General features: G+C 44.4%; 1 protein-coding gene and 1 pseudogene across 3 annotated transcripts; one reads left to right on the top strand and one right to left on the bottom strand.

Annotated features, from left to right (window-relative positions):
• The first annotated feature begins 15522 nt into the window (after positions 1-15522).
• Positions 15523-91344, top strand: LOC147449036 (agamous-like MADS-box protein AGL11; annotated as a pseudogene).
• A 443-nt stretch (positions 91345-91787) lies between these two features.
• On the bottom strand, positions 91788-162810 carry LOC147449035 (uncharacterized). 3 transcript variants are annotated; one of them, XM_086521481.1, is made up of 2 exons: positions 153948-155509; positions 91788-92608 (listed from the first exon to the last, which is right to left on the bottom strand). In XM_086521481.1, the coding sequence occupies exons 1-2, from the start codon at positions 154213-154215 to the stop codon at positions 92322-92324; spliced, it is 555 nt and encodes a 184-aa protein (XP_086377607.1). In that variant the 5' UTR covers positions 154216-155509; the 3' UTR covers positions 91788-92321. The 3 variants fall into 3 exon arrangements, with proteins under 3 accessions (XP_086377607.1, XP_086377606.1, XP_086377608.1); XM_086521480.1 differs by lacking the exon at positions 153948-155509 and adding an exon at positions 162190-162810 and having other exon boundaries at positions 91803-92608; XM_086521482.1 differs by lacking the exons at positions 91788-92608; positions 153948-155509 and adding exons at positions 161412-161881; positions 162190-162810.
• Positions 162811-250234: the final 87424 nt, after the last annotated feature.

The raw sequence follows: 250234 nt of genomic DNA, 5'->3' as shown, positions 1-250234 counted from the left end.
AGAGAGAGAGAGAGAGATTCCTTCCATGGTCTGTGGGGCCACTCTCCCAAGAGAGAGAGAGGGGATGGATAGGTCTAGGTGAAGATAGGGGGGGGGGTATAAAGCTGGTGGTCTGCCAGGGTTGGGGAAGAAAACAGAGGGGGGGGGGGGGGGGGGGATATGGAGGAAGGGGTGTGGACGAGAGGAGAGGTAGGGGTAGCGGGCCAAGGGAGGGAGAATGAAGCCGAGGGTGAGGCGAGCGGGTGGGGAGGAGAGAGGGAATATTTTCGGGTTACCGGCTTGCATAGAGAGCGAGGGAGGGAGTTGTTCTATGGGCTTGACACAGCGGGAGCACGAGAGAGAAAGCGAGAGAAGGGGGGTGGGTGCTCGAGAGCTGCGCCTGGACGAGGGTGGCTTGCTAAGGGGGGGGGTGGGGGGGCGGGGTTATTGGGGTTAACAAGGTGTCGGTAAGGGAAAGAGAGGATATTAGAGAGAGGTATGTAGGGAAAATGAGAGAGAGAGAGAGAGAGATTCCTCAGTCGATGCTCGCCGGGGGAATAAAACTAGAGGGAGAGAGAGAGAGAAGGGGTATCTGAAACCGAGGGCGGCTGGCTAGGCTTGGGCATAGACAAGCGGGGGGGGATGAGGGTGATAAGTCCAGCCAATCGAGGGGGGTGGGGGGTGTGCCATGCTCATAAAAGCATCGGGAGGTTGACCGGGCATTGCCGAGCCTTTCAACAGTGTCGCCAAGGCTTCGGCAAGGGAAAAATAAGTTTTTTTTCTTTTTTTTCTTCTTTGATTTCCAAAAATTGGCCATCAACACCATCTACAACAACCAATAGCGCTCACACCGCCACCATTCGGAAGTGCCATAGATCCTAACCTCCAAGAGCCTTACTCGTTGATTAGTGAGGTGGTCACAGCCCACCCCTTATACCCTTCGCATGGCTTTTCCCAGTGCATATATGGGACCATGTCGGCTTACACGTGGCCTCGGGGAGTCCACTATGTAAAAATTGCATATAGCACGGGCGAACAAGAGGTATTTGTATAATCTCTTACCTGTATATTTTCAAGTAATATATGTACCCTTTATGTATGCATTTTTGTAAAAAAACTAGCCCTTATGTTTGAAAATTTTTACTTTCTCAAATAAAAAACCCTTCATGTAAGTACATTTTTTTGTAGACGTATCCAATTATAAATCCCTTATTTTGTTCGCATGTGATATCTTACATATTTCCTATTGGATGCCCCTAGCACGTGGCCTTTTTTTTTGCCCTTCTTCTAGCTCTGCCATATCTTGCTTGGTAATCTAGTTGCCAAGCTATAAAGCTCCACCTATAGATCTAGTCCCGAGCTTTTGACTTCTCTACCTCTATTGCAAGTTAGCCTTGTCAGGTCACTCAAAATGGGGAAAAATCCCCTAGTACCATCCTTCTGGCCATTGCCGCCATCTTCATCCATTATATCTTACTGACCCGACTTTGTTTGATGAGCAGTCACTTCCCATGGCCTTCGTACGCCGCAAACTCCACATACGAAACCTGATGAGGCTTCAAAATCCTCAAATGGCATGTCGACCTAGGCGACCAAACTGGCACAGAAATGACCCCTGTCAACTAAAAATATCTTGGCATTTAGGACTCTAATTGACGATCTAAAAGATCCACACGCTCAACATGATGATCTCTCCACATCCATATGTTGAAACGAGCTCTAACAACTTATCTCCATCTGCCCTGTCTGTCTAGGACCTGAAATATACTTCAACTTTGCTCAGCCATATCTTCCACATCGTAGCTTCGTTTTATGAGCCATCTTAAGCAGCAGACTTAGCACCTCAAGCTCTACATATCCACGCGAGAATCTGGCACTTTGAACACCTTTTACCTACCATCTTGTGAGGCCCTCTGTAGAGTCTATGTGGTCTAGAAAACCACATAAAGCATACATCTCCGCTTCCACTTGCCTGCTCATGATTTTTCGATCTGCTCTAGTACTTTGCCATGCATCTCTCTACATACACACCACTCCTTCTACCCTCTATGAGGATCAATACAATTTGGTTGCACCAACACCACAGACAGCTCCACAATTTGTATCAGAAACTGTAGCACTCAAATGACAAGTTTGACATGGCAAACACTTGTAAAATGAGGAAGTAAATTTCTTATTACAAGATTCACCTTCCACAGTACAATGGCTATATATCCAGCTAAATATTTTAAATATTCAGCTCTGACACAATTAGAAGCTTGTTGCTAGAGCAAAATACATTGCTAAATCAACTCAAGGATAACCCCACAGTGAGCAAATGAGGCATATAAAGCTGTGGAACAAAAAATTCGAGACCTCGAAATGGAGCTAAAGCTAGAGAAAATGCAAAGAAGGGAACTCTCCTCATTTTTATGCAACGGGAGGAGAGATACCAAAAAGAAGTTTAGCAACTCAAAGATGAGTTGATAAAAACAAAAGAGACTTCCAAGGCACATGAAACAACATCAGGAGAAGAACAAGCTGAGTCAACAATGGGAGAGAAAGATGCCCTATAATTCATGTACTTTGAAGCAGATTCCACTCAAGAGGGCAATCTCCCAGAGCTAGAGATTCCTCATAAAGAAGCTAGACCTCAATTAAGTCAAAAAGCATAATTGCTGAGGAGGAATCAGCATTGAAGAAGCAAGTGAAAGAAGAAACATAGACCATCTGGAAAGAAGCAATGTAGTGGGGAGAGTGGATCATGCACTCGATCAATGTCAACCTTCTCACACCGACCAACATCAATGAAGCTTGGCATTAGCAGGCTCTCCCCTTCCCACTCATAAAGTTTGAAGTGCTCCAAATAAAGGAAAACTTTCTCAAGGATTTCCAATCCAACCCAGCAATACCACATCCAAAATGGTGGGATATCTAGCTAAATCGGCACCCTAGGTATCTCATCTTGCATACAAATGTGCCATCAAATATCAAACATGATCATGTGTAGTCATCAATACCGAGAGTCAAAAGCTAGCAGCAACATTCAATCATCTAGCAAAAGAGACCCACATGGCTCAACTACCCTAGATTCCCACCACCACAAAATAACCCATCCACATAGACATATATGGTGGATACACTATCCTTGATCATTCAGATATTCAAAGAGATTATAGACTTGGCATCCATCATGCTAGTTAAGATTTCCAAAATGCTCATGTTCTTTGATGTAACGTAAGTTTCTTGCGACAAAAGTGTGTTTTTAGTCATGCTCGTCTAAGAGCTATTTTTTCTCACTATGCACAATACACACACCAAAACTGGTTTTTTACCTTAGGAATAGATAGAGCACGTCTAGAGGAAGCTAAAGAGTGCTTCGGATGCCAAAACTGGCTTACCTAACATAGGCTTTCTATCTTATGCGTGATTTTTTTTAAGTGTCAAAAATGACATTTGAGTACATGAAAGTGTTAAAGACACTTCGCTCATGCTAGGCATTAAGTTTCATTTCATTCAGATTTCGTAGTAGCTATACAAATTTGGATAGAGAAAATTGCGATGAGGAAAGTAGCTTTTGCTATCTGACACACATTTGAGACCGAGGTAGGTAGAAACCACTTAGACTTGGGTTTTTCAAGAGATTAGCTATCTCTTGTAGCCTCCACGCACTAGTTGGGTAAACTATGTCCCATGGATTGACATTTTATATTTGTGGTTCTTGCTTTGCTAGCATCGATATGGTGAGGCTTGGCATCTGACCGACATAATACTTTAGAATGGTCTTAGAAATTTATTTTATATGTATTGATACTTGGTTTTAATTACTTGTAACATGTTTTGTAAGATGATAAATCCGTTCTGCATCATCCCTATAGACGAGGCAAGGGGGACTAAGGAAAGGATTCCTTTCTTAAATAGTATTTGAAGAATATATGTTATCCAAACATTCTTTTCTTCCATTCCACCTCTCCATTGGTGACATTGACCATTTTTTAATGACATTGAAGAACCTTTGAAGATATCTAGGGGCGCTATTGTCAGATGGAATGAAGACAAGATTTTGCTTCTAGAGAAGCAAGTAGCATTAGTAATGTTTAGCCAAGGCATGGCCATGTATGGCTTGTTGAGTTGTTATTTTTTGACACACATAGCATATGGTCTAGCTTGGGGAATCACAGATCCCATTCAATTATTAGATTACAACAAATAAGCACTCTTCTATAAGAAGCGGTGGAACATTCTTGGTATGAAGAAATGTCCCAAGCCAGATCAAAAATTGATACAACAGTGCCCAACCTCAATGGGCCAATTGCAAAAGAAGATGGCAGTGAATGCTCTATCAAAAGACCAAGACATTTCTACAATATCTTATGTATATTCCTAATTCAATAACTAGATTTTTATTTCTCTCAATTTTTATTTGTCATTTATTTTGTTTAATGCAAAATCGGTCATATCATTGAAAAATGAGATTATATCAAACTTGGATGATAGAAATGCTTTTTTAATGGAAACTTACTATCTTTAAGCACTCTTAGAAAACATGCAATGTTGTTGTTCAAATCCTTCCCACACATTGCTCAAGGAAAGAAGTAGATGAGGATGGAGAGAAGTATTGCTTAAGAAAAATAAGTAGTAACTTGCATACGCTTACTCCATGGGCAAGGTCTTAGCATAGTTTAGTATAACAAAGTTAAAGAAGAAGAAAATAATAAGCTAAATTGCTTAGTCTCAATGGAGCACTTGAGATGAATATGAGAGAGAGAGAGAGAGAGAGAGAGAGAGAGCCAAAACCCCCCATGAGACCTCTCATTTTGTTATATTCCAAACCTGCCAAAACTCAAAGAAGAATGCTCACTACTTCCACCAATGAAAAGTAAACATTCAAAAATGTAACTAAGTGCATATGTTAACACTTGTACTCTCCAACTTCTAGCTATTCTTGCCCAACTTGTCCTCTCTTTGTTGTGACTTGTCTTTGGCAAAGGTGCATACACACACACTCTTACAAAGTAAGTATGAGATACTTTAGACATGTGGCCCAACCAAACTTAAGATAAAAACTAGAGTCAAATTTCTAATTATGGTGGAGCTGATCTAACCTTAATCTTTCCCAACAATCACTAATTAAAAACCATAGATTTACCTTTAGTTTTACTTGATCAAGAGCAAGACCTTTGCACAATCCTTTGGAGGATTTATGAATCTAATCTAGAGTAAAGCTCACGTGCTAATTTAGGAGCTATTGAATTAGGATGGACTTTGATAGACGTTAAACTCACCCTTGGGCTTTTATAACTTTTCCCACTATGCAAAACCTTTGCACAATGCTTTGGAGGTACCACAAAGTTGGCTCCAAAACATGCTATATTTAGATCTACTAAATTTAAAGTAACTCTGGTGAATTTTAACTTTACCCTAAAGCTTCTTAGACTTCATACTTAGAGTCCCATGAGTAATTTTAATTGTTTAAAATTAACACATCTAGTTTCTAATTTTAGACTCCTATAGTTGCTTACGATAATCTCTCTTTTGTCATGTACCTTTGATCAAGGCTACATGGGATAGAAGCATCCCTCCTTGACCTATAACTTTGATCGAGATAAATAAATTTATCCTTGTTCTCTAATAGCTCCTTTGGTGCCAAGCCTTTGACCGAGCTAGTCTATAAGTACCCTAATCAACTTCACTTGTTCTCTTTTATTTTCACTGAACTTAAATGGACAAACTAAGACAGAAAATACTTTTTGAAGGGTAGAAGTTAATTTTTTGGGACATTACCTCTCCCTTGAAATCATAGTCATCCTCGACTATGGAGTAGGGAAACTAAAGTCATACGTAGTAAATAAAGACACAAGGACCGGTGGGCATCATTGTGTCCCTTGCCCATAGTATGGTTAGAAGTGCCTTGGGAAACTTTTGTAACACATACATTGAAGGTCAAGGCTCTTCTACGCTTATCATCACTAGCCTTTTGCTTTTGTTTCATGATGGATATAGTTTCCTTAATCTTATTAAGAGATTCTTTAAGGTCTCTACTATATTCATCAACAACAAATATAAGTATATTGACTATTAATGGAATCTCGGGTCTTACTTCAATTACCTCAAAGGATACCTTTCCTATAGAAGTACGAAAAACACTATTGTATGTATACCCTACTAAGGGTGCGTACTTTTTCCATTGATATCTTTGATATACTTACTATATCATTAATACTGGTCGAATTTTCTATCTCACTTTGGCCATTTGTTTGTAGATGGTAGGTTGTGGAGAAATTCAGCTTAGTACCTAGATTCTCAAAGAGATTTTTTCATAAATTTATAGTCATTCTGAGATCTTTTTCAGATACTATTGATGCTGGTAATCCATGATAAACACCTAGGATATGAAGAGAGTTTTGATCGGTATTAATTTTACGTGTATTGAATTGGTCTACTATTGTCCATATTCCTGTATCCCCTTGAGTGGACCTTTGCAATCCAAAAATGAAATCCATGGAGTTATTCTCTCATGGGGAATCAATTATAGGCAATGACTGAAGAAAACAAGGTAGATTCCCACTATCATACTTTGCCTTTTGACATACAATGCATTTGGAAACATATTTTTGTATGTATACTTTGCCTTTTGACATACAATGCATTTGGAAACATATTTTTGTATGTATACTTTGCCTTTTGACATACAATGCATTTGGAAACATATTTTTGTATGTATACCTTCATTGTGGACCAATAAAAGTACATTTCTACTCCCTTCAGAGTAGCTCAAGTTCCTTGAGTGTAGCATGAGAGGTAGTGCTTGATGAGTTCCTCTTCTCCTTGCGAGGATTGGGTGACTGTCATGCTCACTACCTTATTGGGGCTGTACGTTGAGAGTAGAATTCGAGGGAGTGCTTGATGAGTTCCTCTTCTTCTTGGATGGATTGGGTGATCATCATGCTCACCGCCCACTTGGGATCGCATCAAAATCAGAGGTAATGGGAGTGTCTTTGTCATACCTCTCCCTTGAAAGTTCTAGATGCACTTCTCCTTCTCAATAGTTTTCCATTGAGGTCCTTTAAGCACCTGCTCTTCATTACCCAAAGAGATTCCTCTTTTTGAGGTCTCCCTGGGAGGCCTCACAGGAACTATCTCTTCTTGAGCACTTGGGGAAAGTTGAGGAGCTTGAATTTTACCATAATCCTCTTCTTGAAAAGTAGAGTTTCCCATAGATTCTTGTAGCATGTTAGCAAGGTAGTTGACAACTCTTTGACCATCATCAAACATTATACCATGCGCTATATCTAAGTTTTCAATATAAGTTACATTCTCTTGATTATCTTGTGCCATGATTAGAATTGCTTGTATGTATATGCTAGCTCTTTGCTCTGGCACTTCCCAAAACTGTGGCTACTAGTCCTCTTAACCCTAAAAAAATAAACACTCAAGTAACTATACCCGTGGTTTAGAATATTCTTAATTGAAAAGAGTCAAGGAGTGGGTTTAATAGTGGTAAGCTAGCACCGATTGCTATTGAGCGGCTAATAGCTCAACAATAGTTCAGCCACATGAAAGTCTACAAGATTCCATTATTAAGACCATAGTTCCCAATGGTTTCCCTTATATCCTGCAAGCAAATATGCCAACTCGGAGATAATAAATCCTAGTCCCACTTAACTTATTACAATAAACAACTCCAACCACTCATAGATAACTCAAGAACCTCTCTTCTTAAGTAAAATAGGAGAAAGCTCAACTCTGATAGTGTTGTCAAAACATCTAATAGTCTCTTATAATGTCAACAAAATTAAATTATAAAAGAAGAGAGTTTTTTTCTAACAGGGTTTTTAGAGAAGATTGGATATTATGGCGAGCTGGTTTCATTGCACACCTAAACATTTCAACATTAAATCATGCACATAACTCAAAGAGAATAACACAATTAATATTGACAACTTGATGAGGACTAGATTTTCTTAGAGCTAGTCTCCCCTCCAAAGGACTTTGTATTATAATTCTCTTAAAGAGATGTTTAGTTACAATACAAGCTTGTGATCTTGTGGAGCTTTCCTTGAACCAATAAGATGATCAACTTCATGATTCCATGGTGTAACTCTTCTTTCCAAGCCCTAAACACCTCAATCACGAGAAATAATTGCAAGGAAAGAGATAGACGAGGGTGACAAGCAGTATTTATTAAGCAAAATAAGTAGTGACTTGTATATTCTTACTCCATGGGAAGGCTCTTAGCAATGCTTAATATAATAGAATAGGTGAAGAAGAAAATGATAAGCTCTTTTGCTTGGATTTGCATCCATAGCCAATTACTTGAGCATAGAAACCACCTCTTGAGCTCCCATGGACCGGAAGTGAGAGTGAGTACTTGCTTAGGCTCAATGGAGCACTTGACAAAATTGAAAGAATGAGAGGGAATGCTAGCCACAAACCCCACGAACCCTCTCATTTTTTTATCTTGAAAACTTACCAAACCTCAAAGTACAATGCTCATTACTTGCACCAATAAAAATTAAATATTAAAAAATGTAACTAAGTGCATATGTTAACACTTGTATCCTCCCTCTACTTGTTATTCTTTCCCAACTCATCCTCTCTTATTTTTGGCTTGTCTTTGGCAAGGGTACATACACACACACACCAACTCCCACAAAGAAAGTGTGAGCTTTGTTGGACATGTGGCCTTGCCAAACTTACAAGAGAAGAACTAGAGTCATCTTAGGGCTAGTCTAACCTTAAATGATTTTAATTATCTCAAGCATTAGTTAAAAACAATGGACTTGCGTCTAGTGTTGTCAGCTCTAGTGCAATACCTTTGCACAATCCATTGGAGGCCTTTTCAAGCTAACTCAAGGTAGAGCCTATGTCCTAACTTAGTATTTTCTAAATTAGGATAGACTCTAGTAAACATTAAACTCACCTTGGACTTTTAAAACTTTGCCTCCTCCTGTGAAAAACCTTAGCACAGTGCTTTGGAGGTACTACGAAACTAGTCCTAAATTTTTTTAAAATATAGAATAACTCTGTTGAATTTTAGAATTACCTTAATGCTTCCTAGCCTTCATACTTGGAATCTTTTTACTTGTTTAAAATTAGCATAGCTAGTTTCTATTTGTAGATTTACATAATTGCTCTAGGTAATCTCCTTTGTCTTTCACCTTTGTTCAAGGATGCTCAAGATAAATTCATCCTCCTTTGACCTATACCTTTGATTGCGATAACTAAACAACAATTATCCTTGCTCTTTTATAGACTTATCTCCTTTGGTCTCAAGCCTTTGAATGACCTGGTTTATGAGCACATTAATCAACCTCACTTGTTCTCTTTTATTTTTCCCAGAGTTAAGTGACCAAATTAAGATGGAAAATATTTTTAGAAGGTTAGAAATTCCCTTTAATGTGTATGCATGAAAATGGAAAGTGAATTGAGAGTCATAGGTGGAGGGATCATGTGTGCTTCTTCTTCACATAAGAACGAAAAGATAGATGGAGACTATTGGATGGAAAATATAGTGCATGGACGTACACAAGGGAGAATACATGAGAACTTTTAAGGCCCCAATTATAATGAAAGAGACATGAGCCATGAATTATGCCACCAGAAATCCGTCATCATACTGTTACACTAAAAACAATATCACGAGAGAACCAGATCTTGTGTACAATTAACCATTCAACCCATCTGGCTACAATATGGACAGAGGGGATCTCACTTTGCAAGGAGTAAGGCAAAACACCCTCCATCTTGTGCCTCACTGCAAACAAGGATGCTGTACCTCTATCCAAGAGCATTAGTGGGTAATTAACCATGGCCATAACCACAATCATAAGGGAGATCCTTGGCCCCAAAAACATAAACCAAATCTATTTTGACATATGACTCGTACAGTTGGAGTTAAGAAATCCTCAGACACAAAAACATAAATCAAATATCCCTTGAGATATGACTCCCACTATTTGAGTTAATATGCACCTACTATTAGCAATCTCATTGTGCACACATGATTTCTAAAACATAATCTTTGATAGATAAAACTTTTTTAACCAGCAAACAAACATCCTTTGAAATGCCAATTCAATCATCATAAACTAATGCAACAATGTGTTATGATCATCCTTTATCCCCCAATTCATGTGGTACTAGTTTTTTTAATCTAGAAGCCTTACATTTCTCATTTGAGGCTCTTATACATGAAAACTCATTACGACATTAACATAAACACGATAAAAATTAATCTCAACACTTGGTATAAACATATGCCACACCAACTTCATATACAATTTTTATTTTTTTTTGGATATGCAAGACATGGTAGAGAGAAATTATAAATTCATAATTAATGCATCACACTCATTCGTATGTAGTATTCTATCACCCTATCATATCACTTTTCTCATACAAGACAAACATCACATTCTATGATGCCAAAAGCAAGCCATTTCATGCAAAGATGGTCATACATTTGAGTAGGTGATCATGTATCAACACATCATCTTTTGAAGATAAAAAAAGTGCAATAAAGTCACCAAAAATTTTCATAATGCATACTCATAACTCATAGCAACCAAAGAGATCCATATGGTACCTCCCCTTGTAGCGCATGTATACAGTAGGAAGTCACGTACCTTGAATTAAATATGGCAAACAATGAAGACATGATAATGTTGATCAAAACCGTGATTTTAGAATGTCTTAGCAAGTTTAGAAATTGGTTATGTGGCCTCCTTCATCGGATGAGTCTACATGGTAGCCCTCCTATGAGCCAATAACGTAAAATATAGGTTTGTTTTAATTTGTTTAAAGCAATCTATGTATTGACCATAAGTTACCACACCAATGGAATGGGGACATGAAAAATTTAAGAGTTAAATGTACTTAACAATGAGATCAATATACCTAGTTTGAAGTGATTCAGCTAATTCTAGGAGATATGATACAAAAAAATGCACAGTCTAGCTTGACCACCATAGGAATGACCTGTATTGACTAGATGTACCTACACTAGCTGATAACTACCTTAGATCTATCGACACTAGCTGCCACCTACCTCTATAATTTATTCATCGCTGATGTTATACTAGATACTCTTTTCATGCCTATATATTGATCTCTCTATACTCTTATGAGAATCAAGAGATAAGCCATTGAATTTACATCTTTTAGCATTGGTGTTTTGATTACCTAGTCTAATTAAAAATCTCTTAATCATGTCATTAACACGAATGCAAGTCTTGATTGTCCTCCAGAGGTTCCTTGAGCCAATATTGAGCCTATTAGGTCCTACATTATGCATATCTAATCCCCTCCTTGATGGATGACATGATCTCTCCTCTTGGATCCTTTTGACTGATTCCAATTCTCTTGCGTTAGGCATATAAGATGCATTTAGACTCTACTAATCCACCCTAGAAGTGTCATTAATGTTTGGAAAATTACAAATTGATGCCACTTTCCTTTATGGATGGCAATTCTTGAGTAGATTAGTTAGTTTTTTGTTTTATTCTTGCTAATATTCTCAACAATAGAATTTAGGACATGGAAATCACGTAGCGCATCCACTTTTTGTAGCCTGCTATCTTATCACTTATAATCTTGGGTCAACAAGAATAGCCACCATCTTGATAGCCCTTATTTGGCAAGGCAAGAAGATTTCTAGAACACTGAGAAATTTAGGCATTAAAGGTGTAGTATTCAATAGCAAACAACCTATGGGCAGGTGCATCCACTATTGGTAGCCATTCCCAGCTTCACAACTCACAACAAACCTTTGGAATTCTCATTGCCCCTAGTGAGGGGAAGACGCTTCATGAAATATTTTTTGTAGTTAAACGTCTCTTTTGTATCATCTATCATGCTATGCAGTAGTCAATATAACCCAAGTCAGCTCTACGAGAGCATGCACATTTAGTGCTAATTGTCATTTTTCATGTTTTGCAATAGTCAACATCACTTGCAATCAAATCTACTAGAGTGTGCACTTTTAGTGGTGAATTGTTTTTGTTGATTGATTTTAGCACATATGATCCCAAATTTTGGAATTAAGTCATTGCCTTAAAGAGGCTATTCTCAAATAGAGGATACATTGTACATAATTATTCACATTCACACTTAAGAGGCATCTCACATACCAAACTACTTAGCTCAAAGGGGAAAGAGGCATTATGCAAGTTATCTTGCAAGGTCTTCTACACATGGCAAGTCAAAATCAAAGGATATCTAATGCATAAGAATTTGTGGACTATTGTCACTCCATTGGGATAAGGCAAAAGAGTGGAAATGAGGTCATCTCACGCTCAATTTCATGTCAAAGAGGAGCAAGCTTTTGGAATACTTCTTAGCTCCTTAGATGATAATTTTATTCACTATATTGACACAATATTGAAGATAATATGTACTTAAATTATTTGCAATGTCTTGTTGAAGAAGAGGATCAAGTTACAACTTTTTTAAAAATAGTTCCATGTGTAGACTATGGGTAGATATCCAATATCTTGATATAGAAGATGTATTAAAATCTTTTCAGGATTGTGAGAAGAATAATAATGAAGTCGAAGAAACAACAGGAGATTATGAAACAGCAAGTTTGAAGAAAAAAGGATCTCAGCATTGTGAAAGGAGCAATCATTTTTCTAAAGATTGTTATAAAGTCAGTCCATGCACAATTTGTGGCAAGAATACACATGCGAAAAAAATTTGCTTCTATAGAGACACATACAAGGAATCCGGTACAAGAAATAGAGGAAACTCCAACAGAGGTCAAGGTAGAAACAATGATGAAAACAACAACAACAATAACAACAACACTCACAAACAAAAAAGTAAAATCATTGCCACAATAAGTGACGATGAAGGCGATCACTCACCTTTGCTTTTTATAGTGAGGGAGATATCCTTTGAAGACAAAGCAACTATCTGTACCCTAGAACCTTGAGGAAATACACTTATAAGGGGAGGCATTTGTTATTTTTCCTACTACCCCTAGGAAAGTTCGTTTTCATCCTACATCCTAGTGTTAATTCTCTAGGGGAGGATATTTGACTTGTATGATTTTGTAAGGTGGTACATGTGACACAAAAGGGGAGATTTGTTGGCATATGTGTCATATTCTACACTCTCGCTTGTCCACCATGGGAGTGAACTCTACCTACTAGGTATACCGACAACTAGAAATAACTACCTTACATATACATGCACTAAGTGACACCTAGCTCTATGCTATAGTCAAAGATGATACCATACCAAATGATATTTAAATGCCTATATATTCCACTATTTGTCCTCTTTTGAGAATGAGAAAATAAGCCATTTAGTCTACATTTTTTTTGCATTGGAATCTTGATTACTAGTTTGATTAGAAAGTTGTGTCATTAGCATGAATGTAAGTCTCAATAATCCTCCTCGGATTTCTCATATTAAACCTATTTACATCATGTAAACGAGTCATAAGTTAGGGTTCATTTCTATGTGTAAGGCTCAAGTAAATGAGTCATCTGAAAGCAATAAATTATCTCAATGATCAATTTAGTGTTCATACATTAGTTTCCTTATCAAAAACAAAAAACTAATTAGCCTAGTACGATACTGAGCAAGGACTTGTGTTTTTCCGACAATGCCAATTTTACCACCTCTTTTAAGAGAAAGGTGTATACTTTTAACCCCATAAAGGAGGGGGTTCACACTCTTGATCTAATCAATTAACAGAACTATTCAATTAGCAGATCTAAAAATTTATGGAATTGCTAAGAATTGAACTATTTTCCTTTAAAAAAAGAGATAACCTCTTGGTTTGATAAAAGTGAAATGGAGTTGGGTCCTCACTAAAACAAATAATGTTACATTGTAAAACAAATATAGTTTTTAAATTTAAGGGCTACTAAACAAATACATAATTGGTAGACCAGCACATGATAACATGCTAAGGGACAATTCCTATAATCTCAAACCCCCACGCTATCCTCCACCAGCCCGATTCCTAGAAAGGAATTCTCCATTAGTTTATGAGACATTATATAACATAAAATGGGTATGAAAAGAAAACATTGAGCTATTTTGAGTTTGCGTGAAGATTCAAATATTGAACATACTATAAGCATCTAATTACATGGATGAACTTGCCTTTTGAAGTACAATAAAAGTAAAATAATTCATAAATACTCAATGAGTTTACCAAACTCAAAACTACATAGAATATATTTAAAGTTGATCCGCTCCGGCACACCCATTTTCAAAAAACCAATTCATTTCGAATCTTTTGGGATTCTCTCCCCTCCACCATCCCCCTCCCTACATGGTGGGACAATCTCTCTTTGGCTCTACTTTGCCATGACAATCTACATTCAAACTACTAGCTTACCCCCTAATCTATGTCTCCCTCTCTAGGTGGCATGTGTACCTACTCTCCCTCACCAAATAGGATCAAATGTGTATGTGTTACAAATGGTTTGTAGAGGGGAATTACGTCAATGACATGGGAAGTTTATGCTAAGAGAAGATGGAGCTCTAACTAGGGTGTGTCCATCCCAACTACTCTTGCCATCACCATAGTTGAGACCTCTCTGGCTAGGTTTTGTGCAAAACATATGACACACTCCGCAAGCCCATCTTGTTGGTGTTGTGCTATCAACATGAGGGACATCTGCCTTCATGAGAAGATGGAGCTCTAACTAGGGTTTGTCTCCCTCTCTAAGTGGCATGTGGACCTGCTCTCCCTCACCAAATAGGATCAAATTTTTAGTTGTAACAAATGTCTTGTAAGGGGCATCAGGTTAAAGAGATGGGAAGTGTATGCTAAGAGAAGATGGAGCTCTAACTAGGATGTGTCCATCCCATCTACTCTTTCCATCACCATACTTGAGACCTATCTAGCTAGGTTTTGTGCAATCCATTTGTCACACTCCACAAGCCAATGTTGTTGGTGTTGTGATGTCAACGTGATTGACATCAGCCTCAGAGACCTTTTGGAATCTCTAAAGAAATTAAAAAAATTTAGATCATCCTCTAGAATTTAGGATTTAAGTATCAAGATAAGTTTTTCAAATATTTATGTACGACACTTTAGATCACTTGGTGTAGACTCAAATTTGGTGCAATAATAAATACTTTTAGGATTCTATTGTACCATATCTCTCTTTTTTTACTTGAAAAAATCAAATTATTTTAAACATTTTAAGTATACACTCATTTTTAGATAAGGTTCATGGTAGCTTCTAAGTTGACAAATCTTCACACATTGATGGTTCGTTTTGTTTAAAAACATTAATGAAAGAAGGGTGACATCAGAAACGAGCAAAGTTTTTTTCCAATGGTTACTAAAGCTAAATAAAAATTATAAAATTGATAATTCCCTTCTATTTGTGAAACAAGCATTGCATATTGAGATTGAATTTGCAACATTCTTTTAAGTTGCAAAGTTAGAGAAGAGTGTAAAAATAGAAACGTGTTGTCAATATATTAGCTTAATCCTTTTTCATCTATCTACAAAATTACGAAAACAATCTAAAAAGATTATTTGTTCTTAGTTTAATGTCAGTGCCCATGAATTGTGCATGTGTTTCCTTATGAATGCAGTATTGGACACATGAGGTGATACAATATAAGGAAAAGCTAGCATACATGGAGGAGAGACTAAGGTATAAAGCTTTATAAGATAAGTTATGGTTTATGTTGTGATTCTTTGTCTAATTACTTTGATTTTTTGGTGTTGTTAACATATTAGATTTCATATAAATAAAATTTTTGAAAAAGAGCATAAAAAATTGTTAATTGATCCATGTGACATAGGAGTCAATATGTTTCTGTCAATGCTATGTAGCCTACATCCGTAGAAACAAGTGTGGAGAATACAATCCAAAACAGGCAAGAAACTGGCCATGGTTGACTGCCTTATGGTGAAGTGAAGAGCATTCACCTATGATTGCAATGTGAGTCACAGATTTGCAAGAGCACTTCTTAGGAGGAACGTGTCACAGATGCAACCTCTTAGAAGAGTTCTAAAAGAATCTAGGAATCTTGAAGAAATATCTAGAAGGTCCTAGAAACTTCTAGAATCTTGAAGAAGAACCTAAGGTTCTTAACCTCCTTAAGCTTGAGGAAGAAGTTCTTAACCTTCTTAATCTTGATGAAGAACCTTGAAGATTCTTAACCTCCTTAAGCTTGAGGAAGAACCTAGAAGGTTCTTAGCCTCCTTAAACTTGAGGAAGAACCAAGAAGGGTCCAAACCTCCTTAAGCTCTATTATAAATAGAGGTCTTGGGCTACAAGCCCCTTGATCTTTCCAACACTAGTTGTGAGTCTCCCTCGAGATAAGGCCTCTTCTATTTTTTTGTCTTGTTATCAAGTCTTGTTCTTGTAATCAATTCTTGCCGTGTAGGTCGTCAAGCTTTGTAATTTGAGTTTTGTAGTCAAGTTCTCTTAATCAAGTATTTAGTCTTGTAATCAACATTAAGTGTTATGATCAAGTTTCAAGATCTTGCATATTGTGAGCACCTCCTCTTACTCTCTTCTAGCTCAAGACATGCTCGTAATAGTTTGGCAAAGACTCCACTTCTTGATTTTGCCTATCCATGGAGTCTGCTCTGTAAGGTGTTATGTCTAGCTTGCAAAACTTGCAGCAAAAAATTCAAGATCTACATGAGAGCAACACACAATTACAGGTGGAGCAATCATCCTCCTTAAGTCCGGTCGTACAAGAGCTTCAACTCTAGGTTCAAGAGCTATGAAAAACTAGCCATGCCCATAATCAAACCATGCTGTCAACAAATCTGCTCCAAACTAGAAAGGAGCCCAAGATCAGTATACCTAAAAAGTTTGACGGGATGAGATGAAAGTTTAGAGGCTTCCTCTAACAAGTGAAGCTATTCATATGCATGCAACCTGAGCGCTACCCTGGTGGTGCTTCTCAAGATGGTCTCATTGGAACGTTCCTCTTAGGTATGACCCTCCCTTGGTTTTCACCCCTGCTTGAAAAGGGACTCTCCTCACTCTATGACTTTAAGGCCTTTGCAAAAGAATTTTTAGCAACCTTGGGGGAAGTAGATAGCGCAATAGTTTCCAAAACTAAGCTTTGCAAGTTACGACATGGCCATCACCCTACATCGAATATGCATTTGAATTAAAGAAAATCACATAATGGGATTTAACCTTGGATGAAGATTATTTCATCAACCAATTCTAGGGGGTCTAAGAGATGATGTAGAAGATCTCTTGCTTACCATGCCAAAGGTTCAAATCCTAAGTGAGTTCACATCCCAAGCCATAGAGTGTGACAATAGGATCTTTGAAAGATGACAAGAGAAGAGATAGGAGGAAACCCCACCCACCTCCTTTACAATAATATCCTCTACTGAAGGGGGTTTAAGAAACCAAGAAATGAACATCAAAACCATGCAGATTGATGCAACAAGTTTTAAACCACTTTCATGACAGGAGGACAAGCAATAAAGAAGAATAAATAGTCTATGCATGTATTGTGGGGCACCTAGACAAAAGAAAGCCTAAGATAGAGAGAATTATAACTCCATCAAATTTGCGACACCTGGACATACAACCTCAGTAGAGATCATGCGGTTGGACTATGTGCACACCAAGCAACAAGGTCTCTTCATACCTGTTGTTGCAACATCTAGTTGCATCATACCAATAAGGATTTGCATACCAAAAGACCAAGTTGAGTTGAAAGCTCTATTGGATAGTGTCACCACTATTTGTTTCATCAATGAAGAATTTGCTAAACAACAAGGCTTGATGTTTGTGGAAGAACCAGCTCCAACATCTATGGAGGTGATTGATGGCCGTCCACTTGCTTCAGGAGACATCAAGTATAAGATCCAACCACTGGAGGTGAAAATAAATGAGAAACTCTCTAAGATACCTTTCAATGTCATATGCTACCTATCAAATCCACTAAGTATTGGCCTTTAGTGGCTAGAGTTACACAATCCAGATGTTGATTGGAATCAGAGTCTTCATGCGTGTAGCCAAAAGAAACCCGTCATTCTTGATTTATGCAATATCATTTGACTCCTCCACAGAAAGGAACATGGAAGTGTTACCATCTTAGTATCATGATCACAAAGATTTATTTGAAACTAAAAATGCTAAGATGCTCTTGAGCATCGAACTTACGATTGTGGAACTGAACCAGAAAGAGACTCAACCACCCTTTAGCCCAATATACAAGCTATCCTAAGATGAGCTTGTAGAGCTTCAAAAGTACATTGATGAAGACCTAGCCAAGGGGTTTATATGGCATGCAAAGTCACCACAACAAAAGGGGACCAATACTTTTTGTGAAGAAAAAGGATGGTTTTCTATGCATGTGTGTGGACTACGGAGGCTTGATGGAAGATTCAATGTCGAGAATCGCTACCCTCTACTATTAATGCATGAACTCCTTGAGCGACTTGGAAAAGCTAAGGTATTCACCAACATTGATCTTCGTGGTGCTTATAACCTTGTACAAATTAAGGAAGGAGAGGAGTGGAAGACAATCTTCCAAACCCGGTATGCTCACTTTGACTATGTTGTCATGCCATTTGGACGTCCAAATGCTCCTCTAGTCTTTTAGCACTTGACAAATGATATTTTTTGTGAGTATTCGGATGATTTGTGGTAACTTACCACAAATCAAGATAATATTTTGATATTTTCAAGATCAAGAAGAGCACAAGCATCATGTTTTCTTTGTTCTTCAAAAATTTGGAGAGGCGGGCTTGTTTACAAAAAAAATCCATTTTTATCTCCTTCTAATTATTTAAATAGGATATGATTCCCATCAATGAGCTTTAACGATCTGTGGTTTTGGTTTTGAATGTAGAATTGCCTCATCTTGGCCAAGAGTGCAACAACTACACCTAGAATACATGGTATATCTTTTGCAAGCTTGGAAATTACGTTTTTTTTAAAAACATGATATCTTTTAACTTAATCATTTCTAAGAGTCCCGGAACAACACCTAGATTCCCACAAGAAATGTTATTATTTGAGTGATGCCTCACTTACTCCTCTTAGCCTTTGAGATTTTATTTTTCTCATGAGATGGTAGCCCTTGATTGGAGAACCACCTACTTTGCAACTTCAACTATATGTTTATCACAAATGAATACTGCTACTGGCCAAGGATTTACTCTACACTTTGCATCTCATAACCTTTCTAATGGAAAATTCGCTTTATGCTTGCTATATTGTTGGCCAACATTGTTTTGATTGATTTCCATCTTAAACATTCAAAGGACCAACCAAGAGAGCTCAATCGTTGAATCTTACACATAGAGGCATCTTAAATATACTCTAGGACACCCACATAGTCATATCCATTGTGCTCAAATATAGAATTACTCACTTCTAGAATGCATCCGTTGATAATAATATGTTGTCCATCAATGTGTAGTAAACCTTCTTATTATTATTGTACCATGTAGAGGAAATAGGTATAAGAAGATAGTGGTGACAGTTTCCAATACTAGGATCCTAGATGATCAAAGGAAAAAAAATGATTAAAAAGAAAGTGCCTTTTGTCTACGCCCTTATTTAAGTTGAGCATTGAGTATTTAAGTACATGTTCATACAAGGTGAGTGCCTAGGAGAAACAAAAAAAGAGAGCCTAACGAAACTAGATTTTGCGGACGGATCACCAAAGCCCTAAGTACTTCATGACGCAGACCAAGCTCTCCGACAAACAAATGAGGTGGGCAAATTTCCTTTGGCAATTTCATTTTCATATTGTTCACATTGCTGGCAAGCATAATCAAGTAGCCGATGCACTCTCAAGACGGCTGAGAGTGAATACGGTTTCCATAGCAACTCATAATGATCTATCTTCTATGATAGATGAGTATGCTATTGATCCCGATTTTAGAGATGTGATTTCAACCCTTACACTAGATAATAAAGAGGAACCGTTTACTTTACAAGATGGTTATCTTCTCTATGGAAATAGACTATGCGTTCATAACTCACTACGTGAGAAAGTAATGTATGAATCTCATGCTCCTCCTTATGCGGGGCATAGAGGGATTCACTCTATCCTAAAAGGGATTGAAACATATTCTATTGGCCTACCATGAAAGCAAACATACAAGAGTATGTTTCTAAATGTGTGGTATGCCAAAAAATGAAGTTTGATAGAGGGAAGCAACCTGTATTGCTTCAACCATTGTCAATCCCTAATTCACCATGGGAGAGCATATCCATGGATTTGATCTTTGGATTTCCCAAGTCTATCCATGGGAATACGGTCATATGGACAATAGTAGACAGGTTCAACAAACAAACTCATTTTATACCTGTCAAAAAGACTATCAAAGCCCATCAAATGGCAATCCTCTTCATTTCACAAATCATCAAGTACCATGGCTTGCCGATGTCCATAATTTCAGATAGAGATCCTAGAATGACCAATAATTTTTGAAAGGGTCTCTTTGAGAATTTAGGGATAAGGCTAAACTTCTCTTCGGCCTATCACTAGCAAACGGATGGCCAAAGTGAAATAGCTAACCTAAAAATTCTTGATCTACTAAAAGCCTATGTAACCAAAGTAGATCAAAGGTCCCAATGGGAGAAGTACTTACCCTTAGTGGAGTATGCCTACAATCACAATGTATATACTTCCACGGAAAAAGCACCTTTCGAGGTAATTGAGGGAAGTTCCAAAAGTCCCCTGCTACTTAAGGTACACAGGAAGATCTTCGCTGTAGATGAGTATAGCCGAGACCTACAAGAATATTTCCAAAAGATTAAGGATGCTATCTCTATCTCACAACAAAGGCAAAAGGTTGTTGTGATAAGCATAGAAGAGCCAAGCCTTTAAAGAAAACGATTGGATCTTGCTAAAATTACCCAAGGCTCGATTAAGGCACACGACGGGCAAGAATCCTACAGGACACCAAAAGTACTATGCTAAATTAGCAAAAAGATACTATGGTCCCTTCCAGATTCTTAGACCAATCAATGCGATGTCCTATCAACTCAAGTTTCCTAGTCATTGGCTCATACAGAATGCTTTCCATGTGAGCCTACTAAAGCCTTACAAAGGGGATCCACCTCAAGGACCAACTATTCAAGACCCACCGGAGATGGAGGACCAAGAAGAGGTGTTGCAGTCCGAGTCCATTCTCCGACATGAAGACAAGGTATTAAGAGGTGGTAAGACTATCCGACGATGTCTTATTATGTTTAAGAATTATCCTTTTGAAAATGTTAGATGGATGCAAGGCATACAATTAAAGGATAACCTAAATCTTGTCAATGCTTACAATGCTTCCCTAGAGTAAGCAAATGAATAAAGTTTTTGTCTTATAAGACTCTCTTTTTCTTTATTGTGCACAAATGCTAAGTAGTATGCATGCTCAAGATCAAGTTTGCGGAGACGACGTCTCCCAAACACCAAGTAGAGCTTGTCACTCTAATATGGAAGATTGATAAGACTAATGCGCAGACATGCTTGCGGTAGTCTTAGTCTCTCAAGCACCAAATGGATTAGTCATCCATTCTAAAATGATGTTGTAGGGTAATATAGGGATCCTCTACCCGCTAGAAAAAGGATTAATGAATAGGCTTTATCTTCTCTACCCCATAGTCGAGGACAACTATGATTTCAAGAGAGAGGTAATGTCATAATAACTAATATCTAATTCTCCTGAATGATTTTCTCATGTTAAACTAATCATTTAATATGGGGAACTGCCAAGGGAGAAAAAGTTAGAATATTGGTTAAGCTCGTAGACCGGCCACAATAGGGATCCAAAGGAGGGAAAATAGGGATCCAAAGGGGGGGCCATCTGCCAAAGAGAAATGTGCAACAATGGGCTTTAAAGACCCTAAGGTTTAGCCCATTAAGACTTCCAAATTGCTAAGGTTCCAAAACTCAAAGGTTGTGTCCAATGGTCAAGCTTAGTAAAATTGGATGCTTAGTGAGTGTGCCAAAAAGTATTCAAGGCTCCTACATAGGAGGGAGCGAGCCCTGTAAGTAGGGGATGAGAGAGAAACACACACTCACACGCTCCCTTTACACAAAGTGAATGAGGGACACATGTCAGCTCCCTAGCCCAGATGCCCACAAGGTGCACTCAAATCCTATTGGATGGCCATGGAGGTGGACCAATGAGAATGAGGCTAGAGTAAATCTAGTTTAATTCATTTAAAAACACTTAATAAAAGAATCAATAAGAATTAATCCCTCTAGAAGACTATTGGATAGTCTCCCAAGGGTTCCAATGAGCATTCAACAGCCAATGGCTTGCCTGATTCCTATTGGCCAGGAGACAAAGGGATCCAATGAGAGTTTAGTTGCATTAATTAATTAACTAAGCTCTCACAAAAGGGGAAAGGGGGACACATGTCAGAAGGCTATCACTTATGATTCTTAAATCCTATTGGCTAAGCCTGGAGAGGTCCAATGAGGTGCTAGCATGAAGATTTAGCAAGAGGGGTCGACCAAGAGAGAGAGGGGGGCTGATTTTTCAAAGGCATTATTCCACACACACTCACACTAATTCATGTGTGAAGCAAGAAGACTCTCTCTCTCCTTCTCAAGCTTTAAGGGAAAGTTTATCAACTACTCCAAGCTTGTGAGAAGGGAGGCCTACACCAACAACTCTTGGCTTTGTGATGCAAATCCAACCAAGAGTCAAGCTTCAATGCATGCTCATCTCCTCTACCATGCTAATTACTAAGCTATGCTATGTTAATATGAGTGATTATGTGAGGAGGTGTACTTTTTTCTCGTAATATTACTCCTTCTTCCTCTCAATCTACTCTCATACCCCGCTAGCTCTCACCATCTTGGAAGGTGTGTGAGGTCTTTGGTCTGAGACCACGAGGGAATTAATGTTGTGTTTTAAAATGTTTGCTAGTGCTTGAAGCTTCCATCTTCATGGTACTAGCTAGTTATTGAAGTAACACAAATAATTATATTGTAAAATATCTCCCTTGATGGGGGAAACCTATAATACAAATCCTTTTGGAGGGGGGAGCGGCTCCATATAAATCCGGTCCTCAAAAGTTGTCAATAGTTTAATTTCTCTCTCTTTTGAAGTATTGTTCATGCCTATCTAACTAGGTGTTATGCTTTTTGTTGCTCTCTCCATCCAAGCACTCTTAGTCTTCTGGCCTTTACAAGCTCAAATGAGCTCCAAATTCAATGAAATTTTGGCTAGGGACTTATTTTATGCTCTAGGACACTGAGGTTGCCCAAATGTTTGTTTTGACCCAGATCTGGCCACTAAGACATTATACACGTATGATGTCTTTGGGCTCAGAATGACATGAAAATTTTCAAACAGGCTTAAAACATCATTTCCAACCCTCCTATGTGGTCAAAAGTGAAATTCGACTTTCAAATCTTGGCATGAAACATTATACGCGTATAATGTTTATGTGCTCAGATTTTAACAAAATTTGGTATGTGAGCTTGTCTTGTCGTGCTTAACACCCTAGGATGCTCGGATCTCAATTTTGGTCTCTAAAAGTGTCCTTTAGACATCATACACGTATCATGTCTAACTCGCTAGAATGAATTGAATTTCACTCCAAAGGTTCCTCTCTACACTCATAACTCACAACAAGTTTCAAAACTAAATTTTGACGCAAGTTATGGCCAATACAAGTATTCACTTGCCTAGATGCGTCTTATGGTCTTTGCAAGCCCAAAAATGCTTCAAATGTGATGAAATTTGGCCTATATTCTTCCTAAATGTTGTAGATCACAAGGATGCACTCATATGTAACTCTTGACTCCATATGTGGCCTCTAAGACATCATACGCGTATGATGTCCAAGTGCTCAGAATGGACTTAAATTTCTACCACAGGTGCTCCTTGATGCATACAACAAAAATATGTGATCACAACAAATTTTGGATGTCAAAATTGCTCAAAATCACCTTATTTTCCTGAAAGAGGAAAATCCCCCTAACTTTCAATATATATACCCAAATGACATGAAATTTGGTGTATGTGCTGCTCAACACAACATGCAGAAGATGAATAATATGTCAAAACTTTATTTTGGCTGCCAGAATCATGCTTTAGACATCATACGCATATGATATCTACTGATGAATTTTTTGTCAAAATTCATTAACTTGCATCCCGAAGTCTTCAACATTACCTTTCAAGCACTTCTATCAATTTTCATGCAAACATGTTCTCAGAATCACAAGTTTCTCTATTTTTTGTTCAGACACTCCGTTTTTTGTCTTTTGAGTGTCAAGAGGTGGTCAAAACTTTAGTATGAATGTGTACTTAGGGTAAAACTTCCCATCTGAACACACTGGTGCACTCAAATTTTTCAAATTTTATCTCCTGATGCCCTTTGAGACATTATACGCGTATAATGTTCAAGTTTATAGAATTTCAGTTTTTTAGTACACAAAACTCTTGCACATGCTCTCTTATATGCACATCAACAATTAGTCATGCAAAAATGTCAACAGAAAGCTGTTTATTGCATTTTTTCTTCAAAAGCAGACTTTTTAGAGATTCTAAATGCAAACAAGCACTTTAGCACAAATAAATCAATTATAACATTTAATGCACTAGTAACTCGTGTGTAGCAGAAATTGATAAGATAGTGTGAATTTCATTAAGAACAAGTTCCTAATGAGCATAGAGAGAGTACTTAATTGAGAAACCAACATAGCAATTTACACCTAGCTAATTTGGCATTGACAATACTTGAAAAGAGAGAGGAATAGAAAAATTGATAGCAGTTGTGGACCAGATTTACATGGAGCCGAGGTCCCTCCTCCACAAAGGCTTTGTATTACAGCTTCTCCCATCAAAGGAGACTTTTGTACTATACAATCTTTGTGTTCCGTGATAAAACTAGTTGGTGTAATGAAGACAGAAGCCTCATACACAAAATTATGCTTGAAACACACACCTAGTGTCCCTAGCCTCAGTCCCAAGACCTCACACACCTTCAAAAATGGTGAGAGCTAGCAAGAAATGAGGATAGATTGAGAGGAAGAAGAGGTATCTTATGAGAAAGAAGTATTATCCTCGCATAGTCACTCTAATAGCATAGTTTATCTTAGTAATTAGCATGGTAGATGAGATGAGCAGGCCATTGAAGCTTGGCTCTTGGTTGGATTTGCATTCCATAGCCAAGAGTTGTTGGTGTAGGCCTCTACTTCTCAATGCTTGGATAAGGATATGGAGTTCTTCTTGCAAACATGATTTGTGTGTGTGTGTGTGTGTGTGTGTGTGTGTGTGTGTGTGTGTGTGTGTGTGTGTGTGTGTAGCATTGTGTTTTGAGTAAAATGCTGCCCCTTCTCTCATCTTGGTCGAGCCCTCTTGCTAAATGCTCGTGATGGCCTCCCATTGGCTCCTGTAAAGCTTAGCTAATCACAAATTAGAAGCATAGTTGATAGCCTTTTGACAAGTGTCCCCATTTTCCCTTTTGTAAGAGCTTTAGGCATTTAATTGATTCATCTAAACTCTCATTGGAACTTTTTGTCTTCTAGCCAATAGGAATCAGGCAAGCCATTGGGCTGTTGGATGCTCATTGGACCCCTTGGTAGACTGTCGAATAGTCTTCTAGGGAGCTTAATTTCTATTTGTTCTTTTATCAATCATTTTTAAATTGATTAGACTAAATTTACTCTAGCCTAGTTCTCATTGGTCCACCTCTATGGCCATCCAATAGGATTTGAGGGAAGGTTGGGGGAACTAGCCTAGGAGCTTTCCATGTGTCCAATATTCCCTTTATGTAAACAGAAGCCTTGGAGTGTGTGTGTGTGTGTGTGTGTGTGTCTGTGTTTCTCTCTCATCCCCTACAAAATGGGCTCGCTCCCTCCTTCCTAGGGATGTGGGGAAAGACTTTTTAGTCTTCCCATGACCATCCAATTCCCCTGTGCTTTGGCCATTGGATAAAAGGTTTAATTTTTGAAACCTTAGCCTATGGAAGTCTTAATGGAGCTGAACCGTAGGTCTTTTAAGCCCCATTGAAGCACATTGCTCTTTTGCAGGCTATCCCCCTTTGGATACCTATTTTCCCTCCTTTGGATCCCTGACAGAGAGCGATCTGCATCCATATTCTAGATTTTACTCTCCTGGTACTTTCCCATATTAAATGATTAGTTTAGCATGCAAAAATCATTTGGGAGTATTAAATATTACTTTTTATGACATTACCTCAACCATATTACAACTTTCACTCTCCTGGTACTTCCCCATATTAAATAATCAGTTTAACATGAGAGAATCATTTGGGACTATTAGATATTAGTTTTTATGACATTACCTCTCTCTTGAAATCATAGTCGTCCTCGACTATAAGGTAGAGAAGATAAAGCCTAGTCATTAGTCCGTTTGCTAGAGGGTAGAGGATCCCTATTTTTCCCTACGACATCGTCCCAGAATAGATGACTAGTCCATTTGGTGCTTGAGAGCGTTAGCTGTAGCAAGCATGTCTGCACATTAGTCTGTATCAATCTTCCATAGTACAGTGACAAGCTCTACTTGGTGTTCGGGAGACATCGTCTCCACAAACATGATCCTAAGCATGCATAAATATTAAAATGTGTGCACAATAAAGAAAAAGAGAGTCTTATAAGACAAAAACTTTGTTCATTTATACATATCTACATTTGCTTACTCTAGGGAATCATTGTAAGCATTGACAAGGTTAACGTTATCCTTTAATTGTATGCCTTGCATCCATCTAGCATCTCCAAAAGGGTAATTTTTAAACTTGATAAGATATCATCGGATCGTCTTACTGCCTTGTAATACCTTGTCTTCGTGTCAGAGAATGGACGCGGGCTGCAACACACCTCTTCTTGGTCCTCGATCTCTGTTGGGTCTTCAGGTGGCTCTCCTTTGTAAGGCTTTAGTACGCTCACATGGAAAGCATTGTGTATGAGCCAATGGTTAGGCAACTTGAGTTGATAGGCCATCTCATTGATTGGTGTAAGAATATTTGGAAGGGACCGTAGTACCTTTCTGCTAACTTAGCATAGTACTTTTGGTGTCCCATAGTGTTCTTGCTCGTTGTGTGCCTTAATTGAGCCTTGGGAAACTTAAGCAAGACCCAATCATTTTGTTTAAAGGCTAGGGATCTTCTATGCTTATCAGCAGTAGCCTTTTGCCTTTCTTGAAAGATGGATATAGCATCCTTAATATTTTGAAAAGATTCTTGCAGATCTCGGCTATATTCATCTGCAGCGAAGATCTTCTCATGTACCTTGAGTAGCAAGGGACTTTTTAATCTTCCCTCCATGACCTCAAAAGGTGCTTTTTTTCCATTGAAGTATGTATGTCCAGTGTTATTGTAAGCATACTCCATTAAGGATAACTTCTTCTCCCATTGGGAATTTTGATCTACTTCTCTGACATAAGATTTTAGTAGATCAAGAATGGTTAGGTTAGCTATTTCACTTTGGTCATCCGTTTGGGGATGATATGCTAAATTCTCAAAAGACCCTTCCAGAAATATTGGTCATTCTAGGATCTCTATCCAACACTATGGACATTGGAAAGCTTGAAGATTTGTGATATAATGAGCGTTGCCATTTGATGGGCTATGATAGTCTTTCTGACAAGTATAAAATGTACTTGTTTGCTAAACCTGTCTACAATCATCCATATTCTTGTATTCCCATGAATGGACTTGGACAATCCAAATATAAAATCCATGGATATGCTCTCCCATGGTGAATTAGGGATTGGCAAAGGTTGAAACAATCTAGATTGCTTCCCTCTATCAAACTTTGTCTTTTGGCATACCACACATTTTGAAACATACTCTTGTATGTTTGCTTTCATGGCAAGCCAATAGAAGTATTTTTCTATCCCTTTTAGGGTAGACTGAATCTCTCTATGCCCCGTATAAGGAGGAGCATGAGATTCATACATTACTTTCTCACATAGTGAGTTAGTAACGCATAGTCTATTGCCATAGAGAAGATAACCATCTTGTAGGGTAAATGTTTCTTTCTTTTTCTCTAGTGCAAGGGCTGAAATCACATCTTTAAAATCGGGATCGATAGCGTACTCATCTATCATAGAAGATAGATCCTTGTGAGCTACTATAGATACCGCATTCACTCTCACCCGTCTTGAGAGTGCATCCGCTACTGGATTATGCTTGCCAACAATGTAAGCAAAATGAAAATGAAATTGAGAAAGAAAATTTTCCACCTCATTTTTTTGTCGGAGAGCTTGGTCTGTGTCATGAAGTTGTCACGTGACATGTCCCAACCCTATGTGTCCGTGGACAAGCTACACCACAGCAGGGTTCAGTCAGTTCAGTCAGTTCAGATTAGCAGTGATCTGACACTTTTGTGAGTCTATTCGTAGACCGTGCATTCCCAGTCACTTAGCATAGATGCATATCCTCCGGTTGCACACAGCATGATCATCAGTATTCCCTTCAGGATCCATCAGATCAGTTAGGGGAATTTTCCATTGCATTTAGCCTATTGTTCTATTTTTTGTTATTTTCACTTATTATTTTTAAGTGACTTTCCAACAAAAGTAGGTAGGGAAATTTTGCTAACTTAATATATAAGCAAACCCAAGTTAGCACTTTCTGGCAGAAGAGGTAGCAGGAGCTTCCCGCTCAACGGGCAACTTCTCAGCAGACCCCCCCCCCCCAACACTCCCAGCGTTTTTGGACTTCCATCTTCGCGTGCATCTTCAAGCATGCATCTTCGCATGCATCTTCAAGCGTTAGCATCGTCATCCTCCCACTTCCTTTGGTGTTTCCCCCCTACAGCGAGCCATCGCCATGAGGCCTTTTTGCCTGGCGTTTGTACACCCTTCAGGAAGCCCCTCAAGCCAGCGTTTTGGGATTGCAACCATCAACATCCCATAGCGTTTTTGCCTCAGCTTTTCAGCCTTGAAACCACAGCACCATCAATGTTTTTGTAGCGTTTTTGGCTAGCATCACATCTGCAAATACCCAGTGTTTTGGCAAGGGAAGGGCAACCCCAACGTAAATGATTTCCAGCCCAAACCGCATCATATCCTCAGCGTTTCGAGCCCTAGGGTACAGTAGCAGATTCATCTCCATTGGTTGCAGCAGTTCCCCCATTTTCAGCCCAAGAAAACGCAGCCAAAACAATCATTTTCAGCCATCGAAACAGTCCTGAAAATGAGCAACAGTTAGAAGACCACAAATTTCAGCCACCAAGTCGTCGTCGTCGTCACTGTCGTCGTCGTTGGTATAGTCCCATTGCATCAGTCCATTGCATACGCATTGTACACCTTTGTGCAATCAAAGTAGACCACTCTCGTCAGCCTTCGGAGGAGGGTTTTACAACCTCTCGGGTGTCGTATCTCTTCTCTCTCCTTCTCTCAGTCTCCTTCACTTGCACGCACAATATCCACTCACTTTGCTCATGATCATAGCACTCTCCATAAGACGGAAGGCTCTCTCCTTCCCTAAGAACTAAAAGGAACCTTGAGAAATAAAGATCACTAATCTTGAGAAAATACAACATTCATTCCGTTGCACCTTACATTGGTATGAGAGCTTTGGCAGTGTTCTGCACTACTCAAGGAAAGAACCACAAGAAATTTTTTTTGCTTGTTATGGTCGCACTTGGGCGTGGCGATTCCTAATCATGTTTTGTTGAAGAGTGACAGGAACACCAAGGAAGAAGGGCTTGTCCAGCCTCCCCTTGTGTCTCTTTTCACTCATTGAGAGCGGACCGTGCACTTAGCAGGCGGCCAATCTATGTGAGGTGGGAAAAAGCAACCTTGGTGTGAGTGCAAGGCCGCCAAGGGGTGCGCCCGCAGAAAGGAGTAGAACTCGGGTGAAAAGAAGATCCTTCTCCAACGCGATTTGCAAGCGAAAGAAAACTTCAAGAACCCCAAGAACCCAAGACCCTCAAGACTCAAGAACCTCAAGAACCTCAAGAACCCAAGATTCTCACGAATCAAGGACCTCAAGAACCTCAAGAACCAAGTTCCTCGCGAGCTTAAGACCCCAAGATTATAGTGCATGGTCGTCACCCAAAGCGGAATGGATACTTCGCATACATGTGATGAGTATGAGAGAGGCGACGAAGACTCATCCCCACCCGGAGATTATTTCTTTAACCCTCCCCCTTCGCCATCTACACCACCAAGTGCACCCAACCCTATGGAGGAAATGGTCAAGCAGATGATAGCCATGATGGATAGACAAGAAGCAAATCGCCTTGCTCAGGAACGTGAGCGCGATGAGAGAAACGCAAAACAAGAAGACAATCGACTTGCATTAGAACACGAGCACAACGAACGCAAAGAACGGAAACAACTAAGAAAGGCGGAAGAGGCCGCAAGAAACGCGGCATTGGAGGCCGATCGTGCCGCTTGTAGATTGGCTTTGGAGACTGAGCGTGAAGCTCAACGAGAGCTACACACTCAAGAGTTGCTTGCCCAAGTACTTGCCTCGAAAACCGAACCACCCAAATATCGTGGGAGTTCGCCAAGTGGCGCAAGCCACGATGCGGATTCCAACCATCCAGCCACAGAAAAGTTGACTTTCGGTAAGTATGACGGTAAGATGGATGCTACGGTTATTCATTCTTGGTTGCATCAATTTAATGCTTATTTTGTGACAACTAAGAAAACAAGAAATAGCAAAGTTTTGACGGCAGCTATGTACCTTGCCGATGATGCCATCAATTGGTACCATGCATGGCAAGAGGCACAGCTAGCCGTGCACCTAGAGGCAGCCGACGATTTCACACCCCTCTCTTTTAGTTGGGCTGATTTCCAAGACAAGCTCAAGGCGCGGTTTATGCCACCTCAGTACCTCGCATGATTGAAAGACGATTGGCGCTCTCTCAAGCAAAATGGTATGCCAGTCATGTCTTGTTCTAATCGTGTTTTGCAGCTAGGCACTCAATTACGGAAATCGGATGATGAGCGCAAAGAGGCTTTTCTCTTTGGATTGGACGAGTATATCAAGTACGATGTTGAGGTACTCGATCCAATCGATCTCAACAAGGCGGTAGCGATTGCTCTCGCACAGGAGATGAAGCACAACAAGGGAAAGCCTAAGGAGAACAAGACTTTCACAAGTACCTCGCAGACTTCTCAGAACCCTCAGAACGGTAAGAAAAGTAAGAATGGTAAGAATGATAACTCTTCTAACCAATCTTCCAATAGTCTCTCATCAAAGAATTCTTCCAATGAATCTAAGGGTAATGCTAACACAATTGCTAAACCTAAGCTTACTCCAAATGAAAAGGTAGCACAAGGAATTGTAGGAGGATATATCACGTCGGAAGAACAAAGCACTTATTCTAAAGAAGGTCGTTGTTTTCATTGTCACATTAAGGGTCACATAAAAAGAACATGTCCTAAGCTTGAATCGACTGAATCTAAAGAACCCACAACACCCACTACATCTATCAATGCAATGAATGATAATACGATTCTGCCCACAGTTTCTCAGGACCCTCCCATTGATGATTCTCTCATTAAATGTTATGGTCGTACGTCGGGGCACCGTTTTGTCATATTGTTTGACCTAGTTAGTATGCATGATGTGATCAGTCCCCTCTTGTTGAGAGAGCCGGCGTCGAAGTTAGTAACAGAGTGCCAGCCTAGTACGCTTCTAGTGAGTTCACACTTAATGACCGCATGTACATATGTGCTACTTTTCAGTTTTAGCACTTAGTCATTTTGTACTCTCTTTTCTGTGAAAAGAAGAAGAAGCTTTCCATCTCTGTGTAGTGTGTGCTTGTCTTGTGTAGCACTCTTGCATCCTCATTCTTTACATGCTATGAGAGCCTGGTGCAGGCAAGAGAGGCTAAGAGAGCAAGAGCATCACAATCCCTTCGTTCGCAATCCACGACCAGGTTTCTGAACAAGTCTCCAAAGTGCAGTACACATAGATTTACTGTACAAGTACAATGGTTGTATGTACGCTTGATTGTGGACACTCGTTGAGTGTAGAAAGCGTTACAGGTACCACGATAGCAGGTTCAACAGATTTACAGGTTTTTGCAGATTGCAGCTATTTTGTCTTAGTGCTTCAAGATGTCTGACGGTTTCAGTCAGATTGTCACTGAGAAGCTTGAGAAAAATAACTACCCTGCATGGAAGTTCAGAATAACAAATTTCCTAAACGGAAAAGTTTATTGGGACTATGTAGAAGGAGACAATGAAAAGGAACCAGAGATTCCCGAGGCAAATGCTACAGCAGAACAAAGGAAAGCTTTGAGGGACTGGCAACAAGGCCAGAGCAAAGTGATGTATTGGCTTTCAATGAGCATCACAGATGGCATGATGGGCTATCTACATGATGCTGAAACTCCCGCCATTGCATGAAAAAACTTAGGCAGAGTGTTCGAGGTGAACACCAAGGCCAGGAAGCTTCAACTAAAGTCGGAGCTAAATCAAGTTAAGAGGAACAACCTCTCCATCAATGATTATGCTTTGAAGGTCAAGAGTATCATCGAGGCTCTTGGATCTATTAAAGTCTCAGCGGAAGACGATGACATTGTCCGTGCATGCTTGGATGGTCTAGGAGATGAGTATGTACATTTCAGGTCTTCCATGAATACAAGAGACGACATCCCCGTGTTCCAAGATTTGATTTCTATGCTTATTCTTGAGGAAAAGAACCTTGGTCTTGACACATCTTCTCGTGGCAGAAATAATTTTCAACAAGCCTTCTATTCTAACTCCAACAGAGGTAGAGGTAGAGGTCGTGGTCGAGGCCCAAGGGGTTGCAAGGCCAATTTCCAGAAGGTAAATCAAATCAAAACAATACCGGTGGAAGGGGAAACCAGTCTCAAGGCAGGGGGAGTCAAAGAGGTCGTGGTGCAGGATCAAGCAGGCAGCAACATACTGCAGATAGGAGAGAATTTTGGACTTGTGGTGAAAGAGGTCACATGTCACGTGAGTGTCCAAAGGGAAAAGCAAGTGGAAAGAGAGAACAGGGAAACTATGCATCTACTAGCAGAGATGCAGATGACAGCAAAAACGAGCGCATGTTTGTTATGCAGCATGTAATGAATACAATGACTGCAGAGAATTCCACCCACGATGATGTTTGATATGTGGATTCAGATGCCTCTAATCACATGACGTCTCGTGGAGAGTGGTTTAGAGATATGCGCAAACCAGATGTGTCAGGCTATGTGCAGACAGGAGATGACACAGCTCACTCCATTGCTCATGTAGGGGACATACCTCTAAATACAAAGAGTGGGAAATCAAAGTACTTAGCAGATGTACTTCATGTCCCAAACATTACAAAGAATCTTGTTTCTGTTGGACAAATGGTTGAGCAGGGTTTGCAGGTTCGCTTCAATCCAAATGGCTGTAAGCTGATCACAGAGGGCAAATGTGTGGGCAGAATGTTTACGCTGAATGTAGACATGCTTGAGGTAAAAGCTGCATTATTTGCACAGGGCACAGGTGTTGTGGTTGATGGTAACATTTGGCACAAACGCATTGGCCATGTCAATGAGCAGAGATTGCGCAACATGCAATCAAAACAGATTGTAAAAGGTTTGCCCAAATTCAAGATCGATGGTATGCATAAAGTGTGTCCAGCATGCCAGTTTGGAAAACAGTCAAAGGGCTCATTTCCACATGAGCGCAATGTATGTAAAAAGCCACTTGAGGTGGTGCACACAGATGTTTGGGGTCCAACCGATACCGCAAGTATACATGAATGCAGGTATTATGTCTCTTTCATTGATGACCATACAAGGAAAGTATGGGTCTACTTCATGCGTAACAAAAGTGAAGTGTTTGGTCACTTTCAGGACTTCAAAGTCATGATTGAGAAGGATACAGATATGTAAATCAAGACATTGAGGTCAGATGGAGGGGGAGAGTACTTCTCCAACGATTTTTCAGATTTTCTACGAATGCATGGTATACGCAGGCAGTTTACATGCAAATATACTCCACAGCAGAATGGGGTCGCAGAAAGGAAAAACAGGCACATTGCAGAGGTTCCACGTGCATTGATGAATGAGAAGAACATGCCTTATCATTTCTGGGCTGAAGCTGTAAATACAGCTGTATACATTATGAACAGGACACTTACAGCTACGGTGCATGATGTAACACCTGAGGAGAAGTTTACAGGTACAAAGCCTGATTTGGCACACTTGAAAGTGTTTGGCTGCATAGCTTACGTGCATGTACCAGATGAGCTGCTTAGGGAATTGGATCCTAAAGCAGAGAAATGTATTCTTGTGGGATATTCCCTTCAACAAAAGGGGTACAGGTGCTACAATCCTACTACACGAGAATTACGAGTGAGCAGAGATGTAGTCTTTGATGAGATGAGCAGCTGGTACAGTAATGCACATGGCACTATTGGGGCTGATGTAAAAGATGATGTGGTTGTACAAAATGTGAGGCCACAGTCAGAGGTTTTGAGTGGACCACAACAGTCGTCTTCTCGTGGCTCTGTTGAGAAGCCATGGAATGGTAGACTACGTACGCAGGTTACTCCACCAGTAGGTACAGGAAATGTATCACGAAAAGGAAAGGAAAAGGTAGATGAACCTCCCTTTATGGCTGATGCATCATCAAGGTTTTCACATGTAGACATGGATTCAGATGGTTCTGAACAAAGTCTTCATGAGGAATTTGGAATTCCGGCTGTTAGGACACCTGGTGTAAGGAAAGTACAAGAAGATGCTAGAGGGCAAAGGAGTGACCCAGGACCACGCAGATCTAACAGAGTTAGAAATCCAGTTCAAAAATTGACTTATGATGGGTATCTAGCACATCACCAAGCCTACATGGCTAAGGTGATACAGGATGTGGAGCCCACATGTTTTGAGGATGCGGTTGGAAATGTGCATTGGGATGATGCAATGAATAAAAAGATGGGTGCATTGGAAGTAAACGACACATGGGAGTTGGTGCCATTACCAAGTGGCAAGAAAGCTATTGGTTGTAAATGGGTGTATAAAACTAAGCATAAAACTGATGGTAACCTTGAGCATCGCAAAGGGTTATGCATAGACGTATGGCATAGACTATGAGGAGACCTTTGCTCCAGTGGAAAAGATGACGACTATGAGAGCTTTCATAGCAGTGGCTGCATCTAGAGTATGGATTATGCATCAAATGGATGTAAAGAATGCCTTCTTGGATGGTGAGTTGCAAGAGAAAGTGTATATGGATCAGCCACCTGGTTATGTCGATCCAGGTTACCCAGATTATGTATGCAGACTTCTCAAAGCTTTGTATGGTTTGAAGCAGGGCTCTAGAGCATGGTATGACAGGATTTCCAAGTATCTTGTCAGTATTGGGTTTAGGAGAGCTCATGCTGATCATTCACTCTATATACGTGAGAGTGATGTGGGGATTGTGGTCATTACCATATATGTAGATAACCTTATTATTGTGGGTGACAATGCTATGGAGATTGACCATGTGAAGGGTCTTCTCAAACAAGAGTTTGAAATGAAAGATTTGGGCGAGTTGTGCTACTTTCTTGGCATTGAGGTGATCAGGACTCCAGAGGGTGTATGGTTGTCACAGAGACAGTATGCTTTGGATATGTTGTCAAAGTATGGTATGGCGGATTGTAAGCCAATTTCTATTCCCTTGGATGTGAATGCAAAGCTGAGTGCAGAGAAGGGTGATATTGTTGAGGATGTCAAGATGTACAGGAAGATTGTGGGTAGTCTAATCTACGTGACTATTACGAGGCCAGACTTGAGCTACATAGTAGGCTTGGAGAGTCAGTTCATGCAGCTTCCGAGGAAGCCACATTTGGATGGAGTACGACGCACACTTCGGTATGTGCAAGGGACTCTTGACTACGCATTGTTTTATGCAGCAGATGTGCCATTAGCATTGTATGGGTATACAGATGCAGATTGGGCAAGTAGCATTGTTGATAGGAGATCTACGAGTGGCTTCATGTTCTCTTTTGGGAGTGCTGCTGTTACTCGGAGCAGCAAAAAGCAGCCCACGGTTGCTTTATCGAGCACAAAGGCCGAGTACAGAGGTGTAGCAGTTGCAGCGTGCGAGGTAGCTTGGCTACGCACATTACTTGAGGACTTGGGAGTGCAGGTGGACCAACAGTTTGTCATCCATTGTGACAACCTCAGCAGCATGCAGATGTCTAGGAACCCAGTGTTCCATGCCAGGACCAAGCACATAGAGATCCATTACCACTATGTTCGAGAGCGACTGTTGGCGGGCGACATCAACTTGGTCTACGTCAGCATAGAGTAGCAGATAGCGGATATCTTTACCAAGGCCCTCGGAGCTGAGAAGCTTCGACGTTTACGGACTATGCGTGGACTCTGTGACATGCAGAGCTCGAGGGGGAGTGTTGAGATGTCGAGCTCTACATCTTGAGCTGGCATCCACTACGGGTCTTGGCCGCTTACGACATTTACTCACTGGCGCTGAGAGGTGGAAGTGAAAAAATAGACCGGGTGGCCTCTACACCAAGACTATGCACAATGGCCTCATCATAGGGAATACGCAATAGGGGCACCACCTAGCAACATATGCGGCTAGGACGCATACATATACACAATGAAACATGCCATGAAAAAAAATTTCAAGATCCACACCTAAATGTGGAATGGGGTGGTCAGAGAATAAGGTGAGAGGAGTGGTGAGTGAGTGAGAATGGGCTCGCTACTCGTGCATGTAGTAAGGAAGATAACGAGGTTAGGGATACATGCAAGTATGCTCACTTCTCATACAAAAGGTGGCGAATCCGCACACTTCAAGATAGAAGTAGCAAGATGATAGGAATATGGGAGGGAGAGAGAGCGTGTGTGTATGGTGGCGAATCCGCACACCTTAACATAAGCACAAAAAAAATGGCAAGGAACAAGCATATACCATACTCACAATGAGATGTATCCAAAGCGACACAAAGTATGGCACCAAGATGGAGTGTGTTGATTGCTTGCAAAAGATGAATACAATAGGTAGCGTATGGCAGGAAAATGAGAAGGGAACAAGATCGTAGGAGGCATAATGGAGAGATGGGAGTTGATGGCGAGGAATATCATGAGTGTGTCCACCCTTCTTCTTCTTGAAATTGTGCCTTCAACCCTTAATTACAAATGGTGTGGAGGTGTGGTGCTCATCTTTTGTGCATGGTGATGGTGATGATGATGGTGTTGTGATTATGTGATTAGGGTTCATGCTACAAGCATGTAGCACAAGAGTGTGTATGGATTTGTGTGTGTGTGTGTGTTTCTTTTTTTTTTTTAAGTGAGATCTCATGGCCTCCTTATATGGGGAAGGAGGGAAGGTTTTAGCAATATTTCTAATTGAGGTGAGTGTCTCACTCTGGTGACTAGAAAAATGGGGTGCAGGTGACTGTGGCTCCCATCTTATCTCCTCATTATTTAAAATACCAGAGTCAATAGAGAGAGAAGCAGAGAGAATGTGGGTAGGATGTAGAGGATAAAAGATATTTACAATAGTCCAGCTTTGGCTAGACATAAGTTTATTAGGGAGAGAAGAGAGAGATAAGAAAATTATAGATAGGTTGTCGAAGGTGGATAATTGTTGATGAGCATAGATCATTCAAAAATGGTGATAGAATTACTCTAGACTTGCCAAGACCTCATTAAAAGAGCCTTGTCTCTTGTAATCATGCTTGAAGACTTTTAGAACCATAGCCATTTTAGAGGGAAGAAAACTAGGGATGGCCTGTGTCACCATTACATGAGAAAACTGGGGTCCACTACCAAAATCATAGCTCCGCGTTCATAACTCCAAAAATTCTGAAACAAATTGAGCTAAAAGTTGAGATCACGAGCTACATCTTTCATGTTGAACGCTCCTTCAGATTCGGGGTTCTTCTTTACTTAAAAAATTCAACCAAATAATGTATTATTTGTGGCTGCAAAAGTCTTTTGGTGGTCCCCTTTGAGTGGACTTCTCTCTTGCCTTCAAGTGTAAGCTCCTTCATGTGTATGAAAACATGACCTAGAAATTTGAAAGGATTGGCAATCATCTAGATGGGGGTATTATTGAAATTTGAAAGTGGGGTTAAGGTTTGAAAATAAAAACTAGTGAATAAAATATTTGGTAGGGTGGAATAATATACATACATGAAAAACATATTAAAAATAATAAAATATATAATGTAATTTAGAATATATATATTTAATATTTAAGGTCAAAAGAGAGATCAACAAAGAAAGCTTACTTATTTATGCTACATCGTGATTGATTAGCATAAGTCTTATTTATTTAATAAAAGCTAAAACGTTTGTGAAAAAGGAAGAAAAAATCAAAAGTAACTTATATAATAGGAAATATTTTGATAAAAGGGCAAAAATATATGGGGGCTTTCCATGCATGGAAAAGCTTGCCTCATTAGCCCTCCCCCTAAGGCTAGAGGTATTCATGCCTCTAGCGCTGTACTTGATCCTTCTTCAATTGAGTTGGAGGAGTCTCCCTCCTCAGGGATTTCCATCATAGGTGCGTAATCAAACCTCAAAAAGTACTACTTCAACCTCCATCCATTCACACGTGTTTTGTGGAGCCTACCATCTGCATCCATCAATCGGTAACTGCCATTGGTGTAGCGCTTTCTAATGACAAATGGCCCCTCCCATCTGGGTGAAAACTTTTTATTCTTCCTAGTGTCAAACCTGTTATCATACCGTAGGACCAACATACCTTTCTTGAGACCTTTTGCCCTAAGTCCCTTGTGGAAGGTAAGTCGACGTTGCTCTGCCTGTGCTGCATAATAGTTGATAGCATCTTCTCTGTCTAGTGGAAGCCTCTCTAGATCAAGAATGTGGTTGTGGAGATGAGCATTAGGACGTTCCACCTGCCCAACTAGCACCCTGAGATTAGACAATTGTACTTCAATAGGTAAATGGCTTCCTTACCAAACACCAAGTGATATGGTGTGAGCCCAAGGGATGTGCGAAATGAAGTGCGATAAGCCCAAAGTGCAGCCATAAGATGCTTGTCCCAATCACTTTTGTGATTGTTTACATATTTAGTGATGATCTTGCAGATCATACCATTTACCTTTTCCACCAAACCATTGCATTGTGGGTAGTAGGGAGTTGAGTGTTGTCGTGAGATACCTAACTTCTCCATTAGCTCTCCTACAAGGTCTCCTCTTCAACCTGGTCCCCTGTCAGAAATTATTTCAAGAGGAGTGTCAAAACGGCAACAAATGTTTTCAAATACGAACTTAGCCACTTCCTTAGCTGTAATCCAGGTGGTGGCAACTTCTTCAGCCCTCCTGGTCATGTAGTCCACACCCATGATGATATAAAATTTATCTGATTGGCTCCTTGGCAAAGGCCCAATAGCATCAATTCCCCATTTCTCAAATGGTCCATATGAGATTATAGGAGTCTGTGGCTCATATGTGAGCCTCCTATCCCCTGCCTTTTGACATTCCTTGCATGTTTTACACCAATGATGCACATCCCTATGTAGACTAGGCCATACAAACCCAGCTTGTAGAATCTTTCTACTAGTGATGTCAAGTGCAAAGTGTCCTCCGCAAACACCATCATGGCAACTTGAAATGATTTCAGTGATCTCTCTAGAGAGAGGTACACGCCTAAGAATTTGATCCTTACCCTTGCAGTAGAGGCCCTCATTAATAAGGCGGTATTTTGTTGCCTTGCGCAAAAGCCACTGCTTTTGGCCCTTAGTAAGATCCTTAGGACACTCTCTTGTGTCCAAGAAACTCATGATGTCAAGCATAGCATCGCTACCTTGGAAGAGAGGCAGCTTCAACTTGATAGCACCCACCACTGAAACATCTTGCAACTTCTCTCTAGCTAGAGCATCTGCTTCTTGATTTTCTGCTCGAGGGACATGATGTAATTGTACAACTTGAAATTTCCCTAAAAGTTCCTTGACTTTGCGCAAATGGCCTAGCAAGCTATGATTTTTACAAGACCAAGTTCCTTGTATTTGTTTTATTAAAAGCATGGCATCACCAAATACATTTAACCGTTGAATGCCCTATGTCACACACCACTCTAACCCAAGAGTTAAGGCTGCATATTCTGCCTCATTGTTAGAGTGAGAATCCAAGAGATTCTCAATGGAGAAAATCTTATCCCCTTGCTCGTTGAAGATGACAATGCCTGCTGCAACTTTGTCCACTTTCCTCTTGTAGGCTCCATCAAAGAAAAGAGAGTGAGCCTCCTCTACCTTAGGGACTTCCAGTACGGGTGTAATATCTTGATCATTTGGCTTTATCTTTAGCTTCTTTTCATAGTGGCGATGAGTGAGAATACCTCCTAGACTGGCCCTTGTGGACTTCTCCACTTGCATTGTGTAGTCAAACTCTTGCAGCCTTGTGAGCCATTTGGAAATCCTAGAAGAAACATCCATGTGTTGCATTACATAAAGAAATACTTCTTCCATTGTTAAGATTATGAATGGTCTAGACAATAAATAAGAGCGTAATTTGGTGGTAGCAATCATTAATGCAAGCACCATGTGCTCCACTGCCGTGTATCCCTTTTCTGATGGAGTCATCATTCGACTAGAGAAGTAGATAGGACGCATGAAAGAAGTTTGAGGATCCTTTTGCATCAATACAGTCCCAAGTGTGTCATTGCCCACACTAGGGTTTACATAAAATGGGTCGTCCCACTTTGGAGGTGCTATGGTGGGAAGTGAAGCTAGAATTTGTTTTACCTCATTGAATTGTTGTTCATTTTCTTCACTCCAAGTGAAAATCTCTTGATGGGTAACTTGTTGTAAAGGAAGAACCACTTGGGAGAGCAAGTGAATGAACCTACTCAAATACCTCACCTTTTGAAGAAAAGAGACCAGCTGCTTTGTTGTGGTGGGAGAGGTCAAAGCCAGCAAGGCTTGAACCTTGCTTCAGCTTCAATGCCATTGGCCGAGATCACATGGCCAAGAAGAGTAACCTTGCTTTCACCAATGTGGCATTTCTCCACATTGCGTTGGCCCCCCAAAGCTTGTAGCCTAGCTAGACCTTCATAAACTATCTCCAAATGAAGAGAGCGAGAGCTACAGATACAAAAGTCATCAATAAAAACACGGATTGATTTTTCAAAGAATAGTTGAAAACAAATGTCACATATCGTTGAAAAGTGGCTGGAGCATTAGTGAGACCAAAAGGCATAACTCTGTAAGCAAAACATCCCCATGGTGTGATGAAGGTTGTCTTCTTTTGATCTTCTTCAGTGATGCTAATTTGGAAGTAGCCTGAGTAGCCATCACATACCGTCTAGGGCTCATGTCCTGCTACCTCATTGAGTATTTCGTCTTGAAAAGGAAGAGGAAAATGGTCCCTCTTTGTGGCTGCATTAAGAGGCTTGTAATTAACACAAACCCTCCACTTACCATTCTTCCTTGGTGTGACTACCACTGGAGAAACCCACTCTGAGTCTTCAACAGGATAGATAAAACAGGCTTCTAGCAATTTCCTCACCTCTTTGAGTAGGGCGTCTTGTTGAATTACTCCTAGCCGCCTGAGCTTCTGCACTACAGGTTTACTTCCCTCCTTGAGCTTAATGTGATGTTGAACTACTGTGATGCCAGTGATTTTATCATATTCATCAATGAACAATGTGGTAAAATTACTTAGCATCAAAATATAATCTTCACGCTCCTTCCCACACAACTCACTAGAGAGCATTTGATGTAGCTTACTTGCTTCTACCAGAGGTTGTATACCTGGTGTCTCCCCTTGGTTTGATGACGAGGCATCAGGTTGCTCCATCTTCTTGGGGTCCTTGAGAATGATCCCCATCACCTCAATGCTACTGTCACTTTCTTCACTCATTGTTGACTCCTCCTCTGAAGTGGTTGAAGAGTCACCACTAGAAAACTCATCCATAGAGGTTTCTAGATCCATGTCGCATTGCCGACCTGTCTTCATGTCGTAAAGTATTGGCCTCCCTTTTGCATCCTTCATCTGGATTATGCCGATGTCCCAGTCCTGCTTAGCTCTCATAGCCATAAGCCAAGGCCTCCCTAGAAGGATAGGGTAGCCCTCCCCTTTGTGTGGCATGACAAAGACGTCCACATCTACCTCGGTGTTGAATGCCTTTATCCTAATTGCATTTATGACACCAACACATTGAACTTTTAAATTATTTGCCATTTTGGCTCAGCATGGTGCCGGCCGACTCACCTCTAAATCCAAACGGTGCATCATTTTTTCACTCATGACGCATATTTGTGCGCCACCATCGATGTAGATATTGGAGATGTGTTGCCCTTTGATGTAAGCATCCATCACTGGTAGTATGTCATCTAGATTCCTCCCAGAGATAGCCCCAGCTATCTTTGGCTTTGGTCGTCTAGTGCTAACCATCTTTGTCCATTGTCTCCTCACCCTAGGTGCTAGGTGGAGTAACTGGGGCCAAGTGATTTTTGGGCCCTTCACAGAAATATCTTGAACCAAATCATATGGTTTAGAACATTCACCCAAAGAGAAATCTACAATGTCAATTTCACGTCGTGACTTGGACGGCTTTTTGCTTGATTCCCCTTTAGTCTACATCTTTTCTTCCTTTTGGGAAGATTCAGCATGCCTAGCGCGTTTTACCCCTATGGCATCTACTCCTTTAACTATGGTCTTATCCTCCTCCACTTTCTCCTTTCCTTTACCTTCAAGACTCATGACGCTTACTGTTTGATTGCCAACTGGTGGTGGGGGTAAGGGTAGAATGAGAGGTTGTGGTGGTGGTGCAGGTTGTGGTTGAATGGATGGTTGTAGGATTTGCACGGGTGGTGCTTGTTGTGGTGGCCTCGGTGGTGGTGGTCTTGCTCTCGGTTGTGAAACCTGGTTTTGTCTAGCTCCTCTGTTGAAATTTTGCCTCCTTGGGTGTGGACAATAGTACATGCCATGACCATCCTCCCCACCATTGTAGCAGTGGTATTCTTGGTTTTGCCTTCGTTGTCCCCTCCCTTGCTCTTGGTTGCGATTGTGTGTATGCACTTGTTGTATCAAATGGACTGAGAGATTCTCAAGTTTATTGGTGATTCGGTTGAGCAGGTCTTGCTGATCTTCAATTGGTTCTTGTGGTTGAATCCTCTGGGCGGCTGTTGTAGGTGGTGCTAGAGGTGGTCGGGTCCTAACGGCTTCCTCTTCATCGATATTCCTGGCTTGTAGACGCAACTTCTTGTCTTTAAGGCGGACCACTTGAACTGCTAGCTCATACGTAGCAGGAAACCTTTCCTTCACCTTCTCTTAAAGAGTTGTCCATAACCCAGCCACAAACCGATCCTTCTTTAGGAAATCAGGTGCCCCCTCATCCTCTCTTAGCGATGCAACCCATCGCCCCCATAAATCTACAAACTTTGACTCGTATGATGCATATTCTAGCATACTACCCTGCTTCAACTCTGTCAACAATTTCCATAGCTTCTCTGATGTTGTGCCCTCTCCAAAACGCTTGACAAAGGCTGCTCTTAATAAGTCCCACCGTTCCTTGGTTGCTTGTGCCAAGGAATTGTACCATGATCTTGCTTCCACCTTCATTAGAAGTGGGAAGATGCGCAAGCGCGAAGCATCATCATCTCTAGCAGAGATGACACATGCTATTTCCAAGTTGTCTAGAAAGTCTGCAGCATCCTCATCCACCTTACCAATAAATGTTGGAAATGCTACACTTGCCATTGTGAGAGTGAGAAAATTAACTCGACTTAGATTTTTTTTATTTTTATTTTTATAGAGATTCAATACATGGGTGCTCGGTGGATGGAAAACATACTATACAAGGATGAAAATAACTACATCAAAAGACACTTCATGATTAATCATAGGGAGGATAAAGGGTAGAGAAGAGGTGTTTATCTCTTGCAGTCGTTCTCTACCAAACATGGTTGTAATGATCTGCTGATAAAACATCTTGCGGTCCAAGATTACTTTGATTGATTGAATTCGTTGTGGTGCATAAGTTTGGTTCCTTGCAAAAGGTTGATGTGTTGGGTCCATCACATGATAATTCGGAAAGGCTCTCTCCTTTGTGGTGGAAGGTTATAGTCAGAGGTGTATAGCTCTTGGTAGTCGAGGTTAAATTTATAGTACCACAGGACAAGGTTGTCTTCATCTTCTAGCTCTAGGACTGCCCCTCTAGCAAGCTCTTGGAAAAGTTTGAACTCTCTCTCTTTGAGCAACTTCACTTTCCTGCAAGATAGAGTGTCATCTAGTGTATACACAAGTGTGAGGTGGTAGGTGGTGAGTCTTACCACTTGTATTAATCCAAGTTGGATGGATACATAGCAAGCTGTAAAGTCGTCATCATAGCCTTGATCCACAAGCAACACCCCTTGGAGGTGGAGAGTCTTGTCTTTCCGCCAAGAAAAACCAGTGTCAAAGCCCTTGTCGATGACAAGCTCCGCCACTTCACTCAATAGACGACGTAGAATCCATGCTGCTGTTTCTAGTTCCTGGCTCATGAGATGAGAGTGAGGTATAGAAAGACTTCGGAGGATTTACCCTTTTGTTTTGGAGACGGGGTGATTGTAGGCGCTGGAAAACCCTTGAATCTTTTGGTGCAAGGGAGAGGGAGGGATCACGCGTTCGTAGTAGCTTCCTCAAGTTGTGAAGGCTTGTTGTGGATGTAGGTGGAATAGGTGGCAAAGATGGGGACGTAGATGTAGAGAAGCCTGGTGCTACTTGAAAGCCTACCATTGTGAGAACGCCTGTGCGGATATCGAGGGAGAAAATGATGGCCTTTTTTTTCACTTTGGGTTGCACTCATGTCGAAGGTGCGGTTTTTGGCTACAATGTGAGCATGATGCAGCTTGTGCCTTGCTTCTACGCTTGCGGGGATGACGAGAAATGTAAACAATTTGAGTAGGGAAAGAGGGTCTTACCACTTCTTCTATGCTAACAATACAACACCCTGGCAAGAGTGTCTTGATGACTTGAGTCAAACCTTCTTGAAGCTCCTCCTCTTCAGTGGTCCAATTAGAGAATTTAAGAAGCCACTCGTCCATGAAGAGAAGTAAACATGTCAGCCTTGTGAACTGAAGGTTTCAAGAGCCCTCCTCCGTGGGGGCACCAAATGAGAGGCAGAAGTGAAAAAATAGACCCGGTGGCCTCTACACCAACACTATGCATAATGGCCTCATCATGGGGAATACGCAATAGGGGCACCACCTAGCAATATATGCGGCTAGGACGCATACATATACACAATGAAACATGCCATGGAAAACAATTTCAAGATCCACACCTAAATGTGGAATGGGGTGGTCAGAGAATAAGGTGAGAGGAGTGGTGAGTGAGTGAAAATGGACTCGCTACTCGTGAATGTAGTAAGCAAGATAACGAGGTCAGGGATACATGCAAGTATGCTCACTTCTCATACAAAAGGTGGCGAATCCGCACACCTCAAGATAGAAGTAGCAAGATGATAGGAATATGGGAGGGAGAGAGAGTGTGTGTGTATGGTGGCGAATCCGCACACCTTAACATAAGCACAAAAAAAATGGCAAGGAACAAGCATATACCATACTCACAATGAGATGTATCCAAAGAGACACAAAGTATGGCACTAAGATGGAGTGTGTTGATTGCTTGCAAAAGATGAATACAATAGGTAGCGTATGGCAGGAAAATGAGAAGGGAACAAGATAGTAGGAGGCATAGTGGAGAGATGGGAGTTGATGGCGAGGAATATCATGAGTGTGTCCACCCTTCTTCTTCTTGAAATTGTGCCTTCAACCCTTAATTACAAATGGTGTGGAGGTGTGGTGCTCATCTTTTGTGCATGGTGATGGTGATGATGATGGTGTTGTGATTATGTGATTAGGGTTCATGCTACAAGCATGTAGCACAAGAGAGTGTATGGATAGGTGTGTGTGTGTGTATGTGTGTTTCTTTTTTTTTTTTTAAGTGAGCTCTCATGGCCTCCTTATATGGGGAAGGAGGGAAGCTTTTAGCAATATTTCTAATTGAGGTGAGTGTCCCACTCTGGTGACTAAGAAAATGGGGTGCATGTGACTGTGGCTCCTATCTTATCTCCTCATTATTTAAAATACCAGAGTCAATAGAGAGAGAAGAAAAGAGAATGTGGGTAGGATGTAGAGGATAGGAGATACTTACAATAGTCTAGCTTTGGCTAGACATAAGTTTATTAGGAAGAGAAGAGAGACGTAAGAAAATTATAGAGAGGTTGTCGAAGGTGGATAATTATTGATGAGCATGGATCCTCCAAAAATGGTGATAGAATTACTCTAGACTTGCCAAGACCTCATTAAAATAGCCTTGTCTCTTGTAATCATGCTTGAAGACTCGTAGAACCATAGCTATTCTAGAGGGAAGAAAACTAGGGATGGCATGTGTCACCATTACATGAGAAAACTGAGGTCCACTACCAAAATCATAGCTCCGCGTTCATAACTCCAAAAATTCTGAAGCAAATTGAGCTAAAAGTTGAGATCACGAGCTACATCTTTCATGTTGAACGCTCCTTCAGATTCGGGGTTCTTCTTTACTTAAAAAATTCAACCAAATAATGTATTATTTGTGGTTGCAAAAGTCTTTTGGTGGTCCCCTTTGAGTGGACTTCTCTCTTGCCTTCAAGTGTAAGCTCCTTCATGTGTATGAAAACATGACCTAGAGTTTTAAAAGGATTGGCAATCATCTAGATGGAGGTATTATTGAAATTTGAAAGTGGGGTTGAGGTTTGAAAATGAAAACTAATGAATAAAATATTTGGTAAGGTGGAATAATAATCATACATGAAAAATATATTAAAAAATAATAAAATATATAATATAATTTAGAATATATATATTTAATATTTAAGGTCAAAAGAGAGATCAACAAAGAAAGCTTACTTATTTATGTTACATCGTGATTGATTAGCATAAGTCTTATTTATTTAATAAAAGCTAAAACGTTTGTGAAAAAGGAAGAAAAAATCAAAAGTAACTTATATAATAGAAAATATTTTAGTAAAAGGGCAAAAATATATGGGGGGGTTTCCATCCATGGAAAAGCTTGCCTCAGTGCGTTAGGTGACCGACACGGAGAATCTCTGTCAGTGAATCTACAGCTGTACTACACTTATAGTGTCAGCCTAGTACGCTTCTAGCGAGTTCACACTTAGTGACCGCATGTACATATGTGCTACTTTTTAGTTTTAGCACTTAGTCATTTTGTACTCTCTTTTCTGTGAAAAGAAGAAGAAGCTTTCCATCTCTGTGTGGTGTGTGCTTGTCTTGTGTAGCTCTCGTGCATCCTCATTCTTTACACCCAATAGTAGATGTGTGGCACAAAAGAAAAAATATGGGACATGTTGATGGTGGAGCCCAAATAACACACTCATGCATTGAGAAGATAGGTCTTACAGTGACCGGGATGTCAGGCTTCCAGATCAGATTGGCAAACCATCAGAAAGTAAAATGTTTGGGTGTTGTAAAGAGCTTAGAAGTGGAGGCGTATGATGCAAAGGCGGTGGTTGATTTTCATGTGATGCCAGCGGAGTTGGAAACATATGCTATTATACTAGGCAGACCATGGTTACGTACACTGGGAGCTGTTCAAGATTAGAGACGTGGTACAATTAGTCTCTATGGAAAGATAGGAACCAAAAAGCTATATAATATGGACACAAGGAAAGTAGTGGAGGAGCTTTATGAAGGCGAGGATGAATCTAGTGATGAAGACTATTCCACATTGTCTGACGAGGACAATGATAGTACTACCAGTAGTGAGGAGGATGTTGATGTTGCATTTCTTCTGATGGACAAAGAAATCCATAAGTCTGGTTTAGTTGCATTGGCAAATGAGATTGAAGATGAAAGTGAAGGGCCTTATGAAGTGATTGAGGGCAAATGCAAACCAAGGTTGAATTGTCAAAGAAGCACGAATTGATAGTACAAATGATTAGTGGAGACTTCTCAACTATGGAGAAGGATATATATTTTGCACATACTGGCAAGTTTTCCTGATTTGTTCATTACTTCATATAAAGAGATTAGGGGGTTCAAAGGAGAAGAGATGCATATAGAGCTGAAAGAAGGTGTTAAGCCAGTGCGGCAAAGGCTAAGAAGGATGGATCAAGAGCATATAGAAGCCTTGCGGGAAGAGGTGGACAAGCTACTGAAGGTAGGATTCATAGTCCCAATGGAGACCACAGAATGGGTGAATCCAGTAGTAGTCAGCCCAAAGAAGGATGGAAAGTGGAAGATTTGTGTAGATTTTAAGCCCTTAAATGCAGTCACTAAGAAGAACCCATATCCTCTTCCATTCATCAATCAGATCTTGGATTCAATGGCAGGTTATGAGAGGTACAATGTGTGTGATGCTTTTTAGGCTATTTTCAATTGAAAATTGCTCTTAATTAAAGACCGAAAAAAAACAACTTTCATTACACCATGGGGTTTTTATTGCTACATTGTATTGCCATTTGGATTTCCAAATGGACCATCTTTCTATCAAGAGAGAGCAAATTGGGTATTGGAATCATTCATTGGTAGTTGTGTTAAAGCTTTTATGGATGACTTTTGAGTCTATAGCAGTAGGGCTGAACACCATGGGAAGCTGCAGATGGTATTGGCTCAATATGATGAATGTGGAGGACAACTAAATTCAAAAAATGTCATCTAGCACAGCCAAGGGTGAAGTTATTGGGCCATATGGAGTCAGAAAATGGCATTGAGGCTGATCCAGAAAAGGTTAAGTCTATTATTCTTCTTCCATCACCTAAGAGTACAAAGCAATGGGCAACCTTTATACACAAAGTGAAGTACACGGCGCGGTTTATTCCATTGTCTTCACAACTCCTTTATCCATTACAACAAGTGGCAAAGCATGATCCATTACAATGGAATGACAAGTGTGAAGCAGTGTTTCAAGAGGTAAAAGAGGTGTGAGGGGGGTTGTCAGCCATGCAGGCTCCTGATTGGGAGCAAGTGTTTTATGTAAATCCATCAGTAGGGAATGATGACATTGGAGCCATGCTATTGCAAAAGGGGAAGGGCAGTCATTATATGAGGCCAGTGTATTGTGCAAGTCGAGTGAAGTTGGTAGCAGAGAGAAAATTCTCGGAAGTAGAGCTAGTGATGGCCAGTGTAATATTTGCTTGTCGACGATTTCGTCATTACTTGGTACCACGACCTTTTGTTTTCTTAACGAGTTACGTCTTTTTGCCACAGTTAATTAATGGAACTAACATATCAAATGTGGTCAAGAAATGGGTAATTGAGTTGCAGAGTTTGAATTCTCTTTTTTAGTGGAAGACGGTACAAGAACTACCCTAGCTGATTTGTTGACTTACAAGGAGAATCCCCTTCTTGTTAAGGAAGAGGTGGTGAAAAGGGTACTTGAAGAAGTGTCACAGATCAGCAATGCACATGTGTTGTTCTTTGATGGCTCATACAGAAAGAGCCATGATGCAGCTTCAGGGGGTATAGCACTTTATGATCCAGAAGGAAAGCTAGTATGCAAGCGAGGGTTCAAATTGGATGCTCATAGTAACAATGAGGCTGAATATGCTACTTTGGAGGCCGAATTACACATTTGTTTGAAGCATACGATTAGAAGGTTGAGCATAAAAGGAGATGCCTTGTTAGTTGTAAAGCAAGTGTTGGGTGTGTGGAAGAGCAAGAACACCTCATTGAAGGAAATGTGTTTCAGAATTAAAGGCCTTTTAAAAAATTTGAAGTATGGAGCATCAAACACATTGAGCTGCTCTAAATGGAGAGGCACATGAAGCAGCTCAAAGCATGATTGGGGAGCTATTTGTGTTAAGGACCAATTTACCTCTTTATCATGGCCGGGAAAGTTTGGCTCAAGAAGAGGAGTTTTTGCTAACAAGAATCATTCCGAAGGACATTCAGAAGTCTAAGAAGTATGGTTTTGTGCGTAAGAGCATCCAAGTACAAATTTATTGGTGATGTCTTATACATGAAAGGGGCTGATCTCGTGTTGAGATGTGTACCTTGGCGGAAGGAGCTTTATAGAGTGTTGAAAGAGAATCATGAAGGCGCATGTGGTGGACATTTTGCTCTAAAGATCACCTTGCATAAGATTTCGCAAGAAGGGTATGTATGCCTAGTTTGCACAAGGATGTTCACCATTGGTGTAGGTCTTGCAATAGGTGTCAAGCATTTGGGAAGAGAGTATTGAAGCCAGAGCTACGAAAACCCATTATGGCGTTTGATGTGTTTGAAAAGTGGGGGATTGATGCGACAGGCTCGTTACCTATCACAAGCAGGGGCAAAAGCTATATTTTGACGGCAGTGGACTCTCTCTCTCTAGATGGGCAGAGGCTATAGCAGTAAATCAAATCACTACAAAGGATGTGGCAAAATTTTGTGTACGATGAAATATGTTGCAACTTTGGGGTGCCACTAGAGCTACTTTCGAACAAGGGGCCAAGATTTAGAGCTAAACTATTAAACTTTTTATGCGCGAAGATGAAGATTAGGCACCAACATACCACTCCTTATTACCCACAATGTAATGGCTTAAATGAAAGATTCAATGGTGATTTGGTAAAAATTCTTTTGAAAGTGACAGAGCACCAAGGAAAGAATTGGGATTTGAATTTGCCTAATGCATTATAAGCTTACCATACTTCGGTAAAGACAGGTACAGGGTTTACTCCATTTCATTTGGTATATGGAAAGGAAGCACTATTGCCTGTGGAAGTAGAGTTGCCTGCGGTCAAGATGTTAGAGAAGTTGCTTGGGCAATCCAGTGATGCATTCAAAGAGAGGCTCTTACAATTACAAGAGGTTCAGCTGAATAGAATGAGCGCACTAGAACATTATGGACAAATACAAGATAGGGCTTTACAAAAGATAAATGAAAAGGTCAAAAGTAAGGGTATCAAGAAACATGACTTGGTTTTGCGCTACAACAGTAAGCTAAACGAGACATTCCAAAAGAAGTTTCAAATTAAGTAGGAAGGCTCTTTCAAGGGAGTGGAGTGTTTTCCGAATGGAACATATAAATTGGCTAACTTGGATGGGCTTCTATAAAAGTCAAGGGTAAATGGATTGCCTCTTAAATTATATCATGCTAGATTAATGATGGTGGAGCAAGATGAGCTGGCTGCAAAACAAGTAATGTCTGTGAGAGATGAGACCTCTGACGCGGCAAGTCTCATATCTCTTTTTGTTGTTGCTGATCATGAATGATCTAGCAGGCTAGGGGATGGGCAAATTATGTTAGAAGTTTTTTGGAAGAATTGATTGCGTATATGTACATACACATGCATGGTGCATCAAATAATGAATTGCCCATTTTCCAGAGCCAGGTGGTTACATGGGGCCTACATGTGTACATAGTACGTTGATTTTCATTATCACCAGTACCAGTGTGTTTGTTCTATAATAATGAGGAGTTGGTGGAGCGTAAAACTTCTCGAGGAAGCTATCAATGGAGCGATGACATGAGATAAGCAAGTGCATCAGATGACCTCTAGTGGCGTTAGGAGGTCAAATGGGGTCAATACTTGCATGTGGTAAGCGAGGACACAACGGGAATGATTTCTTGTGATAATTATGCAAAAAGATCATCATGAGAACTCTACTTGGGAGCCACTTCACGTGATTGCGGGATGAATTATTGAAAAAAGTTGAGTGACAGCTGTACGAATGGATGTAGAAGGGTGACAAAAATCCACTACGTGGCCATTTTTTGGCCTCTTCGGGGCCCGTTTGAGGTCAATCAAAAGGCCAAAGGTGCCCAAGGGATAAAATGAAGTGTAGACACTGAAAAACCTGAGAAAAAGACCAGCAAAACGTGGATAGAAGAGGAGGAACAGCCGCAACTCAATTTTTGCTATTTTTAGAGACTGTTTTGGCCATAAACTGCTCATCTGAGGTCGGATTTGAGCGCTTTGATATTGTAAAGTGGGGTTTTTGGCTGCTCCGGACACAATGGCGTTGTCCATTTTATCAAATTCCTCACTTTTATTTGTTGTTTTGACTGTGTAAGTTTCTCCTGTGAGCGAAGCCCCTTTTCAAATTCGCGATTGTATCTGGCATATTTCATCCGTATTGTGTGAGCTATTTGCCCCAATGGTGTTGACCCAAGCTCAATTGTATCTAAATATCAGAAATCTTCCTCTTTTGAGCTGAGTTTTTTGGGTGTGTGTGTGTCTCTCTCTCTTTGTGTTGAGTGGACAAATGGAGAGTCTCTCTCCTCCCACTCCATCGGTGTGTTCCCTGTCTCGGCCAAGTGGTTTGTGTAAGCTGAGTGGTGCCCCATAGTGTGTGTGTGTGTATTATCCCAAGAGTATATGTCAGGTGATTATAGAGGCGTTGTGTGTGTTTTCATCCCGCTCACAACGCTGACTCTCCAAAGGATGGTCACAAGATGCATATGCTTCCAAGAGGCCACTATGTACAAGCTAGCTCCCCACTGCTATAGCTCTATATGCAACCAGCCACTGAAATAACGTGACTCGCTGCCGTTGTCTGGCGTCCCACAACCTCGTCCAAAAAGCTGAGAAGACCTCACCTGCGAGACCCTCCTTCTACCAATGAGGTGCTGCAGCAGGACATGCCTCTCTGCCCGTGCTGCCAGTATGTGACGTCTCAATCGAATAGTGTACTGAAAGAAAAGGACCCCTGGATGCTCAACTGAGGAAAAAAGGGTCCCTCCAAAACCACTCTTCAAGATCCCATTGCACTCGTGCTAGTGGACAGCTCTCCCAAGCCCACAACCTCTAATGGCCTGTCCCAAGAGCTGCTAGGTCAAGATCTATGACACAAGTCCTTCCACAGATGCCCGCAACTCGGATTCTATGAAAACCACACTCTACAACCTGTGGGGCCTCTACTGAGACTCTGTGTAATTGACCCTCACCCTGTATCTCGAAAAACATGGAGGGTACAATCTCTGAGCAAGCCCGATATGCGATGAGGACCTCCTGTCGCGTGAAGGCCCCCATCCATCTGGGCCCTGCTGACTCAAGAGGTGTGAGCCACTCAGCTGGTACTGCCTCTGTGATGTCCTGACGCATGCTCTACAGCCCTCTCATGCCCTGTAACTTGATGCTCTGAAGCTCCTCTGACAAACCAGAGAGCTATAGCCAGTCACCTAGAGTGCGTGTTGGATCCTCAGCCATGGGACCCGAAGAAACATGAGGCCTACTACCAACCAACTGGCCTCTCTGAGTGCTGACCATGGGGTTCGAAACAAGTGGCTATCTCAGGCGCTCCTCCGTGCAAGTGGGTTGGTGCTGCTCCAGGCCTCTCCGCAGCTGCTCCCAAGAGTGAAGCAGGCTCACAGCAAAACGATGCTTCAGTTTCCTACTCAAGCCAACTCTGCACATCTTTGTGAAAATCCATCTGATGGAAGGTCTCCAAGGGCCTCCTGTCTGAGGCACTCTAGCTCTGAGCCATTGAAGCAAAAACTTCTTCCAGGGCTCCTCCCCTGGAAGTTGTCCTCTGACAACAATTTCCCAAGAAGGGCTCTGCTCTGTTGTGCTAGGTCTATGATCTCGACCCCCCCCCTTGAGAACAAGGTAGAGTCATGACCTGCCAGGCCGCCCTGACAATAGGAAGTTTCTGATCAGTCTCTCTACCTGGCTGATGTAAGAGCTCGAAAAGATCCAACCAACAAGAAGTGATGTCCCACATATTAGCCAACAACACATGGTTGCCCACTACAACTCTGCCTACCAAAGAAAGTCCTACCGAGCTCCAATGTAACGGCTTCCTCCTGATAGACAGGATAAGGGGAGCAATCTCCTACTCAGGATACAAGTCCAAGACAACCTTACAGTCCAAGTATCAAATTGCAGTCCCTTGGAGGATCCATCTAAAACCCTCACCTGACAGCCAATCAGGCGTGGCAGCACTGCCAACCAAGAAATCCACTCTCTTCCTCCAGTTGATCAGTGCACCTGATGCACAACAAAACGTCTCAAGAGCCTACTCACACCTGTGTAGATTGGCCTCCTGGCCCTCCGAGTATAAAGCTCAGTCATCTGCAAACTCAGCTCATCGCCTCGAATAGGGAGCGGAGCGCTAAGCCACGTAAACCAACCTGCTATGAAAGCAAAAGTCTGCTCATCGCCTCAACATAGAACAGAAAGAGGAAGGGGGAAAGAGGGCAGCCCTGTCTGACCGAACATGTGAGCATGAAACGATCTCCTCTACATCCTACCAAAAGCACTTGATTGTGTGCACGTCTGTAAAGAGTTGGCTGCTGACATGCCTTTGATCCAGGCATCTGAGAAGCCCATCCTACGTAGAGTGCCCTCCAAAAAGTCTCAGTCAACTATATCGTAGGCCTTCTCAAAATCGAGAAGAAGTATCACTAGATCCTCACCATGGAGGCGTGCGAGGGCAAATACCTCCCAACAAGTGAAGATGTTGTCAAGGATACTACGCTTCTTAACAAAACTTGTCTTGGTCCCATGTATAATGCTCTCTAGCAGTGGATGAATCCTCAAACTCAGAGCCTTGGCAAGAATCTTGTAGACTGAGTCGAGGATGGTGATGGGCCGCCACTGTCAAATCTCATCCAAGGAGCCACCCTCCATGGGAATGAGGTAGATCAATCCCTCACTCATGCTATCAGGCATCTCTCTTGTGAGTAAGATGTACTGAAAAGCGCTGCAGAGGTCTAAGCCAAGAAAGTCCCAGTACTCTAAGAAAAAATTGGGAGTCAAACCATCCTCATCGGGACAGCTACCACAAGGAAGTTCTTTGAGGGTTGCGTGAAGCTCCTCTAGCTGAAGAGGTAGTTCGAGCCTCTGGCGCATCTCCTCAGTCACAAGACAAGGCATCTGTGCCCAAACCTGCTCTCTGCATGGATCCTGCCGCTCTAATTGAGACTTTGTTGACAACAGGTCACGGTAAAAGTCAATGCACCTACACGCATGTCCTCTGGCTCTGAAGAAACTCACCGGTCAGGCCTCCTCAATTGGCTGACACTGTCGTGTGCATGTCGGGGTCCCACTGTCTCATAGAATGTCCTCATCACTCTCTCACCCACCTTGGTCCACTGAATGCCTGTCGATGGAAAGAAAACTCACGACGCCTCTCCTTTGTGTTGGCAAGCTCCTAGAGAGCTTGCTGCAGCTGCTCCTCCAACCAGGAACAGTCTGGGTGTTGCTCCTGCATCCTCTACAAGGAAGCAACACCCCGTCGGAGACACTACTCCTCCTCTCTCACTATAGCCAAGCGGACAGTAGACTCCTGAAGAAAGAACCGACTAAGCTGAGCAAGTCCAGAGGCCACCCTGTCAACAAGAGTCCTGTGTGGCCAAGCCCTCTATCCAAAGAGCCACCACTCGCTCTCTGAGCTTAGTGTCCAATAAGATCCTCTGAGCGATGCATAGCAACGTGCTCCCCCTCCTCTATCTATTTGTCATTGTGAGGATCACAGGTGCATGGTCCAAAAAAGATGTCCCAACCAAAATGCAAACTGTCCCACCCCAAGTCATAGATGTGGCCACTAGCGTAGAAGCGATCTATCCCAAATAGATTCACTCCTCTCACTATGCGGTCCGAACGAGAGAAGGCGAGGCTGTTGGGGGGGCCTCACAAAGCCAGAGTGTTGCCAAACATCTGAAACCCTCAAAGTCATACAAAGCCTCTCCCAAGCTGTCAGATCAGCTCCATGCATAGTAGCATGGCTACCTCCAATCCTGTCAGAGCGGTCCTCCAGCATATTAATGTCACCCCCAATGCACCATTGCTCTACCTGCAGCAGAGACTCTACAACGTGAGACCAAAACTCTGTGCGTGCACTCGCCACATTGGGCGCATAGATCTCCACGCGGCCTAAGAGACAACCTTGAACCTGCATAGTAATCCATTGAGCCCTGCTAGGGACAATAATACCTCTGTGCACAATGGCTTGCTGCCAAGAGTACAAAATAGTCATACATACCCCTCCCTGGATGCCACCAGGTCCAAATGCAGCTGACCAGAATGTCTTATATCCCACACGCAAAAGCTGACCACATCGTCTAATGTGGCTCTCACATAGATAATGCTCCTGTCGCATAAGAAGATCAATCTCTCCTCCCACAAGGCATCGTTGAAGCTCCTGACGTAATCAACCCCTCTGGCGCTGAAACTGGGGCCACCTAATCCCTACACGTTCCATGAGACGATCCTCATGGAGAGCCAAAGAACTAATGCTGCACAGCAGTAGCTAACCGTGCTACCCTCGAGACTGGCTTGGATGGGGAATAATCCGCATCCGAGCGTCCCCGAGATAAGCATGACTACAAAGAGAATCTAGCCCAAACCCAAGAAGAACGAGTCGTGCACAGGGCAACCTCTTTTGTCCAAGAGTCCTCATGTATGTGTACATAGCATGGCGGGCTCTGCGTGTCAGCAAAGAAGTGCGCCACAATGTGTCTACATCCTACCGAGTCTGGAGGTGTCATTGAGAACTTGTCCAGCGGCCAGTGTCTGAACCAAGTCTGTAACCCCTAGGTCTCCCATGTGGCGAGAGAACTAGAGGGCCTGTGCTTGCAGCCACTCCAACACTAAGTCCAAAGTCCACTCACGCTGGTCCCTGCCACATAGGGGAAAAGAGAAGCCAACCGTTGAGTCCAGGGCCTCTATCAATCTAGCTGCAAGGAACAATACATGAACTCTGAAGCAAGCTATCTCAAAGTCTTCTGAAGGGTCGCCGAGAAAACATGTGAAGTAGTGGGCAAACAAGTACCATCGAAGGTGGAGAGCCTTTTTAGCTCAACTTTGAACTCAGACTTTCTTTTAAGTTTGCCACAAAACGGTACTTTAACATGGATGGAGGGATCTCCTTTCCCAAAGCCCGGGCCCATTTATCCCATAAACGGGTGAACTGCATAACAAAATAATCAACACTTACAAATCGAACTTGAAAACCTGGCTCGCTGCTGCTGCTCGCACCCGCCCTCTCTCCCCCCCTTCGCCATCACCCTCCCTCACACTCGTGCTTCTCTCCCGCCCTGTCCACCGAGCGTTGCCCCTTGCGCTGCCCACACTGCTACCCGCTGCCCAATATAGCCCGCTCCCTCCGCCGCTCCCCCCCCCCCCCCCCCCCTTTCCGCGCTGCCCCCAGCTCTTGTCCGCAACCGTTCCCACTGTCAATCACGCCCGCTCGCCCCCTCCCACAATCCACCCCCATCGCCTGCTTTCTACCGTTAGCCTTCGCCCTCTCCATTCTTGCTTGACGAGCGTCGCCAACACCATCGACGTGCTCGGTCCAGCAGGTCTTCCCCCCTTTTTTGGTCAACAATCCTCCGCCTCCGCTTCACCAGTAGCAGACACAGATGGCGGCTCATGCTCTACTGCAAAGGGACTCCACAAAGTCCCCTCGCCCAACCCCGCTGAGCCCACCATTCGACTTGCTACATCACCGACAGAGCAAGCGAGCCTAGTCAGAGAGGTAGAGCGCTTGCAGGCGACTTCTATCATCTGCAAAATTCTCGGCACTAGACCTAGCAGAGGAGAGCTACGTGACCTTCTCCAGGCCCGCCTTCTTACAGAGGTGGGCAAGATCTTGGACGTCCAGATCCTCGGACGAGGCTACTATCAGATCGCGTTTGAGACCTCCGAGATGGCGTCCAAGATCATCTCCATGAGTCCCTTGACCATCCGATCAGTTCGAGCCCACTTTCGACAGTGGAGACATGGTTTTGACTCTACATCAGATGTGTTGGTAGAGGAGGCAGCCATCCACATCTCCGTCTACTTTCCTAGTTTGCGGAGGGAGTACCTACCACTTTTGTCCAGGATGGGCTCAGCGATTGGGACCATCCTAGAGAAACCTCGCACGGCAGCCTCGGTAGCTGCCAAGGCGGCCGGCATTCCCTCAGTTTGCGTTTTTGTTAGGGATACTCACACTCTCCCGAAGGTCATCCTCCTTCCTCGCGTGAGTGGGGGTTGGTTTAGACAGAGCGTGGAATATTCGGGCCTCCCGAACCAGTGCTTCATTTGTCGACAGATGGGCCATCTTGCGAAGGCCTGTCCAAGAAGATGGCTTCGACCTACACCACAAACTCAGCCCCAGCCTGCAAAGGCTGGCCAGCAGCCACAGACAGAGACACAAAGGACACACGCGGAGCCACCCTCCAAGCGTGGGGTTCCAGCGGAGGAGGGACGGCAGCAAGTTCGTGGTCGGCGCCGAAAGGGACCACAACGACAGCCTTGCACTCAAAGTGGTCCTCAGGCGCCTGGCCAGTAGTAGTGGGTTCCCACAGGGAACCGTTTCAGTCCTCTTGAGCACGATGAGGTCCCTGCTCCAGCCCCCACCTCAGCTTCACCCTGGACAGCCCCTCCTCCCCTACAGTTCCCCCCCTCCTCATCATTCCCCCCCCCCCCCCCCCCCCCCCCCCCCCACGTCTTGCTCCCGCCGCCTCTTCCCCTCGCCCCTCTACCTCTGCCGCTTCCCCCCACCCCTCTTGTCCCCCTCTGCCCTCTGCTCCTACACACCCCCCCCCCCCCCCCCCCCCCCCCCCCCCCTCCCCCTCGCGTTCCAGTTCCACAGTCGACCTAGGGGGCAGGGCCTTCTCCGGCTGCTAGGAGATCTCTTGGTAGCGCCTTTGCCACGAGTCGCTTGGTGAGAGAGGGAAAGCCTTCCCTGCGACCCCCTCTACAGGTACACACGTCTCCCTTTGCAGCAGTCCCTCGTGGTCTGACGAGCTTCGACATTCGGCGCCGATGGGAATTCTTTGGCTACGACTTTACACCTTTTCTCGACGAGCCCTCAGTAAACCATGAGGCAACTTGCTTCAGGGTTCATGTTCTGTTCCTTGCAGCTAGGGGGATAGAGGCCTTGGACTCAGCGGTTCGCTTCTCTTTTCCCCTTTGCGGCAAGCACCAGACTGCGTAGACTCTCGACTCAGTATTGGAGTGGTTGCATACACAGGTCCTAGAGTTCTCTCACCACATGGGAGACCTAGTAGTTACAGACATGTTTCAGACTTTGTGGCCATTGGCCAAGTTTGTGGTGACCCCCCCTAGATACAGCAGGATGTAGACAGATTGTGGTTCACTTCTTTGCTGATACGTAGTGCTTGCCATGCTATGTACACATTCATGAGGACTCCTAGATAGAGGAGGTTTCTTTACGTACGGCTCGCTCTACTTGGGCTTGGGCCAGGCATTCGTTGCAGTCATGCCTATCTAGAGGACGCTCGGATGCGGATTACTCCCCATCCAAGCCAGCCTCCAAGATAGCACGTTTAGCTGCTGCGGTAGCATCTGTTCTCGCTCCCCATGAGGATCATCTCATGGACCGTGCAGGGACTTGGTGGGCCCCAGTTTCAACGTCAAGAGCCTCAGCGTTGCCTTGTGGGAGGAGAGATTGATCTCCTTATGCTACAGGAGCACCATCTCTGTGAGAGCCGCATTAGACGTTGTGGTCAGCTCTTGCATGGATCCTATAATACTTTTTGGTTAGCTGCTTTGGGACCTGCAGGCATCCAGGGGTGGGGTATGTATGACTATTGCGGATTCTTTGCAGCGGGCCATTGTGGGCAGAGGGATTATTGTGCCAAGCACGGCTCGGTGGATCACTACATGCAAGCTCAGGGTTGCCTTGTGGGCTTCTTGAACATATATGCGCCCAATGTGGCGAGTGCACGAGCAGAGTTTTGGTCACAGATTGTTGAGTCTCTGCTGCAGGCAGAACATTGGTGCATAGGGGGTGACTCCAACATGTTGGAGGACCCTTCTGACAGGATTGGTGGCAGCCATGCTACTGTGGAGAGAGTTGAGCTGGCAGCTTGGGAGAGGTTATGTATGACTCTGAGGGTCTCGGATGTGTGGTAGCACTCTAGTTTTGTGAGGCCCCCAGACAGCTTGGCCTTCTCTCGTTCGGACCGCAGACTGGGAGAAGTGAATCTATCGCGGATAGATCGCTTCTATACTAGTAACCATTTCAGTTATTTGGGTGGACAATTGGCATTCTGGCAGGGACTTCCTTTCGGACCATGCACCAATGATCCTCACAATGGCAGACAGACAGAGGAGGGCGAGCACGATGCTTCGCATCCCTGAGAGGGTCTTGTTGGACTCCGCACTCAAAGAGCGAGTAGAGGCTCTCTAGACAAAGAGCTTGGACATGCAAAATTCTCTTGCTGACAGAGTGGCCGCAGGACTAGCTCAGATTAGTCGTTTCATTCTCCAAGAGTCCTTGGCTTGCCTGGCTGCAGCAAGAGAGGAGGAGCAACGTCTCATACGGGGCGTTGCTTCTTTGCAAAGGATGCACGAGAAGCATCCAAACAGTCCTTGGTTGGAGGAGCAGTTACAAGAGGCTCGTCATGAGCCTGTTAGCACAGAGGAGCGACGCCATGAGTTTACTTTCCACCAACACGCATCTCAGTGGACGCAGCTGGGTAACACAGTGACTGGTGCTTTCTTCGAGGCAGTGGAACCTTGGTATACGCATGCAAACGTCAGTCAGTTGAGGAGGCCCAACGGATCAGTTGCTTCTGAGCCAGAGGACATGTGTGCAGTTGCTACTGACTTTTACCGTGAGTTACTATCTGCAGAGCCTCAGTCAGAGCGTCAGGATACATGCAGGGAGCAAGTGTGGGCACAGATGCCTTGCCTTGTGACTGAGGAGATGCGTCAAAGACTTGAGCTGCCACTTCGGTTTGAGGAGTTGCACACGACTCTTAGTGCACTTCCCCGTGGTAGCTGTCCAAATGAGGATGGCTTGACTCCTAGTTTTTTCTTGGAGTACTGGGACTTGCTTGGCCCAACTCTCTGTAGTGCTTTCCAGTACATCTTGCACACAGGAGAGATGCCTGTCAGCATCAGTGAGGGTCTGATCTACCTCATTACCAAGGAGGATGGCTCCTTGGAGGAGATTCGACAATGGCGCCCCATCACCATCCTCAACTCAGCCTACAAAATTCTCACCAAGGCTCTGAGTTTAAGGATCCAACCACTTCAAGACAGCCTTATACGTGGGACTCAGACTGGTTTTGTCAAGGAACGTAGTATCCTTGACAACATCTTTACTTTTTGGAATGCTTCTGCCCTAGCGAGGCTCCGTGGTGAGGATCTGGTGATTCTTCTTCTTGTTTTGAGAAGGCCTACGACAGAGTTGACTGGGACTTTCTGTAGGGCACTCTATGCAGGATGAGCTTTTCAGATGCTTGGATCAGAGGGGTGTCAGGTTTGTATAGACGAGCACACAGTCAGGTACTTTTTTCAGGAGGTAGAGGCGATCGTTTCATGCTCACACGCTCGGTCAGACAACGCTGCCCTCTTTCCCCCTTCCTCTTTCTGTTCTATGCTGAGGCGATGAGCAGGTTTTTGGTGTCACAGCAGGTTGGTTTGTGGGGCTTAGCACTTCGTATTCGGGGAGATGAGCTACTGGATGTTGAGTTTGCTGACGACTCAGCCTTGTACTTGGATGGCCAGGAGGCCAACCTTCACAGGTGTGAGCATGCTCTTGAGACCTTTTGTTGTGCATCTAGCGCGCTGATCAACTAGAGAAAGACACTGGGTTTCTCGGTTGGTAGTGCTCCTTTGCCCGATTGGATGCCAGGTGAGGGTTTCAGGTGCATTCCCCCAGGGACTGCAGTTCGGTACTTGGGCTGTCAGGTTGGTCTGGAGTTGTCTCCCGAGCAGCAGATTGCTCCCCTCCTCCTGTTTATCAGGAGGAAGTTGTTACACTAGAGCTCAGCACAACTTTCTTTGGTTGGGAGAGTAGTAGTGGCCAACTAGGTGTTGTTGGCGACTATGTGGTACATCACTTCTTGCTGGATCTTCTCAAGCTCTTGTATCAGCCAGGTAGAGAGGCTCATCAGAAACTTCCTTTGGTCAAGACGTGACACTCAGATAGCCCCAACCAAAGTGGCTTGGCAGGTCATCACTCTTCCTTGTTCTCAGGGAGGGCTTGGGATCATTGACCCAGCACAGCAGAGCAAAGCCCTTCTTGGGAAGTTCATAGTAAGAGGACTTCTTCCAGGTGAGGAGCCCTGGAAGGAATTCTTGCTACAGCGGCTTCGTGCTAGGGTGCCTCAGGCAGGAGGCCCATGGCGACCTTCGACCAGATGGATCTTCACAAAGATGCGCATAGTTGGTTTCAGCAGGAGACTAGAGGACCGCTTCGCTACGAGTTTGCTTCGATCTTGGGAGCATTTGCGGCAAGGCCTGGAGCAGCGTCAGCCTACTTGCACGGAGGAGCACCTACGACAGCCCCTTGTTTGGAACCCCATAGTTAGCACTCAAAGAGGCCACTTGGTTGGTAGTCAGCCTCATGTTTCCTGGGGTCCCATGGCAGCGGGTCCAACACGCTCTTTAGGTGACTGGTTAGAGTTTTCAGGCTTGTCAGAGGAGTTGCAGGGTTTCCATCTACAGGGCATGAGAGGGCTATAGAGCATGTGTCACGACATCTCAAAGGCAGTTCCAGCTGAGTGGCTCACACCTCTCGATCCAGTAGCACCCAAGTAGCTGGGAGCCTTCACACAACTGGAGATTCTCATCTCAGTGCGGGCTTGCTCAGAGACTATTCCCTCCCTTTTTTTCGAGTTACAGGGTGAGGGACGCTTACAACAAGTTGCAGTAGAGGCCCCTTAGGTGGCAGAGTGCTATTTTCAGAAGATCCGGGTGGTGGGTATCTGTGGGAGGACTTGTGTCATTGATCCTGACCCAGCAGCTCTTGAGACTATACACTGGAGACTGTGTGCTTGGGAGTGTTGTCCACTGGCACGAGTACAATGGGATCCTGGAGAGTGGCTTTGGAGGGACCCTTTCTCTTCTGCAGACCGCCCAAGTGTCCCTTTCTTTCAGTATATTGTTCGACTGGGACCTCACATACTGGCAGCTCAGAAAGAGGCTCGCCCCGCTGCAGCACCTCATTGGCAGGGGGAGGGTCCCACAACTGAGTTCTTGGCAGCCTTTTGGGAGAGGTTGAGGACTCCAAACAGCCGAGGTGAGTCACCTTGTTTTAGTGGTTGGTCGCACACAGAGCTACAACAATTGGGAGCTGGTTAGTGCATAGTGGTCTCTCGACCGCATGTGCAGCTTGTGACCACATTGTGGAGAGTCAGCGTCACTATCTTTGGGACTTTCCTTTGGCACAGCAGGTGTGGCTTCGTGTTCTTCGGCTTATGCCTGCTCTTTCCACGGCTCAATAGTACACTTGGGGAGCATCTGCTTCGTCCACCCTCATGGGCCCAACACTTCAGTTTGAGCTATCTACCACCAGCAGGATGATAGTGATGCAGGGGGGGGCGACCTACACTCCAGCCTGCCACAGAGCTTACTCCACAGGAGTGGTGCAGTGAGAGAGAGGAGTGTTGGGAGCTCATCAGTGGCCTGACACTCTGGTTCATCTAGTGGGCCCGGTTCTTCCGCATCTTTGAGGCTCGCCTTGTGCCACCAGCAGAGACTGTTCGCGATTTTTGGCTAGAGCTGATCCACACTCTCAGAGGACAGCTCGAGAGACTCCAGGGCAGCTCTGACCGCATGCGGGAGCGCAGAGAGTCTTTCCTTCGACTCTGGCGTCCTGGGCCTTTTTACACCATGGTCCAGGGTATACTCAAATGGCACTACCGTTCACCTGTGTGGCTTTTCCCTCCTCCCATCTCTTGATTTAGCCTCTTTGTACATTCGATGTTTTTCATTGGGAGAGTCTCCCCATTATGGTTGTTTTAGCCCTCTCTCGCAAAGGTGGTTGTAGCCCTATGGGAAGTTTCATTAACTAATAGAAGGATCTTTTTCTCGGAAAAAAAAAAATCATCAACACTGTGATTAGCTCTCTGAGTGTACCCCAAAATTTGATGCCAAACTTCATCACGTACTTCAATGGATCTGTACTGTGCCAGAAAAGCTTGCTTCGCACGATTGTAGTCCAAAACCACCCCTGGAGTTTGTGGTTGCACAAACTCTTCATGATTGTGTAGCCAAACTTTTGCCTCATCATGTAAACTGTATTGCAGCAGCCGCAACAATATAGCTTGGTCTAGTATATTTCGTAGTAAGCAATTGACTTTGTCATTAGGCAATACATGAAACTGTGGGAACTCGTCCTCCATGTTTGATTGCCACAAAAACACTTACATGTGACGTCCAAAGCTCAAGGAATGTCGATGGATCGCTCTAGTACCTAATCCACCTTACACTGGGTAACCCCAACCCCAGTGCTTGGCTTCACAAAACCTCACGCCCCTTCTCACGCCTCAAGTGCTATCCACAATTTGCACATACATAGGCACTTGTCCATAAGGACCCACATCTCTTTTACATTCTCTGCCTGCAAAATATACATATTTCACAGAGGCATTGGAGCATGGGAGAACTTGCTCCTCCTTGGGGGCAACAAAACAACGTAAGCGTGCAAATGAGAAGGAAAATGAATGCCTCTATAGCCTTGCACGAGCCACACTGTCGGAAGGAAGAACTATTGCACGGTTGAAAACACCTGTAGAGATTTATGAAAAACCCTCTAAGCATGGAACACACTCGAAATCAGGAGAAACAAAGGACATCATGACGAAGCTCATCTCGTGGAGATATCCGTAGAGTATCCATAGACAAAAAACAGAGAAGAAATCAAGAAGTTATGAGCTCGAACATGGAGGTGTCCTTTATCTTGCTCAAAAGTGAGCTCTCTAGAAGTTCTACACGTGTTGCAGCTATTAAAATGGGGGCTTTCTTATCTTTTATCCCCAATATTTTTCTCTCTCTTCTTAGCCGACAAGGGGCTGGTTCAATTTTGGCCTTTTTTGGGTGAAAAATGAGCTGTCGGTGACCCTTTGACCAAGGAATGGAGTGGAGGCAAATGGCCAAATGACCAAAATGAAGCGACGCGCCTGGGCAGTTGAGTGTGGACTGAAAAATGCGCCATCTCCTTCCCCATGAGCCCACGAGCCCACATAGCCAAACCTTGAGAGAGCTCCTCTCACCTTTGAAACACCTATAGTGGGCTCCCAAAGTGCCCTATGTACCCTCCACTTTCACCTTTTCTCTTCTCATGTGAGATAATCCCCATGCCACATGGCAACTTCCTCCCAACTCCCTCAAGCCCAATCAATTTCCAGCTTCTCCCCGAAGCAGGAGGACCTCTCAGGACAACTTTCCCCAAGGCATAACTTCCTGCTCCAATCATCGAATGACGCACCGTAACACACGGCTCGAAGCCCATCACCTCGGCTATCTCCAGAAATATAAAACTTCAGCATTTCTAATCTTAGACTCTCAAGTTGGCCCAGTTTCCCTCATTACATGCACTCACAATCACCTTCTAAGTTGAGACCGTCCGCTTTGGATACTCATAACTCATGATATACAAGTCCGATTCACAAGAAATAAAGCACGACTGAAAATACTTATTAAAAACCATGTTTTGGAGTCTCGAACAACCAAAAACATCAGCATTCAAGATTAACAAAATCACACCTTTGTACATGAATTTTTACATGGTCACTTCCAAAACTTGCAGGGCTATGTACATGTATATACATGAGGCTAGTGGACAAGCTTCCTGGCATGACTTAGTCACTTTATGCTCATCCAAAAAATGCCTGACAACGTGACTGGAGTTTCTCAACACAGTTCGGGCTTGCTCAGAGACTGTACCTTCCCAATTGTTGGAGCTACATGGTGAGGGTCGTTTACACCGAGTTTTAGTATAGGCCCCACAGGTGTCAGAGTGCTGTTTTCAGAGGATCCGAGTTATGGGAATCTGTGGGAGAGGACTTGTGTCATAGATCCTAACCCTACAGCTCTTGAGACTGGCCATTGGAGGCTGTGGGCTTGGGAGTGTTGTCCACTAGAACGAGTGCAGTGGGATCCTGGAGAGTGGTTTTGAAGGGACCCTTTCTCCTCAGTCGACCATCCAGGTGTTTCTTTCTTTCAGTACAATGTTCGACTGGGACGTCACATACTGGCAGCACAGAGAGAGGCTTGTCCTGCTGCAACACCTCATTGGCAGGAGGAGGGTCTCACAGCTGAGTTCTTATAAGCTTTATGGGTGAGGTTGTGGGACTCCAACAGCCGCGGCGAGTCTCTTTGTTCTAGTGGCTGGTTGCACAACGAGCTACAGCAATTGGGAGCAAGAGCTAGCTTGTACATAGTGGTCTCTCGGCAGCATAGACAGCTTGCGACCATCCTGTGAAGAGTCAACGCCATTGTCTTTGGGATTGTCCTTTGGCACAACAGGTGTGGCCTCGTGTCCTTTGGCTGATGCCAGCTCTTTCCATGTCATGACAGTACACTTTGGGAGGCTGCAGCTTGGTCCACTCTGTCACCAGCCAGTGGCATTTCCATTTTTGTTTATTTTCTCTTTCTTTGGGGAATTTCGTTTGTTTTACCTTTTGGAAACACCCCTCTGGAAATCTAACTGCCCTGCATTGCATAGCCAGTGTGGAACTGTTCAGAGAGAGTCCAGGCCTCAGGGCTAAAGAGCACTAAGGTTGGACAAGGACTATGGTTAGCCAAACTGGGGTCATTGGCCAGCCAAAGCGGAATCCTTTGCTACATAGGCTACATTTCAGTTCTGGGTGTGGCTGCAGTGTACAAAGAGGGTCAGATGACCTAGAAGAATGTAATGGCATAAACTCCTAAATTTTAGGGACTGCTATTTTTAGACGGCAAAATGTCTCCGCGTCATTACGTGCAGTTTGACATGGGGATCATTTTGTTACTCTGTGGCCAAGTCAACAGAGGCTGCAGGTGAGATATTTTTAGACCCGAGGGTCTAAAGCGGGAAAATGCACAAATGAGTGACACTTGGCACTCTAAGGCCAGTTTACTACTTAAAGAGAAGGCAAAAACGTGATTTTCAGCTGTGAGCTCGTTTTTGAGTGTTGCCACAGGTGGGAGAGCTTCAATGGAGTGCTGGCTTACCCTCTATGTACAGTCAGGTGCAGGATGTCATGACCTGCACACCTCTCACTGCTCTCTCTCTCCCCTATTCTTTATGGTTATGCCCCTCTAGTGGGCTTTCCATTTGATCGATGTACAGTTATGTGGATTCATGCGCGATTGCCGAGGCAAGAGCCTCTTGCACAGGTACTAGATTAGCTAGCGGATAATCCCCCATAGGTACAGGTGATTTGGAGAGGTTTCACGTACGAAATCTCGTCCGATTCAAAGGGCAACTAGCCCTACAGGTGTGGAAGCTCGAGGACTTGCTACGGATCCAACCGGCACGCAAAATGGAGCCCGAAACAGTGAATTACAGCCTGCTGTGTATTTTTGCAGGTTTAGGGTTTTGGCCCTAAACGGACCTTAATACCCCCAGGAGGTTTGGGGACGCGAGGGGACCGCTGTACAGGTGATCTGGTGCATTTTCGGGGCAGAAAACAGAGAATTCAGCGTGCTGCAGATTCTCGCCAGGTTTTGCAAAGTGTTCGTATGCGTCGGGAAAGTCATCCAATGCGTGGGAATACTGACTGTGAAGGATCCTAGTACAGTTATGCTGCCAAAATCAGGCCAGAACAATTGAAATTCAATCAAGATTGTGCGGGGCAGCTTGTAGGGAGCCACAACTTTTATTCCCTCTGTTAAAGAATAAAGAAATACCGAAAGGAGCGCCTAATCTAGGGGCCAGTCTAGTGTCGATCTTCTCATACATGTGCAATCTAGCAGCCTGTATCCCTTTCCCCTCTCTTGTGTCATTATAGCACAGGTAGAATAGACGACTAATAATGGGTGAAAGCTAAATCAAGGTTTGAAGTAAAGTCTACCGCCCTTTTTGAAATTAACAGACCGGTTACATGGTTCCATCGACGGGATTATTCCTCAAAAAGTGAGCCTTGGTCAATTTGGGTTAAAGACACAAAGAGAGTCTGGGATGACCTTGAAAACACAGAGAGTTTGAAAGTAGATCGAGTGGATTTACAGGTGAGAAAGGCTACGAGAGTCTTTCTTTGGATACAGGTGAGAAAGGCTACAAGTCTTTCTTTGGATTTACAGGTGAGAAAGGCTACGAGTCTTTCTTTGGATACATGTGAGAAAGGCTACGAGAGTCTTTCTTTGGATTTACAGGTGAGAAAGGCTACGAGTGTTTCTTTGGATACAGGTTCGATGGCAACAAGGAAGAGGGTTCCTCTTCAGAGTATAGATAGCCTATTCCAACTGTACAGAAATTGGCGAGAGTTCGGGCCAAGCAGAGAAAGCTTTGCAGGTTGTTACTGAGGTGACCATGTTCAAGCAATTGATGGAGAATCCAAGATTTATGGAGTTCATACGATCTTCATCAATAGCACATCAAGTTCAAGGCAGTTTTGGCATGCCAGGAACAGTGTTTAGGGGTGCAAGGCATGGTGCCCAACCCCATGTATGCAAACATTGGTTTGCACCCAAGATTTCAGGGCACACAAGGTCAGTTTGGGGTGTCACAAGGCAATTTGGGTATGGCTGGTTTTTCAATCCCATCAGTGAATATGACACCTGGACATCAACATGTTACTGGCCAGGGAGTACAGATGGCTCCCACAGGTGTACCCATTATGCAAACTGTCTCTTTTGACAATTTGGAGTCAATGGATAAGCTAAAGCCATACAAAGAAGATGATCAATGAGTCCATATACACATTCAATGGCTTTGATGAGAGGACAAAGGTTTTCTCTTTCCTCGAACATTCTGACAAAGCATTTGTTGGAAGGAGCATTTAAAGTCAACAAAGCTGCCACTTTTCTGAAAAAAAATGCAAGTCAGTGGTGGAATACAGTGTTGTTACAAGGACAGAGTCCTTCCACTTGGAATGATTTCATACACGTACCGAATTAGCTAAAGGCTAACTCAAAACAGACACAAGATGATTTAACAAGATTTCTTGCGGAAATCAAAGGGCAAGTAGTCCTACTGATGCAGAAGATCAAAGGCTACGAATTGATGTGATTGGCACGTAAAACAGAGCCCGAAAGAAGAAAATACAGCTTGCTGTATTTTTTTGCAGATTTAGGGTTTCGACCCTATTTGATGCCTTTTTGTCCCAAGACCTTCGGGGAAGCTAGAGGACAGTAATACAAGTGATCTGGAGCATTTTACGAGCTAAAAACAGAGAATTCAGCGTGCTGAATTTCCAGGACAGGTTTACAAAAGTGCTCTATTATGCGTGGATAATCACTTGGATATGTGGATTTTTGGTTGTGAAGGTTTCTACTACAGTTATGCTGCCAAAATTGGGTCAAAAAGAGAATTCTCAGCCCAATAAAAGTGACAGCATAAGGGTAGATCACAGGTTAATTTCCAAAGATCAAGATGAAGAGCAGAGAAAGATTGTTTTCGATGCTCAGTATACAAATCAGTGATATTGCATAAAGATTGAAATTGCCTGAGAGTTGGAAGATTCACAATGCGTTTCACGTGAGTCTTCTCAGACCCTATGTGGGTGATGTACCAAAAGATATGCCAGCTGAAGATCAGCCGGAAGTCGAGGAACTTGACGAGATCTTAGTCCCGGAACAGATTTTGGCACATAAAGAAAGAAAAGAAAAGGCAAGGTTGCAAGGTGCTGTTTGGTAAATTTCAAAAGCTATTCACCTCTGGATGTCAAGTGGATGGAAAAAAGTGAACTTGCAGAGTCACTAAAAGTATGGGAACTTAAAACCTTGGTTTGCAACCTACCTTGACCCCTTGAAATTCACAGCTACATGGATTGTCAGTGTGACAATCGCTTCTGAAAGAAATGATGTACATGTTACTTACAGTGAGCTCAAATGAAGTGCATGTTACATGAATGTTAGAGCTATACAGATTGTCAGTTTGGCAATTGCTCTTATGGACTGTCCAAAAGTTTGTTTAGTGCTATAGAATTGAGTATTTCTTGTCACTTTGTCAAGGATACAACAATTATTTCTATTGAAGAGTACATGTGTAACTGCATTCTCGAATGGTTACTGGATCCAACGAGTACTAAAAGACAGTGACAAAATGCGACGCTTCCATTTTGTCATTGAAAAGTTATGGACTCAAAGCAATGGCAGAGTGTGACACTTCTACTATGTCATTGGGACAGGGTTCACACGCAGGCAATACATGTGTCAACGAGGTGTTGACTGTGAGCATGTATGTGTCGTACATATGTCGACACGGTGTCCGGACACTCGAGTGCTGACTATAAGCATGTACGACATAGGTGCAAACGAGGACGTTTGAGATTTCAAGAGGGGGGTATGTCACCAGCCAGTGGCAATTCCATTTTTGTTTATTTTCTCTTTCTTTGGGGAATTTCGTTTGTTTTACCTTTTGGAAACACCCCTCTGGAAATCTAACTGCCCTGCATTGCATAGCCAGTGTGGAACTGTTCAGAGAGAGTCCAAGCCTTAGGGCTAAAGAGCACTAAGGTTGGACAAGGACTATGGTTAGCCAAAGTGGGGTCATTGGCCAGCAAAAGCGGAATCCTTTGCTACATAGGCTACATTTCAGTTCTGGGTGTGGCTGCAGTGTACAAAGAGGGTCAGATGACCTAGAAGAATGTAATGGCATAAACTCCTAAATTTTAGGGACTGCTATTTTTGGACGGCAAAATGTCTTCGCATCATTACGTGCAATTTGACATGGGGATCATTTTGTTACTCTGTGGCCAAGTCAACAGAGGCTGCAGGTGAGATATTTTTAGACTCGAGGGTCTAAAGCGGGAAAATGCACAAATGAGTGACACTTGGCACTCTAAGGCCAGTTTACTACTTAAAGAGAAGGCAAAAACGTGATTTTCAGCTGTGAGCTCGTTTTTGAGTGCTGTCACAGGTGGGAGAGCTTCAATGGAGTGCTGGCTTACCCTCTATGTACAGTGAGGTGCAGGATGTCCTGACCTGCACACCTCTCATTGCTCTCTCTCTCTCCCCTATTCTTTATGGTTATGCCCCTCTAGTGGGCTTTCCATTTGATCGATGTACAGTTATGTGAATTCATGCGCGATTGCCGAGGCAAGAGCCTCTTGCACAGGTACTAGATTAGCTAGCGGCTAATCCCCCGTAGGTACAGGTGATTTGGACATAGTTACATGGGACGGCAGGTCCGGGTCGGGAACGAGGTCGGGACGGCAAAAGTCAGGAAACGGGGACGGGGGTCGGAACGGCAAAAAAAAAAAGAGAGTTTTTTTGGCATTTTTTGACCTACACACATGCCACACACATGGAGCATCGCTTTGACCATAAATTTACACTAAATAGACCAAAGAACACGAGTCATATAGGCTGAAATGTGCTAATAAAACATCGATGATCGATGGCTCAAGAGTCAAAAAGCCTAAAGGACTTAGGACAAGCCTGAGGCCTCAAGGATAACAAAAAGTACAAAGGGCTATGTAGTAGTAGGTAGAGTCGTAGACTCAAGAGTCTAGACTCGAGAGTCGAGTGATCAATGATCATCAAACTCAAGAAGTGCTCGCCTGCTGAATCTCCACATCGTCGTCGTAGTCGAGGTCGTCAGCAACGTATGAGGGCTCCGGCTCAGGAGGCTCGCATTGAGGCTCGAAATCCTCCTCTAGCTCCTCCAAAAGAGTATCGGCCATAGATGGATTCTCTTGTGCCATCTCCCACTCAGTGAAAGGATCTGCCTTGTGTGTGATGCTCTTGACAAGCATGCGCAAGTTAGCGCTCACAAACACCAAATCATTGGCCCTCTGAACGCCAAGGCGATTCCTCTTCTTAGAGACAATGTGGCTGTACACACTCCATAGTTGCTCCAAGCAACTAGTGGTACATGCTTGGCTAAGGACACGAACAGCCAAGCGCTGCAAATGTGGGCCATCTCCTCCATAGTCCTCCCACCACAAAACCGAGCCAATCTTGTTGCGATCAAGCTGTGCATCTACACATCCATAGGAGCCCTTCTTTTGCCTCTAGTTGAGTAGCTCGTCTCTAATCTTGCGCCTAATGTCACTGCTAGGCTCAAGGCGCTCCAATGCAAGCCGCCATCCTTTGCTCACCTCCTTGTCGGTCTCTTGACGCCTTCCTTGAAACTCAGGGTCAAGCACATAAGCTGCCGCATGAAGTGGAGAGTAGTATCCATTCCACCTCGACTCACACAAGCCATGAATCTCCGCATACTGAACAGGGTCAGGCACAAGCTTCTCAAGTGTCTCTATCATCCGATCCATGGCTTCGTAGACTTTGCCAATGCATGGTTGCAAACCATCCACCACTCGAAGTAGGTGTAGAATAGGCTTGACCATGGCGTCAAGAGTCTTCACCTCCTCCCACCAAGCGGCGTCGTCGGCCCATTCTCGGCATTTCAATCCTACTGCTGATGTAGACTCCGGCATGGCCTGGAACTCATCACTGAGAAAGAGGCCCCTTAAGGCTCCGCCACATGTAGACAAGCGGCCTAGCATAAGCCAATTAAATGCAAATCCCTCTGAATATTTGAGCAAAGACAACCGGCTCCTCTTTGAGAATTCATGGCGCACTTTTTGATGGTTGAGCACAAAGGAGACAATTCGAGAGGCGTCACCAATGGTGGGTGAAATCCATGACAAGTTCCCTATGTCCTTGAGGAGGTTATTGAGGCAATGCGCCATGCAAAATGTGACATGGATGCTGGGATACATGCCCTCAATGATAGCTCCGGCTGTCCTATTTGACGCCTCTCCATGTGCAACCATACAAAGGACATTCTCCGGGCCGGTGATCTCTATGGTGCTTGTCCACTCCGCAGCAAGCATCTCGGTGGCCTTGCCACTATCGGATGCATCATGTGACTCCACAAAGTACATCTCCCCCCGAGAGTAGGCCACCACCCCGTGGATGGACCGCTTGCGGGTGTCGCTCCATCCATCTACAAGAAGAGAGATGCCATTGGTCTCCCACAAATCCTTTGTTGCTGGGGCCGCTTGCTCCACGGCAAGCTTCTCTTTGTCAAGAAGGGTGGTGCGAAGCCTCTCCGATGAAGGTGGCACATAAGAGGAGCCATATTCCCCTATTTTCGTAACCATGGTTCGAAAGTATGGAGACCTATCCACACAAAATAGAGAATGTTACGTTAGTATGGAGAGTCGAGAAATTATAACCCATTATGAATACAAAATGGAAGATTGCAATGTGCATATTCCAAGGGAAACTCACCGCGAAGCATGGAAGGCAATGTGGTCGTGGAAGAAGAATCGGGCAACCGACCTATCTACCTCTTCCTTCAATTTAGGATTCCAATTTTCGTTGAGAGTGGTTTGGCGATGCGGAAGGGAAGAGGACGGTGTAGATCCATGGCTCTTGAAGGTTCGAGAGATGTCGTCAAGATTGGCTTCCCTTTGCTCTCGCGGTGTCGCCGTGGCGGAGGGATCAACGGCAACAAAACGGCCCCTTTTAGCCGCTTCCGCAACCTCATACACCGTGAGTTTCTCAAGAAGATCCAACCTCTTCTCGGGAGCTACATGAGGGCAAAACTTCACCTCGTGACCGGGTTCATGAAGAAGATGGGCTCGCACTTTGTTTGAACCACACGATCTCTTGTATGGACATAGCTTGCACGTCCATGGTCTTGCACCACCACCTTTGCCACGCGAGCTAAAGTCGACTTCATCCCACCACGACCAAGTTTGCACGGCGGGCCTCCTTCGAGAAGAAACGGCTTGAGAAGTGGAGTTGGCTTGAGATGACATGATGGTGGAGAGACTCGAGAGAGTAGAGCTTAGAAGTTAGAAGGGTTAGAGGAGAGCTTGTGTGGAGAGAGAGTAAAGAAGAGCTTCAAAGTGGGTAGAAGAGGGAGAGGAGAGCTTCAAAGTTCAAACTTGAGCCTTGAGCTTGAGGGAAATGGAATGAGCTTGAGCCTTGAGCTAGAGGGAAATGGAATGAGCATTGAGCATTGAGACTATGAGTATTAAGAGGCCCAAGGGAGCCTTTTATAGCCTCCCAAGGGCCAAGGCTTAAAAAATATGGCAGTTGGGGCTGCACAGAGCCGTTGCAAACGGTCAAAAACGGTCACTTTTTTGAATCCGACCCCGGCCGATCCCTGCCGTCCCCGTCCGGTCCGTCCAACCCCGGTCCGGCCCCGGCCGTCCCCGGTCTGTCCCCCCTGCGACCCGCCCGTCCGGCCCGTTTTCCGTCCGTCCCTCGGCCTTCCCAGCCGTTCCCGGCCCGGTTACGGCCGTTCCCCGGCCCTAAGGCCCGTCCCCCCCCCGTCCCCTATAACTATGGATTTGGAGAGGTTTCACGTGCGAAATCTCGTCCGATTCAAAGGGCAACTAGCCCTACAGGTGTGGAAGCTCGAGGACTTGCTACGGATCCAACCGGCACGCAAAATGGAGCACGAAACAGTGAATTACAGCCTGCTGTGTATTTTTGCAGGTTTAGGGTTTTGGCCCTAAACGGACCCTAATACCCCCAGGAGGTTCGGAGACGCGAGGGGACCGTTGTACAGGTGATCTGGCGCATTTTCAGGGTAGAAAACAGAGAATTCAACGTGCTGCAGATTCTCGCCAGGTTTGGCAAAGTGTTCGTATGCGTCGGGAAAGTCATTCAATGCGTGGGAATACTGACTGTGAAGGATCCTAGTACAGTTATGCTGCCAAAATCAGGCCAGAACAATTGAAATTCAGCCAAGATTGTGCGGGGCAGCTTGTAGGGAACCACAACTTTTATTCCCTCTGTTAAAGAATAAAGAAATACCGAAAGGGGCGCCTAATCTAGGGGCCAGTCTGGTGTCGATCTTCTCATACAGGTGCAATCTAGCAGCCTGTATCCCTTTCCCCTCTCTTGTGTCATTATAGCACAGGTAGAATAGACGACTAATAATGGGTGAAAGCTAAATCAAGGTTTGAAGTAAAGTCTACCGCCCTTTTTGAAGTTAGCAAGCCGGTTACACACTCTCACGCGCCCGGCACTTTAGATTGAGCTATCCTCCCCCAAGAGGATGATAGTGATGCAGGGGGGTCGACCTACACTTCAACCTGCTATAGAGATTACTCCATAGGAGTGGTGCAGGGAGAGAGAGGAGTGTTGGGAGCTCATCTGCGGCCTGACACTCTGGTTCATCTGACAAGCCCGCTGCTTCCACATCTATGAGGTTCGCCCTGTACCAACAGCAGAGACTCTTCGAGATTTTTGGGTAGAGCTGATCCATACTCTCAAAGAACAGTTCGAGAGACTCCAGGGCAGCTTCGACCGCATGTGGGAGCGTAGAGAGGCTTTCTTCGACTCTGGTGCATTGGGCCTTTCTTCACCATGGTCCAGGGTGTGCTGAGATGGCACTACCGTCCACCTGTGTGGCTTTCCCCTCTTCCCATCTCTTGATTTTGCCTCATTGTACATATGTTGTTTTTCATTGGGAGAGTCTCCCCCTTATAATTGTTGTAGCCCTCTCTAGTAGAGGTGGTTGTAGCCCTATGGGCAGTTTCATTAACTAATAGAAGGATCTTTTTCTCGAAAAAGAAAAATTTAATGAACAAGGGCTACATACAATCAAGCTGCTCTCCTTAATGTTCCCTAGTTTTCCTTGTACAAAAGAGAAATGGTTCATGGCGCATGTGTAATGACTAATGTGTCTTGAACAAAATTACCATGAAGAATCGCTTCCCTATTCCATGCATTAATGAGATTTTGGATCGACTTCAAGGATCTTCTTACTTTGGCCACATTGACAGAGGGCATACCATCGCATCAAGCCATCAAATGTACCAAAGACCGCTTTTTGAACCAGCTTTGGTTTATATGAATTTATGGTCATGCCCCTTGGGATCGGCAAATGCCCCGGCCACCTTCAACCGTATGATGGAGCGTATTTTTGCAAGCTTCGAGACTTTTTTTGACTATTTGATCATCTTTTCCAAGAATGAAGACGAACATCTACGACATCTAGGTTTGGTATTTGAAGAAACTCAAACTACGTGGAGTATTTAAAGAAGCATCCGCTTGATGAGTTTCACTCTCTCAATGATGGAACCGACGATTCACCTCCCAAGGCATCAAGTTCTAGGTGGGTAGCAATAGTGATTGAAGTGCATACGTTCGTTCGACATGAAGGTGCATCGGCAACCTTCTTGTTTTTGCCTTTGACTCAACTGATTTGAAATGAAAGAGAGATAAGAAATTGACCCATTGCATTTGTTTGCTTCTCAGAAATCTTGGTTTGATCCATAAAGTAACTAAGGCTTTGATGGTCAGTTTCAACAACAAACTCGGTCCAATGAGTTGACGTTTCCAAGGTATCCCTGTATACAAAACAACAAGTAATTCTTTATCATAGATGTCTCTATACCTCTTCCCACCTTGTAGATAACAACTCCTAGGCGGCAACATGCCTATCCTCCTCAAGTATAGGTCCAAGACTAGTGTCACATGCATCACACTTAGCTACAAAATATTTCTTTAAACCCGGAATAAACAAGACGGGATCAATAGAAAGTTTATGCTTCAAGGTGTTGAAACCATTAATTTATGTAGAAATCCATTGGAAGGCAGCCCATTTCTGCGTCAAATCACGGCAATGGAAGTTAAATGTGTAATAAATCGTCGATAATAAGAGGCAAGACCAAGAAAGCTACGAACTTAATAAATCAATGTCAAATGAAGACACTCTTCAATGGCTTATTTTCTTGGGATCCATGTGATCACCATCCGCAAATATAAAATGTCGGAAAAAGTGGATGTGTTGCATAAAGAATTCACTTGTCTTGCCGTTCTTGCACACATATCCACCTGAAGTTGATCCTTGTACTCCTTATTGTCAAGATCCCCTGCTGAAAACTTGTCGTTGTCTTCTCTGGATTCCTCAGACAAAGGCTTTCCCTCGTTAGAATTTCTGTTGGTTCTTTCCATTCCTTCACCGGAGGTGGAGGATGAAGTCCCGGCAGTTGGTGGAAGGGTGTCTTTTCTGTTGGACTCATTGCTAGAACCCGTGTTCTGCAGAGAAAGGATCAAATGCTTCGTAGGAGAAGAATCATCTAAGCTTTGAGACCAATGTAGCCGGCTTGGACACCCAAGCGAGAAATCAATAGCCACACACGAACAAAAACTATAACAACTAAACTCGAAAAGAGAGAGAGAGAGAGAGAGAGAGAGAGAGAGAGAGAGATGAAATGACATGACATATTAACGCCTTCAAAAGGCAAAAATGGCCTATGAGACCAATCCGTTACAAACTGGTAAATCTGATACCATGTCTGGGTACAGAAAAGAGATGCTAAAATGAATCTAGAAGTGCTACTAGCTGTAACTGTGTAATATAATGGGTCATGAATCTATCCTCATCTATACTCTGGATGTTGAGATAGTGGTGGCTGCTCTTCTATCTGACCAATGTCTGGTGTGAAGAAATCAATAATCGGTCTCTGGGATTGCCTCTATTCATATCTCCTCAGTAAAATGTCTCTGTATCAGTGTAGATCAAATAGATACAATCCAAGACATCTTGGTCCTAATAGCTCATGACTCTAGAAAAGGGTCGGGAGTCTTCATTGAATAGGCAGAGGAAGCGACCCCGCATCTCGTAAAACACTCTGTACTAATATATATAGTGCATCTTTGTCTCTGGCTCTGTATGGCATAGGCAGCATTTTCTGCTGGCTTCTGGTATCCTTCAAAATCTACTAGTCTCAATCTCAACCTGGTGTGAAGACATCTGTATCTGACTAGTGGCATTCTGTAACCCATGAGATAGATTTGTTCCATATAGCTGGGTCGAATCACAAATCCATCCCCTATGAGTTGAAAAAAGGCTCTTTATAGAAAGCAATCTTTGTGCCCAACTTTTGTGCCAGACCTATTCATGTCATCCTGGTGTCCAACTAGGTCAAGTCCTAGCGAATGAGTCTAGTAATCTCCACCCGTGTAAGGGACAGCGATGGTGCATAAAGCGAGTACTCGAAGGGAGGTAAGCTGTCCATGCTGAAGCCATGCATTCGGAACCATGATGACATCTTTGCATACCAGCATGATGTGTCTCCGTGTAAAGTTAACTATCTGGAAGACTCAAGGGCCAATCTGGCATATCTGTATCTGGTAGTATCCCATAAGTTGTAAATGAAGGAGAATCTTCTGGTAAGCACCTCTATCTCCAAGGGCGGGCTACTAACTCCGCTCTGCTGATCTCGTGGCACGGAGGCCTTGGCTGTAATTAGCAGAGAGATCATAGGTACCAAGGGCCTCTCCATTCCTTTCCACCCATTCTCACCCACATAGGGTCCCCAAACCTGAACCCCATAGATCATTAATGAACCTACCAAGGTATCAAAGAGCCAAATCTTTGTTCGGTGTTGCTCGAACTGAATTTGCAAACACATCCTCTCTAATCCTGCCAAGGCTTACGCTCTGGTCAATCTAGTCTCTCCCGAGAGAGAGAGAGAGAGAGAGAGTCAACACAAAGTAGTATTGCACACAAACACAAGGGACACTTTACTTCACTTGAAAGAACTGAACTGAACTGAAAGAAAGAGAGACAAGAGAGAGAAAAGAGACGACAAAGGGATGTCGAGTCCCAACCCTCAAGATCCCCTTGCTCTGTTTGCCAGAGCAAGTAGTTTCTTTATTCTTGCACAAATGCTCATACAATGACTGGATGTTGAGATGCTAGTGCTAATCGGTACTGATGCTACTGACGCTGATGCTGCTGGGTCTATGTCGACGACAACGACAGTGTCAAGGCTGAAATCTGAAAACGCTAGGTACTTCTGCGGTGGATCTCCAACTACAGCGGTACAACGGCAAGGATCTGCAACCGCCAATGCATGCAAGGCTGAAATGCAAAAACTCTAACAGATCTAGGCTGAATGTGCAAAGCGCTAGCTGCTTTGGGCTGAAACCAAAAACGCTAGGCTGATATGGGTGTCGATGGTCGATGCGGCGAGAATCTACAACCGGGAAGGGTGAGTTACGGCGAGGTTCAAGGCTGATCTGAAAATGTTGGTTTTATGGGCTGAAAACGCTGATCTTGTCCTGAGAAAACACTGGGGCCCCTAAGGTGCTACCTGACTTCTGGGTGCCGAACTCCTCGTGTCCTTGCTTCTTCTGCTTTTAGTGAGCACCTAGGCCTGCTTTTAGAGTTTCTTTAGCCATTTTCCCTACCTACATTCCAACAAGGGTAAATGAAAAGTCACTTATTGATGAATAACCTATAAGAGGTGGTTCACGCGGTAAAATGCCTGCATGATAAAATATTGTCCTATGCAAGAGAAGCTATGCAACTATGACCGGCCTCGACATGCACGTCCCGCTAGAGGCTCACAAAGGTGCCAGGCTCAGTCCTAAGCTACTGGATCATGCTAGACTCAGGAAAACATGCCCACGTAGCGCAAGTGAAGTGTGCACGTGACAGGTGGAGTTCCACACCTAGAAGCACTGACCCCAAAGATTGGAACCCCTTTCAGTATTTCTTTTTTTATTGCTCGTTCACGAAGTACAACTGTCGAGGCTATCGTAGGCGCTCCTCCTTGCATGTCGGCTGTCTCTGCTCTACGCCACGCCGTAAGAGCTCCCAAGAGCGAAGCAAACTCACAGCGAATCGGTCCTCCAGTCTCTTGCTCAAACCAACTCGGTGCAACTCTATAAAGATCCATTTGGTCGAAGGTTGCCAAGGGCCTCCTGACTGAGGCACCCTGGCACGAAGCCTCTGTAGCAAGAACTCTTTCCAAGGCTCCTCGCCTGGAAGAAGTCCTCTGACGACGAACTTCCCAAGAAGGGCTTTGCTCTGCTGTGCTGGATCAATGATCCCAAGCCCTCCCTGAGAACAAGGGAGTGTGATGACTGACCAAGCCACCTTGGCTCGGGCAACCTGAGTGTCGCGACCTGACCAAAGGAAGTTCCTCATCAGCCTCTCTACCTGGCTGATACAAGAACTCGAGAAGATCCAGCAAGAAGTGATGTACCACATAGTTGCCAACAACACCTGGTTGGCAACTACTACTCTACCAGCCAACGAAAGTCGTGCTGAGCTCCAGTGTAACAGCTTTCTCCTGATGGACAGGAGAAGAGGAGCAATCTGCTCCTCGGGGGACAAATCCAAACCAACCTGACAACCCAAGTATCGAACTGCAGTCCCTCGAGGAATCCACCTGAAACCCTCTCCTAGCATCCACTCTGGCACAGGAGCACTGCCAACCGAGAAAGCCACTTTCTTTCTCCAGTTGATCAGTGCGCCCGATGCACAGCAGAAGGTCTCTAGAGCCTGCCCATACCTGTGTAAATTGGCCTCCTGGCCCTCTAAGTACAAGGCTAAGTCGTCGGCAAACTCAGCGTCCAGAAGCTCATCTCCCCATATAGGGAGTGCTAAGCCCCTCAAACCAACCTGCTGTGACACCAAAAATTTGCTCATCGCCTCCTCATAGAACAGAAAGAGAAAGGGGGCAAGAGGACAACCCTGTCTCACCGATCGTGTGAGCATGAAGCGCTCACCTCTATCTCCTGCCAAAAGCACCTGACTGTGAGCCTGTCTCTACAAAGCTGACACCCCTCTGATCCAAGCATCTAAAAAGCCCATCCTGCGAAGCGTGCCCTCTAGAAAGTCCCAGTCAACTCTGTCGTATGCCTTCTCAAAATCGAGAAGAAGAATCACAAGGTCCTCCCCACGGAGACGTGCCAAGGCAGAAGCCTCCCAGAAAGTGAAGATGTTGTCAAGGATACTACGCTCCTTGACAAAACCTGTCTGAGTCCCATGTATAACGCTCTCCAAAAGTGGCTGAATCCTCAAACTCAGAGCCTTGGCAAGAATTTTGTAGGCTGAGTTGAGGATGGTGATGGGGCGCCACTGTCGAATCTCATCCAAGGAGCCACCCTCCTTTGGAATGAAGTAAATCAGGCCCTCACTCATGCTATCCGGCATCACTCCCGTGTGCAGAATGTACTGAAAGGCACTACAGAGATCTGGGCCAAGCAAGTCTCAGTACTCCAAGAAGAAGCTGGGAGTCAGTCCATCCTCACCTGGACAGCTACCACGAGGAAGGGCCCTAAGAGCTATGTGAAGCTCCTCAAGCTGAAGAGGTGTCTCCAGCCTCTGGCGCATCTCCCCAGTCACAAGACAAGGCATCTGCGCCCAAACCTACTCCCTGCATGCATCCTGTCTCTCTGACTGGGGCTCAGCCGACAGTAGCTCACGGTAAAAGTCAGTAGCAACTGCACACATATCCTCAGGCTCACAAGCAACTGACCCATCGGGTCTCCTCAGCTAATTGACCTTGGCATGCGAGTGCCGAGGTCCTACTGTCTCAAAAAAAGCACCTGTCACTCTGAGATGTCTGTCGGTGAAAGGCAAACTCATGGCGCCTCTCCTCTGTGCAAGCAAGCTCCTGTCGAGCCTGCTGTAACTGCTCCTCCAACCATGGACTATCTCGATGCTGCTCCTGCATCCTCTGTAGTGAAGCAATGCCTCATCTGAGACGCTGCTCCACCTCTCTCGCTGCAGCCCGTCGAGCCAAAGACTCCTGGAGAAAAAAGTGGCTAAGCTGAGCTAGGCATAAGGCCACTCTGTCTGCCGGTAGAGCCTGGCTGTCCATGTCCTCTGTCCAAAGAGCCTCTACCCTCTCTCTGAGTGCTGTGTCCAACAAGACCCGCTCTGGGATGCGAAGCATCGTGCTGCCACTCCTCTGCCTGTCTGCCACTGTGAGGATCATTGGTGCATGGTCCGAGAAGGATGTCCCTGCCAGGATGCCCATTGATCCCCCCAAGTCACTGAAGTGGTCACTAGTGTAGAAGCAGTCTATCCGCGATAGATTCACTCCTCCCACTCTGTGGTCTGATCTAGAGAGGGCAAGACTCTCTGGAGGCCTCACAAAGCCAGAATGCTGCCATGTATCCGAGACCCTCAAAGTCATACACAACCTCTCCCAAGCTGCTAACTCGACTCCATGCACAGTAGCATGGCTGCCTCCGATCCTGTCAGAGGGGTCCTCCAACATGTTGAAGTCCCCTACTACACACCAATGGTCAACCTGTGGCAAAGACTCAACAATCTGTGACCAAAACTCTGTACGAGCACTCGCCACATTGGGCGCATAGATGTTCAGGAAGCCCACAAGGCCACCTTGAACCTGCACAGTAATCCACTGAGCCCTGCCTGGCACAATAATCCCTCTGCCCACAATGGCCTGCTGCAATGAGTCCGCAATAGTCATACATACCCCACCCTGGATGCCTCCAGGTCCAAAAGCAGCTGACCAAAAGGTATCATAACGTCCACGCAAAATCTGACCACATCGCCGAATGCGGCTCTTAGACAAATGGTGCTTCTGAAGCATAAGGAGATCAATCTCTCCTCCCACAAGGCAACGCTGAAGCTCCTGACGCAATCGGCCCCGCTGTCGCTGAAACTGGGGCCCACCTAATCCCTGCACGTTCCACGAGACGATCCTCATCGGGAGCGAGAGAGAACAGATGCTGCCGCAGCAGCAAGACGGGCTATCTTCGAGGCAGGCTTGGATGGGGAGTAATCCGCATCCGAGCGTCCTCTAGATAGGCGAGCCTGTAGTGAGTGCCTGGCCCAAGCCCAAGCAAAGCGAGCCGTGCGTAAAGCAACCTCCTCTGTCCAGGAGTCCTCATGTATGTATACATAGCAAGGCAAACATTGTGTATCAGCAAAAAAGTACACCACAATGTGCCTACATCCTGCTGAGTCTGGGGGTGTCACCGCAAACTTGGCCAGTGGCCACAAAGTCTGCAGCAAATCTGTAACTCCAAGTTCTCCCATGTGGTGAGAGAACTCGAGAACCTATGTATGCAACCATCCCACCACTGAGTCGAGGGACCACTCTGTCTCGGTCCTACCACAGAGGGGAAAGGAGAAACCAACTGCTGAGTCCAAGGCCTCTGTCCCCCTAGCAGCGAGGAACAGAGCGTGGACCCTGAAGCAGGCTGCCTCGTGGTCTGCTACGGAATCGCCGAGAAAGCGAGTGAATCCGTAATCGAAGAAGTCCCAGCGGCATCGGAGGTCAATGCTTGTCAGACCACGAGGGATAGCTGCAAGGGAAGATGTCTGAATCTGCAAAGGGGGCCGCAAGAAGGACTGGCCCTCTCTCGCTGGGCGACTCGTGGCAAAAGCGCTGCCAAGAGATCTCCTCGCCGCCGGCGAGGGACCAGTCTCCTGAGTCGACTGTGGTACTGAAGCAGGAGGAGGGGGAGAAGGAGCTAGGGGGGGCGGAGGAGAAGAGAAGCGGCGCGGGGCGACAGAGACAAGGGGGCGAGGTGAGGAGTGGGCGGGAGCAAAGGGCGGGGGAGGGGATGAGGAGGAAGAGGGGAAATCTGAAGGTGGGGGGGCTGGCAAGGGTGAAGCGGAAGAGGAGGCTGGCGTAGGGGGCTCCTCCTGCTCAAGAGGACCAAAGCGGTTCCCCGTGGGAACCCACTGCTGCTGAGTAGGCACCTAAGGGCCACTCTGAGTGCCACGCTGTCGCTGTGGCCCCTGGCGTCGACGGCCACGGGCCTGCTGCCACCCCTCCTCCGCTGGAGCCCCAGGCTCGGAGGGTGGCTCAGAATCTGTGCGCTGTGCCGCTGACTGAGGCTGCGGCCCAGCCTTGGCAGGCTTGGACTGAGGCTGAGGTGCAGGTCGAGGCCTCTTCCGTGGACAGGCCTTCGCTAGGTGGCCCATCTGTCTGCAAATGAAGCACTGGTTCGGGAGACCCGAGTACTCCACACTCTGCCTAAACCAACCCCCACTCACCCGAGGCAGAAGGATGACCTTCGGGAGCGTGTAGGTATTTTGACCAAAACTCGAACTGAAGGGATGCCGGCCGCCTTGGCAGCTACTGATGCTGCCGTACGAGGTGTCTCCAGAACAGTCCCGATGGCGGAGCCACTCCTGGAGAGCAGTGGAAGGTACTCCCTCCGTAAACCCGGAAAGCAGACTGAGATGGGGATGTCTGCCTCCTCTACTAGCACATCCGAAGTCGGGTCAAAACCGTGTCGCCACTGTCGAACGTGGGCGCGTGATGCTCGGATAGCCAGTGGACTCATAACTATGACCTTGGAGGCCATCTGGGAAGTCTCGAACTCGATCTGGTAGTACCCCCGTCCAAGGATCTGGACATCCAAAATCTTGCCCACCTCTGCCAGAAGGCAGGCCTGGAGAAGGTCTCGCAGCTCTCCTCTGCTAGGACGGGTGCCGAGAACCGTGCAGATGACAGAAGTCGCGTGCAAGCGCTCTACCTCTGCGGCAAGGCTCGCTTGCTCTGTCGGCGAAAGAGCAAGTCGAATGGTGGGCTCAGCGGGGTCGGGCGAGGGGCTTCAGGCGAGTCCCTCTTTGGCGGAGCTGGAGCCTCCATCTGTGTTTACTACTGAGTCGGAGAAGCGGACAGAGAAGAACAATCCGCATCCGAGCGTCCTCTAGATAGGCGAGCCTGTAGTGAGTGCCTGGCCCAAGCCCAAGCCCAAGCAAAGCGAGCCGTGCGTAAAGCAACCTCCTCTGTCCAGGAGTCCTCATGTATGTATACATAGCAAGGCAAACACTGTGTATCAGCAAAAAAGTACACCACAATGTGCCTACATCCTGCTGAGTCTGGGGGTGTCACCGCAAACTTGGCCAGTGGCCACAAAGTCTGCAGCAAATCTGTAACTCCAAGTTCTCCCATGTGGTGAGAGAACTCGAGAACCTATGTATGCAACCATCCCACCACTGAGTCGAGGGACCACTCTGTCTCGGTCCTACCACAGAGGGGAAAGGAGAAACCAACTGCTGAGTCCAAGGCCTCTGTCCCCTTAGCAGCGAGGAACAGAGCGTGGACCCTGAAGCAGGCTGCCTCGTGGTCTGCTACGGAATCGCCGAGAAAGCGAGTGAATCCGTAATCGAAGAAGTCCCAGCGGCATCGGAGGTCAATGCTTGTCAGACCACGAGGGATAGCTGCAAGGGAAGATGTCTGAATCTGCAAAGGGGGCCGCAAGAAGGACTGGCCCTCTCTCGCTGGGCGACTCGTGGCAAAAGCGCTGCCAAGAGATCTCCTCGCCGCCGGCGAGGGACCAGTCTCCTGAGTCGACTGTGGTACTGAAGCAGGAGGAGGGGGAGAAGGAGCTAGGGGGGGCGGAGGAGAAGAGAAGCGGCGCGGGGCGACAGAGACAAGGGGGCGAGGTGAGGAGTGGGCGGGAGCAAAGGGCGGGGGAGGGGATGAGGAGGAAGAGGGGAAATCTGAAGGTGGGGGGGCTGGCAAGGGTGAAGCGGAAGAGGAGGCTGGCGTAGGGGGCTCCTCCTGCTCAAGAGGACCAGCGGTTCCCCGTGGGAACCCACTGCTGCTGAGTAGGCACCTAAGGGCCACTCTGAGTGCCACGCTGTCGCTGTGGCCCCTGGCGTCGACGGCCACGGGCCTGCTGCCACCCCTCCTCCGCTGGAGCCCCAGGCTCGGAGGGTGGCTCAGAATCTGTGCGCTGTGCCGCTGACTGAGGCTGCGGCCCAGCCTTGGCAGGCTTGGACTGAGGCTGAGGTGCAGGTCGAGGCCTCTTCCGTGGACAGGCCTTCGCTAGGTGGCCCATCTGTCTGCAAATGAAGCACTGGTTCGGGAGACCCGAGTACTCCACACTCTGCCTAAACCAACCCCCACTCACCCGAGGCAGAAGGATGACCTTCGGGAGCGTGTAGGTATTTTGACCAAAACTCGAACTGAAGGGATGCCGGCCGCCTTGGCAGCTACTGATGCTGCCGTACGAGGTGTCTCCAGAACAGTCCCGATGGCGGAGCCACTCCTGGAGAGCAGTGGAAGGTACTCCCTCCGTAAACCCGGAAAGCAGACTGAGATGGGGATGTCTGCCTCCTCTACTAGCACATCCGAAGTCGGGTCAAAACCGTGTCGCCACTGTCGAACGTGGGCGCGTGATGCTCGGATAGCCAGTGGACTCATAACTATGACCTTGGAGGCCATCTGGGAAGTCTCGAACTCGATCTGGTAGTACCCCCGTCCAAGGATCTGGACATCCAAAATCTTGCCCACCTCTGCCAGAAGGCAGGCCTGGAGAAGGTCTCGCAGCTCTCCTCTGCTAGGACGGGTGCCGAGAACCGTGCAGATGACAGAAGTCGCGTGCAAGCGCTCTACCTCTGCGGCAAGGCTCGCTTGCTCTGTCGGCGAAAGAGCAAGTCGAATGGTGGGCTCAGCGGGGTCGGGCGAGGGGCTTCAGGCGAGTCCCTCTTTGGCGGAGCTGGAGCCTCCATCTGTGTTTACTACTGAGTCGGAGAAGCGGACAGAGAAGAACAATCTGCAGCCGAGAATGCCGAACACTTGTCCGAAGAAAAAGTGTTGCAGAGCAAAGCGCAGAAAACCCTTCGGAGATAATGTGGACAAAAAAAGGGGGGGGATGGAGGGAAGGAAAAGGAGGCGAGCACGGGTACAGAAGGCTGCGGGGGGGGGGGGGGGGGGGTAGGAGAAAACAGCCAAGGAGTGGGGGGGGCAGCGGGAGGGCTAGGGGGGGAGGGCGGCGGGCAGCAAGGGACAAGAGGAGGCGGGCTGGGCAGGGTGGGGGAAACAGCGCGAAGGCGGGAGGAGAAAGAGGGTGAGGAGAGGGCGAGGGGGGGGGGGGGGGGGGGGGGGGGGGGGGGGGGGGCAGCGCGGGCGTGGCTGACGGAAGCGCGAGGGCTAGAAGGAGGAGGGGGGTGAGGGGGAGCGATGGCGCAAGGGGGGGGGGGGAGCGTGCAGCAGCAGCGAGCTCTGACTGTGCCAGACCTATTCATGTCATCCTGGTGTCCAACTAGGTCAGGTCCTAGCGAATGAGTCTAGTGATCTCCACCCGTGTAAGGGACAGCGATGGTGCATCAAGCGAGTACTCGAAGGGAGGTAAGCTGTCCATGCTGAAGCCATGAATTCGGAACCATAATGACATCTTTGCATACCAGCATGATGTGTCTCCGTGTCAAGTTAACTATCTGGAAGACTCAAGGGTCAATCTGGCATATCTGTATCTGGTAGGTTTCCATAAGTTGTAAATGAAGGAGAATCTTCTGGTAAGCACCTCTATCTCCAAGGGCGGGCTACTAACTCCGCTCTGCTGATCTCGTGGCACGGAGGCCTTGGCTGTAATTAGCAAGAGAGATCATAGGTACCAAGGGCCTCTCCATTCCTTTCCACCCATTCTCACCCACATAGGGTCCCCAAACCTGAACCCCATAGATCATTGATGAACCTACCAAGGTATCAAAGAGCCAAATCTTTGTTCGGTGTTGCTCGAACTGAATTTGCAAACACATCCTCTCTAATCCTGCCAAGGCTTACGCTCTGGTCAGTCTAGTCTCTCCCGAGAGAGAGAGAGAGAGAGAGAGAGAGAGAGAGAGAGAGAGAGAGAGAGAGAGAGAGAGAGAGAGTCAACACAAAGTAGTACTGCACACAAACACAAGGGACACTTTACTTCACTTGAAAGAACTGAACTGACCTGAAAGAAATAGAGACAAGAGAGAGAAAAGAGACGACAAAGGGATGTCGAGTCCCAACCCTCAAGATCCCCTTGCTCTGTTTGCCAGAGCAAGTAGTTTCTTTATTCTTGCAAAAATGCTCATACAATGAGTGGATGCTGAGATGCTGATGCTAATCGGTACTGATGCTACTGACGCTGATGCTGCTGGGTCTATGTCGACGACAACGACAGTGTCAAGGCTGAAATCTGAAAACGCTAGGTACTTGTGCGGTGGATCTCCAACTACAGCGGTACTGCGGCAAGGATCTACAACCGCCAATACATGCAAGGCTGAAATGCAAAAACTCTAACAGATCTAGGCTGAATGTGCAAAGCGCTAGCTGCTTTGGGCTGAAACCAAAAAGGCTAGGCTGATATGGGTGTCGATGGTCGATGCGGCGAGAATCTACAACCGGGAACTGATCTGAAAATGCTGGTTTTATGGGCTGAAAACGCTGATCTTGTCCTGAGAAAACACTGGGGCCCCGGAGGTGCTACCTGACTTCTGGGTGCCGAACTCCTCGTGTCCTTGCTTCTTCTGCTTTTAGTGAGCACCTAGGCTTGCTTTTATAGTTTCTTTAGCCATTTTCCCTACCTTCATTCCAACAAGGGTAAATGAAAAGTCACTTATTGATGAATGACCTATAAGAGCTGGTTCACGCGGTAAAATGCCTGCATGATAAAATATTGTCCTATGCAAGAGAAGGTATGCAACTATGACCGGCCTCGACATGCACGTCCCGCTAGAGGCTCACAAAGGTGCCAGGCTCAGTCCTAAGCTACTGGATCATGCTAGACTCAGGCAAAACATGCCCACGTAGCGCAAGTGAAGTGCGCACGTGATAGGTGGAGTTCCACACCTAGAAGCACTGACCCCAAAGATTGGAACCCCTTTCAGTATTTCTTTTTTTATTGCTCGTTCACGAAGTACAACTGTCGAGGGTTCTCTCTGCAAGTGTGCGACTAGGCTTAGTCTGCTAGAGAGTGACCCAATGATACACTTATAAAGCTACAAGGGTCCCTAAAAATACGGTGCCTGTTGCTAAATGAACTATTTATTGAAATTAGAATATTTAATTGTGTGCACTTGAATCGTAAGGTTAGGAATGTAGATCCACTGCAAAGAAACAGACATCCAATGTGTCATATGATAGGTGACATTAAGCATCGCGAAGGGATTGTGTCGTTAGTTCGGTAGGAGAGACCGGGAAACAGATATTCTTGCTGCATCACGTGATGGGTGACGGGAGCATTGGAAAGGAAATATTCCATTGGTTTGGTAGAAAACCCGACCTGGAATACGCCTAAAGACGTAAGCACGAGAATAAAGATGGGTTCTAAGAAGCTTTTTCTAAAAAGCGAAATATTTTTAGATGTTTTGGTAAAGTTCAAGAATTATTCTGCTCTAGACGCTCAGTGGATGACCGAGCACAAATTAGCATCTTATTCCGAGCATCTGGAAGGATATGTACAAGCACTACAATTGAGGACAACTGTTTAGAAGCCAGAGGAATGTTACTAAATGGACTAATTACTTTTTTTGAGTAATTTCTATTTATTTAAATTAGGATACTTAATTATGTGCACTTCAACCGTAAGGCTAGGAACTATAGATCTCTTGGAATTATTAAAAGCCATCAGGAACGGACAACTCTGATGTGTCATATGATGGGTGACATCAAGCATCGCGAAGGGGGTGTGCCATTAGTTCGGTAGGAGAGACCAAGAAACAGATATTCCTAATGTGTCATGTCATGGGAGACGGGAGCATCGGAAAGGGAATATTCTGTAATACGCATAAAGATGCAAGCACAAGAATAAAGATGGGTTCTGAGAAGCTTTTTCTAAAAAGCTGAATATTTTTAAGTGTTTTCTGGGAACAGCAAATGCTTTCCCACGAGGAATCTGTGTTTGCATTGTATTTGTGCCTGAGAACTGCATCCGAGGATGCGTGGAATGTGACAGCGTAACATAAATTTTCAGCTCACTCATTTTTTTAAAAAAATTGACCGGTTGCTCACTAATAAGTGGATAGCCCACTTGAAATAAAGTAAGGACTAATAAAAAAGACCAGCGATCTCTTCCAACAGCTGCAAAAAAAGACCAATGCTCACTCTTTCTCCTCTCTCTAAATATGCCGCAAGATCTCTCTCTCTCTCTCTCTCTCTCTCTCTCTCTCTCTCTCTCTCTCTCTCTCTCTCTCTCTCTCTCTCTCTCTCTCTCTCTCTCTCTTTCCTCTGGCTATTCTCAGCGCCCCCATGGGATGATTCTCTATTCCTGCTGGAGACCGGTTGGCTATTCCTATTGCGGCCAAAAAGCTATAAAAGCACCACACGCCCCCTCTCTGCTCTCAGAGGTTGCCAGCACTAGCAAGGAGAAACTCTACCGCTAGGAGAACGCAAGTATTCGTGTGAAGACAGAGCACGGAGGTCCCTTTTTTCTCAGCAACAAGTACCGATTTTGACTTCGCGATACGAGTTGTTGTTTCATGTTTGAGCTGTTGCAGGTACTCCATCACGGAGAAGGAGCAAGGAGGCCTTGGCCTATGCTCAAAGATTCCGAAAACAGAATCAAGAATGGTCTATAGGGCGTCACGCTCTAGGTACAGACGGAAACAGAATTGAGAGCTTGTCTCTTAGGAATTTCCCGTGCAGGAAGGAATTGACCATCGAGTCTGATGATTTAGAACGGAGGGGTCACTCCGGTTCTTGCGCTTGTAAAAAGATTCTTCCGAATAAATATTCTCTTTAGGGGGGGGGGAGGGGGGGGGGGGGGGGGGGGGGACCAGCCCATCTTCAAGTCCCAAATACTATGTCGATCTTCTCCCTCGTCTATTTTGGTTGAAAGTTTATTTATTTTCTGCTTGTTGATTACTTGTCTGCACTCTTGTTTGTGAGAGCGGCCCCCAAAGCTGCTCGGCTTAAAAGCTTTGCCTTTCAAAAAAGCCTGTTCTCATACCAAATGAACAGAACGACTTGAGTTGTATAGACAAAATATATATAGACATGAGGATTAGAGTGCACTAAGGATTTTTTTCCAAGAAATTGGACAAGATAGGATAAAAAACTTAGAGGTACCTTAAATGGAAATTCAGATCGTATCAACTTGACCCAGGTTCCATTCAAGATGTTGTTAAAACTACCCAAGAACAGTTGCTCAAGGAAGTTCTACCATGCACGAAGTTGTGGAAGTACCCTTGTAGAAAATACCACCCCCTCCCTCGCTCCTAACTTCCCCCCCCCTCGCCCCTCGCCCGGACCCTCTCCCTCTTGCTTTGATTTCTAAGATATTACCTCAACCTTCTGCATGTTCATGCTTTATTCTCTAATGTTTCTTGCTGCTTAGAAACTTAAATGGTGAGAATCTTGCTGGATTTGAAGTTAAAAATTTGCAAAACCTGGAAAACCAACTCCAAGCTGGTGTAACTCGAGTGAGGGCAAGAAAGGTACATTCACACCATTTTTGACATATGATACTTCCAGTTAAAAAGTGTCAAACTTTGATTCAACTTTGTCTCCGCACAGATGTAACTGTTGATGGAAGATTTTCGTAAAAAGGTGTGAATTTTCAATTCTGTAATCGTAGATTTCCTTGTCTTATTTATTACAGTACATTATATGTTTTATCCTCATCTTCTTTCTCTTTTGATCTAGGAACTGCTTCTTTTACAAGAGAACGAGCTTCTTAAGTCTAAGGTGACCTTTATAGATTTGTTAAGAATTCATCTTAACCCTTTGTCTAAGCCTACAGTTTCTCCAATAGTGCTCTAATATTTAACTCACATATATTGTTTCACTGGTTATGTCCTCAAAGATGCCATGCATGTGTGTGTGCATGTCTCTCAATGCATGCACCGGCCTTGCATAGAGCAACAGAGTTTCCTTATTGGCCTACATAAGAGCCGAGGCCTGCTGGGTATGAAGAGGTATAGTGCTTTTATAAGAAAACCACTCTCACACGGGTTACAAAGGGCTTTAGTACATTTTAAGAGATAAGTTCCTACATTGTAGTAGAGCAGCAATATAGAAAAGATTTTATGCGTATTAGTATGGATTTTGGGAGTCTAATCAAGATTAAGTGGAACTCCTCCAGATATTTGACATTTGTTTTCCTGTCTCTATTAAGACTGATTTCTTTCTTATCTCTGATATTCCAGCTTCTTGAAGATTCATCTATGCAAGCAGGTAGTGTTACCACAGAGAACACCTCTCACGACATTCGAGACATTTCGAGCATAAAAGCTGGCTCTGGAAAGCCACAGGCTTTACACAAGAGAATGAGTCCATCATAAGTGAGGCTGAAACAACCCTACAGCTTGCATGTCCTCGAATGCACTTAAGAGCTTGATGGGTAAAAGTTGTTTGTGTGGATGAGGAACTCTGTCACACCTTGTGAAATTGGTCTAACCAAATGTAATCGCTCAAAGGGATATTTGATCTAATGGTAGAAGTAATAAATAGTGTTGTACCAAGTGTGGTTTAAGCAATTTAAGATGTTTGTCTGATTGCTTGCAACATTTAATCATCACAATGCCTCATGCAAAGAAGGGCCCAAACATTACTAAATCTGATGTTTATGCTATGACTTTTGACTTCTTCAATTGTTTTGGCATTCTAATCATAGACAATGCACGGATGCACATAGGATTTCAGAAAATCTGGTATAGCGTATATTCTCTCTTCAAGTCAAAGATACTACAACTGCATTCATACCTAAACCTTGCCAAAACATATATGTAAAGGTCATAGCTAACACAGTTAAAATATAAGTAACTCTTGTGCATATTTTACTTCACAAGTGAGCACGAGTCCCACATACCGTGTACACAATCATGAAATCACCTTCTTGACGAAACAAATCGCCAAATGATCAAATGATCTTTACTGTTTCCTTCTATTTACTTCTTACAATGATAGGCGCACGGTTTTCTGAATTCTAAAAGCTGATCTTTAATGGACAAGATGTTGAAATGGAATAGCAAATACACAATAATAATGAGCTTCGCAAATGTGAACATATCTCAAATTAATTTCTGTCTAAATTAGCTGAAGTGTCTGTGAATATTAGTAATCAAGTGTTTGAAACTTTCCAAGAAAATTTTAAAAAACTTTCCATGAGCCCATCTATCCTTCACTGCAACACCCCCAGTCTAGATTCTATCGCGACATAGAAGAGATTCACTTAAAAACAATTCACAATTCAAGAGAAAGTCGACATGGCTCGGCGTCCAAATGCTCTGAGAAGTGAGTCCCCCTTGGGTCACTTATAAAGATTACAAGGGGTGCGAAAAGAAGAGCCCCAAAAGCATGAAACTCAAAAGCAATTCAGTCCCAAAAGCAACTGGTCTTTAAAAGATGTCGAAAGCACCAACGCCAATTACAAAAATCCGTACAGTCAGGCCACATCTGTAGCCGGTGTGAAACGTGGAAGTCCGTACATTGTGCCACATCAGCAAGCCAGTGCAAATCGCGGAGAGCCATATTGTCTGCCACGTCAACCTGTCTGTATAGTGTTGTCCACGTTAGCAAGGCTTGTACGCAGGGTGCTGCCACGTCATCATGTTTGTGAAATACCCCCTTCTTGAAAGAATTGTAATCGCCCTCGATTACACCTTCAAAACAGACAGAGGCCATAAACCAACTCAGTAGACACTGACTCTAAGTATCGACGCACTAGACATGACACATCTAGCACTTGTACAAATACGACAATTACATCACATGCACAGAAAAATTCATTCTAAATCTCAGACTATGACTACCAGCAACATATTAGTAACTGCATCTAGATCCATCCCGGACCTCACCGATGCCGGATTAACTAACCATTATTGCGATCATGTCTATAGAGATTTATGAGACCGAAATGCTGCAGTCATTTCGTCCTTCAGTTCCTACACTCAAACAAGTCAAATGAGAGAGTACAAAGCAATCATGTTCAGTTTCGGGCATTCCGTTTCATAAAGTCGTATAGTAGCATATTGTCAGCCCATTAGTATCTCTCAAACCCAAAGGGAACGTCAGTGACCTTATTCAATCGAGGTTATCTGTTGACAAACAAGCGGAGTGACACCCCTCTTGTCACGTGACACATCCAACCCTATGTGTCCGTGGACAAGCTACAGCATGATCAGGGTTCAGTCAGTCCAGTCAGTCTAGATTTAGAAGTGATCTGGCACTTTTGTGAGTCTATTCGTACACCGTGCATGCCCAGTCACTTAGTGTAGATGCATATCCTTTGGTTGCACACAGCATGATCATCAGTATTCCCATCAGAATCCATCAGATTCCATCAGGGGAATTTTCCAGTGCATTTAGCCTCTTTTACCTATTTTTGACATTTTTCACTTATTAATTTAAGTGACTTTCCAACCAAAGTAGGTAGGGCAATTTTACTAAGTTTGTATATAAGCAAACTAGAGCTAGCACTATTTGGCAGAAGAGGCAACAAGAGCCAAGCTCAGCAGGCAACTTCTCACAAGAACCTTGGTGGACTTTCCCCTCCAAGCAGCAGATTCCCTGACCTAGCGTTTTTGCACAGCATCCCCAGCCTGGCGTTTTTGCATTAGATCTGCATCGCCACAGTACCCAGCACCTAGCGTTTTGCAAGGACCAACTTTGCTAGCGTTTTTTATCATCAGCTACACTAGCGTTTTTGGTTTTCAACGGCAAATAAAGACCGGCAGTATTCACCTAAAGTGTAGCAGATTCAGCCCGGTAAAGACCTCAGTTTTTAGACATGAAGAACCTCAGTTTTCAGCCCCAAACCTGCAGATTTTCAGCGTCAAAGACCCACAGAAAAGAGCCCCCGAATCAGCGTTTTTGACTCAGTCGCAGATTTCAGCCCACAGCGTTTTTGGACAGCAGTAGAGAGATTGCAGATTTCAGCCCTTAGGTCGGTTTCGTCATCACCGTCGTCATCGTCAACATAGCCTAGACTTGCATCAGTCTCATGCATACCATTTGTACCAGATTGTGCAATCATAAGTAGACTACTCTCGCCGACGAGAGTGGGGCCTTCGGAGGAGGGTTTTACAACGTCTCTGGTGTCGTATCTCTCTTCTCTCTCGATCTCTCAGTCTCATACACTTGCACGCACAGTGTCCACTCACTTTGTTTGTGATCATAGCACTCCCTCATTAAGAACGGAAGGCTATACCTTCCATAAGAACAAAAGGAACCTTGACCACAGTTCGGAGCACTCATCTTGAGCAAAGCGCAAACAATCATTCCGTTGCACCTAACATTGGTATCAGAGCTTTGGCAGTGTTCTGTATCACTCAAGGAAAGAACCACAGAAAAAAAAAAATTGGCTTGTTGCAGTCGTACGAACCCAAGTTCGCTTGGGCATGTCGATTCCTAATCGTGGTTTTGAAGAGTGATAGGAATCCCAAGAAAGAAGGGCTTGTACAGCCTCCCCTTGTGTCTCTTTTCACTCATTGAGAGCGGACCGTGCACTTAGCGGCCGGCCAATCGACGTGAGGTGGGAAAAAGCAACCTTGGTGTGAGCGCAAGGCCACCAAGGCGTGCGCCCGCAGAAAGGAGTAGAACTCGGGTGAAGAGAAGATCCTTCTCAAACGCGGTTTGCAAGCGAAAGAAAACCTCAAGACCCTCAAGACCACAAGAACCCACGACTTCAGAATGCTCATCACTCGAAGCGGAATGGATACTTCGCTTGGAGGTGATGAGCATGAGAGAGGCGAAGAAGAATTTTTCCCACCATGAGGTTTTTCCGACCCTCCCCCTTCCCCATCTACGCCAAGGATTGCACTAACTCCTATGGAGGAGTTGGAGCACATGTTTATGGACAGAAAGTTAGAACGCGAAGCAAGACACGCAAAAAGAAAAGCAAAAATAGAGCGTGAACACGAAGAAAGAGTGGCAGCATACATCGCGAAGCCAAAGCAAGACAAGAACAGAGCAATCAACACATGAAAGAGTTCTTGCGACTCTTTTCTCAAGTTCAGGCATAGATGCAAGAGATTCGGGAAAAGGAGACTCTCTCAATCTCTTCTTCTCCCAAGCATGACACACAGGATTTGCATGATTATGAGAAGCATGATGAATTGGATGCCAATGATTTGAATGATGATGAGCATGATGATTTGGATGACACTGACAAGCATGATGATTTGCATGATCAAGATGTGATTTCTCAGGAGCATAATGATTTGCATGAAGATGAAGTGATTGTTCACAAGGATGATGTGTTAGTGGATGCTTTTTCTAGCGAAGCTAACCTCGTTGTAGATTCAATCAATCACGAAGAACCGATCTTGGCTTTCGAGTCGAGGTCCAAAGAACCCCCACAAGACGATTCGATCATTCAGGAAGAACAGATCTTGGCTCTCGAGCCTAGGTCCAAAGAACCCTCACATGAAGTATTATGTGTTCGCATGATTGATACGCACGCATTGTACGAGTGTTTCATTCGTGATCGTTTCCTGTATTTTAGTCAGCGTCTTATGTGATCCCTTTTACTAGGCATGACATATTGTATGTTGAGCACGTTTCACTCACGAATGTATGCGGATTTTTCATGCAAAGCTGAAAAGTATGCATTCAAGGAAGTCACATTCCCTGTCTCTTCCTTGGCATGACACATTCATTGAAAGAGCACATGAAAGTATGAGCACCAAGCATGTGCATTTCCGTTGTGAATTGCCATAGTTGATTGATTTAGATCATAAGAGAAAGATTCGATCTCATTGTTTGCATGTATGTGGTGAACAGGTTAGCACTCCGTCTCTTTGTTCATCTACATTGCATGCACAGTCTATTAGGACGACAAGATTTTTTCCACTCACTTTACATGGAATGAGTATGTTCATGTTTTTGTGTTGGAAATGGTTCCAAGAATTTTCATCCCTGGAGATTCTTGAAGAAAAAAGAAGCATGACACTCGACGAAGTTGAAGCATTGAAGGAGCCACACAAGACTTTGTGTCGCTTTCGACGCAGCCCAAAGAAGCAAGCATTGCAGACCTTTATGAAGTTCAAGTACCGCACGACCCACACATCCAAGTGAGCCGACGAAGAGTCCTTTCCACGATTCCGGATGCTATTGGCGATCTCCCTCGACGCCATACAGTTCGGTACCACTACCTCACTTTGAAAAGGAGGGGATGTCACGTGACACATCCAATCCTATGTGTCCGTGGACAAGCTACAGCATGATCAGGGTTCAGTCAGTCCAGTCAAGATTTAGAAGTGATCTGGCACTTTTGTGAGTCTATTCGTACACCGTGCATGCCCAGCCACTTAGTGTAGATGCATATCCTCTGGTTGCACACAGCATGATCATCAATATTCCCATCAGAATCCATCAGATTCCATCAGGGGAATTTTCTAGTGCATTAAGCCTCTTTTACCTATTTTTTGACATTTTTCACTTATTAATTTAAGTGACTTTCCAACAAAAGTAGGTAGGGCAATTTTACTAAGTTTGTATATAAGCAAACTAGAGCTAGCACTATTTGGTAGAAGAGGCAACAGGAGCTAAGCTTAGCAGGCAACTTCTCACAAGAACCTTGGTGGACTTTCCCCTCCAAGCAGCAGATTCCCTAACCTAGCGTTTTTGCACAGCATTCCCAGCCTGGCGTTTTTTGCATCAGATCTGCATCGCCAACAGTACCCAGCACCTAGCGTTTTGCAAGGACCAGCTTTGCTAGCGTTTTTTATCATCAGCTACACTAGCATTTTTGGTTTTCAGCAGCAGATAAAGACCGGCAGTATTCACCTGAAGTGTAGCAGATTCAACCCGGTAAAGACCTCAGTTTTTAGCCATGAAGAACCTCAATTTTCAGCCCTAAACCTGCAGATTTTCAGCGTCAAAGAACCACAAAAAAGAGCCCCCGAATCGACGTTTTTGACTCAGTCGCAAATTTCAGCCCATAGCATTTTTGGACAGCAATAGAAAGATTGAAGATTTCAGCCCTTAGGTCGGTTTCGTCATCGTCGACATAGCCTAGACTTGCATCAGTCTCATGCATACCATTTGTACCAGATTGTGCAATCATAAGTAGACCACTCTCGCCGACGAGAGTGGGGCCTTCGGAGGAGGGTTTTACAACGTCTCTCGTGTCGTATCTCTCTTCTCTCTCGATCTCTCAGTCTCATACACTTGCACGCAGAGTGTCCACTCACTTTGTTTGTGATCATAGCACTCCCTCATTAAGAACGGAAGGCTCTACCTTCAATAAGAACAAAAGGAACATTGAGCACAGATCGGAGCACTCATCTTGAGCAAAGCGCAAACATTCAGTCCGCTGCACCTAACACCTCTTATGAAATCGCTCTGCAATAGATTCAACCTTGCTATGTTTCGGGTTCTATCGAAGTAGACGATGCTAAACCGAATGCTTCAAGGTAAAGTTTCAAAATCTGAGGAGTATCTGCTAGGTCCTCCTCCTCCATCCACTTCACATCTAATGTCGGATAGTTCTTGAATTTAACCAAGAACCCCCGAATCACTTTACCTTTCATCTTTCTTTCCTTGTGTGCCAAAAGCTGTTCAAGAACGAGTATCTCCTCCCTCTCTTCCACTTTGGGTTGCTCATTAGACTCCCCATCAACTGGCACCTCACCTTTAAAAGGTTTCAAGAGACTCACATGGAATGCATTGTGAATCTTCCAAGTATTGGGCTGCTTGAGTCGAAAGGAGATATCATTTATCTTTTTTTAAATCTGGAAAGGACCATAATACCTCATGCTAAGCTTTGGAAAAAGCCATTCCTTTCCCTTTCATATCCTTAGTCATGCCTTCTCAACACGTATGAGCACCCAATCGTCTTCCTTTAATTTCAAATCTCGTCAATGTCGATTTGCTGCCTTCTTATGTTGTTCTTGAGATTTCTCTAAAGCCTTGCAAACCTTGGCAAAAGCAGTGTCCAAGTCCCTCATGTACTGGTCGGCTTCAAAAATCTTGTCTTTAGTGTTGAGAAAGGGTGATACCTTCGAAGCACCTTCAATTATCTCAAATGGCGCCTTCCCTGTCGAAGAGTGAACCGTGTTGTTGTAGGCACGTTCCACCAAAGGAAAAACAATTTCCCATTGAGTCTTCTGATCAGAGATGTAAGACTTCAATAAATCCACAACAACTGAATTTGCAATCTCACATTCCCCATTTGTTTGCGGGTGAAATGATGACAAGAATTGCAACCGTGTGCAATGTTCTTCCAAAAATCCCTCCAAAACAAACTCGTGAATCAGGGATCTCTGTCGAAGGCTATCAGGCATGCCACGTAATCGAAATATTTGTGCAATGAACAATTTTCTTCACTGGAATGAACTTAGCTTGCTTGCTAAATCTGTCAATGACAATCCAAATGCCATCGTGCCCACTGTGTGTCTTCACGAGATCAAAGATGAAATCCATTGCAATACTGTCCTGGGGGCGGGTGGGAAGGGGTTAAGGCTGTAGTAATCCCTGTGCTTTATGCATGTCAAACTTGACCTTTTGGCATACTAAACAACTGCGAACAAAGTCGTCCACATTCTTCTTGAGTCTCGGCCAAAAGAAATAACGCTCCACACCTTTCAAGGTGGTGTCATCCAATGCCGCTGTGACTCGTAAATGGTGGACAATGGTACTCAGTCAAAACGCTCCACACCTTTCAAGGTGGTGTCATCCAATGCCGCGGTGACTCATAAATGGTGCACAATGGCACTCGGTCAAAACCTTTTCCCTCAATGGTTGTAAAACACACAACATTGTTTTCTTCATGAAGTAGCCATCCCGTATGGAATATCCTGGCACTATCTCCCCATTCTGCATCCGAGTAAACACATCGGAAAAATCCGGATCAGTGGAGTACTGCTCAACCATATCCTTGAAGCTTCTATGATGTGTCACGGAAATAGCCAAGACGAGGGGCTTCCGAGACAATGCATCTACCACTAAGTTTTTAAGTCCCTGAACTGTGACAAGATGTTAGCCCACCTCGTCTGCTTTTCCGAAAGCTGCTTCTGTAACAAGAAGTAGCGTAAACTCTGATGATCAGTAACGACAGTGAAATGGGCTCCGAATAGGTAATGTCACCACTGAGTAAGAGCATGGATCATTGCCAATAGCTCTTTCTCATAAATCTGTGCTACCAATTCTGACCTTGAAAACATTCTACTTTCATAAGCAATCACATGGCCTTCTTGCATCAAGACCGCTCCCAGACTACGACCACAAGCATCACAATAAACTTTGAATGGCTTTTGCAAGTCTGGCAAAGCCAACACTGGTCCAATAGTGAGGTTTTCTTTAAGTGTCTGAAAGGCAGTCACCTCTGTCGGTCCCCACAAGAAAGGGACGCCTTTCTGAATCAATAAGTGCAAAGGGGAAGCTACTTTTGCAAACTTCCGAATGAACAGCCGGTAGTAAGAACACAAGCCCAAAAAGCTTCTAACTTCACGAACATTCTTCAAGTCTGCCAATCGCGGATAGTCTCAATTTTGGCGGGGTCCATTTGTACTCCTGCTGTTGAGACGATCTGTCCCAGAAAGTGTATCTCCAACAAGGAAAACTCGCTCTTTTTGGCATTGATAACTAATCGGTGATCATCCAATGCCTGAAATACCTGTAGCAGATGGTGTCGATGCTCTGCTTCGTCCTTGGAGAAAACTATAATATCATCAAAGAAAGTGCCCACAAAAGATCGATGCTCTCGGAAAATCCTATCCATCATTCAGTTGAAGTCGCTGGAGCACTGGTAAGTCCAAAAGGCATCACCAAAAATTCGTATAAACCAAAGCTTGTCCAAAAGGCTGTCTTGTAGACATCTCCCAAACCGATTTTAATCTGATGATATCCGCTTTTCAAATCAATCCTATTGAAACAAGAGGATCCATGAAGTCGATCAAAAATATCATCGATCCTTGGAATCGGTAATCTGCTCTGTAGTCAATGCACATCCTCCAAGATCCGTCTTTCTTTGGTACCAGTAAAATCGGAGAACAGTAGGGTGAAGTACTCAGTTGGATGAGACTATTTCAAGAAGGTCTTTCACTTGGTTCATGATTTCTTCATTCTGGGCTCAGCTAACACAGTAAGGTGGCCGGTTCGGTGGTGTGCTTCGAGGAATCAGATCAATAGTATGGTCCTCAGGACGAGATGGGGGTAACTCGCCTAGCAGGCCTTCTGAAAAACAATCAGCATGTGTGCAGAAATTCTTGTCGTTCTCTGTCTAATTCAAACATGTTCGCTCATTGTTCATCATTCAGTTCTTTCAAGTAGATCGAGTAAACAAAAAGATTGGATTTCATTAATTTTGAAATGGCCGAAGGCGATACAATAGAAACGACTCGCCCTTCTCATTTGTCAAAGTCGCTTTCTTGATCCGATAGTCGACCACGGATTGTTCTTATGGTACCAAGGGATTCCTAGAAGGACGTCACACCCTTCCAAAGGCATGACATAAAAGTCCCCGTGCCCTAAATACCCCTGACAATGCAAACGAAGTTTTCCAATGATAGGGGTAATGGCTACATACCGTCCGGGCGCCGCTAGAACTGCATCTGCCAGTAACCCCATCCTGTCGGGCGTAATCTCAAGCCGCGCCGCCAATTCAGGTAAAATGAAGTTAGCCTTGACTCCTCTATCAAGAAAGATAAGGGCTTCCTGATCTTTCACTTTGCCCCATGCATGCCAAAGTTCTATACGTACATCTGGTTTGGGTCCGTTTCCATACAATCCGGTACCAGTCCTGCTTTCATCTTGCCTTTTTTGCCACGTTCCTCTACTGCTCTAGAACTCCCTGGCCTGTCTTTAGTGAGTCCTTGTTGTGCCTTTTTGGGACACTTTGCGGAGATGTGCCCTTGTTCCCCGCAACCAAAACACTTCTCCTCCTTGAGATAGTTATCCCTCTCTCTAAGAGTCAATCGGGATCGTGTATCTTTTCTTTTCCAAGAAAAAGATCCTTCTATTAGTTAATGAAACTGCACATAGGGCTACGACCATCTCTGCTAGAGAGGGCTACAACAATCATAAGGGGGAGACTCTCCCAATGAAAAAACAAACCATGTACAATGAGGCTAAATCAAGAGATGAAAGCCACACAAGTGGACGGTAGTGCCATCTCAGCACACCCTCGACCATGGTGAAAAAAGGCCCAGGGCGCCAGAGTTGAAGGAAAGCCTCTCTACGCTCCTGCATGCAATCGAAGCTGCCCTGGAGTCTCTCAAACTGTCCTCTAAGATTATGGACCACCTCTAGCCAAAAGATCTCGAACAATCTCTACTTGTGGTACAGGGTGAGCCTCAAAGATGCGAAAGCAGCGGGCCCGCCAAATGAACCAGAGTGTCACGCCACAGATGAGCTCCCAACACTCCTCTCTCTCACTGCACCACTCTTGTGGAGTAATCTCTGTAGCAGCCTGGAGAGTAGGTTGACCCCCCTGCATCACTATCATTCTGCTGGTGGAGGATAGCTCATACTGAAGTGCCCATTGATGAGCGCGCGACGGTGTGTGCAAGTGAAAAAGTATGCGAGGAAGTGCAGTGTGTGTGCAGAGAGGGGAGGCGAAGGCCAACAGGAGAGGAAGCGCTAGCAGAAGAGAGAGGGCACATAAGTTTTTCAAGGGGATAAGTTAGTGAGTTGTTTGAAACTCACTTACCCTTTATTATTTGTATAAGGACCAATTTAATAAGTTAGTGGCCAAGTTCAATGTGAACTTGGCCAAAGGTTAGTAACCTTTAAAATGTACATTAAAGAGGGCCATTTGGGCCTTTAACCCAACAACCTCCCACTTAAAGGCATAAATGGCGCCTTCAAGCTACGTGACTCCCACCATCTCAATGCATAGATGATGGTGTGCTTTGGGTAAGTACTTAGTGAGAGCATCTGCTGAATTTTGTGATGTATGGACCTTAACCAATGTAATAAGGCCATCCTCAAGCACTTCTCGTATGAAGTGATACCGCACATCAATATGCTTTGTGCGTACATGAAACATGGCGTTCTTTGCCAGACATATGGCACTCTAGCTATCACAACCAAGCATAGGTGCCTTGGCAGGCAAACCAAACTCACTGCATAGGCATGCTAACCAAATAGCTTCTTTGGAAGCCTCAGTGGCTGAAATATATTCAGCCTCTGTCGTAGACAATGCAACAATCTTTTGCAATCTAGAACACCATGAAACAGCACCTCCCGCAAGAGTAAATACATAGCCACTTGTGGATTTCCGTGTATCCACATCACCAGCCATGTCAGAGTCACAAAATCCCTTCAACTCCATTGGTCCTTTACCATAGCAGAGGCATTTGTTTTTAGTCCCTTTCAAGTACCTCATAATGGACTTTACTGCATCCCAATGCAACTTGCCTGGATTAGCCATAAATCGGCTCACAACTCCCACTGCATGGGCTATGTCAGGCCTAGTAGCAACCATAGCATACATAAGTGAACCACAAGCTGAAGCATAAGGCACACTTTGCATGCCATTGGCTTCTTCCTTTGACTTGGGACAATCATCCTTGGAGATGTTAACATATGGTTGTAATGGCACACCAAGAGGCATTGCTTCAGCCATGTTAAATCTGTCCAGCACCTTTTCAATGTACTTTCTTGCGACAAATACAATAGGCGCTTGTCTCTTTGCCGTGTAACACGCACTCCAAGTATATGTTCAGCTGCCTCAAGGTCTTTCATTGAAAACGCAGATTTCACCTGCCCTTTAAGAGCATCTACAGTGCTTCTTTTCTTTGCAGCTATCAACATATCGTCTACATAGAGCACAAGAATGATCGGCCTACCATCCTCATCATGTTTGGTATACAAACAATGGTCTGCATGGCTTCGAAGCGATCAAACTTCTTGTACCACTGTCTACATGATTGTTTCAGCCCATACAAGCTTCTATTGAGCATACATACCAAATGTTCCTTGCCAGGAATAACAAAACCCTCGGGTTGCTTCATGTAAAGCTCTTCTTCCACATCACCATGCAAGAAAGCGGTATGTACATTCATTTGGTCCATTTCCAAATCAAGAGCAGCCACAATGGAAAACAATATACGCAAAGTGGTCATCTTCACAACAGGAGAGAACACTTCTTAAAAGTCTATGCCCTTGGTTTGAACATATCCCTTTGCAACAAGCCTTGCCTTATACTTGGGTTTTGCATCAACAGTCTTGATTTTATACACCCATTTGTTAGGAATAGCCTTCCTTCCTTTGGGCAATTCAACCAAATCCCAAGTATGATTAGCATGCAAAGCTTTACTCTCTTCCTGCATAGCAAGCTCCCACTTGTCGCTGTGCTCACATGTCTTTGCCTCTTTATACGTAAGAGACTCTCCCTCATCTGTCAACATAATGTAATGCAAAGAGGGGTCATATCGACTCACAAGCCGTCTTTGACGAGTAGACCGCCTCACCGAATGATCCACATTATCCGGCAAAAGGTTTACATCAGGTGGCACGACAAAATCATCAACAATGGGCTATTGTACATCATTTTCAGCACCATTTTCAACATTGTTTCTTGGCTGCAAATGCCCTTCAGGAGCCTCAATTTGCTGTCCAACATCATCTGGCTCAAACCACTGGAGCATCTACATTTTCAACCATTCGTGGTGCATGTTGAGGGTCAAAATTAGGCCTAACAGGTGGCTGGTCATGTTGAAATTTCACCCTTTTATGGTCATGGTTTGAGGCACAATTGTTTTGAAGCAGCCTTGCCTCATTAAAAACATCTCGGTTGCGTACAACCCTTTTGAGCTGAGGTAACCAAATCCTATAACCCATTTCGCCTTCTTCACCATATCCCATGAAGAGGCCTTTAATGGACTTCGCATCTAGTTTACTCCTCAACTCGGGTCTAACATGCACAAAAGCTTCGCAACCAAAAATGCGTAAGTGATCATATGAAGCAGGCTTGCCAGACCAAACCTCTTCAGGGATGTCACCTTTCCAGGACATGTGAGGGGATCAATTGCATATATGCACTGCAGTTTTCAAAGCTTCTCCCCAAAATCCATGAGAGAGATTAGCTGTGGATAGCATGCATCTCACCCTCTCACAAAGTGTCCTATTGAATCTTTAAGCCACACCATTAGAAGAGGGGCTGTATGGCACAGTAAGCTCCCTCTTAATGCCCAAATTTTCACAAAACTTGTTAAATTCAGCACTTGTGTACTCCCTCTCATTGTCTGTACGCAAGCATTTTAGCTTTCTATCTGTTTGGGTGGTCACAAATGCATGAAATCTCTTAAACGCAGCAAAGGCTTCATCCTTAGACTTAAGCAAATAAACCCAAATTTTCCTAGAATGATCGTCAACAAAGGAGACAAAATAACATGCACCACCCATAGACTTAGTAGGCATGCTACATACATCAGAATGTACAAGATCAAGCACACAAGGTTTACGAGAGACACCAGAGTAATAAGAACGCTTTACTTGCTTGCCATATTGACATTCATTACAAAAGTCAAGCTTTGTGCCTTTAGCATCAAGCTTGTTCAAAGTACAAAGCTTAGAAAAGCCCTTTTGGCTCATATGGCCAAGCCTCTTGTGCCACAACTCCATGTGAGAGTTAATTTCAGCCAATGCAACAAACTTACCCAACACGGCCTTTCCATGCATGCAGTAAAGTGTCCTTTCTTTGTGCCCTTTACAATCAACCTTGAGCCTTTGGTCATTTTCCATGATCCTCTCTCAAACAAGATGTTGTAACCATGCATATCCATCTGACGAACAGAAAGCAGACTCTTCTTGATTCCCGGCACATATCTAACATCATGCAAGACAAGCTCATTTGTGCCATCTATGGAGAGATGCACAGTGCCAATACCCTCAATGGAACATGCATGATTGTTTCCAAGGTATACATGGCCACGCTTGCCTACATCAAAAGTAGAGAAACACTCCTTGATAGGAGTCACATGAAATGAAGCACCGGAATCAACAATCCAAGTCTGGGACAATGCATCATTGACAGTCAACAAAGCATCAATAAGATCACTCTTGGTGATCTTCATGTCCTGTGAATGAACATTGAGAGAGGCATCATAGTCATAAGCGTCATCATCTGACAAAGTGGCACACAAGATGTCCTCTACATCTGACAGCTCCTCAATCACGACACTAAAAGCCACATTGGCCTTCTCTTTATCCTTTGAGCTATCCTGTGCATCTGCCTTGACTTCCTTTTTCACTTTCTTTTTGTCTCCGCCATTCTTTTTTCTTTCTAACTGAGCTTTATAGTACCTGCAATCGGGTTTCTTGTGACCTTTCCTGCCACGTTGATAGCAAGTCACATCACCCTTGCCTTTGCTTGCATTTCCCCTTTCTTTACTCTTACTCTTACTCCTTTGTGCATAAGCATTCTTCTTTTCTGTCTTGCCTCTAACCATGTTGGCAGAGCTACCTCCCTCTCCACTTGCTTTCCTCCTGATTTCTTCATTCAAGATAGAACCCCTAACACCATCAAAGGTCAAATTGGGGTTATTGGACAACGAAACCACCAAAGTTTCCCATGACTAAGGTAAGGTCATAAGCAAGAAGATAGCTTTCATCTTATCATCAAAACGGGGCAAGCCAGAATCCTGTAACTACGACAAAGTACCTGCGAACAATGACAAGTGCTCTGCCGTGCTCTTAGACTCATCTAGTTGCATGCCAACAAGTTTTCGCATCAAGTGCACCTAGTTAATAAGCGTTGTATTTTCATACATTCCCTTTAACTTCTCCCACACATCAAAAGCAGTCGTGAGACCTTTTACATCAATGACGGTCTCATCGGTCATGGCCATTTTTTTGTATGTAACGACCTTCCTGTTCATGCTAACCCATGCTTCATCCGTCATATTCTGTGGCTTCACCTGTTCAAGTGCCCCTTCGCAATCCTTAAGGAATAGGATTCCCTGAATCCTATCTTTCCAAAGATCAAAACTTGTTCTGTCGAACCTCCTAATCTCAAAGAGTTTCTTCACATCCGAAGAAGATGAGGCCATAGTTGCACGAAATAAGAGGGATAATACGCTGAATTTCTGGGAAAAATGCGCAAAAAACGGAGTATAGCCTCACAGAGATGTGCACTACAGCTCCAAATGGTCACAGGAGCAATTTGGGGCAAAATAGGTTGATTTGGGCACAAAATTCAATTTCTGAAATTTATGCGCAGGAAATTTCAGCGAGCGAATTTGTGCTCGAAAACAATAAATTTAGTTATTTTTTGCCTCAGAAGACATACATAAGGCTAATACGCAGCCTTTAGAAGCATGTAAGCACAAAAGCCCCAATTTGTAGCATCAAAATTGCATGAAATTGAGCCACAAATGGTCATACATCGACAAAATTTGTCAAATGTGCGTAGATTGCATCAATTTGCACTTTCCCCAATGTAATCGCACCATAAAAACACTTGCAAAAACCTGCGTAAATCTGAAATTTGCTTAAAACACCTGTTTTAGGGCTTGTTTTTTAGCAATTTCAGGGTTTTCGGGTAGCGGGGACTTAGCAAAAGTACTCCCACACCTTAATACATCATTTGCAAAACCTGTATTTTGCTGTCATAACCTGTAATTTGCTGTTTTTGACCTAATTTCAGCCTATTTTAGGTCAATTTTGGTTGCCGGGAGCTCTCTAGTGTCCGGGGACGAGTCCTTTGGCGACGAAATTGCAAAATCTCGCGTGAAAGTTGACTTTCTTGGCTGAACTTCAGCGTTTGCAGGTTTGGGGGCAAACCCTAATCGGGCTCTGATACCGGTTGATAAGCGTGTGGCGGTGTGTGCAAGTGAAAGAGCACGCGAGGAAGTGCAGTGTGTGTGCAGAGAGGGGAGGCGAAGGCCAACAGGAGAGGAAGCGCTAGCAGAAGAGAGAGGGCGCGTAAGTTTTTCAAGGGGATAAGTGAGTGAGTTGTTTGAAACTCACTTACCCTTTATTATTTGTATAAGGACCAATTTAATAAGTTAGTGGCCAAGTTCACATTGAACTTGGCCAAAGGTTAGTAACCTTTAAAATGTACATTAAAGGGGGCCATTTGGGCCTTTAACCCAACACCCAGCCCGTGAGAGTGGACCAAGCAGCTGCCCCAAGTGTACTGTCGTCCTGTGGAAAGAGCTGGCATCAGCCGAAGGACACGGAGCCAGACCTCTTGTGCCAAAGAACAATCCCAAATACAATGGCACTGACTCTCCACAGAATGGTCACAAGCTGCGCTTACTATCAAGAGACCACTATGTACAAGCCAGCTCCCAACTACTGTAGCTTGATGTGCAACCAGCTGATGCTCCGTGCAAGTAGGCTGATGCTGCTCCAGGCCTCTCCGCAGCTGCTCCCAAGAGCAGAGCAGACTCACAGCAAAACGGTCCTCCAGTCTCCTGCTCAGGCCAACTCTGCTCATCTCTGTGAAAATCCATCTGGTCGAAGGTCGCCAGGGGCCTCCAGCCTGAGGCACTCTAGCACTAAGCCGCTGAAGCAAAAACTCCTTCCAGGGCTCCTCCCCTGGAAGTAATCCTCTGACAACAAACTTCCCAATGTCACATGCACATCTAACCCTATGTGCACGTGGACAAGCTACTTTAGGTCTAGGGTTCAGGTCAGCTTAGGAAGTGTTTTGGCACCTTTGTGAGCCTGTGCGCAAGCCGTGCATGTCCAGGCACTTAGAGTAGTTGCATATCCTCTGGTTGCACACAGCATGATCATCAGCATTACAGTCAGTAGCCATCATGAGCATTTTACAGTGCACAGAACCCATTTTCCCTATTTTAGTAATTTTTCACTTATTATTAATAAGTGTCTTTGTTGGGAAACTCGGTAGGGCAAATTTCTAAGTTCTATAAAAGAAACCTAGTGCTAGCACTTTCTGGCAGAAGAGGTAGAAGAAGCCCGCAGCAAATCCTCGCCACGCGGTCAAATCAGCCAGCATTTTCAGTTTCAGCCCGCTGTTCGCAGATTTCAGCATCTGCGTTTTCAGCGCATCATCGTCGTGTCGCCGTCCTCGTCGACACAGTGTCAGAATTCAGCAGATAGCAGATTTGCAGATTTCATCCCCTAGCATGTTCAGATTTCAACCCGTCTCGTCATCGTCATCATTGTCGTCGACATCGTCGGCAAGTCCATTGAATCTAGACCATTGTACCAGATTTGTGCAATCCAAAGCATCGACCTCTCTCGCCATAGAGAGTGGGGCCCTTGAAGGAGGGTTTCACAACATTCTGGTGTCGTATTGCTCTCTCTCTCTCTCTCTCTCTCTCTCTCTCTCTCTCTCTCTCTCTCTCAGCACCTTCGTTCACAGTGTCATTCACTTTGTTTGTGATCATTTGCACTCTCTCATTAAAGGAACGGAAGGCTCTCCCTTCTGTAAGTAAAAGGAACCCTTGAGCACAGTTTGGAGCACTCATCTTGAGAAAAGTTCAACATTCACTTCCGTTGCATCTTACACCCAAGAAGGGCTCTACTCTGTTGTGCTAGGTCTATGATTACCAACCCTCCCTGAGAACAAGGAAGAGTGATGACCTACCAAGCCACTTTGGCCTGGGCTATCTGAGTGTCACGCCTTGACCAAAGGAAGTTCCTGATCATCCTCTCTACCTGGCTGATACAGGAACTTGAAAAGATCCAACAAGAAGTGATGTACCACATAGTAGCCAACAGCACCAGGTTGGCCACTACAACTCTGCCAGCCAGAGAACGTCGTGCGGAGCTCCAATGTAACAAATTCCTCCTGATCGACAGGAGGAGGGGAGAAATCTGCTGCTCAAGAGACAAGTCCAAGCCAACCTGACAGCCCAAGTACCGACCAGCAGTCCCTGGGGGAATCCGTCTGAAACCCTCACCCGGCAGCCAATTAGACGTAGGAGCACTACCAACTGAAAAAGCCACAGTCTTTCTCCAGTTGATCAGTGCGCCTGATGCACAACAAAAGGTCTCAAGACCCTGCTCACACCTGTGATGGTTGGCCTCCTCGCCCTCCAAGTACAATGCTGAGTCGTCTTCAAACTCAGCATCCAATAGCTCATCTCCCCGAATAGGGAGCGCTAAGCCACGTAGACCAACTTGTTGTGAAACCAAAAACCTTCTCATTGCCTCAGCATAGAACAGAAAGAGGAAGGGGGCAAGAGGGCAGCCCTGTCTAACAAAACGTGTGAGCATGAAACGATCTCCTCTACCACCAAAAAAAAAGTACCTGAGTATGTGCCCGTCTGTAGAGAGCTGACACACCTCTGATCCAAGCATCTGAGAAGCCTATCTTGCGCAGAGTGCCCTCCAAAAAGTCCCAGCCAACCCTATCGTAGGCCTTCTCAAATCGATAAGAAGTATCACCAGATCCTCAACACGGAGGCGTGCGAGGGCAGATGGCTCCCAGAAGGTAATGATGTTGTCAAGGATACTACGCTCCTTGACAAAACCTGTCTGTGTCCCATGTATGATGCTCTCTCGAAGTGGCTGAATCCTCAAACTGAGAGACTTGGCAAGAATTTTATACGCTGAGTTGAGGATGGTGATGGGCCGCCACTATCGAATCTCATCCAAGGAGACACCCTCCTTGGGAATGAGGTAAATCAAGCCCTCACTCTTGCTGTCAGGCATCTCTGCTGTGTAGAGGATGTACTGAAAAGCGATGCAGAGATGTGAGCCAAGCAAGTCCGAGTACTATAAGAAAAAGCTGGGAGTCAAACCATCCTCACCTGGACAGCTACCACGGGGAAGTGCTCTGAGGGCCACGTGCAGCTCCTCTAACTGTAGAGGCAGCTCAAGTCTTTGGCGCATCTCCTCAATTACAAAACAAGGCATCTGTGCCCATACCTGCTCTCTGCATGCATCCTAACGCTCTAACTGAGGCTCTGCTTACAGCAAGTCATGGTAAGAGTCGGTGGCAACTGCACACATGTCCTCTGGCTCTGAAGCAACTCACCCGTAGGGCCTCCTCAACTGACTGACCCTGGCATGCGCATGTCGGGGCCCCAATGTCTCAAAGAAAGCCCTTGTCACTCTATCACCCACTTGGGTCTACTAAGATGCCTATCGATGAAAACCAAAGTCGTGGCGCCTCTCCTCTGTGCCGGCAAGCTCCTGGCGAGCCTGCTATAACTGCTCCTCCAACCTAGAATTGTCTCGATGCTGCTCATGCATCCTCTGCAAGGTAGCAACACCTCATCAGAGATGCTGCTCCTCCTCTCTCGCTGCAGCCAGGCAGGCCATAGGGCCACTCTCTCAGCTGGAGAGTCCTACATGTCTAAGCCCCGTGTCCAAAGAGCCACGACCACTCGCTCTCTGAGCGCAGAGTCTAGTAAGACCCTCTCAGGGATACAAAGCATCGTGCTCCCCTCCTTTGTCTATCTGTCACTGTGAGGATCACCAGTGAAAAGCAAAGTCGTGGCGCCTCTCCTCTATGCTGGCAAGCTCCTGGCGAGCCTGCTATAACTGCTCCTCCAACCTAGAACTGTCTCGATGCTGCTCATGCATCCTCTGCAAGGTAGCAACACCTCATCAGAGACGCTGCTCCTCCTCTCTCGCTGTAGCCAAGCAGGCCGTAGAGTCCTGGAGAAATAGCCGACTAAGTTGAATAAGTCTAGAGGCCAGTCTGTCAGCTGCAGAGTCCTGCATGTCTAAGCCTTGTGTCCAAAGAGCCACGACCACTCGCTCTCTGAGCGCAGAGTCCAGCAAGACCCTCTCAGGGATGCGAAGCATCGTGCTCCCCTCCTCTGTCTATCTGTCACTGTGAGGATCATCGGTGCATGGTCCGAAAAAGAAGTCCCAGCCATAATGCAAACTAACCCACCCTAAGTCACAATTGCCTATTGTTACAGATGCCACTAAGATGACCACCTTTTTTCGCAAGAAACATCAAGCTTTGGCTATCTTCAGGAGCCACAGTACACTTGATATCGTGCGACCCTCAAAGACCAGATTTGCTTATATGTATTTAGTGCTACAGAGACTCTTCAAATTGAGGGATCCACTTCTCCAGACAGTCGTGGACCCAAAGTGGAGATTGATGCATCACTCGCAGACAGAGCCCACTAAATACATACAGCGACGGGTGCTCGATGAGTCCTTTTGGACAGGTTCAGAGTTTGACAGTGGCATTGCAGCCAGTGTATGTGCTTCTTCGAGTCACAGACATGGAGGGCTCTACATTGGGCCTAGTCTATCATCTCTTCATGGAGATGAAGAGACACCTTACAGAGTGCGTGTCTCTGACACAGACCTGGTAAGTACTTGTCTTTTGAAATCTTCTAGTAGACTTGTTGTCATTTGAATTTGCCAATTCAACTTTGTTTTATTGCTGAAAATTTCAGCCGAGATGACATCATGGCCATTGTAGAAAGGAGATGGACTTTCATGAGTTGTCCCATTCACGGGATGGCTGCATTGCTTCATCCTTTCTACAAGACGCCAGAGCTTTTCCATGAGAGGACTCTCTTAAAGCTCAAGGATGATTACATCAATATGATGTACCACATGGATGATCAGCTGGAGATTGATGCAGAGATGATCAGCTTCATGAACAATCTAGGACCATCCTTTGCTAGAGCTGTGGTGTTGAGGCCAGAGGCTACCAAGTTCCCTCTTACATGGTGGCAGAATTATGGGAGATAAGGTCTTCCAACGCTTACACATCTGGCTTTACGAGTACTTTCACAGGTAATTGAGAATCTTGAGACTTACAGTTTTTGCACAATGTACTTAGTACTTACTATTGCCATATATTAAATCTCAATGCTCATTGTTGTAGGATTGCTCGGCTGGTGCATGCGAGCGCAACTAGAGCGCTTATTCCTTGATACATACGAAGATCCGCAATCGTCTCAGCACTTCTCAACTAGAGAAGTTAGTCTATTGCCGAGCAAATATGAGGCTTGTGCGAGCCTACCACGCTTTGGGAACACCCAAGCAGATCTACTATTAATTTTCACATGAATGATTGAGTCATGAATCATGATACACTCGGCCATTGAGTACTTAGTACATACTAAATAATATTTCCTTTGTTTTCATTTTTCAACAGGCGGACCCAACCAAGGTGAAGATGGTGGCAGATCCTGCTGCTATAGAGGAGGTGGAGGCGCAAATCAGAAATGAGGAGGAGATTATTCGACTACTTCACAGGGAGTTGGAGAGTGTTGATCGGCGTGTGACGAGGTCACGCGCACGAGCTTTGGCTATTCCTCTACGTGAGCATGATCCAGACCCAGATAGTGCTCGAAGAGAGAGCATTCGTAAAGGGAAGCTACCTGTTCGTTCGCCTCGGAAACGGGCAAACAAGGCTGTTCGTCTCATTGAGGCTTCGACAGAGGCAGTAGAGGATGATCTACATGTGGCACAGATGTCCGTGATGGCAGAGCCAGAGTACGACGAAGAAGGCAATGTCCTGACGGATGGGAACTTGGTCTCTTCAACAGAGTCTGACGATGGGGCCATCACATGGATGATGTGCTAGCTTTGAGCTAGCTATTTAGTGCTTTCTAGTATCTACTACTATATAGATGGACTTTTTGAGTAGGATGGTTTCAGTTATGATGGCTGATGAGCCTTTTGTTATGGCGTGGGCCTTGTAGGCTATCACCTATGGTACTTTGTCATTTGATGTTTTCAACATTAGTGTGTTCATTGTTATTTCAGATCTCATTTGACTCTTGAGCCTTGATGTTCTTGTTCAATTATCAATGTCGTCTTAACTTTTAAGTCTCTTGCAGTAGTTACACAGTATGTGGTTGTCTTGTAAAACATGTCTTTGAATGTCTCTATAAGTTGTTGGCTTCTCTCTTGATTTATATTGGAGAAGTCCTAGAAAATGAGTATTTTGCGGTTTTTTACCAAGAGTACGTATTTTTACGTACATAAAATTTTTTCCTGTACGGAACAACGTACAGTACGTACATATACGCCACGTACAGTACGTTTGGTACCACCTTGCTTTCGCCAGAAGAGCAAGCGAGCTTGATGGCCGAAGTGGAGCGCTTGCAAGCCACTTCGGTTATCTGTAAGATAATTGGCACTCGGCCCAGTCGGGGCGAGGTTCGTGATCTACTACAGGCCCGTCTTCTCTCAGATGTGGGTAAGATCACTGATGTCCAGATCCTCGGGAGAGGGTACTACCAGGTCGAGTTCGAGTCTGTAGAGATGACAACTAAGGTGGTTTCGATGAGCCCACTCAGTATCAGAGCAGCTCGAGCTTACTTCCGACGTTGGCATCACGGTTTTGACCCTACTACAGATGTTCTCGAGGAGGAGGTAGACTTGCTGATTTCGCTCTGTTTCCCAGGTCTAAGACGAGAGTACCTTCCCCTCCTACCCACGATTGGTTCCATGTTCGGGACAGTTCTGGAGTCTTCACGCACGGCAGCTTCAGTTGTGGCCAAGGCCACAAGTTTACCTACTGTGCAGGTTCTCGTTCGTAACACACTCCCTCCCCAAGGTGGTATTGCTGCCTAGGGGGAGTGGGGGATGGATCAGACAAAGTGTGGAGTATTCGGGTCTCTCGAATTAGTGTTTCATTTGCAGAAAGATGGGCAATATGGCAAAGGCATATCCTCATAGGAGACCTCGATCCACAGCGCATGCGCAGCCTCCCTAGGCTGAGCATACCAAGCAACCAGATACTCAGGACGCACAGGCTGGTACATCGACAGAGACCAGTGATCAGCCAACTAATGGTTGGCAGCAGGTGCCTGGCCGCCGCCGACAGGGGAGGACTCGTCCCACTGCTCCCCCTGGTGGCCGACCTTCTGCACCTCAGTAGCACTTGGTTCCGACTGGGAACCGTTTTGACCCCCTACAGGCAAGACCTGCCTAAGAAGACCTCGTCCACTTCTGTTCCTCCGCCTCTGCCTCGGCCTCAGCCTCGGCCTCCCTCAGATGCTACTGCTCCACACCCCCCTCCCCCCACTTTCGCCTCCCGCCCCTCGTCTCTCCTCGATAATTCCCATAGAATCATCTCCCGCCCCTTCCACCATTCCTCCTCAGTCGCAGGGTATTTGGACACGCTTCTGCCGCAAGGCGTTCTCTTGGTAGTGCTTTCGCTACGAGCCGTGTGGCTCGAGAGGGACAGCCCCACCTAAGGCCGTCTTTTTTGGTGCACACTTCTCCCTTTGCAGCAGTCCCTAGAGGTCTCACCAGCTTCGACATTCGCAGACGTTGGGACTTCTTCGACTACAGCTTTACTCGGTTTCTGGGTGACTCCTATCTCGACTTAGAGGAGGCCAGCTTTCGAGTCCACGTTCTCTTTCTTGCAACTAGAGGCATTGAGGCCCTAGACACAGCGGTGGGTTTCTCCTTTCCGTTGTGTGGTAGGGATCTCACAGAGTGGACTCAGCACACGGTCCTTGACTGGCTCCAGATCGAGGCTACTGAGTTCTCACACCACACAGGGGACTTAGCGGTGACAGATCTGGTACAGATTCTTTGGCCTCTTGCCAAGTTCAGCATGACATCTCCAGATGTAGCGGCGTGCATCTCAGTCAAAGTTATCGGGGAACGCGTTCCGCAGGCCCTAGAAGGCCGGAACACCGTTCCCTCCCCCTCTGCCAAGCTGGAACGCCCCGGAACATTTTGCCGTTCCGGGTGACCACCTGATACCGGAACGGCCTCGGAACGGCCCGGAACGGCCAACTCTCAAAAATGGGAAGAAATAGGCAGCTTTTTGCAAATTTGCAATGAACATTAGGTGTTTTTTTAGTGTGCAAGGACTCGAAAATTAAAATGCACCCCCTCACACCCATTCCCTTCTCAAGCATTATTTGGGTGTTTTTTATGCCTCCCGTTCCGCGCCGTTCCCGTTCCGGACCCCTGGCCGTTCCCCCGTCCCGCGAGGGTCCCCGTCGCCGTTCCCGTTCCGCGTTCCGCGTAACTCTGATCTCAGTGCCCTCCATGTTATGTATTTGTGCATGAGGATTCTTGGACAGAGGATGTAGCCCTTCGAGCTGCACGCTCGGCTTGGGCCTAGGCGAGACAGTCACTTCTTGCGCGCTTGTCTAGAGGTCGTTCGGATGCGGATTACTCCCCATCCAAACCGGCCTAACAGATAGCGAGGTTGGCTGTTGTGGCAGCATATGTTTTCTTTCACGGACTCCATAAGGATAATCTCAAGGAATGTGCAGGGACTAGGAGGGCCCGAGTTTCAACGTCAGAGGAGTTGGCTGCGTCAGGAGCTACAGAGATGCCTTGTGGGTGGTGAGATTGACATTCTTATGCTACAGGAGCACCATCTCTGTAAGAGACGCATTCGACGATGTGGTCAGATTTTGTGTGGTCGCTATGAGACGTTTTGGTCAGCTGCTTTTGGACCTGGAGACATCCAGGGTTGGATATGTATGACTATTGCGGATTCTTTGCACCAGACCATTGTGGGCAAAGGGATTATTGTGCCAGGCAGGGCTCAGTGGATCACTATGCAGGTTTAGGGTTGTCTCGTGGGCTTCCTGAACATCTATGCGCCCAATGCGGCGAGTGCACGGGTAGAGTTTTGGTCTCCGATTGTTGAGTCTCTGCCGTAGGCAGAGCAATGGTGCATAGGGGGTAACTTAAACATGTTAGAGGAACCCTCTGACAGGATTGGTGGTATCCATACTACTGTGCATGGAGTTGAGCTGGCAGCTTGGGAGAGGTTTTATGACTTTGCGGGTTTCAGATGTGTGGTAGCATGCCAGCTTTGTGAGACCCCAGACAGCTTGGACTTCTCTCCTTCGGACCCAAGAGTGGGAGGCGTGAATCTATCTCGGATAGATCACTTCTACACTAGTGACCACTTCTGTGACTTGGGTGGGATAGTTGGCATCGTGGCAAGGACCTCCTTTTTGGACCATGCTCCGGTGATCCTTATAGTGACTGATAGGCAGAGGAGGGGGGGCACGATGCTTCACATCCCAGAGAGGGTCCTGCTGGACTCAGCGCTTAGAGAGCGAGTGGAGGCTATTTGGACAGAGAGCTTAGACATGGAGGAATCTTCTGCTGACAGAGTGGCCTCAGGACTTGCTCAGGTTAGTCGACTCTTTCTTCAGGAGTCTTCGACTCGCCTCCCTGCAGTGAGAGAGGAGGAGCAGCGTCTCCGACTGGGCATTGCTTCCTTGCAGAGGATGCAGGAGCAGCATCCAGACAGTCCTTGGTTAAAGGAGCAGTTACAGCAGGCTCGCATGGAGCTCGTCAGCATTGAGGAGAGGCGCCATGAGTTTGCTTTCCATCGACAGGCATCTCCGTGGACCTAGGTGGGTGACAGAGTGACAGGCGCTTTCTTTGAGGCAATGGGACCTCGGCATACGCATGTCAAGGTCAGTCAGTTGAGGAGGCCCGACGGGTCAATTGCTTCAGAGCCAAAGGACATGCGTGCAGTTGCTACTGACTTTTACCGTGATTTACTGTTTGCAGAGCCCCAGTCAGAGCGTCAAGATGCATGCAGAGAGCAGGTGTGGGCACAGATGCCTTGTCTTGTGACTGAGGAGATACGCCAGAGGCTTGAGCTGCCTCTACAGCTAGAGGAGCAGCACACGGCTCTTGGTGCACTCCCCCGTGGTAGCTGTCCACGTGAGGATGGCTTGACTCCCAGTTTCTTCTTGGAGTACTAGGACTTGCTTGGCTTAGATCTCTGTAGTGGTTTTGAGTACATCCTGCACACAGGTGAGATGCCTAAAGCACGAGTGAGGGCCTGATCTACCTCATTCCCAAGGAGGGTGGCTCCTTGGATGAGATTCGACAGTCGCACCCCATCACCATCCTCAACTCAACCTACAAAATTCTTGCCAAGGCTCTGAGTTTGAGGATTCAACCTCTTCTAGAGAGCCTTATACATGGGACCCAGACAGGTTTTGTTAAGGAGTGTAGGATCCTTGACAGCATCTTTACTTTTTGGGAGGCTTTTGTCCTCGCGCGGCTCTGTGGTGAGGATATGGTGATTCTTCTTCTTGATTTTGAGAAGACCTACGACAGAGTTGACTGATTTTTTGGAGGTCACTCTACGCAGGATGGGCTTCTCAGATGCTTGGATCAAAGGGGTGTCAGCTTTGTACAGATGGACACACAGTCAGGAGCTTTTGTCAGGAGGTAGAGGTGATCGCTTCATGCTCACACGTTCGGTCAGACGGGGCCGCCCTCTTGCCCCCTTCTTCTTTCTGCTCTATGCTGAGGCGATGAGCAGGTTTTTGGTTTCACAGCAGGTTGGCTTACGTGGCTTAGCGCTCCCTTTTCGGGGAGATGAGCTACTGGACGCTGAGTTTGCAGACCACTCAGCCTTTTACTTGGATGGCCAGGAGGCCAACCTACATAGGTGTGAGCAGGCTCTTGAGACTTTCTGTTGTGCATCTGGCGCAGTGATCAACTTGAGAAAGACAATGGCTTTTTCGGTTGGTAGTGCTCCTACGCCTGATTGGATGCCAGGTGAGGGTTTTAGGTGGATTCCCCCAGGGACTGCAGTTCGGTACTTGGGCTGTCAGGTTGGTTTGGACTTGTCTCCCGAGCAGCAAATTGCTCCCCTCCTCCTGTCTATCAGAAGGAAGTTGTTACATTGGAGGTCCGCACGACTTTATTTGGCAAGCAGAGTTGTAGTGGCCAACCAAGTGTTGTTGGCTACTATGTGGTACATCACTTCTTCTCGAGTTCTTGTATCCGTCAGGTAGAGAGGTTGATCACGAACTTCCTTTGGTCAGGGCGTGACACTCAGATTGCCCAGGCCAAAGTGGCATGGCAGGTCATCACTCTTCCTTGTTCTGAGGGAGGGTTTGGGATCATAGATCCAGCACAGCACAGCAGAGCCCTTCTTGGGAAATTCATCGCCAGAGGACTTCTTCCAAGTGAGGAGCCTTGGGAGGAGTTCTTGCTTCAGCGGCTTAGTGCTAGGGTGCCTCAGGCTGGAGGCCCCTGGAGACCCTCGACTCGATGGATTTTCAAAGAGATGCGCAGAGTTGGCTTGAGCAAGAGACTGGAGGACCGCTTCGCTTTGGGTCTGCTCCGATCTTGGGAGCAACTGCGGCGAGGCTTGGAGTAGCGTTAGCCTACTTGCACGGAGGAGCGCCCGAGACAACCCCTTGTTTGGAACCCCATGGTTAGCACTCAGAGAGGCCACTTGGTTGGTAGTCGGCCTCATGTTTCCTAGGGTCCCATGGCAGAGGGTCCAGCACGCTCTCTAGGTGACTGGTTACAGTTTTCAAGGTTGTCAGAGGAGCTTCAGGGCATTCAGCTACTACAGGGCATGAGAGTGGTACAGAGCATATGTCAGGACATCTCAGAGGCAGTACCAGCTGAGTGGCTCACACCTCTCGAGTCAACAGCGCCCGGATGGATGGGAGCCTTCACGCGATTGGAGGTTCTTATCTCAGTTCGGGCTTGCTCAGAGACTATATCCTCCCTGTGTTTCTAGCTACAGAATGGGGACGCCTACACCAAGTTGTAGTAGAGGCCCCGGAGGTGGCAGTGTTGTTTTCAAAGGATCCGTGTGGTGGGCATCTGCGGGAGGACTCGTGTCATAGATCCTGACCCAGCTTCTCTTGAGACTCGCCACTGGAGACTGTGGGTTTGGGAGAGCTGTCCATTGGTACGAGTACAGTGGGATCCTGGACAGTGGCTTTAGAGGGACCCTTTCTTTCAGTACACTGTTCGGCTGGGACGTCACATACTGGCAGCGCAAAGAGAGGCTCGTCCTGCTGCAGCACCTTCTTGGCAGGAGGAGGGTCTCACAACTAAGTTCTTGGCAGCTTTTTGGGAGAGGTTATGAGACTCCAGACAGCCGAAACGAGTCACCTTGTTCCAGTGGCTCGTTGCACACAGAGCTACAGGAGTAGGGAGCTCTCGGCCGCATGTGCAACTTGTGACCATCTTGTGGAGAGTCAGCGTCACTGTCTTTGGGGCTGTCCTTTGGCACAACAGGTGTGGCTTCGTGTCCTTCGGCTGATGCCAGCTCTTTCCACAACTCCGCAGTACACTTGGGGGGCAGCTGCTTGGTCCACTCTCACGGACCCGGCACTTCAGTTTGAGCTATCTTCCACCAGCAGGATGATAGTGATGCAGGGGGGTCGACCTACACTCCAGCGTGCTACAGAGCTTACTCCATAGAAGTGGTGCAGTGAGAGAGAGGAGCGTTGGGAGCTAATCAGTGGCCTGACACTCTGGTTCATCTGACGGGCCCGCTGCTTCCGCATTTTCGAGACTCGCCCAGTACCACCAGTAGAGACTGTTCGGGATCTTTGGCTAGAGCTGATCCATACTCTCAGAGGATAGTTGAGAGACTCCAGGGCAGTTCCGACCACATGTAGGAGCACAGATAGGCTTCCTTTGACTCTGGCGTCCTGGGCCTTTTTTCACCCTGGTCCAAGGAGTGCTCAAATGGCATTACCGTCCACCTGTGTGGCTCTTCCCTCCTCCCATCTCTTGATTTAGCCTCATTGTATATATGTTGTCTTTTCATTGGGAGAGTCTCCCCATCATGTTTGTTGTAGCCCTATGGGTAGTTTTCATTAACATATAGAAGGATCTTTTTCTCGGAAAAAAAACAAAGCAAAGTACAACTCCCGCAGGGTCCTCTGCTCTCAGGCTCTGCGTCCAGATGCCCTAAAGAGTGAGGCTCTTAAGGCTCTTTTATTCTTACAAGGGATGCCAAAAGCAGAGCCCCAAAATCAGTAAAACCCAAAAGCAAAAGTTCCAAAAGCAATTGATCTTCAAAAACTGGCAAAATGCAGACAGCACAAATTACGGAATTCCGTACAGTACTGCCACGTCAACATCCAACATAAAATCAGGGATTTTCGTACACTGCTTTTCATATAGGCTGCCACGTCAGCCTGTCGGCGCAATATCCGGGAGACAGCCACGTCAACAGTTTGTGAGTGTGTCCGGAGGTCAGTCACGTCACCAGTTTGTGACATATCCCCCTCTTGAAAGAATTGTAATCGCCCTCGATTACGCCTGCAAAAACAGACAGAAGCCATAAAATGCCTTAGTAGACACTGACTCTTAGTACCGACGCACTAGACACCACACATCTAGCACATGTACCAATCGACAATCACATCACATGACAAATCACATTCAAATTCATTCCAAATCTCAGACCATGATTAATCGGCAACATATTTAGTAATCGCATCTAGATCCAGTCGGGACCTCACAGATGCCCGATTAACTAATCCTTATTGCAATCATGTCTATAGAGATTTATGACACCGAAATGCTACAATCATTTCGTTTAGTTCTTGCACTCAAACAAGTAAAGGAAAAATCAATCAGTTTTATTTTTAGGAATTCCAGTTCATAAAGTCATACGGAAGAATACTATCAGCCCAACAGTATCCCTGAAACCCAAAGGGACATCAGTGACTCTATATCAAAAATCAGGGTAATCATTGACAAAGGAGTGAAGAAACTCCCCTCTTGTGCAAGCCCGCTACACTAGATTCACCCATGCTGAGATCGGGGTTCTATCGGAGTAGACTATGCTAAACCAAATGCTGCAAGGTAAAGTTCCAAAATCTGAGGAGTATCTGCTAGATCCTCCTCCATCCACTTCGTATCCAATGCAGGATGGTTATTGAATTTAACCAAGAACCGCCTAATCACTTCACCATTAATCTTTCTATCTTTATGTGCCAATATCTGTTCTCGAACGAGTATCTCCTCGCTTTCCTCCACTTCGGGTTGCGTATCTGGCTCCCCATCATCGGGCACATCGCCTTTAAACGGCTTCAAGAGACTCACATGAAAAGCATTGTGAATCTTCCCAAGTATCGGGCAGCTTCAGTCTAAAGGAGACATCATTTATCTTTTCTTTTATCTGGAAAGGTTCATAGTATCTCATGCTAAGCTTTGGAAAAAAGGCCACTCCTTTACTTTTCGTTTTCTTAGGCGTGCCTTGTCAAAACGTAAGAGAACCCAATCGTTCTCCTTTAATTTCAAAATGCGACAATGTCTATTTGCTGCCTTCTTATGTCTTTCTTGAGATTTCTCTAAAGCCTCCGGGACCCGAAGACTCTTGCCTTTTTGATACTATCCTGTCCGTCGAATAATCGATGAGCCAACATGCATTCCAAATCGTTGCTTAGTCATGTCCCATGGAGTCAAACTTCTAGTTTAAAGCATAGTCTTGAATCTCTTTAGCAAATCATAGCAAAACAGCTCAATCTGGTCTTTCAAAAGAATCTTCGACAAGTATCCCAAAATCTCTGCCAGTAGTCATCCAATGTATCTTTCTCAGTCATTTTCAAGTGATGCCAAGACATGATGACATCTCTTGCATATTCATCGTTCTTTTCAAGTAAGATGCCGCCTTTCGCTCCCTGGAATGTTTTGAGAACCACGCTCCAAAGAAGGCGACGTCAAACTGTTGTTCAACTCAAGGACTGGATGGGTGTCCTAGCCTGACTCGCTTCCTTGAACTCCTTGGTTTTCTTGTTGATCTGGTCATTGTCAAAAGAGGACGACCTCCGCCTTTAAACGGCTAGATGGCCTTCCATGGCTTCTGGACTTTGTTTCAAAAATCTTCTTCAAAAGAATCTTGTCTTAGGTGCTTAGAAATTGAAGAAGCTTCTTAGAACCCTCGAACAGTTCAAATGGCGTCTTTCCCGTGTGTCGTTGTAGGCAAACTCCACCAAGGGCAAATACTTTTCCCATTTAGTCTTCTGATCCAAAGAAGAAGATTTCAACAAATTCAAAACCATAGAATTGGTTATTTCCAAATTGCCCATCTGTCTGCGGGTGGAACGAGGACGAGAACTGCAACCACATGCCAATGTTCTCCAAGATTGCCGTTTAAAACAACTAGTAGATTAGCGATCTTTGTCCAAAACAATGGACTCAGACATGCCATATATTCGAACAGTTTTGCCAAAGAATCGGGCTTAACTGTCTTCTTTACTGCAGAGCAGTGAGCCTGCTTACTGAATCTGTTGATGACCGTCCAAAGACCATCATGCGCACTATGTGTCGTCAGAAGATCAAACAATGAAATCCATAGCAATACTTTCCCAAGGGCGGGTGGGAATGGGTAAAGGCTATAACAACCCTGTGCTTTATGCCTGTCAAACTTGACCTTCTGGCATATCAAGCAACTGCGAACAAAGTCGCCCAGATCCTTCTTGAGTCTTGGCCAAAAGAAGTAACGCTCCACACCTTTCAAGGTGGTGTCAATGCCGCGATGACCCATAAAAGGTGGACAATGGTATTCAGTTAGAACCTTTTCCTTCAATGGCTGAGTAACGCACAACATCGTTTTCTTCATCAAGTAGCCATCCCGTATGGAATATCCTGCTGCTACCTCCCCATTCTTTATTCGAGTGAATACTTCAGAAAAAATCTGGATTTGTGGCGTACTGATCGACCATGTCCTCCAAGCTTCTATGATGAATCGCAGAAATAGCCAAGACTAACGGCCTCCAGGACAAAGCATCTGCCACCAAGTTCTTCTGTCCCTGTACATGGACAATCTGGAAGTGAAACTATGACAAGATGTTAGCCCACCGCATCTGCTTTTCTGAAAGCTGCTTCTGTGACAAGAAGTAGAGTAAACTCTGATGATCAGTGAAGACCGTGAAATCGGCTACGAGTAGGTAATGTCTCCACTGAGTAAGAGCATGGAGCACTGCCAAAAGCTCTGCATGAAAACAATCGGCTTTCATAGGCAATCACATGGCCTTCTTACATTCAGACCGTTCCAGACCATGACCACAAGCATCACAATATACTTTGAATGGCTTTTCCAGGTCCGACAAAGCCAACACTGGTCCAATAGTCAAATTCTCTTTCAATGTCTGAAAGGCAGTCACCTCTATGGGTCCCCACGAGAAAAGGGACTCCTTTTTGTGTCAAATGTGCAAAGGGGAAGAAATCTCTGCAAACTTTTGAATGAACCACCGATAGTAAGAACACAAGCCCAAGAAGCTTATAACTTCATGAACATTCTTCAAGTCAAGCCAATCGCGGATAGTGTCATTTTTTGCCAGATCTATCTGTACTCTTTGTGTTGACACGATGTGTCCCAAGAAATGTATCTAAGGCAAGAAAAAACTCCCTCTTTTTTACATGTATAAGCAATTTATGCTTCCTCAATGTCTGGAAAACCCACAAATGTTCGGTATTCTCTGAAAATCCAAAAAGTCATCATGAAAGCTACCTTATAGACGTCTCTAGGAGCAATACAAATCTGATGATAATCACTTCTTTATATCAATTCGGCAAGTAGACTTCTGAAGTCTATCGAGTATATCATCTATCCTCGTAATGTGGAAATTTGTTCTAGTTCATTGTTTCTTTTGTCTTGGCCTCGGCTAACGCTATAAGGTGGATGGTTTGTTGGTGTACTACCACGAATCAATCATGTGATCTTCACGACATAAATGAGGTAGCTCGCTTCGTACGCCTTCCTAAAAACAATCAGCCTCTATTGCCGAAAAATCTTGTTGTTTCTTTTCGAGGTCAAACATATTCGACCTTCAATCATCATTCAGTTCTCTCAAGAAAAATCAAGTAAAGAAACTGAATTTCATCAAGTACAATCTCTCTTGCCCTGCATTTGTCAAAAGTCACTTTCGTACCTGGATAGTCAACCATGGCATTGTTCTTGTGGTACTAAGGGATTCCTAGGAGGACTTCACAAACTCCCAAGGGCATTATGTCGAAGTCCTCGTGCCCTAAACACCCCCGACATTGCAAACAGAGTTTGCCAATGATCGGTGAAATGGCAACATCCAGTCCGGGTGTCGCTAGAACTGCTTCCGCTTGTGGCCTTAGCCTGTCGGGCGTAATTCCAAATCGAGCCGCAATTCAAGAAGTTGGTCTTGGCTCCTCCATCAAAGAAAAATGAGGGCTTTCTGATCTTTCACTTTGCCCCAAGTGCGGCAAAGTTTTGTACTTTCGTTCATCTTATTCGGGTAGAGCTCCACGCAATGTGGTACCAGTTCTGCTTTCATATTTCTTCCACTTTCGGCTGTTGTTCAGTAACTTTCAAATTTATCTTCCGGTGGTCCTTTGGTTCATCTTCTTTTCAAGAGTTCTTGTCCATCTCTTTTTGCGAGTACAGGTTTTGCTTTTCTGCACTCGTCTGTCCTTTCGGCTTTCCTCCTGACCTATGAGGAGAAGCAATGGCTACATGCCATCTCAAGTAAATCTTGTCAATCAGGTAATTCTTCACGTGTCTCGCCAATCTTGGGTCCTTGGAGTACTGAATCAATCTATTCACACATGCCAATCTACAGTTGATGTTTGTACTCCGTTCTGGCAAACTTGTCTGATATTTTTTTTTGCCCAAATCTTCATTCTTTTCTTCAGTTCCGGCGCCAGATTTTCAGCTTTTCTTTTCCTTCCTACTGAGAGGTGTCATCTCTGTTAGATTCTTCACGAGAACCCCTGTGTAATACGGGATTCTTTATGGCTTTATGCCCTGTAAGCGGAGTGATGAAGATGGGAGCGCGCCCGATACGCGATGTATGAAGGGTGGAAATGGCTAATAAGTCTGGGGTCTGCCTGTGCTGCAAAAGGGAACGGATCCTCCGTAGAGAAGAATCTTTATGTGCTCTGATACCACTGTAACAAACTTGGACACCCCAAGTCTAGATTCTACCGCAACACAGCAGAGATTCACTCTAAAACAGTTCCAAAAGCAACTGATCTTCAAAAACTGGTAAAAAGCAGCCAGCGCAAATTACAGAATTCCATACAGTACTGCCATGTAGCAGCCAGCGCAAAACCAGGGATTTCCGTACCCTACTGTCCGTACAGCCTGCCACATCGGTCTGTCGGTGCAATATCCGAGGGACAACCACGTCAGCAGTTTGTGAGTGTGTCCTGAGGTCAGCCACATCACCAGTTTGCGACAGTGACTGTCCACTTAGGCCCAAGCCGAGCGTTCAGCCCGAAGGGCTACATCCTCTGTCGAAGAATCCTTATGTACACCCGCTGCATCCAGAGGCGTCACGCTGAACTTGGAAAGAGGCCAAAGTGTCTGCACTAGATCTGTCACCCCTAAGTCCCCTGTGTGGTGTGAGAACTCAGTAGCCTGAGTCTGGAGCCAGTCAAGAACTGTGTGTTGGGTCCACTCTGTGAGATTCCTACCGCACAGCGGAAAGAAGAAACCACCATGCCTCTAGCTGCAAGAAAGAGGACGTGGACTCGAAAGCAAGCCTCCTCTAGGTCCGGAGAAGAGTCACGCGGAAACCGTGTGAAACTGTAGTCGAAGAAGTCCCAGCATCTACGAATGTCAAAGCTAGACAAACCTCTAGGGACTGTTGCAGTAGTCCGAGGCGGGCCATACTCCCGTGAATCTCTTCCCGTATCTCCGGATGCAGAGGAAGTCGACTGATCTCTGTCTGAAGCCATAAGTGCCGCGTAAAAAGGATCGCATTTCCCAGTAGGAGAGAAATCGGCCGTGCTCTGATACCACTGTAACAGATTTGGACACTCCAAGTCGAGATTCTACCGCGACACCACAAGAATTCACTTCAAAACAGTTCACAGTTCACAATTGATTCAACACTGGCCCGGCGGAGTTCCGTGCCTAAAGATATTGGCCCTATAGACTGGCGCCCCTTTCGGTTTTTTTTTTTTTTTGTATTAATCTCCAACTCAAAGTAAAAGGGAGTGGGAAGCTCTCACTCTCAGACTCTGCGTTCAGATGCTCTAAGAAGTGGGAGGCCTACCCACACTTATAAAGATTACAAGGGATGCCAAAAGCAGAGCCCCAAAAGCTGTACATCAAAAGCTTGCCAAAAATAAAGCACTTTCAATTTTCCTCTCACAAGCCCTCTTAGGGAATTAAAGCAAGGCTTAAAATTTACATAACCAAAAGCTCTCTCTCTCAAGCTGTGCAGAAAATCTACGTACCCAAAAAGCAGAACTTCCGTACAGTGCTTCCGCAAAAAGGCGCCGCAAAATGCGGGCGTCCGTACAACAGGCCACATCAGTAGCTTGGCAGTGCCACGTCAGTATTCCGCCCACATTTCCGGGAGCCCTTCCCAAGAGGGTGTGTGTGTACAAAGGCTGCCACGTCACTGGATTGTGACATGTTGTCTCTCTCTTTCAGTTTAGTTGTTATTGAAGTGCTAAAAGTCTGTTCAGTCTGTTCTTTTCTAGTGGCACGTGGTGGCCGTCATTGTGACATGTAGCCTGCTATAGTGTCACTTGCACGAGATAGGCAATTACAGTTGGTCTTGGGTTCACATTGGTGGGTTCACATGGGATGGACTCTCGACTGGGCAGTGGCATGACAGACACACGGAGTGGTGGTCTAGAGGACACCTTGGCCAGTTCATCCCCGCTGCAGTTGGAAGATCGATGCAGCTGGACTGTCAAAGATATTTGAGTTAGCCATTGGCTGCCCTTTATGGTTGTACATACGCTCAGTTTGATTTGGTTGTAGTGTGCTTATTAGAGGTCGGGTGAGTCATTGAGTCTAGAGTCTTGTGTTCAGTCTAACACCTCACATACGCACTCTCCCTGTACTTTTGAAGCCTCATTACCCCCGTCGTACCTGTGAGTCGTAGACTTGGAGCTGAGTGTGCTACCAGCCAGAGTCTGTACTTGATTCTCAAAACCGGCCCGTGGGGCAGTAGGTGTAACAGACTTGGACACTCCAAGTCGAGAATCTACCACGACACCACAAATAATCACTTCAAACATTTCACAGTTCACAATTGATTCGACACTGGCCCGGCGGAGTTCCGTGCCTAGAGATACTGGCCCCAAAGACTGGCGTCCCTTTCGGTATTTCTTTTTGTATTAATCTGTGTTCAAAGTACAAGAGTGCGAGCAGGCGTTCACACTCAGACTCTGCGTCCAGATGCTCTAAGTTGTGAGAGGCCAACCCGCGTATTTAAAGGTTACAAAAGGATGTTAAAAGCAAAGCCCCCAAAAGCCTTGTTAATTAAAGCAAAAGCTTTCTACTTTTTTTCACAGTCTCTCTCTCTCACAAGCTCTCTCTTCAGCCCAAAGCAATAATGCAAAGAGCTTCTCTCTCTCTCTCCTATGCTACATTGCGTAGAAAAGCAATGCCCAAAAGCTGCGCTGCTTTTTCCTATTGCCGCAAAACGTGGAAGTTCGTACAGCTGCCATGTGGCATCTAGCCCATGAAAAGCACTGTAGATTCCGGGGCTACCATACAACCAACCGCGTCAACATTTCCGTGTGATTTCTAGGAGTAGCTTTGCCACTGCAAGAGAGAGTGTATGTGTGTTAGGGTTATGCCACTTCACCGTTTTGTGACATACCCCCCTCTTGAAAGCATTATAATTGCCCTCGATTACGCCTGCAAATCAGAGAGGCCATAAACTGTCTTACCAAACACTCAGTGTTAGTACCGACGCACTTGGAACACACATCTAGCACATGTACCAATCGACAGTCACATCACACGACATCACTTGACATCACAGGACGTCACATGACAAATCACATTCAACATTCATTCAGATCTTAGACCATGATTTATCGGCAATGCAGTTAGCAATCGCATCTAGATCCACTCAAAACCTCATAGATGCCCGATTGACCAACCCCATTGCAACCATGTCTATTCGAGATCATTCAGACCAAAATGGTGCAGTCATTTCGTCTATCAGCTCCTACACTTAAAAACAAGTCAAGAACAAATCAGTTTCATATTCCGGAATTTCATTTCATAAAGTCATACAGCAGAATACTGTCAGCTCTCAGTATCCCTGAAGCTCAAAGAGACATCGGTGACTCTAGTGTTCAAAAATCAAGGCATCCGTTGACAAAGGAGCGGAGTAACTCCCCTCTTATGCAACCCACTGCAAAGGATCTCCGCCCAAACTGAATTCGGGGTTCCATTTGGAGTAGACTATGCTAAACCAAAAGCTTCAAGGTAAAGGTTCACAATCTGAGGAGTATCTGCTAGGTCTTCCTCCATCCACTTCGCATCCAATGCAGAATAGTTCTTGAATTTAACCAAGAACAGCCTTCTTACTTTACCCTTATTCTTTTTGTCCTTATGTGCCAAAATCTGTTCAGAAACAAGGATCTCCTCATTTTCTTCCACTTCGGGTTGCTCATCGGGTTCCCCATCTTTGGGCACATCACCTTTAAAAGGTTTCAAGACTCACATGAAATGCATTGTGAATCCTCCAAGTGCCTGGTAGTTTCAGTTGGAAGGAGACATCATTGATCTTTTCGGAGATCTGGAAAGGTCGGTAGTATCTCATACTAAGCTTTGGGAAAAGCCTCTCCTTTCCCTTCTTCTTTCTCAAGCGTGCCTTCTCAAAACGTAAGAGCACCCAATCATCCTCCTTCAATTTCAAATTGCAACGATGGGGATCCATTGCCTTTTTCTGTCTTTCCTGAGATTTCTGCAAAGCCTCGCGGATCTTGGCAAAAGTCGTGTCCAAGTCGCGCGTATACTCAACTGCTTCAAAAATTTTATCTTTCATGCTTAGGAAGGATGGAACCTTCGCAGCACCTTCAATAATCTCAAATGGCGCCTTCCCTGTCGAAGAGTGTATCGTGTTGTTGTAGGCAAATTTCACCAAAGGTAGATACTTTTCCCATTGAGTCTTCTGATCCGAGACATAAGACTTCAATAAATCTAAAACGACTGGATTGGCAATCTCAGATTGCCCGTCAGTCTACGGGTGGAAAGATGACGAGAACTGCAACCGCGTGCCAATGTTCTCCCAAATTGCCTTCCAAAACAAACTCGTGAATCTGGGGTCCCTGTCGGAGACAATCGTCTCGGGTACGCCGTGTAATCTGAAAATCTGGGCCACAAACAGTCTCTCTAAGTGATCCGGCTTGATTGTTTTCTTCACTGGAATGAAATGAGCCTGCTTGCTAAATCTGTCAATAACAGTCCAGATACCATCGTGACCACTCTGTGTTCTCGAGAGATCAAAAATGAAATCCATTGCAATACTTTCCCAGGGGCGGGTGGGTATGGGCAAAGGCTGTAACAATCCCTGTGCTTTATGCCTGTCAAACTTGACCTTCTGGCATACCAAGCAACTACGCACAAACTCGTCCCCATCCTTCTTGAGTTTCGGCAAAAAAAAAGTATCTTTGTACCCCTTTCATGGTGGTAGCAATGTCGCTGTGACCCTAAAAGGCGGACAATGGCATTCGATCATAACCTTTTCCCTCAACGGCTGTGTAACGCACAACATGGTTTTCCTCATCAAGTAGCCATCCCGAATGGAATATCCTGCTACTATCTCCCAATCCCGTATCCGAGTGAAAACGTCTGCAAAATCCGTATCTGTGGCATACTGGTCGACCATATCCTCGAATCTCCTATGATGTATCGCGGAAACAACCAAAACCAATGGCTTCCGAGATAAATCATCTGCCACCAAATTCTTCTGTCCTTGAACATGGACAATCTGGAAGTGAAATTGTGACAAGATGTTCGCCCACCGCATTTGCTTTTCCGATAGTTGCTTCTGTGACAAGAAGTAGCGTTAACTCTGATGGTCTGTAAAGATAGTAAAATCCGCTCCGAGTAGGTAATGCCGCCACTGAGTAAGAGCATGGATAACCGCCAAAAGCTCTCTCTCATAAATCTGTGCCGTCAATTCCGGCCTTGAGAACAATCGCCTCTCGTAAGCAATGACATGGCCTTCTTGCATCAAGACTGCACCCAGACTACGACCACAAGCATCACAATATACTTCAAATGACTTCTGCAAGTCCGGCAAAGTCAAAACTGGTCATGTAGTCAATTTCTCTTTCAATGTCTGAAAGGCAGTCACCTTTGTGGGTCCCCACAAAGAAAGGGACTCCTTTCTGTGTCAAGATATGCAAAGGGGAAGCAACCTCTGCAAACTTTCGAATGAACCGCCTGTAGTACGAACACAATCCCAAGAAGGTTCTAACTTCATGGACATTCTTCAAATCGGGCCAATCACGGATAGTCTCTATCTTGGCTGGATCCATCTGCACTCCTGCTGCTGACACAATGTGTCCCAAAAAGTGTATCACTAGTAGGAAAAATTCACTTTTCTTCGCATTAATCACTAACTTGTGATCTTGTAGTTCTAAGAAGAGAACGTTGATGCTCGCTGCTGCTGCTCGCACCCGCCTCTTCTCCCCCCTTCGCCATCGCCCTCCCCCACGCCCTCGCGCTGCTCTCCCGCCCTATCCACCTCGCGCTACCCCTCCTGCTCGCCACCAGCAAGCTTAGCCTTGCCCGCTGCCCGTTGCCTAGACAGCCCGCAGCTGCCCGCTGCCCATTTCAGCCCTCTCCCTCCCCGCCGCTGACCCCACTGTTGCCCGCTACCCAGCCAGCCTGCAGTTGCTGCCCGCAGTTGCTGCCCGCTGTGAATCCCGTCCGCCCGTCCCCTCCCGTTGTCCGCCCCTCGCCTGCTTTTTACTTTTAGCCCTCTCCCTCTCCCTTCTTGCTTAACGGGCGTCGCCAGCACCATCGACGTGCTCAGTCCAGCACGTCTCCCCCCTTTCGTTGACGATCCTCCGCTTCTTCTTCACAGCAGCAGACACAGATGGCGGATCATGCTCCACCGCAGAGGGACTCCAATGAAGCCCCCTCGCCCCGACCCCGTTGAGCCCACCATTCGACTTGCTCTCTCACCGACAGAGCAAGCGAGCCTAGCCTTAGAGGTAGAGCGCTTGCAAGCGACTTCTGTCATCTGCAAGGTTCTCGGCACCAGACCTAGCAAAGGAGAGCTGCGTGACCTTCTCCAGGCCCGCCTTCTTGCAGAGGTGGGCAAGATCTTGGACGTCCAGATCCTCGGACGAGGCTACTATCAGATCGAGTTTGACACCTCCGAGATGGCATCCAAGATCATCGCCATGAGTCCCTCGACCATCCGAGCAATTCAAGCCCACTTTCGACAGTGGAGACATGGTTTTGACCCTCCTTTTGATGTGTTGGTAGAGGAGGCAGACATTCCCATCTCTGTCTGCTTTCCTGGTTTGCGGAGGGAGTACCTACCACTTTTTTGTCCAGGCTGGGCTCAGCGATTGGGACTGTCCTGGAGACACCTCGTACGGCAGCCTCGGTAGCTGCCAAGGCGGTCGGCATTCCCTCAGTTTGCGTTCTGGTTAGGGATACTCACACTCTCCCGAAGGTCATCCTCCTTCCTCGGGTGAGTGGAGGTTGATTTAGACAGAGCGTGGAGTATTCGGGCCTCCCGAACCAGTGCTTCATTTGTTGACAGATGGGCCATCTTGTGAAGGCCTGTCCATGAAGGAGGCCCCGACCTACAGCACAGACTCAGCCCCAGCTTGCAAGGGCTGGCGAGCAGCCACACAGGCAGAGACACAGAGCACACAGGCAGAGCCACCCTCCGAGCCTGGGGCTCCAGCGGAAGAGGATTGGCAGCAGCTTCGTGGTTGACGCCGATAGGGACCACAGTGACAGCCTGGCACTCAGAGTGGTCCTCAGGTGCCTACCCAGCAGCAGTGGATTCCCATGGGGAACCAATTCGGTCCTCTTGAGCAGGACGAGGTCCCTGCTCCAGCCACCACCTCAGCTTCACCCTCGACAGTCCCTCCTCCCCCCGAGTTCCCCCCCTCCTCATCAGCCTCCAACCCCGCCTCCTGTTCCCGCCACCTCTTCCCTTCCTCCCTATAGTTTTGCCGATCCCCCCGCTCCTCTTCTCCCCCTCCTCCCCCTGCTCATACACCCCCCCCTCCCACTCCAGTTCCACAGTCCACTCAGGAGGCAGGGCCATCTCCGGCTGCTAGGAGATCTCTTGGCAGCGCCTTTGCCACGAGTCGCTTGGGGAGAGAGGGATTGCCTTTCTTGCGACCCCCTCTACAGGTACAGACGTCTCCCTTTGCAGCAGTCCCTCGAGGGCTGACGAGCTTTGACATTCGGCATCGATGGGGCTTCTTTACCTACGACTTTACACGCTTTCTCGGCGACTCCTCTTCAGACCTTGAGACAGCGTGCTTCAGGGTTCATGTTTTGTTCCTTGCAGCCAAGGGGTTAGAGGCCTTGGACTCGGCAATTGGCTTCTCGTTTCCCCTTTGCGGCAGGGACCAGACTGAGTGGACCCTCGACTCAATGTTGGAGTGGCTGCATACACAGACCCTAGAGTTCTCTCATCACATGGAAGACCTAGGAGTTACAGACATGCTTTTTACTCTGTGGCCATTGGCCAAGTTTGCGGTGACTCCTCCAGATGCAGCAGGATGTAGACACATTATGGTTCACTTCTTTGCTGATACTCAGTGCTCGCCATGCTATGTATACATTCATGAGGACTCTTGGACAGAGGAGGTTGCTTTATGTACGGCTCGGGCTACTTGGGCTTAGGCCAGACACTCTTTGCAGTCACACCTATCTAGAGGACGCTCGGATGCGGATTACTCCCCATCCAAACCAACCTCGAAGATAGCACGTTTAGCTGCTGCTACAGCAGCATCTGTTCTTTCTCGCTCCCCATGAGGATCGTCTCATGGAACATACAGGGACTAGGTGGGCCCCAATTTCAGCGTCAGACGGGTCGATTGCGTCAGGAGCTTCAGCGTTGCCTTGTGGGAGGAGAGATTGATCTCCTTATGCTGTAGCAGCATCATCTATGTGAGAGCCGCATTAGACGATGTGGTCAGCTCTTGCATGGACGATATGATACTTTTTGGTCAACTGCTTTTGAACCTGGAGGCATCCAGGGTGGGGTATGTATGACTATTGCGGAGTCTCTATAGCAGGCCATTGTGGGCAGAGGGATTATTGTGCCAGGCAGAGCTCAATGGATCACTATGCAGAAGGACCCTTCTGACAGGATTGGTGGTAGCCACGCTACTGTGCAGGGAGTTGAGCTGGCAGCTTGGGAGAGGTTTTATATGACTGAGGGTTTCGGATGTGTGGCAGCACTCTAGCTTTGTGAGGGCCCCAGACAGCCTGGCCTTCTCTCGTTCGGACCGCAGAGTGAGAGGAGTGAATCTATTGCGGATAGATTGCTTTTACAGTAGTGACTTTTTCTATGACTTGGGTGGGACAGTTGGCATCCTGGCAGGGACTTCCTTCTCGGACCATGCACCAGTGACAAATAGGCAGAGGCGGGGGAGCTGGGAGCATGATGTGAGAGGGTCTTGCTAGACTCTGCACTCAGAGAGCTAGTAGAGGCAGGATTCTCCTACTGACAGAGTGGCCTCATGACTAGCTCAGCTTAGTCGTTTCATTCTCCGGGAGTCCTTGACTTGCCTGACTGCAGCGAGAGGAGGAGCAGTATCTCAGACACGGAGTTGCTTCCTTACAGAGGATGCAGGAGCAGCATCCAGACAGACCTTGGTTAGAGGAGCAGTTACAGCAGGCTCGCCAGGAGCTTGTTAGCACAGAGGAGCGGCGCCATGAGTTTGCTTTTCATCGACACGCATCTCAGTGGACGCAGGTGGGTGACAAAGTGACAGGTGCTTTCTTCGAGGCAATGAGACCTCAGCATACGCATGCCAAGGTCAGTCAATAGAGGAGGCTCGACGGGTAAGTTGCTTCTGAGCCACAAGACATGCGTGCAGTTGCTACTGACTTTTACCGTGAGTTACTATTTGCAGAGCCTCAGTCAGAGCGTCAAGATGCATACAGGAGGCAGGTGTGGGCACAAATGCCTTGCCTTGTGACTGAGGAGATGCGTCAGAGACTTGAGATTCCACTTCAGCTTGAGGAGTTGCACACGGCTCTTAGTGCAATTCCTCGTGGTAGCTGTCCAGGTGAGGATGGCTTGACTCCCAGTTTTTTCTTGGAGTACTGGGACTTGCTTGGCCCAGATCTCTGTAGTGCTTTCCAATACATCTTGCACACAGGAGAGATGCTTGACAGCATGAGTGAAGGTCTAATCTACCTCATTCCGAAGGAGGGTGGCTCCTTGGATGAGATTCGACAGTGGCCCCCCATCACCATCCTCAACTCAGCCTACAAAATTCTTGCCAAGGCTCTGAGTTTGAGGATCCAGCCACTTCTAAAGAGCCTCATACATGGGACTCATAATGGTTTTGTCAAGGAGCATAGTATCCTTGACAACATCTTTACTTTTTGGGAGGCTTCTACCCTAGCGAGGCTCCGTGGTGAGGATCTGGTGATTCTTCTTCTCGATTTTGAGAAGGCCTACGACAGAGTTGACTCGGACTTTCTGGAGGGCACTCTACGCAGGATGGGCATTTCAGATGCTTGGATCAGAGGGGTGTCAGCTTTGTGCAGACGAGCACACAGTCAGGTAATTTTGTCAAGAGGTAGAGGCGATCGTTTCATGCTCACACGTTTGGTCAGACAGGGCTGCCCTCTTACCCCCTTCCTCTTTCTGTTCTATGCTGAGGCGATGAGCAGGTTTTTGGTGTCGGAGCAGGTTGGTTTGCGGGGCTTAACACTTCCTATTCGGGGAGATGAGCTACTGGACACTAAGTTTGCTAACAACTCAACCTTGTACTTGGATGGACAGGACGCCAACCTTCACAGGTGTGGGTGAAAAAATCTATCGATTTTTTTGAGGCGGCCTTTGTGCATAGCTTAAAAAATCCCCGAACGGGTGGTTTGAGCTTAACTAGTCAAAAGGGGGCAAAAAAGAAAACAACTCGTTTCGGCCGTTTCGGGGTTTCAAAGGGCTGAAACGGGTTTTTATGTCACTATGGTCTGGACTTGTCTCCTAAGCAGCAGATTGCTCCCCTCCTCCTGTCTATCAAGAGGAAGTTGTTACACTGGAGCTCAGCACAACTTTCTTTGGCTGGCAGAGTAGTAGTGGCCAACCAGTTGTTGTTGGCGACTATGTGGTATATCACTTCTTGATGGATCTTCTCGAGTCCTTGTATCAGCCAGGTAGAGAGGCTGATCAAGAACTTCTTTTGATCAGGACGTGACACTCGGATAGCCCGAGCCAAAGTGGCTTGGCAGGTCATCACTCTTCCTTGTTCACTGGGAGGGCTTGGGATCATTGACCCAGCACAACAGAGCAGAGTCCTTCTTGGGAAGTTCATAGTCAGAGGACTTCTTCCAGGTGAGGAGCCCTGGAAGGAGTTCTTCCTACAACGGCTTCGTGCTAGGGTGCCTCAGGCGAGAGGCCCCTGGCGACCTTCGTCCAGATGGATCTTCACAGAGATGCGCAGAGTTGGTTTGAGCAGAAGACTCGAGGACCGCTTCGCTGTGAGATTGCTTCGATCTTGGGAGCATTTGTGGCGAGGCCTGGAGCAGGGACAGCCTACTTGCATGGAGGAGCGCCTACGACAGCCCCTTGTTTGGAACCCCATGGTTAGCACTCAGGGAGGCCACTTGGTTGGTAGTCACCCTCATGTTTCCTGGGGTCCCATGGCAGCGGGTCCAGCACGCTCTTTAGGTGACATCTCAGAGGCAGTTCCAGCAGAGTGGCTCACACCTCTCGAGCCAATAGCACCCAGTGGATGAGAGCCTTCACACAACTGGAGGTTCTCATCGCAATTCGGGCCTGCTCAGAGACTGTTCCATCCCTTTTTTTCGAGTTACAGGGTGAGGGACGCTTACAACGAGTTGCAGTAGAGACCCCGCAGGTGGCAGAGTGCTGTTTTCAGAGGATCCGAGTGGTGGGCATCTGTGGGAGGACTTGTGTCATCGATCCTGACCCAGCAGCTCTTGAGACTGGACACTGGAGACTGTGGGCTTGGGAGTGTTGTCCACTGGCACGAGTACAGTGGGATCCTGGAGAGTGGTTTTGGAGGGACCCGTTCTCTTCTACAGACCACCCAGGTGTCCCTTTCTTTCAGTACACTGTTCGACTGGGACGTCACATACTAGCAGCACAGAGAGAGGCCCACCCCGCTGCAGCACCTCATTAGCAGGAGGAGGGTCTCACAGCTGAGTTCTTGGCAGCCTTTTGGGAGAGGATGTGGGACTCCAGACAGCCGAGGCGGGTCACCTTGTTTCAGCTACAGCAGTTAGGAGCTGGCTAGTGCATAGTGGTCTTTGGGCCGCATGTGCAGCTTGTGACCATCTCGTGGAGAGTCAGCGTCACTGTCTATGGGACTATCCTTTTGGCACAGCAGGTGTGGCTTCGTGTTCTTCAGCTGATGCCTACTCTTTCCACGGCTCGACAGTACACTTGGGGAGCAGCTGCTTGGTCCACCCTCACAGGCCTGGCACTTCAGTTTGAGCTATCTTCCACCAGCAGGATGATGGTGATGCTGGGGGGCCGACCTACACTCGAGCCTGCCACAGAGCTTACTCCACAGGAGTGGTGCAGTGAGAGAGAGGACTGTTGGGAGCTCATCAGTGACCTGACACTCTGGTTCATCTGGCGGGCCCGTTGCTTCCGCATCTTTGAGGCTCGCCATGTGCCACCAGCAGAGACTGTTCGCAATCTTTGGCTAGAGCTGATCCACACTCTCAGAGGACAGCTCGAGACTCCAGGGTAGCTCCGACCGCATGCGGGAGCGCAGAGAGGCTTTCCTTTGACTTTGGCGTCGTGGGCCTTTTTACACCATGGTCCAGGGTGTACTCAGATGGCACTACCGTCCACCTATGTGGCTTTTCCCTCCTCCCATCTCTTGATTTAGCCTCTTTGTACATTTGATGTTTTTTCATTGGGAGAGTGTCCCCATCATGCTTGTTTTAGCCCTCTCTCGCAGAGGTGGTTGTAGCCCTATGGGCAGTTTCATTAACTAATAGAAGGATCTTTTTCTCAAGAAAAAAAAAAAACTTGTGATCTTGTAATGCCTGAAAGACTTGAAGCAGATGATCTCTATGTTCTGCCTCATCCTTGGAGAAAACAATGATATCGTCAAAGACTCTCTAAAAATCCTGTCCACAATATGGTTAAATGTCGCTGGAGCATTGGTTAAGCAGAAAGGCATCACCAAAAACTCAAATAACCCAAAAGTCGTCCGAAAGGTTGTCTTGTAGATGTCTCCCGGCGCGATTCGGATCTGATGATATCTACTCTTCAAATCGATCCTGCTAAAGCACGAGGATCCCTGTAATCTATCGAGTATATCATGGATCCTAGGAATCGAAAATCTGTTCTTGATGGTGATTTTGTTGAGAGCTCTATAATCGATGCACATTCTCCAAGATCCGTCTTTCTTCAAAACCAACAACACTGGAGACCAATACGGTGAAATACTAGGCTGGACAAGACCCTTTTCCAAGAGGTCTTTCACTTGGTTCATAATCTCTTCGTTCTGGGCTCGGCTGACACGGTAAGGTGGCCGGTTCGGTGGTGTGCTTCCAGGTATCAGATCAATGGTATGATCATCAAGACGAGCGGGTGGTAACTCGCCTCGTAGGCCCTCTGAGAAGCAATCGGCATGAGAGTGGAGAAAATCTTGGCGTTCTTTATCAAGTTCAGACATATTTGTCCTATCCTCATCACTCAACTCTTTCATAAAGATCGAGTAAACAAACAGACTGGATTTCATTAATTTGGAAATGACTGAAGCCGATACAATAGGGACAGACTCGCCCTTCAGTTTAATATCAAGTACAATGGTTTTGCCCTTCTCTGTGGTCAATGTCGCGTTCCTCGCCCGATAGTCGACCACGGCGTTGTTCTTGTGGTACCAGGGAACTCCTAAGAGAACATCACAACCTTCCAAAGAAATTATGTAAAAGTCCTCATGCCCCAAATACCCCTGACAATGCAACCGAAGTTTGCCAATGACAGGTGTAATGGCTACGTCCTGTCGGGTGCCGCTAGAACTGCCTTTGCAAGTGGCCGCCAATTCCGGTGAAATGAAGTTGGCCTTAAGCTCGGCAAAGTTCTATACTCTCGTCCATCGTGCTGAGATCGGTACCCACGCACTCTCGAACCAGTCTTGTTTTCATCTTGCCTTTTCTTCCACGTTCCTCAGCTGCTCTCGAACTCTCAGGCCTTTCGTCGTCCTTGTCGTTCTGTTCTTTCTGTGACTTTTTAGGACACTTCACAGAGATATGTCCAGTTTCCTCGCATCCAAAGCACTTCCCTTCCTTGATGTAGCGAGCTCTCTCTTGAGGAGTGAGTTTGGGTCGTATATGTTTCTTTTCTGGGTTGCTCTTCCTCTTTCTACTTTCATTTGTCGAAGTCTGTTCAGCTCTTTGCGTCATGATCTCATCTGTGGGGTAGGTCAAACTGCCAGAGTGAATGGCAAAACCCCGTTTCGCATGACTCATCAACTCCTGAATGGAAGCTAACTTTTGTTCCAAGCAGTGATCTCGGATCTCTGTAGGAAGACCCAAGGTAAACCGTTCAATCTGTTCCTTGAACGAGATCTTCTTAAATGAAGAGGCAGGTAGAAAAGAGCTCCAGAATCTCTCGCAATAAGCGTCCACTGTATCCTTCTTGGTCATCCGAAGATGGTTCCAAGCAGTTCGTATATCACGTTCATACTCTCGAGTCAGCCAAGAAGAAATAAAAAGCCTTTTGAATTTCAGTCATTTAACTGGTGCTGTCTTGTTTAATAGAAGCGTGGACCACCAAGTTCGAGCATTCCCTTTAAAGAAAGAGGCAGCTCTTTGAATCTTAGAGTGCTCGGAGTAACGCCCTCCCGTGAAAGCGATGTCAAAGTGTTGTACAAAAGACAAAGCCATCGAAGCATCTCTATAACTAGAAAACGTGTCAAATTTAATTGATTGTCCACCTTCCTTAAACTCTCGGACTTTCTTGCTTTTGTCTTCTAGAAAGTCATACTGGTTGGCTTTGTAAAAGTTCTTCTTCTTTGCAAAAAAGATGTTGTCATCCGAGTCCGAACTAGACGAGTCCTCTATAGAACTGTCAACAACGGGGCGAGATTTAGACTTCTTTGCCTTTTTCTTGCCCTTTCCGAAACGTTGCTTTTTGCTTCGCTTTTTGCCTTTTCTGTCTTCTTCGCTCAAGTCAGATGAGCTAGAAGAACTAGAAGAAGAAGAAGAAGAACTGGGTACTCCTTCAAATCAAATAGGCTGGAGAGGGGAAATAGGAGAACACACCCGGCACAAACGCAAGGGCCTCTCTATAGCTCAGGGTATCCACAGCACCCCTATCCTCTCAAAAAACACCTTCAAAAACACACTTCTCACTAGCAGACCACCGCCTGCTCAATTTCCACTGCTCACACACTCCACGAGTCCACCACACAACGCACACCTACTGCCACGGTCTGTCTCCACCCTTACACACGCACATAGCCGCTCAATCTCACTCACACAAAACACCATCGGTCCGGGGGAGCACACACATCCACACTGCCGGCACCAAGGGGAAACACGAGAGCAGGAGAAAGAGAAGGGGGGAAGGGGAAACGACAGCAAAATGGGGCAACAGTGGCTTGATTGCACTTCAAAAATGCATGTACAAAGGCTTGCAATGCCATCACCATGGCCATTTTCAAGAAAGAAAACAAAGGGATTAGTTTGTCAGAGAGCTCCACTTCGCAGGCTTCAAACGGCACAAAAAACGCCCCTAATTTGATTAGAATATGACTTTTATAGTGGGGGGCCTTCAACTTTGGGAAACTGCCCTCTCATTGGCCCATCTGGCACTTTAATTTGGTAACTTTTGGAAGGGGGAAACCGCCTTGCTTTCCTTTGCTCTCTCTTGCTCTCTTTGTACTTGAAGGGGGAGGGGAAGGCATTAGCGATGTCGGTATTGCCCCTAGGCACTCTTTATTTTTTTCCTTTTCCTCCTTTATTTTCACCCTTTGGAAGGCCTATCTTGCACTGCTCCTCCTTTTGACTCTCAACTGGTCCCGCTTCACTCTCAAGCTTCCCCAAGCTGTAGCTTAGTGCTCGGGGCTCAGAATCACGCGCCATCAATTTCTGCTTACTCCATATGATGCATGCTCTCTAAAACCCTGTCGAGGCTCAAGAAATGCCAGATGGCACATCCTCCAATGCGGTCAGTGGGCTCAAACTCGACCCCCGCCAAAACTTCAATCGACCATAACTTGCTAACCAGAGCTTCAATCCGCAATCCGAGAAGACAGGCATGCTCCATAATTCGAGCTCTATGCATCTATCTGCTGACATCTGTCTGGGCCATCTGTCCCCAGCTGCCCTACCCGTCGGGAATCTGCAACACCTAACTTTGAACTTCAGTATCTTGCACACCGGGGCTCCGTTTGACGAGCCGTCTGGACCGGCTTCTAGAGCACCTCGAACACTATATTCTAGAGCACTGATTTGGCACTTCGGGCACCTTGATCTCTCATCCCGTCTGGACCATCCTTTTTGGTTCTTTTGGCCTAAAAAAACGCTTAAGACATACATTCCCGCTATCCTTTGGCTGCCCTGGACCTTGGTACCTGCCCTAACCTTCTACACTGCACCTGCCTGCAGCCTTTGCTTGGCATAGACCACTTTCTCGCTCGGACCAACTGGCTGCACCAATGCTTCTTCTGCTTTCTTGCCTTTTCAAATGTAGACTGACGACCCAAATAACCCGGGAAGTCAATGCCTTTCTTCTCCTTTTTGTCGTGCTTTTCAGCTTTGTTCTGCGCGTCAAAAAGCTTAGCAATTCGTGCATCAACCACCTCTTCTAATTCTTTCTCTGTATACTTCTTTGGAGTAGGAGGTTTCTTGAGAGCGGGTTTTCGGGGTGGTTTTGTGGTCTTCTGCCACTGCGTGTGCACCTCATCGAAAGAAGTCTGGCTCATATATTTTGCAAATTTCGAGTCCTTCGCAAAATTAAGCATCATCTTTGTTGCATCGCCGATCAATTGTCGATGCTCCATTTCTCGACGCTCCGACTGAGTAGGCCGAGGCGGGCCATACTCGCGTGAATGTTCGTTGTGATCTCTTCCTGCATCTTCGGATGCCGAAGGAGTCGACTGATCTTTGCCTGAAGCCATGGGTACCGCGTAAAAAGGATCGGATTTCCCGTAGGAGAGAAATTGGCCGCGCTCTGATACCATTGAACAGACTTCGACACTCCAAGTCGAGAATCTACCACGATGCCACAAATAATCACTTCAAACAGTTCACAGTTCACAATTGATTCGACACTGGCCCGGCGGAGTTCCATGCCTAGAGATATTGGCCCCAAAGACTGGCGCCCCTTTTGGTATTTCTTTTTGTATTACTCTGTGTTCAAAGTACAAGAGTGCGGGCAGGAGCTCACACTCAAACTCTGCATCCAGATGTTCTGAGTTGTAAGAGGCCAACCCGCGTATTTAAAGGTTACAAAGGGATGCTAAAAGCAGAGCCCCCAAAAGCTTCAAATCAAAAGCCTTGTTAATTAAAGCAAAAGCTTTCTGCTTTTTTTCACAATCTCTCTCTCTCACAAGTTCTCTCTTGAGCCCAAAAGCAATAAAGCAAAGAGCTTCTCTCTCTCTTGTTAGGTGCAGCGGAATGAATGTTGTATTTTCTCAAGATTAGTGATCTTTACTGCTCAAGGTTCCTTTTAGTTCTTAAGGAAAGAGAGAGCTTTCCGTCTTGTGGAGAGTGCTATGATCACGAACAAAGTGAGTGGATATTGTGCGTGCAAGTGAATGAGACTGAGAGAAGGAGAGAGAAGAGATACAACACCCGAGAGGCTATAAAACCCACCTCCGAAGGCCCCACTCTCGTCGGCGAGAGTCGTCTACTTTGATTGCACAAAGGTGTACAATGCGTATGCAATGGACTGATGCAATGGGACTATGCCGATGACGACGACGGTGATGACGACGACGACTCGATGGCTGAAATCTGTAGGCTTCTAATCGCTGAATTCGGGGACTGATTCAGTGGCTGAAAATGACTGTTTTGGCTGCGTTTTCTTGGCTAAACTTGGGGAACAATCTGCAGCCTGATTGGGGCTGATCTGCTACTGATCTAACTGCTGAAAACCTGCGTTTTCCAATGCTGAATTCTGCTGGTCAAAAACGCTGATGCTGCAGGTCTTAAGGCTGCTGCAAATCTGCAAGATAGGGCAGTGTTTTTCAAAGCTTGCTAACCTACTGCAAAAACGCTATCAGGCTGAGGTCCTTATGCTAATAAAACTCCGCAGAATGTTGAGTTGATGCTGTCAATGCCTAGCGTTAGTGGGATCTGAAAACGCTGATGGAAGTCAGGTAAAACGCCAGGTTCCAAGCTTTGATGGCGATCCTGCTAAGGAGGGATAACGCCAGACAAGTGGTATGTGTAGGTGATGTTGGCTGTGGGGAAGAAACACCAAGGAGATGGAGTCGCTAGGGGGTCATGAGGGGGGGGGGTACTGCTGAGAAGTTGCCTGTTGAGCGGGAAGCTCCTGCTGCCTCTTCTGCCAGAAAGTGTGAACTTTGGTTTGCTTATATATTAACTTAGCCAAATTGCCCTACCTACTTTTGTTGGAAAGTCACTTAAAAATAATAAGTGAAAATCCCAATAAATAGGAAAATAGGCTAAATGCACTGGAAAATTCCCCTAACTGATGCTAATGGATTCTGATGGGAATTCCGATAATCATGATGTGTGCAACCGGAGGATATGCATCTATGCTAAGTGACTGGGCATGCACGGTCTACGAATAGACTCACAAAAGTGCCAAATCACTGCTAATCTAAACTGATCGGACTAACTGAACCCTGCTGTGGTGTAGCTTGTCCACGGACACATAGGGTTGGGATGTGTCAAGTGACATCTCTCCCATGGTACATAGCGTAGAAAAGCAATGCCCAAAAGCTACGCTGCTTTTTCCTACTACCGCAAAACGCGGAAGTCCGTACAGCTGCCACGTGGCATCTAGCCCGTGAAAAGTGCCGCAGATTTTGGGGCTGCCATACAGCCAACCACGTCAGCATTTCCGCGTGATTTCCGGGAGTAGCTCTGCCACTGCAAGAGAGGGTGTATGTGTGTTAGGGTTATGCCACGTCACCATTTTGTGACAGTAGGCTTTGGCTTTCACCCGAAACTTCACTTTAACAACTTTAGGACACAAAAGAACTTCACGAATAAGCCTGCGACTCGAATTCAACACTTCAAGACAAACCACGGCGTGGCAGCTAGAGCGCTACCAAGCAAACGACGACACCCAGTTGGCCCCAAAGACTCGCGCCCCTTTCGGTATTTCTTTATTCTTATAATACTTGAGAAAAACCTGTAAACTTCTACAAGCTGTCCCACTTTTACCAGGCTGAAATTCCTCTACTCTAACTCGATTTCGGCAACATAACCACAGTAGAAGTCTCCACAGACAAGATCCCAAGTAAACATTCACTTTCCACGCACTTTAGCTCTTTGCAAAACCTGGCGAAAAATTACAACTCGCTGAATTCTCTGTTTTGCACTCCGATTCGCGTGCCGATCACTTTTGTGGATAGCCCTCGAGCTCTTGAACCTGTAGGGTCACTTGCCCCTTGAATTAGACGAGATTCCTCGCGGGAAATCTCTCTAAATTCTGTACAAGCACCCAATGCTTTCTCGAGGCTCCCCTGGCAAATAAACGATCCGAACGCTTGCACCTAACCCTCACCAAGCTCTCCATGGCTGTAATTGCAGGTTTTTGACCCAATTTCGCCAACATAACAGTGCAAATATCCCTGTAGGTCAAAAGTACACGTCAAGGACACTTTCCCTTGCGGTATGGAAGCTTTTCAGTGAGCTGTAGGACAATTTGAGTATGCTGTAATTTTTTGTTTTGCCACTGTAGGTGCCTACTGCCCTGTACACACATTCGAAGGCCTTTCCGAGGCTCCCCTGGAGATTCCCTGCAATTTAGGTGCGAAACCCTAAACCTGCAGAAAAACACAGCAAGCTGTAATTCTCAGTTTTGGACCGTTTCGAGCGGAGCGAGCACGCCTACGTGTCTCAGGTGCTCCCACACGCAATGGGACAGTTCCCTTGTAAATCGGACGAGTTTTCACGCGAGAAAGCTCTCCGTTTTTGCATTCCTTCGCGATGGAATTGTGCGTACCTGAAAAGGACTAGCAATTAGCTAATTCGGTTCTTGTACAGAAGGCTCTTGCCTTTGCAAACGCGCATAAAACCCCCAGAACTGTATATGGTCATCTGAGAAGCCCAACTGGTGGGGCATTACCATATGTGCAAAGGGGAGAGAGAGATGCGCGAGAGCAAATCATCGCGCTACATAGAGCAAGGGAGAAGGCAAGCTTTCCATTAAAGCTGTGATCACCTGCACCCACTACTCACATACACAGCAGCACTTAATGAACAAAATCAGCGTCCTCTCTCAATTTGAGCGCCCCCTCTTCATGCAGAATGATCTGGAGCTGCCATGTGTCCCTTATGTCTCTTTTGAGTTAATTTCCTAGTACCTACCAACTTATAAGTTTCGCGAGGGGCATAAATGACTTTGAACTGAGCGTAGACACCCTTTTACTGCTCGGATTCCAGTGCCGACATGCCCGATCATCTGGTGGCGAGCTACCCTTCCCGACTGCGCGGGTGAAACTCTCGGCCGTCGACCGTTTCACACTGGCCATACGATGTCCGACCATTTGCAACTTCAAAAAGAGGGTCCCAAAAAATTAAACAAAAATCATCGGAAAGAAACCAACAACTCAAGTTAGCAATTGCCACGTCCGCGTGACAGATTCCATGAGTTAGTTGAGTTCCATTGAGTTTGGAGTCTACTGTTGTGTCTTTTGAGTCCCCTCTGTTCCATTACTCTATAGTGCTTACATTTTCTTGGAGTGAGGTTTCTTGCACGTTACACTGAGGATCACCCATAGTAGAGATCACGTCGCACTTTTCTTGCTACATATATGCCGGAGCATAATCAGACTTGTGGTTTACAAGGTTTACATCTAGTCAGTTATCACGAATATTGAAGCCGCACAACCAAGTAGATTGGCAAAGACGAAACCCCGCAACAACGAAGGGGAAGGCCGAGGTAATAATGTCTTAAGAGGATTCGGCAAAGGCCAAGGAAATTGAAGCGAGGGCCGTCAAACTGAGGGTTGAGGATCATACACCATTGGGTGTTATTACTACAATGATTCCAACCATTGAGCAAATGGATGTCCATAATAACTGCAGGAGCACAACGCAGCACAACAAGCTGCAATTGCCCGATAGTTTCAGCAACCGCCTAATAACGGAAATAACCCACTATTAGTTGTCACAAATTGTTGATGTGTCAAGCCATTGAAGACCCAAAGGTTAGGACTTCCTAGCTCTAACAATAGCCAGTTGGAAGATCCCGGTCAAGGGGCCTAAACCCTAGTAGATCCAGAAGAAGCGAAAGGATTTACCAACTTACATATTCTCACCGAGTGGCCCAAATAACAAATAGGGTTAGGACTTAAAATCCTAACTCCCAACAACTTATGGAACCCCAGTCAATGGGGCCTAAAATAACGCAATCACACACACTCCAACTTGCATGAAGACATGATGTGGCATGTTGTACGGACAGCCTGCGAATCACGCTGACAGATGATGTGGCAGCACCGTATTGACAACCCTCTGGGCACTAGCTTTTGGGACGAGATGCTTTTAAACATGATTCTTTTCAAGTAACTCCTTTTCGATGGCCAAGAGCCTTTAAATATTTACTAAGGGCTCTCTCTCTCGCATTCTACTCGCAGGAGGTGCAGAGCAAAGTCGCCAACGTTGTACCACGTTGAAGCAATATAAAGAAATACCCAAAGGGACGCCACAGTTTGGGGCCAGTGCACTCTTGCGATGGAACTACGCCACTCCGTGTCTCGTGTGAAGTCTCTTTCTGTTTAGTTGTTTGAAGTGCTAAAAGTCTGTTCAGTCTGTTCTTTTCGGTTGGCATGTGGTGCCTATCCCATTCGAGTGGTATCAGAGCTTAAGGCGTGTGCTTTTCTGAAAGCATATCCGTCCCTCAAGAGCAAACAAAGCAAGACAGCACTTCGAAAATCTACATAAATTTTTCTCTTTCCCTTTGCTTGAGAGAAAACCGGACCTACATGAACCTATAGATGGAAGCTATGGGGTGGGATGAAGAAGAAACAACAAAAGAAGGAGATGAAGGAAAGGGAGTTCATTTCTGCCCTAAAAAGCTCTAAAAACATGCCTTTTTTTTACACTTTCCTGTGTTGCAAAGGGCTCTAAAAATCTCTTCCACGGTTAAGAATTTGGATACGCAAAAGAAGTCAAAAATGATCCTCTCGACGACCCCTACATATTGACGCGAGCGGATTTTGATTCTGATAATTTTGAAAAATTAGGGTTTTCAGCAGCAAATTAGGGTTTTTGCAGCATGGCTCAAAATTATGTTTTGGATGGTTTTTGTAGACAACAAGTAATATTGGAAGTATTTGGGAGCATGGAGATCGAGATCCACTCTTTTGCAATGAGGAGAACCATTTGCGAGAACTTTTGCTTAAGAAATTGTTTGAAAATAAGGTCTAGAATTTATTTAAAATGGATTTTATCTCTTTTAAACTTGATTTGGTGCCAATTTGACATTGTTTGATTCTGGTTTCAATGTTTTTGGAAACACTTTTGGATACTCATGGCTTGGGCTTTCCTCAGAGTATTGAAGAGGAAATTGTGATTGCAAAGTTGTGTTTTACTCATGGCTCAGGTTTTCTCGAGAGATACTTGATAATGTCTGAATATCAATCTCTCACGGCTTAGGCTTTCCCGAGAGGAGTATTCATTGAAATGACTTACTCATGGCACCGGACCTTGTTGGTTATCTGCGGGAGTACTGAAAAGATAGTTGGATACAATCTGAGAAGTATTTACTCTTGGAACCTCCAAGCGACGCACACTGCGGTCCGGGGAGCGTTTGGTTGTAAAAGGCCTCTATATCTCATGGCCCGAACCTTTTTAGGTTATTTGTGGGAGGAGTGATAAGGGAGTCATTGAATAGCTTATGGTGCGGACCTAGATGGTTATTAATGGGGGGAGTATTCATCAGTGACTATATGTTTCTGTGTCTTGTAACGTGCATATGTAAGCATCTGTGTTGCATCATGATGTGCCATCCTAATTGGGTGAGATTGCATGAATATGTAACTTTAATGCATCGAGACACCCGTTACAGATCAACGCGGTCTGGGTGTGATGGCTAATTTTGCTGCGTGAGAATATCAAGAGCTCCCATATGGAAAATTGAATGACCCTCGGATGTTTTTTTGAGCTAACTTGAGTTGTTTTACAGATATAATCGCGGACGATTACTCTTCTTTCAAGAAGTGAGGATGTCACAAACTATTGAAGTGTCAAGCCACTGAGACCCAGAGGGTTAGGACTCTCTGGCCGACTGGCAGATCCCGGCCGAGGGGCCTAAACCCTAGCAGAAGTAGAAGAAGCAAAAGGATTTACCAACTTACACATTCTTGCCAATTGGTCCAAATAACAAATAGGATTAGGATTAAAAATCCTAACCCCCAACAACTTATGGAACCCCGGTCGATGGGGCCTACACACACACACACACACACACACACACACACTCCAACTTGCATGAAGACATGATGACATGGCATGTTGTACAGACGGCCCGTGAATCGCGTTGAGAAACGATGATGTGGCAACAGCGTACGGACAGCCCTCTGTGAGCTAGCTTTTGGGACAAGATGCTTATAGCCTTGATCCTTTTCATGTAGCTATTTTTTGTTATGGCCCCCTTGTTTTGTGAGCCCATAGTCCTAGAGTTTCCAAGAAGGTCCAAACATTTCCAACTCAACAAAGCAACAGATCGTGAAGAATTGTTGGCCAAAATGGTTAAGAAGGCCAAAGCAGGTGCAGTCAAAGCCTAAAGAATGGAGCCAACTTACAGATGTGGCCGAGGGCCTAACCTGTCACAAAGTGATGACGTGGCTGTCCGAGAGCAAAAACCTTAACCCTAATTTCTGCCAAAACCCCTAACTGCTGAAACCCTAATTTTGGAAACCCTAACCTTAAAACCTGCAAACCCTAATTTTGGAAACCCTAACCCTAAAACCTGCAAACCCTAATTCTATTGCCAGAAACCCTAAAACTATACAAACCCTAACCCTAAGGGCAGCAAGGAGATTTCTGAAAATTGCGCTGGTTGATGACGTTGCAGGCTGTACGAATTTCCGTGATTTACGCAGGCAATTTTTTGGCTTTGCTTTTGGACCAGAAGCTTTTGAGTTTTAAAGGCTTTTTACTGTAACTACTTTTCAAGCCAAGGGCCTTTAAATATGAGGCTAGGGCTCATTCTCTGGCAAGCTTCCTGGAGAAGGTGCAGAGTCTGGAGTACCGGCTTGTACTTTGATGATGCAATATAAAGAAATACCGAAAGGGGCGCCAAGGTTTGGGGCCAATACGGGGTGGAATTCCGCCACTCCGTGTCGCGTGTTGTCTCTCTCTCTCTTTCAGTTCAGTTGTTATTGAAGTACTAAAAGTCTGTTCAGTCTATTCTTTTCTATTGGCACGTGGTGCCCGTCTTGTGACATGCAGAGGCAACAATAATTGTAGAAGGGAGAGTGCGAGCCCCGATCGAGCACTGAAGAGAGTTGGATAACCCAGCCGAGATGGCAGTACCCATAGAATAGGACGTTATAATGTCTGTAACTATAGTGTAAACGAAAAAGATAGAATCCAAACAGCTGAATTTGGCAACCCTGAATGAGGAAAGAAAGCAAGTTACCATGGTGTAGAATATAGAGGCTCCATTGAAAGACATATGACAGATACACTTTGAGGGCAAGGGTCCCTATGAAGAAGCAATGGATGAAAGGCTTTGATGGGAAGCACGTAAAGAAAAACAGAAAGCCATTACAAACCAGTGAATTTGTTGTTAGAGAGTAATTGAAGCATCTGTCTCTGCCAATCATAGTTCCCTGGTTGCTACCGCTTGTCCCTCGATTTAGGGAAAGTCTAATTAAAGAAATCAATGCCAAGGATATGTACTGCCGGAAGCACTATGTAAAAAATTAGGCATATTGGACAAAATGGCCATAGGGCTCGTTCGACATCTTGACATTCAAATAGCATGTCTTCCGTATACCAACGAAAAGGAACGTGTCGATAACCAACCTACCTCAACCACTGGGTTATATCATAGTTCCAAAATAGGTTGAGAAGGCTCTTCCGAAGGCCTCTCCACGAAAGCTTAGAGAGTCTCTTAAACTAGACTCTTTCTTGAAGGAGTTTGCGAGTGTAGCAATGAGAATAACAAAAGCTAGCAGACTGTCAAAGAGACCGAGTGGATTGTTCTTTGTCAGCATGTGTGGAAAGTATAGCAAAATGCACAATTAGACGCAGGTCAGCTCCCGTATTTTTGGAAGCTGTCTCGTTTCTCTATGTAGGGAGCTTGAGGCACTAAAACTACAAGAGGCCTTGCAAGAAGAAAAGCCTTCTTTAAATGCCTTTGAGAGAAACAAGTCCTCTCAACAAGGAGTGGCGGAGTTGAGGAGAGAGCTAGAGGAGCTGAAAGTGCAACATGAGGCCAAGGCACAAGTTTGGTGCACCACCTGGAGAAACCTGTCAAAGTCGTCGATGCGGAAGCGTAGAGACCAAGGAAGGAGAGAGAGAGAGAGAGAGAGAGAGAGAGAGAGAGAGAGAGAGAGAGAGAGAGAGAGAGTCTCCTGAACCAATCAACCTAGCAATGAATAAATGAATATCTATACAATGGAGGCAAGTGGTTGCTTAGATAGCAACCTTAGTAAATTTTTCTACCCATACTTTGACAAATAAGTAAAATAAATACCTAAAAGCCAAGCTAAATAATGGGATCACATTGGGCAGTTCACTTGAGATACCAAAACTCTAACACCCACTCTGCATCTCACAGTGGACATCAATAGTGAGACCAAGTCGATGAAGAATCTACCATGGACACCCCAGTAGAGGTACCTTCCACTGGATACACCTCGGATTTGCTACCCTCAACTTTGTTCCTTAGAAGAATGCCATCTTGAGCATCGGTTGCCTTTTTAGAAAATTTGAATTGTAGACCACACTACGCCCAATAATCCCCATTCATGAATTGTGAACACCTCACGTCCAAAATATAATACTCCAAGATAATGAACTGTGGAGCACATCCTGTCCATGATCCGTCCAACAACAATGGATTGGTGCACTCATCCATAGTGTTTTAGATATGTCTGATTGGTTCCCTGCCAGATGCATGTGCATTGAACTCCGACCTACGGGTCCAAATTAATTATAGGAAGCATTGCTTGCCCCTCTCTGCCACTCACAAGCCTCTCTCTGGCTGAAGCTCGTGGCGACACTTGCACTTTGACTAGAAATATGACATCGAGGCCATTGTGGCCGCCGCCACGTGTGCCATGCCCATTCCCGGGCCAACCCTGTCCTCGTCTTTGTCTCCCACGCTGATCCGCGAACTTTGCCCAAAATTTTGAGCTTCAAAATGCTCCCCTAGTTTTTGGCTGCTCTCTGCCTTCATATACTTTCTCCTTGCCCTTGCGAGCTCTAGTCTCCCACTTGGTCTTTGTTTCCCGCCCTTGATGTCCCTCTCTAGGGCTACAAGTTCTGCTTCTCCCAAGCTGCTCCGCACCCTCTGCTATCCCTCTCTTTAACTACAAAATCGCTCGCCTCATGGTCTCCCAAACCGCTCCGCAATAAAATCACCGCAAAATGGGCTCAAAACCCTACGTCCCTCTCTTCTTCCAAAGGGTGACCTCATAGCCCACAGCATTTTGAAACGCCTCATACAGTGTGTCTTGCCTCTACACACCGCTGCCAGACAGCGTTCTGAGATGCTCGGCGCCGGAGAGCAAGATGGCGTGGCCACTGGCTGCCGGGAGCTGAAACGCTAGCGACAAAGGGGACCTTTTGGTGCTGCCGGCGGTGCCGTTTCAAAGCGTGTGCAGGGTAGAGGGGGACGATAGCAAAGGGCTTGGCGGCCAGCATTTCGAAACGCTGCAGGAGGCTGAGGGCCGGTATCTGACGCCGGTTTGGTAGCAGCATTTTAAAACGCTAGAGCAGAGAGGGAGGGGGCGAATGTCGGCGACCAGTAGGGGGGGGGGAGGAAGACTTCTCAAGGGCTCTCTTCACGGGGCAGCCTACAACGTCAAGGCTCTATAACCATGTCAAAGTCGACGATGCGGAAGCGTAGAGACCAAGGAGAGTGAGCACGCGAGAGAGAGAGAGAGAGAGAGAGAGAGAGAGAGAGAGAGAGAGAGAGAGAGAGAGAGAGAGAAATGAAATGTTATATTAACGTCTTCAAAAGGCCAACGTGACCTATGAGACCAAAAAGTTACAATGTGGTGGATCTGATACAAAGTCAAAGTAACAAAATGACAAAATGACAAAACAAATATACTATGGAATCCTGGACTGCTAGGTGTGAACGGGGGAGAGAAGCTAGCTGGGGTAGGTAAATCACAAGAGATCCAGCATCGGTCGCTGGTGGATCTCATCAATCTCCTGCACGGTCAGTAGTCTGACCAAGCGTCGTGCATGTCGGGCCAAAGTGATCCGAAGCCTCTGATGCAGCCTTCGTCGATACTGTGTAGTCCTCCACAGTCGTGGGCGTCTGCATCTCCCAAGCTCGATCGCCCGATCGATCAGTGTGCCTCTGGTGTGAGGCGACGGGCTCTGTTGTGGTAGTGGCTCCTCCGAGTGTCCAGTGTCTGCTCTAGAGAGAGAGAGAGAGAGAGAGAGAGAGAGATTGTATTATCGTACACGGAGGTCAGATATGACCCATGGGACCAAAAACAAACATTACAACGGTTGCGTCTTAAGCAGACGATGACGATACATATCAGTTAAGGAGAGAGAGAGAGAGAGAGAGAGTCTCCTGAACCTATCAACCTTAGCAATGAATAACTGAATACTATACAATCGAGGCAAGGGGTTGCTTACATAACAACCTCAGTAAATTGCCCTACCCAGACTTTGACAAATAAGTAAAATAAATACCTAAAAGCCAAATTAAATAATGGGATCACATAGGGCAATTCACTTGAGATGCCAAAACTCTAACAAAACCCTGGACACCCACCTCATGAATGTCCTCAAAGAGCATGTTTCCACTTCTATGAGACTTCTGTGAGAGGGGGGCACAAGAAGTGTATGGAGAGACCATGTTTTCTCTTGCATCAAAACATGGTCTCTCCATACAATCACCAAAGTCACATACTTTTCCACCTCTGAGCTTTTACCATGCTAACACACCTCTGGCACCTCAGCGCTTCTACGCGATTGCTGCCTCCCAAGTCGTCTTTGAACAGACACAAAGACCACCCCATCCTTGTCCGCCACCCAACTACCCTATCTTATGTTCAGTATGGGTACTATCCATAGTTACCCAAAATGGGGAACGGGGAACGGCAACTAGCATGAAACGCCATTCCCTGTTACAGATACTCGCGTTTCAAACGCGGAACGAACATTCGGAACGGGAAGTTGGAATGGGAACGGGGAACAAAGACCTGAAAATGGCCATTCCCTATAACTATGGTACTACTACTATCAGAGCAAGTGCTCTCTTTCTACCATGCTCACACTATCCCGATGCCAAGGACCATTATAGCAATGATCACCCAAAGCAAAATGTCTCAACACCGAATCATGCGGAGTTCACTTTTCCCATCAACTTGATAACTACCACAGCTAAGCCTGAGCCACTACCTTGCCCTAGTGTTGACAACCCAAGAAAAGTTTACATCTTCATCTGTAACGGACTATGGAGTCCTCACTAGAGCTCAGACATTAGCTTTGAGCGTGTCACTTCTCAACAATTCCCCCCACCTTTGAACAGTCCAAACATTCAAACTCTCTGAGCCCAGCCCGCCGGCTCTATTAAAAGGTATGCCAGTTAACCGTTAGTTGCTAGTCACTTCGTGCCAGCAGACAACTGCACCTCTTCAGATCCCCGTGGCGTTCTGCCAGTGCTATTACATCACCCTCAGGGATTCATTTGTATTTAGATGTTCATTCAGATGATAGAGGGTTCTGAAGGGTTCTCCTTCTGCGCCTTGTCTCTCTTGTCTATTCATTTTATTCATTGCAGTCATGAGAGAGGTGGACCGTACTCACTCACATGTGGCACCAACAGCAATGCACCATTGCACCGGGTGCTCTTCAAGGCACAACACTAATGCCCAATCAACAAGGTTCTGTGCTATGGGAGCGCATGTTCGACCTTCATGTCCGAGCATGCCCAATGACAGGAGGGAAGATGTGCAGCTCATGACTGTAACCAATCCCCCCAATTTGAGGAAGGAGGGTTGGAGACCGTACCCAACTTGGACAATGTGCTAGAGGAGAAGCAGACACCACAACCTGATGGAAAACCAGAAACTGGTTCCGAAGATGCCAAAGACAAAGACACAGGAAAGCATGCTGACACTCTACTAACAGTACCTTCTCCTCCTGTTGAATCTACTATACAGTACATGAGAAATCAATTCAAAACCCCGTTTAGCTGTCTCGTATCATCCAACCTACCTTCCCCATTTTCCCCTTTGCCCAGCCGAACATTTCCTTTCCGATCCATTTTATGACAAGGAGTCGTCCGAATCATCCACTCGTCCATCGCCTTTGCACACCCATCAACTTAACCCCTACACCAAATTTGAATCCTCGAGCACCTCCAGTTGCAATTCCAATGGCGTTCATTCTAGAATCGTTGTCCCTGCCAGACCCAACCACTTCACGTACACCCCCATAGCCTACAAACCCACCCACTATCGAGACACCGCCTGCCACATCCACGTCTTTGACAACCAAAACGTCACTCGTGGCTACCACTGCCTTGTCCACCACCGCTTCCCAACTTTTTCTGGCCCATTAATGGGGTCGACCTCAGGTACCATAACCCCTTTGCCCGTCAAAATGACCAATTTAAATTATCGAAAGTTCGCTGGAGTTCCCCACCAGGATCCCCATGATCATTGTACATATTACCTATACAATCCGCCAAAAAACTTGGCTGCGCTGACACCAACTGAGGAGTTGCAGGTGAAAAGGATGCACACGACAACCATCGCCGATACAACACAAGTATGGGGCTACGACTACGTACAGTGCGGAGAAAGAAGGTTTTTGGCACATTTTGTCGACAGCCGACTGCAAGACATATTTTGAATTTACTTAACCATTTGAAGCAGCATGGATGATTAGGTTATGCATATGCTGCCAAAATTCAAAAGCTAGTAAATCAGCTAGATATGGCCAACAAACACAGCCAGCTGGTTCAGTGTGAAACATGTCTAATAGGATTGGATAACAATGATCCCAACATCAGTACGGATCTCACAAGGCAGACACTCGATAGTTTTGTTGAAAAAGTGGTCAAAGCGGAACGATTTCGTACACCAATAACAAATTTACTCAACCCAACAATGAATAATGCAGAAATACTGATGCCAATGTACCTGACAAATCTGGATTCTCTTGAATGGTTCGGCAATATCCCGGCACAGCTTGCCATCCTGAGTGTGGCCGTCGGAAGTGCAGCCAGCAGGAACGTGAATCCAGTGTTCGGGCTTGGTGCTTGGTGTTCAGGCTGCCGCAGAGAGGTCCACATGGATGTAGATTGCCCAAACAAAGATCTTTGATGTGAAATCTACAAGACCAACACCCACGATACAGCTCATTGTGTTTACAATGGCTTAGCATGCCAGCAGATGCCACTGCAGTCATTCCCGAGATTACACCTCAGCTGGTTCTCGAGTATGTACCCATACAAAAACCAGTGCAGTAGTATGTTATTGCACCACCAGCATCCCAGTCATATATCCCTTCCACACATATCTAGGGGTACATGCCGGGGCATAAGCAGACTTGTGGTCCACAATGTGTACATCTACCATCATGTGCAGCCAGTTGTCACAAATACTGAAGCCGCAGGACCAATTCAATTGCAGAGACAGAAGCCCGCAATGGCGAAGGGCAAGGCCAAGGGAACAATTTCTTAAGAGGATTCCGCAAGAACAACACCCATGATACGGATGATTGCGTTTACAATGGCTTAGCACGCCAGCAGATGCCGCTGACAATTGCAGTCATTCCCAAGTTTACACCTCAGCTGGTTCTCGAGTCTGTACCCATACAGAAACAAATGCAGTAGTAAGTCACTGTGCCACCAGCACCCCAATCAGTTATGCCTTCCACCCATTTCTAGGGGTACATGCCGGTGGATAATCAGAATTGTGGTTCTCGAGTCTGTACCCATATGGAAACGAATGCAGTAGTAAGTCACTGTGCCACCAGCACCCCAATCATATATGCCTTCCACCCATATCTAGGGGTACATGCCGGTGGATAATCAGAATTGTGGTCCACAATGTGTACCTCTACCATAATGTGCAGCCAATTTTCACGAAAAACCGCAGGACCAAGTCAATTGGCAGAGACAAAAGCCCACAACAACGAAGGGGAAGCCCGAGGCAATAATTCCTCAAGAGGATTGGAAATCGGCACAGGCTGAAGGAAATCGAGCAGTGGCCGGGGATAAGGAGCAAACACGAGAGGGTGTTATTACTGCAATGGTTCCAACCATCGAGTAAATGAATGTCCTTTACTAAGGGAGCGTGAGGCTGCACGACAAGCTGCAATTGCCCAATAGTTTCAACGACTGCCTAATAATGGAAATAGCACCAAGCCGTCATTATTGTCGAATTGCACCCGCAGTCAACGAGTGCTGGCTCAGTTGATAGAGCAAGAGCCTCTTGTGTCTAAGGTCTTGGGTTCAAACCTCCTTGACAACTCGTGTGACATGAAGCCCTTAGGGGTTGTTCCCATGGTCCATATGATGGGTTGGCCACCCTTAACCGGCTGGGATGCTCCACCTCATGGAGTCGGGTGTGTGAGTTGTAATTTCAAGTTCCTACTCTCTCGAAAAAAAAAAAAAAGAGGGATGCCCGCTTTTATTAATTAGCAAAGCATCCACTTGAGAGAGCAAGGGAGCAAACGATAAGCCACGGGTGGTAGATCGCAAGTGGTGGGCGAATAGGTCGCAAGTGTTGCAGCTCGCGTAGAAGCTAGGTTAGAGCTAGTGCCGTGAGGAGCTGGCTAGAAGATTTTTTTTTTTGCAAATTGAAGTGCACCTCTCAAGCACCACCAGGCCGCGTATGCGCTGGTTAGAGAAATGACCTTTAATCTACACGCCGTTGCATGAGTTCGGTGGTTTCTGTCTCATTGTATAACAAGGAAAGGATTTAGTGAAATCTGTGGAGATTCCGGGCAATAAAATGAACGATCACCCAATACAATATAGTAGTAGGTTGCAAAAATTTTGAAAGCATTAGCTTTAACGAAAAAATCATAGCAAATTCCATGGACAGCTTTTCAAGCAAAATGCAACAGATTGGAAAACAAAAGCGATGCGAGGCAGGGATAGTAAGGGTCGTGGCATGAGCATGCAGACATGGCACGAGGAAGTGGCAGCGGCAAGGTAGGCCAGCAGCATGTCCAGTGGGCTTTTATATTGCGTGCACTCGCTGCAAAGCGTCGTGGACGCATGTGCTCTGGTGAGAAGGAGCAAGGGATGCACGTAAGTTTTGATCAACTGGTTTATTGCATGTTGCAAGTGTGATGTGCCAAGAAGGTGCTTAGTGAATATTTGCCAGTGATGGTTGCCTTTGCTATCAAGTGACGACCAGCTACATGTTTGACTTGTCAATTGCATGTTGCATTTCTATGTTGGTGTGGCATTGCATAAACATGATCATTCCTAGATTTGGGTGTGTGTTTTTATCAACTACTAAGTTTTTGAGATGGGTTATGAATGGCAAACGTGGTCTGTTTTAGTGTGACAATGATTTCCTCTAGGCTTATTGTCAGGACAAGGGCAAGGCCAGGGGCCGGGCTAGGCAGTGTGGAAAGGGAATCCAACTAGGGCAAAGGGCTAGGAGCATTGCCTATATAGTGGGAAGTTGGGAGGTGGATTCCAAGCACTAGTTTCCCCTAGTCTTTACACTGGTATCAGAGCTCAGGGGGGAGGAAGGAGGAGAGTCGAGGGTATGGAAGCAATAGCTCATGCATGGCATCGGTCAGAGCATCTCCCTCTCTCTCTCTCTCTCTCTCTCTCTCTCTCTCTCTCTCTCTCTCTCTCTCTCTCTCTCTCTCTCTCTCTCTCGGAGTTCCACGGACGCAGGTCGCGGGAGCGGTCACTTGGCGGATGGAGGATTCGGAGTCGATGACGACCATGTGCAGAGCCGCTTAGGGCGGGATGTGTTAAAGAATATGTCCATTGTGCTATGGACGGCCGAACATATGACTATACTATGTTGTAAATATACTTTGGAGAATAGTTCAAAGAGAAGAAGAGAGAGCAGCACGTTGAATGGCTGCTACAGGGTAACGATTGTGTGTGTGTGTCTCGATGTGTGTTGGTGTGTGTGCGTAGTCTTCTTTCCTACCTTCTCCATCACCTGCGCACTCTACAAAGTGGTATCAGAGCTCAGTTTAAGGAGCTACAGTCAATACACAGATTTTCGCAGCTCTGAAAAACAGCCAAAAAGAGAGGTTTTTGGGTTATAACTCCCTCACACGAACTCGGAATGCAGTGATCCAAGAGTCTATCTTTATGTTTTTGGGCATTCCGGATGCATTGGCATACTCAGATTTTCCAAAATCTGCAATTTTCTGCAGTAAACAGCCAGCTCACACAAGCATAGGAGATTTCCAGTTTTGCACTCCGCAGTAGATTTACAGGTTACAGGTGAAGAATTCAGCATTAACACAGGTTTTGGAGAGCGACATAGAGCTTTTGCATCATGATATTCTGTTATCGAAGATTATGTTTGATTCTTGTGGGTTCGTTATGCACAGCCGTCTATGTAAGAAAGGTTGTGGGAAGAAGTTGAGCCGGTTATATTGTCAGATTGAGTACTTTGTGGTTATGTATGGATATGCGGTTAATGTATTTTGAAAAATTGCAGCCTTTGTGAGGGTCGAGTGAGGTTTTTTGAAGCCTTGCCTTGGAAGCTTTGGTACCTTGGCAAGGTGGATGAGGTACTGGAGCGAACCCCCGACTGGCCCCGCGAAAGACCTCATATGTCGTTTACGACTATGGGAAGAAGATGGATGTATGGATATGTGGTAAAGGATAAAGGACAGTGTATGGATTGCATTTGCATGCAGGTCCATGTGGACATTATTTTAGAGTATTTATGCATAGTATTGAGTCAGTCTGTGGCAAAGTGAGTCAATGGATTTTTCCTTGGCAGTGAGATTTTCTGTCAGTGTTTATGAGCACTTTGGTTGAGATTGTCACTTGAGATATTGTCCAAATACAAACGGAACTCTGCCGAAATTTTGTCAAAATCCTTTGGAAGAAATTGAGAGAGTGAAGATGGCAGAAAGTTCAACTCAAGTCACACAGATTGTTGGAGAGAAGCTGACCAGAGAGAACTACAGCATATGGTCTTACAGGATGGAGAACTTTATAATAGGCAAAGGCTTATGGGACTACATTACAGGTGAACAAGAGTGTCTCGAGATTGATTTGGAACCAAATAGAGAGAATGTTGAAACACATAAAACATGGCAAGCAAGAGTAGAAGCTTACAAGTGGATCGAGAATTCAAGGAAAGTGATGCATTGGATATCACTATGCATTAGTGACTTCTTTATACCACATGTGAAGAAGGCTCAATCTCCAAAGGAAGCATGGGAGATACTAGCAAGAATGAACAGCTCCAATACAGAACCACGAAAAGTTCACTTGAAGCAAAGGTTACATTGTGTATGGCGAGGAAATAGATCCATATCAGATTATGTGACAGAGATAAAGCAAATACAGGAAGATCTTGTGAGCATTAATGTTGAAGTTCCAGATGATGACTTAGTTTCAGTGACATTGAATGGTTTGGAACCGGAATACAAGTCATTGGATACATCTATATCTGTTCGAGGACACATGCCTGATTTTGAAGGGTTAGTAAACCTTTGTTTGCAAGAAGAGGTGAAGTTAAGCAAATCAGGTCCTTCTACATCAAATAACAATTGCAGAGATCAGGTTTTTTACTCTAGAGGTCATAGAAACAATAGAGGTGGAAGAGGAAACTATGGTTGTGGAAACAATGCTGGAAGAGGTCAATGGCAAAACCAACAAAGTCAAAGTTACAATGATTATAGCCAAAGAGGCAAGGGGAGAGCCCGACCTCGTGGACGTGGAGGTGGACAATTTGTACATCCTCAAAGAGATGGATATTGTAAAAGATGTGGCATTTATGGTCACTTTGAAAGAGAATGTTACACAAGGCTAAATCAAAATCGTGATCGTGGTGGAAGAGACCGAGGTTATGGCAGACATGGAGGAAACTTTACTGGATACAATCCTCATGATCAAAATATATATGACAATAGATCAAGTGGACATTTATTCCTATGAAGCATGTTGTTGGAAGCATGGTGGAGCCACATCATACAAATGATTGGTATTTAGATAGTGGTGCCACAAATCATATGACATAGCATGGTGAATGGTTTGACAGAAAAGAGAAGTTAGAAGAGGATGAGTTTGTCGCTACAAGTGATGATACTATGCATCGGATTGCACATGTTGGTTCAGTTCCATTGCTAGAAAAAGACGGGACATACAACACATTGGGAGATGTTCTATATGTGCCTTCAATCACAGAGAATTTAGCATCAGTTGAACAGATAACAGATCAAGGGTTGCAAGTCCGTTTTAATTGTTATGGCTGCTTCATAGAGGAGTTTCACAAAGGCAGACCACGCAAGATATTGGCACATGGACGAAAGAAAGATGGCTTGTTCTCATTGGAAGCTGGAGATCCATGTTTACAGAGTGGTATGTATGCAAACCAGAGTTACCGGGGAACGCCCCCTAGCCCCCGTTCCGGTGTTCCGTTAGGCAGTTCCCTTCCCGAACGTTCCGAAACGTCCCGGAACGTCTAACGTTCCGGGAGGCCAGTGCAAACCGGAACGTTCCAGAATGCCCCTGGAAAGACCAACGGCTACAAACAAATTTGGCAAAAAATTGAAAAAGTTGAAGTAAATGTTTGGGCTTCTTTTTGAAGTGTGCAAGGCCTCAAGGACTCATAAAATGCACCCCCCTCCCCCTTTCTCTCCACAAGCTAATCCTCAAGGCTCAAGCTCTCTCCCTCTCACACTCTCAAGATCTCTCCCTCTCAAGACTCACTCTCTCAAGGCTCAAGGCTTCAAGCCTTCAAGCTCTCTTCCTCTCCCTCCCACTCTCTCAAATCTCTCTCTCTCCCTCTCACTCTCTCAAATCTCTCCCTCTCACTCTCTCTCTCTCTCTCTCTCTCTCTCTCTCTCTCTCTCTCTCTCTCTCTCATTCATCATCTAGTCATAGCAAGGTTGAATGGTCTTCAAAACGAGTTTTTTGTGAGTATTAGAGTCAAAGCACTCTAATACTCCTTGTATTTAAACACAAGGAGCTAAAAAATGCACTATTTGGGTGTTTCTTATACCTCCCGTTCCAGACCCCTAGCCGTTCCCCCGTTCAGGGGGGATCCCGTCGCCGTTCCCGTTCCGCGTTCCGGGTAACTATGATGCAAACAAATGAGCCACTCAAGATAATTGGGCAGAGTTATGGCATAAGAGAATTAGTCATGTCAATTTTAGAAGACTAAAGCATATGCAATCAAATCAAATTGTACGTGGATTACCAAAGTTTGGCAGATTGAATTTTGATCATGTTTGTGAAGCTTGTCAATCTGGACAGCAACCTCGTTTACCATTTCCAAAGAGGAGGAGAATTAGCCAAAGTCCTTTGGAAATTGTTCATTCAAATATTTGGGGACCTTGTGTGATCATGCTACGCCAAATGGTTGTCGATATTTTATCACATTCACGGATGATTACAGCAAAATGACATGGGTTTAGTTTCTAAAGGCAAAGTCAGAGGCATTTGAGGTGCTCTTCGAGTTCAAAGTTATGGTTGAGAAAGAGAATGGTTGCCAAATTAAATGCCTACGTACAGATGGAGGGGGAGAGTACATGTCACACACTTTTTATGATTACTTACGTGAACAAGGTATAAGAAGACAGATTACTTGCAGATACACACCACAACAAAATGGAGTTGCTGAGAGAGAGAATCGAGTCATAGCAGAGATTGCAAGAGCCATGATGAATGAGATGAATATGCCATTAACATATTGGGCTGAAGCAGTTCATACAGCAGTACACATTATGAATCGAACACCAACAGCTGCCATTCATGAAATTTCACTTTATGAGAGACTTTATGGGATCAAGCCAACAGTTTCTTACATGAAAGTTTTTGGATGTGTTTGCTATGTTCATGTGCAAAATGAAGCAAGAAAGCTTTGATGAAGAGCATGGTTTACCACATTTCAGGACACCTGGCAGTAAGCATATTTAGAAATATGTACCCCCATATACAAGAGCATCCATCTCATCATCCATAGCTGACTCCCATTCTGATTTTCCAATTGCCTCTTGAAAACATGTAGGCTCTTTATGTTGCACACGTGAAACCATGTATGTATAATGTGTACGCATATAACCGTTGTATGTCAATCTATCAACTGGATAACACACCCTCTCTGATCTTCTCAACTGTGGTGCACTCTTCTCTTCAACTCTTGCATATGGGGATACATATTTCTCAATATGCTTACTGCCAGGTGTCCTCAAATGTGGTAAATCATGCTCTTCATCGAAGCTTTCATCTCCAGAACTCTCTTCAACCACTTTCTTCTTGCCTTTCTCGTCTTGCTTCTTATCTCGCAAACAACCGCTCCATGGGTTGACACTTTCTGTACTCTCCTCTGCCATATCTGGTCCCGAAATAGTTCTTGTTGATAAGACTGGACCATCGACAATAACTGTTTCGGGACCACATATGGCAGAGGAGAATACAGGAAGTGCCAACCCAAGGAGCAATCGTTTGCGAGATAAGAAGCAAGACGAGAAAGGCAAGAAGAAGTGCTTGAAGAGAGTCCACCCCCAAAGCCTACAAACCCACCCACTATCGAGAGCCCGCCACATCCGCGTCTTTGACAACCAAAACGCCACTCGTGGCTACCACTGCCTTGTCCACCACCGCTTCCCAACTTTTTCTGGCTCATTAATGGGGTCGACCTCAGGTACCATAACCCCTTTGCCCGTCAAAATGACCAATTTAAATTATCGAAAGTTCGCTGGAGTTCCCCACCAGGATCCCCATGATCATTGTACATATTACCTATACAATCCGCCAAAAAACTTGGTTGCGCTGACACCAACTGAGGAGTTGCAGGTGAAAAGGATGCTCACGACAACCATCGCCGATACAACACAAGTATGGGGCTACGACTACGTACAGTGCGGAGAAAGAAGGTTTTTGGCACATTTTGTCGACAGCCGACTGCAAGACATATTTTGAATTTACTTAACCATTTGAAGCAGCATGGATGATTAGGTTATGCATATGTTGCCAAAATTCAAAAGCTAGTAAATCAGCTAGATATGGCCAACAAACACAGCCAGCTGGTTCAGTGTGAAACATGTCTAATAGGATTGGATAACAATGATCCCAACATCAGTACGGATCTCACAAGGCAGACACTCGATAGTTTTGTTGAAAAAGTGGTCAAAGCGGAACGATTTCGTACACCAATAACAAATTTACTCAGCCCAACAATGAATAATGCAGAAATACTGATGCCAATGTACCTGACAAATCTGGATTCTCTCGAATGGTTCGGTAATATCCCGGCACAGCTTGCCATCCTGAGTGTGGCCGTTGGTAGTGCAGCCAGCAGGAACGTGAATCCAGTGTTCGGGCTTGGTGCTTGGTGTTCAGGCTGCCGCAGAGAGGTCCACATGGATGTAGATTGCCCAAACAAAGATCTTTGATGTGAAATCTACAAGACCAACACCCACGATACAGCTCATTGTGTTTACAATGGCGTAGCATGCCAGCAGATGCCACTGCAGTCATTCCCGAGATTACACCTCAGCTGGTTCTCGAGTATGTACCCATACAAAAACCAGTGCAGTAGTATGTTATTGCACCACCAGCATCCCAGTCATATATGCCTTCCACACATATCTAGGGGTACATGCCGGGGCATAAGCAGACTTGTGGTCCACAATGTTTACATCTACCATCATGTGCAGCCAGTTGTCACAAATACTAAAGCCGCAGGACCAATTCAATTGCAGAGACAGAAGCCCGCAATGGCGAAGGGCAAGGCCAAGGGAACAATTTCTTAAGAGGATTCGGCAAGAACAACACCCATGATACGGATGATGTATAACAAGGGATGTATAACAAGGAAAGGATGTAGTGAAATCTGTGGAGATTCCGGGCAATAAAATGAACGATCACCCAATACAATATAGTAGTAGGTTGCAAAAATTTCGAAAGCATTAGCTTTAACGAAAAAATCATAGCAGATTCCATGGACGGCGTTTCAAGCAAAATGCAACAGATTGGAAAACTAAAGCGATGTGAGGCAGGGATAGTAAGGGTGGTGTCATGAGCATGCAGACATGGCACGAGGAAGTGGCAGCGGCAAGGCAGGCCAGCAGCATGTCCAGTGGGCTTTTATATTGCGTGCACTCGCTGCAAGGTGTCGTGGACGCATGCGCTCTGGTGAGGAGGAGCAAGGGATGCACGTAAGTTTTGATCAACTGGTTTAATGCATGTTGCAAGTGTTATGTGACAAGAAGGTGGTTAGTGAATATTTGCAAGTGATGGTTGCCTTCGCTATCAAGTGACGACCAGCTACATGTTTGACTTGTCAATTGCATGTTGCATTTCTATGTTGGTGTGGCATTGCATAAACATGATCATTCCTAGATTGGGTGTGTGTTTTTATCAACTACTAAGTTTTTGAGATGGGTTATGAATGGTAAACGTGGTCTGTTTTAGTGTGACAATGATTTCCTCTAGGCTTATTGTCAGGACAAGGGCAAGGCCAGGGGCCGGGCTAGGCAGTGTGGAAAGGGAATCCAGCTAGGGCAAAGGGATAGGAGCATTGCCTATATAGTGGGAGGTTGGGAGGTGGATTCCAAGCACTAGTTTCCCCTAGTCTTTACACTGGTATCAGAGCTCAGGGGGGAGGAAGGAGAAGGAGGGTGGAGGGTATGGAAGCAATAGCTCATGCATGGCATCGGTCAGAGCATCTCCCTCCCTCCCTCTCTCTCTCTCTCTCTCTCTCTCTCTCTCTCTCTCTCTCTCTCTCTCTCTCTCTCTCTCTCTCTCTCGGAGTTCCACGAACACAGGTCGCAGTAGCGGTCCCTTGGAGGATGGAGGATTCGGGGTCGATGACGACCGTGTGCAGAGCCGCTTAGGGCGGGATGTGTTAAAGAATATGTCCATTGTGCTATCGGCGGCGGAACATACGACTATACTATGTTGTAAATATACTTTGGATAATAGTTCAAAGAGAAGAAGAGTGAGAGCAGCACGTTGAATGGCTGCTACAGAGTAACGATTGTGTGTGTGTGTCTCGATGTGTGTTGGTGTGTGTGCGTAGTCTTCTTTCCTACCTTCTCCATCACCTGCGCACTCTACAAAGTGGTATCAGAGCTCAGTTTAAGGAGCTACAGTCAATACACAGATTTTCGTAGCTCTGAAAAACAGCCAAAAAGAGAGGTTTTTTGGTCATAACTCCCTCACACGAACTCGGAATGCAGTGATCCAAGAGTCTATCTTTATGTTTTTGGGCATTCCGGATGCATTGGCATACTCAGATTTTTCAAGATCTGCAATTTTCTGCAATAAACGGCAGTTCACACAAGCATAGGAGATTTTCAGTTTTGCACTCCGCAGTAGATTTACAGGTTATAGGTGAAGAATTCAGCATTTACACAGGTTTTGGAGAGCGACATAGAGCTTTTACATCATGATATTGTGTTATCGAAGATTATGTTTGGTTGTTGTGGGTCCGTTATGGACACTTGTCTATGTAAGAAAGGTTGTGGGAAGAAGTTGAGGCGGTTATATTATCAGATTGAGTACTTTGTGGTTATGTATGGATATGCGGTTAATGTATTTTGAAAAACTGCAGCCTTTGTCAGGGTCGATTGAGGTTTTTTGAAGCTTTGCCTTCCGAGCTTTGGTACCTTGGCAAGGTGGATGAGGTACTGGAGCGAACCCCCAACTGGCCCCGCGAAAGATCTCATATGTCGTTTACGACTATGGGAAGAAGGTGGATGTATGGATGTGTGGTACAGGACAGTGCATAGATTGCATTTGCATACAGGTCCATGTGGACATTGTTTTAGAGTATTTATGCATAGTATTGAGTCAGTCTGTGGGCAAAGTGAGTCAGTGGATTTTTCCTTGGCAGTGAGAGATTTTCTGTCAGTGTTTATGAGCACTTTGGTTGAGATTGTCACTTGAGATATTGTCCAAATACAAACGAAACTCTGCCGAAATTTTGTCAAAATCCTTTGGAAGAAATTGAGAGAGTGAAGATGGCAAAAAGCTCAACTCAAGTCACATAGATTGTTGGAGAGAAGCTGACCAGAGAGAACTACAGCATATGGTCTTACAGAATGGAGAACTTTATAATGGGCAAAGGTTTATGGGACTACATTACAGGTGAACAAGAGTGTCTCGAGGTTGATTTGGAACCAAATAGAGAGAATGTTGAAGCACATAAAACATGGCAAGCAAGAGTAGAAGCTTATTAGAAGTGGATTGAGAATTCAAGGAAAGTGATGCATTGGATTTCACTATGCATTAGTGACTTCTTTATACCACATGTGAAGCAGGCTCAATCTCCAAAGGAAGCATGGGAGATACTAGCAAGAATGAACAGCTCCAATACAGCACCATGAAAAGTTCACTTGAAGCAAAAGTTACATTATGTATGGCGAGGAAATAGATCCATATCAGATTATGTGACAGAGAAAAAGCAAATACAGGAAGATCTTGCGAGCATTAATGTTGAAGTTCCAGATGATGACTTAGTTTCAGTGACATTGAATGGTTTGGGACCGGAATACAAATCATTAGATACATCTATATTTGTTCGAGGACACATGCCTGATTTTGAAGAGTTAGGAAACCTTTGTTAGCAAGAAGAGGTGAAGTTAGGCAAATCAGGTCCTTCTACATCAAATAACAATTGCAGAGATTAGGTTTTTTACTCTAGACGTCGTGGAAACAATAGAGGTGGAAGAGGAAACTATGGTCGTGGAAACAATGCTGGAAGAGGTCAATGGCAAAACCAACAAAGTCAAAGTTACAATGATTATAGCCAAAGAGGCAAGGGAAGAGCCCGACCTCGTGGACGTGGAGGTGGACGATTTGTATATTCTCAAAGAGATGGATATTGTAACAGATGTGGCATTTATGGTCACTTTGAAAGAGAATGTTCCACAAGGCTAAATCAAAATCGTGATTGTGGTGGAAGAGGCTGAGGTTATGGCAGACATGGAGGAACCTTTTCTGGATACAATCCTCATGATCAAAATATATATGACAATAGATCAAGTGGACATTTATTTCCTATGAAGCATGTTGTTGGAAGCATGGTGGAGCCACATCATAAAGATGATTGGTATTTAGATAGTGGTGCAACAAATCATATGACATATCATGGTGAATGGTTTGACAGAAAAGAGAAGTTAGAAGAGGATGAGTTTGTCGCTACAAGGGATGATACTATGCATCGGATTACACATGTTGGTTCAGTTCCATTGCTAGAAAAAGACGGGACATACAACACATTGGGAGATGTTGTATACGTGCCTTCAATCACAAAGAATTTAGCATCAGTTGGACAGATGACAGATCAAGGGTTGCAAGTCCGTTTTCATCGTTATGGCTAATTCATAGCGGAGTTTCACAAAGGCAGACCAGGCAAGATATTGGCACGTGGACGAAAGAAAGATCGCTTGTTCTTATTGGAAGCTGGAGATCCATGTTTACACAGTGGTATGTATGCAAACAAATGAGCCACTCAAGATAATTGGGCAGAGTTATGGCATAAGAGGATTGGTCATGTCAATTTTAGAAGACTAAATCATATGCAATCAAATCAAATTGTACGTGGATTACCAAAGTTTGGCAGATTGAATTTTGATCATGTTTGTGAAGCTTGTCAATCTGGAAATCAATCTCGTTTACCATTTCCAAAGAGGGGGAGAATTAGCCAAAGTCCTTTGGAAATTGTTCATTCAGATATTTGGGGACCTTGTGATCATGCTACGCCAAATGGTTGTCGATATTTTATCACATTCATGGATGATTACAACAAAATGACATGGGTTTAGTTTCTAAAGGCAAAGTCAGAGTCATTTGAGGTGTTCTTCGAGTTCAAAGTTATGGTTGCGAAAGAGAATGGTTGTCAAATTAAATGCCTACGTACAAATGGAGGGGGAGAGTACATGTCACACACTTTTTATGATTACTTACGTGAACAAGGTATAAGAAGACAGATTACTTGCAGATACACACCACAACAAAATGGAGTTGCTAAGAGAAAGAATAGAGTCATAGCAGAGATTGCAAGAGCCATGATGAATGAGATGAATATGCCATTAACATATTGGGCTGAAGCAGTTTATACAGCAGTACACATTATGAATCGAACACCAACAGCTGCCATTCATGAAATTTCACCTTATGAGAGACTTTATGGGATCAAGCCAACAGTTTCTTACATGAAAGTTTTTGGATGTGTTTGCTACGTTCATGTGCCAAATGAAGCAAGAAAGCTTCGATGAAGAGCATGGTTTACCACATTTAAGGACACCTGGCAGTAAGCATATTGAGAAATATGTACCCCCATATACAAGAGCATCCATCTCATCATCCATAGCTGACTCCTTTTCTGATTTTCCAATTGCATCTTGAAAACATGTAGGCTCTTTATGTTGCACACGTGAAACCATGTATGCATAATGTGTACGCATGTAACCGTTGTATGTCAATCTATCAATTGGATAACACACCCTCTCTGATCTTCTCAACTGTGGTGCACTCTTCTCTTCAACTCTTGCATATGGGGATACATATTTCTCAATATGCTTACTGCCAGGTGTCCTCAAATGTGGTAAACCATGCTCTTCATCGAAGCTTTCATCTCCAGAACTCTCTTCAATCACTTTCTTCTTGCCTTTATCGTCTTGCATCTTATCTCGCAAACGACCGCTCCATGGGTTGACACTTCTTGTACTCTTCTCTGTCATATGTGGTCCCGAAATAGTTCTTGTTTATGTGGACCTTAACAAGTCTTTCTAAGTATCCGACCATTTCTGGCCACTGAAATTGCTTCTAATACGTCGTGCTGAAAATGGTTTAGAAAACAGATGTGACCTGCCACTAGGGACCTTGTCATGACACATACTTGAAATAGTGGCACCAGTGTCAGTCCCAGAGACTCATATTTGCCACATGTGGAATATGTCTCAACTAAGGATGTCGGAAAAAAGAACATCCTACAATAACAAGATGTACTTGTGTGTGGAGGAACTGCAAACACTCTATGACGGGAGTGAGAGGAACCCTCATTAGCATTGCTCCACACTGGCTAAACCGTACTCCTTGAGTTCCTAGACCATGTTGTATCCCATGTGACAACATGTGCCAAGGTGAACCTGACAAGTGGGTTCATAATAGCATAATGTATTGTGGACACTACGACCCAAAATACTTTTTCCGACATGCCCTTGGCATGGCTCTAAAACGTTCAAGTGTATTTATATGACTTGAAAAGACCAAGCAAAGCATACTAAAAAATGGAATAACATCAAATCAATAGATGCGTACCTCGAGATTTGAACTGAATGTTCACTTACCCGTATTCAAATGCACAAGAGCACCTCGCCCACCTGTGGAAAAACAAGCAACATTGCATTGGAAACCCTGGGTGTTGCCTTCGCAATCCAAAACCGTTGTTTAGAATCTACGTAGTCAAACCCCATGGTAAAACCTTTGTAGGAACTGCTCAACTAGCAGGTCACTGTAATCAACATAGTCAACCATGTACAAAATGATTGGAATCAACTTGAAAAGTTGAATTTGCCCGCTACCGCATGGTAAATTGCAAAATTTGTTCCTTGAAAGTATAATGGGTATAGGTCAAACTGTGATCCTCAATGACTATGGGAAGATGTAGCAATCACCTGCTGGGTCGTACCCCAAAACAGTATGTCCATAGACACTCCGTAGTGCTATAGAAGGAGAAGGAAATCAACAAAAGTGAAATGCCTAGCTCTAGCCATGCTGTCTCAAGTGATTGCTGCATCGATACTTCCTTGTAGAGATCAGTTGCTGTGAGTTGAATATTATCAAAAACTCAACTTGAGTGTCGCACTGAAAACATTTAGTGCAAAAATGACACCCTAAACATCCGTAATGACAAGACTCTTGCTTATCCAGTAACGTCGATGCGTACTTCCCTGGGTAGATTTGTTAGATCTTGAAAAGAATCACTCAAAGAATGCCAATAGTTAGGTCTTACCCTTGGCCTGACAATGGCTCTTAGCCAGTGTGGCTCATAGCCATTATGAAAATTAGTGTTCAATGGACGAACCGATGAAGACTAATTTGAGTAGCATTTTAGATATGTGTTAGCTGAGAGTTAGAGAACCTTGGCTCATGCTAACTCACGAGCAAAACATGTATCAAAAGCTTCTTAGAAGATTTTCATTATTCCCTTAGAGAGAGAGAGAGAGAGAGAGAGAGAGAGAGGGAGAGAGAGAGAATGAGCATGCTGGGTTGAGGAACTTTCCTTAAGTTTTTAGAGTGTATATCCAAGCTGTGTGCTCTTACGCATCTTATGCCTAAATTGCAGCTTATCGTATAAGCATTCCACAGTTTTCCGGTGTGACTCTCTCATCGAGAGAGGTAACAGAAAAACAGAACATGCATTCCGACCCACCTACCATGCAGGGGTCCTGATTGTATGAGGACGACTTAGCATTGGCACTTTGCCCGCAAAATAAGTCCTAGATTTAGGTTCCTTTTAGTGTTGTTGTGTGTTGATAGCAACCAACAATCATATTAAACAATCCATCACTTAGTCTGTCCTTGACAGAGTTGTGAGTGTGATAGCGGAAGCATTATACGTAAAGCGGTAGAATTGAATACACCTCACAAGCATGTCTTGCATGCAGAATTGTAAGCCCTTGCGGAGAGTGATGGCCTCAATCGTGAGAACCAAAACCATAAGTGCCTTGCACAGTTTAGACTGGTAGGGATTCTGTGAACTGATATTCCCTATTTTGCCAGTTCCCCGAAGCCTTGCTTCATATAAAATTGCCAAAGCACTTTGCTTTGCACAATGACAATAATTGCCAAGTAAAGTGTAAATAGGGAAAAACAAGAAAAACTTAAACTTGGCTAACCTGGTCGTTGTTGCTGCAACCAGTTGTCATGAAATTTGGAAGGAAAAACTCATTCCAAAACAGCTCATAACCATATCTGCACAGACGCTATCGTATGTCCTATACACCCGTCTGGGACATAATGGAATAACCTGCAAACACATTGCCTATTCCTTCCCAATTGTGTATGCTCATAGCATATGCCAAACGTGGATAGCCTCAATGCAAGTTGTATAAATTAAAGCCTTGCTTCATAGAACTATGTCTGTCCTCATTGCCAACAAATGCTATGGACGACAGATGTCCTAGCAAAGAGACTCGACCTTGTCGATCCTGCACAAAAAATCGACCTTTCGAGTTGTAAATGTAAGTGAAAAATAGTAGAACACGTACAAGTTATGCATCTCAGACCTGCTTGGATTACTCATTCCATTTCTACTCTACTTCATGCTATCAAGGGCCATGCCGAATTCGCAACCAATGTGGAATTGTGTGAGAACTGCAAGGCTCTTACCTGCTAGGTTTGATTGCCATTGTTTGTGACAATCTCCACCTCTAGCATTAGTGTCTGCATCACCACATAATGTGGTTAAACGATGTATAGGAAGAGAAGCCTTGCTTTTCCACAAGCCGAAACTCAGGGTTCTTGCCAGTCGCCCTGAAATCGGCCATGCCGATCAGCGATTGAACCGTGCAAACCAATTTTGCACACATAAGCCAAACTGGCAACAGACCTTGCCGTTGCATCAAAAATAAATCTTTGAAATGCTATCCGTATAAGTTTGCAAAGTAAAATTTCATAGAAATTAAGAACATCCTTGGAATTACGAAAACTAAACTTGATGAGCATGGCGTTTGTCCGTGTACGCGGCAAGCATATCCTCATATTTTTGATCCCCTTTGCGAGAAACATCTCGCATGCCGCATAATCATCTCTACCAAGCTTCGCGTGCCGAAACCCAGTTCGGTAACCAACGAAAACTCAAAAATTTGGATATCTCCGGGAGTGGAAATTCGAAATTTTGCTATCTATGATTTTGGGATAAAAGCCCCCTTGGAAATCTCTTTCTGATGAGATGCGGAAGCACTTTGCTTCCTCTCTATTGTATTGGGCATGCCGTGCAGCCATGGCCCCTTTGTCGAGGCTCGAACATAAGCATGCATGACATAACAAGCATACCTTGGAAAAACCGCACATGCATCCTGGCCATGGCTTGAAATCCTGCACATGCTATAATTGGTTCGAGATTACCTAAATATGCATGATGCGTACTGTCAAGCTGCCAAATGAGGTGACGAGGTGTCTTTGCCGTGGGCTAAGGCCCTTAGGGTAAAGGTGCCCAATTTTGGGCGCCTGCTTGTGGACACCAAAAAAAGAGAGAAAAAAAATATTGAAACCTGCAACCGCCATGGCGGCTCTGCGCGAGAGAGGAAACCGGACACCACAGGACCTTGGCATCGAATTGGGGCTTGGCCCTGTGTCGAAAAATGCCGCTTGCCACCATGCGCTCCCATTCAGCCTATCTGCGAGCGGTTTGGTGGAGGTGGAGCTTTGCTACTTCCCCGCTGCAAGCGGCCTTACCCACGGCCTTCCGTCGACTTCTCTTCCCGCCTTCCCCGCCTGTGGAGAAGTCCTTCCCACGGCCATGCCCTGTCGGCTTGTCCACGATCGGAGAGTGAGAGAGAGTGCCCTTGAGAGGCCATGCCTCATGCTGAAGTCGATGAAGAGAGAGAGAGAGAGAGAGAGAGAGAGAGAGAGAGAGAGAGAGAGAGAGAGAGAGAGAGAGAGAGAGAGAGAGAGAGAGAGAGAGAGAGAGAGAGGGGGGGGGGAGGAGAGAGAATCCGTGAAGGCATGCAAATCCATGCCTCGCCATGCAAAAACCATCTCCGTTGCTTTTCCTCCATCACTCCCCTCTCCCCTGAGCTTTGATACCAGTGAAAGGGCATAGGAAGATAGACATGCCATTAACCACCCAACCATACCTATATATAGGCCCTTGGCCCTCCTATATATGGCCCTTGTACCTTATTTGTATCCATCGGCCCTTGGCCAGGGTCGTGCCCTTCTATAGTCCTACCCTTGGCATGACAATTTACCCCAATGTAAGTATATGTTTTTGGTTTCTTTTTCTTTCCAATTATGTTTGATTACGTTTTGTACAAGGGATGTTTGAGCTAGAAGGCTTTCACCCAGCTTGCTCTAGCCGCATGACACGGTCATGTAAGAGCACAATATTTTGAGAAAATAGTTTTCTCTCTTCCCTGTTCCTCAAGATGCTGTGATGGGTTTGATTCTTGTTGAAACAGTTACAGACCTACAAGGTATGGTTCTGTTTGGCACATGTTATCACATGGGATACAACATGGTGTAGGAACTCAAGGAGTTTGGTTTAGCCAGTGTGGAGCAATAATAATGAGGGTCCCTCTCACTCACGTCACAGAGTGTTAGCAGCTACCTCCACACACAAGTACATCTCGTGCTTGATGGATGTCACTTTTCCTGATGTCCTTATTTGAGACATATTCCACATGTGGAGAATATGAGTCTCTGGGATTGACAGTGGCGCCTAATTCCTAATGATGTGTCGCGACAAAGTCCCTACGTGCTGGTCGCATCCGTTTATTAGACCATTTGGAGCACATCGTATCACGAACAATTTTAGTGGCGAGAAATTATTGGGTACTCAATACAGACTTGTTGCGATGACAAGTGCTGTGAAACCACCTTATTAACGGAGGGTCGTTTCTATATATAGCCAAGTATGCTAAGTTACTGAGAATGTCTCATGGCTGGTACTAGGTGTGACTAAGCTTTCACATTCTGTTATGGTCCAACTCTTGTTGAAAGGCTTTCACGCACGTACCGTGGAAAGTCTCGTCATGGAATTGCGGTTTGGATAAATTTTTGTTAAATGCATGCACACTAGGTGTTACGGGCCCTAGTGTTTAACACTGATTTATTTGGAGCGGCATGCAAATTCATGGACTTTATTCTTTTTGCACCTTTTTGCACTGTAAGTGCAATCTCTACTGCAGATTTGGTTGCATCCACTCCATATCGAGTATATGGCTGGATACTCACTGGTTGAGTCATAGTTTATCGTTAGTCATGGAAGACTGTCTGTAAGTGGTTGGGGGACAATACCTCACTCTTACTGGTGCTATCCATCGAGCGTTGGATGGGCAGCTTACAAGTATTTTTCTAATGCTAAAGGATCTGCTAAGAGCATACGTTTGTACAAAGCATTCTCAATAGGCGATTCTCTTCCTATTCTAGAATTGCTTGGGTTTTCAACTTTGAACACCTATTTGCAATAGTTTCATAAGTCAAGGACTTAGTAGGTGTGCTGACAAAGTATGTTGGCATGTAACCTATATTAGGGGTGAACATGTAGTTCTGTGTGTTCCAAAATGGTCAGAAGTCTGACATGAGGACTCTCCCTATTCTATCCCGTAGTAGCTATGAGCTTTTTAAGATACTCACGCGAGTTGGAAATCTGGCTCACAACTTCATGGAAAGTTGCGCCAAGGTTTTCTTGCATTATTCCAGTACCTTTAGAAGATCTGAAAATTGGTTATGCCTTTGGATAACTCTTAGTTGTGGTTACTCCTTTACAATACTCAAGTGAGTTATACATGGAGTTACCATTCGACCCAAGTGCTTGCAAAAGGACAACAATGTTGAAAATCAAGATGTTCCATTGAACCTCCTCATTGCATTAAGTATCGGTTGGCTCGCGTATGGGATGCCAACACGGAAAACATCGGTGTTCTTACGAAGATAGTACCACTTTTGTTTTCGAGGATGAAAACTAAGGGGGGAGTAATGTCAGGACGACAAGGGCAAGGCCAGGGAGTCATGTGGGCCAGGGGGGGGCCGGGCTAGGTAGTGTGGAAAGGGAATCCGGCTAGGGCAAAGGGCTAGGAGCATTGCCTATATAGTGGGAGGTTGGGAGGTGGATTCCAGGCACTAGTCTCCCCTACTCTTTACACTTATGACATGTGTAGAGTGAAACAAGATGGCACAACTAAAGGTAAAGCTCGATTGAAGGGAGATGCAGGTGAGGGAAGTCACTCAACGAAGATGGAAAGGCCTTCTAGAATAATGGAAAATAGTGTCATTATTTTGATTAGAGGCAGAGACATAGATATAGGACTTTTGTCATGCATACAATCATTTCCTAAGAAGGAGATGTTGGTATGTGCAGTCAAGAGGGGAGGGGATGTGTTCCACCCACACTTTCAAATGGTGATCCGTATATGGACAAGCTTGTTGATAGCCGCCAACAAAAAAATCAAGGAATACCTAGGATGGAACAAAGTTTCTCCGTCGGGAGCCATGGTGCTCTACCACACTTTAAAGCAATGAAAGATGCATACATTCGAAGAGATGGTCAAGTATTGTCTAACGTACAAAGGTCAACCACACTTTTGAATGGTCATGCATAATATCAAGGTAGATAACATAAAAAAAGGGGTTGAGTTGTACAGTTTGTATGGTACTGATGACTTGAAAAAAAAGCATGTTTCACACCAATGAATATCTTTGATAGAGTGTTCATGTTTTGGAATTTTAAATTAGCGTGTGACCCGCTAGCACGACAAGAGGTGCTTAAGATTAGGAACGCTCATTGTGCAATGCTTGAAACTCGCGACAACGCTATGACCGTCGCTCATTGTGTCGACTATAGCAACGACTCCTCTATAGGTAAATATAGCGACCCCTATAACGACGCTCATAGCATCGACTATAGCGACAATGACTCTGTAGGTAAAAATGACCCGAGAGTGCCAAAACTCAGATTTATGCTGAGTTTTGGCGCTCTCGAGTAAACGATGACAAAAATGCTAGAGAGGTAATTTCTCTCACCTCCGTCTCATGCACACACACGCACGCACGTGCACACCACTATAAGAGAAAAAATGTAGAACCGCTAGCATAGTTGCAGAAAACCAAAGGAAAATAGAAAGAGAAAATATCACGTGTGCGGCAATAACAACGGCAAAATATGCGATAGTGGTAAAAGAGCAATATACGCGGTAATAGTCGTAGGTTTATACCCATGGCTATTACCGCGTGCATTGCCGCTGCTATTACCATGTATATTACCGCTAAACTCCTATTCAAAAATAAAGGTGCTCGTTTGGGCCACCCAAAATTGGGTGGCCCAAATGAGCACCTTTATTTTTTACTTGCATAAAACATATGAAAGAGGGTTCATAATCACCGAGCAAAAAAGACCGAGCGAAGATAAATCCGAGCAAATTGATACAAGATCAACAATGGTGAAAGACATGCACATTACTTTCACTACCAAAAAACTTGACGTAATTGAGATTTTAAAACCATTATGAAAACTGAATACTCGAGAGACAAGCAATCTCTTCATACTTGAAAAATATATAATTCTATTCCATGTGGCATATCTCCTCTCAAAAATAGCCCACCAAAAATGTGGCACCTAGATTTTTCAAAAAAGTCAACAAAGAATTTAGCAGGTGCTTGTACAAGCAAGTAAAATTGATTGAGAGGTTAACATGTCTAGCTGTCATGGATTTGATTGTTGTCCTCTGGATTTGTGAATATGGCTGTTGACATGCATGACAGCTAGACATGTTAGACATGTCTAGTTGTCATGGATTTGATTGTTGTCCTCTGGATTTGTGAATATGGCTGCTGACATGCATGAGATCGTAGGAAATATTTTAAGGGTGTAGTCCAAGACAATAGCAAAGTGGCAAGGTATTTTGATAAGAGGTAGTAAAAGGGTTGTGGCAAGCTACAGTTTACTAATTACAAAAAGTCCTCATCTCGCTTAAGAATGTTGCAGCTTGTGCAGCATTGGCTTCTAAGCTACCTCTTAATTTTTCGAGATCTTCTAATTGAAAATTCAAGGATAAAATAAAGCTTGAAGAGGTGTCTTGTAAGGACCTCCAAAAGGCTGCTTTTGGAACCACTTTTTGTGAGGAAAATTTCTTGCCTAATGAGTCTATCATCATCATTAAACACAAGTGATACAACCCAGAGCCAAAGGCAAGCTCTTTTGCATAGAAAAAGCCAAGTCTCAGGTGTATTTGCCTACTAGATGCAGAGATAAAGTCATGAAGCAACAATTTCTAGAAAGCTCCTATACTGTGAGTGCTCTCATTGTTAAAAACACCCAAGGTATTAGGATATCGAGGCTTGCCTAACTCACTTAATGGCCATTTAAAGCTTCCAAAGCCTGCCAGGATCCTTTACAGTGGCACGTAAACAAGAGCAACATCACAGGAGCATAATTATTTCTTCTACACACTGACGTCTGTGGCTACAATCCAATGCCCTAGGCCCTTGAATCATGGCAAAAAAAAAGCCCTCGCATTGCTTGCCATTACATTGCAAGTGTCGTTGTACTACTATCATCCACTGCCAACACCTCAATATCATGGCGCCTCACCATTGTTTGGCCAAGAGGCATGCAATTGTATTATATGTCTGTGGTGACGCTTTCTTTGCCTGATGCGCCGTTTTCTTTGCATGTGGCATTGCATGCTAAAAGAGATCCCTGGTCTACTTGGCATTTTTAAAAAAGAAATGACCCTACTCGCATGACCCTACCCCTCCCTAGTATTTTGTTGAAACCAGTCCCCGCCGGCGCGGACTAGTTTCAACAACAGAACAGGGAGGAGAAGGGTCGTGAGGGTAGGGGGAGTTTAATAAAGAACTTTGGTATTCAAGCGGCGGCGTTCTGGAAAATTCGTTGGAGTTTTGGGGGTTGAAGAGTGTTTGGGGTTTGCGGACAGGCTACATTTGAGTGCTGTTGACGTGCATGGCCACGTTGGGGGTTGACCTCATCAGATGCTTTGGACGCGGGTGTAAAATCAAATCTCCTGTGCTCGCCCCCTTAGCACCCTTCCCCTCCCTCGGGCCCTTGGCCTGTCTGTTCCCGTAGTGTGAGAACCCCCAACCCCCTTGCAGGATGCGTAGACCCAACAATGAAACGGAGCTGCAGTTGTGCAACAGCCTACGTCAACTCCCCGTCAACTACCTGTTGCGCCTGCCGAGCTTGGCCCAATAACCAGCAGCCAACTCCACTTTACCAGGCGAACAGTCCTCTCTGCTTTACTGGAGACGACCTTATGATAATAATAAAAACCTTGTTGAAACCGTTCCACGCCGGCGCGGACTGGTTTCAACAGGTTTTAACCTTATTGCATTGGTTCCCAATGCAAGCAAAGGTTGCGGCAAATTACTATTAATGCATTGCTTGCCAATGCGAGCAGAAAAGGCTCAAAGAGGCTTGCCAATCGAAGAGGCTTTGACAGTAAGTTTTTTGCGTGCAAGGCTTCTAGACAAACTCTGTCAACACTAAAGAGCATGCGTCGTTTGTGAAAAAAGCACTCGAGATGGAGCTAAGTATGCACACTCTACACAGAGCTCAAAACAACAATATTGTCATGCGGATGATGATAAACAAGGATGTAGAATATGGTTGCTGCATCGATGATCACCCCAGCTGGCACGGCCCCACCTATTCATCATCATCGATAATATATTTTCATCAATATACCCAATTCAATTAGTACCACATGCTCACGTGGTATATAATTAATGTCTGCTACTACTGATAACTGCAGCTTCCTTGTACATTAGAAGCTATATAACTACGTCCTCACTCCTAATCAATGCACTTGATTTAATTAATGCAATTGAGTACAACGTCGTCGTTAATGCTGGCCAGGATGATCAGTAGGTAGCAGCAGCTGCAACACTTGAATCAGCAAGCACAATTCACCTAGTCGACATGATGAAGGCATCTTTCCTGATGGAGGAGGTTGTTTTATTATGTAGAGAAGATCTAAATCAAGCTAGTCATCCGCTGTAAGATCATCAGATCCTCTAAAGAATCTTACAGTACTCCATCTAAGAGTGTTGAAACCCTCATGTTATATAACTTTGTTATGATATTGAGTGTGATTTTTCCTTAGTAACTCACCTATTTTGCCCCGAAACCTGTTCTACTATGCTAGTAGCTTGTATGCATTTATGTGTGAGTGTGTGTGTGTGTGTGTGTGTGTGTGTGCGCACCCGTGCCCGTGCGAAACTGCTTTTAGCATCTGATGGGGATTCTCTTGTACATAGTTAAATATAGATCTGACTTTTTGAGAGAGAGAGAGAGAGAGAGAGAGAGAGAGAGAGAGAGAGAGAGAGAGAGAGAGAGAGAGAGAGAGAAAGAGAGAGAGAGAGCTAGCATTCGTGTTGAAAACTACAAGCATTGTCCAACTATGAGTAGACCTTGTGTCTCATACTACGGGGATTTGCAGAGCATCTCACCGCATTTCTGAACTTGCAGAGCTATAATGGAGAGCAAGAGCACTCTGTGCAAGCTTGGGAGTCGATCAATATGGCGATGGACATGAGAGAGCTATAATCTTTAAATTGAGTGATGAAGGCACAAACTATTCATCAATGGTCAGCGACTCATCATAGTAATATGTACAACACACATGCCGCCTCAAGACTCGGGAATTTTGTTGTCTTTTAGTGGGATAATTTTGTGTATTAGGAGGGAGATATGGTCTTTGGAAATTGGTAAAGTACTTGTTGATATTGCTACACATACTTCACTCTTCCTCTTCCTCACTGAAGCTCAGTTCCTGAACCACGTACTAAACAACCTCTTGCATGTCACTCCTGAACCATGTACTAAATATGTCGTTCCTCTTTTACACATGTCAATCTATGTTCTCCCCCCCCCCCCCCCCCCCCCCCCCCCCCCTCTCTCTCTCTCTCTCGGTTGAAGATTGTCACGAAAGCTGCTGACGCTCTTATATGTTGTAGAGTCATGCCAAAACCAAAGATGCCCAAGATTGTCTCCCATGTCACTATTGTCAAAATTGTTTTGCCATTAATTGAAACATTCATTATATATGTTTCTAGAAGTGCATGTTTCAAGTGCTCCATGATGTCTTAATGCTCTCTCTCTCTCTCTCTCTCTCTCTCTCTCTCTCTCTCTCTCTCTCTCTCTCTCTCTCTCTCTCTCTCTCTCTCTCTCTCTCTCTCTCTCTCTCTCTACTTCTCTCCAGACTTCTCTTTCAAATGTATGTTGCAACCATTAAATTCGCTCGACTTTTGGTTCGCTCGAAAACATTTGCTCGGGGTATGGTAAGACTCCATATGAAACATCAATTTTTTTTGAAAGAGTATATAGAAAAAACAAAAAAATAAAATTGAATTTGCTTTACCTTGACAATTTAATGTACATAAGATCTATTTAAAAAATTTACAAATAAAATGAAAATACTTGTATATACATTGTGCCACATTGGGACTTTATGAGGGTTTAGACAAATAATTTTCTATGTAATCCTCCTCCTCCTCCTCCTCATCATCCATAGGCACGATGTTTAATCACCCTAACTCTAGATAAACCCAAACCAAATTAAACAAATATCGACAGCTCGAAACAATTGATACAAAATTATTTGTTTAACTTACCGCTTGTAGTGATCCGATCGCTGTGTTGAATTGCTCGTGAGAGATGTGGTTGTTCTTGAACAACCATCGCCAAATTCTGTATGTTGCTCCCAAAACTTGACCATCTCTCTGGTTGGTCGACTAAGAGTGATATTTTTCTAAGTTAGCAATAACAATAACAAATCATCAACTAAATTCTTTATAATCATCGATTTAGATTGTAATTTAACCAATTTTACATATTTGCATTGTCCTTCCATGCTACTTTGCCTCCCGAGCCATAGTGCATGGGAGTTTCTCTGGCCCGAGCTTCACGTTGTTGTTTGTAGGATGAACCCGTTGCAGCCTGATCGCTCTTTTCTTGCATTGCTCACTCCCACTCTGCATCTACTATGTTGCCACAGTGATAGCTCCTGTCTGCATCTCTAAGTTGGTTGGCCGCTGTGCACAGTACACTGGACTTCTAGTTTTTCAAAAATGTTTTTATGTAGCCCTCCAACCATTGTTGTGAAAAACGCTGATCGGGGGCATTTGGAAATCTAGCATGCAACGCATCCTCAATGTAGCGTGCATGATCGGACAGCTGGTGTCAAAACTTTACAAAACAATTCTTATACGTCGAATGTATAAGAATCTAAGGATGGCATCAAAACACCCTGCATTGTGTTGTACCGAAGTCCACCTCCCCGCCATACTTTATCGTGTACTAGCGTCCATGCGTGTCTGGCATGGGTGCGTCAGTATCCTCCTCCTCTGCGTTAGGGGTGGCACACTCTGAAATAGAGGACCCCTCCCCCCCCCGTCCCCCCCACCAAAACATGCGAAGCGACAAGATCCCCCGTCACTCTCTCTTTCTCAATGCTTGCTGCCTTGAGACGAGCGTCGACGCACACCGCTAGAAGAAGTGTGTCAACAGTGCTCTGGCAAAGCAAGAGTGCAATGGAGTGGCGTGGGACCCTGCGATGTTATGGGAATGAGACCCTGCAATGGAAGGGGAGTAGGATGGTAAGAAGGGGCCGTAGACCGAGGTACCATCGTTGTGAAGCTCTAGATGTAAGAAGTCCTTTCGTGACTCCCCCATGGCGTGGACTGCGGAGAAAGATCATAGGTCACAAGCTGCTGCGGAGTGTATCGGCCAAATAATGCATCCGTCGAATGGAGGTACTGGTCCCGTAAAGAGATAGCCCGATGTAGGTCTGGATCTACCCCTGGTAGAGGAACCTGAGTAGAGTAGGTGTAGGATGGCCATGCCTGCAATTAATAAAGATAAACCTATAACACTCATGGTTTAGGGTTAACTAGACACTTAATTTCTTTCCTTGGTCTCATCGCCTCAAAAATCGGGTCCATTGGAGGCGATGTCCACCCCGGGTGGGAGCCCACTTGGATGTGAACCAACAAAAAGAAGAACTAGATGGCTGCTCCCACCAAGTGGTCTCTCATCTGGCATCTACATTATAGAGAGAGCGATATGAGATTTATCTTTGTCCCCTTACCAACTCAATATGCACACAAGCACATAGATACATATACATACTAGTAGACCTAAGTAGGGGCTAGTAGTGCAAAAGGTCAAGTGGCACCTCTTTAGATATATTTAATCACAGTCTCAACTGTGATAAAACCAAAGATATGTTGTAGTAATCCATGCATGAGTGGACCAATGACCGCAACACCACGATTAAAAAAGGACTATATCCAAGAGGAAGTGTCTAACCTTCGGGTGCAATGCCACGTACTTAGTGCCTATATACATGCATAAACAAATATATACGTACACCCCCCCCTATAATTTAAGTATATACAATTGCATGCTCTCTAAAATTAATTATATACAATTACGTAAATGTAGCCATCATTTTGTGTTGTGCGTAGTGCGAGAGTGCTTATGCCTCTGTAGAGTGCTTTGAAGAAGAGCTTTTTTATTATGCTTCTTCGAGGGTTTACTGTGCATAGTACATGCCTGCCTCCATTCTGAGGTATTGTGTCATTGAAAGATTTCCAACCTAATGCCACATCCGTAGAGAGAAAGAGAGAGAGAAGAGCGTAGAGTCATTTTTGAATTCCATCTTGGGGATGTAAAAAAGATCTTTTTCAAAGCACTCTACAAAAGCCTCTACACCCTCGCATGACGCACCCCACAAAATGGTGACTTTGCTTACAATCATTGCTCTTTACTTACTTGCAAGCTCACATGCACAAACGGCTATCTCTATCTATCTATCTGTTTCCCTCTATATCTCTATCTCCCTCTCTTTCTCTTTCTCCCTCTCCCTCTCCCTCTACCTCTATCTCTATTCTCTCTCTCCCTCCCTCTCATTCTCTCTATCTCTCTCTCTCTCTCTCTCTCTCTCTCTCTCTCTCTCTCCCTCTCCCTCTCATTCTCATTCTATCTCTATTCTCTCTCTCCCTCTCCCTCTCTTTCTCTTTCTATAGTCTCTCTCCTCTCTCTCTCTCTCTCTCTCTCTCTCTCTCTCTCTCTCTCTCTCTCTCTCTCTATTCTCTCTCTCCCTCTCCCTCTCTTTCTCTATCTCTACTCACTTTCTCTATTCTCTCTCTCGCTCTCATTCTATCTCTACCTCCCTCTCTTTCTTTCTCTCTCTCTCTCTCTCTCTCTCTCTCTCTCTCTCTCTCTCCCCCCCCCCTCTCTCTCTCATTTCTGAAACTCCATTTCTTTATCTACGCTCCTACTTTCATTTCTCACGTTTTTTTTCTATTTTATTTACTTTAACCTATTTCTTTTTCTTTTTCTCTCACAATCCATTTGCAAACAAAGAAAACAAGTTTACAACGACGTGCAAGAAGATTTATCTACTTCACTAAGCAAGCTACATCAAAAAATCATTAGCGATAATCCATATTGTATCAATCGGTCAAATGAATGAGGTATGTGCACTTCCCTCTCTCTTATTGTTTCTATCATTATGCATGTAAGTGGGTATGCACGTGTGTGTGTGTGTGTGTGTGGAGTAGAATACAATAGGAAAAGAGGGGGGGGAGAGAGGTTTTGTGATCACCTTAAAATGTAGATATGGTTGACCGTTAGGTTGAGCGTCCTATGAAAATCACGGTAAGCCCCCCTTCAAAGACCCATTCGCAAACGACCCAAAAATGTGTGTGTGTGTGTGTGTGTGTGTGTGAGGGAGGGAGAAGGAGGGGAGAGATGGATAAGGGAGAGAGAGGTAGAGGGTGTGGGAGGTAGAGTAGGGAGGGTTGGGCAAGGTGCAGGTGCAATGGCGGCGGAGAAGAAGAGGGAAGAGTATGCCACAAATATACGACATACTCTGCCCTTCTTTCTTTTTTACCTCATCAGTTTGTATGCTTACCAAATGAACACATGAATGAGATGATGATTCTTGGAGTCTCATGGATGCGGATGTACAAGGCAGTACCAGATTGGGATACAAATCAGCTCAAGATATCACCTAAAGGCGGGCAACTCATTGTTCCAATTGCACCAAGCAAGGAGGAATGTAAAGGAAGTTACCAGCAGAGCAAACCATGAAGCAAACCATGAAGCAAACCTCGCTAGTTTGGAGGATGGGTAGAGGGCCTTCCTCCTCTCCCCGTACAACTCATCTTGAAGAAACTGTCTACCACGGGTGAAACCCAATGGGCCGGAGATGAGCTACAATTAAATGGTGTGGAATTCATGAAAAGAGCCGATTATGGTAAGTACTTGCTACTGTTGCTAGCTAAAAGGCTAGGAGTGGTCAAACATGTTGTCATCACTCCTGCTGAGCAATGAAGGGAAGGTGGAGCCTAGAAAGGGCGATGACCTCTTGTGGATGTGTCGACTTGTCAACACCAGCATGGTAAGGGTATATGTGAGTACTCTACACTCTCTGCATCATGGATAATGGACCAACCGCTTTTTCGTTTACGTTTCTAAAACACATGCACATAAATATATATGTAGATAGGAAGATCTTCTATTAGCAGAAGATTGTGTATCTGTTTGGTGCTGCGGTGCTAGGAGAGATCCTTAGCTCCCCAAACCCCATTATCCTCCCTGTGTTGGATTACCATCACTCCTTCAATGTTTCCATTTTCATCCTGTTTTAATCTATCCACCGAGCCTTGTAAGAAAGCCGCTATAAGCCACTAAGTCATTTGTATTATTCAAAAAAAAAAAGAGTTTGAAAATCGTGTTTTGCAATGGAAAATGTTTTCTTCCCAACCTTCACGGGTAAGGTGGGGGAAGATGCTTCGAATTTCCTAGATAATCTTGAACTAGCATGTGTCCTCTCTGGAAGGGATGACGATGCTTCGCGTCTATGTGTTTTTCCACTGCTTAATGAAAGTGGAAGCAAGATCATGGTAAATGCCTTGGTGCCAGCCACCAAGGAGAGATGGAACCTACTAAGACCAGTATTTCTAAGGCGCTTTGGAGAAGACACCACATCTGAAAAATTGTGGCAATTACCGCTGGAGTTGAAGCAAGGAAGTATGGCTGAATATGTAGCATACAAATCAAAGTTCGTTGATCTATGGGGACGACGGGTTGCATCGCTGAGGGAGGGCAAAGGGGCACCCAATTTCCTAAAGAAAGACCACTTTGTGGCTGGTTTATGGCCAATCCTTAAAGAGAATGTGAAGGGAAGGTTTCCTGCTACATACGAGGTAGCATTTGAAGTAGCCCACCTTAAAGATAAGAAATAGCATCTACAAGCCAGAACTACCGACGAAGAGGAACTGGGTAGGGCCCGACCACACCTAGCCGCACTTGTAGCAGTAGCCATCTAGAGGAATCATCCGTAGGAACCGGATGAAGATCAACAAGACCTGCTCAACCGAATCACTAGCTAGTTAGATAATCTTTAAGTACATCTAGTGCAGCAAGTGCATGTACCTACTAGAAATCCAATGCAAGGAAGAGGGCAGCAAAGACAAAATCAAGACTACCATTGTTACAACTATGGAGAGGACAGCCATGGCATGTACTACTGTTCTCATCCAAGAAGGAAGAACTTCAATAGAGGAGGAAGACATAATCAGATCTCTCCACCAAGGGCGAGACCACCACCGCCCAGGAAACTAGAGCAGATTCCACAGGTCCAAATCCTTTGACCGCCCATACAACCACCACCATCGCTACCTCTGCTAGAAACCAAGTAGTAAGTGTCATTAGCCTTGAAGCTAAAGGGAAGGCAAAGGTAGAAGAGGTGTATGCCATGGGAAGGACAAAGGAAAAGGAAAAGTAGAAGAAGTGGATACCATGGGAGTGAAGTGTGCCAGCATGAAGAGGCCTCTCAAAGGGAGGAAAAAATGAAAGGAAAAGGAGAGTCTAGCAAGCATGCATCTAAGTCATGGCAGAAGATCGACATCGTAGATTTTTTGCTGGGTGAGTATGATAAACCATATGACCTAGTGCAAGATGTTTTGATGTAGGGTCCAAAAATAACCTGGCCCCAATTACTCCATCTTACACCAAGGACGAAGAGACAATGGACCAAGGCTATCTCTAGGAGGAATCTAGATGACATCCAACCAATCATGGATGCCCACATCAAGGGGCAACGCATCTCAAACATCTACATAGATGGTGGCGCACAAATATACATCATGAGTGAAAAAATGATGCACCATCTAGGCCTAGAGGTAAGTAGGCTGACACCCTGCTCAACTAAAATGACAAATAACGTCAAATTGAAATGTGTAGGTATTGTTATTGCAGTCAAGGTGAAGGCATTCAACACAAAAGTGGAGGTAGATATTTTTGTCATGCCACACAAAGGGGAGGGCTACCCTATTGAGGCAGTCCGGGGCGGGCAACAAGAAGAGCAACCTCTAGACACCCTTCAAGGCTCCCGTGCTGCTCAATTGGGTTGGGGTTGGAAAAAACAACAAACACACACACAAACCCGCAACCTAACCCTACAAATTTTGGGCACCACTTAGTTTGGATGCGAACTAGGACGCGTAGAGAGAGAGAGAGAGAGAGAGAGAGAGAGAGAGAGAGAGAGAGAGAGAGAGAGAGAGAGAGAGAGAGAGAGAGAGAGTGCTCGGGCTGCTTTGAAACGTATCGGCAATGATCAAGCAAACACAATTATATATGTAAGAAAGAGAGAGAAGGGGGAGGGGGTGTTTGTTGCACTAATACCTTCTTACAATTCTGTCATGACCAATCAAAGTGATATTAGTATTTGTTCATCATAGCTTGAGTAAATTACCCCACAACACATCACAAGAAAAGCCACCCCCACTCACTGTCTTAAGGCCAGGGGAGTCCTCTCCACCCTGTCGCCCTCTTACAGTATGTGGGATTTATGGCTAAATTGATGACAACACTAGAGACAAGCTATCAAGAACTTAACAAAAAAAAAACACCAAGACACTTACACATCATTGTTGTCCATTACTTCACGTGGGAAGAGAGACAAAGTATCCAAGCTTAGTCCAAATCCACCCTCCTTGATTCAGCAAATGTTGAGCTTACACTAGTAGGAGAAATGATAGATTTCCTACTCTCAATTGAATGATCACTCTCTCTCTTACAATGGCATAGAGTTCCCTTGCTAATCTCCTATTACAACACATGCACATGCATACGACAACGAGCTTCCACTCAAGAGCTCCTTCTAGAGAGGTTGAGCTTGGCTTCTCAAGCTATAGCATAGTGCTCTTGCTTATGGCTCCCCCTTTTGTGCTAGCTACACCCTCCTTTTATAGCAATTTTGAAGGCTAGGGTTACTCCTCTAACCATGGTTGGGTTAGATTTTCAGCCATTTATCTAATTTCTTTTGCTTGGAGTTATCAAGAAGTTGGTGGGGAAAGAGAGAGGAGAGAAATGGAGGTGATAGGACTTTTCATAGTGGGTTAGTGTTAGTAGAGTTAGTATTAATTTACAAATGGAATTGGATATTCACAATGGGAGTATCCATGTAGGATACAAATAAGGAAGAAAAACTCTTAAGAGGTAAGAAAAGGTGGATTTCTTACAAGGTTGATGCTCCAAGTGTCTTGAGTAGGGCCAATTTTGACGCTTGTTGACGGTCCACTAGCTTTGACGGTACATTTTTTCTCCACTCTTGACCTTCCTCGAGAGACAAGGTAATTGAAGCTGAGTAATCAACCACCATGATGCTGTCTTTTTAGAGAAGAGGCTAAATTTTGTGGTTTTTTTAATAGATATGGGTAATTTGGAGGAGGAAAAATGAGACTAGGTGGTCAATTTTGGAATGGAATTGTGTGTGGGAGGTATGAGTTCACCATGGTTTCTCTTATTCTTCAAGGTTGAGGAGAAGGTGAGTAGGGTGCAGAGAGGAGTGGTGAGAGAGGTGGGGATGATGAGTAGAGAAGTGTGTGTGAAAGAGGAAAATGATAAAGTGGAAGAGAGAGTGTGGCTGCATAGCATGGGAAAACTGGGGTCCACTAATAAAATCATAGCTCACAGCTCGTAGCTCAAAAAAATATGAAAAAATTTGAGGCAAAAGTTCAGCTCACGAGCTACAACTTTTGTTTGTTTCACCTTTTCAAATTCGGAGAGCAAGTGAACTTTAAAAATTCAGCAAAACTGACCGTTTTTTTCCACTGCACAAGGTCCTTGGGGGGTCCTTCTTTGGATGATTTTTTTGAATACCTCCAAGAGTGAGCCCTCCATAGTGCATGTATGCATGCCACCTACCCTTGACCTTATTTGGTAGGTCTATAATTGAAGATATTGTTGAGATTATGATATAAGTGAATAGTACAACTAAGAAAATCAAATATTGAGGGGTCTAAAAATATGTACATGTCAAATATAAATAATATAAGTGAAAAAAATATAAAGGGGTCAAAAGAAATCTCTCTCATTATGAGGCTACCATAAAAAGATAAATATTTTTGGTGTTCTAATTTTTTAGAAAAAAACAAAATAGATGTAGGAAGGGAAAAATCACAATAGTGAAAAAATATACACATAAATAAAACTAGTTTTTTTGGATTTTCAACGGGGTGGAGTTACACCAAATATAAGAGAAGCTTACATGAAAATATTTCTATATGTAATAAAGAATATGAAAAATGGTAAGAAAAATTGTGGTAATGGTGAGGCAATGTACAGAGCATAAATAACACACACCTAGGTAGAAATATTTAAATAAATATCAAAATAATTATGAAAAAATCTTTTATTTAGGCCCTATATACAAAGAAATATTTACATACGCATGGGCCATAATATACTTATTTATTTATTTTTTTAATTTTTTTTTGGCTCAACTAGCCCAATGACTAGCTAATTGAGGGTTTTTTAAGAAGATATGGGAAAAGTCCCGTGACTCACGCACGCCTATGTACAGTGAAATGGTAGGGATAGCCACAGTGTTTGGGTGATTTTGGTAGGGTGAGGTAACTCACTGTGGTAATTACAAAGAGCCGAAAAACGGCTATCATTAGCCCTCCCCCTGGATGATGGTATATTCATGTACCATCATAGAGCATCTTTTCCAAAGAGAGTGCTTCAGAGTCCTTGACGAGATCTTTATTGTTTGGCCTCTCAGAATTTTGGCTAGAGTTACACTCATGCTTCATGTAACAATACTTACATGAGACAGTGGGCTTTTGACAGATCTTTGGTAGATCCTTTGGTAGAAGGCGACTCAAATAGGGCTTCAAGCGATACTCGTTTACTTTCCTGGAGTGCTCTTTACCATTCAAGTCCATAAGATGATAGTAACTTGAATTGAAAGCCTTCTTGACTATGTATGGCCCTTGCCATCTAGTTTCAAACTTGGCATCAAAACGATTATCGAGTCGATTGTCATACCTTAGCACCAGATCTCCTTCATTGATGCCTTTGTCCTTTAGTTTCTTATCAAGCTTCTCCTTCGCCTGCGTAGCTTTCCTCTTGTAGCGCTCGTATGCTGCTGCTCTTTTAAACTCAAGCTCAGCTAAGGTAAGAAGTCGATCCATCCATGCTTCTTGATCATCTTGTGCTGATTTGCCATGAAGTCGCATTGTTGGAATGTTTAGCTTAATTGGCTGTAAAGCCTCTTGACCATAGACCAAGTGAAATGGTGTGAACTCCGTGGCTTCCCTATATGTGGTTCGATATGCCCACAAGGCACCATCCAAGAAGTCATCCCACAACTTTGTCTTGTTTTTCACCATCTTTCTAATGATGCTTGCAATGACACCATTAGCTTTTTCTACCAAACCATTTGATTGGGGATAGTAGGGTGTACTGTGACGATGTAGAATGTGAAGTTCTTCACAGACTTCTGTGAGCAATCCGTTTCTAAACCCTGGACCATTATCAGAAACAATCTCCAAAGGTGTGCCAAATCTACAACAAATGTGAGTGTAGACGAATTTGCTCACTGTCTTCTCATTTACCTTTGCCACACTTTGTGCTTCCACCCACCTAGTCATATAGTCTACAGCCACTAGAATGTAGAGTTTACCATTTTTTTGTCCTAGGCAGAGGACCCATAGCATCAATGCCCCACTTTTCAAACGGTCCATTTGCAAGCACGATTTGCCTTGGACCATAAACCAATCTTCTATTCCCATTTACCTGACAATTGTGAAAACTTTTACACCAATGTTGGACATCCACATGCAGACTTGGCCAAACATACCCCGCAAGCAAAATCTTCTTCACAGTTAATTCTTGGGCAAAATGACCACCACATGCTTCTTCATGCAAACCTTTTAGAATGGCTGGAATTTCCTCAATAGTTGGTACTCTTCTGCATACTTGATCCCTCCCTCTTTGATAGAGGGAGCCTTCTAGGAAGAGATATGCGCTTGCCTTCTTCATGAGTCTCCTCTTCTGAGCCTTCGTGAAGTCTTGTGGAAACTCGCCCTCCAAAATGTAGCTAATAATGGGAGTCAATGACTCCAATCCCTGGTATCTCGGTTGCTTGACAGTTGCTGCCACCATGATGACCTGCACTTCTTCCTCAACACATGTAACTACTTGCTGTGCAAGTAAATCGGCATCTTCATTCTGTTTCCTAGGAATATGATATAGTTGCACTTCTTTAAATTGATTAAACAATCTACGAATGGCATGAACTTTTGTCCGTAAGCTTTCATTCTTGCATGCCCAAATGCCTAAAATCTGTTTAACAATGAGAAGTGCATCTCCCTTTACCATGAGGCGTTGTATCCCTTGGCCAATGCACATCTTCAAACCATGAATTAGTGTGTCGTATTCTGCTTCATTGTTGCTAGCTGAACTTGGTAGATTGAACTTCTCTTTCATGACCACCTCTCCACTTGGGTTGAGCAACACTAGCCCTCCCCCTGCTTTTCCTGTGGCTCGACGAAAAGCTCCATCAAAGAACAAGGTAAAAGCATTAGGAATACTTTTTGGTGGTGGTAATGGTAGGGTCTTTACTTCAGGCACCTTAATCTCCTTTTCATGCACCCTATAAGTGAGAATCCCTGCCAATTGTGCACGCACACTATCTTCTACCTTAAAAGAGTATTGAAACTCTTGCAACTCCATAATCCACTTTGAGATCCTAGTACTAAGATTCATTTGAGATGACACCCAAGGGAACAAATTCTCTGCAGTGAGAATTACAAAAGGTTTTGGTAGCAGGTAGGATCTAAACTTTCTCACCGCAAACATGAGAGAAAGCATCATGAGTTCTGCTTCTGTGTAGTCTCTCTCCAAAGCATTCATGACCCTACTAGCAAAGTAGATGGGTCGCATCCTTGTACTGTGGGGATCTTGTTGTAGCAACACAGCACCAATTGTTTCCCTTCCAACACTAGAGCTAACAAAGAATGTGTACTCCCAACAAGGAGGCATGAGTGTTGGTAGCTCTGACAAAATGACTTTAATGTTACAAAAATACTCTTCAAGCTCATCAGACCATGCAAATTCTACTTGTTGTGTCAACTTTTGCAAAGGATGAAGCAACTCCGAGGCTAAGTGAATGAAGCGTGACATATACTTCACCTTCTGAATGAAAGAGATGACCTCCTTAAGACTCTTCGGTGATGGGAGCTCAATAAGAGCCTTTGCCTTTGAAGGATCCACCTCAATGCCTTTATAGGAAACCTTGTGACCGAGCAAGATCACTTCATCCTCACCTATGTGGCACTTGTCGGGGTTGAGTTGACCTCCCATGTCGTAGAGCTTCTTTAAACCTTCTTCTACCCTTTGTAGATGCAATGATTTTGAGCTATAAATGCAGAAATCATCAATGAACACCCTAATTGACTTTCCAAAGAATGCTTGAAACACCATGTTCATGAAACGTTGGAATGTTGTAGGAGCATTTGTCAGACCAAATGGCATGACTCTAAAAGCATAACAACCCCAAGGAGTGATAAACGTTGTTTTCAATTGATCTTCCAATGCGATACCTATTTGAAAGTAGCCTGAGTAGCCATCACACACAGTGTACTTCTCATGACCAGCTACCTCATTTAGTATCTCATCCTGAAATGGGAGGGGAAAGTGATCTCTTTTTGTTGCCCCATTAAGTGGACGATAATCCACACACACCCTCCACTTGCCGTTTTTCTTAGGAGTGACAACAATGGGAGAGACCCACTCTGAATTCTCCACTGGATAAATGAAACCTGCTGCTAGAAGCTTTCTTACCTCCTTGAGTAGAGCCTGCTCCTTAACGACTCCTAGCCTTCGTAGCTTTTGAGCCTTAGGTGTGGCCTCTGGCTTCAACTTAATCTTGTGTTGAACAACATCTACTCCACGCACATCGGTGTAGTCTTTAGCAAAAAGCCTCGGAAATTTCCTTAGTACACATTTGAACTTCTCTCTTTCATCCTTTGTAAGTGTTGTAGACAACATACCTTCTAACATTCCTTCATCTTCCACCTTTTGGTTCTCTTGGGAACCTACCTCTTCCAAACCTCGAGAAGAGGTCTCCTGGTTGTTTGGCTTAAACCTTACCTCCATGACTTCAATGGAGGACTCCTCTTCAGTAATGCTGTCGCTACTTTCTTCTTCTGAAGTGTTTTCAGTCCAATCTTCTTCCGTCTCACTTCGAGATGATTCTTCATGGAGCTCCTCTTGGCGTTGCTCCTTCATGTCAAAGACAACCTTCTTGTGATTTTCATTCCTGCAAATTAGCTTTCCACTCTCCCAATCCTGCAAAGCTCGCATTTTCATTAGCCATGGTCTCCCTAGGATAAATGGGTAACCATTTCCTTTGGTAGACATGACATAGAAATCCACTGCCTTCTTAATGCCAAAGGCCTCCACAAAAACATTTTTACAAATGCCTACACACCTAGCCTTGCTATTGTTTGCCATTTTCACTTTGATTTCAGGTGTCTCATGGATGTGCATGCCTAGTCTTTGCATGAGCCCTTCTGCCATGATGCAAATTTGTGCACCCCCATCCACTAGACCTTTCCTAACCAATCTTCCTTTTATGTAACAATCTAGCACAGGTGTAATATCCTCGTTCATTTCAGCATGTGCAATTTTTACAACAGGAAAACTCTCTTTTACCTTTCTCCTAGTGCTAACTGCCTTTGTTAAATCCCTCCTAACTTGTGGGCATAATGCAAGAAACTGAGGCCATGAGATATTAGGACCCTTACCTCGCATGTCTTCCAACAGGTTGTATGGAGCCATACCATGTCCAAGAGGGAAGTCTTGGAGATTGATACGACGTCGAGTCCTCTTAGCTTCCTTGGTCTCCTTTGCCTTCTTTTCTCGTCCATGGTCACTTTGTGATGTAACTCCTTCTTTCTCCTTACCTTTTCCTCGGCCACGCTTAATGCCATTGGCTTCCATGTCAACCTCATTTGAGTTTGTCACCTCTACCACATGCACATTTGGATCTGGCAAAGGTGGAACTCCTTCTACCCCTTGTGGAGGTGGTCTTGGTCCATTTGGCCTTTGTAGAAGCCTTGGTTGTTGACTAGCTCCTTCTCCTGCATTCATCACTGGGTAATTCATGTTAGGTCTCCCTAGCTCTCCACGGGGCCAAGGACAATTATACATCCCATGTCCAGACTCTCCGCAATTCCAACATTGCAAGACTCTCCTAGGTCGTGGATCTCGCTCTTCAGACTTCTTTGCTTGTCCCTTTGGACCTACAGCTTGTGCAAGGTGAATTGACAGGCTGATTAAAGATTCATTTAACTTCTCAATCACTTCAGCCGTTACCTCAGGAAGCTCCCTAGATGTTGATGCTTGTGACTTACCTTTGGGTCTAAGACCTTCTATTGGAACCTCTCCCCTTAAGCACTTGAGTTTCCTATACTTCTCAGCAGCCCTAGTTTCCGCTGCATCAAAAGTAGCAGGTGCACCCGCCTCAACTTTTACCTTAAGGTCAGGAAAGAGTCCGGCTATGAACCTCTCCTTGTTTAAAAATTCTGCACCATCACCAGGGTTAGCAAAATTTCGTATCCATAGAGCCCAAAGACGTAGAAACTCTTGCTTGTACAAGTAGTAGTCATCTAAGTCTTTTTGCTTATGAGAAACAATGTCTTGCCATAATTTCTGAGTGTTTTGGGGATCAAAGAAGTATTTCTTGAAACGATTCAAAACTTCCGTGTAATTCCCTTTAACTTCCTCAGGCAAAGAGTCAAACAAAGTGCTAGCATCTTTCCTAAGGACCACCTCAAACATTTCTACACGTTCTTGATCAGTTACTATCCTCTTGATACGGCAAGACATCTTGAAATTCGCTAGAAATAATTCTGCATCCTCTCCAGGCTCTCCAAAGAAAAGAGGATATCCAGACATTTGGCGTTGGCTCTCCATTGAATTGATTTCAAAGTGACGCGTTTTTGTTTTTTCTTTCTTTAAAAGATTTACACAATAATATTTTCTAAATTGCAATCTATTCTACAACAAAATAAAAATATTCACATCAAATGACCTATGATAATCAATAAGAGGTAGAATGACAGGGTTTGGTGATGCGAGAATTTCTCCTACTCTTTGGGCACCAAACATGAACACCATACGTTGTTGAAAATGGATTTTCCTACTAATTGCAATGTTTATTCTAATGTGTGGAGTGAAATGGAAGGGGAAAACCTCTATTCTTGGGCCATTATCCATGGTCTATGCATGACCTAATGCTTAAAACAAAACAAAAATATAGACGTCCAAACTAAGATCGTACCTAATGAGAGGCAAAATAAAAGGATTTACTGAAGCGTTTATCTCGGCCAACCTAAGAGGACCTAAAATTCTACGAATGACACGTTGAAATTGCAACTTAGTACTAACAATTATGTGTACCTTTTGCCTTGCAATGGGAATGAAGGGATCATACAAATTTTCGTGATTCATGCAAGCTACTTGATTATGCTAAAGGTTGAGCCTTCACAAAACATACACAAGCCTGTCCTCAGTGGGGGCACCAATTTGAGGCGGTCCGGGGCGGGCAACAAGAAGAGCAACCTCTAGACACCCTTCAAGGCTCCCGTGCTGCTCAATTGGGTTGGGGTTGGAAAAAACAACAAACACACACACAAACCCGCAACCTAACCCTACAAATTTTGGGCACCACCTAGTTTGGATGCGAACTAGGACGCGTAAAGAGAGAGAGAGAGAGAGAGAGAGAGAGAGAGAGAGAGAGAGAGAGAGAGAGAGAGAGAGAGAGAGAGATAGTGCTCGGGCTGCTTTGAAACGTATCGACAATGATCAAGCAAACACAATTATATATGTAAGAAAGAGAGAGAAGGGGGAGGGGGTGTTTGTTGCACTAATACCTTCTTACAATTCTGTCATGACCAATCAAAGTGATATTAGTATTTGTTCATCATAGCTTGAGTAAATTACCCCACAACACATCACAAGAAAAGCCACCTCCACTCACTGTCTTAAGGCCAGGGGAGTCCTCTCCACCCTGTCGCCCTCTTACAGTATGTGGGATTTATGGCTAAATTGATGACAACACTAGAGACAAGCTATCAAGAACTTAACAAAAAAAAAACACCAAGACACTTACACATCATTGTTGTCCATTACTTCACGTGGGAAGAGAGACAAAGTATCCAAGCTTAGTTCAAATCCACCCTCCTTGATTCAACAAATGTTGAGCTTACACTAGTAGGAGAAATGATAGATTTCCTACTCTCAATTGAGTGATCACTCTCTCTCTTACAATGGCATAGAGTTCCCTTGCTAATCTCCTATTACAACACATGCACATGCATACGACAACGAGCTTCCACTCAAGAGCTCCTTCTAGAGAGGTTGAGCTTGGCTTCTCAAGCTATAGCATAGTGCTCTTGCTTATGGCTCCCCCTTTTGTGCTAGCTACACCCTCCTTTTATAGCAATTTTGAAGGCTAGGGTTACTCCTCTAACCATGGTTGGGTTAGATTTTCAGCCATTTATCTAATTTCTTTTGCTTGGAATTATCAAGAAGTTGGTGGGGAAAGAGAGAGGAGAGAAATGGAGGTGATAGGACTTTTCATAGTGGGTTAGTGTTAGTAGAGTTAGTATTAATTTACAAATGGAATTGGATATTTACAATGGGAGTATCCATGTAGGATACAAATAAGGAAGAAAAACTCTTAAGAGGTAAGAAAAGGTGGATTTCTTACAAGGTTGATGCTCCAAGTGTCTTGAGTAGGGCCAATTTTGACGCTTGTTGACGGTCCACTAGCTTTGACGGTACATTTTTTCTCCACTCTTGACCTTCCTTGAGAGACAAGGTAATTGAAGCTGAGTAATCAACCACCATGATGCTGTCTTTTTAGAGAAGAGGCTAAATTTTGTGGTTTTTTTAATAGATATGGGTAATTTGGAGGAGGAAAAATGAGACTAGGTGGTCAATTTTGGAATGGAATTGTGTGTGGGAGGTATGAGTTCACCATGGTTTCTCTTATTCTTCAAGGTTGAGGAGAAGGTGAGTAGGGTGCAGAGAGGAGTGGTGAGAGAGGTGGGGATGATGAGTAGAGAAGTGTGTGTGAAAGAGGAAAATGATAAAGTGGAAGAGAGAGTGTGGCTGCATAGCATGGGAAAACCGGGGTCCACTAATAAAATCATAGCTCACAGCTCGTAGCTCAAAAAAATATGAAAAACTTTGAGGCAAAAGTTCGGCCCACGAGCTACAACTTTTGTTTGTATCACCTTTTCAAATTCGGAGAGCAAGTGAACTTTAAAAATTCAGCAAAACTGACCATTTTTTTCCACTGCACAAGGTCCTTGTGGGGTCCTTCTTTGGATGATTCTTTTGAATACCTCCAAGAGTGAGCCCTCCATAGTGCATGTATGCATGCCACCTACCCTTGACCTTATTTGGTAGGTCTATAATTGAAGATATTGTTGAGATTATGATATAAGTGAATAGTACAACTAAGAAAATTAAATATTGAGGGGTCTAAAAATATGTACATGTCAAATATAAATAATATAAGTGAAAAAAATATAAAGGGGTCAAAAGAAATCTCTCTCATTATGAGGCTACCATAAAAAGATAAATATTTTTGGTGTTCTAATTTTTTAGAAAAAAACAAAATAGATGTAGGAAGGGAAAAATCACAATAGTGAAAAAATATACACATAAATAAAACTAGTTTTTTTGGATTTTCAACGGGGTGGAGTTACACCAAATATAAGAGAAGCTTACATGAAAATATTTCTATATGTAATAAAGAATATGAAAAATGGTAAGAAAAATTGTGGTAATGGTGAGGCAATGTACAGAGCATAAATAACACACACCTAGGTAGAAATATTTAAATAAATATCAAAATAATTATGAAAAAATCTTTTATTTAGGCCCTATATACAAAGAAATATTTACATATGCATGGGACATAATATACTTATTTATTTATTTATTTTATTTTATTTTGGCTCAACTAACCCAATGACTAGCTAATTGAGGGTTTTTTAAGAAGATATGGGAAAAGTCCCGTGACTCACGCACGCCTATGTACAGTGAAATGGTAGGGATAGCCACAGTGTTTGGGTGATTTTGGTAGGGTGAGGTAACTCACTGTGGCAATTACAAAGAGCCGAAAAACGGCTATCACTATCATTCTCAAAAGACCATGGTCATGGCTATGGAGGCAAAGTAGGAGTGGAGTACTAAAATGATACAGATCAAGGATGCTAAAGGGAAGCCCATATTCTATGACATGAAGACTAGTAGGCAACACAAAATGATCTTGAAGGCATCGGAAGATGAGTTCACTAGTGACTCTTTGACCACCTTGGGAGAAGAGACAACAACAACCGAGGAGAGTGATAGTAGCATCAAAGTGATGGGTGTAAAATTTAATGGCCTAGAAACTTGTGTGTAGTGGAAAATAACATAGACATAGTAAGAATTTCATTAGAATAGATTCTTAATGAGCATAGCAAGAGTGCTTGGATGGAGAGAGCAACAAAAAGCATAACACCTAGTTAGATAGGCATGAACAATACTTCAAAAGAGAGAGAAATTAAGCTATTGACAATAGTTGAGGACCGGATTTATATGGAGGTCCCCCCTCCAAAAGGCTTTGTATTATAGGTTTCCCCCATCAAGGGAGACATTTTACAATACAATTCTTTGTGTTCCTTCAATAACTAGCTAGTGCAAAGAAGATGGAAGCTTCAAGCACTAGCAAACACTTTAAAACACAACATTAATTCCCTCACGGTTTGAGACCCACGGTCTCAGACCCAAGACCTCACACATCTTCGAAGCTGGTGAGGGCTAGCGGGGTATGAGAGTAGATTGAGAGGAAGAAGGAGTAGTCTTACGAGAAAGATGTACATCTCCTCACATAATCACTCATAGTAGCATAGCATAGCTTAGTAATTAGCATGGTAGAGGAGATGGGCATGCATTAAAGCTTGGATCTTGGTTGGATTTGCATCACAAAGCCAAGAGTTGTTGGTGTAGGCCTCCCTTCTCACAATCTTAGAGTAGGTGATAAGATTTTCATTAAAGCTTGAGAAGAAGAGAGAGAGTCTTCTTGCTTCACACATGAGCTAGTGTGAGTGTGTGTGGAATAATGTCTTGAGAAATTCAGCCCCCCCTCTCTCTTGGTCGACCCCTCTTCCATTTTACTCATGCAGGCACCCTATTGACCCATCCCAGGCTTAACCAATTAAAATTGTGAGGTATAAGTGATAGCCTTTTGACATGTGTCCCCATTTCCCTTGTTGTGAGAGCTTTGAGTAATTAATTAATACAACTAAACTCTCATTGGACCCCTTTGTCTCCTGGCCAATAGGAACCAAGCCATTGGGCTGCTGAATGCTCATTGGACCCCTTGGGAGACTATCCAATAGTCTTCTAGAGAGCTTAATTCTTATTGGTTCTTTTATTAAGTGTTTTTAAATGAATTAAACTAGATTTACTCTAGCCTAATTCTCATTGGTCGACCTCCGTGGCCATCCAATAGGATGTGAGTGAACCTTGTGGGCATCTGTTCTAGGGAGCTAACACATGTCCCTCATTCCCTTTGTGTAAAGGGAGCTTGTGTGTGTGTGTGTGTGTTTAAGTATGAAAAATCCCCTCATAATTGAATCATACTTAGACAATTGTATTAAACAATATATCAATATTTTTAAACAAGATGTTATAAACCTCAATTATCATTTCATATACATTAATACAACATTCTGTATCTAATGGATAATACAATCATTTAGATCAAAAATTTGATCTTTGATCACTACAATATAATATCTTAGTGTTGTATCTTGGGTGCCCATCCTTTGGGATGAGCTTCCACTACAACTACATGTAGAAGGATCTAGCTGGTACAATGGACGATCTTCCGTTACTGCTGCAGTTTTCGTTGTAATCCCAAGGAAAGAATCTCTTACCTGCCACCATCCAAGAAACACAAGCCTGTCAGAACTAGCATTACTTGGGAAGACAGGTGTCAACGACTCCCTCCCCTTGTTATTGGTGTCAAAAATTACAACACAAACTTACCACCATAACAAAGATCTAATATCAAGTTTGAGCCATTTATTTGTGCTAATGTTTACATATTTTAATTCTAGAAAAAATTGGACAACATCTCCTTTGTAAATTGGATCAATTTTCAAAAGTCCAGTCTACTACCATCTCTTTCGAGACCCCCACTTGAGGATTAAGGCTCTTTTAATTTGAACGAATTTCAAAGTAAAACATTTGTGTTAAAAATTATGTACTTATCCAAGAGCATCAAAAAGTACTTTGTAATTGTGAAGTCACCACTATATACTTACCTTCATCAGAAGTGATTTCCTGCATACAAAGATAGAAGTACATGTCTTTAAGGCCATTTTGCTAGGTGGATGTTTTAAGTTGGACATCATATTATTTACATATAGATTGTATTTCAAAATTTCCGGTCATTACCACTTCCTCAAAGATCTTTACAAGAGGCATAAGCATATTTATGTTAATGATAGTCATTCCCCATACATAGATTTATTATTACTTTTGCCAAGTTTCGAGAGCAAGAAAATATCTCTGTGATAAAAAACCAATGCCTAAAATTGATTAACTCCAAGTCTAAAGGGTAATTTAGACCAATCAGGTCACCCCACTTCCGTATTGCAACTGTGAGTGCCAAACCCCAAACATAATCCGATACATACACTTTAGTGTCGACGTCCAGGAACCAAATGACTAATGTAGTTAGCAATCTAGGTAGATATCAGGGCCAATGGATCCCCAACTCCGGTCCATCAACTCGAGCAAACTCACATCAGTGAATAGAAAATCCAGAAACTTCAAATTATGTTAAGTACAAAAACCGGAAATGGACACTACTACTTGCAGGTTTCAAATGTTTTTCTTTCCGACATACCTTCTAAGAACTTGTTACTTATCAAAAACCCAAAATAGACTGAGTAGGTGCAATTGCGATCATGTCAAAATTGCTCAGTCACAGGTATGCAACAATATATTAGCATCAGTAAAGTGTCCATTATCAACTCAAGACACTGACTATGCAAAAGGATACTACCGCCAGCCCAATCTCTAGTATAAGATTAGGACTTCTGTGTTTAGTGGACGTTTTTCGAGAAACATTCCCAAAGAAACCATCTGATATTATATGCAAGCAAAGCACCAGGGTATGGCGAATCGGAACTATGTATGCAAAAATTTCGACAGCATTTCCTTTGTTTATGCTCAGTCATTTAAAAAAAGACTAGTCAATGCCATCTCCCACGAGACCCTCACATGAGGTTGTATGCAACAAATTGACAATCATTTCCTCAGACAAAGAGTGTCTTTTATTTTAGTTTAATCCAACCTTGTTGCATTCAGGTCAAATGATAAGTCTGATACACCATCCGAACTCTATATGAATTGCATAACATGAGAAATAAAAACCATATTTGTTATTAAGTTCAACTGATTAGTTGTGAAAACCAAAAAACCTTGTACACTTTCTCAAAATCATGAGCAAAAAAAACTGTTTTAAGATAATCTAACTACGGAGTGAGGAGGTGCATATGCACCTACCTAGATGTTGTATATGCCTTGAGAAACTGCCATGGGACAGTAAGGGTTGCTTTTCCACCTCAATCAATAAACTAATGTGCTTATGTGAGCCAATGTCCGAGGTTTCTCAACCATAATTTCATCTTGCAAGGCAGAGATTTTGTGTGTGTACTACACACGATTGAGAAGGGCGGGCAACACCTGGATGCGTCCTCAAGCCAAGGGATCCCACCTTATGATAGCAACCCTTCATACCATGTGCTCGTTGAGCGTGAGATAGAGAGAGAACTGTGGAGATACGGCCTGTGTGTGTGCATGTGAGAATGCGGAGCACAACCTGCACTAGTGTGGGGGAAGATCCTTGTGTGTCCTGCCAGAGCTCGAGAGCAGAAGAGGAGGATAAGGGGAAAGTGATTGAGGAGAGCCTGTAACCAGAAGATTCACAACCGGTGATGAGAAAATGGTGCATTAAAACCTGTCCTCGTGGGTATGCCAACAATATTTAGGTGCCATTTGATTATTGTGCTTATGGTATTATCTATACCATTCCCAAAAAAGTCATTGAACAAAAGACAATATTGGTTGTGATCCATTGTCAAGATTCCCATATATTCCCTAATTGAAATTTACTGCAAAGACCTACAAATATCCATCTTGAAGCGCAAGGTTAGATGTAGTTTTCCATCACTAAGAAACGAGTAATAGGTATGAAAATCACTGTAGAAACCCCTACCAACAAAGGGCCTTCAAAAACCTAAAACTTCTATTGAACCAGTTTGGGATGGTAATGATGCAATACATGCAAAAGAACATGTCGGCAGCCTTCCAAGAGCTCAGAGTATCATTCAGAGCTAATTAATCGGGAATTTTAGCCTATGTCAAGCCATAAGGTTGTTATGCCTATAGTATGCACATGAGTGTGATTGTGTGTGTGTGTGTGTGTGTGTGTATCGCCCTCCCCCATCCCAGAGGAGAGATCCACCAGATTATTTCTCATAATTACCAAAGAAACCAAGTGTGCCATGTGTATATACCTCCACTTCCAACTGGCAGGAGTTGTTTATGTAAGGTCATGTGGTAGTGTGAGTATCAAAGCTTCGTCTATTTTTGGAACAGGACCATGCCCAAGAATAAATGTTCCCTGCTATTATTGTAATTTTATTCAGATAGGGATCTCTTTTTTCCTTTTTTTTAGGTGGTATATGGGTTGGTGTTAATAAGAAATCGGTACCCAAAAGATGTAGGCACGAACCCATGTCCAAGATTGACATCGGCTTAAAGTACCAAAAAGGGAAACTATCAGCCAAGGGTTATCCAACGACTTGTCAGCTAGATAAGTGTGTGTGTGTGTGTGTGTGTGTTTCTCTCTCATCCCTTACTAAAAGGGCTCGCCCCCTCTTATGTAGGAGCCTTGAAGACTTTTTGGCACACTCTCCAAGCATTCAATTTCCCTAAGTTTGACCATTGGACACAACCTTTGAATTTTGGAACCTTAGTATTTTGGAAGTCTTAATGGGCTGAACCTTAGGGTCTTTGAAGCCCATTGTTGCACATTGCTCTTTTGCAGATGGCCCCCCCTTTGGATCCCTACTATGGTCGGTCTGCCAGCTTAACCAGTATTCTAGATTTTTCTCCCCTGGTACTTTCCCATATTACATGATCAGTTTAACATGAGAAAATCATTTAGGAGAATTAGATATTAGTTATTATGACAATGGGAGTCATCCTCAGAGATCCAAAGAGATTGACACAATGTGAAGCACCACCAGAGAACCAAGGGGGACCATCAGGTATGCAATCCTTGGTGGATACAAGTAAGTTACATTGGATGCTCTCTAGTGAGTTAACTAGTGAAGAGAGAGAAGAGTACATCTCTATGTTGGGTAACTTCACCACTCTTTTCATTGATGTTTATGACAAGATCACAGGCATCAGAGTGGTGCAACACCACATAAGACTCAAGGAAGGAAGTAAGCCTGTAGTGCAAAAGCTCAGAAGGCTTGGGGTAGTTCAGCAAGAGGCATTGCTCAAAGAGGTAATGAATTTTCTACAGGAACGTTTCATTTACCCCATCGAAGACTCAGAGTGGGTCTCTCCAGTGGTGGTCACGCCAAAGAAAAATGGTAAGTAGAGAGTCTGTGTAGACTACAAACCTCTCACTGCAGCAACAAAGAGGGATCATTTGCCCCTCCCATTCCAAGACGAGATTCTCAATGAGGTAGTTGGTCACGGGCACTACACAATATGTGATGGCTACTCAGGCTACTTCCAAATTAGCAGTGCATAAGAGGACCAACAAAAGACAACTTTCATAACACCATGGGGACGTTTTGCTTATAGGGTGATGCCTTTTGGCCTCACCAACGCTTCGGCCACATTTCAACGCTATGTAACTTTTGTCTTCCAGTCATAATTTGGTAAGTCAATACGGGTTTTCATAGATGATTTTTGCATCTACAGCTCTCGCTCCCTCCATTTAAGCAAGGTCTATGATGGCCGGGCTAGGTTGCAAACCTTGGGTGGCTAGCTTAAGGTAGATAAGTGTCACATTGGTGAAAGCAAGGTCACTGTTCTCGTCCATGTAATTTCAACAAAAAGAATTGAGGCTGACCCAAGCAAGGTTCAAGCTTTAGTATCTTTGTCATCACCCACAACAACTAAGCAATTGGTCTCTTTATTTAGAAGGTAAAATATTTGAGCAGGTTCATTCACTTGCTCTCTCAAGTGGTTCTCCCTTTACAACAAGTCACCCATAGAGATGTCTTCTTATGGAGTGAAGAAAATGAGAAATAGTTTAGCGAAGTGAAGCAAATTCTGGCTTCACTTCCCACCATTGCACCCCCTAGATGGGACAATTCATTTTATGTTAACCCCAGTGTAGGAAGTTATACACTTGGAGTCGTACTAATACAGAAGGACCCCCAAACCTCTTTCATGCATCCTATCTACTTCTCTAGTTGCATCATGACCCCATCAGAAAAAGGATTCACCACCGTAGAGGACGGTGCTTGCATTGATGTTTGCCACTACAAAGTTTTGCTCTTATCTATTGCCTAGACCCTTTGTAATTCTAAATATGGAAGATGTATTTCCGTATGTAATGCAACACATGGATGTCTCATCTAGAATATCTAAGTGGCTTGTTAGATTACAAGAGTTCAATTACACTATGCAAGTGGAGAACTCCACCAGAGCTAGTCTAGGAGGTATTCTTACTCATTGTCACTATGAGAATAGTCTAAAGGTCAACACAAAAGGCAAAGGAGTGACACCAATGGTAGAAGTTTCTAATCTATAAGGAGATCACTATCTTTTTTTTGATGGATCTTACAAAAGGACAGTGGAACATGCTGCAGCTGGCATCTTCATTTTCAATGAGAAAAAGGAAAAGGTATTCTCTATTGGGAAGTTACTACACTCCCACTCCAACAACGAAGCAGAACAACAGCCCTAATTATTGGATTAGAACAATGTGTTTTAAAAGGGGTTCAGTGCCTAAATGTGTTTGGTGATGCCATTCTCTTGATAAAGCAGATAAATGACAACTGGACTTGTAAAAATCAGGTTTTTCTTGGCCAATTATGCCAAATTAAATATCTTTTAAGAAGGTTTGACGTGGTGCAATTATTTCATGTCCCTAGGGCATAAAATCAAGCAGCAGATGCTCTAGCCAAGGAAAGAATACAAGATGTTCCCGTAGGAGCAATCAAATTGAAGCTGCTCCTCTTTCACGGTAGCGATGCTATGCATGATATCAGGAACTTCTTAGATACAGGAGAATGTCTTGAAGGGTATACCAAGGGCCAAAAACAATGGCTTGTCCGAAAGGCAACAAGATACCGCCTTATAAACAACACCTTGTACTGCAAGGGCAAATACCAGATCCTCAAGCGAGTGCCAATCTCTAGTGAAATCACAAAGGTGATCTCAAGTTGCCATGATGGTGTTTGCGGCAGCCACTTTGATCTATATATTACTAGTAGAAAGATTCTATAGGCAGGATTCTCTTGGCCTAGTCTGAACAAGGACGTGCATCATTGATGTAAAACATGCAGAGTTTGTCAAGTATCTAGTGATTGAACACTAAGCTATGATCCACAGACTCCTATCATCTCATATGGTCCGTTTGAGAAGTGGGGAATAGATGCATTTGGTCCTTTACCAAGGGCCCAACCAGTAAATTGTACATTGTAGTTGGTGTAGACTACACGACTCGATAGGCGAAAGCAGCAGCCACCACACGCATTACAACCCAAGAAGTGGCAAAGTTCATATTTGAGCACATCTGTTGCCGCTTTGGCACACCTCTGGAGATAATATCTGATAGAAGGCCAGGTTTTAGAGGCGACTTGGTGGGAGAACTGATGAAAAAGCTACGAATCACACGTCGACACTCAACTCCATACTATCCACAATGTAATTGTCTAGTAGAAAAGGTAAACGGAATGATCTGTAAGATCATCACAAATTAGGTGAATAACCACACAAGTGATTGGGATAAGCATCTCATGGCCTCTCTTTGGGCCCGCCGTACGACATTCCAATTATCACTAGGTTTCACCCCTTTCCATCTTGTATATGGAAAAGAGGCCATTCTACCCATCGAGGTACAAATAGCCAGCTTGCGAGTCATGGCTAGTAAATTATAGCGCCCAATTGGCCATCTCCGTAATCACATCTTAGATCTAGAAAGGCTTTAGTTAGACAGGGAAGATGCAATCAATCACTATGCAACACAAGTAGAATGACCCCAACTCACATTCAATCAAGGGATTAAGGAAAAGAGTCTGAAGAAAAACATGTTAGTATTGAGATACGACAACAGATTCGACACTAGGAAAGATAAGAAGTTTCAACCCAGATGGGAAGGGCCATTCATCGTCAAAAAGAGATACGCCATTGGTAGCTACAAATTGATGGAGATAGATGATCGAATTCACAAGACCAGAGTTAATGGATGGAGGCTCAAAAGGTACTTCTTAAGATTTGATTTCGAAGTTCATGATAGATATTCCAGAGGAGGGAGAACCCTCCAACTCCGCTATTAGAGAATCTCCCCATGGGCCTCCGTGTGACAACCTTGGACCCGTCGCTCCCGTGAACCACCATGACTTTGGGAGCCCCCGAAAAACATTTTTGCAAAGTGAGAGCCCCGCTTGGCCGTGGCCAGGTCACCGGGGTCTCGTGGTCCAAAACGGCCCGGGAAGCACCGGCGGGACCGTTTCGGCGTTTTCTTTAGTTTTTGGAACCGCGGCTCCCAAGGGGGCCAATGGTGGATTTTTGATAGGTTTTTTTGGGCTTGGGTGGTACGCCCAAGCACCCCGAATTGTAAGTACTTATAAGGGAGTAGTACTCCACTGTTGGTGATCTAGACGTATGAGCCGGGGTAGCTGAGAGGGGGCTGGTTGTTGAAATGGAGCCGTGTGGCAATCCTCTCTTCCATAAATCTATCTTCCCTTTCTAGGTTGGAGTTTAGCTGAACCTAGTCATCAGAGGCACTGAAGAGGCCTCCGTCCCTCTGTACTTATCTTTTGGAATCAATATAAAAGCGCCTGTTTTGGGCTTGCTCTCAGTACAGTGTTTTGCGCGTCCCTTTGGATTCTTTGCTCACAGTCTTGTGCCAAGTCGGCTAACTTGGTTTCTTCTGAAGGATTGGTGAACGTGCACGGCCTCAAGTCCCATTTGTGGGCCGCTCTTCAGGGTCCCGTAACACAATGTTGGGATCCTTGTGGGGGGGTCTATTTCCCGATGGACGACGGCCTTCCGCATTCCATAACGGTCCACCCTCCTACATCAAGGTGGGGGGGCACCACCCCTCTCAGACCCATGCCTCAACATGGAGGGGGCGGCCCTTATGCTTGGGAGGGACCCCGGGTCCGCGGTGCCTCGTTCGGTGAAATTGTCCCTCTCCGCTGCCATGCTCCCCACGGGCCTCCGTGTGACAACCTTGGATAGGTCGCTCCCGTGAACCACCACGGCTCCGAGAGCCCCGCGAAAGGCAGTTTTGCAAAGTGAGAGCCCCGCTTGGTGTGCCGTGGCCGGGTCCCTGGGGTCCCGTGGTCCAAATTGGCCCAGGAAGCGCCCGTGGGGTCATTTCGGTGTTTTCTTGAGTTTTTGGAACTGCAGCTCCCAAGGGGGCCGACGGTGGATTTTTTAAAGGAATTTCTATCCCATTTCACGAGGCTTCGGTGGTCTGCCCGAGTGTCCCGAATTGTAAGTACTTATAAGGGAGTAGTACTCCACTCTTGGTGATTTGGACGCATGAGCAGGGGTAGTTGAGAGGGGACCGGTTGTTGAACCGGAGCCGGGGTGACAATCCTCTCTTCCATAAATCCATCTTCCCTTTTTAGGTTGGAGTTTATATGAACCCAGTCATCAAAGGCATTGGAGAGGCCTCCATCCCTCTGTACTTATCTTTTGTAATCAATATAAATGCACCCATTTTGGGCTTATTCTCAGTACACTGTTTCGCATGTCCCTTTGGATTCTTTGCTCACAGTCTTATGCTAAGTTGGATACCTTGGTTTCTTGTGAAGGATTGGTGAACGCGCAGCCTCAAGTCCCATTTACGGGCCACTCTTCAAGGTTCCGTAACACAATGTTGGGATCCTTGGTGGGGGGGGTCTATTTCCTGGCGGCCGACGGCCTTCTATGTTCCACGGAGGTCCACCATCCTACCTCAACATGGGGGGGCAACGCCCCTCTCAGCCCCATGCCTCAACATGGAGGAGATGCCCCATGTCCGCGGTGCCCCGTTCGGTGAAATTGTCCCTCTCCGCGGCCATGCTCCCCACGGGCCTTCGTGTGACAACCTTGGACCCGTCGTTTGCGTGAACCATCACGGCCCTGGGAGCCCCCAAAAGGCAGTTTTGCAAAGTGAGAGCCCCGCTTGGGCTGTGGCCGCGGGTCAGCGGGGTCCCATGTTCAAATTGGCCCGAAAAGCACCCGTGGGGCCGTTTGGGCGTTTTCTTCAGTTTTTGAAACCGCGGCTCCCAAGGGGGCCAACGACGGATTTTTTACAGGGATTTCTATCCCATTTCATGGGGCTTGGGTGGTATGCCCGAGTGCCTTAAATTGTAAGTACTTATAAGGCAGTAGTACTCCACTCTTGGTGATCCGGACGCATGAGTCGGGGTAGCTGAGAGGGGGCCGGTTGTTGAACCAGAGCCGGGGTGGCAATCCTCTCTTCCATAAATCCATCTTACCTTTCTAGGTTAAAGTTTAGCTGAACCCAGTCATCAGAGGCACTGGACAGGCCTCCATCTCTCTGTATTTATATTTTGGAATCAATATAAAAGCGCCCATTTCGGGCTTGTTCTCAGTAAACTGTTTTGCGCATCCCTGTGGCTTCTTTGCTCATAGTCTTGTGCTAAGTTGGCTAACTTGGTTTCTTGTTAAGGATTGGTGAACATGCACGGCCTCTAGTCTCATTTGCGGGCCGCTCTTCAAGGTCCCGTAACACTTGGTATCATAGCTAGAAGAACAAAAGCTGGTCTATGCCTCACACGGGGGCACAGAGACGCACGGAAAGTGACTACACCAACTACTCAAGCAACACACCCTTACCCGCTCCACGACTGGAAGAGATCATGGAAGATGGGGTAGCTGACTCTTGGGAGTATTCGAGGTGGATACGCTTGCAAGGGAGACTACAACGTCAAGGTGCTATCGATGAAGCCAACCCGGATTTTGAGTACGCGCCTTTGTTCCCGAACAAAATGCATCACACAGACGAAGACTCGTTTCACGGAGGGGGGGTGCCCCCCCCAAGGATGATAGAGTGGGCCGTTTGGAGTCCCTCATGGAGACCCAAGCCGCTCTCATGAAACAATTCATACAGGTCAACCTAATGAATGCCCAAGCAGCTTAAATTGTCCCGGCTGATAAAAGAAAAGGACATATAGGCACTTCAGGAATCCCTCCGAGTGGGAGCTATGGAATGGTGAGCTTCAATCCCATCAAGCCCTCTCCCTACTCGGCCCAACGAGACTCCTCGTGTCTTGAAAAATGGATACGTGATTCTGAAAGCTTCTTCCAAAACATCAGGATGGAAGAGGGCCTATGTCCCTTTGTAGTCTCCCACTTCCTGGAAAGGGACGCGTACAACAGATTTCTCCTGGAGGAAAGGAAAAATCCCTACATCACATGGACCCATCTCAAGGCCGAGATGCGGGACTACTTCTAAGAGGTGGAAGCGTAAAACAGACTCGGTGTCCTCTACACCAAGACTATGCACGATGGCCTCATCATGGGAGGTACACAATAGGGGCACCACCTAGCAAGATATGTGGCTAGCAAGATCAAACATGCCATGGAAAACAATTTCAAGATCCACACCCATGTGGAATGGGGTGGTCAGAGAACAAGGTGAGAGGAATGGTGAGTGAGTGAGAATGGGCTTGCTAATCATGCATGTAGTAAAGAAGGTAAGGAGGTAAGGGAAACATGCAAGTATGCTCACTTATCATACAAGAGGTGGAAAAGCCACACATCTCAAGATAGACATAGCAAGATGATAGGAATATGAGAGGGAGAGAAAGAGTGTGTGTGTGTGTGTGGTGGCCAATCCGCACACCATAACATAAGCAAAAATGGCAAGAACAAGTATAAACCATAATGACAATGATCTTTTCGTTTCTACCTCTCCTTATTCTGAGATCCAAATGTGTCAAAACCATAGCTATATATAAAATAAATACATAGGTTTTTTTTATTTTCATGCATCAAGTGCATACCAAGAGAAAGGTGGAGAAAAAATTCAAAAAATGGCCCTCATTAGCCCTCTAGAGGCATTTATGTCTCTAGCTCTGACTTCGTACCTAAGAATGAAGATTTTAGACACCTGGACGAATGGTGAGTCATGGCCTAGTGTGAAAGAAAAATGCAGGAGTATGTGGCCAAATACAGATAGATCATGCTAAAAACTGAGCAAATGACTTGGGAGAAAGTGAGGTTCCATGGTTTTCTTTATGGGCTCAAGGATTGGGCCCGTAGAGAAATCAAAAAGCAGAATTCAACCGACTAGATGTCAGCCCTAACCATGGCTAAAAGACTTGTGGACTCTGACTTACATTGGAAAGAGGCCACCAACCCAAGGACTACTGGAGGAAGTGGAACTAGCACTGCTGGCTCTCAGAGAAGTGAGCCCATGGGCAACGCAATGAATTAGAACTGACCATATGTGGGTTACTGTCGTAGCAATCCAAGCAGCACTAGCGGCTCATCAGCTAGCAGGGATTTTTCTATAAACCAACGAGGAGGGGCCGCTCAACAAACCCTACCTTGGAGAGCCCCGCCCCGAGACTGTCATCACTGTGGAGGTGCTCACTAGGATTATGAGTGCCCCATGGTTAGCTCACAATCCCGAGATCACTCCGCTTGCGCCAATGAATCCAATGTGGATAGAGTAGGGATGTCGTAAGTGCAGATCACAGACATCACGGAGCAGGAAGCAGAAAGAGGGCTGAAAGAATTGGCCGAAGGCACAATTTGTGTGGGAGCCATCAAAGATTCCCTACATTGCTTGTTAGCTCGCATAAAACCCATTCCAAACATGTATGTCAAAACAATGATCAACGGTCAGAAACAACTAGCAATGCTCGACTCTAGAGCAAGGCACAATTTCATCTCATGGTCATGCGCCAAATGCTTGGGGGTAAAAGCTTCCAAGCCTAGAGGAGGATGAAGCATCTCGGTAGGCTTTGTCCAGGATGAAGATTCAAACACAGCAATGGACTTTGATGTGACTATGCAAGTAGGCAAATGGCGGGCAAGATTGGATTTCATTGTCATGCCCATGGATTCCTATGACATGATGTTCGGTCTGGTCTGGTATGATTCCTATGTAATGGGATTGTACACCAAAGGAATGAATTAACTTATGCTGGATATGAATGGGAAAGGGGCACTACAAGAGGCTATTCATATTAGCGACACTCACACAGCGACGCTAAAAAAAAAATCCCGGCGTCGCTATGAACGTCGCAAATTTCTTTGTAAATTTGCGACGCTCATAGCAACGCCGACTGGGCTAAAAAAATAACAGAGAGCGCCCAAAAACTCAGATCTCAGATCTGAGTTTTTCGGCGCCCTCAAGCAAGGAGCAGGTAACGCTCTCTCCCTCTCTCTCTCTCTCTCTCTCTCTCTCTCTCTCTCTTTCTTCTCCACACACACACACACACACACACACACACACACACACACACACACACACACACACACACACACACACACACACACACACACACACACACACACACACACACACACACACACACACACACACACGAGAAGAGGAAGGAGATCCAGGTATGCTCCTTCCCTCTCCTCACTCTCATGTTCCCTTCCCCTCTTTCTCTCTCCCTCTCTCTCTCTCTCTCACACACACACACATACACACACACATAGTGTTTTTGAGAGAGAGAGAGAGAGAGAGAGAGAGAGAGAGAGAGAGAGAGAGAGAGAGAGTACAAACTTAAACAAAAACGCACACACACATACATAAACAAGGAATGCACACACACATTGAGAGAGGAAAAGAGAGAGAGAGCATGCATAAACAAAAAACGCACACATTGAGAGAGGAAAAGAGAGAGAGAACATGCATAAACAAAAAACGCACACATTGAGAGAGGAAAAGAGAGAGAAAACATGCATAAACAAAAAAACGCACACACATTGAGAGAGAAAGAGAGAGAAACTAATTTAACGTCGTAGGAAACTAATTAAAATTAAAAGACCTAAAGATCTAGCCGACGAGGAGTTGAACTCAAGACCTATTATTCAAGAGGGAAATGGCATAACCAATCTATCATACTTGGCATGGGTGATAGAAAGGTTATACCATTTATCTCTTTTTATTGGCACACACATCCACACACGCGCACACACACAAGAAGAAGAGAGTTATAACGTCGTAGGAAACTATCCTAAAAGACGTTAAAGATTAGATTAGATGTAGACTTACGTTAAATTAGATTTAGGTTTATTTAAGTTAAATTAGATTAGATTTAGGTTTATTTTTAATTAGATTTACGTTTATTTACGCTAGATTTAGATTTACGTTATATTAGATTAGATTTAGGTCTCCATAGACTGCGATGCCTGCATGAAGCGGGTGAAGAAAGCCCTCAATGGAATATAGGGTATTGCTGCCTTCACTCATGGTGGGCTCCGTCGATCCAAAAGTACTGGTGAAATGTCTTCAGAAGATAGGGAAGAAGGTGGATCTTCAGGGCGGCAAGAGTCACTACATCCCTGACACAATGACCATCTAGACAACCTCTAGTCATTCAACAACAACTTCAAAGTTAGTAACAAGAGCAAGAACGGTCTAAAGGGCCAATTGCTGTCGTCAGATGTGGATGGAGATGAGGCAGCGTCACCGCCGGAAGTTAACTCTCACATCTTTAGTGATGAGAATGCCAACTCTTGCCGAGTTATGTGAAAAATTATGTGTTAAATCAGTTTTAAGGTTCTTATAATCCCTGTTAGTTTAGTTCTTTGTTTTTAATATAACATAATTTACGTTAGATTTAGATTTATGTTATATTAGATTAGACTTAGGTTTATTTAGGTTTACCCACACACACACACACACACACACACACACACACACACACACACACACACATACGCACACAAGAAGAAGAGAGTTTTAACGTCGTAGGAAACTATCCCAAAAGACGTTAAAGATTAGGTTAGATGTAGACTTACGTTAAATTAGATTTAGGTTTATTTTTAGTTAGATTTACATTTATTTAGATTTACGCTTATTTACGTTAGATCGAGTCCACACAAGAATTACTTACGGTTTAGGGTTTAGAGTTAGACGAACAGTGAAAAGATCTACTGTGAAAAGATGTAAAGATGCTGTGAAGTGCTACAGCTAGAGAAGAGGCAAAGGGGTTTTGTACAGGGTCTGTAGATTTCTTGTACCCACAAATATAGGTATTGACCAATAAAGACGAGATTATAACCCGGTGGTTTTGATCTCCGTGCACCTCTAGACCGAGGTGTGCGGGGATTGGACATGACTAGAGAATGTGAGGTAAAGAGAGAGAGAGAGAGAGAGAGAGAGAGAGAGAGAGAGAGAGAGAGAGAGAGAGAGAGAGAGAGAGAGAGAGAGATAAGACGAAGAATACCAATAGAATATTAAATTTGTTGTCCAGGTTATAAGATTTTTATCCTCATTATGAGTAGTGACATGATCATGCAGAGCACATTCCCAACGAGGCAATGTTTGAGCCCGAGATTGATGAAATGATCGAGACGATCATGGATTCAGAAAGGCTTATCTATGATGATATGAAAAGTGAAGCCGATACGCCATTGTATAATGGAGCACGTATGTCTAGATTGAAAGCACTCCTCGTTCTTCTCAACATGCAGGCAAAGTTTGGATGGAGTGACACTAGCGTCACAACGCTTTTCAGGTGATCTATTACAATTAGTTTACTTTAATAAAACTCTAAATGTATAATGATCTGATATATTTTTACACGACCGTATCGTATTTTTATGTTGTGTAGATTGCTTAAAGAGCACATACTACCAGCTGACAATGTGATGCCAGATTCCCGAGATGAAGCAAGAAAGATTTTGCGAAACTTGGGGATGGATTACAATTCTATCCACGCTTGTCCTAATGACTGCATTCTTTTCAGAGGGGAATACATAGACATGGACAAGTGTACGAAATGTGATTCCGAAAGATATCGAGTAGATCTCCACGGGACAAAAATTCCACAAAAGGTTTTGTGACATTTTCCTCTGCTTCCTCGCATCAAGCATTTCTTCGAATGTAAGTCCATGGCCGCCCTAGCATCATGGCATGAGGAGAATAAATCTTCGGATGGTGTGCTACAAATTCCTGCAGATTGCGCAGCCTGGAAACATATAGATGGAACATGGTTGGATTTTGCCAGGGAAGCTCGAAATTTGCGCTTAGGCCTGGCTATGGATGGCGTAAATCCATTTGGTCAAAGATCAACATCTTACAGTGTATGGCCCGTTGTCATCGTCAACTACAACATTCCCCCGTGGTTGACTACGAAGAAGGGGCACCTATGGCTAAGCTTGATTGTGCTAGGGCGATATAAAGTGGAGAATATGGATGTGTATCTTCGTCCACTATTGGAAGAGCTACAACAATTGTGGATTGGCATAGAGGTGGTGGATATGAGCCGACACACAGGACGACAGAATGCTTTGATTAGAGGCATTCTAATGTGGACCATGCATGACTATCCCGGGCTAACAGAATGCTCAGGTGATCTATTGACACTCCTCACTCAGACACTGTAAATCTTGTTTTTTCCCATAGTTGATCTATTATCATGTGTATACATGCAGGGCTTCAAACAAGCGGATACAGAGCATGTGTCACATGTGGACCTAGACTGAATGCACGTAGGGCGCCCTCACTGAAGAAGAAAATCTACGAAGGTCATCAAGCGTATCTTCCAGAGAATCATGTGTTACGTGACGGCTTTTTGGGAAGAGAGCCACCAAGGATGTCTGCACAAGCATGGTTAGAGCAGAAGGAGATGTGCGATGACGGATTGCCTCCAGGGATGAAGAGACTATCTCTATGGTACGAGTTACCATACTGGCCCCGACTCATGATCAATCACTTGCTCGATCCAATGCACATATTCAAGAATGTGGGTAATCTACTATGGGACCATCTGACCGATAAGAAAGATACTTTGGGAGCCAGAGTTGACCTTAGAAATGTGGATCGTATGGAGCAATATTGGCCGCAAACAGCGTCTGATGGATCGATAAAACTCCCTAATGCACCATGGATTTTCACAGGAGCCCAAGAACGCAAAGTAAAAGAGACCATTCGATCTTTGCGGACCCCCACTGGCGTAATGCACTCGCTCCGAATGTGTTTTACTAAAGAAGGAAAGCTTACCGGTTTGAAGTCACACGATTGGCATAAAATGTGTCAGGTACGTTCATAGTGGACTTTAATATCATTGCATAAAATGTGGACTTTAATATCATGGCTGCACATACTTTACAGTTTATTTTACCGGTTGCCATTGAGGGATGTTTGTCTCTCGACATCCGTAACACAATCTACAAACTTGCAAAGCTGGTGCAATGGATCTCACAAAAGGAGATCAACGTAGACTCCATACCATTCGCCAAACTAAATGCTGCGGAGCTTGTGTGCATGTTTGAGAAACATTTTCCTACTACCATGCTAACCATTCAGGTGCATCTTCTTGTTCACATAGTTGATGAGGTGGAAATAGCTGGCACAGTTCATTCCAGATGGATGTTCTTCTTAGAACGTTTCATGAAAACGCTTAAGGGATATGTGCGTCAAAAGGCACGTCCGGAGGGTAGCATGGCAGAAGGTTGGTTGGTATCAGAGTCCGTAGTGTACATTGGAGAGTGGCTAGACGGATTTGATAAAGCCCGGGACACGCTATGGCGAACCATAGATGATGAGCGCATATCTGGGATTGTCATGTGCAATCTCGGTGTTGAGAAGAAGATGACGGAAGATCTAGAGGCTAAAATCAACCGATTTTGCATGCTTCACAATCCAGTGATGCAAAAGTGGATTTCACAATATGAGGATGCAAAGCAAGAGTGACAAAGGGCACGAATCGAGTGGAGACGGGGAAGACAACCACCGATGCACTATCTGACGGTTCTGGAGAGCCTACCAACCTTCATGAGCTTAAGATGGTTGCACAACCAATTGAAAAGCGCACAACAATGCGGTGACGAAGTGACTGAGGAAGAGTGGGAGTACTCTCGGGGTTGCGCGACCAAGGTAAGTTTGCAATGTACGACTAGCTAGTGACTTTATTTCTAAACGTTTGAACGGCCACTCATAATCTTTGTTCGTTGTAGTATAAGTCATACACAGCAGCATGGTGTAAAGGTCGACATTTTAGGGTGGAACGAATCGACAAAAAGCGTTTTACTCAAGATTGTGGAATCATGGCAAAATATTGTATTTGAACAATTTTGCTCCGTGTTGTAAAAGCTCTGGCTCTCTAAGTACCTTCCATGGTGTATAACGCTCTTTTCTACTCGCGCTCACATCTTTTCATTGAAAATTCTGAGTTTTCGACTTGCCTCTTCTATCACTCAATTCATTGCGTCATTGTATTTATATGCGTCATTACGTCATTGTATTTAATGGTCTTTGTGTCATTGTCTACTCTATTCATTCAATATTAAGTTTAAATATTCGTGTGTTTAATGCAGGTATGGATGATGAGGAGTTTCTTTCTTCTTTGTGACCGCAGCAGAGACAGTGGTACGTGGAGCGTCATCGCTCTTGCGCATCATCGCGCGTTCCTACTCCATCCGCATCTCCCTCTATTTCGGAGCATTCGGCGCACTCCAAAGCTTCGGCATCGACGAGACGAGCTTCACACTCGTCTAGACACCGGCGCTCTAGTGGTGGCGGTGGCGGTTGTTGTGGGGATTCCGCCAGCGATGCCTCCACACCGCCTCGTGTTCGACGAGGCTCTTTACCCTCCTATTCTTTGCCCGCCCCCACACCAGCCACAACATCGCCATCTACGCCAGGTTTTGCACGGCTGACTGTTCCTAGCAGCTACACACCTCTACCTACTCCGCCAGGGGCCACCCCACTCGACACTCCTCGCTTCGGGGCTCAGACGCCGGTGGATACACCTGACGTCCGTACCCCCATTGACATGCCGCTAGAGACCCCTGCCGGGACACCAAGGTTCACGCGTCACCGGCCAGAGGGCTTGCCTTACTCCGTCGACTTCAGTGGCGGCATCATGGATGATAACGGCAAGAAGGTGATCTCGCGCATGCGTGGTCTTTGCTCTCAGCTGTTTAGACACTACATACTAAACAAATGGAGTGAAGTACCAAGTGATTTAAAAAACAGAGTCATCAGCATACTTCATGATGAGTTTCCCGTTCCAATACGGGATCAGCGCTTCAATGAAGACCTGATGAAGATTCGAATGCGCGAATACTGCAAACACAAGCGTTCCGAAGTGCAAAAAGCAATCAAGCATGGGTGGAACAGGCCAGATTGTCTGGCCAAAGAAGATTGGAAGAATGCGAATAAAGCAGCGCACGAGAATCCCGACAAGTGGAAGCAACAAAAGGATGCAGCCAGAGCGCGAGTAGAGGCAGGGAGCTCGCACCACTTGGGGAGCGGTGGATGGGCATCATTTGAGGCCGATTTTGTAAGTGTTTTCGCATTGCTCTTTATGTTCGATAGTTTAGGGTTTATGAGTTTTTTAATTCTAACATAATGAATTCTTTGTATGTTTTGACAGTGGTCGATGACAGGACGTGATCCCACACCGTACGAGCACGAGTACGCAGGCAGAAGGGCTTAAACGCCCTGATGGACATTCTCAGTTCTCGCGGTGGTATGGTTAGTATTAGGGTTTACTCTTTTCTATTTTTTGTATTGTTTTATAAATGTCGTTATATGTTTATACTTACTGAAAGCTGTCTTATTGTCTTTTTTTGCAGAATCCGACAGATACGCCGCTTGGACGCGATGAGACGTCTGACTAGACGACGTCAGTTTAGCCGTAGCTAGATAGCATTAGTTTAGGGTTTCTCATAGCTTATGTATCATGAGACGGATTTTATACGTCTTTTTGAACCATGTATATTATTACATTTGTCACCGCAGTTCATTTTGCCAATCAATTCTTTATGCCTATGATGTTGTACAATTGTCATTATTACATTTGCCAATCAATTCATTTTGCCTATGATGTGTACAATTGTCAATTTTACGCTTGTCAATTTTGCAAACAATGCGTCTTGTGGGTGACTATTTTGGGTCTATTATCTACCCTTGCACTTTTTTTAAAATGTGAATCAAGTACAATATGGTTGATGGGTGGCAGGGCAGTCAATGCCCTGTCACTAAATTTTTTTTTCTCTCGGGCGTCGCTATAACCGTCGCTATTTATGGCTCTGTAGCGTCGCTATAGACTTCTGGGTAAACGTCGCTATAACCGTCGCTATGACGGTCGCTATGAGCGTCGCTATATAGCGACGGTTATAGCGACGCTCTTGTAGCGACGCTATTAGCGACGCCGGGGGTTATAAAAACCCAGTGTATTTCCGTCGCTAACAGCGTCACAAGAGCACACAACCTCTTGTAGTGGGGTGATTGTCCCGTTCATTCGACCCGTGAACACGCCTCCAACCCGGAAGCCCCTTCAAGAAAAATCTCCTCCTGCTACAAAGCCTTACGTACCGCCTCCATCCCGAGGGCAGGTCAATGCGGCCCAGTCTAATACGAGCCGCTTGACACCAGGACCAACTAGAGCAGAGAAGGAGAAGACCCGCGTCAGTTGGGACGACCTGGTGCCGGACCCGATGTGGATCTCCAAAGCAAGCCGGAAAATCTCTCAAACAGGGAGCTCAAATTCACTATTGTGTAATGAAAGTGGCCTTGGCTGACTCAGAAGAAGAATGCACGATAGGGGATAGCCGCATTATCAAAGTGATAGAAGAATTGAAAGATGTGGTACCACCTCAACTTCCAACCGGTACCTAAGCGGGTGGTGGACCACAAAATAGAACTAATACCTGGCCAGTCGTCGCCGCTAGCTCACCGACCACCATACAGAATGGATGGCACGCAGCTACATGAACTCAAAACGAAATTGGGGAAAGTACTCAAAGCTGGATTCATCAAGCCCAGCAAGTCACCATATGGAGCCCCAATACTCTTTGTAACAAAAAAGGATGTCTCTTCCAGGCTCTGTGTAGATTACAGAGCACTGAATAAAGTCACTATTCGGAACCAATACCCTCTACCGCATATGCAAAGTTTTTCACTAAGGTCGACCTGCGTTTCATATATCATCAAATCAGGATTGCAGATGAGGATGTACACAAGACGGCATTCGAATTCCGCTACGGTGCTCATGAATGGTTAATGCTCCCTTTTGGCGCCACCAACAGAGTGGCCACCTTCTCAGCAGGCATGGATACAGACTTCGGTGACATGCTGGACAAATTCCTCATTGTGTATCTAGATGACATACCGATCTACAACAAGACTTACAAAGAGCACATAGAACATGTACGCCAAGTGCTCCGTAGGCTCAGAGAATGCAAGTGGTATGCAAAGTTGGAAAAATATGTCTTCGCACTACAAGAAGTGGAGTTTTTGGGCTTCTTGATCATTGTTGATGGGATTCAAGTGGATCCTAAAATGACTGAGGCTGTAGTGAACTGGCCTGCTCCCCATATTGTTACTCAAGTGCACAAGCTCGCAAATACTGCAAGAAGTCTATCAAAGAATTTTTGAAAATCATGGCTCCTACCACAGACACCACCAAGGGGCTGCTAGCCTTCAAGTGGTCAGAACAAGCCCAATGAGATTTTGAGCATATCAAACGAGTAATGTGCTCCCTACCAGTACTCAAGCTAAACCATTGGAAATTCACATCGATGCGTCACGGATTGCTCTGGGAGTTATGTTAATGCAAGAAGAGAGACCAGTGGCCTACATCTTGAAAAAGTTTTCAGATCCTCAAAAGAGATGGGCAACGTGCACGAGAAAGAGATGTATGCAGTGGTGTACTGTCTAGATCAATGGCGACGCTGTGTGTTAGATAAGCATACGAAGGTATACACCGACAATGTATCACTGAAGTATTTTTAGACGCAACCAACCACTCTTTCATCAAACCTATCCAAGCTCTCACGAGCCAATCTCTTCTACTCCAACAAGCCAAGCTCCTCTACTCCAACAAGACAAGCTCTCATGAGCCAAGACCCTCTATCTCTCAAACCAAGCTCTTCCACTCTATCAAACCAAGCCCATACTACCATCATCATATAGTACTCTTTCCCTTACAAGTAGCATTATAAACTCTCATATGCTCTATGTAATTATCTCTTATTAATAAATCCATATTATTGACCATAAAAGAAACGTGTATAAGGGAATATCTTCTTACTCCCTCATCGAAACGGCATCAAGCTTACGAAAATTGAGTAATTAAAGGTGTGACACACCTTATTTCATGTTCAAGGTTGTGCAAGAGCCATATAGTGTACTTTTTCTTCTTTTCTCTTCCAATCCTTATATTTCTTTGTGCCTAGTACATAAAGGTCTCTCGTTTTGTTTACCTACGTTAGCTCACTTCCGACAATTTTTAGTGTTTCTTACTGAGCTCAAAGTAATGTGGAAAATTCTCTTTTCTCTAAGAATCGAGCCTCTACTTGGTTTCTCTATGAACCAAGAAGATCTATATACACAACTTGTCTCAATTGCTAGGCAAAATATATATATCATGGTGAGTACTAAACTACAATAACAAAGGACAATTTGTAGTATGTTTGGGCCACAAAGATTAGGTGCCATTAATGCATCATTAGCACATTTTATCCTACCTATGATTAGATATGAATTGAGATTTGATGTCTTTATTTTTGTCTTGTTTTAAGTAAGGTATTTTGTATATATGTGTGTACAAGAGAGCTAAGATCTTGTGGCTACACTCAAAGCTTTTATCTTTAACTACTAGTTAGTAACATGTCAAAGTATCCTACAATTCCTTGCAAACTCTCACAACTAGAAGCCCCGCACTTTCTTGGCAAGAATGCCCACTTTTCGACAACATCTACGATAAAGCATTAATACCACTTCATGATCCAATCCAAAACCATAAACCATGATCGAATCACATCACACCATGGGTGAGCACTCCACCCAACTCAGAGCGATGCACATCTAATCATACAAAATCACTTTAGCACATAACATGGCTGCGAACATTTTGGCAGTACAACCATATCCAAATAAAAGATCCAAGAGCCACACCAGCTTCCACAATCATATAAATAAAATACACCCTTTTGCTTTTCAATCTGTAATTTTTTTTCCCTATTCCTTTTTATAATACCCTTTTGAATGTGAAAATGTGAGAGAAAATGAAATTTAATAACCCCTTCTACTACACGCACGTGATAGTTACATAATTTTTAAGTAACCCTCCCAAGGAAATTTGTTTCTCCATTGTTATTTGAGAGCATAGTATCGTAAAGATGCATACTTGGTATAGTACTCCTTCTATGAAAGTCCTAATTTGCATAGCATAAAAAACTTGTTCACCTTAAGAGCGTAATGAGCAAGATGAATGTAATGCTCTTTGAATGCCTAGTCCATCTTCTCCCAAGATGGGCTATTGGTGGCATTGTCTCTATAGTGTTTTTTCAACTAGATTTTAGCACCTCCACTAAGGCGAAACATACATAGCATAGCTTGATTCTCTTGGGTATTAGTCATACATAGCATCAAGCCAAGGCTTTGGCATCGGCTCTAAGTTGGGCCCTTCTCCCTCAAAAACAATGAGTTGGACTTGTTTTAATATTTTTTTGGTTTTGAATAATTGTGTAGAGGATATTCATGCGGGTATTATCTTGTGATGAAATTGTGAAGTTTAGTATTAAGTAGGATCTAGTTAATTTATGCTTTCAACTTTATCTCCTATCAAAATTTAAACTAAAATGAATACAATGGCCAAGAAGTAACAAACAAGTTTATTTAAAATGTACATGACATAAAGTACCCATGTAAACCATACTATGTACATAAAGATCCTACTATGTATCAGAGAAAATAACAATCCTATAAATGAACTACAGGTGGTTCAAACAAAGGAACAAAGAATGCAACATCTTTTGGCCCTCTAAAACTAGGGCCTACACCCATGGGTATATTCCTTCCTCGAAAAATAACTTTAGCCACCATCTATTGTAATGGTTTTATCTAGACTCTCGATTCTAATGAATAACTAGAGTTCAATAACGTGGAGTGCTTCAACACACTTAAATCTCTTCAAGATTTGTGCAAGGTCTCCTAGCTCTCTTGCATCAATGAGGAAGATCCCATTAGATCCTGACCAGCTAATACCCCACGTGGGAGGAGAAAACATCATCTCTTACAATTTCATCACACTTTTTTGCACTGAATAGCTTCCAAATTTGCATGCACCCTAAAACATAATCTTGAAAAATATGAACTTGTGGTAGGCTTGATGGATATCTTCTACATTGATGGGAAAATTCTCTCTCTTTCTTTTCCTTTTTTTTGTTTCAATATAACTACCAATATACTTCAATATTCACCCTTCATATAATCAAACTCTTTCTAGGTGCAATCTTTTTAATAAACATGCTCTGATACCAAGTGAGCGATCCTAACATACTGACTCTAAGTCGTAATGGGGGTCCTTGACAAGTCTCTAAGCCTAATAAAAATCAAAGTCTCTAAGTAAGAATAATCTGGGGAACATGCACTTACCATTGGCAATGGCTTGGGTCTATAATTCTAGAAAAATGCCTAGTCCTATCTTGCAAGTACATATGAGAGAAAACTTAAAAGGTCTTAAACTTTTTTTGGCCCTATAACCTTCACAAAATGGGCTAAGGAGTCCTCTTCCAATGCTTTTTTCCCTCTATGCAGGTTAGGGCAGAACCTCTGATGGACTCCGGTTCCATTGAGAAGTTTACTACACGTTAATGTGGCAGGGATAAATAGTTATCCAACTAATTAGACTCATAAATCCATGATCTACAACCTTAGTTTATCTCCACTTACGACCCCGCACTCACACATGATTCTTTATTTTCTACTTACTACCACATTGTTTTAACACTTAAAATAATGATTCCTTTCAATTTTTAATAGTAGTGATTCCTAAAAACAAATTCTTGAAAGCAATCTTGAAAACATTCTTTATCAAACAAACACTTTAGACTTAAGAGAATGTACTTTCAACAAAATGACAACCATGACCAGTACTCCTCTTGTCTCAGGAACACCTATTCATTGGTGGAAAATGGAAACCTTTCCTTTATTCATAATCCAAGGTGGAAAAAGACATGACCCAAAGCTTCAAGCACCCATACACCCTAACCTGTTTCCCATAAAACTGGCCTGCTCTTCTAGAATAAGAAACGATATCCTAAGATATGTAAAGACATATACTTGCACAAAGTAAACACTCTTTGTCCATGGGAGTGCCCGACTTAACATTGGTTGAAAAGCCCTCTTTCCTCATCACATGAAGTGAAATCATATCAAGAAACCATAGGTGATCTTAAGACAAGTTGTCTTACGGATGATCAATCTGATCTTTCCTAGTTCATCCAGACTAACCAAAGCATTTCTTTTCTAGATTAACAAGTAGGTGCTTGGGGTTTCTTGGAAGATGTCCTCCTTCTCAACCAATTGTTATATCTCGTAAGCATCAATCTAGTAACTAAAAAATACAATGTCATCACTTAAAGACTTATACTAAATTATATAAGTTTTGATAACTAAGGATCTACCTGTGATTGATCTGATGTTGGGATCTGCTGGGGCTCAAGGTCCTGAATGATCTCATTTTTTTCAATAGGATACTTGGACCTACATCATTTTCATGAGTGCCTCTAGCCCTCTTGGCGATGACCTCCTCTTTTGCCGGATGACTTGCACGTGTTCTTTTGGGGGCCGTTTTTTAATCCTTATAAAAGGATGCTTAACCATTAGGCAAAATATTAGAATTTCAAAAGCTTATCATAAAATTTTCCAAGACTCTTTTCTCTTAGCTTAATTAATTCAATATTTTCAAAATCTAGGCTTTTTTACTATATTATAATACTATAGATAGTCCTTTTAGGTATGATATATTTATCATGAGTTTTAATGAAAAACGAGGAATTTTAAGCTCAATAATAAGCCAAATTTGAGATTTGAGCAATAAATTTTTATCATAACTTTCTTACAGTTTTTTTTACTCTAAAAATTATCCCATAAGTTTCTAAGTTAATTTACAAATTTTTATTTTTAATTTTTTACTAAAAATATATAATTTTAAATATAAAAAGTAGTAAAACTAAATATCTATTAAATTTTATTTTATCACAACTTTTAACCAATACTCTCTAACACTAAAAACTATCTCATAAGTTTCTAAGTTAATTTACTAATTTCTCTCTTTGATTCTCTTCTAAAATAGAGAATTTTGGATATAGTAATTAGTAAAACTAGCGATATGATTATGATATTTGTATCATGCCTTTGCAACAATGTACTGTAGCTTGAGAAATTATTCCATAATTTTTAAAATTAGTTTACTCATTTTTTTATAAAAATCTATTAAAACCAAACAATTTTGGATCTAATAATTATCAAAAATACTTTTTTTGGGAAATAATTGCAAAAGACTAGTTAACAATGTACATATTCTTTGATATTTACCTCATGAATTTTTAGACTATATTTCTAGACTTTACACTAGATATAAGTTAAAAACTAGATAATTTCTACTCTAGTAATTAACAAAATTAGAAAGATAAGTTTTAAATAATTTTGATAGCTTTTTAGCATTTTGTGAAAGATCAAAAAATTATCTCATAACACAATTTCAGTCCTAATATATTCTAATAATTAAGTAAATTATTGTTTCTATCCAGAGAATTTGTAATCAATAGTTTTAAACATATATAATGAAGCTATTCATGCCTTTCACTTATTTTTAGGGATAAAGGTTGATTACCTGAATTAATAACTTGAAGTTTTGCTCTCTCAGTAATTTTGAGAAGAATCTTTCCAAGATAGAAAGACTAACTTTGGTTTCATTTTAGTGCTTCAAATGGAAATATCTGGCCCATGTGATAAAATATATGCTACGCCATGTGTTTTAATATCTTCTAGCCCACAAGATATAATATCAGCCAAAGCTTTTATTTAATCTTCTTAAGTGATCGTGAAAACTTTTAGTAGAGATTCAGGGATCAATTTCTACCCAAATTTGATTCAAAAAAAATTTGTTGAACTAAATTTATGCTTAAGATTTCAAAAATACCAAATGTAACTATTTTTAGTTTAATTTTTACTAATTTGTAAATCCAAACTTCTTTTATCAACTTTACACACCTTTTTTTTATTAATAAAGATGGAAACCTTGCAATAATATGAACCTACTGGTGAATGAACTGGCCCAGAAAGTGTGCCATCAAACTCAGTATATAGACCTCACAAACCAGTGGTTATGTACAATAGACAATGAGAAACAACTAATGACAAAGATAACAAGTTATGTTTGCCATCCCTACCCATGGGTAGACCGTCAAAAAAATTGAATTTATAGAATCAATGGTGATGTATTGAGCTTGATATCAAGAAAAAAATTGAACCATTTACAACGAATGAGCTCTACTCTAACTCTTTAAATTGTGTTTCCAGTTTTTTAAGAAATTGTCGAGCGGTTTTCCATGTAATGCATTCTTTGTTGCAGTTGAGGAGTTGATGCAATAAGAAAAAATCACCAAGTGAACATGTTATCACCTTAATGCTATGAAAAGCATCTTTATCCTTGTTAAATACTATGATGGAAGGAGATTAGAACTAGGGTTATGGAATATAAATTAAAACCATGTCTTCAGTCAAACGTTTTGGGTTATCATGCATGTAGTACCAGCCACTACCTATATAAATATATTTCTAGCTTCCACCACATACTGGGGTAGCTCAACTTAGGAAATATAAGGGTCAAGGTTTCCCAACAAGTCTTGTGAGCTCTTGATCATGAAAATTCAGTGCTACTCTTCCCTTTAAGAGTAAGGTTGTTAATTATATCCCTATATATATATATATATATATATATATCTTCACACTATGACTGTTGCTAGAAAAACCCACCCTCTCTAATGTCTACATACAGAGTATATTTTTTCAAGTAGAAATAACCATCTCCAATAAAATCATGTAATTTGATACAAAGTAACAAATTTTGAATAGTTTCCATATTGGGTGTCACAAAATGGAGTTCTTAGTTCTCGGCATGGTTCATGCCCTATGTGAGCAACCAATTTTTTGCATTTGGAAGCAATTAGATGTTGAGAAAATTTGGTCCTTTTTTAAATTTCGTATCCATTATACTTCTACAACACGCTTGTGCATCCAACACCTCTTGTAGCAATGATTTTTTGATGTTTTTGTAATGGTGCAATGCCCACCTATCAGTTTTGCCCACCAACATGTAGCACAATTTGTAAGGTCTCAATATGCCAATAGTGCACATATACCTGGTGGATTATAGATTTCATGTTGATGATGTCTTTATTTGTAATTATGAATGGTATGAAGTTATTTTAGGAGTCCAACCTTGGGTTTTAGGGTCTAAAAATATTTCTAGAATACTCCTTACAATACTACTAGGCCATTTGCACATGCCACCAGTCCTATGGCCGATGGCCGATGGTTGGTGGCTACAAACGATAGTTGGCATATTCAATATTGCACATACCACACACTTGCACTTATCTATCACAAACCCCTAGCACTATATAAAGAAGCCATCTCCATGAACCATGCCATCCTATATTGCAAGATAGCCAGCCCCTTCTATTCTTTCCTACTAGCTCTAGTTGTCTATATTGCCATCTAAACTCTACCTTGAGAGCGCATGGGTGGATGAAGCCATCACTTAATTGAAATAGTGTTAATCTAAGTTTTGATTTTCCAATAATCTACTTTGCATTGTATCTCTCTCTACTCTCCTTACTACAAGATCCTACTTGTTCTACATCTCTTACATGGTTCTCTATTTGCAGTCAACACATAGTTTTTGTTACCACCAATTAGAACTATTGCCTTTATTTGTACTTATATTGCTATAAATAATATTCTCTTATTAAATTCCATTCCTTTGTTTTTCCTTGGAAGTGCTCACAATGTGAGTATTGCCAATGACATTTAGCTACAATTAGAATTCTCTCTTGTTGGCATACTCTCATAGTGTGAGTGGATATATTATAAAAACCAAAAAACAAAACATGGAAATCCATGTTTGGAGCAAGCCACAAATGCACAAGATAGTATCATCAAAGTCTCTACAGGGAACCACCCATAGAAATATAGCTACATAAATCTAAAAACATAAGGAGATAAACCTACAAGCGGTATGCCACCATGTCAAGTGATATGTCACCCTGACCCCACATGTCCTCCATGTAGGCAGCAACCAAGTAGACAAGTGAATCATGAAGAGTAGCCACCATGGGAATTTCCAACCATCACAAGCACAAACCCAAACCAAAACTAGCAGCACACAAAATTGCCAACCCAAATGATGAGGGTGCCACTATGAACCTTCTGCTCTGCTGCCAAAGAGGCACATGCTCCCATCCTCCAAAGGCCTTAACCCAATCAGAGTAAAAATTACACCAAATTGCTAAAGCAAGGACCACCAAGTGAGTGAGATCCTTCAAAATGAAGAGGGGATAATTATCAACCCCAAGGCAAAAAATAGGGGTGACAACAAAGACTCCAATGTAGACGAGTAAAGAGTAGCAGGTGTCCCCCTCCCGAGACAACCCCCAGTCTTCTTCATTTGTAGATCTTGTCACTAGAAGTACCAAATCTAGCATGGTTGGCATCTTTGTAGGAGTACCCACTCTCTCGATCCTCCGACAAGTCTATCTAGAGCCCCTCCTGGGTCATGCACCACTACTAAGAAAGGTGATAGAGTGAGTGCAAGCTAGATTTTATCTAGAAGAGATCCATATAAAAGAAATAATGCAATGGTGTTGCTTAGTTAGTTTCGAAGCCCGCTAAAGTTCACCAAGATTGAATACACCCCATGGAAACAAAAGTGAAAGCTCATTGAGGGTTAAATAAATGAGTTACTAAGTTGCCTTCAAGCTACATAAAGTGCCTTAGTTTATTCTTGTTGTTATTTTTTTCCCCCTAGAACTCACAATGGTGAAGATATTATATTAGCCAAAAATTTACAAATCCCTACCATGCTTGTGACAAGACATGAGATTTTCAAAGGATCATAGATACATCGGCTGACAGGGGAGCCACCCCACCACAATGGATGAGCCCACACTTTTACTAATGCAAGTCAGTCAGTGTAGCACCCATGGTCCTATTCCACTCATCAGAGTTTATCTATTTCCCAATGGAAATGATCGCCCCCTACTTTCTTGGATTATCTTTGTGAACTTAGCTATTTCCATGGTGTTCTTGAAGACCTAATAGTTCCTTGCCTTCTAAAGATGTTTGAAGTAACAAAATCTCACGATTTGTGTTGCAATGAGTAGGGATTAGCTCTTAAACACCTTCCCTCCCAAGAATATATTGTTCTTGAAGAATCCTATTTTCTAGGTCTTTTGAATCCATTTGCAAATCTTTCCTGCTAGGTGACGTTCCTCATTGCCGGCATCTATGAATACCAATTTTTGTCGCAAGAGCCTTCACTACAGTTAACATAGCTCCCCATAACAACTTCCATAAGAAGACCTAATCCCATGCGGTCATTGAGGGCACTAGATGTTCATCACAACTATCTCCCACTTGGTGAATGTTTGCCCAACTACTTGCTAAATGGGGAGAACCAATTCTTCAAAGCCATAAAGGTGAGTTACATTTCCTTAGTTTGCAATTTTAGGAAATGTTTGTTCTTAGGCCACTTCCATGCTTTCCACTCGAACATGGATTCACAACCTGGCAAACACCACCTATTAAGCCATTCTAGGGCTCTACAATATTTTTGTCCCGATGAGGTTAACCTAGAGACCTAGTTGATCCGTTCCTTTCCAACTACTACTACTATAGTCCCAAAGTTGACCTAGATGTCTAATAACTTTGTTAATAATATTTCTAGAAACTTTCCTCCAAAAAGGGGTCAGAAGGATGCTTCCAACCTTAGAGATCCAAGGGGACCAATGAGTTATAGAATTGTGAAAATACCTTGACAGCTCTCCCCATTCCAAGGACTTTGTTGCTTCGTTGCATTTCCAAGTGAGCTCACCTGTCATACCCACAAGTTTCAGGATGGCCCATCAAGGGGAAAATAGCTTGTCATGCACCTCGAGCCTTTCCACTCGCCACCTTGTGAGCATAATTTGGAGGCGTCCATCAAAGCGTTAGCCATAATATCCTAGTCTTGGCCTTCCTTTGCGATTGCTACCACAAACTTGGCACACTAGGCCTCCTCATGGAGTGTTTAGTGTTGTTCTTCCATATAAATCTCTTCATTGGTTTCAAGAATTCTTTCCAATTGCATTTGACTAACTTAAGCAACAAACCATTAAAGGCTATATAAGGGAGAATAAATGAATTGATTACCTTCACTCTGCTAAAAAAGGGGAGAATCCCATACTCCCACCTTTGCATATTATTTTCCTTACTTTCTCCATAACCCATAGGAGTATTTTCTTGTGAGTTGAATCCACCCAAACATCCCTTGAGAAAGAGGTTACTGTCTCAGGACATCTTTTTTCTAGATGGAACTTGTGGTTAGCAAAAAGTATTCTTATAGCTAGGCACAAAACACCTTCTTTCCTGAAGAATAATTTGTGGTTAGTAGCTCATATATCTTGCGATGAGAGAGTTAGGAAAAGGGAAAGGTTATTTTGGCTTCTTGGCTAGCAAATATCTTTTCAAAGACTCTGTCGATAAGATAGGAAAAGGTTGCGGGTCATTGAACGGGTACACCTTACAAAAACTACAATATGTGTGTCAGTCCAAGGGCCATGACACACATGCAGTATGGGGGTCTATATATAGCTATGGCCAAGTGCCTATATAGAGTATGTTTGGGTGGTGATGAGCATGTGGTTGCCCCTAGTCTTTCTTACAATGGTATTAGAGCCTCCCCAATCTCTTACAGCATGTGACAAGAGCCTAATAGAAGACCCCTTTACACATTTTGTGGATTGGAATAAAATTACTTCTCCTCCTTTATAAATTTATAGATTTTTAATAAAATTGAAAATGCCCCTCATGTACAAGTGTAAATCTGCAAAAACCATGAACTATAATATATCATCTAGTCGAAGCTTTTCTAAAATTTTGAATTAAAGTTTCCCTCATGTACAAGTGTAAATCTACAAAAAATATCAATTATAATATACAGTTTTAGTGTATATGATACACCTACTTACCTAGAAGATGCCCCCCCGGGTTGGGTCATGGAAAACTTATGATAGAGTGAAAATTTTATTTTGTTTTAAAATATAGGAATGTCTTCACTAAACCTTGGTTGCAAAAAAATTATTTAGGTGATGTTTGAAGGGCTATATCAATAATATTTTTATGGAGATGAATAAAAAACCTTGATTTTATGTGTAAAATAATGCCATAGTGATTAGAAAACAAGAAGAATGAGTGGGCACGATGTGGAAAGTGGGAAAATGTATACACTTGGAAGTATGTCTATGGGTAAGTGGACCAAATTTTTAAGGTACTTTTCATAACAAGTATAGATGTTAGTTAAGGATATGTATCCTACCACATATGGAGTTCATGGATGGACATCATGTCTCTTAAATGTGGGGGAAAAGGAACCACCTATAGATCCTAGGTGTGTAATGACTTACATTGTAGCTGTGATGGGATTTCAGCTCCCATTATAGCCTTTAATTTATTGACATGTCTTGTGGTGTAGAGGCCGTACATCCACAACCATGAAATATAAAGTCTCGGTAGAGGTCTTCCTCACTTCTGATGTTGTATCCTTCCATCTATGCCCAACCTTTTGAAGAAATTCCTTGCTTCATCAGCATCTAGCTCACCTCTATGTGCAATTATCTTCCCAACACATCCATATCTACAAATTACATCTTCTAAGAGGAACCTGCATACTACTTCTATAGTTTTAGTTCTTAATGCCCTTCCTTTCAACTTGATTAGACAGTCCTCTTGTGCAAGCACCAAGTATCTCATTTGCCAAATCCCCAAAGGCATTCTGATCAAATCCACTAACCACTTGTGATGCACGGCTGGCAGATAAGTAGGATGAAATCCATCTTGATGACGTACATTTGAGTACATTTGGCATGTAACACAATAATTTATTTGGTGAGTATTTAGGACATAAAATCCAAATCTCACCACATACATGTGTAACTTGTCATCATCTTGACCTATCGCCCATCCAATCATTGTAGGTCTTGTATCCATTGTCACAATGACAAGCCTTCCACATGAATAATCCACCTTTCTCAAAGTTGGTGCACACAGTAATAACTCCTTTAACTCCTCATAGATTTTACATGTACATCTTTCCATTCAACTTTGTGGTTCTTTGTTAGCAATTGATAAAGAGGATGAGCTACATGTGCATCATGTGGTAGCCAGATGACATAGAAGACACATGCACCTAGGAATCTTGGTACCTCATTGACAATTACACATGTCTCCTTCATTCTTTGAATTGCATCAGCCTTTGCGGGACAATGTCTTCTCCCATATGATTCACACAAATGCCCTACGATAAGTACTTATTTTACTCCAAACAAAGACTTTGTTCCTAACAAGGTAAGGTTGACTTCCTCTAACCTGGATAGTAACCTTTCACAATCATCTACATGGTTTTCCACAAACCTTTAACACCCCTTGGAATCCAAAGCCTCATCTTTGTCTGTTATGTCGCATCCTTTAATTGGAACATCATCTACAAAGGGCATGGCAATCTGCGGTATGAAGTCACATAAGACTTTTTTCATGCAATTCCTCATATGTGCAAACAAGTTGGCTGCTCGTTGTGGTAAGGTACACATACTTACCAATACCAAGGGTGTCTTCATGGTGGTCAAGTTCCTGCTTTCCATTTCTAGCAGCTGGAACCGATCACACCCTGAGTACAAATTCCCATAGACTATATTGCTCTTCTTGCAAATGCTTTTGAAAATTCATCCACAATTGTCCATGTACCTACATGTTTGATTGTAACCTTGTTTACTGGCTGCATGTCTTAGATGAAGAGCAAGGCCCCATTTTTCTTTGGCACAGCGAACCCTCTGTTTGAATATGGAGCACAAGAAGGCTCCAAGATGCCCATTTTAATCTTTTCATTAAGCAAATCAATTAACTTTGGCATGTGAGCTTTAGGAACTGGAATTGGTCACAAGTTCTAAGGTGCATGAGGTATAGGGAAAATTATCTTAGGTGCAACAATGCTTGGGTCTACACATCCTATCTCACTTGGCTTAAATGAAAAAGCTTTACCATTTTTGGAAAGAATCTCCTCAAAGCACTTCTTCTCAATAGATGTTCAAAACTCTCCACATCCAATTTGAAGCTCTTTTAAAGATTCTTGTGTAAACTTGTGCCTGATCTGCTTTGGATTCCTAAGGTTTGGCTAGAAGGAAGATTGTTCTATCTTTTCCTGGAAATCTGAAGGTAGAGGTAAGGCCACTAGCTTAACCTTCTTTACCACAACCTTGTATTTTGTCTCCACATGCACTTCAGGTGCTTGGTAGCTGGATTTAAGCTCACCCATTGTATCTGCAAATGAAAGCTATACAAAGAAACATGTATTGTATTCACTATCCTTTAGCAGCCCAATATTCTTAAAGTTTGTTTGCGTATTATGTACATATTGCTGAGCACTTCTCTTCATTCCTTCAAGTTTTGTGAATCATATTGATACATTCCCTGTCAACCCATGAAAACCTATGGAAAAGATTTTCATGCATAGCTGGATTAGGCGAGAGTCTATTATTCTTTGTACCATTGCACTCTCTCTTTACAATGGTACTTGGCCAAAACGCCTCATTTCCGTGTGATATTTAAAATCCCTAGTTGCCTTTGGAAGAGGATTCTCACACTGGCTATCATGGTTTCTTTCATTGTTTACAAACACAGTGAGGAACTGCGCAGATTTCTTACCGTTTTTACTTTTATACTTACATAAGCCGATCCATCATCCCTCACCTTTGTCTCCATCCGTACACTTGTGATGAATGGTTGCCCTAAGATGAGTGGGTAGGTTGACATCTCTTGCACAAAGGATTTTTTCTGATCCTTTACATCTCCTATAGTCACTTTCACATTAAAGCAAGCTCCATATAGATCCCCTGAGGAATTTTATGCAGCTCTTATCATCCATCCATGATCCATGTCAATTAGCCACTTACCCTTCATATAGAGACTTTGGACATGAGGTTGATTTCATAGACATGATCAATCAAGGCTACATAGGGCTCATCTAGATCTCCCACCTTGACCAAGGTTTTTGTGTTGGATCTTTCCCAATGGATCCTTGCATAATGACTCCTATATATAGGATCATCGTCCTCAACATGCATAAAGCGAACATGTCTTGCGTTTCCAGTAGAATGGTGGAACCCTGCCATGCTTTTGTCATTTTATTGTTGTGTACCTGTATTCCTTGTGCCTTTGAAATATCCCCTTCACTCAATGCATGTCTTTCCTCTTGATTATATCTATGATTTATTCATGGAACTCCTACTTTGCAATCCCAAGTACCTCACCCAATGTAAACTCAAATTTATTGTTCGATATTGTTTCTTGTGCACCTTATTCACATTTGTAGAAACCTCTATATGTGATTGCAATTTATATGCAAGAATATTTTCTTTACTCTTTCTCTGCTTTGTCTCAAGTGATGCATCCTCCATGGGTATTTTTGGTGGTGGAACCTGCTGTGGTGAAGCTTCCCTTGGAGGAATAGTATCTCTATTTCCTACACTTTTGGTAGCACTTTTTTGAGGTCCCTTCATCTCCATTTTTGATTTGTGACGTTCTTCTATGACAACTTCATGATTTTGACATTTTGCTATATATGCATGAATTGACAAAGCATCCACTCAACCATTCCACCCTGTCGTTTCATGAATGCAATCTCTAGCTTTATGTAGTATTTTTGTAGTTACCTTCCCCTTTATAGCCCACTCCTCCAGAGCATATGGCTGTAACTCATATGATACCTGCTCATCATTGCTTACATTCTTACTTGACACATGTTCAATATTCATCCCATAGGTAGCTGTCTCAACCTTGGCAATAGCCTGGCTTGTAATCATGTCTTCAACTAGCTTCTACGTTCCACCTTTTCTAACGTTGGTCGCCAAAAGCATCTCTACTTTTGTGAGATGAATCTTTGCATCCTCGAAAAACACAAGGTCTTTGATCAAAACATTCTAAATTTGTCACAATTTCTCCTGTTATGATTAGTTCTACCACACCAAATAAACCTATTTTCAAAGCCTTGCTTGTTTGATGTTCTTTGCCCTGATGATTGCCCTGATCTCTTTTTTTTCTAGCCTTGCCACTTTCAACTTCATCTCTCGCATGCCCTTTACCAACTCATGTGGATTATTCCATTTTTGTAGTTGGACTAATTGTCTTTGACAGTCTTTTTGGTGTGATAGAGAGAGCAATACCATTAGACACCACCATTTTTCCTCATCGATGTTGTCTCTTGGCAAGTAGTGAGACTGCATCTTTGACTTATTTCCATTCTGTCTTCAATCCGTGCTATGTGATCTTGTCTTCTGAGAGTAGTTCAAGATTCTATTGAACCTCTAGTTCTACAACTTGCAGGTATAGTTCTGTCTTTTCTCTATCCAAGGTATGTCTTTTTGTTGATGATAATTGGGTATAGAGACGCTCAAACTCCCTTAATAATTTGGTGATGGAAGTTCCTTATTTTGGCTTTGCAACCCGCTCTAGGAATGTCCTTTTTGTAACCCTCTCATCATCCTCCATGAAGCTTCCCAATCTTCACCATGCTAAACCCTTATAGCCTTCACACAATCTTGCATTACGGACACCACAACAAGCTCAAAACTTCTCATCATTTTGATTCCTAGCACCCCATTTAATTCCATCTCCTTTTCATAGTGACGAAGATACTTTGTGATATTTATTCCATCAAATTGATCAATCTTGTTGACAAATCGAGTGAAGAGCCTTTGCGGTTGAGACTTCCCTCCTTTTTACAGCTCGTTGCTGCTGTAGGAACATTGGCAAAAGCTTGAAAAATTTACATTGTCCCAGCATCAAATTGCATATCTTGATACCCTTGTTGATCCACCATGGCTAAAGCCTTGAAATGCCTTCGCAAACCCTCACCTTGCCATTTTCATGTCGCGTTCATCAAAAGAATGTCAAAAAGGTCAATGTTCTTGCTGAGAAAGCATGGGGCTTCTGGTTGTGAGAGTTTGCAAGGAATGGTATGATACTTTGATAGATTGCACTTAGTAGTTAAAGATAAAAGCTTTGAGTGTAGCCACAGGATCTTATCTCTCTCGTACACACATATATACAAATTCCCTTACTTAAAGCAAGACAAAAATAAAGACATCAAAGATCAATTCATATATAGTCATAGATAGTATAAAAGGTGCTAATGATGCATTAATGGAAGCTAATCTTTGTGGTCCAAGCATACTACAAATCGTCCTTTGGAATTGTAGTTTAGTACTCACCATGATATATATATTTTGCCTAGCAATTGGAATAATCTGTGTATATATATCTTCTTGGTTCATAGCAAAACAAAGCAGAGGCTTGATTCTTAGAGAAAAGAGAGTTTTCCACAATTGTTTGAGATCAGTAAAAGACACTAAAAATTGTCGGTAGTGAGCTAACGTAGGTAAACAAGACAAGAGACCTTTATGTACTAGGCACAAAGAAATATAAGGATTGGAAGAGAAAAGAAGAAAAACTACACGATATGGCTCTTGCACAACCTTGAGCGTGAAATAAAGAGTGTGGCACACCTTTAATTACTCAATTTTTGTAATCTTGATGCCATTTTTATGAGGGGGTAAGAAAAATTTCCTTATACACGTTTCTTTGATGGTCAATAATATGGCTTTATTAGTAAGAGATAATCGCATAGAGCATATGAGAGTTTATAATGCTACTTGTAAGGGTAAGAGTAGTACATGATGATGGTAGTATCGGCTTGGTTTGATATAATGGAAGATCTTGGTTTGAGAGATAGAGGGTCTTGGCTTGTGAGAGCTTGGATAGGTTTGAGAGATAGAGGGTCTTGGCTTGTGAGAGCTTGGATTGGATAGGCTTGTGAGAGCTTGGATTGTTGGAGTAGAGGAACTTGGCTTGTGAGAGCTTGGATAGGTTTGATGAATGCATGGTTGAGAGGCTAGGACATTTCTTGGCTTGTTTTGATACAATGCAATATAATGCGATACAGTACCCAAATGAGCGATGAAGAGCCCTATTTGTAGGTGAGGTTGCCTCCTTAAAAACAAGATATTGTGAAGCATTTGGACAAGTGTCTAGCTACGTTGGTACAACTAAAGTTGGTCGAAGCTAGCAGGTGGTATATGCCAGGCAAAGGGTGCAATCGAGTGCAGTACAGAAGGCTAGGGCAGGTGCCAAGGCCCTTGGCAGCCAAATGGTAGCGGGAATGCAAGCTTGAAGCGGTTTTTTAGGCCAAAAGTGCTATGGAATGGTCCAGATGGGGTGGCAGATGAAGATGTACAAAATGTCATTTCAAAGCTCTAGAATGTAGAGTTCAGCGTGCTCTAGAAGCCGGTCCAGATGGCTTGTCAAACGGAGCCCTGGTGTTCAAGATATTGCGGTTTAAAGAAAGGGTGTGTAGCAGATCCCCGATAGACAGGGAAGCTGGGGACAGATGGCCGGGGCTGATGTCAGTGTATACATGTGTAGTGCTCAAGTTGTGGAGCATGCCTGTCTTCTCAGATTGCAAATCGGAGCTCTGGATAGCAAGATATGGTCAGTTGAAGATTTTCTGGGGGTCGGGTCTGTGCTCATTTGGCCACATTGAAAAATGTGCCATCTGGCGTTTTCTAGGCCTTGCCAAGATTCTCGAAGGTAGTATGCACTATGTGGAGTTAACACGAAGTCACGGCACGTGATTCCGAGCCTTGAGCACCAAGTTACGGGTTGGAAAACCTAGGGCAGTTGAGTATGAAGTGTTTGCAGATGATTTTTCAAATTTTGCTTGCCTTGGATCGCGGGCCTGGGGAAGTTTAGGGGCAACGAGGGTCGTGTAAGTCCAAGCCGGCAACCTGCACCTTCGACGGGGTTTTGTGAAGGGGCGCAATCGGCCGACCAAGCAATGTAAGAAGTGCTGCTGAAGTGGGTTACAAAAGGGGTATGTTTCACCATTGTTGGGTAAAGGTTTCAACCCCCAAGGGGCGACAGTCGAAGGAGAAGGCACCACGTGGCACGAGGTTAGCCCCACATGCGATGAAGGAGCTGCCAGCTTCGGGCTATATGGGCAGGGGCGAGCACCTCTATGGGCATCACAAGGTGGAGAGCTTGGAGCTCGTGGAGCTATGGCGGATGCCCAATGGGCGCTGTGTGGTCGTAGGCGGTGGCGCGCAGCGGCGCTGCAGGGTGTGCCCGCGGCGGTTTTGGCCGGTGAGGCGGCGCGAGGAGCGGCCCGCTCGAGTGCGAGTTGGAGTAGATGACGTGGCGCTCGACAGGGGGAATTCCCACAGCCCAATGGGCCCCAAAGTTTGAAAGGGAAAGGGAGGGGCCAATAGCAACATCGCTATTGCCTCCCCCCCTCAGGTAAGAGAGCGGTCCCACGAGGCAAGATAAGGGGCGAGCCCTCATGTGTACAAAGGGGAGCCGGCCAAATCAAAACCAAGTGCAAGGCCAAAAGAGGGCAAAGAGAAGCCGGATAAGGAGTGGAGGCAATGGCCATGGTGATGGCATTGCAAGCTGGTGTATGTGTTTTCTGAAGTGCAATCAAGACACAGTTGCCTCCCGTGCTATTGTTTCCCCTTCCCCCCTTCTCTTTCTCCTGCTTTCATGTCACTTCTCGGTGCCGGCTGTGTGGAAGTGTGTGCCCCCCCTGGACCGATGGTGTTTTGAGTGAGAGAGTGAGATTGAGTGGTTGTGTGCGTGTGTAAGGGTGGAAACAGGAAGTGGTAGTAGGTGTACCTTGTGTGGTGGGTTTGTAGAGTGTGTGAGCAGTGGCAATGGAGCAGGCGGTGGTTTGCTAGTGTTAAGTGTTTCTTTGAAGGTGTTTTCTGAGAGGATAGGGATGCTGTGAATACCATGAGCTATAGAGAGGCCCTTTTGTTTGTGCTGGATGTGTTCCCCCATTCCCCCTCTCCAACGTTTGCCTCCATGTGAGGAATATCAGTGATATTTGCTTCTCCAGAATATCTCCTTGATGGTGATGACACTTGTTCTTCTAGAGGTATTTTAGTCCTAGTAAAAGTATTTTTTTGTCACGTGCCCTTTTTCTTAGCCGATTCCCTTATATAAGTCTTGGGTTTTCCTAGGTTGTCACTTGCTTTCAAAAGTAGACGCATCATTGCGGATGTAATCATGTCATGTAGCCCATGACTAGAATTAATGAGAGGATTATTATGAATTTAAAATTGATGCATGATAGGAAAAAGAAAAACTAATGCATTGGCTTATGTCACGTTGTTTTCATACTAAATATGCATGAGGACTAAATATCATAAAGAAATTAAGGTGAGGTAGAAAAATGACTCTCAAAATAATTTATTAGATAAGGTATATAATTTTACCTTATATATTGTGAATGCATATGTGCATTCATAGATAATGTTCTCACACATCTAAATACATGCATCGTAGTATTCATCACCCAATTGCATGACAACGAGCTAAGAGTTATGGTAAAAAATAGCTTGCTACCCACTACATTGTCAAAATTTTGAATCCCAAGGTCCTTGGAGAGCCACTATATAGACTCATCGGATGAGCAAAACCACTTAGCCAAATTAAGACCTTGTTTTTGGGTCTCTAAGGTCACCTCATGAGTGCGAGGTATTAACAGCTCCATGTACTAGTTTACCTAGGCATGTAGGGGTGGTACCGAGGGAAAGTACCATATGACATCGTGAGTTGGATAAGATGTTCATGTATGATTTATGGTTTGTTTCAGTGAGGTTTTCTCAAGTGTTTAATGTCCAAAAAGTTATATAGGGATATATGGTTAGCCAACCCGAATAATGCAGGAAAATATGAATAAGGTGGCCTTCTTTTTGTGTTTCTGTTTGTTGCATGAGTCTTGTATGGGCAAAGTGATGTAATAAGGTGCTAATCTATATTGTGGGGATAAGTTTGATGCATTGTTTTGATGTCAAATACTTCCATTTGTGTGTCATGCTTGCATCCAAAAATGGCCAACAATTGTTTTTTGCATACATGTGAGGTTATGATTTATGGTTGATCAAAGTGATGGGGCTGTTTTGCATCATGTTTATGTTGATGGAATGAGGTCATGATATGTAAGGAACTTTACGATGGATGTGGAACTCTCATGTGCATGTGTATGTTGCTTTCCACCCTTCAAGGTCAAAACTAGTTCTATGTGCTAGGGTGAGATGCGGTCATAGTGCATTACATTGCATGGTTAGACGTTGTCAAAATTGGATTTTGAAGTCATTTTTAGTCACTGGTTGGACATTTTCTTTGCATAAAAATTTGAAGTCTGAAGGGCCGTTTGTGTGGACTCAATTTGTTTGTACTCGATAAACTCCAAGTGTGGAAGTCGGTTCAGTATGGAAAATGGTTTATGATCAAGGTTTGAGATCACTCATGGATTATGGTTGTGAGTTTGATTGTGGAAGCTGGTATGACTCTTGGATCTTTTGTTGGGATATGGTTGTGCTCACAAAATTTTTACATCCATCTTATGTGCTAAAGTGGTTTTGCACGATTGGATGTACGTTGCCCTGAGTTGGGTAGAGTGCTCACCCATGTGATCTCATGGTTTATGTTTTTTGATTGGATCATGAAGTGGTGTTGATTATTTATGGTGGATATGTAAGGGTAGAGGACCTGTACAGTCTGACTGCTTGGAAAAGATTGTATATGCATATGGGAGACGCTATTGTGATTGGACTCATGTGTTATGTTTCTCATGGAAACATTGTTACAATACTAGGATCACCTATATCGCAAGAAATTAGCCTTAGACAAACGGTTTGATGACCTCAACACTTTGCTAGATCGAGGGTGTTGCCTAGGTCGTCTTTTTTGTTAGGATATTTCACATAGGTAGTGCATCGGAGGTTGAATGACCTACATGGCTAATGCGTCGAGGATCTTCCCTTGGATTTTCCTAAATACCTGATGCTCGGCATTGAAGAGGAGTGTCATCTAAATTGGTATGGTTGTTGTTGATACCCTACCACCTACTCGTGTTGGGGATTGTTTCAAAACTTGCATTCATGGAGGGAGGCAAATCAGCCTCAACCCATGTTTGGCTCTAGACTGAAGAAGAGGAAACCAAGAAAGCACTGAGGGCCTATATCAAAGTGCTATTTCCATCTTGTAGCATCATTGAGATTCAAGAGGTAATCCCCCTATCTCACATTGATTGTGCTAACTGTAGATCAAGATCATCAAGGGGGAAGGATACAAGGTGTTATTATTGTTGTCAACCAAAGCATGCTGTTAATGAGTGTTGGCAAAGGAGGTGAAGGAGGGGTGGTAGATTTCTTTGTAGCATGAGGGGTTTTCTTTCCAATGCCTAAAGAGAGGTTACCAGCTGCATCAACCAAAAAGGCTAGGTCAAAACATTTGGTGGAAGCAAGTGGATTTACACTCTCTCTAGGCCTAGAGAGTTCAAGTGGAATCCATCCACCCAAGGATCACTGTCACATGCAAAATGGAAAAGTAATTCAAGTAGACTCTTCTCATTGAAGTTGTCTTGAGCCTAGTGTGGAGGATTGTGTGGAAGACATAGGCACTTTAACAAGTGACAGAGACTGTGGATGTACCGCCTTATGAATGCCCAAGGTTAAAAAACCTAGTAGGTGAGACCTTATTCTATAATCGGCATGGAAAATAGCAATGGGCTTGAATTCTTTCCCTTCCATTTCTTACATCATATGTGCGTAAACTTCTACTAGAAATTGATTGTTTTCTTGTATGGAGCTACTAGGAAAAATCCTTGGATCCCCATGTCCTATCATCTTACCCATGATCAATTACTATCATTGTTTTGATGTGACAATATTTATTTTGTTCTATCTTTTGCTCCCTCTTTTAGCCCCATCTGTAGTTGTCCATCAACCCTTTGTATAAAACCTTTATGAATCACTATATAATTATTTAAGGAGAAAAAAAGGATAGAACTTTGTAGTTGTTGAGTTCTTGGTTTTTAAAAGGTAAATTGATTTTCCATAATTATTTAAGAATGAAAAGAAAGAAATATCTTTGTAGCTATTGGGTCCTTGTTGTTAAAAGATCAAATGGCTTTTCCAAATTTTCATGAGAAACTAGATGAAGTTCCTCCAATTTTTTAAGATAATCAGGAGATAGACTTCTTAGTCTTCGAGAAAGACTATTGATGGGTTAGTTGATGTAAAAGTGTACTCCCTAATCACCAATGATTAGTGTTAGTCTATGGAGGGTGAAGCATTAGCTTAACCATGGCGGCATGGTTAGGGGTAGAGAGATGGTGATTAGGGTTAGGTTATGCCCAGAGCAAGAGCATAGAGAGAGAGAGAGAGAGAGAGAGTATAGACACAATGATAGGATTCAAACTACAATTGATTGATTAGAAAGTAGTCTCTAAATAGGATTGGTGCTTTACAATCATTGGCTAGAGGGGGTGATGAGAATCAGACTCTCAACACTAAGCACATCCAAAAAAGAGAGCTGAGAGATGATCCCATTCACATGCTAAGATCCATTCACATGGATCTCAGCATTTAGATGAAAAAGAAAAAGAAAAAGCTGATACTGATGTCAGTGATGCCAAAAATCATAGTTAACAAGCAAGATCACACATAAAAGCTTGTCATGAAAATGAGCCTGATATAGTAACATAGATTGATAAAAAACTATGATGAGAGATGGTAAGTAGACAAAACCCATCATAGCCTGATATAGTAACATAGATTGATCAAAACTATGATGAGAGATGGGAAGTAGAAAAAACCCATCATAGCATGCACAAACATCAAGAGAGAAAAATAGATCATAGGGATAGATCTAGGCACCAAGAAAAGGAATCAGATAATCATAAATCCAAATATGGTGAAAAATCTAGTGATCTAAAATTGTGTTTTTCACCTTGAAAGGAAATAGGAAGGATGACTTGTGTCTTAAAATTTAATATCTAACCAACCCAAATGATTTTCTCATATTAAACTGATCATTTAATGTGGGAGAATAAATGAGAACAAGGGTTAGAATATAGACATGTGCTTATGGATCTGTCTCAGCACGGGGCCAAGGTTAAAGGGGTCCAAATGAGAGATGGTATGTTAAAGAGCAATGCTATCTAATGGATATTAAATACCTCAGGGTTAGCTTCATTAAAGACCGCCAAAAGCTAGTGTTAAAAAAAGTCCTTTGACCTTAGGCAAGCTAGGTTTGACCTTGAGGTGGGAATCCTACCCAAGCATGAGGTGCTTGTCGGCTTGCTAACTAAAGTTCTTAAAGTGTTTGTGGGAGCCTTGCCCAAGCTTGACGTGATTCTCATGCTTAAATGACTAAGTTCTTGAAGTGTTCAGTTCAAAGATAAACTCTCAAGTGTCATAAACGGTTTCAATGCTTAATTGACAAAGTGCTTGAAGTGTTCAATTCAAACCAAATTACTTATGAAGCATAAAAGACACTTGTTAAAATCCTCCACATGGGGACCTCACGATGTGCTAGAATCCTATTGGATAGGCTTTAAAGGGTTCCAATGAGAATTTAGATGCATAAAAATAAATAATTAAGTTCTTTCTCTGACTCTTTTTTTCTAACTTGGAAAGAAGCTACCAGCTCAAGATCTTTTTTAAAGAGGTTTCCCCACCCTCAACTCCATTATCCCTCACCAATACCTCTTGGTACCCATCTGCTCCCTCTCTTAATCTCAGAAATATTTTCGTCTCTCGCTCTCTATCTCTTCACAAATTTTCACCTTATGGAAAACCTCTTTCTCTTCTCACTTATTACCCCCCTCTTTTTTAAAGAAATCCCTCCTTTCCTTAATAAATGATCCTTCCATTATCATCAAACCAACAGAAAAAAATTTAGGACCTGTCATCTTATCCAAAACTTGGTATATAGAGTAAGCCCTTAAGCATCTCCTAAATTCCTCTACCTACACTCCATGGCTTCAACTCCCCTCTCCTTTGTCTCCTCTCTTCTCTCCTCCATTCTTATCAATTGTGCTCTTCTTTCCTCTAAAGAGCCAGATTTCATCCTTAGGCCTCCTTCTTCTGAACCCACGCGTTGCCCTTTTTTTTTGCTTCCTAAAATTCACAAACCTTCCCTAGTAGGACATCCATTTGCTCGTACAGAAAATATGTCGTGGAGCATGCCTATATATGGCTCCACATCGAAACTCTCCCCATCCTTCACACAAAGAAGCAACACCTTTAGGAATCTTTTTCACTCGTCAAGTATATCTCATCTCTTGTTCTTCCTTCCCTATGTCCTTCTCTCCACGTTTGATGTGAAATCATTATACCCTAGCATTCCCATTCAACAAGGTTTCTTGCCCTCTGTGTCTTTATCCAACACCATTTCTCCTCACCCAAAATGAATCTCATCCTATCTTTGGCTTCTATTGTCCCAAACCACCACTACATCTCCTTCTAGGGGAATTGTTGGTACCAAATCAAAGGTACTGCCATGGGGTCCAATTTTGATGTCATCTATGCTTGCCTTTTTCTTTGTCACTTAGAGGACATTATCAACTTTACCTCCCATCCCTCTCTCCTCTATATCAAAAGATTCATTGATGTTGTCTTTGGCATTTGGAAGGGCTCCCTTCTTGACTTTGAAAAAATCCTCAAGCTATATGGTTTGCCACTCCAAAACCATATCAAAATTTTCCTGGTCATTTACACAATAGAAGCTTCCATCCTTGACATTCATTTCTTCAAGGACCCTCCTTTTCTCATTCAGGGATTCTTGATTCTCACTGCTTTCAAAAAAGTCTCAACTCCTACAATTACATTCCCTGGCTATCTTAGCACCCCACACACCCAAAAATAGCATTCATCTTTGCAAAGTTGAAAAGATACATCATTAGAGAGAGTTCTTTGAAGGTCTTCCTTACCATTCATGCCCATTTCTTCCAAAGACTTAGAGAAAGGGGCTACCCCCAATCTCTCCTTCAAACATGTTTCTCTCTTATCTCTTACAATGATGGAGACTCTCTCCTAATCAAGAAACCCAAAGAAAAAGACTCCCCCTTATTGGTCAAAATTCCTTTTTCACCCTTTGCACGCAACCTTAATCTCTCTCCTACCTTGATTAAACCTCTCATGACTCAACTTAACATCACACCCAAACTATCCCACCTCCCCAAACCTCTTATTTGTTGGCTTAATGAGCCCAATGTTGAAAAAATGCTAACCCCCAACTCTCGCACCCCCCCTCCATTATCTTGTCTTTGAGAACGTACCAACTTCTTCGTTAAAAAAAGAGCCCATAAGCTTCTTTGTCCTTTAAGAGTACACAATCGAATTCAAGTTCGGTGTCTCCACCTTCTTCTAGCAAGACACAATTGAATTCAAGCATTTAAAAGATACTTCCTTACCTTGTTTGGTAACCTCAGTGGCAGGGATTATTACTTCGCTGTGTTCGAGTCTATTCTATTGATGTGACGGAGAGCAAAGATAGAGTGAATGCCAAGGAGCATTGCTTGGCTTATGATATTGTCAATGTTATAGTAAACTTGTGAAGGCATAGAACGAGTTGAGCGCCATGAGCTTGCTGATAAATGGAGAGCATGCATGTTAATGGCCAGATTAAAGCCGCACCCGCTAAGATTATATGTAAACAACACAATGAAGTCCCTGCTTGAGTCCTACAATGAAAACAACAGATTAAAAGAAGATGAAAAAGGTAAAAAAGATGATTAAAGCTAGCATCTTCTGCATGGCATTAAGGTGTGGATAAATGCTAGCAGCCTTCGTATGGCATCAATCATGAATTAAAGCATGCAGGCAGATAAAAGTGTGCATTCTTGCTGTTGGAGCTATATATGGCTCACTCTACTCAACTTGGTATCACCTATATATTTGTATCTTGTCCTCAATATGAATCAGTCTTTGGGAGCGTACATGGTGTGTCTCTTGTCTCGTATCTCTCTTTCTCTCTACATCTCTACATGGTATCAAAGAGGTAACGATTACGCACCGTTTCAATTCATGGTGACAAAATAGTATGTGTATGCGATTCGCATGTAAGATTCAAAATTTCTACAAATTTTTATTTTTATTTTTTCTAGAAAAAGATCCTTCTATTAGTTAATGAAAACTTCCCATAGGGCTACATCCACCTCTGCAAGAGAGGGCTACAACAAGCATGATGGGGAGACTCTCCCAATGAAAAAACAACATATAAACAATGGGGCTAAATCAAGAGATGGGAGGAGGGAAGAGCCACACAGGTGGACATTAGTGCCATTTGAGCACCCACTGGACCATGGTGTAGAAAGGCCCAGGGCGCTGGAGTCGAAGGAAAGCCTCGCGGCGCTCCCGCATGCGGTCGGAGCTGCCCTGTAGTCCCTCAAGCTGTCCTTTGAGAGTATGGATCAGCTCTAGCCAAAATTCACGAACAGTCTCTGCTGGTGGCACAAGGCGAGCCTCAAAGATGCGGAAACAACGGGCTCGCCAGATGAACCAGAGAGCTAGGCCGCTGATGAGCTCCCAACACTCCTCTCTCTCACTGCACCACTCCTGTGGAGTAACGTCTGTAGCAGGCTGGAGTGTAGGTCGCCCCCCCTGTATCACTATCATCCTGCTGGTGGAAGGTAGCTCAAACTGAAGTGCCGGGCCCGTGAGGGTGGACCAAGCCGCTGACCCCCAAGTGTACTGTCGAGCCGTGGAGAGGGCAGGCATCAGCCGAAGAACTCGTAGCCACACCTGCTAGGCCGAGGGGCAGTCCCAAAGACAGTGTCGCTGACTCTCCACCAACTGGTCACAGACTGTACATGTGGCCGAGAGACCACTATGCACAAGCCAGCTCCCTACTACTGTGGCTCTGTGTGCAACCAACCACTGGAACAAAGTGACGCGCCTCGACTGTCTGGAGTCCCATAGCCTCTGTCAAAAAGTTGTCAAGAACTCAACTGTGAGGCCCTCCTCCTGCCAATGACGTGCTGCAGCGGGGCGGGCATCTCTCTGTGCTACAAGTATATGACGTCCAAGCCGAACAGTGTACTGAAAGAAAGGGACTCCTGGGCGGTCTGCAGAAGAGAAGGGGTCCCTCCAAAGCCACTCACCAGGATCCCACTGTACTCGTGCCAGTGGACAACACTCCCAAGCCCATAGCCTCCAGTGTCCTGTATCAAGAGTTGCTGGGTCAGGGTCTATGATGCAAGTCCTCCCACACATGTCCACAACTCGGATCCTCTGGAAACAGCACTCTGCTACCTGCGGGGCCTCTACTGCAACTCGCTGTAATCGTCCCCCACCCTGAAGCTCGAAGAACAGGGCTGGGACAGTCTCTGAGCAAGCCCTGACTGAAATGAGAACCTCCAGTCGTGTGAAGGCTCCCATCCACCGGGGTGCTACTGGATTAAGAGGCGTGAGACACTCAGCTGGAACTGACTCTGAGATGTCCTGACACATGCTCTGAACCCCTCTCATGTCCTGTAGCTGGACAACCTGCACCTCCTCTGACAAACCTATGAACTCTAGCCAGTCACCTAGAGAGCGTGTTGGACCTGCTGCCATGGGACCCCAAGAAACATGAGGCCTACTCCCAACCAAGTGGCCTCTCTGAGTGCTAGCCATGTGGTTCCAGACAAGGGGCTGCCGTAGGCGCTCCTCCGTGCACGTCGGCTGTCTTTGCTCTAGGCCACGCCGTAATAGCTCCCAAGAACGCAGCAAACTCATAGCGAATCAGTCCTCCAGTCTCCTGCTCAAACCAACTCGGCGCAACTCTGTAAATATCCATGTGGTCGAAGGTTTCCAAGGGCCTCCTGACTGAGGCACCCAGGCACGAAGCCTCTGCAGGAAGAACTCCTTCCAGGGCTCCTCGCTTGAAAGAAGTCCTCTGACGACGAACTTCCCAAGAAGGTCTCTGCTCTGTTGTGCTGGATCAATGATCCCAAGCCCTCCCTGCAAACAAGGAAGTGTGATGACCGACCAAGCCACCTTGGCTCGGGCAATCTGAGTGTCGCGACCTGACCAAAGGAAGTTCCTGATTAGCCTCTCTACCTGGCTGATGCAAGAACTCCAGAAGATCCAGCAAGAATTGATGTACCACATAGTCTCCAACAACACCTGGTTGGCAACTACTACTCTACCAGCCAGCGAAAGTCGTGCTGAGCTCCAATGTAACAGCTTTTTCCTGATGGACAGGAGAAGAGGAGCAATCTGCTGCTTGGGGGACAAGTCCAAACCAACCTGACAACCCAAGTACCGAACTGCAGTCCCTGGAGGAATCCACCTGAAACCCTCTCCTGGCATCCAATCTGGCACAGGAGCACTACCAACCAAGAAAGCCACTGTCTTTCTCCAGTTGATCAGTGCGCTCAATGCACAACAAAAGGTCTCCAAAGCCTGCCCACATCTGTGTAAATTGGCCTCTTGACCCTCTAAGTACAAGGCTGAGTTGTCTGCAAACTCAGCATCCAAAAGCTCATCTCCCATATAGGAAGTGCTAAGCCCCTCAAACCAACCTGCTGTGACACCAAAAATTTTCTCATCGCCTCCGCATAGAACAGAAAGAGAAAGGGGGCAAGAGGACAACCCTGTCTGACCGATCGTGTGAGCATGAAGCGCTCACCTCTACCTCCTGCCAAAAGCACCTGACTGTGAGCTTGTCTGTATAAAGCTGACACCCCTCTGATCCAAGCATCTGAGAAGCCCATCCTGCGAAGCGTGCCCTCTAGAAAGTCCCAGTCAACTCTATCGTATGCCTTCTCAAAATCGAGAAGAAGAATCACAAGGTCCTCCCCACGGAGACGTGCCAGGGCAGAAGCCTCCCAGAAAGTGAAGATGTTGTCAAGGATACTGCGTTCCTTGACAAAACCTGTCTGAGTCCCATGTATAAGGCTCTCCAAAAGTGGCTGAATCATCAAACTCAGAGCCTTGGCAAGAATTTTGTAGGCTGAGTTGAGGATGGTGATGGGGCACCAGTATCGAATCTCATCCAAGGAGCCACCCTCCTTTGGAATGAGGTAAATCAGGCCCTCACTCATGCTATCCGGCATCACTCCCGTGTGCAGAATGTATTGAAAGGCACTACAAAGATCTGGGCCAAGCAGGTCCCAATACTCCAAGAAGAAGCTGGGAGTCAGCCCATCCTCACCTGGACAGCTACCACGAGGGAGGGCCCTAAGAGTCGTGTGCAGCTCCTCAAGCTGAAGAGGTATCTCTAGCCTCTGGCGCATCTCCTCAGTCACAAGACAGGGCATCTACCCCCAAACCTGCTCTCTGCATGCATCCTGTCTCTCTGATTGGGGCTCAGCCGACAGTAGCTCACGGTAAAAGTCAGTAGCAACTGCACGCATATCCTCAGGCTCACAAACAACTGACCCATCGGGTCTCCTCAGCTGATTGACCTTGGTATGCGAGTGCCGAGGTCCCACTGTCTCAAAAAAAGCACCTGTCACTCTGTCACCCACCTGAGTCCATTGAGATGCCTGTCGGTGAAAGGCAAACTCATGGCGCCTCTCCTCTGTGCAAGCAAGCGTCCGAGCGTAATCCGCATCCGAGCGTCCTCTAGATAGGCGAGCCTGTAGTGAGTGCCTGGCCCAAGCCCAAGCAGAGCGAGCCATGCGCAAAGCAACCTCCTCTGTCCAGAAGTCCTCATGAATGTATACATAGCAAGGCAAACACTGCGTATCAGCAAAAAAGTACACCACAATGTGCCTACATCCTGCTGAGTCTGGGGGTGTCACCGCAAACTTGGACAGTGGCCACAAAGTCTACAGGAAATCTGTAACTCCAAGTTCTCCCATGTGGTGAGAGAACTCGAGAACCTGTGTATGCGACCATCCCACCACTAAGTCTAGGGACCACTCTGTCTCGGTCCGACCACAGAGGGGAAAGGAGAAACCAACTGCTAAGTCCAAGGCCTCTGTCCCCCTAGCGGCGAGGAACAGAGCGTGGACCCTGAAGCAGGCTGCCTCGTGGTCTGCTGCGGAATCGTCGAGAAAACGAGTGAATCCGTAATCGAAGAAATCCCAGCGGCGTCGGAGGTCAATGCTCGTCAGACCACGAGGGATAGCTGTAAGGGAAGATGTCTGAATTTGCAGAGGGGGCAGCAAGAAGGGCTGACCCTCTCTCGCTAGGCGACTCGTGGCAAAGGCACTGCCAAGAGATCTCCTAGCCGCCGACGAGGGACCAGTCTCCCGAGTCGACTGTGGTACTGGAGGAGGGGGAGAAGGAGTTGGGGGGGGCGGAGGAGAAGAGAAGCGGGGTGGGGCGACAAAGACAGGGGGGCGAGATGGGGAGTGGGCGGGAGCAGAGGGCGGGGGAGGGGATGAGGAGGAAGAGGGGAAATCTGAAGGTGGGGTGGCTGGCGAGGGTGAAGCGGAAGTGGAGGCTGGCGTAGGGGGCTCCTCCCGCTCAAGAGGACCAAAGCGGTTCCCCGTGGAAACTCACTGCTGCTGAGTAGGCACTTGAGGGACACTCTGAGTGCTAGGCTGCCGCTGTGGCCCCTAGCATCGACGGCCACGGGCCTGCTGCCATCCATCCTCCGCTGGAGCCCCAGGCTCTGAGGGTGGCTCAGAATCTGTGAGCTGTGCCGCTGGCTGTGGCTGCGGCCCAGCCTTGGCAGGCTGGGGCTGAGGCTGAGGTGCAAGTCGTGGCCTCCTCCGTGGACAGGCCTTCGCTAGATGGCCCATCTGTCTGCAAATGGAGCACTGGTTCGGGAGACCCGAGTACTCCACACTCTGTCTAAACCAACCCCCACTCACTCGAGGCAGAAGGATGACCTTCGAGAGCGTGTAGGTATCTATGACCAAAACTTGAACTGAAGGGATGCCAGCCGCCTTGGCAGCTACTGATGCTGCCGTATGAGGTGTCTCCAGGACAGTCTCGATGGCGGAGCCAATCGTGGAGAGAAGTGGAAGGTACTGACTGAGATGGGAATGTCTGTCTCCTCTACTAGCACATCCGAAGTCGGGTCAAAACCATGTCGCCACTGTCAAAAGTGGGCGCGTGATGCTCGGATGACTAGTGGACTCATAGCTATGACCTTGGAGGCCATCTCGGAAGTCTCGAACTCGATCTGGTAGTACCCCCGTCCGAGGATCTGGACATCCAAAATCTTGCCCACCTCTGCGAGAAGGTGGGCCTGGAGAAGGTCTCGCAGCTCTCCTCTTCTAGGACGGGTGCCGAGAACCTTGCAGATGACAGAAGTCACCTGCAAGCGCTCTACCTCTGCGGCAAGGCTCGCTTGCTTTGTCGGCGAAAGAGCAAGTCGAATGGTGGGCTCAGCGCGGTTGGGCGAGGGGGCTTCAGGCGAGTCCCTCTGTGGCAGAGTTGGAGCCTCCATCTATGTCTACTGCTGAGTTGAAGCGGATGGTGAAGAAGAACTACAACCGAGTACGCCGAACACTAGTCCGAAGAAAAAGCGATGCTGAGCCAGGTGCAGAAAACCTTCGGGGGCAATGTGGACAGGGGGAGGGGATGGAGGGAAGGATACAATGGCGAGCGAAGGAACAATAGGCTGTGGAGGGGGGGGGGGGAGAAAACAGCCAGGGAATGGGGGGGCAGCGGGTGGGTTAAAGGGCAACTAGGGGCGAGAGCGGCGGGCAGTTGGGGGCGAGAGCGGCGGGGAGCTGGGGGCAGCGGTGGCGGGTTGGGATGGGCGAGGGAGACAGTGCGAGGGCGAGAGGGGGGGCCAGGGGAGGCAGCGCGAGGGCGAGGGGGGACAGCGCGGGGGGGGGGGGGGGGGTTGGAGGCAGCGCGAGGGCGAGAGAGAGAGGGGGGGTGAGGGGCAACGATGGCGCAGGGGGCAGGGGGGGGGGGAGCGTGCAGCAGCAGCGAGACCCGAGCAAGAATACAAATTTTATTTTTTGAGGATTGATTCTTGTTAATTGTGGTTGGTTTGTGTTAAGAAGAATATGATTAGTGTTTTCTGTGGTATTTATTGCTAGTCGATATAATGAATCAATGATTATGTTTTCTTGTTGATTTGTTTTTTGACACCTTGAACTTCGTCTCAATTTTTGGCGGTCTTCTGCTCAAAATTTGAAGAAACGGGAAAAGCGCGATGGAGCGCAACGTATATGGCACTTTTCATCCAAAACTTGGTCGTCTTCTCGAGCTCTTTGATTTGAGTTCTAGTTTTGCGTCAATCGGAGTTCGTAGCAGAAAATTATGCTGTTTGTTTTGCAATTCATCTTGAGGTAGCTTTCGTCTTCGTGCGTTTTCGTGAAGCATCCGCGATCGTTTTTCTAATTTTGGTGTCAACTTTTTCGAGAAAATTTAGCTTTTTTTATTCATATTGTGGTCGTTAATCTTTCATCTCATGTCACTCTATTTTGAGGACTCTTTTATTATTAACGTCTCCTGTTCCCTGCTTTTTTGGGTGACGTCTCTCACATCTTTGGACCTTGGTGCAGCTAGATTTGGTCGGCCCAAAGAGAGCTCAAAAGCTGGTACATGGATATTTGCAAACAGATGGCAAATTGCTTCAATGGCTATTTGATGCAAGGTACAACTAGCATGGTTGAGATATGTGTGCCAAATGAGACATTTAATAGGTCGGATATGGTTAAGAAACTTTGCCATGTCATGATGCTTGAAGGTGCCAAGGGATGAAGGATCTCATCTTCAAGTGATGCCACAATATATGCAGAATGCTTCCTCGTGTTTGACGAGTCCAAGTCTCTTTGGATGCTCGCATACCGGGGAATGACACTTCTCCAACTAACAATAATGATGAAGCCTTGGAGAATTGTTTTGAGGTCGACGAGTGGAGCCATGGG

The sequence above is a fragment of the Adiantum capillus-veneris genome, chromosome 10, assembly GCF_014529385.1.
Source record: "Adiantum capillus-veneris isolate H3 chromosome 10, ASM1452938v2, whole genome shotgun sequence".
In the NCBI taxonomy this organism is placed as follows: domain Eukaryota; kingdom Viridiplantae; phylum Streptophyta; class Polypodiopsida; order Polypodiales; family Pteridaceae; genus Adiantum; species Adiantum capillus-veneris.
Note: the sequence above shows the minus strand (reverse complement) of the source record. Positions and strands in the feature narration are given on the sequence as shown.

Bases quoted from the DNA above. Each gene is read 5' to 3' on its own strand.
- LOC147449035 (XM_086521480.1), bottom strand. From the start codon at position 162,457: ATGACTGCAGTGGCATCTGCTGGCATGCTACGCCATTGTAAACACAAT. The intron at 92,609-162,189 runs GTACATTGGCAT...TCTGTTTTGAAG, and splicing joins AGAGAATCCAGATTTGTCAG to GTGTAATCGAGGGCGATTAC.